The sequence below is a fragment of the Mobula hypostoma genome, chromosome 9 (assembly GCF_963921235.1).
Source record: "Mobula hypostoma chromosome 9, sMobHyp1.1, whole genome shotgun sequence".
In the NCBI taxonomy this organism is placed as follows: Eukaryota; Metazoa; Chordata; class Chondrichthyes; order Myliobatiformes; family Myliobatidae; genus Mobula; species Mobula hypostoma.
The window spans coordinates 143,792,463-144,033,917 of record NC_086105.1 but is presented as its reverse complement, the minus strand read 5'-3'; the positions used below and the strand labels follow the sequence as shown (position 1 = coordinate 144,033,917).

Genomic DNA, 241,455 nt, shown 5'->3' with positions numbered 1-241,455 from the left:
ACCTTTGATGCCCTGACTAATCAAGAACCTATCAACCTCCAATTTAAATATACACAATGACTTGGCCTCCACGGCTGTCTGTGGCAATGAATTCACTTTCTGAGGAAACTGAAGAAATTTGGTCTGTCCCCTAAAACTCTCACTAAGTTTTATAGATGCACCGTAGAAAGCATTCTTCTAGGGTGCATCACAACCTGGTATGGAAGTTGTCCTGTCCAAGACCGGAAGAAGCTGAACACGGCGCAGCACATCACACAAACCAATCTTCCATCCTTGGACTCACTTTACACCACACGCTGTCAGAGCAGTGCTGCCAGGATAATCAAGGACACGACCCACTCAGCCAACACACCTTTCATCCCTCTTCCCTCCGGGAGAAGGCTCAGGAGCTTGAAGACTCATACAGCCAGATTTGGGAACAGCTTCTTTCCAACTGTGATAAGACTGATAAACGGATCCTGACCTGGATCTGGGCCGTACCCTCCAAATATCCGGACCTGCCTCTCGGTTTTTTTGCACTACCTTACTTTCCATTTTTCTATTTTCTATTTATGATTTAAAATTTAAATTTTTAATATTTACTAGTTTTTACTATTTTTAATATTTAATATTTGTAATCCAGGGAGTGAGAAGCGCAGAATCAAATATCGCTGTGATGATTGTACATTCTAGTATCAATTGTTTGGCAACAATAAAGTATAAAGTATAATTCCACAGATTCAGGCTGAAGAAATTCCTCCTCATCTATTCTGAGTGTGCTCCCCCCCCCACCCCCGGTCCGAGGCTCCCCCACTATAGGAAACATCTTCTCCATGTCCACTCTATCTGGGGCTTTTAATAATCAATAGGTCTCAATGCTCCTACAAAATCCTACCTTGGCGCCTCACCTGGCTGAACGTCAGCGAAGTATGGCAGAGATTCGTTCTCTGGCAGGTCTAACCTAGCCGTGAACGTGATGTTCCATCGGTACACTACTAGACTAAATCTAGTAGTAGGATCATGGCTAGCTAAGTCAAGGAGGTAAGCATGCCTTTGCTACTTTGTAGGTTATGCCTCTTCAGGCAAAGGCTGCACCCAACGAGGACGCCGGCAGCAGGGCGTCTGATGGTGTCTGTGGCAGATGAATCCAAAAGGGTTAATGGTACAGCCACCCTGGTGGCATGCGGAGGAACCAGGGTGCTGGTCAACAGATGGCATCACAAGACTAGTTAGTTGTCACCATGGGGCAGGCTTCCTTTTTCGCTAAGTCTGTTACACTCCTGACAAGGATCAGATTTGGAAGTCCAGAGAGACTGTATGGTGGGGGCACGACACCGTCTGTCTTATTACTGTGCAAGGCCTCCGTCAACATCGAAATCGATGAACAGCCGAAGAAGAAGAGGTCTCAACGAGAACCCCCTTCACTATTCAAAACTCCAACAAATATGGGCCCAGAACCATCAAACGTCCTCACATGTTAACTCTTTCATTCCTGGGATAATTCTCACGAACCTCCTCCAGACCCTCTCGACAGGAGGTTCAAGCAGCATCTGATGGCAAAAAGAAATCGCAGGTGTTTCAGTTCAGAACACTGCGTCAGACATCAGACTCAGATTTGTTTATTTATCACAAGTACATCGAAGCATACAATGAAATGTCTTGTTTGCTTCACTTGCCTCAGCACTGAACTGGCTGCTTGTTTTGTGGACTCACACTCTCAGACTCAGCAGTTCATTTACTGTGTATTATTTGTTTACTTTTTTATTGTTTACGTGATTTGTTCTTTTTTTGGATTTTGTCATTTTTGGCCATGTGTGTGTTTTTTGTGGGTTCTATTATATTTCTTCATTTTGTGGCTGCCTGTAAGAAGATGAAGCTCAAGGTATATATAGTTTGGTAATACATTTACTTTGACTTTGAACTTCGAACCTATGGATGTGCTGGGGGGCAGTCCTCTAGTGTCGCCACACATTTTGGCGACAACATAGCATGCCCACAATTCTCGGCAGAACAACACAGAACACAAGAAGCAACAAAACAACAACAGCAAAATGATCCACCTTCTCCCACCTACACACCCACTCACACACACAGTCAGTACTCCAACCACAGGACAGGCTGCCTCCTGGCCTTCAGCCTCCAGCAGACTCGCGGACTCTCCGATAATGGGCCTCCTTCTTCCCGAAGTGTAACCAGATTGATTCCGATATAAACGCTGGAATAAAGTAAGTTCTACATTTCTTAAATAACAGTAGGATCATGCAGGCAGATTTTCCTCCCAAACAAGAGAAAATCTGCAGATGCTGGAAATCCAAGCAACACACGCAACATGCTGGAGGAACTCAGCAGGCCAGGTGGCATCTATAAATTTGCTGATGACACAACTATTGTTGGTAGGATCTCAGGTGGCATACAGGAGCAAGGTAGATCAGCTGGTTGAGTGGTGTCACATCAACAACCTTGCACTCAATGTCAGTAAGACCAGGGAATTGATTGTGGACTTCAGGAAGGAGAAGTTCGGGAAACACACACCAGTCCTCATCAAGGGATCAGCAGTGGAAAGGGTGAGCATTTTCAAGTTTCTGGGTGTCAGCATCTCTGAAGATCTATCCAAGGCCCACCCAGGTGTAATTACAAATAAGGCATGACAGGGCTAAATTTCATTAGGGGTTGAGGAGATTTGGTATGCCATCAAAGACACTAGCAAATTTCTACACACTTATTGCGGAGAACATTCCAACGAGTTGCACCACCATCCGATACGGAGAGGTTACTGCGCAGGACCAATAAAAGCTGCAGAAGGTTACAAACTCAGCCAGTCTCCACATTGCCACTAGCCACCTCAGCATCGAAGACGTCTTAAAAAAGCACATGCTGTCTTCTCATTGCTACCATCAAGGAGGGGGTACAGGGGCCTAAAGACACACACTCACTGATTCAGAAACAGCTTCTTCCCCCTCCCCTCACTTCCATCATACATCTGCATGGACAATGATCTAATCCATGAACAGTACCCTCACTACTTTTTAATATTTATTTTTACATACATTTTTGTGATTTAACTTTTTATTATGTATTGCACTGTACTGCTTCCACATAACAACAAACTTTATGACATATGTTATAATTATGTGGTTTTTGTCTTTTTTTTTAGTCTTGCTTTGTCTTGTGTTTCTGTGATATCATTCTGGAGGAACAAATTGTATCATTTCTTAATGCATGCATTACTAAATGACAATAAAAGAGGACTGTGTGTCCTCATAATCTAATCTAATCTAAGCTAGTGATATTAATTCTGATTCTGATTCTGACTTTTGCAAATCTTTACAGCTGTACCATGAAGTGCATTCTGACTGGTTGCATCACCAACTAGTATAGACTCCAATGCACAGGATCAAAAGAGGCTGCAGATGGTTGAAGACTCAACCAGCTCCATCATGGGCATGACCCACCTTCAAAAAGCAGTGCCTCAAGAAGGCAGCATCCATCATTAAGGACTTGCCCTCTTCTCATCACTATCATCACAGAGGAGGTACAGGAGCCTGAAGATGCAGACTCATCATTTTAAGACCAGCTTCTTTTCCTGCACTAATATACTTCTGAACAGTCAGTGAACACTACCTCACTATTATGCACAACGTTTTATACTTCTGTTCAAGATGGCACCAGTGAACAGCGATTCCTCAGGTGACATCTTCCAAGTAGTCATTCCTTTAAGATTTTCTATGTCTTCTACTTATCCTTTTTAACTTGATTTTGATTTTGAAACTGTTTGGAGCCTGTGAGTTACAGCCTGTAGTTCAATCGAGTGGGCTAGCGCTCTGCTGTCCCCGAGAAAACTGCAGGAGAGAAATGCGAGCACGAGCTACCACGAGGAGAAGCTCAGAGATGCGATGAGGGGCCGTGATCAATTACGTTTCTCCCCGATTAAAGTGTCGAGGAAGATTGAAATATCAAGGCAAAAGTGGAGAAGAGCAAGCAGTTCTCAGAGGGGCCATCGGGTTCGAGTCACTGCCCCTGGAGGGTCAGCTGGATTTGACCAATAACTGTGTTTGCTGGTGACACCACAGTTGTGGGCCATACCAAAGGTTGTGATGAATCAGCATACAAGAGGGAGATTGAAAATTTAGCTGTGTGATCTAATAACAACAACCTCTCACTCAATGTGAATAAAACCAAGGAACTGATTGTAGACGTCAGGGGAGGGAAGCTAAAGATCCATGAGCCAGTACTCATCGGAGGATCAGAGGTGGAGAGGGTCAGTAACTTTAAATTCCTGGGTGTCACTATCTCAGAGGACCTGTCCTGGACCCATCATATAAATACAATTGCGAAGGAAGTACGACAGCATCTCTATTTCCCCAGGAGTCTCTGGAGATTTCGCATGTCATCAAAAACCTCGATAAACTTCAATAGATGTGTGGTGGAAAGCATGCTGACTGGCTGCATTTTGGCCTGGTATGGGAACACCAACGTCTTTGAGTGGAAAATCCGACAAAAGGTAGTGGATTCAGCTCAATACATCATGGGTAAAGCCCTCCTAACCATTGAACGTATCTACCTGAAACATTGCCATAGAAAAACAGCATCCATCATCAAAGATCCTCAACGCATTGGCCATGCTCTTTCTCGCTGCTGCCATCAGGTAGAAGGTACAGGTGCCTCAGGACTCATACCACCAGGTTCAAGAAGTTACTACCCCTCAACCATCAGGCTCTTGAACAAAAGGATCTCCCAGTGACCACACAGTTTAATTCCACATCCCATTCCCATTCTGACATGTCTATCCACGGCCTCCTCTACTGTAAAGACGAAGCCACACTCAGGTTGGAGGAACAACACCTTATATTCCGTCTGGGTAGCCTCCAACCTGATGGCATGAACACTGACTTCTCAAACTTCCGCTAACACCCCACCTCCCCCTCGTACCCCATCCGTTATTTATTTATATGCACACATTCTTTTTCTCTCTCTCCTTTTTCTCCCTCTGTCCCTCTCACTATATTCCTTGCCCATCCGCTGGGTTTCCCCCCTCCCCCTTTTACTTCTCCCTAGGCCTCCTGTCCCATGATCCTCTCATATCCCTTTTGGCAATCAACTGTCCAGCTCTCGGCTCCATCCCTCCCCCTCCTGTCTCTCCTATCATTTTGGATCTCCCCCTCCCCCTTCCACTTTCAAATCTCTTACTAGCTCTTCCTTCAGTTAGTCCTGACGAAGGGTCTCGGCTCGAAACGTCGACTGTACCTCTTCCTAGAGATACTGCCTGGCCTGCTGTGTTCACCAGCAACTTTTATGTGTGTTGCTGGATAACTACACACATTCTGTTTCTGGTGTTACCACAACCAACGGTCTCACTTTAAGGACTCTTAATCCTATTATAGTACTTCATGCTCTCATTATTTAATGCTGTTTATTTATATTTGCATTTGCACAGTTTTTTTGTTCATTGATCCTGTTTACAGTTACTGTTCTATAGATTTGCTAAGTATGCCCACAGGAAAAGGAATCTTAGGGTTGTATGTGGTGACATGTACGTACTCTGATAATAAATTTTACTTTGACTTAAACTCTGACTTTTAAGTTGCTGCCCTCAGAGGGGCCGCTGGGTCCCAATGCTCTCAGAGATGTTCTCGAAATTCTGAGATTTATAGATTGGACTGTAGTTTATATTGGCTTCTTTCAGTTCTGTGTTTTTGTTCTAGTTGCCAATTGGCAGGCTGGGGGTTTGGGTTTGATGCTGTTGTTTCTCCCTGTGGGTGATCTGTTAGCTTTTGTGCGAGGGAGGTGTTAGGGTGGGGGGGGTTGGGTTTGCGAGTTTTTGTTTCTTTTTCTTTTCATGTGGGGGGTGGGGTCAATGTCTTTTCTTTGGACTTATATGGTTTTCTATATTTTATGGCTATCCGGAGAAGGCAAATCTCAGAGTTGTATTCTGCATACATATTTCGATAATAAAATGATCTTTGAACCTTCGATATTTTTTATTGTAACTTATAGTAACTTTTTAAGTCTTTCACTGTACTGCTGCCACAAATAACATATGTCTGTGATAATAGACCAGATTCTGATTCCAATATTATATTCATGTCCCATCAGCTGATGAGACAATGTACAATATAAGTGGGTGTATTCCATGGGATGACTCAGGACAAGGGATTCAAACATCTGGATAATAGTCCACTCTCTCCCAATTGTACCCAAGAAATGCACTTATTAGTTTTCTGCCTGTGCATGCAAAGTCATGGCCAATGATCTGGTCACACCCAGAAATACATGAAGTCATTCACAGATTTGTGTGTGTGAACTGGCTGCTACCCAGGTGTAAAAAGTCAAGTTTCAACAGCAAGTTACATTAACAAAGTACATTTAAGTTTGGAAGTTCACAGGAATAGTTATCAGGCCAAATTTGACACCAACATGGAGAAGACAATATTTCAAAGTGCAAGGTAAATTTATTATCAAAGTACATACTGTGTATGTCACCATATACAACCCTGAGATTCATTTTCTTGTGGGCATACTCAATAAATCTGCAACAGAATAATAACCATAATAGAATCAATGACAGACCACATCAACTTGGGCGTACAACCAATGTGCAAAAGACAGCAAGCTGTGCAAATACAAAAAGATGGAAATAATAATGTTAAATAAATAAGCAATAAATATTGAGAACATGAGATGAAGGGTCCTTGAAACTGAGTCCATTGGTTGTGGGAACATTGCATACTGAGGCAAGTGAAGTTGAGTGAAGTTATCCCCTCTGGTCAAGAGCCAAACATTCGATGGCTGAGATACAGTCCTGTGGACTTGCACAGCATGTGGCCTTTCAGTCGTTTTATTTTATTTATTTAGTGATACAGCGTGGAGTGGGGCCTTCAGGCCCTTTTAGCCATGCTGTCCCTGCAAACCCCAGCGACACCGATTTAACTGTAACCTAAACACGGGACAGTTTAAAATGACCTATTAACCTACCCAGTACGTCTTTGGGTTGTGGGAGGAAACCAGAGCACCTGGGGAAAGCCCACTCATTCCATAGGGAGGGCACACAGAGACTTCTTACAGACAGCGCCAGAATTGAACTCTGAACTCTGACGCCCTGCGCTGTAATAGCGCCGCGCTAACTGCTACACTACTGTGGCGCTCACGGCTGTTGCTGCTGTAGTGCATGTGCCCGAGTACAACAAACAAGTTTCCATGAGTTCTTTACAGATTCCTGAAATGGATTTATAACAATGCAAGTGGACAACAAATATGGTAAAATTAATAGTATGTAGCGATGTGCTACACACAGCGCTAGAATAACCACACGGAGTCAGTGAGTTAGAGTTGCGATGAAAGAGATTTATTCAAACTTCGCGGCCCGCTTTAAAGCCTTCCTGTTCCCGCCCTCCCTGGGCGGGATTGCTGTGGGGAATGCATATTCCCAGACCCTTTCTGCGTGCGGGATTTTCCCCCTGCTGGTGAAGATGGCCTGGCGCCCTTTTTGGGGCCGGCCCTCTGCCTGCGCGCGCTGTTGTGAGCTGGTTCGTGTGTGCCAGAAAGTGGGTCGCCACATAACCCCGCCCCCCCAGAACCGGTGATACCTCCCCCAATGTCCACAGTCTGGATCGGCCTCTGTTTGGGAGGTCTGCCCCTGCGCCGCGGTGCCTGAGCCTGGACCGGCTGCGCCAAGTCCACATGGGCTGGTTTGAGTCGGTCCACCGTGAAAACCTCCTCTCTCCCCCCAATGTCCAGCACGAACATGGACCCGTTGTTCCTGATCACCATAAACGGTCCCTCGTAGTGCCGCTGTAGCGGTGCCCGGTGTCCACCCCATCGTACAAAAAGAAACTTACAGTTCTGCAGGTCTTTGGGTACGCAGGTCGGGCTCTGTCCGTGCTGTGAAGTGGAGATAGGGGCCAGGTTACCGAGCCTCTCCCGTAGTCTGTCCAGGACTGCTGTGGGTTCTTCCTCTTGCCCCCTTGGGGCTGGTATGAACTCTCCTGGGACGACCAGGGGCGCGCCGTACACCAACTCGGCCAACGAGGTGTGTAGATCCTCCTTGGGCGCCGTGCGGATTCCGAGCAGGACCCAGGGAAGTTCGTCCACCCAGTTAGGCCTCTCCAGGCGGGCCCTGAGAGCCGATTTCAGGTGACAGTGGAAGCGCTCCACTAGTCCGTTCGACTGTGGGTAGTAGGCAGTTGTGTGGTGTAGCTGTGTTCCTAAAAGGCTGGCCATAGCCGACCACAGGCTGGAGGTGAACTGGGCGCCCCTGTCGGAGGTAATGTGGGCCGGTACCCCGAAGCGTGCTACCCAGGTTGCGATCAGTGCTCGGGCACAGGATTCGGAAGTGGTGTCGGTGAGCGGGACTGCCTCTGGCCATCTGGTGAACCGGTCTATCGTAGTTAGGAGGTACCGCGCTCCTCGTGACACTGGCAGGGGCCCCACGATATCCACATGGATGTGGTCAAACCTCTGGCGGGTGGGTTCGAACCGCTGCGGTGGAGCCTTGGTGTGCCGCTGCACCTTGGCCGTTTGGCACTGCATGCACGTTTTGGCCCATTCACTGACCTGCTTACAAAGTCCATGCCACACGAACCTGTTGGAGACCAGCCGGACAGTTGTCCTGATGGAGGGGTGCGCTAAGTTGTGAATGGATTCGAACACCCGCCGGCGCCAGGCTGCTGGGACGACGGGGTGGGGTTGGCTGGTAGCTACGTCACATAGTAGGGTCCTCTCACCTGGGCCTACGGGGAGGTCTTGAAGCTGTAAACCGGAGACTGCAGTCCTGTAACTGGGGATCTCAGCGTCTGCCTGCTGTGCCTCTGCCAGCGCTGCATAGTCCACCCCCTGGGACAGGGCCTGTATGGTAGGTCTGGATAGTGCGTCCGCCACGACGTTGTCCTTTCCCGAGACATGCCGGATGTCCGTGTGTGTACTCGGAGATGTAGGACAGATGTCACTGCTGGCGGGACGACCAGGGGTCGGACACCTTTATGAACGCAAAGGTAAGCGGTTTGTGGTCTGTGAACGCGGTGAAGGGCCTACCTTCTAAGAAGTACCTGAAATGCCGGATTGCCAGGTATAGTGCCAATAGCTCCCGGTCGAAAGCACTGTATTTGAGTTCGGGTGGTCGTAGGTGTTTGCTGAAGAACGCCAGGGGTTGCCAGCGACCCTCGATGAGTTGTTCCAGCACTCCACCGACTGCTGTGTTGGATGCGTCCACCGTGAGGGCAGTAGGAACGTCCGTTCTGGGGTGCACTAGCATCGCGGCGTTTGCTAAGGCTTCTTTGGTTTTAACGAAAGCTGTTGCGGCCTCTTCGTCCCAGGTAATGTCCTTGCCCTTACCCGACATCAGGGTGAACAGGGGACACATAGTTTGGGCTGCTGAGAGGAGGAAACGGTGGTAGAAATTCACCATACCCACGAATTCCTGCAGGCCTTTGGTTGTGTTGGGTCGGGGGAAGTGGCGGACCGCGTCTACCTTGGCGGGCAGCGGGGTTGCCCCGTCTTTAGTAATCCTGTGGCCCAGGAAGTCGATGGTGTCGAGTCCAAACTGGCATTTGGCTGGGTCGATTGTAAGGCCGAATTCGCTCAGGCGGGAGTAGAGCTGGCGGAGGTGGGACAGATGCTCCTGCCGACTACTGCTGGCTATGAGGATGTCGTCCAAATAGATGAATGCAAAGTCCAGGTCGCGTCCCACCGCGTCCATTAGCCGCTGGAAAGTCTGTGCGGCATTCTTTAGACCAAATGGCATTCGGAGGAATTCGAAAAGTCCGAACGGGGTGATAAGTGCTGTTTTGGGGATGTCGTCTGGATGTACAGGGATTTGATGGTATCCCTGGATGAGGTCTACCTTGGAAAAGATCCTTGCGCCGTGTAGGTTTGCTGCGAAGTCTTGAATGTGCGGCACAGGGTCGCGGTCTGGCGTTGTAGCCTCGTTCAGTCTGCGGTAGTCACTGCATGGTCTCCAGCCCCCCCGTTGCCTTGGGCACCATGTGAAGGGGGGAGGCCCATGGGCTGTCGGACCGTCGTATGATCCCTAATTCCTCCATCTTCTTGAACTCCTCCTTTGCCAGTCGGAGCTTGTCCAGGGGAAGCCTTCGAGCACGGGCATGGAGGGGTGGTCCCTGGGTCGGGATGTGGTGCTGTACTCCGTGTCTGGGCACAGCTGCTGTGAACTGCGGTGTCAGTGCTGATGGGAAATCCGCCAGGACCCTGGTGAATTCATCGTCGGACAGCGTGATGGAGTCCAGGTGTGGGGCTGGCAACTGTGCTTCACCCAGGGAGAACGTTTAAAAAGTCTTGGCGTGGACTAGTCGCTTCCCTTGCAGGTCGACCAGCAGGCTGTGGGCTCGTAGAAAATCTGCCCCCAGCAGTGGATGGGCCACAGCGGCCAGTGTGAAGTCCCACGTGAACCGGCTGGAGCTGAACTGTAGCCGCACCGTGCGGGTGCCATAGGTTTGTATTGTGTTGCCATTAGCGGCCCTCAGGGTGGGTCCCAGTTCTCTGTTGCGGGTGTTGTAACTCGTTGGAGGTAAGACACTGATCTCCGCTCCGGTGTCGACCAAAAAGCGGCGTCCCGACTGCTTGTCCCAGAAGTACAGGAGGCTGTCCTGATGGCCAGCCGCCGTAGCCATCAGCAGCGGCTGGCCCTGGCGTTTCCTGGGAATTTGCAGGGCGGTCTGCAGCGGCGGGCCTCTGTGCCCCACCGCTGGTGGTAGAAACACCATTGTTCGTTGGGCTCCTCACTCCCATCGCCGGGTTTTGTAGGCTCTGCTGCCGGGCCTGGTCTGGTCTGCCGTTGGGCACGCGGCTTGGTGATCTGTGCGACGGATGCCCCTCTCTCCACAGCACATCTACCCGGGCCGCCACCTCCCGGGGGTTGCTGAAATCTGCGTCGGACAGCAGCAGGCGTATGTCCTCGGGCAGTTGCTCTAGGAACGCCTGCTCAAACATGAGGCAGGGTTTGTGTCCTTCAGCCAGGGACAGCATGTCGTTCATTAATGCTGACGGCAGCCTGTCTCCCAAACCATCCAGGTGCATTAAGCGGCGTGCTCGTGCGCGCCGTGAGAGTCCGAAAGTCCTTATGAGCAGGGCTTTGAATGCTGTGTATTTGCCGTTCTCCGGGGGGCGACAATATAAACTCCTCAACTTGTGCAGCAGTCTCCTGGTCGAGGGAGCTCAGCACGTAGTAGCAGCGAGTGGACTCCGAGGTTATCTGCCGAATGTGGAATTGAGCTTCTGCTTGTTCGAACCATAATTGGAGTCGCAGTGTCCAGAAGCTTGGCAGTTTTAACGAAACTGCGTGAACAGATGCAGCGTCGGTCATCTCTGGTCCAAATATCATTTGGGCCGTCGGGGTCACCAACTGTAGCGGTGTGCTACACACAGCGTTAAAATAACCACACGTAGTCGGTGCGTTAGAGTTGCGATGAAAGAGATTTATTCAAACTTCGCGGCCCGCTTTAAAGCCTTCCCGTTCCCGCCCTCCCTGGGCGGGATTGCTGTGGGGAATGCATATTCCCAGACCCTTTCTGCATGCGGGATTTCCCCCTGCTGGTGAAGATGGCCTGGCGCCCTTTTCGGGGCCGGCTCTCTGCCTGCGCGCGCTGTTGTGAGCCGGTTCGTGTGTGCTAGAAAGTGGGTCGCCACAAATACACACAATTTCCCACAAACTGCCATTGCAATCTTTTTTCTACCAAAACGTTTCCATTACTTGCTAGAACAAGTTGCACAGTATGGTAAATTAAAACAAATTTTGCTGACAAATTTATGGAACATAAGCTATGGTATCATAAAATCTATACCACCAGATTGATTTCAATATCCAGATGGCCCTATCCTTACCAAGCTATGAGAAGAATGTGACACTGGTTAGCTTTGGAATCAAGTTTCCCAGACACTATTTTGACCGTTTTGCTCATAGAAGCAATACTGAACACTGAGTAACACTTCTTAAATAAAAACAAACATCCATTTTCTTTCATGCATGACTTTAGTGTCATTGAGAACAATGAACTTACATTTTGTTCGTCAACAGTCACCTGATAAGTTTGGAAAAAGACATCATATAATCAGGGAATTTCATGAAGATTGTCTTTTACCTTGATATCACAGATCAAATGAAGCCACAGGAACGTTGCATTAAATAATTTGCACTTTGTATCTGTTGAAATGATGTGGCACAACTTAATCTATTCATTATACGCTCAGTGTCTACTTTATTAGGTGTCTCCTGTACCTAATAAAGTGGCTACTGCATGCATGATTGTGGAGTTATATTCCTATCGCACATATGAACAAAATCAGAAACATTTTTAGAAGTATCATTGGATTGTATTCCTGCTCCAATACCTTGAAAGCACTTTTAATATTCACACAGAACATGTCAGAGTTGGTTGTGGGATTTAGAATTAAGGGATGGGGAAGAATATGAATGGTTAGTCATGACTTTCAAAGCAAAAACATAATCAAGTCGCAATACAGTGGATTCTGGTTAATTGGATCATTAGTTAATCATGCCAGCTGCTTGCTTGAGGTAACTCTTAAAGAGCAAAAACTAATCGGGAAAATAGGCAGAATTCCATTTGTTTATTTGGGACACTGTACCATTTAATTGGGACAGGAGACTGTTGCCAAACAGTTTTTAACTAGCATCTTTCATGCACTTGTATGGCTGTTAGACACCACACCGTGCTTAGAACAAACAGTTTTTAAATAGCGTCAGTTACATGTGTCTGTGTTCAAAAAGCAGTGATTTTTGTCAATGATTTTGTCACTTTGTTTGTGAGAAATATGCAGTAAGACAATTCGGAACTGTTTTGCTGACCACAGTTTCAAGCATTCAGGCTTGGAGATGCCAGAAACGAACGGGAGTGCAAATGAAACAATTTCACTACTTCAGCAAGTTGGGAACTAAAAAGAATTAGGAGGTATCGGCAATCCTGTACCTAATATAATGGCCAGTGAGTGTAGGTTCGATGTCTTTTGTTGCTGTAGCCCATCCACATCAAAGTTCCATGTGTGCGCATTCAGAGATGCTCTCCTGTACCCTACTGTTGTAAAGCGTGGTTATTTGAGTTACTGACCCCTACCTGTCAGCTGGAACCATTTTGGCCATTCTCCTCCGACCTCTCTCATTAACAAGGCATTTTCACCCAGAAAACTACTGCTCACTGGATTTTTTTGTTTGTTTGTTTTTGCACCATTCTCTGTAAATTCTAGAGACTGTTGTGCATAAAAATCCCAGGAGATCAGCTTTTCCTGAGAAACTCAAACCATCCCATCTGGCACCAACAATCATTCCACAGTCAGAGTCACTTAGCTCACATTTAGATTAGATTAGATTATGAGAACACGCAGTCCTCTTTTATTGTCATTTAGTAATGCATGCATTAAGAAATGATACAATTTGTTCCTCCAGAATGATATCACAACAAGACAAACCAAGACTAAAAAACAACTGACAAAAACCACATAATTATAACATATAGTTACAACAGTGCAAAGCAATACTGTAATTTGATGAAGAACAGACCATGGGCAGGTAAAAGAAAAAGTCTCAAAGTCTCTCGAAAGTCCTATCATCTCACGCAGACGATTGAAGGGAGAAACTCTCCCTGCCATGAGCTACCAGCACCACAAACTTGCCAATGCAGCATCCTGGAAGCACCCAACCACAGTCCGAACCTGAGTCCGTCCGAAATATTAGAGCCTCCGACCAGCTCTCCGACACCGAGCACTGAGCACCATCTCTGCCGAACGCTTTGACCCCGGCAACAGACAATAGGCAAAGCCGAGGATTTGGGGCCTTCCCCTCCGGAGATTCTCAATCGCACAGTAGCAGCGGCAGCGAAGCGGGTATTTCAGAAGTTTCTCCAGGTGTTCCTCCGTGCTTCTTCACATCTGTCTCCATGAAATCAGGATTGTGCACGGCCACTATTTAACAAATACGATATCAATTCGGAGCGGCTGCGCGCGCTGCGTCGCGTCGCCATCTTCTCCTCCCCTCCCTGACATCAAACAGTTTTGCCAGACTGTTTTCTTCCCCATTCTGATGTTTGGTCTGAACAATAACTGAACCTCTTGACCATGTCTGCATGCTTTCATGCATTGAGTTGCTGCCACATGATTGTCTGATTAGATATTTGCATTAACGAGCAGGTATACAGGAATATTAAATAAAGTAACTACTGATTGTATAATCAGAGATTTTGATGAATGATATCTCTTATCTTAATATCACAGATCAAATGAATGCACTGGAACGTTGCATTAAATGATTTGCACTTTGTATCTATTGAAAATAGTAAAAGAATGTGGCACTTCCTAAAACATAATTGAGGTTCATTCATAATGTGTGAAACAGTACCTGCAGGAGCTGCCTACACGCGGGCTGCCCATCCATTCAGAACAAGTCGAGCAGGGAAGCTAACAATGAATACGTTTTGGTCTGGTGATCAACAATACAAAAATGCACACAGCACACATCAGAATGCAGTTCCTCTTCCATTCATCTGACATCTTGATCACATGTCTGCTCAGTTTCGTTGGCAACACTAATCTACAAGAAATGGATTCTTGAACTCAGAACAGTACAAAACAACACTGAATGAAATACTGTTGTCTCCTACAGATTCAGATTCAGTATTGTTTATTTAGTGCGTGCACGTCAAAACATACAGTAAAGTGAATTGTTTGCACTAACAACCAACACTACATATTGAGCTGGGGGCAGCCCGCCAGTATCACCACACATTCTGGAACCAACGTAGTGCGCCCACCAAGAAACAGAACAACACAAACAACATTTCTTTACTTTTTTTTCCTTATTTTTAAGCATGATTTGTTCATTTTGTTTTGCACGTTGGGTGTTTGACAGTCTTTCTTGTGTGGGATTGTTTAATGGGTTCTGTTGTGTTTCTCTGTGGCTGCTCACAAGGGGATGAATCTCAAGGTTGTATACAGTACACATAAACTTGATATTGAATGTACTTTGGACTTGTCTGAGGTGGTGCCCTCTGGTCCCAAACTCTCCCACATTTCAGAACGCTGAAGCAGGGACCCGATTGCAGACCAAATACTGTGTGCACTGTGATATTTACTGAGTAGCAAATCCAGAGGGGTAACAAAGTCAGCATCAAAGTTCAGGCAGAGATTAAAGCATCCAAAGAAATCAAAAAACCAGAATCAGGAAACAGGCAGAGTCAATATTCAGACAGACAGAGTACAGATACAAATACTGGAAAGGCTCAGGAAAATTCACTGGCACAATCTGGCAACAAACAGGTGAAAACACAGGACTGAAATACACTGAGCCATAAACAGAGAGGCAGATGATAGGTGGAGCACAATGAGACACAGGTGGCAGCAATACAGGTAATAATGAGAAACTGATGAGAGACAGAGTACTCAGTAATACAGGGGCCGGAGTAGAGCAGGAGCAGGGACAGGAGCACATGGTAATACAAAACTACAGACTGATGGCCGGGGGAAAACACACAAAAAGACAGAGTTCAACTGGAGGTACTGACAGCTTCATATCTAAGGAAGGATGTGCTGGTGATGGAGAGGGTCTAGAGGAGATTCATGAGAATAATCCTGGAGATGAAAGGTTTAAAGTATGACAAACACATAGACGTTAAGATATAGGAGCAGGATGAGGCCATTTGGCCCATCAAGCCTGCTCCGCTTGATGGCTCTGGGCCTGTACTCACTGTAGTTTAGAAAGATGAGAGGGGCTATCACTGAAAGTTACCAAACATTGAATGGTCTAGATAGAGTGGACATGATGTTTCCTATAGTGGGAGCGTCTAGGATCAGAGAGCACAGCCTCAGAATACAAGGGTGTCCCTTTAGAATGGAGGTGAGGAGGAAATTCTTTAGCCAGAGGGTGGTGAATCTGGGGAATTCATTGCTTCTGTGGAGGACAAGTCATTGGGTATATTTAAAGTTGGGGTTGATAGGTTTTTGATTAGTACAGATGTCTAAAGTTACATGGAGACAGCAGCAGAATGGGGTTGCGGAGAAATAATAAATTAGCCATGATCAAATAGTGGAGTGGACTCGAAGGCTGAATGCTCTAATTCTGCTCCTGTGTCTTTTGATCCTTTTTTCAAAATCAATTCAGTATTCTTTCTCAGATTATAGCCAGACTTGACAGGTGGTGTTTTATTTTAAGTGTTGAGCAGTAGTTCAGAAGACCACATAAATAACTAGGATTTAATTAATGGTTGATTTGCTCTGATGATTTGCGTCAGAAAATTTGGACTGAAAGACCATTTGTCTCACTGCATGTATAAAGGACACTCCCTCTTTCCAGCACTAGGTCCAATACTCTGCGTACTCCATCTCTTAGAAACATAGAAGCATAGAAAACCTACAGCACAATACAGCCCCTTTGGTCCACAAAGCCATGCTGAACATGTCCATACCTTAGAACTACCTAGGCTTACCCATAGCCTACTATTTTTCTAAGCTCCGTGTGTCCATCCAGGAGTCTCTTAAAAGACCCTATTGTTTCCACCTCCACCAAAACTGCCAGCAGCCCAGTCCACACACTCACCATTCTCTGCATAAAAAACTTACCACTGACATCTCCTCTATACCTACTTCCAAGCACCTTAAAACTGTGCCCTCTCGTTCTAGCCATTTCAGCCCTGGGAAAAAGCCTCTGACTATCCACATAATCAATGCCTCTCACCATCTTGTACACCTCTCAGGTCACCTCTCATCCTCTGTCGCTCCAAGGAGAAAAGGCCGAGTTCACTCAACCTATTCTCATAAGGCATGCTCCCCAATCCAGGCAACATCCTTGTAAATCTCCTCTGCACCCTTTCTATGGTTTCCATATCCTTCCTGTAGTGAAGTGACCAGAATTGAGCACAGTACTCCAAGTGGGGTCTGACCAGGGTCCTATATAGCTGCAACATTACCTCTCAGCTCTTCAACTCAATCCCACGATAGATGAAGGCCAATGCACCGTATGCCTTCGTAACCACAGAGTCAACCTGCGTAGCAGCTTTGAGTGTCCTATGGACTCAGACCCCAAGATCCCTCTGAAGGCAGGAGGAGAAGATGGCGGCGCGACGCAGCTCGCAGCGGCCACTCCGGTGGTGATGTCTGTTATTTGTCAAGTAGGGTACCGTGCACAATCCTGATTTAATGGAGACGGACGTGAGAGTACAGAGTAACATCCGGTGAAACTTCTGAAATGCCTGCTTTCTGCTGCTGCTACTGTGTGGTCTAGAATCTCCGGAGGGGAAGGCCCCGAGTCCTCAGCTTTGCTTGTTGCTCGGCGGCCGAGGCGAGATCGAAGCGCTCGGCAGAGGATGGTGCTCAGAGAGGCTGTGTCGGAGGCTCGAAGTTTTCGGACGGACTCAGAGTCCGCTGCGGTCGGGTGCTTCCAATGGTGCTGCATCGGCAAGTTGGCGGCACTTAGAGGTTCATGGCAAGGAGAGTTTCTCCCTTCTGCCGCCCGCGTGGGATGATGAGTCTATCGGGACTTTGAGACTTTTTTTTACCGTGCCCATGGTCTGCTCTTTATCAAATTACGGTATTGCTTTGCACTGTTGTAACTATATGTTATAATTATATGGTTTTGTCAGTTTTAGTCTTGGTTTGTCCTGTGTTTTCTTGTGATATCATTCCGGAGTAACGTATCATTTTTTAATGCATGCATTTCTAAATGACAATAAATGAGGACTGAATGTCCTCATAATCTAATCCTCCACACTGACAAGAGTCTTGCCATTAATGCTATATTCTGCCATCATATTTGACCTACCAAAATGAACCACCTCACATTTATCTGGGTTGAACTCCATCTGCTACTTCTCAGCCCAGTTTTGCATCCTATCAATGTCCCGCTGTAACCTCTGACAGCCCTCCATGCTATCCACAACACCCCCAACCTTTGTGTCATCAGCAAATATACTAACCCATCCCTCCACTTCTTCATCCAGGTCATTTATAAAAATCACGAAGAGTAAGGGTCCCAGAACAGATCCCTGAGGCACACCACTGGTCACCGACCTCCATGCAAAATATGACCCATCTACAACCACTCTTTGCCTTCTGTGGGCAAGCCAGTTCTGGATCCACAAAGCAATGTCCCCTTGGGCCCCAGGCCTCCATACTTTCTCAATAAGCCTTCAAATACCTTGCTAAAATCAATGTACACTACATCTACAGCTCTACCTTCTTCAATGTGTTTAGTCACATCCTCAAAAAATTCAATCAGGCTCGTGAGGCACGACCTGCCCTTGACAAAGCTATGCTGACTATTCCTAATCATATTATACCTCTCCAAATGTTCATAAACCCTGCCTCTCAGGATCTTCTCCATCAACTTGCCAACAACTGAAGTAAGACTCACTGGTCTATAATTTCCTGGGCTATCTCTACTCCCTTTCTTGAATAAGGGAACAACATCCACAACCCTACAATCCTCCAGAACCTCTTCTGTCCTCATTGATGATGTAAAGATCATCGCCAGAGGCTCAGCAATCTCCTCCCTCGCTTCCCACAGTAGCCTGGGGTACATCCCGTCCCGCCCCAGTGACTTATCCAACGTTTCAAAAGCTCCAGCACATCCTCTTCCTTAATATCTGCATGCTCAAGCTTTTCAGTCTGCTGCAAGTCATCCCTACAATCGCCAAGATCCTTTTCCATAGTGAATACTGAAGCAAAGTATTCATTAAGTACCTCTGCTATCTCCTCCGGTTCCATACACACTTTTCCATTGACACACTTGATTGGTCCTATTCTCTCATGTCTTCCTCTTGCTCTTCACATACTTGCAGAAGGCCTTGGGGTTTTCCTTAATCCTGTCCACCAAGGCCTTCTCATGACCCCTTCTGGCTCTCCTAACTTCATTCTTAAGCTCCTTCCTGCTAGTCTTATAATCTTCTAGATCTCCATCATAACCTAGTTTTTGAATCTTTCATAAGCTCTTCTTTTCTTCTTGACTAGATTTACAACAGCCTTTGTACACCACTGTTCCTGTACCCTACCATCCTTTCCCTGTCTCATTGGAACATACCTATGCAGAACCCCACACAATTATCCTCTGAACATTTCCCACATTTCTTCTGTATGTTTCCCTGAGAACATCTGTTTCCAATTTATGCTTCCAAGTTCCTGCCTGATAGCCTCATATCTCCCCTTGCTACAATTAAATTTGTCTGTTCCTATCCCTCTCCAATGTTATGGTAAAGGAGATAGGATTGTGATCACTATCTCCAAAATGCTCTCCCACTGAGAGACCTGACACCTGACCAGCTTCATTTCCCAATATCAGATCAAGTACAGCCTCTCCTCTTGTAGGCTTGTCTACCTATTGTGTCAGGAAACCTTCCTGAACACACCTAACAAACTCCACCCCATCTAAACCCCTCAGTCTAGGGAGATGCCAAACAATATTTGGGAAATTAAAATCTCCCTCCACAACAACCCTGTCATTATTACTCCTTTCCAGAATCTGTCTCCCTATCTATTCCTCGATGTCCCTGTTACTATTGGGCAGTCTGTAAAAACACCAAGTAGAGTTATTGACCCGTTCCTATTCCTAACTTCCACCCAGAGAGACTCCGTCGACAACCCCTCCATGACTTCCTCCTTTTCTGCAGCCGTGACACTATCTCTGATCAACAGTGCCACGCCCCCACCTCTTTTGCCTCCTTCCCTATCCTTTCTGAAACATCTAAAGCCTGGCACTTGAAGTAACCATTCCTGCCCCTGCACCATCCAAGTCGTCTCTGTAGTGGCCACAACATCATAGCTCCAAGTGCTGATCTACGGTCTAAACTGGATATCACTGTAGTGTAAACCACAAAAGGAATTTCGGTCTCCATCACCCTTGCCAACAGTACATTCTAAACTTTTACATGAAAAATATTTAATCTTTCTTTTAATCTTTCCACTAATTACTTTAAATTTATGATCGTTTTTTGATCTCCCTCCTCAGGGAAATTCCTAATTGCTCTATCAAGACCTCTCATAAATTTTATACATCTCTAATAATTCACTTGTCGGTCTCCTTTGTTCCAAAGAAACAACCTTAGCTTATGGCACATAGATGAAAGAAAAACGGAGGGAAGGGTTAGTTTGATCATAGAATAGGTTAAAACAACATCCAAGCCATGGTCTCTTCTTGTTGCTCATATCAGGCAGGAGGTACAGAAGCCCCAAGTCCCACACCACCAGGTTCAGGAAGAGTTATTATCCTCCAACCATCAAGTTCCTGAACCATTATGGATAATTTCACTCACCTGAACACTGAACCTGTGGCCTCACTTTCAATGACTCTGCAACTTACATTCTCAATATTATTTATTTATTAATTATTACTTTGCTTGTCTCCATTCGCACATTGGTTGTTTATCAGTCTTTGTGTGCAGGTTTTCATTTTTTCTATTGTATTTCTTTGTTTTACTGTGAATGCCCACAAGAAAATAAATCTCAGGTACCTCCTGTCCAATATGGTGACATATAGCTACTTTAATAATAAATTTACTCTGAACTTTGAACTGTGCAAAGGTTGGCACAACATTGTGGGCCAAAGGGCTATACTGTTCTATGTTCTCCAATCTTTTCTCATAGCAAGTGTTTTCTAGTCTTTGCAACATCCTCCAATGTTGAAGGTTCCAGATGAGGGATCTTGGCCCTAAACGTTGATGGATTATTCCTCTCCATAGATACCACCTGACCTGCTGAGTTCCTCCCGCGTTTTGTGTGTTTCTGGCATCTGCAGAATCTCTTCTGTTTATCTTCAGATCTCTTTGACTTGTGTACTTTGGTAGAAAAAAGTAAAAGGGTTGACTATTTTCTAAATGGAGAGAAAATTCAAAAATCTGAGATGCAAAGAGAGCTGGGAGTCCATGAGCAGAATTCCCTGAGGGTTAACCGTCGGGTTGAATGTGAGGTGAGGTAGGCAAATGCAATGTTAGCATTCATTTCAAAAGGACTAGAATATAAAACCAAGATGTAATGTTGAGGCTTTATAAAGTACTGGTGAGGCCTTACTTGGGGTATTGTGAACAGTTTTGTGCCCATTATCTTAAAAAACATGTGCTGAAACCGGAGAGGGTTCAAAGGAGGTTCATGAAAATGATTCCAGGATTGTCATATGAAGAGCGTTTGATGGCTCTGGGTCTGTATTCACCATAATTCAGGGGAATGGGGGATGAGCTAACTGAAACCCATTGAATGGTGGAAGGCCATGTTAGACTGGCTGTGGAGAAGATGTTTCCTGTGGTGGAAGAGTTTAGGACCAGAGGACATGGCCTTAGAATAGAGACGAGGAGAAATTTCTTTAGCCAAAGAGTGGTTAATCTGTGGAATTTGTTGCATAGGCAGCTGTGGAAGCCAAGTCATTGGGTACATTTAAGGCAGAGATTGATAGATTCTTGATTGGTCAGGGCACGAAGGGATACAGGGAGAAGGCAGGAGATTGGGACTGAGAGGAAAAATGGATCAGTCATGATGAAATGGCGGAGCAGACTCAATAGGCCAAATGGCCTAATTCTGCCCCAATATCCTATGGTCTTATTACCAATACTGAAGTTTGGCTTAACTTAATTTTTCCTAAGGGCAGAAATAGTGGGAAGAATTTAGAGACTTCCTTGATGCACAAACGCCCGCATAGATCTGCTGACTTTGGTAATGTAAGTACCTTTTTAATAATATTTATTCTTAATACTCTTCTATGCCTCATATTTGCATCCAATATTCAGAAGCACAAAAGAGTTAACAGTGAACAGAAACTGTAGTTCCATAAATATTGCTATAAATAACCCACGGTCCTTTTCCATCACAGGATTACTCATCAGTAAGGAGATGGCACTTCCATTGGATCAGTAATAATAGTTTGCATTCATTTCGTACACTTCAACCTGCAGCATTTTAGTCTAGCATAATATCCAAGGCATCTTACCGAGCCTGCAGATAAAATGCAACATCAAGCCACAGTAGCATAGCTGTTCACGTAACGCTACGACAGCACCAGTGACCTAGGTTCAACTCCTGTCGCTGTCTGTAAGGAGTTTGTACTTTACATTCTCGCCATGACCATACGGATTTCCTCCGGGTACTCCGGTTTCCTCCAACTTTCCAAGAAAGTCCTGTACGAGTTAGAGTTAGTGAGATCCGGGTACGCGATGTTGGCACCAGAAACGTGGAGACGATTCCAAAACACAAACCTCACCGATCTGATTTGACGTAAACTATGCATTTCACTGCATGTTCCGATAGCAGCGTCAAGAAGTCAGCATGTTCTGGATGGTGAGGACAACACAATAGTGTAGCTTTATAGACAGCAGACAATAGACAATAGGTGCAGGGGTAGGCCATTCGGCCCTTCGAGCCAGCACCACATAATACTATCACAGCACCAGCGACCCAGGTTCAGTTCCCATTGCTGTCTGTAAGGAGTTTCTACGTTCTCCCCAGAACCACGTGCGTTATTTCCAGTTTCCTCCCAGATTCCAAGGACACATGGGTTAGTAGGTTATTTGGTCACATGGGTGTAATTGGGCTTGTTGGGCTGGAAGGACTTGTTACTGTGCTTTATCGCTAAGTAAAAGAAATAAAATGAAATAAAGTCTGTTGACTTACAACCCAACATCAATTAGCTGGAGGCAGCACCAGACCAATGACTAACAGCAAACAATTGACTGTACAATAAACAAAGTGAATTTACTCAGGAAGTTGAATTTGTTTTTATAAGCAAAGGAAGCAAAAACCACAACGTCTCCCAATTAAAACAGAGTAATTTCTCTCAAAAAATGCACTTACATATTTTACAAGCCGAAAATCAACAATGGTTCACTTACAAGCAAAGTAATTTTTATTTAGAAAATCTACAGTTGCCAGAAATCTGAAACCAAAACAGATCGGAAGTCCGGAAGTCGAGGCCTGATGCCCAAGTCTGTGAATCTCTGCGTGTCAGCTGGGGAAGTCGCAGGCCCAGTGTCCACTAGCCTGAGTCCGACAACACAGGGGGCTGAAGGTGGCCACTTCTGGGGTTGGAGCACTGTGTGCGGGAAGGAGGACTTACTTTATCGCTAATTATGTTCGGCTTTGTTGTGTTCTGTGAACACGGTGGGCGTGCTGTGTGGGTGCCAAAACGGCCGGTGACACTTGCGGGCTGACACCAGTACATCTTTCGATTCTGTTGGTTGTTAACGCAAATGATGCATTTCACACTATGCTTCGATGTACATGCGATAAATAATTGAATCTGAGTCTGAAGAAGACAATTGTATTGCATTCAGTGTTGTTTTTTTACTGTATTACTTTCTTCAGTTGTTGATGGAATTTATACACTGGAATTTAGAAGGATGAGAGGGGATCTGATTGAAACGTATAAGATTATTAAGGGATTGGACACGCTAGAGGCAGGACACATGTTCCTGATGTTGGGGGAGCCCAGAACCAGAGGCCACAGTTTAAGAATAAGGGGTAGGCCATTTAGAATTGAGTTGAGGAAAAACTTTTTCACACAGAGGGTTGTGGTTCTGTGGAATGCTGTGCCTCAGAAGGCAGTGGAGGCCAATTCTCTGGATTCTTTCAAGAAAGAGTTAGATAGAGCTCTTACAGATAGCAGAGTGAAGAGATATGGGGAGAAGGCAGGAAAAAGGTCCTGATTGTGGATGATCAGCCATGATCACAGTGAATGGTGGTGCTGGCTCGAAGGGCTGAATGGCCTACACCTGCACCTATTGTCTATTGTCTATTGATGCGATTGATGTACGGTTTGAGGGACATGTAATAAATAAATCTGAATCGAATCTTGAAAAGGGTGGAAATGTTCTTCACATCAGACAGTATCTTTGGGAAGAAAACAGAATTAATGTTTAAGGTTAGAAAGTCTTCTTCGGAAACAAAAAGGAGACGAGTTTGTAAAGCTACAGGGAGGATGGGGATGTCTTTCATCCTGCAAAGTGGATGAGATGCAGTTTAGAGCTTTGTTAACAGAGGGAAGCCGCATATCAGAAAGAACTTACTTACTGCCTGTTACGCCACTGGTGTTTAGGGCAGCAATGAAGTCTTCCGTTTCCAGCGGTGTTCAGGCCTTCCTTCATCGTGTCAGTAGCTTCCTCTCCGTTTTCACTACTGTCAGTCACGCAAGTCCCAGGTGGAGACTCTTGAATACTGTCGCACTCAGATGTAGAAGGATTCTTTATTGCTGTTTCAGTAATGGTTTTGTTTTACCGGTCAGGGTTGTTAGCCCTGAGCTGAACCCCTGAACCTGGTGGACTGATGAACCACAAGGTCTGGTCTCTACCCTTTGTCCTGTTTGTCATGGGTGACCCTACCAAGAGTCAAAGCAAAAAGCCCTGAATCCAGCCAACATAGCTCTCTGAGTCATTGAGGTATGTGCCTCCAAACCATGACAAGGTTGAGGTCCTCTTGGAGGATATCAGAAAGAAATTTACAGCTTATTCCCCATAGTTATCTCAGTTTTCCCCCATCAGAGACATCCTTCCACATCACAACCTCACTGCAACTTTGTCAAAGCCTGAAAAGTTGAGAACACTTGTGAAGGATCCCAAAGCTGAAACATTGACTCTTTCTCTTCCCAGGGATACAGACTGGCCTTCAGAGTATTCACACCATTCTCTGGTTGTGTGTAACAGTCCATTGCATCTGGCTCCAATGTCGCCACAAAATGAATAAACCTAAACCCAATTCCCCAACAATACCACCATCCCTGGTTAGGAGCATCTTTAAGAGAGAGGAATGGAGAGCGAGAGAAAGAGAGAGGAGGGAGGGAGGAGGAGGGAAATAGAGGGAGAGAGAGAGGGATAGAGGAGAGGGAGGAAGAGGGAAAGAGAGAGATGGAGAGAGAGGGAAAAGAGAGATGGAGAGAGAGACAAACCAACAGACAGACAAAGAGAGCGATGCAGAATTTAGTGCAGGAACTCCAGGGCTATTTGGTGTTTGAAGACAAGGCACCACTGGAGGAATAGACTAAATTGTGGACGTGTGAAGGTCCAGAATTGCAGGAATTCAGGGATGGAACGTGGGGAGCTGAAGGGGCAAGAACTCGACGTGAAAGTCAGGGCAACTCTTAGACTCAGGGAAAGGAAGTGTGTCAGTGAGCCAGAGTATTGAATTAAGGAATGTGATGTATCCTCCTTTGTTCAAAGCTGTGACGTGAGCTCATTTTTCAGTGACTTTAAGTGTATAACCAGGTTATGGATCATTTTGCACACCGGCAGGAACTAGCTTTACTTTGCAAGGACTTGGCTATGATGTTCCTCAGAGATGAATAGGCCATTTATAGTCATTATCTCGGCTCATGTATGAATATAGAGCACTTGGACATGACATTCAAGGGCATTAAGCCAAAACCCTGATATATCAGTGCCTCCATAAACAGTAGGAGGAAGGAAAATTTAATCTTTGATTCATTGTTCAGTGTGCAAGTGGAAGGCCAGCTGTTTCAAGCAGTCCTTGTTTTATTCAATTTACCGGCAATGCTTTTCATTAAATTGTGCAATTATTCACTAATATTGACAGCTGGGGTTTCCTCAATGCAGTGACATTTTTTTTCCTCTCTCGTGGCCCGTCTGTGAAAAAGGCTGAAAACTGGCTGGGGATGAATTATTTCCACTCGGTTCAAATAGAGCTCCAAATAGTCAATTCAGAAGCATAAGTGACGCTATTGGACCACGTTAGTGACTGAGAAACCCTAACCTTGAACGTGGGCCAGGAAGCTCCAGTGCAAAGAGCTCCAGACTGAGGAACAGTCACTGCGGGAAATCCAGAGCAACACACACTAAGTGCTGGAAGAACTCAGCAGGTCAGGCAGCATCTATGGAGAGGGGTAAGGGGTGTCATGGTAGCATAGTGGTTAACGCAACGTTATTACAGCTTGGGGCATCAGAGTTCAGAGTTCAATTCTGGCTCCTCCATAAGAAAGTTTGTGTGTGTGTGTGTGTGTGTGTGTGTGTGTGTGTGTGTGTGTGTGTTGTCATTTATAAGAACAAGGGTGACAAGGCCATCTGCGGCAATAGTAGGGGCATATCACTCCTTTCTGTTGCTGGAAAGGTCCTGGCTAAGGTGATGCTTCAGAGACTCATCAGCAACTTCACTGAGTTGATGCTGCCTGATTCTCAGTGTGGATTTAGGAAGAACAGGAGTGTGATCGACATGATCTTCACAGCCCGGCAGCTTCAGGAAAAGTGCCGGGAGCAACATCAGGACCTGTTTATGGCCTTTCTCGATCTCTCCAAAGCATTCAACACTGTGCAAAGAGAGCTCTTATGGGATGTCCTCCTCAGGTTTGGCTGTGCCAATAAATTTGTTAACATCCTCCGCCAGTTCCACGATGGGATGACTGCTCGGGTGACCATAAGAGGACAAGAGTCCGAGACCTTCCTTGTACACACAGGGGTGAGGCAGGGGTGTGTGCTAGCGTCAGTGCTCTTTAACATCTTCCTCTTGTGTGATACCAAGCTTCTCCACAATGAGATTGAAGACAGCAGCGGTGTGGCAGTGGATGTCAGATTAGATGGCAACCTCTTTGACATCAGGAGGCTCCGCGCAACCACCAAACTCCGTAGAGAGCAGGTCCTGGAGCTGCAATATGCAGACGACTGTGCTCTTGTGGCCCATACTCCAGAGGATCTTCAGACTGTCCTTGCTGTGGCGGTGAGAGCGTACAGCAGGATGGGGCTGATTATCAATACCACCAAGAGAGAAGTGGTTTGTCAATGGAGTACCAGTGTCCCACCCACTCTACCTGCCTTCACTGTTGGTGATGAAAAGCTGTCAGTAGTGCCATCTTTCAAATATCTGGGGAGCATTCTCTCTTGACGACATCCAGAGCCACATTAAACAGGCCTCAGCTGCCTTTGGGAGACCGGCGTAGAGTCTTTCAGAACAGGAGCCTTCGTCCCTCCACAAAGGTCGCCGTATACCAAGCGGTCTGTGTCACCACCCTCCTTTATAGCTGTGAAGTTTGGGTAACCTGCAGCCGTCACATCAAGTCCTTGGAGTGCTTCCACATAAGCTGCCTCCAGCACATCCTGGGAATTACCTGGCGTAAGCAGCTCAGACTGAAATACTTGTAAAGACCAACTGCAGAAGTATTGAGGCCAAGATCACCCAGCGTCAGCTGCAGTGGCTGGGGCACGTGATAAGGATGCCCCCATGTCGGCTACCCCGCAGAGTGTTATACGGCCAGCTACATCATGGTCGACGCTCAGCTGGAGGGCCAAAGAACTGCTATAAGGATCAGATGAAGGATGCTTTAAGCAAGTGCAAGATCAGACCCGAGGACCTGGAGGAGGTTGCTGCTGACCGTACCACTTGGCGACAGCTGTGTAGGGACGAGGTTCGTATTCTGGAGATGGAAAGAACAACCGGAAGACAGCAGAAGAGAGCCAGGAGAAATGCAGCCATGGCTGCCACCACTACCACATATACATGTCCCACCTGCCATAGAGCTTGTGGGTCCAGGATAGGACTGTAGAGTCATCAAAGATCTCACCGTTAAAGGAGTGGACGTCGTCATCGGATTTTGATGGACAACCGAAGAAGAGGAAGAAGTGTGTGTTTGTGTGTGTGTGTGTGTGTGTGTGTGTGTGTGTGTGTGTGTGCCTGTGTGTGCTCCAATTTCCTCTCACAGTTCAAAGACATACTGATTAGTAGGTTAAATGGGCATTGTAAATTGTCTTTTATTTTTATTTACTTATCGAGAAATATCACGGAATAGGCCCTTCCAGCCATTCGAGACACGCCACCCAGCAATCCCCTGATTTAATCCTAGCCTTATCACGGGACAATTTACAATGACCAATTAACCTACTAACCAGTACGTCTTTGGACTGTGGGAGGAAACCAGAGCACCGAGAGGAAACACACACAGTCACAGGGAGAATGTACAAACTCCTTACAGGCAGCGGCAGGAATTGTACCCAAGTCACCTGTACTGTAAAGTGTTGTGCTAACCACACTGTGATTAAGCTGGGGTGAAATCGGTGGGTTGCTGGTTAGCACGGCCCATTGGGCCAGAAAACCCTGTCCGCGCTGTATCTCTAAATAAAATAAATAAACAGCCGACGTTTCAGGCCGAGAGAAATGACAACTGTCTATTCCCCTCTATAGATGCTGCCTGACCTGCTGAGTTCCTCCAGCATTTTGTATGTATTACTCCTGACTGTGAAAGTTAGCTATGAAATCGGCAGCATGAACGTGTAGGTTACATTACCCTGCAAATGTAAAGAGGGGAGGAAAAACAAAGAAAAAAAGATAACGATTAGCTTTACTTGTCATACATACATCGAAACCTGCAGTGAAGTGCATCATTTGCTCCAGATCAAATCAGTAGGGATGTGCTGGGGGCAGCCCGCAAGCGTCACCACAGTTGTGCCACCTACGTAGCGCTTGCGTGACTCGTTAACTCTAACTCTACATCTTTGGAACATGGGAGGAAACTGGAGCACCCGGAGGAAACCCACATGGTCACAGGGAGAACATACAAGCTCCTCGCAGACAGCGGTGGAATTGGATCCTGATCGGCGATCGGCGGCGCTGAAGTAGCCTTACGCTAACTGCGACGCTACCCTGCCACCCCAAAGTAATAAAATAAAATAAATGATCACAGTTCAGGCCAGGTTAAACTTATTAGCACAGAACTAAAATATTACAAGTCAGGAGGTGGCAACAGGATAAGCATTTGTATTTATAAAGCTAATTAACCTAATAAAGCTTCCTATTCTATTTAAAGTAACATAGAGTAAAACTGAGCATTTAAATTGTCGTAAAGGCCACAGCAGTATAAGGCAAGCTTGTTTTTGAATTTTCCATTTGACAAACTCAGACATTAGTATTTTTAGAATCATAAATAAAAGTTTCAAACATTCACATAAGGTGGTGATGAAAGCGCCTAACTTCTTAACATTTTTAAAACTCAAATGAGGAAACACATTATCCCTTCAGCAAATAAATGCTAGTTCTATCCTGTGTCTGTTATATTCAATGTGTTCTTGCTAATTGGCTTCACAGCCTTCATATGCTTTTCATTCCCGGATTGTACAAGACCACATCACTCTTCATTCCCTCCAAGGGAGAGGAACATATTATGTTGATAATAGGCTTGGCAGCAGGAAGCAGAGGATAATTGTTAGTAGGTGTTTTTCTCTGACTGGAGGACAGTTACCAGGGGTTCCTCAATTCTCAGTACTCATTTCCTTGTCCCTGGTGTATAGTATTATTGGCTTAGACTTAAATGGGGGAGACATGATAAAAATTGGCAGATGATATAAAATTAAAAATTGGTTATATGGAGTTAATAAGAATGAGGGAGGATCTCTCTCATTGAGGCACATCAAACATTGAAAGGCCCAGATAGGGAGAATGTGGGCAGTATGTTTTCTATAGTGCAGGAGTCTAGGACCAGAGGTTACAGCCTCAGAATAGAGGGGCGTCTATTTAGAACAGTGATGAGGAGCAGTTTCTTTTACTGGATGGTGGTGAATCAATGGAGTTTGTTGCGACGGACCACTGTGGAAGCAGATGATTGTATATATTTAAAGAAAAGATTAGGAGGTTCTTAATTAGTAAGGGTGTCAAAGGTTATGGGGAGAAATGGCATAGAGAAGGATAATAAATCAGCCATGATGAAATGGCAGATCAGACTTGATGGGCCGAATGCCCTGATTCTGCTTCTATGTCTTATGGTCCTTATGGTACTTGACAGTGAAGAGGTAACTTTCATAATCGAAGGGAATATAGACATTCTGTTGGGCACATGTCAAATTTAGAATCGGGTTTATTATTATCACTGACGTGAAATTTGCTGTTTTATGGCAGCAGTACAAAGCAGTACATTAAAAATAAATAAATAGAGCAATATAAGTGAGGTAGTGTTCATGGCTCAAAGACCACTCAGAAATCTGACAGAGGGGAAGAAGTTGTTCCTAAAACATTGAGTGTGCGTCTTCAGGCTCCTGTACCTCCTCCTTGATAGTAATAATGAGAAGAGGGCACGTCCTGGAATGGTGAGGTTCCTTCATGATGGATGCCGCCTTCCTGAGGCATGGCCTTTTGAAGATGTCCTCAGTGGTGGGGAGGCTAGTGTCCATGATGGAGCTGGCTGAGTTTACAACTCTCTGCAGCTTTCTCCAAGCCTGTGAACTGGTGCCTCCATACAAGTCATAACGAAGGGCCTCGACCTGGTATATTGACTGTTTATAGATGCTGCCTGCCCTGCTGAGTTCCTCCAGCGTTTTGTGTGTGATACTTTGCTAGGAGTGTATTGCAGATCTCAAAGCAACCAGTGAGAGATAGAGGAGAACATACAGAGATAGAATAATGATTGGTCATAATTCCAAATTCCCCAACATTAACTGAGATGATGTTTTGTGTGTTATTTGCTCGCTTTTTGTTATTTGTATGATTTGTTCTTTTTATCGTGTGTTGAGTGTTTGATGGTCTTTGTTGATAGGGTTTTTCTTTTCAACAGGTTCTATGGTATTTCTTTGCTTCAGGAAGGTGAATCTCAGGGTTGTATACTGTATATATACCTTGATAATAAATGTACTTTGAACTTTGAGATCACCAATCCCAAAGATTGGTGAGTTTGAAAACTTTCAAACATGGAAGTTTGTGGAGTAGAATTTTTAAAGTGCATCCTTTTGATGTGATACCTGTACAGTCCTAATGGAGAAAAGGTGATATTATGCACTTAATCTTTGGGTAATTAACTGGACAAGTGATAGGAGACCATATTATATATAATTCTGTTATTTAAGAAAATGTCCCAAGGCATTTAATTGATGGGTTATCAAAGATCCACACATGAGTCAACACAGGCAGTATAGCAATGGTGTCATAGAGCTGGGTTAGAGATTTAGACAGCAATGAGAATCTTACACTTCTATAGATGCACAGTGGAGAGTATCCTAACTGGTTGCATCACAGCCGGTTGTGGAAAAAACCAAAGCCCAAGAACGGAAAGTATTACAGAAAGCAGTAGGCACAGCCCAGTCCATCACAGGCAAGTCCCTCTCCACCATTGAACACAGTTACGTGGAGCGCTGCCACATGAAGGCAGCATTTATCATCAAAGACCCCCACCATCCAGGCCATGAACCCTTCTCACTGTTATCATTGGGCAAGAGGTACAGAAGCCTTAGATGCCACGCCACCAGATTCAGGAACAATTATTGCCCTTCAACCATCAGGCTCCGGAACAGGCGTGGATATCTTCAATCCTATAATGGGGGAGTCTTGGGCCAGAGGGCATAGCCTCGGAACTGAGAGATGTCCATCTAGAACAGAGATAAAGAAGTATTTCTTTAGCTGGAGAGTGGTGAATCTGCGGAATTCATTGCCACAGATGACTGTGGAGGCTAAGTCATTGGGTATATTTAAGGCAGAGGTTTTTTGATTTGTAAGGGCTTCAAAGGTTATGGGGAGAAGGCAAGAGAATGGGTTTGGGATTGATGATGGAACAGCCATGAGGAAGTGGTGGAATAGACTCGATGGGCTGAATGACTTAGTTCTGCTCCTATGTCTTATGAACTTATGGTCTATTTCTATGTGACTAGCTATTTTCATTTTATCATATCCCTAAAGTGCACTAAAAGGGGGGAGGGTGGTCTTCAAAGGTTACTTACCATTTCCAACACACCTTTAGTCCAATCGCTTTGTCTTACCTCAGGTTTCCTGTCACCACCCTCCACAGAAAGTGGCCAAGCAAATTCTCTCAATAGAACAAGTGTGTCTGTACTTCCACTCAGAGGGCACATAAGAGTACTACTGCTAAGCTGTTTACATTATGACAATCAACATCAACAAAGATTTAACATTTCTCTCTCTCTCTCTACACTTATGACCGTGTGGCTAGGCACAGCTCAATAACTTCACAGCTCAACACGGAACGGATTCCACAACCTATAGACTCATTTTCAAGGACTCTACAACTCATGTTCTCAGTATTATTTATTTACTGTTGATTCATTATCATTATTTTGTTCTGTGCTTGCACAGCCTTGTCTTCTCTTGCTCGTTGATTGTTTCTCAGTCTCATTTGTGTGTAGCTTTTCATTGATTCTATTGTACAGTATTTATTTGTTGTACTGTGAATGCCCAAAGAAAATGAATCTCAGGGTAGTATACAGTAACATATACATACTTTGATAATAAATTTACTTTGCACTTTGAAACACCATCTATAAGTTTGCTGATAATACAACTGTTGTTGGCAGAATCTCAAATGGTGACTGGGAGGACTACAGGAGCGAGATCGATCAGCTGGTTGAGTGGTATTGCAACAACAGTGTCGGTAAGACCAGGAATTGATTGTGGGCTTCAGGAAGGGGAGGTCACATGAACACATACCCATCAGCAGTGGAAAGGATGATCAGCTTCAAGCTCCTGGGTGTCAACATCTCTGAGGATTTATCCTGCGTCCAACATGTTGAAGCAATTACGAAGAAGGCACACCACTGGCTATATTTCATTGGGCGTTTGCAGAGATTTGGTATGTCACCAAAGGATCTCGCAAGCTTCTACAGACATAGAGACATACATTTTAACAAGTTGCATCACCAACTGCTATGAAGGCACCAATGCGCAGGGTCAGCCAAAGCTGCAGAGGGTTGTAAACTCAGTCAGCTCCATCATGGGCACTAGTCTCCTCACTATCAAAGATATCTTCAAAAGGCAATGCCTCAAGAAGGCAACATCCATTATTAAAGGCGCCCACCAGCCAGGACATACCTTCTTCCTATTGCTCAGGGAGGAGATACAGGAGTCTGAAGAAAGATATTCAACTTTTCAGCAACAATTTCTTCCCTTCTGCCACCAGATTTCTGAACGATCCAAGAACCTGTGAACACCACCTCATTATTTTGTTCATCTTTTGTACTACTTATTTAATTTATATACATTTCTCACTGTAATACAGCAATTTCTTCAGTCTTGCACGGTATTACAGCCTGGTTTGGGAACACGAGTGCCTTTGAGCAGTAGTGAAAGGCAGGGGGTTCTGCCCCATACAATGTGGATAAAACCCACCAAACAATTGAGTACGTCTACATGAAATGTTGCTGTCAGAAAGCAGCATCCATTACCAAAGATCCTCACGACCCAGGCCATGCTCTTTTCTCGCTGCTGCCATCAGGAAGAATGCACTCACACCACCAGGTTCAAGAACAGTTACTACCCCTCAACCATCAGACTCTTGAGCAAAAGGAGATAACTACACTCTTCTAAGGACTCTTTACTCTTGTTATTTCATGCTCGTTATTTATCGCTATTTACTTATATCTGCATCTGCACAGCTTGCTGTCCATTGATCCTGTTTACAGTTACTGTTCTATAGATTTGCTAAGTGGGCCCGCAGGAAAAAGAATCTCAGAGATGTATGAGGCGACATGTGTGTACTCGGGTAATAAATTTTACTTTAACTTTTGACTTTGACTTTGCCCTGCTGCTGCAAAACAACAAATTTTACGACATATGTCAGTGATGTTAAATCTGATTCTGTTTCTGGCAGATTTTGTTAATTTAGTGAACCAATGTGTGTCCTGCACAAACAGTAATTTGCAGTAAGAGATCAGGTCACAGAAGCACGATCAAATATCAAGTTTACAAATCTTTCTTCACACAACCCCTCAGTAGCAGAGTGCAGTCAAATTCTAACTTCCAGAGCCCAGGATTAATATTCCAAGAAAACAAACGTTATCGGCTAGCGTAACACAATTATCGCATAACAGTGACCAGGTTTCTATTCTGGTGCAGTCTGTTAGGAGTTTGTTTAATCTCCCTGTGATTGTGTGGGTTTCCTCTGGGTGTGCTGGTTTCCTCCCACATTCCAAAGATGTACAGTGGGAAAATGATTTGTTGATCTCGTTACTGAAGATTCATTGTCACTGGACCTGCCACTCTGATCTGGCCGACTTCTTCATTAAACTGGTCCAACATTACTTGGGTTTACTGGGATCTTCTTTTATCTATTACTATCTTATGTGGAGCGAGAGGGGGTTACGTGGTATTATTGGATGTTTGTGTGAGCAAGGGCTGGGTTTGGGTTAGTAAGTTGTGGGCTTGCTATGTTGATGCCAGGAGTGTACTGACACTTGTGGGCTGCCCAGCACAACCCTCATTGATTTGATTTGATGCAAAAAACTCATTTCACTGTATGTGCACCTCAGGGGTGTGTGCTAAGCCCACTGCTGTACTTCAACTATCCCCATGTCTGTGTGGCTCAAGTACCATCTATTACTTTGCTGATGATACAAACATAGTTGGTGGAATGTCAGATGGAGATGAGAGGGCGTACAGGAGCGAGATATACCAGCTAGTGGAGTGTTGTCGCAGCAACAACCTTGCATTCAATGTCAGTAAGATGAAAGAGCTGATTGTGGACTTCAGGAAGGGTAAGATGAGGGAACACGAACTAATCCTCATTGAGGGATCGGAAGTGAAGAGAGTGAGCAGCTTCAAGTTCCTGGGTGTCAAGATCTCTGAGGATCTAACCTGGTCCCAACATATCAATACAGCTATAAAGAAGGCAAGACAGCGGCTATATTTCATTAGGAGTTTGAAGAGATTTGGTTTGTCAACTGAAACACTCGGAAACTTCTATAGATGTACTGTGGAGAGCATTCTGACAGGCTGCATCTCTGACTGGTACATGGGGGCTACTGCACAGGACCGAAAGTTGAAGAAAGTTGTAAAATTAGTCAGCTACAACTTGGGTACTAGCCTCCATTGTATCCAAGGTATCTTCAAGGAGTGGTGCCTCAGAAAGCCAATGTCCGTTATTCAGGATCTCCATCACCCAGGACATGCCCCCGTCTCATTATTACCATCAGCAAGCAAGTACAGAAGCCTAAAGACACACACTCAGTGATTCAGGAACAGCTTCATCCCCTCTACCATATGGTTCAATGGACATTGAACACATGAACACTACCTCACTTTTTAAAATATATATTAAAATATATATGTGGAGGGGAGGAGAAGATGGTGGCGTGACGCAGCGCACGCGGCCACTCTGAAATGATATCGGTATTTGTTAAGTAGGTACTGTGCACAATCCTGATATGATGGAGACAGACTTGAGAAGCACGGAGGAACATCTGGAGAAACTTCTGAAATACCCGCTTCACTGCCGCTGCTACTGTGCGATCGAGAATCTCCGGAGGGGAAGGCCCCAAATCCTCAGCTTTGCCTATTGCCTGTTGCCAGGGCTGGGGTCAAAGCACTCAGCACAGTTAGTGCTCGATGCTCGGTGTCGGAGGGCTGGTCAGAGGCTCGAAGTTTTCGTACGGACCCAAGAGTCGGCTGTGGTCGGGTGCTTCCAGGTTGCTGCATCGGCAAGTTTGCGGTGCTGGAGGTTCATGGCAGGAAGAGTTTTTGTTCCTTCTACCGTCTGTGTGAGATGATGGCACTTTTGAGAGACTTTAAGTCTTTTTTTTACCGTGCCCATGGTCTGTTCTTTATCAAATTACAGTATTGCTTTGCACTGTTGTAACTATATGTTATAATTATGTGGTTTTTGTCAGTTTTTTTGGTCTTGGTTTGTCTTGTGTTTCTGTAATATCATTCTGGAGGAACATTGTATCATTTCTTAATGCATGCATTACTAAATGACAATAAAAGAGGACTGCGTGTCCTCATAATCTAATCTAATCTAATTTAATTTCTGTTTTACACCATTTTAAATCTATTTAATATAGATACTTCCTGTAATCGAGTTACTTATTTATGTCTTTCCTATATTATTACACATTGCATTGAACTGCTGCTGCTAAGTTAACACATTTCACGACACATGCCGATGATAATAAACCTGATTCTGATTCTGTTTTGATACTTGGAGGTATGTTTAGCAAAATAAAACAAAAAAAAATCTTTATCTTTATGGATGATCGCCGTAGGTTGAATATTACATATCTGGGTTATAGCATAAAGATTATGGAGTCATAGGGTCATAGAAAACTACAGCACAGAAACTGGCCCTTCAGCCCATCTAGTCCATGCTGAACCATTTAAACAGCCTAGTCCCATCAACCTGCACTTAGACCATAGCCCTCCGTACCCTTACCATCCATGTACTTATCCAAACTCACCTTAAATGTTGAAATCAACCCTGCATCTATCACTTATGCTGGCAGCTTGTTCCACACTCTGAGTGAAGAAGTTTCTGTCTGTATCTTGTTTTACGGCGGTTGGCATCCAGCTTAATGGTGCATTACCGCCACGTGAAGAAGTTTCCCTTCATGTTTCCCTTAAACATTTCACCTTTCACACTTAACCCATGATCTCTAGTTGGAGTCCCACCCAACCTCAATGGAAAAAGCCTGTTTGCATTTGCCTTATCTATGCCCTTTATAATTTTGTATGGCATTCTCAAATCTTCTCTCAATTTTATAAAGTTTTAATCTATTCAATCTTTCCTTATAACTCAGTTTCTCCAATCCCAGCAATGTCCTTGTAAATTTCCTCTGTATTCTTTCAATCTTATTTACATCTTTCCTGTACGTAGGTGAACAAAACTGCACACGATACTCCAAATTAAGCCTCACCAATGCCTTAAACAATTTCAACATTAAATCCTGTACTCAGTACTCAGTACTTTGATCTATGAAGCCCATTGCGGCAAAACCTTTCTATACTATCCTTCTACCTGTGACACCACATTCAATACATTATGGACCTGTATACCCAGATACCTTTGTTCCTCTGCATTCCTCAGTACCCTACTGCTCACTGTGCAAGACCTAATCTGATCGGTCCTCCCAAAGTTCAACACCTCGCACTTTCTGCATTAAATTTCACCTGATATTTTTCAGCTCATTTTCCAGCTGGTCCAGACCCTGCTGCAAGCTCTAATAGTCTTCCTCGCTGTCCACTACATCCCCAACCTCGGTGTCATCCGCAAACTTGCCGTTTCAGTTAACCACATTATCATCCAGATCATTGGTATAGATGACAAAGAACAACAGAGCCAGCGCTAATCCTTGCAGCAGACCTCTAGTTAAAGCGGCAACCATCTACTACCACTCTCTGCCTTCACCCGCAAAGCCAATGTCTAATCCAATTTACTACCTCATCCTGAATGCCAAGCGACCGAACCTTCTTGACCAACCTCCCATGCGAGACCTTGTCAAATGCCTTGCCAAAGTCCATGTAGACAACATTCCACTGCCTTGCCTTCATCAACTTTCCTGGTAACTCCTCAAAGAAGATTGGTTAGACCCGACCAAACGTGCACAAAGCTCTGCTGACTATCACAAATCAATCCCTGTCTATCGAAATGGTCATAAATCTGGTCTCATTGAATACCCTCCAATAACTTTCCCATTACAAATGTCAGGCTCGCCAGCCTGTAACTTCCTGCTTTATTCTTAGGGCCTTTCTTAAATAGCGGAACATTAGCTGTCCTCCAGTCCTCTGGCACCTCACCTGTTGCTGAGGATGTTTTAAATATCTCTGCGGGGGCCCCGGCAATTTCTGCACTTGCCTCCCACAGGGTCCAAAGGAACAGCTTGTCAGTCCCTGGGGATCGTCCACTCTGATCTGCCTCTAGACAGCCAACACCTCCTCTGTAATCTGTAAAGGGTCCGTGATCTCGCTGCTGCTTTGCCTCACTTCTATGGACTCTATATCCATCTCCTAAGTAAATACAGAAAAATCAAGTAGGCTCTCCCCTATTTCATTTAGCTCCATGCGTAGATTACCATTCTGATCTTCCACTCAATCAATTTTATCCCTTGCAACCCTTTTGCTCTTAACATACCTGTAGAAACCCTTGGGATTCTCCTTCACCTTGTTTGCAAGAGCAACCCTGTGCCTTCTCTTAGCCCTCCTGATTTACCTTTTGTGTTAAAAACAAATTTAGTATCAACGTTTAACATGTCATTGTAAAAAAATGTTGGCACTGCACAACTGTTTAACCTTTTGCTCCTCCCTCCTAGTGGGCCCAGATCTCTCCACCTTATCAGCAGGATATTAATATCCCGCATGGTTATGACATTATTACTTCCCACAGTCTCCTTTGTCTGTGTAAACAAAACTCATTCTTGAACTGCCATCTAATAGCAGTTGTTGTTACTTTGATCTTTAGCGGTCAGCTTTTATCCAAATTACTTCAAGCAGCTCTTCCTCTGTTGTTTCGACCATTTTGATAGCTGTTATGCCATCTCTTAGTGTCACTCTTCTGCCAAGATTGCTATGTTTCTTTTGGAGAAAAATGCTCCAAGGTCAAGCTCTTGTCCATCTCCTGCACTCAAACATGTTTCTGTATTGACAGTAATGGCAGCTGTGCATACCCAGCATTCCTCCTGCTCAGGTCATCCTCTGACCCCCTTCCTATCTTTCTTACACTTGTCATTCTTTCTTTACCTAAAGAACTTTCTCTCCTCTTCCTGGACCAGCACTTACAAACAGCTCCGTTTCTTTCAGGTCCAGTCCAGGAGCAAAGTTTCCACAAAATGTTTTTTTTGTGCAAATTAAAGCATTGTAATTTTAATTTCACAGTAGCATAGTGGTTAGCACAATGCTTTACAGCCGCCAGTGACTAGGGTTCGATTTCCGCCGCTGTCTGTAAGGAGTTCATATGCTCCCCCCCCCCACCCCCCATGACCATATGGGTTTCCCCCAGGTGCTCGGGTTTCCTCTCACGTTCGAAAGGCATACAGATGAGGGTTAGAGGGTTGTAGACATGATACATTGGTGCAGAAAGCATGGTGGTACTTGTGGGCTGCCCCCAGCACCTCCGCAGGACGTGTTGGCCATCGACGCAAATGCGCATTTCACAGAACGCTTTGATGAAAATGTGCCAAATAAACCTCACACAGTCTAGTTCCATTGCGGTGCTGAGAGAGCACCAAGAAATAGTGCGGAAGGACTGCAACAGCGGTAACCATTTGTATGCTCAAAATGTACCTTATACTCTTCGGCAATCAAGAGTGATCAGTCGCCTGGGCTGATTTTAACTTTAATCAAAGTCAAAGTAAATTTATTATTGAAGTACGTATATGTTAACGTTTATGATCTTGAGGTTCATTTTCTTTCAGGCATTTGAAGTTCATGTTCAAGTTTACTGTTATCTGACTGTACATGTGAACGAAACAATGTTCCTCCAGACCACGGTGTAACCACAAAATGTATAACACACACACACAGCACATAAACCAAAATATTATGCTATAAATAAGTCAATAAAAATATAATTCAAAACGTATTTATTGAGATACAGCGCTGTTTGGTCAATCTAAATGACGGCCCAGATAGACAGAAAAGAGACGGTGTTAGGATTCGGGACGAGCGCCGATTTTGCTCGCTCTTTGCGATGGTCACTCCTCTCTCCATGGCGCTGAGGCTATGAAGACTGCCCCGGCTGCTGTGCTCAGTGCCCACTAAAATGATGGACAAGCAAAGCTTTGGGCCTGCTCCAGAGTTTGGATCTGAGGACTCAATTTTGGTTCGGAGTGTTGTTGTTTGCTTCAATTATTTGCATGATTTGTAGTTTTTTCTTCTGTTGTGCATTGGGTGTAGGTCTTTTAGTTTTTGTCTTTAATTGGGTTATTTCAGGTTTCTTGCTTTGTGGCTACCTGTGAGCAAGCAAATTTTAAGGTTGTTTATACATTCTTTGGTAATAAATGTACAAACGTTTGTACTTGAATCTTGGATAGGCTCTTCTGGCCCTTCGATCCGTGTCAACCAGCATTTCCCGATTTAATCCTAACCTGATCGTCGGACAATTTATAATGACCAATTAACCTACCAACTGTATGCCTTTGGACTGTGGGAGGAAACCATGCAGTCCCAGGGAGAACATACAGACAGTGGCGGGATTGAACCCAGGTTGTGCTAACTACTGCGCTAATGTATGTAGTAAAGTGCCGCACAGGTAAACAGCAAACAGTACAGTAAACAGCTCACTGTCCTGGTGATGAGACCTCGGTGCTGGCAAGGTATTCAGTAGGTCCACAGCCTGAAGGAAGAAGTTGCCACTCTGTCTGGCTGTCCTAGTCCTGATATTTCTGTACCTCCTTCCTGATGGTAGCAGATCAAAGAGATTGTGGGATGGGCGGTATGGATCCTCAACAACACTTTGGGCCCTTCAGAGGGAGGGATCCCCCAGTGATCCTCTCGGTGATTTTTACTGTCCTCTGTAGGGTCTTCCGGTCCAAAGTCTTGCAGATTTCTTGCAGCATTTATAGGAAAAAAAAGAAATACAATAGAGTTTGTAAAAAATTGTAAACAACCAATGTGCAAAAGAAGGCAAATTGTGCTAATAAAAAAATTAAATGATTCTGAGAACGCAAGTTGTTGAGTCCTTGAAAATGACTGTAGGTTGTGGAATCAGATCAGAGTTCAGTGGGTGAAGTTATTCTCGCTGGTAGGCAGGAGAATGGGGTTGAGAGCGATAACAAATCAGCCATGATGAAATGGCAAAGCAGAGTTGATGGGCTGAATGGCCAAATTCTGCTCCTATGTTTTATATCTTATGATTGTAGAGTAATAACTGCTTCTGAACCTTTATTCCTTTCTTGCCTAACGTAGGGCGTGGTATTTTAAAAAAGTCACACTGGGTTGACATTCCAGTCTAGTATTCCTTTGTGCTTAACCTGTGCCCTTTCACCTTCAAAGAATCTCAAATGCTCAGAGACCTCCTCAATACGACACCAAGGTTTCTGTGCTCAAGGCTCCATGTGCGGGACTTAAACCCACAACCTACCGATTTGGAGGCTAGTGTCAGACCTACTAATATCTACTAATAAAGTAAAGCGGAATTCCACATGCTTCAAAGGCCTGAACCAGGAGGCCAGAGATGCTGACCTTGTGGACACCTGTCAACAGTCACATGCTTTCTACATTACCAGCATTATTAACCAACTGGTTGTTCATGATTTCAGAAAAATGTACCACAAATGTATGGAATATTAGCCAGTGTCTGAAAAGATACAACAACAGGTTAATATTTCAGGTATGTAACATCTTTATTGGGGCACGTGTTTTTGAAGCTGTGAGTGAAACGCTGTCTTTGGATAGAACATAAAAATATGCTTCCATTGTAATTTAAGTTTTCTGTCAGCATAGGAGTGATGTTACCAAGTGCAGGAGGCTGCGCGATCAGAAACAGCTACTTTTGATCCAAAAGACTGTAACAGAGTTGTAAATTTATGGCAACTTATTCAAGGCTGCACGCTTAGTTGGCTGAGAGGTGCCACAGCAATAAACACTCACTCAATATCAGCAAGACCAAGGAGGCGATTATTGAAGAAGAAACTAGAGGTCTATGAGCCAGTTCTCATCAGAGGATTAGCGATGAAGAGGGTCAGCATCTTTAAATTTCTCAGTGTTATCATATTTGGGGACCTGTCCGAGGTTCAGTATGTAACTGCCATTATGACAAAAGCACAGCAGCGCCTCTACTTTCTTAGGTGTTTGCATAGATTTGGCAAACTTTGACAAACTTTTATAGCTGAGTGGCGGAGAGTATACTGACTAGCTGCATCACAGCCTGGTATGGTAACACCAATGCCCTTAAGTGGAAAATCCTACAAAAAGTAGTGGATCACAGGTAAAGTCCTCCCCACCTTTGAGCACACCTAAATGAAGCACTGTCACAGGAAAGCAGCATCCATCATCAGAGCACCCTTCACCTGAGTCATGCTCTCTTCTCACTGCTGCCATCAGGAAGCAGGTACAGGAGCCCGAGGATTCACACCACCAGGTTCAGGAACAGTTATTACCCCTCATCTACCAGGCTTTTCAACTAAAGAGGATAACATCATTGACGTGGTCCCTGAACCTGTGGACTCACCTTCAAGGACTCTTCATCTCATGTTCTCAACATTTATTTATTAATTATTATTATTATTCCTTTAGTTTTGTATTTGCACAGTTTATTGTATTTTGCAAACTGGTTGAATACCCAAGTTGGTGTGGTCTTTCATTGATTCTATTATGGATTTATTGAGAAATTTATCAGAAAATGAATCTCAGGGTCGTATGTGGTGACATACATGAACTTCGATAATAAATTTACTTTGAACTTTGAAGATTGTTTTTTTGTCATTCTTCAGTACACAAGTGTAAAGGAGAAGAGGCAGTTGTTACTCTGAATCCGATGCAGCATAAAAACACAATAAGCGTAGAGAACAGAATTTTTTTTAAAAAGCACTATAAGTATAAGTAAATAAGATTAGTTTATGTGGAGAATTTTTTTCATTCATGAATGAGCTCAGAATGAGAGGAGTGGTAGAGCAGTAGAGCTACTAGGACTTGAGGTTTCAATCCCTATGGTAAGTTGGTACTCTCGATGTTGGCAGTGGGCTTGGAGTGGTGATTAGGATCCAACGATTTAGTGAATTTTGATAGGTTGATTTTTTCTAAAATAGAACCAATATTACAAAAGAGATACCGAAGGAAAAGGCTCCTTGAACCTATCCTGCTGCTCAGTGCCTGATTCAACTTTCGTTAACAGTTCCACTTTCCCGCCCCTTCGCCAACAACCCTCAACCCGCTAATGGGTCAAGAATCGACATAAACCAGTGTTGTATGTATTCAGTGATACAATTCATGTAACTCTTTACAACTCCATTTTTTGGTAGATCCTTTGTATTTCTATATTTTTCCCATTAATGCCTGCAAGAAAATGGACTTCAGGGTAGTATATGGTGACATATATGTATTTTGATAATAAATGAGCTTTGATCCAATCTGCAGATCTGGAACATAGAATTTAGAACACGACAGGCTTTCTTTCTGCTAATTTGTGTGATTTTGATCGGGGCAGACTGACTTGCGACCTGCAGTCAACAAACGACGCAGCGCTAAATTGAACTGAATTGAACTAAACTGAACATTCCTCGACTGTTTCAAGGACTCTGTGGTTTAGTGCCTTATTCTGTGTGTTTCTTGCTCATTTTTTGCCGTTTGCAAGATTTATGCTTTTTTTGTGTGTTGTGTGTTTGATGTTTTCTTTGAATGGGTGGGTTCCATGGTGTTTCTTTGTTTCATGGCTGTCTGTGGGAAGACAAATCTCAGAGTTGTATACTGCATACTGTGACGATATCCTGAGTTATTCATTATGGACTGTGCTTTTAAAAAGAAAGAGAGAGCGTGCAGCTGCACAGCCCAAACAACTTGTTACTGAGAGAGAGTGGGGCGAAGACTGCTCACAGTTGTTTGGGATTTCTGCAAGGACACTGCCAGCTTCTGAGTTCCTACAGAGAGAGAAGGGAGGAGCTACTTGATGGACAGCTGGTGTTCAGCACAACAGTATTTAAACCAGCGTAATTGTTTGTTTCACAGGACACGCAGACACACTAAGGTGTGGTGAAGTTACCACTATCCTGTTCAGGTGCCCATGACTGTGGGACTGAGGATCGATTGTGAGGGATCGATCTGTGATTATTAGTGTGTGAAAGAGTGACCCTGTGGAGTCTACCAGTGTGTCTAACCTTTGCCTGGGTTGGTAGACTATCTCTTGAAGACGGTGCTCTTAAGTTGGTCAAGTTTGGCTAACTTGGAAGTTTCGGAGGACAACGGAAAGAATCAACAGTATCGGCTTACTCGGACAACCACAACACCTCTCTCTCTCCCCATCACTACTCAACTCAATAACCACGAACTGAACTGATTTCATTTACCCATCATCGTAAGACTGTATCTTCACACAGAGAGTGGTGAATCTGTGGAATTCTCTGCCACAGGAAACAGTTGAGGCCAGTTCATTGGCTATATTTAAGAGGGAGTTAGATATGGCCCTTGTGGCTAAAGGGATCAGGGGGTATGGAGGGAAGGCTGGTACAGCGTTCTGAGTTGGATGATCAGCCATGATCATACTGAATGGCGGTGCAGGCTCGAAGGGCCGAATAGCCTACTCCTGCACCTATTGTCTACGTTCCTATGTTTCTATGTATCCATTTACCCCTAGGCTTGAAGAAGCTTGGTTTTTATTTTTCCACACTTATATATATAGTCATTGCTAACCTGTTTGATATATCTGAATTTACATGACTGTATTGCGTAGTTACTAATAAACAAGCGTTAGTTAACAGCAATACCAGACGCCAAGGTGCTTTCCATTTCTGCTGGTTCTTTAACCTGTTACGGGGTACGTAACAATACATACATGGTTAATAAATGTATTTGAACCTTTGACCTTTCAGGCCTCAATACACAGACATTTTAACTGACTCCAAGATTAGTCTGACCCTTCCCTCCCACAGAGCGCTTTGTCTTTCTTTCATCCATGTGCCTAACTGAATCTCTTAAATGTCCCTAACGCATCTGCCTCTACTACCACTTCTGGCAGGGTGTTCCATGCAGCTACCACCACCTCTGGCATTTCACCCCCATACTTTCCTTCAATCACCTTAAAATTACACCCCCTCGTATTAGCCATTTCCACCCTGGGAAAAAGTCATTGGTTGTCCACTCTATCTCTGCCTCTTATCATCTTGTACACCTCTTTATCAAGTCACCTTTCATCCTCCTTCAATCCAAAGAGAAAACTCCTGGCTCGCTCAACCTATCCTCATTGGACATGTTCTCTAATCCAAGCAGCATGCTGATAGATCTCCTCTGCACCTTCTCTAAAGCACATGCTTCCTCCACAGCGAGGCAACCAGAACTGAACACAATGCTCCAAGTATGGTCTAACACAAGTTTTATAGGGCTCCAAACTAATCTCGTGGCTCTTGAACTCAGTCCCCCAACGAACGAGGACCAACCCAGCAAATGCCATCTTCCCCACCCTATCAACTTGTGCTGCGACTCTGATTGACAATACTTCTCAACAGCACCTCCCAAGTGCTCGGTGAAACCATAAGTATAGATGCTTTCCAAATCCAAGTTGTCCCACTGCATCTCAATACATGCAAAATAATGAATGAGTGAGGCCCTTCGTTGGTCAGGGTCGATATGGATGCTTCATCCCTGTTGCAGAAACATAGAAAACCTACAGCACAATACAGGCCCTTCAGCCCACAATACTGCAACGAACATATACTTAATTTAGAAATTATCTAGGGTTACCCATGGCCCTCTATTTTTCTAAGGTCCATGTACCTACCTAAGAGTCTCTTAAAAGACAAACCAATCTTCCGTCCTTGGATTCACTTTACACCGCACGCTGTCGGAGCAATCAAAGACACGACCCACCCAGCCAACACACGTTTCGTCCCTCTTTCCTCCGGGAGAAGGCTCAGGAGCTTGAAGACTCATACGGCCAGATTTGGGAACAGCTTTTTTTAGATTATGAGGACACCCAGTCCTCGTTTATTGTCATTTAGAAATACATGCATTAAGAAATGATACAATGTTCCTCCAGAGTGATATCACAAAAAAAAGGACAAACCAAAGACTAACACTGACAAGACCACATAATTATAACATATAGTTACGGCAATACAAAGCAATACCGTAATTTGGTAAAGAGCAGACCATTGGCACAGTAAAAAAACAGTCTCAAAGTTCCGATCGACTCCCGATAGTCCCGATAGCAGGCGGCAAAAGGGAGAAGCTCTCCCTGCCATAAACCTCCAGGCGCCAACAACTGCTGATGCATTGGAAGCACCCGACCACAGCCGACTCTGAGTCCATCCGAAAACTTCAAGCCTCCGACCAGCCCCTCCTGAGCACCGAGCACCGAGCACCATCTCTGCTGAGCGCTTCAACCCCGCCCCGGCTGCCAAGCAACAAGCAAAGCCGAGGACTTGGGGCCTTCCCCTCCGGAGATTCTGAATCACACAGTAACAGCAGCAGCAAAGAAGGCATTTCAGAAGTTTCTCCAAATGTTCCTCTGTGCTCTCACGTCTGACTCCATCAAATCAGGATTGTGCAGGGCACCCTACCTGACAGGTAACAGACATCATTCACCAGAGTGGCCGCTGCGCGCTGCGTCACGCCGCCATCTTCTCCTCCTCCTATAAAGCTTCTTTCCAAATGTGATAAGACTGCTGAACGGATCCTGACCCGGATCTGAATTGTACCCTCCAAATGTCCGGACTTGCCTCTCGGTTTCTTTGCATTACCTTACTTTCCCTTTTCTATTTTCTATTTATGATTTATAATTTAATCTTTTAATATTTACTATCGATTTGTACTCAAGGGAGCGGGAAGCGTAGAATCAAATATTGCTGTGATGATTGTACGCCCTAGTATCAATTGTTTGGTGACAATAAAGTAGAGTAAAGTAAAGCAAAGTAAAGACCCTAACGTATCCGCCTCCACCACCATCACCGGCAGCCCATTCCATGCACTCACCAAGACTCTGCGTAAAAAAATTACCCCGACATCTCCTCTGTACCTACTTCCAAGCATCTTAAAACTGTGCCCTCTTGTGTTAGCCATTTCAGCCCTGGGAAAAAGCCTCTGACTATCCACAAGATCAATGACTCACATCATCTCATACACCTCTATAAGGTCACCCCTCATCCTCCGCTGCTCCAAGGAGAAAAGGCCGAGTTCACTCAACCTATTCTCATAAGGCATGCCTCCCCAATCCAGGCAACATCCCTGTAAATCTCCTCTGCATCCTTTCTGTAGTATCCACGTCCTTCCTCTAGTGAGGCGACCAGAACTGAGTATTCCAAGCGGGGTCTGATCAGGGTCCTATATAGCTGTAACATTATGTCTCGGCTCTTAAACTCAATCCCACGGTTGTTGAAGGCCAATGCACCGTATGCCTTCTTAACCACAGAGTCAACCTGTGCAGTAGCTTTCAGTGTCCTATGGACTCGGACCCCAAGATCTCTCTGATCCTCCACACTGCCAAGAGTCTTACCATTATAGTATGGGTACCAGAACAGATCCCTGAGGTACACCACTGGTCACCGACCTCCTTGCAGAATACGACCTGTCTACAACCTCTCTTTGCCATCTGTGAGCAAGCCAATTCTGGATCCACAATGCAAGATCTCCTTAGATCCCATGCCTCCTTACTTTCTCAATAAGCCTGGCACGGAGTACCTTATCAAATGCCTTGCTGAAATCCATATATACTACATCTACTGCTCTACTGTCATCAATGAGTTTAGCCAAATCCTCAAAAATTCAATCAGGCTCGTAAGGCACGACCTGCCTTTGACAAAGCCAGGCTGACTATTTCTAATTATATTATGCCCCTCCAAATGTTCATCAATCCTGCCTCTCAGGATCTTTTCTATCAACTTACCAACCACTGAAGTAAGATTCACTGGTCTATAATTTCCTGGACTATCTCTACTCTTTTTCTTGAATAAGGGAACAACATCTGCAACCCTCCAATCCTCTGGAACCTCTCCCGTCCCCATTGGTGACGCAAAGATCATCACCAGAGGCTCAGCAATCTCCTCCCTCGCCTCCACTTGTAGCCTGGGGTACAAGATGGAGACTTATCCAACTTGATGCTTTCTAAAAGCTCCAGCATATCCTCTTTCTTAATATCTATATGCTCAAGCTTTTCAGTCCGCTGTAAATCATTCCCTACAATCACTAAGATCCTTTTCCATTGTGCATACTGGAGCAAAGTGTTCGTTACGTACCTCTGATATCTCCTCCGGTTCCATACACACTTATCCACTGTAACACTTGATTTGTCCTATTCTCTCATGTCTCATCCTCTTGCTCTTCACATACTTGTAGATTGCCTTGGGGTTTTCTTTAATCCTGCTCGCCAAGGTCTTCTCATGGCCCCTTCTGGCTCTGTTAATTTCACTCTTAAGCTCCCTCCTGCTAGCCTTATAATTTTCTAGATCGCTATCATTACCTAGTTTTTTGAACCTTTTGTAAGCTTTTCTTTTCTCCTTCACTAGATTTTCAACAGCCTTTGTACAGCACAGTTCCTGTACCCTACCATCCTTTCCCTGTCTCATTGGAATGTACCTATGCAGAATGCCACGCAAATATCCCCTGTACATTTGCCACATTTCTGCCGTACATTTCCCTGAGAACATCTGTTCCCAACTTATGCTTCCAGGTTCCTGCCTAATAGCCTCATATTTCCCCTGACTCCAATTAAACGCTTTCCTAACTCGTCTATTCCTATCTCTCTCCAATGCTATGGTAAAAGAGATAGAGTTGTGATCACTATCTCCAAAATGCTCTTCCACTGAGAGACCTGACACCTGACCAGGTTCATTTCCCAATACCAGCCTCTCTTCTTGTAGGCTTATCTACATATTGTGCCAGGAAACCTTCCTGAACCCCCCTACAAACTCCACCCCATCTAAACCCCTTGCTCCAGGGAGATGCCGGTCAATATTTGGGAAATTAAAATCTCTCAGCATGACAAGCCTGCTATTATTACACCTTTCTGGAATCTGTCTCCCTATCTGCTCCTTGATGTCCCTGTTACTATTGGATGGTCTATAAAAAACACCCAGTAGAGCTATTGACCCTTTCCTGTTTCTAACTTCCACCCACAGAGACTCTGTAGACAATCCCTCGATGACTTCCTCCTTTTCTGCAGCCGTGACACTATCTCTGATCAGCAGTGCCACACCCCCACCTCTTTTGCCTCCCTCCCTGTCCTTTCTGAAATATCTATAGCCTGGCACTCTAAGTAACCATTCCTGCCCCTGATATATCCAAGTCTCTGTATTGGCCACAACATCATAGCTCCAAGTACTGATCGGTGCTTTAAGCTCATCTGCTTTGTTCATGATGCTTCTTGCATTAAAATAGACACATCTCAAACCATCAGTCTGAGCATATCCCTTCTCTATCACCTGCCTATCCTCCCTCTTTCACTGTCTCCAAGCTTTCTCTATTTGTGAGCCAACCACCCCTTCTTCCATCTCTTCAATTCTGTTCCCAACCCCCAGCAATTCTAGTTTAAACTCTCCCCAATAGCCTTAGCAAACCTCTCTTCCAGGATATTTGTCCCCCTCGGATTGAAGTGCAACTCGTCCTTTTCGTACAGGTCACACCTGCCCCAGAGGAGGTCCCAATGATCCAGAAATCTGAATCCCTGACCCCTGTTCCAATTCCTCAGCCACACATTTATCCTCCACCTCACTCTATTCCTATACTCACTGTCACATGGCATAGGCAGTAATCCCGAGATTACTACCTTTGAGGCCCTGCTTCTCAACTTCCTTCCTAACTCCCTGTAGTCTGTTTTCAGGATCTCGTCCCTTTTTTCTACCTATATCGTTGGTACCAATATGTACCACAACCTCTGGCTGTTCACCTTCCCACTTCAGGATATCGTGGACGCGATCAGAAACATCCTGGACCCTGGCACCTGGGAGGCAAAGTACCATCCATGTTTCTTTCCTGCATCCACAGAATCGCCTGTCTGACCCCCTAACTATAAGAGTCCCCTACTACTGCTGCCATCCTCTTCCTTTCCCTACCCTTCTGAGCCTCAGGGCCAGACTCTGTGCCAGAGGCACGGTCACTATTGCTTCCTCCAGGTAAGCCGTCCCTCCCAACAATACTCAAACAGGCGTACTTATTGTTAAGGGGGACAGCCACAGGAGTACTCTCTAGTATCTGACTCTTTCCCTTCCTTGTCATGATTGTTACCCACTCTTCTCTCTCCCGAGGACCCGGTGTGACTACTTGCCTATAGCTTCTCTCTATCACCTCCTCACTTTCCCTGACCAGATGAAGGTCATCGAGCTGTGTCTCCGTGATATGCAAGCCGGGGCAGTACGATATGGAGAGCAAGCCATTGCTCAAAGTAGCGGGCTCCCACTCTCCACGCAGTTGAAAAATCCAAAGGAATGGTAGAGACCTACTACAGGTTGGCACCAGCAGCATCGCAGGAGTAGGCAGTCGGCATTGAATTCAACACAGGAGTGCCTTAGGGACTCCATCTCCATAGTGGGTATAGCCAAAGGCAGCAGAGGTTTGAGATCAGAGTTTTCTTTCTCCTATATGAGCTGCACACCACAACTGACAAGCCCCATCTGCCCAATATAACTGGTTTTAAGGTACCAGTAACCCACCTTTGTCCCTTCTCCTGTCTGTAGAAAAGTCTCAACTGAACTGAGTAGCTAAATCACACATGAATGTCAGGAGCTTGAGTTGGTTGTCAGAGGCTATTTGAGACACACGCCATTGGGAGCATTTAATAGGTAGTGGGAGCTTATCCCCACTACCACCCCTGCCAGCTATATCAAAATTAAGAAACCAGCTACAATAATAAACCAACAGCAGTTTAGATAGACAAAGATGGCAGCTGCCATGCCCTTCAAGTTGTCCAAGTCAAAGTCAAGTTTACTGTCATATGGACAAGTAAGTGTATCCACAGGTGTAATGAAAAACTTACTTGTAGCAGTATTACAGGCATACAAATAGAATTTACAAGGGCCGAGGGAGAACGTCGACTCAGACCATGAGAGGCCTGTGTCGGGCATTTTCATGCCTTACAAGGCGCAGATTGGAAGTCTATGTGGGGTGCCACTCCTCGCACAGACTAGGGCAATGTGTGATTAAGTGCCTTGCTCAAGGGCACAAACACACTGCCACAGCTGAGGCTCGAACTAGCGACCTTGAGATCACTAGACGCACGCCTTAACCACTTGGCCACGTGTACAAGGAAAATATGAATTAAACATAGATTACACACATTTTTCAAGAAAATAAAACAACTGGAACAAAAATGTCCATTTTATTGCAAAGTACTTGGAGTGCCGCTGAACTGTAGTTCAAAGTTCAAAATAAATTTATTGTCAAAGCCCACCAGATTCATTTTCTCGTAGTCATTCAGAGTAAATACAAAGAAACACAATAAAATCAATGAAAAACTGTACAAAAAGATAAACAAACAATGTCTAAAAGAACAAAAAATAAGAAAAAGTAATGGGTATGGTGCCGGATGGTTCAAGAACTGAATGGTTGAAGGGAAGTACTGGTGTGGCTTTTGTACCTCCTGCCTGATGTGTTAGCCTAGATAATGATGGATGGTGCCTTCTTGAAGCAGTGCCATTGCCTGACTTAGGAATGTTCCTTTACTTACACTGGTCAAAAATCCTGTAAGTTCTCAGCCAACAAGGAACACTTTACTCCAGGGGTTCAAGGAGGCATGTCAACACCCTCTCAAGTGCACTTCGGGATGGGCAATTAAATGGGCGCTTTGCAGCCTTGCTATAATGAATAAAGTAGATAAGATTCAGTTAGAAATTCCAAGTTCACAATGTAGGAACCAGGCTTGAGTTTCAAGAATTCTGTACAATCCACTGGAGACTGGAGGACGGTGTCAATAAAGTTGATTTGCTGAAGAGCCGTCAAACGTGTCCTTGGTAACGGTCGCAAAGAAGCGGCGTGGTTGCTACTGGCGACGGCGAGCATGGCGGAATCCCCGGTGGATGCGGAGGCTGACCAGGCGGCCGAGGTGTGCCAGGCACTTGGCCGCCATCTGAACTGCCTGAGCAGCGAGAGCAAGAGCTCAAGGCGCCGGGCGCTCGAGTGCATCCGAGCCGAGGCGGCGGAGCGGCAGCTGCCGAGCGGAGTGCGGCAGCGGGTGCTGGCCACCCTGCTGCGGCCTTTGCTCAGCGCCCTAAGCGACCCGGCCGAGCGCTGCCGGGAGCTCAGCATCTGCACCCTGGCCGAGCTGCTGCGCGCCGTGCCGCGGCCCCACGAAGTGCTGCCCTACCTGCTGCCGGCCATCGTGCAGCGCCTGGGCCTGCCCGAGTTGGCCGAGCCGGCTGAGGAGCTGCGCTTGGCCCTGGTCGAGCTGCTGGTGTTCGTGGTCGAGCTCTGCGGCGCTCGGCTGGCTTCCTACCTGGACGACATGGTCAGGATCTTGCAGAGGACCATCGTCGACCCCTTCCCCGAGGTCAAGAAGAAGAGCTGCGAATGTGCAGCCAAGTATGCGAAATGGACCCCTGGTAAGTGTGGGCTTTGGCCCTTTCCCATGAGAGGCTCATCTAAAAAGTCAGGAGACATGGGATCCTTGGAAACTTGACTACGTGGATTCGGAATTGACTTGTCCGCATAAGGCAGAGGGTGGAAGTAGATGGAGATTGGTGGCTGATAGTTTTCCACAGGGGTGTGTTCTAGGAACCCCGTTCTAGATTGCTTAATGTCATTCCAGCACACAAATGTAAAGGAGAACAAAGTAATTGTTAATCCGAATCTACTATAGGAAAAAAAGATAAAGAGCATGATAATAAACACAATAAGTGTAAATTAGTATGACACATGTCTGTAAAGTGATGCTAGGGACAGGAGTGTCTGCATATGGTGACTGATGAGAAATGATAAAGTAGTGGTGGCTGTGGGTGTGGAGGAACAATAATGGATGGAGGTGTTATCAGCCTTACTGCTTGGATTTGCCTTTTGAGTCTGGTGATCCTGGTGTTGATGCTACAGAGCCTCCCCCTAATGGGAGTGGGACAAACAGTCCATGAGCAAGATTGGTGGGGTCCTTCATGATATTACTGGCCCTCTTCTGGCATCTTTTTGCATATTATGTCCTTAATTCAAATTTTAATGCATTGGGCAGTTTTGACTACCCGTTAGAGAACCTTCCTGTCTGTTGCAATGCAGTTATCATACCATGCACTGTTGCAGCTTGTTAGGATGCACATCTGTAGAATGAGGCGACTGTAGATGCGCATAATCCAGCTCTCTTCAACTTCCTCTGAAAGTAGAGGTGTTAGTGAGCTTTCCTAATTGCGTATGATGTGTTCTGGGACCATGAGAGGTTGTATGAGATGTGCACTCCCAGTAGTTTGAAACTGCTTGCTCCATTGTAAGGAGGGAGTAAGCGGTGTGAGTACTCCTAAGTTGATAACCATCTCCTTTGTCTTAATGCCGTTGAGGAAGAGGTTACAGGCCTGACATCAGGCCTTGAGGTCTTCCATCTCTTCTCTGTAGGCAGTCTCTTGATTGTTGGTGATGAGCCCCACCCCTGTCATGTTATTAGCAAACTTGATGTCATTGCTTGGGTGTTTGCCTGTAGTCATGTGTGAGCAGTGTATGCATCAATGGGTTCAGCACTGAGTCCCGTTGGGTATACGCGTTGAGGATGATGGTTGTGCATTTTGTAATTTTTATAAGTGACGGCTGAGGAAGTGGGAGGGTGGGTTAGTAAGTTTGTCAATGGCACAAGGTTTGATAGAGTTGCAGATGGTGCGGCAGGCTGCTGTAGGTTACAAAGGGATATTGACAGGATGCAGAGCTGGGTGGAGAAATGGCAGATGGAATCGAATCTGGAAAAGTATGAAGTGATATACTTTGGAAGATCAAGCTTGAGGTAGAGTAAAAGGTTCTAAGCAGACTTCTTGTCAGTGTGGGATCCAAGTCCGTAGATTCCTCAAAGTTGATAGGGTGGTTTTGGGGGGGGGGGGGGCGTGGTCAGCCTTCATTAGTCCGGGAATTGAATTCAAGAGGGTTGAGGTAATGTTGCAGCTCTGTAAAACCACAAACAAGAGAAAATCTGCAGATGCTGGAAATCCGGCAACACACACAAAATGCTGGAAGAACTCAGCAGGCCAGGCAGCATTTTGTGTATGCAGCTCTGTAAAACTCTGGTCAAACCACACAGAGTATTGTGTTCAGTTCTCGTCCCTCATAGAAAGGATGTGGAAGCTTTAGAGACGGGGCAGGGGAGATTTATCAGGATGCTGCCTGGATTGGCGAGTATGACATATGAAGAAAGGTTGAGGAGCTGGGCTTTTTTCTTTGGAGTGAAGGACGATGAGAGGTGTATAAAATTGAGTGACATGGATAAAGTGGACATTCAGCACATTTTTCCTGGTAAGAAAAGTGGAGGGTGTATAGGAGGGAAAGGTTAGATTGATTGTGAACTAGGTTTGTATCGGTCAGCACAATATCATGGGCCAAAGGGCCTGTATCGTTCTATGTTCTATCTCCGCTAAAGGACTGAAGAAGCACCAGATTGCCTTAAGTGTTGTTAAAACATCAAACAAAAACTCCTCCAGTTTTCTCAGAACTATCTCAATGCACTATAAGACCATGAGACAGAGGAGCAGAATTAGGCCATTTGGCCCATTGAGTGCTCCACCATTCCATCATGGCTGATTTATTTTCGTCTCTCAACCACATTCTCACGCCTTTTCTCGATAACTTTTCATGAACTGACTAATCAGGAACCTATCAATCGCCATTTTAAATGTACCCCATGACTTGGCCTTCACAGCTGCCTGTGGTAATGAATTCCACAGATTCAACACCCACTGGCTGAAGAAATTCCTCTTCACCTCTGTTCTAAAGGGACTGTCTTCTATTCTGAAAGTGTGCCCTCTGGTTTTAGGCTCTCTCAATACTGGAAACATCCTCTTTATGTTCACTCTATCTGGGCCTTTCAATATTCTGTAGGTATCAATGAGATCCGCCCTCATTCTTTTGAATTCCAGTGAGGCCCAGAGTCATCAAATGCTTTTCACACATTAACCCGTTCATTCTTAGGATCATTCTCATAGACATCCTCTGGTTCCTCTCCAATGCCCGCACATACTTTCTTTAATATGTGGTCCAATACTCCAAATGTGGTCTGACCAATGGCTTATAAAGTCTCACTAATTTAAAAGGAATCTCATGAAAGTACTCCTCAATCTCTTGAATAATAATGATAGTTTGCCGAAATCAAATTATCTGCTCGTTATCACATGGGATCTTGTTTTGCATCCAAATTAGGCATCTGGAGCAGCAACTGGATGATCTTCAGCTTGTACAGGAGAACGAGGATATAATTGATCAAAGTACAGGGAGGTAGTCACCCTGAAGTCGCAGGAGGCGAGTAGCTGGGTGACCATCAGGAGAAATGGAAATAGGCAGTTAGAGCAGAGCACCCCTGTGGCCATTTCCCTCAAAAACAAGTATACCGCTTAGGATACTTTTGTGGAGGATTACCTCCCGGGAGAATGCCGTGGCCACCGGGTTACAGGCATGGGTCCATGGTGCAGAAGGGAAAGAGAAGAAGGGAGTGGTAATGATGGGGCACTCAATAGTGGGGGGAACAGACAGGAGATTCTGTGGATGTGAATGGGACACCTGGATGGTTTGTTGCCTCCCAGGTGCTAGGGTCAGGGAGGTCTTAGATCACGTCCACAACATTTTGGAGAGGGAGGGGGAGCAGCCAGATGTCTTGGTACATATTGATACCAATGACATAGGAAGGAAAAGAAATGAGGTCCTGAAAAGAGAATTTAGAGAGCTAGTTCGGAAGCTGAGAAGCAGGACCTCCTGGGTAGCAATTTCTGGATTGCTGCCTGTGCCACGCGCCAGTGAGGGTAGAAGCAGGATGATTTGGCAGATAAATACGTGTCTGAGAAGCTGGTGCAGGGGGCAGGGCTTCAGGTTCTTGGATAACTGGGATCTCTTCTGGGGGAGGTATGACCTGTTCAAAAGTGACGGGTTACACCTGAACCGAAAGGGGACTAATATTCTCGCGGACAAGTTTGTTAGAGCTGTTGGGGAGGGTTTAAACTAACTTGGCGGCGGTGGGGGGTGGGAACCAGAGTGAAGGGACTCAGGATAGGACAGATGGTAAAACGTAAAGATAACGTGCAGTCAGATTGTCAGGAAGGGCAGGCAGGTGATGGGACTTAGTTGCAGCCAACAGTTTGAGTATCAAGTCATTATGGATGAGAGTCAGAAAGGACAGCAAATACAGTACTCAAGGTGTTGTATCTAAATGCATGTAGTATAAGAAATAAGGTGGATGATCTTGTTGCAATATTACAGATTGCCAGGTATGATATTGTGGCCATCACTGAATTGCGGCTGAAGGATGGTTGAGCTGAATGTCCAAGGTTACAGCTTGCATGAAAGGTAGGCAGAGGGGGTGGTGTGGCTCTACTGGTAAAGAATGGCATCAGATCAGTAGAATGATGTGACACAGGATCGGATGATGTTGAATGCTTGTGGGTTGAGTTAAGAAACTGCAAGGGTAAAAGGATGTTTATGGCAGTTATATACAGGCCTCCCAACAGTGGCTGGGAGGTGGACCACAAGTTACAATAGGAAATAGAAAAGGTGAGTCAAAAGGGCAGTGTTATGGTAGTTATGGGAGATTTTAACACACTGTTCGATTGGGAAAATCAGGTTGGTAATGGATCTCAAGAGAGTGTGTTGAATGCCTAATAGATAGCTTTGGAGAGCAGTTTGTCACTGAGCCTACTTGGGGATCAGTTATACTGGATTGGGTGTTATGTAATGAACCAGAGGCGATTAGGGAGCTTAAGGTAAAAGAACCCTCAGGAACCAGTGATCACAAGAGTTCAACATGAAATTTGATACGGAGAAAGTAAAGTCTGATGTAGCAGTATTTCAGTGGAGTAAGGAAAATTGCAGTTGTATGAGAGAGGAGTTGGCCAAAGTAAATTGGAAGGAGCTGCTGGCAGGGATGTCAGCAGAGCAGCAATGGTTGCGTTTCCGGGAAAAATGAGGAAGGTGCTGGACATGTGTATTTCAGAAATGAAGAAATACTCAAATAGTACCACTGTGGCTGACAAGAGAAGTCAAAGCTAATGTAAAAGCAAAAGAAAGTGCATACAACAAAGTAAAAATTAGTGGGAAGATAGAGGATTGGGAAATTTTTAAAAACCTACAGTGAGCAACTAAAAAAATCATTAGAAGGGAAAAGATGAAATGTGAAAGCAAGCTCGCAAATAATATCACAGTGGATAGTAAAAGTTTTTTCGTCGGCCGATCTTTTCCACGGATGCTGCCCGACCTGCTAAGTTCCTCCAGCGTGTTGTGAGTAAAGTTTTTTCAAGTATGTTAAAAGTAAAAGAGTGGATATAGGACCACTAGAAAATGAGGCAGGAGAAATAATAACGGGACAAGGTGATGGCTGCTGAAATAAACATCAGTCTTTGCTGTCCAAGACACCAGCAGTATGCCTGATGTTGTAGTGTGTAAAGGAGAAGAAGTGAGTCCGTTATTGTTACAAGAGAGAAGGTACTCAAAAAGTTGAAAGACCTAAAGGTACATAAGTCACCTGGACCAGATGAACTGCACCCTAGGGTTCTGAAAGAGGTAGCGTTAGAGATTGTGGTGGTATTAGAAATGATCTTTCAAAAATCATTGGACTCTGGCATGGTGCCAGAGGACTGGAAAATTGCAAATGTTACTCCACTCTTTAAGAAAGGAGGAAGGTAGAAGAAAGGAAATTATAGACCACTCAGCCTGACCTCAGCGGTTGGGAAGATGTTAGAGTCAATTGTTAAGGAAGAGGTGATGGAGTAATTGGTGTCACAGGACAAGATAGTACAAAGTCAGCATGGCTTCCTTCAGGGGAAATTTCTGCCTGACAAACCTTTTGGAATTCTTTGAAGAGATTAAAAGTAGGATAGATAAAGAGGATGCAGTGGATGTTGTGTATTTGGACTTTCAGAAGGCCTTTGACAAGGTGCCACACATGAGGCTGCTTACCAATTTAAGAGCCCATGGTATTACAGGAAAGTTACTAACATGGATAGAGCAGTGGCTGATTGGTAGGAGGCAGCGAGTGGGAATAAAAGGATCCTCTTCTGGTTGGCTACCAGTGACTAGTGGTGTTCTGCAGGGGTTGGTGTTGGGACCGCTTCTTTTTATGCTGTATATAAGTGAGTTAGATGATGGAATAGATGGCTTTGTTGCCAAGTTTGCAGATGATACGAAGATTGGTGGAGGGGCAGGTAGTGTTGAAGAAACAGGTAGGATGCAGAAGGACAGAATGGGCAAGAAAGTGGCAAATTAAATACAATGTTGGAAAATGCATGGTCATGCACTTTGGCGGTAGAAATAAATATGTGGACTATTTTCTAAACGGAGAAAATCCAGGAATCTGAGATGCAGAGGGACTTGGGGGGCCTTGTGCAGAACACTCTGAAGGTTAACTTGCAGGATGAGTCGGTGGTGAGGAAGGCAATTGCCATGTTAGCATTCATTTCAAGAGGTCTAGAATACAAGAGCAAGGATGTAATGCTGAGGCTTTATAAGGAACTGGTGAGGCTTCACCTTGAGTATTGTGAACAGTTTTGGGCCCCTCATTTGAGAAAAGATGTGCTTGTGTTGGAGAGGGTCCAGAGGAGTTTCACAAGGATGATTCCAGGAATGAAAGGGTTATCACATGAGGAATGTTTGATGGCTCTGGGTCTGCACTTGCTGGAATTCAGAAGGATGAGGGGGGATCTCATTGAAACCTTTTGAATGTTGAAAGGCCTAGACAGAATAGATGTGGAAAGGATGTTTCCCACGGTGGGAAAGTCTAGGACAAGAGGGCAGAGTCTCAGGATAGAGGGGCGCCCTTTCAAAACAGAGATGTGGAGAAATTTTTTTAGCCAAAGGATGGTGAATTTGTGGAATTTGTTGCCACATGCAGCTGTGGAGGCCAGGTTGTTAGGTGTATTTAAGGCAGAGATTGATAGGTTTTTGATTGAACATGGCATCAAAAGTTACGGGGAGAAGGCCGGGAACTGGGGTTGAGGAGGAAGTAGGAAAAATGATCAGCCATGATTGAATGGCAGAGCAGACTCGATGGGCCAGATGGCCTAATTCTGGTCCCATGTCTTTTAGTCTAAATTGCGTACTGTATTTTCACAATATGCCTGGGACCCTGATTCAAAAGTGTTTCATTAGTGGTGAAACTATTTGGGATGTTTTCATGAGAAAAGGGACAGTGGTTCCCTTTGGAAGGATTTTCTTCCAAAATTACAATTTTGTAAGTGAATCCTCATTCCAGCATATTGTGTACAAATAAATATTTTTAGCAAATTTCCATGGATGTACCATGGAGAGCATTCTGACTGGTTGCCTCGCTGTCTGGATGGAGGTGCTAATGAACAGGGAAGTTGCAGAGTCAGCGCCATTATGGGCAGTAGCCTCCCCAGCAATATGGGCATCTTCAATAGGCATTGCCTTAATAAAGCAACATCTGTCACTAAGGACCCCTTCACCCAGAACAAGCCCTCTTCTTAATGCTGCCATCGCGGGGAGGTACAGGAGCCTGAAGAGGGGCACTCAGTATTTCAGGAACAGCATTTCCCTTCCACCGTCAAATTTCTGAACAGATCAGAGTTCAAAGTAAATTTAGTATCAAAGAATATATATGTCATCATATAGATTCCTGAGATTAATTTTCTTGTGGGCATACTCAATAAATCGACTGAATAATAGTCCTAATAGAATCAGTGAACACTACCTCACTTTTGCTCTTTTTAACTATATAACCATATAACAATTACAGCACAGAAACAGACCATCTCGGCCCTTCTAGTCTGTGCCGAACTCTTACTCTCACCTAGTCCCACCGACCTGCACTCAGCCCATAACCCTCCATTCCTTTCCTGTCCATGTAGCTATCCAGTTTAACTTTAAATGACAACATTGAACCTGCCTCAACCACTTCTGCTGGAAGCTCATTCCACACAGCCACCACTCTCTGAGTAGAGAAGTTTCTCCTCATGTTACCCCTAAACTTTTACCCTTTAACTCTCAACTCATGTCCTCTTGTTTGAATCTCCCCCACTCTCAATGGAAAAAGCCTATCCACGTCAACTCTATCAATCCCCCTCATAATTTTAAATACCTCAATTAAGTCCCCCCTCAACCTTCTATGCTCCAAAGAATAAAGACCCAGCTTGTTCAACCTATCTCTGTAATTTAGGAGATGAAACCCAGGTAACATTCTAGTAAATCTTCTCTGTACTCTCTCAATTTTGTTGACATCTTTCCTATAATTCGGTGACCAGAACTGTACACAAATCTTACAACTTGTAACTTATAATTATTTTTTATATGTTGCACTATTCTGCTACTGCAAAACAACAAATTTCACGTGTCTCTGATAATAATCCTAATTCTGATTATTTTTTAGCATAATAGCTATTTAATAATTGGAGGCTACAATTTATGGACCTGTACCAATAATTATCAGAATATACTTCAAATGAACCTGCTGCTTCTTGAAGCTTGAAATGGCACAGTAATTGCAAAACATTCTATCACGAGAATATTATGTTTCTGATAGCAAATATTGAAACTGTTACATTATTTGCATTTGGACATGCAACAGTTTTGCACAGTACCCAAGGTTGAGAAGGTACTCATCAAAGTGCATAAGTGTTGTGAGAACCTTTTGTGGGATAAAAGATTCTCTGAGGTGATGTGCAAGAGAGCCAAGATGTTTGTGATGTGTATTGCCTAATGGTGATCTTAATGAATGTCATTTGATAATTCTCATTCTGGTTCAGTTACGCCAACTGGGATGCCCATCCAAGCGAAATCCTATTTGCCTCCGTTAAGTCCGTATCCCTCTAAACCTTTCTGTAGCATGAACCTGTCTGAAGGTCTTTTGAATATTGTAATTGTATCTGTCTCTATCACTTTGTGTAAGGTAAAACTAAAAAACTTGAGTTGCAAATTGATCCTTCTGGTCCAAGTGTTTTGAAAAGGTTTCAATGCTACATTTAGAAGTATTATTAGGAGCTTATGACAATCTGGCATGGCATGAGGTGGCATGGTAGCACAGTGGTTAGCTCAACGATTTAGCGTACAGGTGACCAGGGTTCTATTCCCGCTGGTGCCTGTAAGGAGTTTGTACGTTCTCTACGTGACCGCGTGGGTTTCCTCTGGATGCTCAATTTCCCTCCCACAGTCCAAGGACCTACAGGTTGGTAGGTTAATTGGTCATTGTCAATTGTCCCGTGATTAGGCTTGGATTAAATTGGGGGATTGCTAGGTTCCACACTATCTCAATTTTAAAAAATATATCTAAATCATTGACAAACAACCTTAGAGTTGCAGTGGAGAGTATCTCGACTGTTTGCATCACAGCCCGGTTTGGAAACACCAAGGCCCTTGAATGGAAAATCCAACAAAAAGTAGAGGTTATCACAGGTAAAGCCCTCCCCAGCATTAAGCACATCTACATGAAGCATTGTCACAGGAAAGCAGCATCCATCATCAGGGACCCCCATCACCCAGGACATGCTGTCTTCTCACTGTTGCCATCTGGGAGAAGGTACAGAAGCCTCAGGACTCACACCACCAGGTTCATAGACAGTTGTAACTCTTCAACCATCAGGCTCCTGAAGCAAAGGGGATAACTTCACTCAACTTCACTCGCCCCATCACTGAAATATTCCCACAACCTATGAACTCACTATTAAGGATTATCTCATGTTCTCGATATTATTTATTTATTTATTATTGTTCCTTGCTTGTCGTATTTGCACAATTTGTTGCCTTTTGCACTCTGGTTAAATGCCTATGTTGATGCAGTTTTTCATTGATTCTATTATGGTTATTTTATTTTGGATTTATTGAGTATGCCCACAAGAAAATAAATCTTAGCGTTGTATATAGTTAATTCCGCTTGTGGAATTAAAATCCTTGTTCACTTCAAAAATATTTCCATGATCAGCCTTTTATTTCATTTCACTGCAAACACCAAGAGATGCCGCATTGCAACAAACCCCATTACAAAGGACTTGCAACAGTTTCTCTGTGATAATGACGTCTACGTCATGAAAAGTTTTCATCTTGACTCTGAGTGTGTGTGTTTCTGGATGAATGAGATAGTTTAATGTCACATACTGCTGTTGAGATTTGAAAGCTGCTGCTACTGAGGTCATGGGACAGTGCCTTCAAAACTGCTGCATGCAAAGCTCAGCAAATCTTTCAAGAAAAATGAGCCCATTTGTTATGGAAGATGTTTACTTTGCACATTCAATTGCCAAAAAGGAGCAGTAGTGTTTTTAAGAGATCTATTGTAAGTCACTGTAGAACTGAGTAAAAAAAAATAAACGTATGAATGCAAAACTAAAACGCATTTCTCCTCTGGTGGAAATCTGCCCAACAGTCATCATTGTTCATTGTTACTTCATATTTTCTTTTTCAGAAACTTTTCACATGCAGTCTGAATCTCTAATAAAGCCGTTGATGCAGACCATCTCCCATCAGCATTCAAAGGTCCGCGTGTCCGTCATTCGGACAACAGGAGCAGTCATTCAGTACGGCAATGGAAAGTCTGTCGATGATGTTCTCTCTCATTTGGCACAGCGTCTCTTTGATGATGCACCACTGGTGAGGGGAAAACTCTCTGTTACTATTCATTTTACGTAATGAGAGGATGCAGACATTTTGTTTCTTGCTTTTATTTGACACCAGTAGGCCTCTGTGCTTAGGGATTGCAGTTTTCTGTTTTCAGCCCCAATAAACAGAACAAGTGAGTTTCTAGCAGTGAAGCTTCAAATTTATCATGGAATTTATCCTTGAATTTCTTCCTTCATTTAATAGAGCAATAAAAAATACCTTTATTCATAAATGGGTGGTAGAGATTTTGTTAAACTATAGCTGATTTGATTGTTTATTTAAAATAGATTATTCAATTACAGGTTTCCCCCACCATCCGAATGTAGAGCGTTCCTATGAAACGGTTTGTAAGCCAGAATGTCGTAAAGCGAAGAAGCAATTACCATTTATTTATATGGGAAAAATTTGTGAGCGTTCGCAGACCCAGAAAATAACATACCAAGTCATGTCAAATAACACATAAAACCTAAAATAACAGTAACATATAGTAAAAGCAGGAATGATATGATAAATACACAGCCCATATAAAGTAGAAATACTTTTCCACAATCATTGCTGCACTGTTCTCCGTAGCGAAAATCTCACGCACGCGCTCTTGGCAGAAAATCTCACGCAAGCGCTCTCGGCAGAAACAATCTCCAGTAACCTTTAAGCTATGAAGCTGCCAAATCATACCAAATAACACATAAAAATACACAGCCTATATAAGGTAGAAATAATGTATGTACAGTGTAGTATCACTTACCAGAATTGGGAAGACAGCGCCGAGCACACTGATGATGGTGTATTAGGCTGAGTCGTAGGAGGTTGGGGTGGTGCAGTGGTCCCCACCCTCCCAGCCGCCGACTGATACATTGCTGCAAAGCATGCAGCGGTACAGCGGTAGCCAGGACGCACCCAACACATCTTTAATAAAAAAGCTGAAATAAACAAGCTAATTAATTAGGTGCCACCCGGCACGTAAATGTCAGCCCAGATTAAAGGCGATGTAATTAATTAGCTTGTTTATTTCAGCTTTTTTCTTAAAGATGCACTGGGTGCATCCCGGCTACTGCTGCATTCTTTGCGGATCGGTATCGGTCCACGGCCTGGATGTTGGGGTGGTGGGACACTGGGGTGTCATCTCATCATCGTCTGTTTCCATCAGGGCAGGCAGATCATCTTCTTCACGTTCAGTTCCTGGACGACTTCGCTTTCGGTCCGTTCGCTACTGCATTCGGTTTCGATTGTTATCCTTTCCTCTTCCAATTGCATCAGCTCTTCATCTATCAGTTCTTGGTCATGGAATGGCAAAACCTCTTCAACATCATCTTCGTCAGCTTCCACAAGCCAAGCTCACTTTGTCCTTACTTCGTTCACCACAATTGAAGCGCTTAATTATGTCTAGTTTTATGCTAAGTGTGACACCCTTATGAGCTCTTTTAGGCTTTTCCGATACCGTAGAACTCATCTTGCAAACGGCTGCTCACAGGCACATGCTTAAGCAATGCCGGCTGGAATGCAGTTCCGAATCTGGGGAAGGAGTTTGGCTGCTTGGGGTGCGCGCTTCCTTTTTTTTGTAACAGTGAAAACACCTTCTGTTAGCGAACACAGGGAACTAATGTAGGTCTTTTGTAACAGCGAGGTTTCGTAAAGTGAACGTTTGAAAAGCGGGGGACACCTGTATCATTATCTGATGAGTTATGAGGCTAATAAAACAGAAAGATATTATACCTGAAATTACTTTGTTGGAAAAGGATGCTCCTCCTCCACCATTGATGCTGCCCTTGCCTGTATCTTCTCCATTTCCCAGACATCTGCGCTCACCCCATCTTCCTGCCACCTTAACAGGGATAAAGTTCCTCTTGTCCTCACTTACAATCCCATGAGCCAACCTTGGCCTGGTGGGTGACACTCTTGCCATGGAGTAAGAATGTTTAAACCATGTTTAAATGTTTTCTATTGCTTTTTTCAGAGGACACTAACTCATTCTGGACAATCATTCAGTAGGAACCTAGGAGCCCCTTAACTGCTCAAACTCCCAAAATAATCTTCTTTCTAGCATGAGCTTTGAAGTTGACTCATGCACAGGCTCATGGTGGAGGGACATTATAGCTTCAATGCCCACATTACCTGCTCTTAGAGCATTTGTTTAATAGTAACCAGCAACTGCTTGTTTCCTTTGAAATGGCACCAGAGCCTATCGCAACCAATGGCGATGTCCTGCTGACAACTTTCAAAACTACTACTTTTAAATATGCTTCTACTACTAAACTGCATGCAGTTGGAGTCTATAATTTGCATTTTGATTATGTGTTTTGGGCTGTCTGAGCAATCTGGCGCTTTTGCCTTCTCTGGGGGAATTTGGCGAGGTTGAAAGCAGAGTGTGCAGCCTAAAAGCGGAGCATGAAACCACGATTAGCTCTATCACTTCTTGCTGATTAAATCATCAAGCAAGATTAAAATCGACGAAGACAAGAGCAGAGGGCGAGCGGGTGCCCAGCACTGTCTGCCTGTGTTTGACTATCTCTCTCTCTCTCTCTCTCTCTCCCTCCTGCTTGCTGCTGTTGGAGAAAGGTGCAGGGATCTTGGGTCCCATCCTGTGAGGTTTGATCACCATGAATCATGGCTGTTGACTCATTTTTGGCTGTATGGTTCATGTTGCATATGTTTCTGGATTCTGGTTACTCTTTTTTTTAATGCTGTTTTGCACGATTTGATCGGGATGCTTTGGCGTGGACCAGAGCGCTTTGGTACAGACTTGCTGTGCAGAGTACAGTCAGTGAACGACTTTGTAACTGCCTGCAGGCGCCTAAGGTTGAACAACCTGCTGTCAGTCCTGTACCTGACGTGGATTCCTTCTTCGTAGTTACAGAAGGCATCTGTCAGCATGGCAGAGAATACCATACTGAACAGAGTCGGGGCAAGAACGCAGCCTTGTTTGACGCCATTTGTCACTGGGAAGGCCTCTGACTCGTCGCCGGCATCCAGAACTTTCACCATCATACCGTCATGGAACTGCCGGACGATTGTGATGAACTTGCTGGGGCAGCCAAACTTCTCCATGATCTTCCACAAGCTTTTCTGCTGACCGTATCGAAAGCCTTGGTTAGATCGACAAAGGTCACGAAGAGGTCGCTGTGTTGCTCCTGGCATTTTTCCTGGAGTTGGTGCGCAGCAAAAATCATGTCCGCGGTCCCACGTTCAGCACGGAAGCCGCACTGGCTTTCTGGGAGCAGACCTTGCTCAAGATGTTGAAGAAGGCGGTTGAGCAGGACACGGGCCAGAATCTTCCCCGCAATGGACAAGAGGGAGATGCCTCGGTGGTTGTCGCAAGACTGGCAGTTGCTTTTCCTCTTGTAGATGTGGACTATGCTGGCATCTTTCAGCTGTTGCAGGACCTGTCCCTTTTTCCACATGGACTGGAAGAGAACAGTCAGCTTTTGCATCATGACAGGGCCTCCTGCTTTGTATACCTCAGCAGGGATTGCATCGGGTCCTGGTGCTTTGCCACAGGAGAGTTGCTTCACTGCCTTCCTGACTTCATCTACTGTGGGGAGGGTGTCGAGGTTCTTGTTGATCTCTACCTGGGGCAGGCGGGCAATGGCCTCGTCGTTGATGTCGGCAGGGCGGTTAAGGACGTTGTTAAGGTGCTCAGCCCACCGATCCAGAATCTGCTTCTTCTCTGTCAGCAGCTGCGTCTCATCTGCGTTGAGGAGGGGTGAGGAGCCGGAGGACTGGGGTCCGTATACAGCCTTAAGCGCATCGTAGAAGCGCTTTATGTCGTGGCTGTCTGCATAGCCCTGGATTTCATCGGCCTTCTTGCTGAACCAGCTGTCCTGCATCTCGCAAAGTTTTTTCCGCAACTTTCTTCTTGCGTTGGTAAAGGCATCTTTCTTGGCTAGTGACATGGGGTCATTCTGATGCGCTCTGTAATGTTGATGTTCCTCCGTTAGTAGTGCCTGTATTTCTTCATCATTCTCATCGAACCAGTCTTGGTTTCTTTGTTCTGACGAAGGGTCTCGGCCTGAAACGTCGACTGCACCTCTTCCTAGAGATGCTGCCTGGCCTGCTGCGTTCACCAGCAACTTTTATGTGTGTTGCTTGAATTTCCAGCATCTGCAGAATTCCTGTTGTTTGGTTTCTTCGGGTTGCTGGTCTGAGATGTTCGAGGGCGGTAGTGTAGACAGCCCTCGAACTTCATATACTTCATATGTGGTCTAACTAGAGTTTTATAAAGCTGCGATATAACTTCCTGACTATTGAACTCAGTGCCTTAACTAATAAACGCAGGCATGCTATTTGCCTTCATAACCACCTTATCAACCTGTGTAGCCATTTTCAGAGAGCTATGAATTTGGACCCTAAGATCCCTCTGCTTATGAACATTGTTAGGGATCTTGCCCTTAACAGTGTAATATCTCTTTACATTTGACAAATCAAGGTGCAACACTTCGCATTTGGCCAGGTTAAGCTCCATCTGTAATTTCTCCACCCATACCTGATCTATATCACACTGTATTTTTTTTTTACTGGTCTTCAACACTATCTTTGTATGATCTGCAAACTTGCCCACCCATCCACCTACATTTTCATCCAGGTCACTTATATACAATCACAAACAGCAGAGATCCCAGTACAGTTCCCTGTGGAACACCACTCATCACAGACCTCCAGCTAGAATAAGGCCTTTTGACCACTACCCTGTGTCTTCTATGGATAAGCCAGTTCTGAATCCAAACAGTCAATTCACCATGAATCCCTTGCATCTTAATCTTCTGAATGTGCCTCCCATAAGGGACCTTGTCAAACACCTTACTAAAATCCATATAGATAACATCTTCAGCTCCACCTTCATCAATCACCCATGCCACCTCGTCAAAAAACTGAATCGAGTTAGATGTGGAAAAGCAGTTAAGCCAGAAGAATGACTGTGAGAGATCACATTGTACTATTCAATGCAGAGCAGGTGATTTCTTTTGGTATCCTGGACCATACAGTGTATAACCCTTGACTGACATCGGTGTAAGAGGTTTTCAAAGAGACTGCTGCATCATTGATTCATCGATCAACACTCAAGTTTATTTTTTCCAAGGATCTTTTCTTTCTATTCTATTTTGGATCATTATCTTGAATTATAGAGAAGGAAGCAAGATAAGAAAATGTTTTTATCCAAAAGAGGTTATATATTTTCCTCCGTGGATCAAAGGGAAAATTGATTTTTTTTGCTCTTTCTATAATAGGCAAGAGTCAAATTACATTGTGTTCTTATCAATTTCCCATGCTACTGTATGCAGGAGTCAAACGCACTCAGTGGCCACTTCTGTATCTTCTGTACCTAACAAAGTGGCCGCTGAGTGTATGTTCATGATCTTCCGCTGCAGTAGCCCTTTCACTTCAAAGTTGAACGTGTTGTGCATTCAGAGATGTTCTTCTGCACACCAAAGTTATAATGCATGGTTAGTTGAGTGAGTGTTGCTGCCTTGTCTGCTTGAGCCAGTCTGGCCATTCTCCTCTGACCTCTCCCATTAATAAGGCATTTTCACTCAGAACTGCCATTCACTGGATGTTGTTTATTTGTTTTTCACACCATTCTCTATGAACTCTAGAGACTTGTGTGTGAAAATCATAGGAGCTTAACAGTTTCTGAGGTACACAAACCACCCCATCTGGCACCAACAATTATTCCACGGTCAAAGTCACTTAGATCACATTTCTTCCCTGTTTTGATATTTCTCTGAGCAACATCTGAACCTCTTGACCATGTCTGCATGCTTTTGTGCATTGAGTTGCTGCCACATGATTGGCTGATTAGATATTTGCATTAAGGAGCAGGTGTACCTAATAAAGTGGCCACTGAGTGTGTGCACGTTTAACATGAAGTACAACTTGGAGGAGGTAGATAATTGGATTAGGGGATGTAAATCCAATTCCCTTCCATTTTAAAACATTTGCTTTAATACTGTATATTTCATTTAAAAATCTGCATGCACTTTTGGATCCAACATACCTTTGTAAACTATTCTTAATTAATTGACAGTGTCCTACCCATGTAAGTTTCTTTTCAGAAATATTCTGATTGCAAAAATTTGAAACTTCCTTACCTTGTGCTTAACTCCTGGCCCATGGTATAACCTGTGAAGTACAGTGCTGTGCCAAAGTCTTAGGCATATGTTAGTAAAAAATCAGTAAAGTGAAGATGCTTTCGAAAATAATGAAATGGAACATTTCTAAATATCAAAAATATTATTATAAAGAGCAGTAAACAGATCAAATCAAATCTAATTTGGTGTGACCATCCTTTGCCTTTAAAACTGAATCAATTCTCTTAGGTACATTGTTATGCAGTTTTATAAGAAAATTGGCTGGTAGGTTATTCTAAGCATTATGGAAAATTTGCCGCATTCTTCTGCCGACATTGGCTGTCTCACTTGCTTCCACCTCTCCAGGTAATCCCAGACATCCTTGATGATATTGAAATCAGGACTCTGTGGAGGCCATGTCATCTGAAACCATAGGAAAAAATCTGGGGTGCTTAAGACTTTTGCATTGTACTGTATATGAACTTTCATGTGAGGAGTAAATTATCTCCTTTCCTTGGTTAGTAATTGTGATAAAACGATGCTGCACGCCGCTGACAGTGTTATTTCATCATAATAACCACTCCAGGCCAAAAGTAATCCTTCTCCGTTCAAGAGCATAAGGAACAATTGTTGACTCTCAGTCCTAACAGCTTCAAGCTCAAGGCTCATGGCCAAATTTCACAAGACTGATGAGATTTGTAATCAATACAGAAACATCAGAGACACTGTGTAAATGACTAATGGTAGGGAGTGATTTCTAACTTTGTAATGTATTACTGGTATTTTGATCTTGGGGTTTGACCTGAGTCCTATTGTTTTCTATTGTCGTGCACTTTGAATTAAACCATTTAAAAAAATAAGTTGGGGAGAAAAATTCTCAGAATGTGCTTGATGCAGATAGCTGTGGACAATTCGAAGTGAAACAACATTTGGTAGTGTAATATTTGATTTTTGTTGATGGAGACAGCTAATAAATTTTCAATCATGGTTGTTTCTTTTGGGTTATGAAAAAAAGAAATAATAGTTGGCTGTTCAACCCTGTTAATCTCTGCCTCCATTCATTTCAAACATGGCTGATCTAATATTAACTCCATCAATCTTCTCTACCAGAATAGAAATCAGATGCCCTCTAGCTGTCATACTTATGGGAAGCGTAGTAGTAGTAGTACTCCTCATCCTCATTCCCCCCCCCCACCCCAGGCGCAAGCCATTTTGAAGAATCGTCTGTTGTCCATGCAGCAGGTTCCCTTCTCCACGTCCAAGGGAAGGGCAAGCTCCAATACAGCTTGGCACCAGTGACGGCACAGAGGTTGCCAGAGTGAAGTTGTAAACAACATCAAACTACCTTAGGGACCCCAGCACCAGACTTCTTCATTGGGGTTTACTTCCCAAGCCTTTCCCATGGGTGGGTATGGCTCCAAGGCAGTGGAGGTTTAAAATTAGAGTTTTCCTTCTCCCATGTGGATAGCTGACGAGCCCCATCTGCCAAAGCAACTGGTTTTGAGGCGCCAGTGGTCCGCCTTTGCCCCTTCTCTTGTCAGTAGAAACAGTTCTGCCGGGCCTAGTAGCTAAGCCACATGTGAAGGCCGAGAGTTGGACTTGGTTATCAGAGGCTGTTAGGGATGCACGCCATTTGGAGTGCTTTATAGGTAGTGGGAGCTTACCCCCACTACCCCCCTGGCTATGACAACCTTAGGAACCTGGGAAGTGTATAAGGCTTTAATTTGTTACAAGACCAAAGGTTACAGGCAATTAGGATTATATAAAGATCATTAGACATAGGCAATTTGACCTATTGATTATGCTCCACCATTCCAATATGGCTGATTTATAATCCCTCTCTTTGATCTCATAATCTTTGATGCCTTTACTAATTAAGAACCTGTCAACCTCTGCTTTAAATATACCCAATGACTTGGCCTCCACAGCCATCCATGGCAATGAATTCCATTGATTCACCACACTCTGGCAAAAGAAATTCCTCTTAATCTCTGTTCTAAGGGGACTTCCTTGTATTCTGAGGCTGTGCCATCTGGTCCTAGAATCTCCCACTATAGGAAACATCCTCTCCATATCCACTCTATCTAGATCTTTCAATATTCAATAACTTTCAATGAGATCCAACAGCATTTCCCCCCACCCCATTCTCTAATGTCCAATGAGTACAGGCCTAGAGGCATCAAATGCTCCTCATATGTTAACCCTTTCATTCCTGGGTTCATTACTCTGGACCCTGTCCAACGCCAGTGCATCCCTTCTTAGACAAGGGGCCCCAAAACAATTGGTCCTTGAACCCATGAACAATATCTTGTGATTCTTTTTACTTTGCATTATTTATTTATTTATTTTTGTAATTTATGGAGTTTTTATGTATTGCACTGTACTGCTATCACAAAACAAATTTTATGTCAATGTTCTGAAATTTGATTCTAAATTACAACTTAATTTTGTGTTTTCAAACTGAGTCAGGTACGCCAAGCGGTGACAGAAGTGGTGGGAAGCTGGCTTTTGGACCTCCGGGATCGCTACTCCTTCTTCCACAAGCTTATCCCTCTTCTGCTAAGCAGCTGCAGTGATGAGGTACCTCAAATCAGGTAAACAAAAATACTAAAATTCTCTTGCAAGGTAGCATTTCTGTACAGACAAATATTCAGACAGTATACACTCATTGGTCACTTTATTTGGTACACCTGTACTCTGGCTCATTGATGTAAATATTTAACTAGCCAATCGTATGGCAGCAACTCAGTGCATAAAAACATGTAGACATGGTCAAGAGGTTCAGTTGTTGTTCAGACCGAATATCAGAATGGGGAAGAAATGTGGGCTAAGTAACTTTGACCGTGGAATGATTGTTGGTGTCAGATGGGATGATTTAAGCATCTCAGAAATTGCTGATCTCATGGGATTTTCACACACAATAGTCTCTAGAATTCACAGAGAAATGGTGCGAAAAACAAAAGAAAAAATCCAGTGAGCAGCGGTTCTGTGGACAAAATGCCTTGTTAGTGAAGGAGGTCAGAGGAGAATGGTCAGACTGGTTCAAGCTGACAGGAAGATGACAGTAACTCAAATAACCACATGCATTACAACAGTGGTGTGCAGAAGAGCATCTCTGAATGCACAATATGTCAAACTGTGAAGTGGATGAGCTGCAGCAGCAGAAGTCGTCTACGAGCACACACACTTTATTATGTACAGGAGGTACTGAATAAAGTGGCCACTGAGTGTAAGTTGCTGAGAAAACACCATTTTTATATGATTACATAAGCACCTTTGAAGATAATAGAGGGGAACCCCCAGATATTAAACACCCTAATTCTGGTCCACCTATTACCAAGGAAGAAATAAATAAAACAATAAAAATCATGAAACATGGTAAAGCCACTGGACCTGATGAAATTTCAGTGGAAATGATACAAGCCCTAGAAGATCTGGGCATAGATATTCTTTTTGAACGTTTAATGGCATATATGAGTCTGGTGTATTGCCTGACGATTTCTTGAAATTAGTATTTATAACTCTGCCAAAGATTCCTGGAACTATTGACTGCGAAAATTATAGAACTATCAGTCCTATGAGTCACATAGTAAAGATTTTGTTGAGAGTTGTTCTGAGTCGAATTAAAAATAAGTTGAGGCCAGAAACTTCTAAACTGCAATATGGGTTTATTGAGGATAGAGGAACTAGGTATGCAATTTTCATACTACAAATGCTTTCAGAAAGGGCAATTGAATATCAAAATGATTTCTTTTTATGTTTTATTGATTTCACTAAAGCATTTGACAAAGTGCAGCATGAAAAATTATTTCAAATTCTCGCTAAACTAAACATTGATGGAAAGGACCCAACTGCTTCAAAATTTATATTGGAATCAAATGGCGGTGGTAAAAATTGATGATAATATAAGCATTTGGACTAAAATTCAAAGAGGAGACAAGGATGCGTTGCCTCACCGGAATTGTTTAATATCTATAGTGAAATTATTCTCAGAGAAGTAGAAAACCTAGATGGGATAAAAATTGGAGGTGTGAATATCAACAATATAAGATATGTAGACGGTACCACCCTAATAGCAAGTGCTGCAGAAGACCTACAAATCCTCCTAGACAAAGTAGTACAAACAAGTGCAGATTTTGGTCTAACCATCAACTGTAAAAAAAACACCAAATGTATGGTAATATCAAAACAATAGGATACATCGGTAACCAAGAGATTGAACAAAAGACCAGCTTTAATTACCTTGGTAGCTTTATATCAGAAGATGCTAGAATTAAAGTAGAAATAAAAAGAAGAATTGCCATTGCTAAAACCAACTTCCAAAAAATGAAACCCATTTTTACCAACAGACACACTTCTATGACAGCAAGGCTTAGGCTACTAAAATGTTACATCTGGTCAATCTTGCTGTATGCTTCCAAAACATGGACTATAACAACAGAACTCCAAAGAAACTTAGAAGTAACTGAAATGTGGTTTCCTAGAAGAATGTTGAAAATATCATATAGAGATAGGGTAACTAAGACAGTACTCCAACGTGCCCATACAAAAAGATCTTTAATGAGAAGAAACTTAAATTCCTGGACCATGTTATCAGAAAGGGAGAAATAGAATGCCTTATATTACAAGGCCGTATGCCTGGGAAACGCGGAAGAGGAAGGCAAAGGAGAAAATATGTGGACACCGTGAAAGAACTAACAGATCTAAGTGTGCGAGATATCATGGACGCTGCGAGGGATCGTGCGATGTGGAGAGCCATGATTGCCCAAGCGTGTGACGCGCAAGGCACATGAAGAAGAAGACATAAGCACCTGTTGACAGTAAGGTTTTACTGTGAATGTAATTTCCCAACTTTATAGAAAATTGTAAGTAAATATAGTGACTTAATTATATTTTTACTTTGCAACCTGTGACTGACAGTCTCATTCCTCCCCTCCTCCCTCCCCAGCATTTGCATCTCCAGTTCACTGCACATAACACTAATGTGTTCTGTGGGAGTATTAAAAAATATTTCAAGATATTGGGGGATAATTGCAATCCAATGATATTTGTAAAATGTTTCCGATATTTTTATGTGTAAGCTTTCAAAGAAGTTTGGATGTGTAGTTTGACCTTTATGGAAAATTGTTTTTCCACCTCATCCAAGAATATATATATTGCTTAAGGGAGCCAACTTCTGAATCTAAAAACGAGCCATAATCACTTTGTTGTGCGTTATATGTACTAATTTAGTTTAACTTCAGTTCATTATTGAAGAAGCAATGTTTTTAATTTGTGGTCAAAATTTTGTCTTGAGATTTTGTGTGCATCTTGTTTTAATTAGAATAATTGTTACATTACATTGTACATGATTACTACCCTACATAAAAATTCTGGGAAAAGTTGCTCCTGCGGAAATATGGAAGTTCTCAGCAGGTCAACAGCAACACACGCAATATGCTGGAGGAACTCAACAGGTCAGTCAGCATCTACAGAAGTGAATAAACAGTTGACATTTTGGGCCGAGACCCCTCATCAGTACTGGAAAGGATGGGGAAAGAAGCCAGAATAAGAAGTGGGGTGGGCAGTAGGAGGAGGAGTACAAGCTGGAAGTGATACATGACGCCAGGTGAGTGGGGGAGGGAAGGGTTGAAATGAAAAGCTGTGAGGTGGAAAAGTAAAGGGCTGGAAGAGAAGCGATCTGATAGGAGAGGAGGGTGGACCATGAGAGAAAGGGAAGGAAGAGGGACACTTGGCGAAGATAAGCAGGTGAAGAGAAGAGAAGAAGTGAGAGGGGAGCCAAAGTGGAGAATGGAAGGGGAGAAAATTACCGCTTTAGAGAAATCAATGATTATGCTACCGGGTTGGAGGCTACCCAGATGGATTATGAGGTGTTGCTCGTCCAGCCTGAGACTGGGCTCATTGTTGCAGTGAAGGAGGCCATGGACCGACAGGTCGGAATGGGAATTAGAATTAAAATGGTTGACCCATGTCAGTTGCTGTTCATTGATTAAGGCTTAGCATTCAACACCATTGTCCTTTCAATACTGTTCAATAAACTTCAAAACCCTGTCCTCTAAATCTCCCTTTGCAACTGGATCCTTGACTTTCTCATCTGGATACCACAGTCAGTATGGATGAGAAATAACATCACCCTCTTCCTGACAATCAACACTGGTGCACCTCAAGAATGTGTACTTAGCCCACTGCGCTGCTCCTTGACTCACTGTGTGGCCAGGCACAGTGAAACAATTCCCAATGAAGTTAGAGGCAGAATCGGGTGCTCGTCAGCTCTGGCAGAGTTTGCAGGCTATTTCTGCTTACAAGGCAAAGCTTAACATCATGACTGGCTGTGGTGCTTCACTCCCAAATGAGCTCAACATCTTTTATGCACATTTTGAGGGGGGAGAAAAATTTTACCCCTGTGCGAATCCCTGTGGCATCTGGTGACCCTTTGATCTCTGTCTCGGAGGCTGATGTCAAAACATCTTTCAAGTGGGTGAACCCTCACGAGGTGTGAGACCCTGATGGTGTACCTGATCGGGCACTGAAAACCTGTGCCAATCAACTGGCGAGAGTCTTGAAGGACATCTTCAATCTCTCACAGCCGTAGTCGGTGGTTCTCATCTGGTTCAAAAAGGCAACAATCATACCAGTGCCCTTGAAGAGCAGGGTGAGCTACCTCAAAGTGACACATCTACTGTAATGAAGTCCTTCGAGAGGTTGGTCTTGAGAAGAATCAACTCCTGCCTAAGCAAGGACCTGGACCTGCAATTTGCCTATCACCACAATAGGTCTACAGCAGATGCAATCTCACTGGCTCTTCACTCAGCCTTGGAGCAGCTGGATATCAACAATAGCTACTGTATGTCAGGCTGCTGTTTACTGATTATAGCTCAGTGTTCAACATAATCATACCCTCAGTAGTAATCACCAAGCTTCAAAACCTGGGCTTCTGCACTTCCCTCTGCAACTGAATCCTTGACTTCCTCATCCAGGGACCACAGTCAGTGCGGATTGGAAATAACGTCCCCTTTGTTGTCAGTCACTGCTGGCGCACCTCAAGGATGCATGCTTAGCCTGCTGCTCTCCTCTCTCTACACCCATGACTGTGTGGCTGGGCACAGCTCAAATGCCATCTATCAGTTTGCCAATGACAACTTTTATTGGCAGATGGTGATGAAGCGCCGTATAACAGTGAGATAGATCAGCTGGTTGAGTGGTGCTTCAAGCAACCTTGCACTCAACATCAGTAAGACCAAGGAGTTGATTGTGGACTTCACGGCAAAGTCAAGGGAACACAGACCAGTTCTCATCGAGGGATCAGGAGTGGAAAGGGTGAGCAGTTTCAAGTTCCTGGGTGTCAACATCTCTGACAATCAATCCTGGGCCCAATGTATTGATGCAGTTACAATAAAGACACAACAGAGGAGTTTGGGGAGATTTGTTATGTCACCAAAGACACTTGCAAATTTCTTCAGATGTTCCGTGCAGAGCATTGTAGCTGATTGCATCACCATCTGGTATGGAGGGGGTCGGAAAAAACTGCAGAAAGTTGTAAACTCCAGCCAGCTCCATCCTGGGCACTAGCCTCCCCAGCATCAATGACATCTTCAAAAGGCAATGCCTAAGAAAAGTAGGCATTTATTATTCCCCATCACCCAGGACATGCCCTCTTCTCATTGCTACCATCAAAGAGGAGGAACAGGAGTCTGAAGATACCCACTCAATTTGTCAGGAACAGCTTCTTACCCTCCGCCAACAGATTTCCGAACAGACAATGAATCCATATAAACTACCTCATTTTTTTTGGTCTCTCTTTACATTACTTACTTAAATTAAAGTAAGAAATATATATATAAATTATGTATTATTTATTATTGTATGGCATGGTACTGCTGCCACAAAACAGATTTCATGACGTATACCAGTGATATTAGACCAAATTCTGATTTGGTATGCTAAATTTGCCATGGATACAGCTGTTGTTGGCAGAATTGCAGATGGTGATGAGGAGGCCTACAGGAGTGAGATAGATCAGCTGGTTGGGTACTGTCACAACAACATCTTTGCAGTCAAAGCCAGTCAGACCAAGGAATTGATTGTGGACTTCAGGAAGGAGAAGTCGGGAGAATACATACCAGTCCTCTTATGATAAGTCAGACCTTAAGCTGATTAAGAAATGAAAATGTTGACTTAAGCTTTTAATTTTTGTGTTCCAAAATGTGCTATAATGTTATTTTGCAAAACAGTTGAGGGAAAAGTGAATGAGTGCTGGTAACATTTGAACCACATAAATACTAGGCAATGACGCTATCCAAGAAGAGAAAATAGCCCTCTGACATTCAGTCACCAAATATTCCCCATGGCAATATCCTGTCAGTCACCACTGATAAAAAAAATAAGAAATGGAGTGCTACAACAGCAGGTCAGAGTCCATGAATATTATGGTGACTAACTTGCCCCCCAACTCCCCAAAACCTGTCTGCCATTTTCAGAGCTCTTCAGGTGTATGATGGAATACTCTCCATTTGCCTGGATTTGTGCAACTTCATGAACATCTAGGACATAGCAGCTCATCAGAAAGGCACCGCATCCACAGCCATCTCACTCTACCACCGATGCACAGTAGTAGTAATTTATACCATTTACAGGAAGTAATCTAATAATTCAGCAAGCCACCTTAGAGAGCACTTTTCAAACTCATGACTTTCATCAGCTACAAGGGCTGCAAAAGCAAGGGAATACCGCCACCAAGCACCACACAATCCTGACTTCGATCTGGATTCATTTATTTATCACGTGTGCATCGAAACATATGTGAAATGCATCATTTGTGTTAACAGCCAACACAACATGAGGGTGTGCAGGGGACCACAAATTCCAGCATGCGTGCTCACGTTGCTCAATAGAACAACACCAGCAACAACAACCAGACAATACAAAATAAGACAACAACAGCATAACAGACCTCTTTCCCACCATCTCACCCACTCACTCATTCACACACAGACAAGCCTTCAATTCCAGGACGGGACATCTCTGGACTTATGGTCCTTGGCCTTGGGGCACCGAGACCCACTGATATAGGGAAATACACTCAGTGGCCACTTTGTTAGGTACAGGAGTGGAACCTGGTGTGGATCTAATCTTCTGCTGCTGTAGCCCATCCACATTGAAGTTCAACATGTTGTGCATTCAGAGAGGCTTTTCTGAACACCACTGAACCTCACTTTCAAGGTCTCTTTTTCTCATGTTCTCCATATTTATTGCTTATTTATTTATTTATTATTTCTTTCTTTTTGTATTTGCAGTTTGTTGTCTTTTGCACACTGGTTGAACGTCCAAGTTGGGCAGTCTTTCGTTGATTCTATTATGGTTATTATTCTATAGGTTTATTGAGTATGCCCACAAGAAAATGAGTCTGAGGATTGTATATGGTGACATATATGTAAAAACGTAGAAACATAGAAAACCTACAGCACAATACAGGCCCTTCAGCCCATAAAGCCGTGCCGAACATGTCCTTACCTTAGAAATTACCTAGGGTTACCCGTAGCCCTGTATTTTTCTAAGGTCCATGTACCTATCCATGAGTCTGTTAAGAGACCCTGTCGTATCCGCCTCCACCACCGTTGCTGGCAACCCATTCCACGCACTTGCCACTCTGCGTTTTAAAAAAAAACTTACCCCTGACATCTCCTCTGTACCTACTTTCAAGCACCTTAAAACTGTGCCCCCTCGTGCTAGCCATTTTAGCCCTGGGAAAAAGCCTCTGATCAATGTACTTTGATAATAAATTTACTTTGAGCATTGCATACAGTACTCGTCGCCCCATTACAGGAAGGAGGGTCTGGAGATGGTGCAGAGAAGTTTACAGAATGCTGCCTGGATTAGAGGGCATATGCTATAATGAGAGTTTGGATAAACATGGGTTGTTTTCTCTGGAGCGAAAGAGCCTGAAGAGAGATCTGATAGAGTAGCAACATTTTTTCCCCCAAGGTTAAAATGTCTAATACTAGAGGGCATATATTTAAGGTGAGAGGGGGTAATTTCAAAGGAAATGTAAGGACAAATTTTTTTTTTACACAGAGAATGGTGGGTGCCTGGAATGTGCTGCCTGAGGTGGTATGAGTGGCAGATATATAAGGGACTTTTAAGAGACATTTAGGCAGATGAATGTCAGGAAAATGGAAAGATAGGGTAGTGTAGGGAGAAGAGATTAGTTTGCCATATGATTACTAATTTAGTGAGTTTGTCATGGCATTGTGGGCTGAAGAGTCTGTTCCTGCACTGTAAAGTTCAATGTTCTATGAAGTGGCTGATAGTTAGCATTTTGTGCTATGACCCACTGAAGAAATGACATCCACTGCTTATTGCAGAGCAACACTCACAAATTGCTGGAGGAACTCATCAGGCCAGGCAGCATCTATGGAAAAGAGTAAACAGTCAGCATTTTAGGCTGAGACCCTTCATCAGGACTGGAAAGAAAGATGAGAAATCAGTGAGAAAGTGGGGGGAGGGGAGTATGAAATACGCGTATAACCTATCACCTTGTCCTTCTTCCTCCCTTCCCCCCCAATTTTCGTATCCTGACTTCTCATCTTTCTTTCCAGTCCTGAAGAAGGGTCTCAGCTCGAAACGTCGACTGTTTACTCTTTTCCATAGATGCTGTCTGACCTGCTGAGTTCCGATAGCATTTTGTGTGTGTTGCTTTGGATTTCCAGCATTTGCAGGTTTTCTTGTGTCAGTGATTCCGCTGTTTATTGATTTTTTGTTTTAATCACAAATCAAAAAACTGCAGATGTATCTGACCTGCTGGGGATTTCAGAAATTTTCTGTTTCGATTCATTGCATTCAGTTCGGCTCTCTGGGGAACAACTGCACTCAAAAGAAGGATATTTTCTCAATGTCTGGGAAGGAAAAGATGATGAGGAAAAATCATGCATGCAAAAATCGTCCGTCTTGTTCAAGTCTTGCTTAATAGTTTTATTTAGAGACACAGTGCGGAACAGGCCCTTCCAGCCTCATGAGCGACACTGCCCAGCAACCCACCTCATTAACCCTAACCTAATTCCAGGGCAATTTATAATGACCAATTTACCTACTAACCAGTATGTCTTTCGACTGAAGGAGGAAACTGCAGCACGAAAAGAAACCCATGTGCAGACGGGAAGAACGTACAAACTTTCTTACAGAGGATGCCATAACTGAACTCTGAACTCCGGCGCTCTGAGCTGTCATTGCCTTGCGCTGACCACCATGCTACTGTGGCATTTTAGACCCTATTCTGTGGAATACTTGTGTCTGAAGCAGCTGAGAACTGAGGGAATGAGATGACTAAAGGAAGAAAAACAAATTAACTCATTTTTTTAAAATAGGTATTCAGCCTTGTTGGGGGTGGGGGTGGTGGGGGGGAAGAAGTAATAAGGAATCAGCAAAATTATAGATGAACACTAGCGGCTTCTAGTGGTAGCAATAAGTAATACACTGTACAGGTATCACACAGTATTTCCATTCATTAGTGAAGTTTTATTTTGGTGTTTTTATATTGGCTTAGAGCCAAGGCATACTGGTCTCCAGACCTTGGTTGAGTGGAATTTTCAACCCTAGTTGACCTGTGAAAGTTAAATTGTACTTCATGTTCTGCCACCTTGTTGAAAACAAACTTAAAATTGTAGATAAAGCGACTAACACATTAATAAATAAAATGGTTGTGTTTTTGATCTTAGTTTATTTGACTCTCTTTTGTTTGCAATGCAGGGAGTTGGCCTCTGATTACTGGAGGAAAGTTGGACTCCAGTGGCAACAGGAGAATGAGGAGGACCTTAAGGACAAGCTTGACTGGTCAGCTGAACTCTCTGTTAACTACCCTGTTGGCGGTAAGCAGATAATGTAATGTTTTTAAATCACTAGTTCTTGGTTATAAAAGATCAGCGTCTTGCGTATTTGGCATACAATAAAGCAGAGCAGTTTTACAAGACTATAAGATGTAGGAGCAGAACTAGGCCATTCCTCCCATTGAATCTGCTGCATCATTTAATCGTGGCTGATTGCTTAACATAGAACATTGCCCACAATTATAAACAAGAGAAAATCTGCAGATGCTGACTCCTCATCTTTTTTTTTTCCCTCTAGTCCCGATGAAGGGCCTCAGCCCGAAACGTCGACTGTACTCTTTTCTGTAGATGCTGCCTGGCATGCTGAGTTCCTCCAACCATTTTGTGTGCATTGTCCATAATGTTGTGCTGACCTTTTAACCTACTCTGAAGAACAATCTAAGCCTTCCCTTCCACATAGACCTCCAATTTTCCCTCATCCACGTGCCTATCTGAGAGTTTCTTACATGTTCCTAATGTATCTGCCTCTGTCACCACCCTTGGCAGCACATTCCACATACTCACCACTCTCTGTAATTTAAAAAAAAACTACCTTTTCATTTTGCACCCTTGTACTCCTCTCCAATCGCCTTAAAATTATGCCCCCTCATATTAGCCATAAACTATAAGCTTTTTTAACCCTATTCTCCCACCTTTTTCTGTAGCTCATTTCCCTCATACCAATCAAGAACTCAGCATTCTGTGCTTTAAATACTTAGCCTCCACAGCCCTCTGTGGCAATGCTTTCCACAGATTCACCACCTTTTGGCTGAAGAAATTACTCCTGATCTCTGTGTTAAGGTGGTGTCATTTTGTTTTGAGGCTGTAGTTTTGGATCCTGGACACTCCTATTGATGGGAACATTCTCCCTTTGTCCATTCTATTCAGGCCTTCGGCATCCTGTAGGTTTCAATAAAATAATTCCCCTTCCCCAATATTTAATTTGGGGCTTATAGAACGTTCCAGCACAGTACAGGCCTCATAAGGAGGGAAAAATAGAAGTCATTCTTTTTAGTCAAAGGTAATAGAAAAGCAGTCTTCTTTGAAGTGGTCAGAGAATGAAAAGTACTACAACTGGATTCAGAGCATGACAGCATGGAAACAGATCCTATGGAACAATTCGTCCATGCTGACCAGAGTGTCTTCCTTAATTAGTCCAATTTGCCTGGGTTTGACACTTTTCCTAAGAATGTATCTGTTCAAATGCCATTTAGGCTTATTCAGAAAGTTAGAAGGCATGGGATCCAGGGAAGTTTGGCCAGGTGGATTCAGAATTGGCTTGCCTGCAGAAGGCAGAGGGTGGTGGTGGAGGGAGTACATTTGGATTGGAGGATTGTGACAAGTGGTGTCCCACAAGGATCTGTTCTGGGACCTCTACTTTTCGTGATTTTTATTAACGACCTGGATGTGGGGGTAGAAGGGTGGGTTGGCAAGTTTGCAGACGACACAAAGGTTGGTGGTGTTGTAGGTAGTGTTGAGGATTGTCAAAGATTGCAGAGAGACATTGATAGGATGCAGGAGTGGGCTGAGAAGTGGCACATGGAGTTCAACCCGGAGAAGTGTGAGGTGGTACACTTTGGAAGGACAAACTCCAAGGCAGAGTACAAAGTAAATGGCAGGATACTTGGTAGTGTGGAGGAACAGAGGGATCTGGGGGTACATGTCCACAGATCCCTGAAAGTTGCCTCATAGGTGGATAGGGTAGTTAAGTAAGCTTATGGGGTGTTAGCTTTCATAAGTCAAGGGATAGAGTTTAAGAGTCACGATGTAATGATGCAGCTCTATAAAACTCTGGTTAGGCCACACTTGGAGTACTGTGTCCAGTTCTGGTCACCTCACTGTAGGAAGGATGTGGAAGCATTGGAAAGGGTACAGAGGAGATTTACCAGGATTTGCCTGGTTTAAAAAGTATGCATTATGATCAGAGATTAAGGGAGCTAGGGCTTTACTCTTTGGAGAGAAGGAGGATGAGAGGAGTCATGATAGAGTTGTACAAGATAATAAGAGGAATAGATAGAGTGGATAGCCAACGCCTCTTCCCCAGGGCACCACTGCTCAATACAAGAGGACATGGTAAGGGGTGGGAAGTTCAAGGGGGATATTAGAGGAAGGTTTTTTACTCGGAGAGTGGTTGGTGCGTGGAATGCACTGCCTGAGTCAGTGGTGGAGGCAGATACACTAGTGAAGTTTAAGAGACTACTAGACAGGTATATGGAGGAATTTAAGGTGGGGGTTTATATGGGAGGCAGGTTGGCACAACATTGTGGGCCGAAGGGCCTGTACTGTACTGTACTATTCTATGTTCTATGTAGATGTTGCTACTGTATCTAGTACCACCTGCTCTGGTAGCTCATTCCACAAGCCCTCCACACTGTGTGTGGAAAAGCTCGCCTCTCAGGTCCCTCTGAATCGCAGCTTAAATCCAGGTCCTCTAGTTTAGACTCCACTACCCTGAAAAAAGGACTGACCATCCACCTTATCTAAAGTTAACGTTGGCCCCCTTTGCTGCTGGATAAGGTTAAAAGGTTAATTTATTATCAAAGTATACAACTTGAAATTCTTCTCCAGGTAGCCATTAAACCAAGAAAAGAAAGGCAGCATGATTATCAACCCCCAAATTCCTCCTTCCCGCACATAAAAATGAACAAAACGGAACAAGCACGTACCCCCCCATCCCTCCTCCCACACAAAAAAAAACAAATAAAGGTGTATAATTGGGAAAAGTGGTTGTATAGTGGTTAACACAATGCTTTACAGTACCAGCGACTGGAGTTCAATTCTTGCTGCTGTCTGTAAGGGGTTTGTATGTTCTCGTGATTGCTTGGGTTTCCTTTGGGTGCTCTAATTTACTTCCATAGTTTAGAGAAATAGAAGACCTAGACAGAATAAAAATTGGAGGTGTTAACATCAACAATATAAGATATGCAGATGATACCACCCTGGTAGCAAGTGCTCCAGAAGACCTATAAATCCTCCTAGACAAAGTAGTACAAACAAGTGCGGATTTTGGTCTAATCATCAACTGGAAAAAAAAACCCAAATGTATGGTAATATCAAAACAACAGGATACTCCCAACTGCCAATTGTACATCAGTAGCCAAGAGATTGAACAAAAGACCAGCTTTAATTACCTTGGTAGCTTTATATCACAAGATGCTAGAATTAAAGTAGGAATATAAAGAAGAGTTGCCATTGCTAAAACCAACTTCCGAAAAATGAAACCCATTTTTACCAACAGACACATTTCTATGACAACAAGGCTTAGGCTACTAAAATGTTACATCTGGTCAATCTTGCTGTATGCTTCCGAAACAGGGACTATAACACCAGAACTCCAAAGAAGCTTAGAAGCAACAGGAGTGTGGTTTCCTAGAAGAATGTTGAAAATATCATATAGAGATAGGGTAACTAATGAGACAGTACTCCAACGTGCCCATACAAAAAGATCTTTAATGAGAGGAAATTTAAATTCCTGGGCCATGTCATCAGAAAGGGAGAAATAGAATGCCTTACATTACAAGGCCATATGCCTGGGAAACGCAGAAGAGGAAGGCAAAGAAGAAAATATATGGACACTGTGAAAGAACTAACAGATCTAAGTGTGCGAGGTATCTTTGACGCTGCATGGGATCGTTCGATGTGGAAAGCCATGATTGCCCAAGCATGTAAAGCACAAGGCACGCGAAGAAGTCTAAAGGTGTACCATTTGGTAGGTTAATAGGTCATTGTAAATTGTCTCGTGATTAGGTTGTTGCTGGGCAGCATGGCTCGAAGGGCCTATTCCATGCTATAACTCGCTAAATAAATAAAGAGACACAGCCAACTGCATCAAAATAAAAAAATCAAATAAATGCAAGCCCTACTCATTGTATATGCAATGTACATATGTTTTCAAAACAAAATTAGTAACTAACCTAAGTGAACTGTTTTTCTTTGTCTCAACTGCAACAAGTAAGTTGCGAATTCTATATGACATTTATTCATGATTGGAACATACTAGTTAATGTTGGCAAAACAATGCGAAAGCTATTTGTTTAAGCACTATTAATATTTAATAATCTGACATAAAAATTCACCATTTCTCATGTAAACATTATTTTATCTATATTGCTGGCGATGATCATAGTCCGTTAATTATAATATAGAGTGTTATTCATTCTGAAGTTTGTCTCTTTAATCTTTTAATAGATTGTTTAAATAGACAAGTCTTGCACAATACTTGTAAATGTTCAACCAATGTAGACTTCTCTACACAAAAATGTTCTATAGTGATCAAAGGTGTTTGATATACGTTTTACACTAGATGATATAACTGAGTGTGAGTTCCTTGTGTCCACATCCATATTACTTCAGTCAACATTCTAAGTTACTTTACTGATAATGAAACTTTTAAATACTTAAGCAGAAACAGTTTATCAATTCAACACGATTTCTGGTATTTTTTTTTCTTTTTCTGCCTTGTTATTCATGCCTGCCAAAGTGCTCTGGCAGGTATTTTGTTGTAAGTTTTGAAATAATTTTCTGTGGCTTCAGTGAGACATCACTTTGCCTCCAATGTTGTTATCAAATGACAGACAATAGACAAGATCTTACAAGTCAATAGACAAGCTGGGTTCTAGATTATTTTCTACTGCATCTGAGTAATTAGTAGATATACAGTAGAAGTCTTCTAAATTGTCATTTTTTTCCTGTCTGAAATGATGTTCTGGAAAGAACTCTGGTCCAGTGCTGCTGGGCTTCCACATTAAGAGTGAAATATTAAATAGTGGAATCCTCCTCTTCAGACTGCATGATAGCATTTAATATTGCCACAGTGTGATCATCTTGTGTATTCATCTTCTTGCCCACAACACTTATTCAATTGCTATCAAATATTAAGTGAAATTTGGACATTTTGAAAGTTTTAAAAGTTGGATTATGGTGAAGTCTACAAGGTGCATAGGGTTATACATAGGACAGCTAATTTCTTAGGAAAAGGCCCATTAAGAATTTCATGTTGAGACTTGCTGATGATGTTCAATTTGAGGGAAAAATGTCTTCTTTTTAATTTTGACTCCAGCTTGAATTTCCTTTTTTTTTGGTTGTTTTGGGTGTCCCCTTATTCGCCCCCACTCCCTTCTGCTTGACCTTCTCTTTCTCAATAAGTAATTGTGGCACAGTAACAAATTCACATTTATGGGTTAGTAGAGTAAATTATTGAAGTTTTGGGCAGATCTGTGATGGCTGATGGAATTATATGAAGGAGACTGAGAATGGCTTACTTCTGTATTGTATATCCTAATTATTGCTCTCTTTGCTAAAGTACACATTTATCTTGGTTAATGTAATTATTGTTCCACTTGTTTTGAAGAATAGAAAAGGTATAAGTAGCTTGAAGGAAAGTTAGCATTGTAGAGCTTTTGGAAATCCACTTTTAGGTCACATAATCTATTTGCAACTTTTTCTTTTTTGGAATTCAAAATGAAAACACTCAAAGCCACCCATGTAAAAAAGAAAATGCTTGGACCTCATGGTCATTGAGACTGAACAGGTGTAAGCTCATTACTCTCAGACCAGAAACTAGGATTTATGCTGTTCTGGGTCAAACCTGTGTAATTTGAATTGGAAGATGAGCTGGGCAGACTTCTCATACATCAAGAGTAACAAATGGAAGTGAGTATCCTGGGTATTAATTTTCCTTCCCAGACAATTTATAGGCTATTGCCAGATATGGTAGGCTTTTTTACAGACAGCTAAAGCATTAACAAATTGCAGCGTTTTGTAGCGTAAGGTTGCTATTTCAATGTTTGTTTTCTTTTCAACTCATTCACTTCATCTTCAGTTACTTGCCTGGAAATGTTTTGTAATTGTTTGTTAAACCTGAGGTGAAGAAGGAAGCAGACTGATTCATTGTTATCCTATGGAGCTCTGGGAATTGTGTGGCATTATACCTGACCAGGAGCAAGGACAGGTGACCTGGTGTCATCCTAAAGTTGTATAATGTTTTATGGTCTTCATAAATCTTTCCTGTGCACTCAGCTGCTGTGACCATCATTGGGCCTGCATCTAGTTCTTCATTAAAATCAACTCCAACAATTTCAAATAAAACAGCACTATCTGTGGGTACTGCATCTACTTAACCTCTAGAATATGGCAAGTTATTGAGGAGATGTGATAACTTGTTCCGTAGAAGCTTAAGACTGCAAAATTTTCAACTTGGCTGATCTGGTTTATAACATTTGGTGTGGAAGGTTAAAGTGCAGTTCTTCATGTTTGTTAAAACATGTCAATGATGTCTCCAAAAGGGGATTTGTATGATTTAAGATGACAATGGGGTGATTGACTGTAGAATAATACTTAGCAAAATGAAAGCATTATTGTATATAATGTGTCCCCTTGTGGGAAAGCCATAGGACATTAATTTAAGATGATTGGCAAAATTTGCAGAGGTGATCAGATAGTTCATTGTCATCTGGAATTCTCAATAGATATAGCAGTAATTTTCTAAAGGTAATTGGATTAAAATTGTGAATGGGAAATGTTTTAAGGAAAGGTAGGAATTCAAAAACTCTTTCAAAAGAAACTGGTACAGGCATAATGGGCCAAATGGCCTTTCAGACACGCAGATTAAGAGTGTGAGTAGGCTACATGGTATTTCAAGCCTGCTTCTTCACTTTATAAGTTCATGGTTAACCTGCTTATAAATTCAGCTTCACATTAGCAGTTTATCCATTGTAACTTTTCACCTGCTTATCAGGAGTCTGTCTTTGCCTTAAAACTATTCAAAGACTCTATGTTCATTGCTCCTCGAGGAAGATGGTGCCAAAGTCTCTGAATCCCCAGAAAAAAAATTAACTTATGAATCTTAATTGGATGGCTCCAATTAAATAGTGACCTTTAGAATCTTTCACAAGAGGGAATCTTCTCTCAATGCCCATACTCTTAGTACTCCACAAGATCTTTTATGTTTCAATCGAGTCGCTGTTGTTTTCACTCTAAGTTCCAGATAAAAGCTTCGCCTGTCCAATCTTACCTGACAAGGCAACCTAGCCATTCCAGGTATTAGTCTCATAAACATTGTCTGAACTGAGAAAGTTCATTCTTTGAACTAAGAAACATTAATATCCTTAAGTAAGTGAAAACATTCTATGAGCTCTTCTAAGCAGCTCAGAGTCCATAAGATATAGGTGCAGAATTAGGACATTCGGCCTATCGAGTGTGTTCAATCATGGATATTTTTTTCATTTCCATACTGCTGCCTTCTCCCCTTTAACCCATAACCCTTATCAATCTCTGCCTTAAACGGACTCAGCGGTTGGCCTCCATAGCTCACTGTAGCAGCGAATTCCACAGCTTCGCTAACAAGGGAAAATCTGCAGATGCTGGAAATCCAAGCGACACGCACACGATGCAGAGACCAGGCAACCTCTATGGAAAAGAGTACAGTCAACACTCCAGGCCAAGACACTTCATCAGGATGCTACAGTCAATGTTTCGTGCCGGGACCCTTCATTGGGACTTATAGTTGATGTTTTGGGCCAAGACATCAACTGTATTCTTTTCTATAGATGCTGCCTAGCCTGCTGAATTTCTCCAGCACTTTGTGTGCGTTCCACAGTTTCACTGCCCTGTAGCTGAAGAAATTCAGACTCGGGTTTATTATCGCTGATGTGTTGTGAAATTTATTGTTTTGAAGCAGCTTTATAGTGCAAGACATAAAAATCTACAATCAGTCACAATTTATAAATAAATAAATGAGCTTCAGTATGGCCACAGTAAAATTAATCTCAGGGTTGTATATGGTGACATATATGTACTTTGATATTAAAATTTACTTTGTACTTTGAACTTTGAAATAAATAGTACAAAAGACAAATAACAAAGTAGGGTTCGTGGACTGTTCAGAAATTGACTGCAGAGGAGAAAAAGCTGTTCCTAAGATATTGAGGGTGGATTTTCAAGTTCCTGTACCTCCTCCCTAGTGATGGTGATGAGAAGAGGTGAGGATTCTTAATGATGGATGCTGCCTTCTTGAAGCATCACCTTTTGTCCTCAGTGGTGGGGAGGGTTATACCTGTGATGGAGGTGACTGAATCTGCAAACCTCTGCAGCCTTTTTCAATCCTGTGCATTGGAGTTCTCTTACTAGGCAGTCAGAATGCCCTCTACCTTACAACTGTAGAAATTTGCTAGAGTCTTTGGTGACATACCACATCTCCTGAAACTCATAATGAAATTGAGTCACTGATGTGCCTTCACAAATGCATCAATGTGTTGAGCCTAGGATAGATCTTCTGAGATGTTGACACTTAGGAACTTGAAGCTGCTCACTCTTTCCACTACTGACCCCTCAATGAGGATTCATCATTCAAATGTCTTCTCATTTTGGCTTAAAATATGCAATAAAGCATTTCATAAACTTGAGACTATCAGTTGCATCTGGGCCCAACAATTGTGGAAGCAGAATGGTGCATGCTAGGTCAGGCCATTCACGTATTCCATGAGGAAGCACAAAAGGCTGGAGGAACTCAGCAGATCAGGCAGCATCTTAAAAAAAAATGTATAAACAGTCGATGTTTCGGGCCGAGACCCTTCTTCGGGACTGAACAGAAAAAATGAAGATGTCAGCATAAAAAGGTGGGGGGAGGGGAAAGAGGCTAGCTAGAAGGTGAGCAAGTCTGGGTGAGTACATGGTTGAAGAGTTGGAGGGCAGTAGAGATCACGGGGGGAGCAGTCAGACAGTGTTTCACTGAACTCCCATCGAAGAGAAGGTGTAAGCTTTTTCAGGATAGGCATCATTCAAAGAGACTTAGTAGAGCAGCAAATCATAACACGAGAAAGTCTGCAGATGCTCGCTCAGACTGGCGCACCTTCCAGCTAGTTCTTCTTCCCCTCCCTCAACCCTTTTATTCTGGCGTCTTCCCTCTTCCTTTTCAGTCCTGGAAATGAATCTTGGCCCGAAATGTCAACTGTTTCATTTCCAGACATGCTGCCTGACCTCCTGAGTTCCTCCAAAATTTTGTGTGTGTTGCTTTGGATTTCCAGCACCTGCAGAATTTCTCATGTTCAATGAGTTTAAATAGACCAGAAACAAGTACTTGGAAACAATGCTTTACATACATTGTAAAAAGGATGGGTTGCTCTTGAATCCCAGGGGGACCAATATACCGGCGGGGAGATTTGCTCAGGCTACTGGGGAGAGTTTAAACTAGAATTGTTGGGGGTGGGAACCGAACTGAAGAGACTAGGGAAGAGGAGGTCGGCTCTCAAATAGAGAAAGCTTGTAGACAGTGCGACAGAGAGGATAGGCAGGTGATAGAGAAGGGATGTGCTCAGACTGAAGGTTTGAGATGTGTCTATTTTAATGCAAGGAGTATTGTGAACAAAGTGGATGAGCTTAGAGTGTGGATTAGTACTTGGAGATATAATGTGGTGGCCATTACAGAGACTTGGATGGCTCAGGGACAGGAATGGTTACTTCAAGTGCCGGGTTTTAGATGTTTCAGAAAGGACAGGGAGGGAGGCAAAAGAGGTGGGGGCGTGGCACTGTTGATCAGAGATAGTGTCACGGCTGCAGAAAAGGTGGACGCCGTGGAGGGATTGTCTACGGAGTTTCTGTGGGTGGAGGTTAGGAACAGGAAAGGATCAATAGCTTTACTGGGTGTTTTTATAGGCCGCCCAATAGTAACAGGGATATTGAGGAGCAGATAAGGAAACAGATCCCGGAAAGGTGTAATAATAACAGAATTGTCGTGATGGGAGATTTGAATTTCACAGAAGGCAAAGGGTGGTTGTAGATGGGTCATATTCTGCATGGAGGTTGGTGGCCAGTGGTGTGCCTCAGGGATCTGTTCTGGGACCCTTACTCTTCATGATTTTTATAAATGACCTGGATGAGGAAGTGGAGGGATGGGTTAGTAAGTTTGCTGATGACAAAGGTTGGAGCTGTTGTGGATAGTGTGGAGGGCTATCAGAGGTTACAGTGGGTCATTGATAGGATGCAAAACTGGGCTGAGAAGTGGCAGGTGGAGCTCAACCCAGATAATCGTGAGGTGGTTCATTTTGGTAGTCAAATATGATGGCAGAATATAGTATTAATGGTAAGACTCTTGGCAGTGTGGAGGATCGGAGGGATCTTGGGGCCCGAGTCCATAGGACACTTAAAGTAGCTGCACAGGTTGACTCTGTGGTTAAGAGGCCATACGGTGTATTGGCCTTCATCAGTCGTGGAATTGAATTTAGGAGCCGAGAGGTAACGTTGCAGCTATATAGGACCCTGGTCAGACCCCACTTGGAGTACTGTGCTCAATTCTGGTCACCGCACTACAGGAAGGATGTGGAAGCCATGGAAAGGGTGCAGAGGAGATTTACAAGGATGTTGCCTGGATTGAGGAACATGCTTTATGAGAATAGGTTGAGTGAACTCGGCCTTTTCTCCTTGGAGCGACAGAGGATCAGAGGTGACCTGATAGAGGTGTATAAGATGATGAGAGGCATTGATTGTGTGGATAGTCAGAGGCTTTTTCCCAGGGCTGAAATGGTTGCCACAAGAGGACACAAGATTATGATGCTGGGGAGTAGGTACAGAGGTGATGTCGAGGTAAGTTTTTTACTCAGAGAGTGGTGAGTGTGTGGAATGGGCTGCCAGCAACGTTGGTAGAGGTGGATACGATAGGGTCTTTTAAGAGACTTTTGGATAGTTACATGGAGCTTAGAAAAATAGAGGGCTATAGGTAACCCTAGTAATTTCTAAGGTAGGAACATGTTCGGCACAACTTTGTGGGCCGAAGGGCCTGTACTGTGCTGTAGGTTTTCTATGTTTCTATACAAGACTGAAAAACCTGTTTTTTTTTTCCCTATCTGGTGCATCATTTTAATATTGGACATCCAGGACATCATTACATCTCAAATTGATTTAATAGAATGTAAATCATTGGCAACTTTAATTCTTGTAATATAGATAATTCTCGATAAGCCATATTTTTATTACATAGCAAGTTGACGGTTCCAGATACTCTTGAAAGCACAGTATTGAAGATTTATTAATTGCAGTGATGAGTGTTTTTTGCTTCATTGTTAGCTTAACATTGTTTACATGGCATTTTCACTCAAAACTTTCAACTAATTGCTTAATACTGAGAATAGATTACACTTTCAAAGGTGGTTTTCATAGTGGACTACACGGATTTAATGAAATAATCTATTTTATTTCAGATTTTGCACATTGAGTTGGGTAGTAGGGTGCTTCCTTAGTCCATTAGCAGGGAATAAATTGTCACTTCTGTATTTTAAGCAACTAGTTGTTTAATGCCTTAATTTAATTTGAGGAAATTTGCCAAGCTAACACAAAAGAAATAACTCTCTTTAGCAATGTTCTGCAGTTCAAGCAATTAAATAAAATTCATATCAGGTGCTAGACAGGAAATTTTATCTTTATCTTTCTGTTCTAGTCAGCAGCAGTCAAAGGTTAAGTTCAAGAGAGCTGATGTTTTTAATTGGCAGTAAATTGCAATTTGTGGGAGTCCAATGAAATGGCACAGATCTGTGACACCCACAACCTGTGAAGCCTCCAAGACTTGGGAAGGACATGACTGCCCTGGATATGGGACAGAGAATAACCACCAAAATTCCATGAGTATGCTTACAATTTTGTGTCCTGACTTTGATATTACATGGATGCATCATCAATTAATTGATTATGGAAAAATAACATTCAATTTGGGAGATCTCAGGAGGACATGATTGGTAAATTTTATATAGTGATGCCATTTAAATGGATGCCATGCCGCATAGCAGTGCGATGCTATTACAGCTGAGGGCGTTCTGGAGTTTAGAGTTCAATCCTGATGTCCTTTGTAAGGAGTCTCTGTACATCCTCCCTGTGGAATGCGAGGGTTTCCTCTGGGTCCTCCCGTTTCCTCCCACAGTCCAAAGACATACCGGGTAGGTTAACTGGTCATTGTAAATTGTCCTATGATTAGGTTAGGGCTAACCAGGTTTGTCAGATGTTGCTGCGGCGGTGTGACTTGAAGAGCTGGAATCACTGTATCACTAAACAAATAAATAAATCAGGAAACTTCATCGCTGCAGATCTTAAAGCTTCCATATCTTTTATTATCCATGGACAGATTCCAGTTTTTTTATATCTAATATAGCCTTACCAATTTTTGATACCTCGGTAAGACTATTATACAGAGGAATAAAAGCTCACTTATTGTTAGCTACAATAGATACACCTGATGGAAATCTATTCAACAGTTGTGCTCCATGAGAACAACTTCTGCTGTATTGCAGAGAATGAGCGGCAGCTGTGAAAGGACGAAAGACCCAGCCTCTAACCACAGCCACTGTTCTCTCCTGCCCACACTGTACCAGAATATGTGGATCCTAGATCTGCCACTGAAGACCCACCAATAGACAGCCCCTTAGGAGAACATCGTACTCGACTTGAGTGACTGCACTACTACTACTGCAAGAGAAGTTCTCTATTTTCACAGATGTCTTCTCTTTTTAATGAATGAAAAACTATTGAAACACCTGGTGTCATTTTTCAGTATACACTATCGTGAACTTGTTCAATGAAAAATGAATCAATCATTATGATAGAGTGTAACTTAAAACAGAATTTAAATTTATTTCTTCATTGGAAATAGCATAAATTCATGTCGCAATACCTGTCTTTGGAGCCACACTTCATAAACTTGTGACGATTTCTTTATATTTTTCATCATCATGGAAATTACTATATCCTACTTTAAATCTTGCAAATTACTTTTTATCTCAAGTAGAATAAGATTAATGGCTTTGAACTTAAATAGCTAACTTTAAAAAATGCCATTCATTTTATAGAGCAATTTGCCCCTGAGGCTTGTAATTTGATCCACTTGCACAAGTGCCTTGGGAATATGTGATGGGAGATAGTAAGATCGGAAGAAAGAAAGGGGTGGCTTTAGGTGTGGGAGGTTTACTTGAATGTGTTTACTTGAATGAAATTGTGCAGGAATTTTCTCATGGCAATGCAGGTGGCCTCTAATAACCCTGTGACCACCCCATAGGATTTGTGGCAGGCTCAACTTGCAAGCCATGACATTGGGGTCACCATGGACATTTGGATGACTGAGCAGCTTAACACAGGAGCAGGGAAGAAATTGAACTCGTGGAATGCCCTAAACTATCTCTGTATCTCAGCCGGTCAACAAGCAATATCATGAAATTGGGTTGTGCATTAGTATTTGAGAGCTTTGATAGATCATGAACACCATTTGGTGAGTACAGCCTCTTGCTGAAGCCATCTTGAGCTTTTGTATCATGTCAACAATAGGAAGATACTTGGTTGATGCAAGAAGTTGCATTTAGTGGGTGAATACACTCGACAGGCTGATTGACCTAATTCTGCTTCCATGTCTCATGGAAAAGAAGAAACCAGGCAAGACAAGATTAAAGCAGCAAGAAGCAGAGGGTGGGTGCTTGGGGCAGGAGGCAGTAGATGATGTGATTTTTCATCAGAAGGAGGAGATGATGTGTTTCGCCTCAGCCCCTAAACCCTAAGAACTCTCTACAGGGGCACAATTGAGAGCATCCTGTCTGGCTACATCACTGCCTGGTTTGGGAACTGTACCTCCCTTAATCACAGGATTCTGCAGAGAATGGTGTGAACAGCCCAGCGCATCTGTAGTTGTGAACTTCCCATGATTCAGGACATTTACAAAGGCAGGTGTGAAAAAAGGGCCCATAGAACCATTGGTGACTCGAGTCACCCCAACCACAATCTATTCCAGCTGCTACCATCTGGGAAACAGTACCTCAGCATAAAAGCCAGGACCAACAGGCTCTGGGACAGCTTCTTCCACCAGGCCAACAGACTGATTAACTCATGCTGATTTGAGTGTATTTCTATGTTACATTAACTGTTCTATTTATTATAAATTACTATGATTGCACATTTACTCGGAGACGTAACATAAAGATTTTTACTCCTCATGTATATGAAGGATGTAAGAAATAAAGCCATTTCAGTGGTGTCAGGGTATGATAAGGAAATGAACACCAGTCTGTTCTTCCAGTAATACAAATGAAGGAGACATGTGGTTCTGACATTTTTTGAGTTTCACTTACTGCTTTCTGAAAAATTCCTGCTTCTAGTTTAAAAAATAACAACTTAAACAGGAGCAGGCCTGTGAACTAAATGCATTAAATAGCAGATGATTGTAGCCACTTGAGTTGATGTCTTTGAAGCAACAGGTCTGGAGGCTACTCTAGTAGAGGCCACCAAAGAATAGCAACTATGACTGACTGGTGGTATTTAAAGATAAAGATCTTATCTTAAAGATTAGCTTTACATCGAAACATGCAGTGAAATGCATTGTTTGTGTCTAAACATAAGATCATAAGATATAGAACCAGAATTAGTCCATTCATCCCAACAAGTCTGCTCCGCCATTTCATCTTGCTGATTTATTATCCTGTCTTCTCCCCATGATCTTTGACACCCTTACTGATCAATAACCTATCAACCTTTGCTTTAAATGTACCCAGTGATTTAGCCTCCTCAGCCATCTGTGGCAATGAATTCCAGATTCACCATCCCCTGGCTGAAGGAATTCTTCATTATCTCTGTCCTAAATGGACACCCTTGTTGTCTGAGGCTGTACCTTCTGATCCTAGGCTTCCTCACGATAGTAAAGATCCTCTTCACACCTACTCGATCTAATTCTTTCCATATTCGATACAGTCCAAGGATGTGCTGGGGATCAACATTGCATGTCTGCAACTTACTAATCCTGGCCCATAATTCTTTGGAATGTGGGAGAGAACTTATAAACTCTTTTAGACAGCTGCGGGAACTGAACCCCAGTCTTCCGATTTCTGGCGCGGTAAAGTGTGACGCTAACTGCTACACTGCTATGATGTCCTTTAATGTCGCTATTTCAGATGTAAGTGAATTGGCTGTTGTCTAGCTTATAGGTGTTTCCTGGAAAATTTTTTTAAAATTACTTCAGCTCTTTGATCTTTGGAGTGGCCAGATATTCAGGAAAATACTGCAGAACTGAGTTTTGCCTACTCTCTCAATAGTTTTCCTGAAACAAAAATAAAATTAAATATTTTTGACCACACATGTTGAATGACCTTCAGTCATAGCATTCTGGTGACGTCACAAAATTTCTAAGATTAAAAGCTACAAGGAATATTGTGAGCACTGTAGTTCCTTAAACTTTGTTGCTGTCTCAGTTCCCTTTATTCCCAATTTTTTTCTGCCTTTGATCTTGACCATCATTATTCCATTTTATGATTGGTTAATGATAAGATGCTTTATGGCTGGCATTTTCCTCTTGAGATTTAGAATTGGAGTTTTGTTTTTAGAAAACTGGATCATTTAAAGAGATTGATTGGTTTGATTTGTGGTGTCATTAGGAATGTCTTGCAGAAAATGTTTGCTTTTTGTCTGTATCAGATATCTTCACAGCTGCAAATCTCAAACTCTATTTTTCCCCGCTACCCCAATTTGACTTGCTGCAGTTTCTTTCTCGAGGGCATTCACGCCTTGTTAAATGAAGGTATTGAGCAGGATGATCAGTTTGCAAGCCCCTGCCAGCAGCTAATTGAATGACTTCTCGCAGGAGTCCACAGTCATCCTCCAAAGAGCACTTACAGCTTTGAAAACTTTCCAGAAAAGTCTCTTAATATCACTTTAAGAATGAGGGTGAGGTTTACTCTTGTTCTTAAATTTATGATAAAGCTCTGTTGGAGTCGAACTGTATCACTTTGTCAAAGCCATTTTTTTTAAGAAACGAGAAAATTTCGAAGGGATCTATGAAACGGACAATTATAATGAAAGAACCTTTAGGTTTTTCATAGTGGTGCATACTATTTTTATAATCTCGAACTGTTGATTTATCTTTACAATGTTTTTCTTTTCTCATTCCGCGCTCCATTTACCAACATATTATGTCTGAAAGAGGAGCTAGGACATAATAAAAAAAGAGTTCTGAAGCAGGAGGAAGCCACGTGCCCTTCTAAGTCTACTGATTCATCAAGATAACCACTAATTTTCTACCTCAGCACTAATTTCCTGCACCATCCCCATATTTCTTGATTCTTTTCATATCCAAGAATTTGATGATTTTTGAATGAACCTAGTGACTGAGCCTACTTAGCCTTCCAGGGTAAGGAATTCCAGAGGTTTATAACACAGCTCGAAGAGATGTTTCCACATCTCAAAGTTAAGTATCTTTATCTTTATTTTTGACTCCTCATCTGGAGGAAACAATTCAGCTGCCACAAGCCTGTAGAGCTCTCTATGTCTGTGGCACAGTAGTGTAGCAGTTTATAGCACCATCTGTAAGATCGGGATTCAATTCCCACTACTGTAAAGAATTTGTACGTTCTCCGTGTGACTGCTTGGGTTTCCTGCCACAGTCCAAGGATGTACCAGTTGATAGGTTAATTGGCCATTGTGAATTGTTGCAAGATTAAGCTAAACTAGGGCTAAATCATGGGTTGCTGGGTGGCATGGCTCAAAGGGCCTATTCCACACTGTATCTAAGTAAATAAAACTTTTATAAAGAACTCTCTTAATAAAAACTCCATGAGAAAGCAGACAAGTCAACTCAATTTGTTGTGTTACGGTTGTACGAGGTGTTGGTAAGGCCACGTCTGAAGCACAGTGCAGTTTGGTTAACCTGATAGAGGAAAGATGTCTGGAAAGGGTGCAAAGATTTACAAGAATGTTGCCAGTGCTTGAGGGCCTGAGTTATAGAGTGTGGTTGGGCAGTATTAAGACTTCATTCATTAGAGCGTAGGAGACTAAAGGGGGATATTTTGAAGGTGTCTGAATTCGAGGGGCACAGACAAGGTGAATGCATACAATCGTCTTTTTTCCTCAGGGAAATGGATTCACAAATTAGAGGGCATAGGTTTATGGTGAAAGAGGAAGAATTCAAAAGGAATCTGAGGGGCAACATCACACAGAGGAAGATATGTACTTGGAACGAGCTGCCAGTGGGAGAGGTTGAGGCAGGTGCAATAACAACATTTAAAAGATCTTTGGACAGGTACATGGATAGGAAAGGTCCGGAGGGTTACAAGCAAAGCAGACGAACGTAGATTGTCATCTTGGTTGGAAAAGATGAGTTAGACTGAAGGACCTGTTTCCATGCTGTATCACTCTATTACTCTATCTCTCCTCTGATAGCAAACCCACTATTTCAGGAACAAGTCTCTTTCCGCTTCCTCTATGGCATGAGTTTCCTTTTGTAGATAAGCATATCAAAGTATATTTTCGTAGCTGGTCCTGTAATATCCTTCTTCATTGTTGATGCTCAAATCTTAGTGGTGATAATGCTGTGTTCGACCTTCTTTTAAGCTTACATCAGCACAACAATGATTCTAGATTTGTGGAATTTCTTTCACTATCGTTTCTGGTTAGAGCAAAAGCTTGCAATGTTGGGACATGCAGGAATCTGGCCGTGTTCCAAACCCAAGCTTAAGGAGGGTGGGAAGCATGGATGCAGCCAAATAAGCAAGAGTCAATGATAAGGTGACAGAGATTCATTGTTAATTGCAAAGGATAATGGAGAAAATGTGAGGAAAATACCTTTTTTATGCAGAGTGGTGAATATGTTGGCGTGGTAGTATTGCGACTAGCACAATCACTTTACAGCACCAGCAGGGTTCGATTCCCGCTGCTGTCTGTAAAGAGATTGTACGTTTTCCCGTTGACTGTGTGGGTTTTCCTCCCACATTCCAAAGATGTATGGTCAGGGTTTATGAGTTGTGGGCATGCTGTGTTGTTGCTGGAATCGTGGCAACACTTGCAGGCTGTCTTCAGCACAGTCCTCTGACAGTGTCAGTTGTTGATGCAAAATGACGCATTTCACTGTATATTTCAATGTACTTGTGACAAATAAAGCTAATGTTTATCTTTGAACGGCATCTGGTTTAATATCACTGGCATATTTTGTGAAATTTGTCGTTCTGCAGCCGCAGTACATTGCAATAAAGGAAAGGTACGTCGCATCCGGAGTTTCTCCGGTTAGTGGACGATTTCCCTCCACGCCTCTCTGACATAGTGGGGAACCGCGTACGAGGCAAGTTACAGCAGTGGTTTGCTATTGCCTTCTGCCAGGTGAGTTTCCAAAGAGATCACCAGCTCGTAACCCAGCACAGATGGAAAGCGTGCAGGGAAGTCGGCTGGCTGGATTCAAACTTGGGACCTTTCGTCCCAAAGTCCGGCGCTGATGTCACTATGCCACCATTGCAATACATAGTAATAAAAACTATAAGTTACAATAAGTATATGTAAAAAATAAATTAAATAAGCTGTCCAAAAAGAAACAGGAAAAATTACTGAGCAATTGTTTGAATTCAATGTCCATTCAGAAATCTGATGGAGGTCAAGAAGCTGTTCCTGTAACACTGAGTGTGTCTTCAGTCTCTTTGCTACTATCAAGGAGGAGGTACGATGAGAAGAGGGTATGTCCCGGAACTCGCTGGATTTACGGGTGGGAGAAGCTGTCAATCATTTGGGCTTTCAAAAAGATGACCTTTTGGAGCAGGGGTTCCCAACCCTTTTTATGCGTGGACGAATACATTAAGCAAGAGGTCCGTGGACCCCAGGTTAGGTTTCAATAGGTACATTTAATGTCAGAGAAATGTATACAATATGCATCCTGAAATTCTTTTTCTTTGCAAACATTATGAAAACAGAGGAGTGCCTCAAAGAATGAATGACAGTTAAAATGTTAAAACCCTAAAGCATCACTCAGCTCCCCCCCACCCACACACAAGCAGCAGCAAGGCAACGCCCCCCGCCCCCACCAGCAAAAAAAGCATCAGCACCCTCCACCGAGCACTCAAACGTGCAGCAAGCATCAATAAAGACACGTTCTTGCAGTAACCCAAAAACTACTTATTCACCCGGTAATATGACATACCTCAGGCTCTCTCCCTTCCTAATAAGGGATAAATAGGTGTCCCCATTTCACAGCGAGAGGGGAGACATAACAAACAACTCACTGATTTACGATGTTAAAAGTCTGTTGCATCACTTTTTCCGAGCTCTGCGCTTAGAGAGTTGGCACCAAAAAGACGCAGCTCTCTGGACACACAACCCCTGATGGCTAACCCGCTGCTCCTGATGTTCCGTGTTCCCCCGTGGCGCTTCAGTCAGGGGCACTGGGCTAGAATCAGCCCGTCTCCAGAGCCACGAGAATCTGGAATGCTGAAGACGAGCTCACTTTCCAGGCCGTGTCCTTGGGATATCATAAGGCCCTGAGAACAGGTCCCATTCCCACAAAGAACCGAAATCAGAGTGTAGCTCCAGTCAGGGTCTTCAGAAGAACCATGAAAGGGGGAGAAAGAGATATCGACTTTGCTCTGCCTCTTCACCCTGCGTTAGGGGTAAATAATTAGAGAGGTTCAGGGAGAGGGGAGAATGGGACTGAATGTTTTGCTCAGCAATAGGCTATCCTGGATTTAGTAGATTGCTGAGCCTCGTGTGCTATAACAATTCTGTGATTCTTTGTGGGCAGTGCTTGATGGGTAGAACAAATAATTCTTAATGTGGTCCCTGCACAGCTTAAAACAATTTCCTCTATTTCTTTTGTGTTTCTGCATCACTTCCCAATACACAGATAAACTGAATTTTCTTATTCAAAATAGTGTGTTAAGACTTCGTCATAATTAGTTTCTTTGTCCTCAATCTTCTCCTCCCCCCTCCCCCCCAAAAGAAAAGTGATCCAGAATATGTAAGTAGACTGCTATTTGAAATGAGTTGTTAATGTACATAGAGTTTGAGAATTCCTCTTCAAAAAGGTACTGTTTGAACTTTTATATGTTAGGTTATTCCTGTGTAGGAAAAAGGTTAGTGTGAGTGCAAAAATCCCTCAGGTTTGCAGTCACTAATACACATCCACAGTGTTTAAATTAACAAGTTTATTCATGACTTCTGTACCTGTAATTGTTCAAACCAGAAACTATAGGAGCAAGATAATCATAGTTTTTCAGTGAAAGAATTCTGCTTTGAGAATTCTTTGATATGAAAGCTGTTTATATTTTTCAGTGTTTAAATTTAAGCAATCTACTTGGTAGTTAAAATTGTTTCCCAGGCCATACTTTTGTGTTCAGTGGTTTGAGAGAAACCTCCAAGAAGTTTCCTAAATTCCACTGGATGTTCTGTGTGAAATTAAACGTAAACAACAGGAATTCTGCAGATGCTGGAAATTCAAGCAACATACATCAAAGTTGCTGGTGAACGCAGCAGGCCAAGCAGCATCTATAGGAAGAGGCGCAGTCGACGTTTCAGGCCGAGACCCTTCGTCAGGACTAACTGAAAGAAGAGTGAGTAAGGGATTTGAAAGCTGGAGGGGGAGGGGGAGATGCAAAATGATAGGAGAAGACAGGAGGGGGAGGGATAGAGCCGAGAGCTGGACAGGTGATAGGCAAAAGGGGATACGAGAGGATCATGGGACAGGAGGCCTAGGGAGAAAGACGGGGGGGGGGTGACCCAGAGGATGGGCAAGAGGTATATTCAGAGGGACAGAGGGAGAAAAAGGAGAGTGAGAGAAAGAATGTGTGCATAAAAAGGAGTAACAGCTGGGGTACGAGGGGGAGGTGGGGCCTAGCGGAAGTTAGAGAAGTCAATGTTCATGCCATCAGGTTGGAGGCTACCCAGACGGAATATAAGGTGTTGTTCCTCCAACCTGAGTGTGGCTTCATCTCTACAGTAGAGGAGGCCGTGGATAGACATGTCAGAATGGGAATGGGATGTGGAATTAAAATGTGTGGCCACTGGGAGATCCTGCTTTCTCTGGCGGACAGAGCGTAGATGTTCAGCAAAGCGGTCTCCCAGTCTGCGTCGGGTCTCACCAATATATAAAAGGCCACATCGGGAGCACCGGACGCAGTATATCACCCCAGTCGACTCACAGGTGAAGTGATGCCTCACCTGGAAGGACTGTTTGGGGCCCTGAATGGTGGTAAGGGAGGAAGTGTAAGGGCATGTGTAGCACTTGTTCCGCTTACACGGATAAGTGCCAGGAGGGAGATCAGTGGGGAGGGATGGGGGGGACGAATGGACAAGGGAGTTGTGTAGGGAGCGATCCCTGCGGAATGCAGAGAGAGGGGGGGAGGGAAAGATGTGCTTAGTGGTGGGATCCCGTTGGAGGTGGCGGAAGTTACGGAGAATAATATGTTGGACCCGGAGGCTGGTGGGGTGGTAGGTGAGGACCAGGGGAACCCTATTCCTAGTGGGGTGGTGGGAGGATGGAGTGAGAGCAGATGTACGTGAAATGGAGGAGATGCGTTTAAGAGCAGAGTTGATAGTGGAGGAAGGGAAGCCCCTTTCTTTAGAAAATGAAGACATCTCCCTCGTCCTAGAATGAAAAGCCTCATCCTGAGAGCAGATGCGGCGGAGACGGAGGAATTGCGAGAAGGGGATGGCGTTTTTGCAAGAGACAGGGTGAGAAGAGGAATAGTCCAGATAGCTGTGAGAGTCAGTAGGCTTATAGTAGATATCAGTGGATAAACTGTCTCCAGAGACAGAGACAGAAAGATCTAGAAAGGGGAGGGAGGTGTCGGAAATAGACCAGGTAAACTTGAGGGCAGGGTGAAAGTTGGAGGCAAAGTTAATAAAGTCAACGAGTTCTGCATGCGTGCAGGAAGCAGCGCCAATGCAGTCGTCGATATAGCGAAGGAAAAGTGGGGGACAGATACCAGAACAGGCACGGAACATAGATTGTTCGACAAACCCAACAAAAAGGCAGGCATAGCTAGGACCCATACGGGTGCCCATAGCTACACCTTTAGTTTGGAGGAAATGGGAGGAGCAAAAGGAGAAATTATTAAGAGTAAGGACTAATTCCGCTAGACGGAGCAGAGTGGTGGTAGAGGGGAACTGATTAGGTCTGGAATCCAAAAAGAAGCGTAGAGCTTTGAGACCTTCCTGATGGGGGATGGAAGTATATAAGGACTGGACATCCATGGTGAAAATAAAGCGGTGGGGGCCAGGGAACCTAAAATCATCGAAAAGTTTAAGAGCGTGAGAAGTGTCACGAACATAGGTCGGAAGGGATTGAACAAGGGGTGATAAAACAGTGTCGAGGTATGCAGAAACGAGTTCGGTGGGGCAGGAGCAAGCTGAGACAATAGGTCGGCCAGGACAGGCAGGTTTGTGGATCTTGGGTAGGAGGTAGAAACGGGAAGTGCGGGGTGTGGGAACTATAAGGTTGGTAGCAGTGGATGGGAGATCCCCTGAGCGGATAAAGTCGTTGATAGTGTGGGAGACAATGGCCTGGTGCTCCTTAGTGGGGTCACGATCGAGGGGTAAATAAGAGGAGGTATCCGCGAGTTGTCGCTGTGCCTCGGCAAGGTAGAGGTCAGTACGCCAGACTACAACAGCACCCCCTTTATCAGCGGGTTTAATAATGTTAGGATTAGTGCGGAGGGAGTGGAGAGCAGAGCGTTCCGAAGGAGTGAGGTTGGAATGGGGACAAGGTGCGGTGAAGTCGAGACGGTTGATGTCCCGTCGGCAGTTGGCAATAAAGAGATCCAGAGCAGGCAGAAGACCAGAGCGGGGTGTCCATGAAGAAGAGGAGGGTTGAAGACGGGAGAAGGGGTCATCGGTGGGGGTGGAAGAGTCCATTTTCATTCTAGGACGAGGGAGATGTCTTCATTTTTTAAAGAAAGGGGCTTCCCTTCCTCCACTATCAACTCTGCTCTTAAACGCATCTCCTCCATTTCACGTACATCTGCTCTCACTCCATCCTCCCACCACCCCACTAGGAATAGGGTTCCCCTGGTCCTCACCTACCACCCCACCAGCCTCCGGGTCCAACATATTATTCTCCGTAACTTCCGCCACCTCCAACGGGATCCCACCACTAAGCACATCTTTCCCTCCCCCCCTCTCTCTGCATTCCGCAGGGATCGCTCCCTACACAACTCCCTTGTCCATTCGTCCCCCCCATCCCTCCCCACTGATCTCCCTCCTGGCACTTATCCGTGTAAGCGGAACAAGTGCTACACATGCCCTTACACTTCCTCCCTTACCACCATTCAGGGCCCCAAACAGTCCTTCCAGGTGAGGCATCACTTCACCTGTGAGTCGACTGGGGTGATATACTGCGTCCGGTGCTCCCGATGTGGCCTTTTATATATTGGTGAGACCCGACGCAGACTGGGAGACCGCTTTGCTGAACATCTACGCTCTGTCCGCCAGAGAAAGCAGGATCTCCCAGTGGCCACACATTTTAATTCCACATCCCATTCCCATTCTGACATGTCTATCCACGGCCTCCTCTACTGTAGAGATGAAGCCACACTCAGGTTGGAGGAACAACACCTTATATTCCGTCTGGGTAGCCTCCAACCTGATGGCATGAACATTGACTTCTCTAACTTCCGCTAGGCCCCACCTCCCCCTCGTACCCCAGCTGTTACTCCTTTTTATGCACACATTCTTTCTCTCACTCTCCTTTTTCTCCCTCTGTCCCTCTGAATATACCTCTTGCCCATCCTCTGGGTCCCCCCCCCCCCGTCTTTCTCCCTAGGCCTCCTGTCCCATGATCCTCTCGTATCCCCTTTTGCCTATCACCTGTCCAGCTCTCGGCTCTATCCCTCCCCCTCCTGTCTTCTCCTATCATTTTGCATCTCCCCCTCCCCCTCCAGCTTTCAAATCCCTTACTCACTCTTCCTTCAGTTAGTCCTGACGAAGGGTCTCGGCCTGAAACGTCGACTGCGCCTCTTCCTATAGATGCTGCTTGGCCTGCTGCGTTCACCAGCAACTTTGATGTATGTTGGTTCTGTGTGAAATGATGGGTTTGTTCTCCTGAGGGATGATGTGGCTTCTGGTGAGCAGGAACCATTAAGGACCATGTTGTCAAGTTGTGGGCCAGACTTGGTGCATCCTTTGTCCATGATGATAATTAAGAATTGCACATCTGGATATCTTGACCATGTATTTAATAGAATTGCATCAGCTTCAACTAATTGAGGTTTTGAGGGAAATGAAAAGTTAATTTGTCATAGTTGTACAGCCTGGAAACAGGGTCTTCAGCCCAACAGGTCTATGCCGACCATGATGTCCCTCCAAGATGGTCCTATTTGCTAGTGTTTGGTCCATAACGTTCTGAACCTTTCCAATCTATGTACCTGTCCAATTGTCTTTTAAATTTTATTTTAGTTGCATCAACCACTTCCTCCAGCAACTAATTTCACGTTGATACCACCCTTTGTGTTTAAAAAAAAAAAATTACCCCTCAAGTTCCTTTCAAATTGTTTCCCTCTCACCTTAAACCTATGTCCTTTAGAATGTTACTCACCAACTTTGGAATAATACTGAATGCATTCACCCTCTGTAGCATCAGATCATTTATTCGTTCACTGCTGCAGGTGGTTTAGGACCCATTTTATTTTTGTTTCAGATTCAGATTCATTTTATTTATTACATGTATATTGAAACATACAGTGAAATGTGTTATTTGCATTAACAACAAACCCAACTTAAGGATATGCTGGGGGCAGCCAGCAAGTGCCACACATTCCATCACCAAAATAGCATACAAGAGAAAATCTGCAGATGATGGAAATCAAAGTAATACACGTTCCTGAAGAAAGATCTCAGCCCAAAACTTCAACTGTATACTCCTTTCCATAGATGCTGCCTGGCCTGCTGAGTTCCTCCAGCAATTTGAGTGTATTACCAAAATAACATGCTCACAATGTTCAGCAAAACAACACAGAACATAACAAGCAACAAAACACAACAGCAAAACAAGCCCCATTTCTCCCTCCATCCCACCTACACACCTACAAAACCAAGACAGGCCATTTCCAGCTTCCACTGGATTTGCGGATTTACAGACTTTGGGCTTCTCTCATTATTCCCATTCAGTTTACAGCATCCATCTTTTTATCATTGAATTTCCCATCTTCCATACCATCTTAGTCCTGCAGATCTTTTGTTCTTGCCTCTTTCTCAGCAGGTGTACTTTCTGAAAACCCTATATTGCAACATGATCGTCAAACTGAAGGCATGGCCAGAATACTTCATACAGAAAAATGTCCCATTTTTTCAATGGTTCAATATCATGACTAATAACATTTTTTAAATAGCATCATTAGTTCAAATCTATACAGTATGGGTGCATAGTAAGGCTATAGTTGTTGTCGGTACAAAGGCGTGGTATTATTTTAACTTCTTGACCAAATGTGGTAATACTATTGCAATATTGTGAATTGGTAGCATAGCACAGTGAGAAGTATGGGTTTTAGTGCAACTTCATGCTGTTGACCATGAAACGGCCAAGTGCCTTTCTGTGCTAATTCAATGGATTCTCACTGGAAGTATTATTGATTCTGCTGGCAGCTGTACCAATGAAAGCATAATCACCTTTTAATTTGGATTTAACATCCCAAGTGCAGACTAGATTGGTGGACAAAAACATCTGGTGTAAACATTTAATTTCAATACATGTGTTTCTTTAATCCATGGCCAGCAGTTCTCCACTAACATATTTGTTTGCAAACCAAAGTTTTAGTGGGTTGCCTGCATTTTTGGTGATCAGCCATTACAGCCGAACCATATCTTTTGGTGGGCAGCAATGAAATACAAAATAATTATTTTGGACCCCACATTAATGACGATGCCCTCGCTTTCCTTTGATGCTTATTTATTTTGTATTGGCCCTCAAAGTTAATTTGGCTTCAGAAGGCCTAGATGTAACAAATATGTAATTTTACAAGGAAGAAAACATTGCTGCCAAGCCTTTTCCTCATTGAACATTGCAGGTTGCTGTGAATTAACAAGCGGGTAGCAGCTGGATGAGAAATTTTAGGCATCAAGTCAAAAATGTAGACTCATTGGCAATGAAAACTTCTGGCTAGCTTGAGACCCAAGTGAACTTCAGAACCAGTTTGTTTCACGGGAATCTGCTTTTCCCTCAGTTGTGTTAGGTCTACTACCTGGATCTTGGAAGTGAAGGATTTGCAGTAATTTTAGCTGGAACTGTTTATTTAGTGATTCTGCGCATTCTAGGCCCTTCCAGCCCTTCGAGCCTCACTGCCCCAGCAAACCCGATTAACCCTAACCTAATCATGGGACAATTTGCAATGACCAATTAACCTACCCTGGTTTAGATTTATTCTGGTTCTGATCCAGATTTATTTATCAGATAGGGCGGCATGGTAGCATGGTTTGAAAGGTATATTTAATGTCAGAGAAATGTATACAATATACATCCTGAAATGCCTTTTCTTTGCAACCATCCACAAAAACAGAGGAGTGCCCCAAAGAATGAATGACAGTTAAATGTTAGAACCCCAAAGTACCCCCCCAGCTCCCCCCCCATGCGTAAGCGATAGCGAGCAACAATCGCCCCTCCCCCCACCAGCAAAAAAAGAGCATTGGCACCCGCCACTAAGCACTCAAGCGTGAGCAAAGCAACAGTAAGGACACAGACTTGCAGTACTCCAAAGACTACATTGTTCACCCAGCATTTGACGTACCACAGGTTCTCTCTCCCTAATAAGGGAGAATGAAGTGTCTCTGTTGATAGCACTATGCTTTACAGTACTAGCTACCTGGGTTTAATTCCCACCACTGTCCGTTCTCCACATGACTGTGTGGGTTTCCTTCCGGTGCTCCACTTTCTTCGCACAATCCAAAAACATACTGGTTGGTAGGTTAATTGGTCATTGTAAATAGTCCTGTGATTAGGCCAAGGGTTGCTGATTGTGTGGCTCAATGTGCCAGAAGGGCCTGTTCCGTGCTGTATCTCAATAAATAAATTTACATTGAAACATACAGTTAAATGCATTGTTTGCGTTTACAACCACACAACCTATGGATGTGCTGGGGTCAGCCCACAAGTGTCGCCACACATTCTGTACTCCAATCTTCAGTATTAATCCCCATGCTAGCTGATGACAGGAATCCGAACACCAGGCTCGAATTCCAGGCAATGCCAACTTGACCAGCCGTCATGCCTCCTGCTTTCATGGCCTTCTCATGGCACAGCGCAGAGGCCTGGACTGCAGAAGTCCTTCGTCACCTGTTCACATTGCTGGCCTTCAAGCACCCAGCAGAGGTCTGGACTGTGGATGTTCTTATTAAACAGATGAGAGGCCAGGTTGTTCAGAAGTTTGCACCTATAATTATTCTTTCATATTTTGCTGCTGGTTTGAATTCAGTAATGAAAACCAACTCCACATTCATTATTGTCTCTTGGATAATTACCTTATACTGCAATCCCTTAATATTTCACTGCTAAGATTCAGCACTATTGTGGGAAAAGTATTGAACCATAACTACACATGAATCATTTTTCTCTCAAATGTTGCAGTTTTCCCTCTCTGATTACGCAGCTTCAACTTTCACACCTTTCTGTCACCATTACTTCAACCACAGACTACGAGCTGTGGGTAAATTTAGCAATAAGCTGGCCAAACCAGCTTCTAATTACTTTTATTTAACACTGACGGTTCAAATAAGCAGTGGGTTAATATTGAGATCTGCCAAGGATTCCAACTGACAGGGAGACAGTTTAATTACTCCAAGCTCTGTCATGGTAAGAAATTTCCAGAACAAAGAAAATGCTTGAGTATGTTCTGAAGGTTTCTTTGATTTAAAAAAAAAGGAACGTCTTTACCCCTGGTCTTTGCTGTTAAGAATGGGGAAGGCACTAAACATCCCATTTCTGTTGGTTCCGGTAATTTCTGCCCTCCTCCTGTTTTTCCATTCCTCATTCTGGCTGCCATCTTACTCATCTCTTCTCCTCACCTGTCCGGTCACCTTCCTCTGTTCCTCCTCCTTCCTCTTCTCCTGTGATCCTATCAGATTCCTTCTTCTTTAGCCCTTTATCTTTTCCACCTATCAACTCCCAGTTTCTCACTTCACCCTGTTCTTCTTGACCCACCCACCTTCCTTCTCATTTGGTCTCACCTATAATCTGCCTATTTGTACTCCTTCCCCTCCCCTACCTCCTTATTCTTCCCCCTTCCTTCCCAGACCTGATGGAAGGTCTCGGCCCATAACATGAACTGTTTATTCCTCTCTATAGATGCTGCCTGACCTGCAGAGTTCCTCCAGCATCTTGAGAGCGTTACTCTGATTTCCAGCATCTGGAGAAGCTCCTTCCTTACTGAAAACCTCAAGACTCTTTGTCAAGGGCACATCGAAATCCAAGCAAAATTAATAGAAAGAGTGCTCACCTGTTATACTACCCACCTACCAGTTGCAGAGTCTGAGGAACCCATGTTGGCTTCATCAACCACCCCAGATCTCTCAGTTCTGGAGATGAGTCATCTTTAACCCTATGGCAGAGGTTCCCAACCTTTTATGTGCCATGATGCCTTACCATTAACCAAGGGATCTGTGGACTGTAGATTGGGAACCCCTGCCTAAGGGGATGGTGAGGAAGAAAATAACTAAACATGCTGTTAGAAAATGTAAGGCAATTTTCAAAGTTGATTCCTGTTCTGATCCAATGGAGCTCTGGAATCTGCCCTACACGCGTCTTCTGAATAATGCATGAAAAATAATTACACAAGTTCAGTTTTATATTAGCTTGTTGTAACATACAAGTTGCATTTTGTCTGTTATAGAACAGTGAAGAATGTAAGGATATGTGAAATTGTTGGTGTAGCTTCAATATTTCGAATAATTTTGTGGACTTTAGCTTCTATGAATCTCAAGATACTATATGGTGACATATGAATATTTTCATAATAAATTTACTTTGACTCTTGATAATTTTTTTCTATGGATAGACTTAAGTCTCAGTGTCTTCAGACTCAATGTCAAGTGTTCCATGACAGGAAAAACACAGCCAGACAGATGTAAACTAAGCAAAACACCTTTGCCCCTGACAGCAGCAGTTCCCATTTCACCCTTTCTGACAATATTCATTGTGTGGCCCCTGGCCTGATAGCAACACAGTCCCCGTTTCACCCTTTTTTGTCAATGGCCTAACGGCAGCATGGTCCCCATTTCACCCTTTTCTGCCAACATTCATCATGTGGCCCCTAGCCTGATAGCAACACAGTTCCCTCTTCACCCTTTTCTGTCAAAGTTCCATCATGTGGCCCCTGGACTGACAACAGCACGGTCCCCACTTCACCCTTTTCTGTCAGCGTTCATTATGTGGCTCCTGGACTGATAGCAGCAGAAGAGACCCATTGCACCCAATAGTATCAAAAAAAAATATTCTTGCACCTTTGAGTACAATTACTAAATCAAGAATAGAATAGAATCAGGTTTATTTTCGCTGACATGTCATGACATTATTATTGAGATTAAGTGCGTAATAGGCCCTTCCGCCCCTTCAAGCCACACTGCCCAGAAATCCCCAATTTAATCCTAGCCTAATTGCAGGACAGTTTACCTATCAACCGGTATGTCTTGGGACAGCTGGAGGAAACCGGATCACCCGGATGAAACCCACACAGTCATGGGGAGGGCACATGAACTCCTTACAGGCAGTGGCAGCAATTGAACCCAGGTCGTCTGTGCTGCAAACCACTATACTACTGTGCAATCCCTCCATCGATTCCACTGCAGCAGTACAGTCCAGGCATAACAAATTACTATAAGCGACAATAAATTATAAATAAATAGTGCGAAAGAGTGAGGTAGTGTTCATGGGTTCATACATTTAACATTAGAGGGGAAGAAGCTGTTGCTAGCAGATTGATTGTGGATGTTCAGGCTCTTGCACCTCCTCCCTGATGGCTGTAATGAGAAGAGGGTATGTCCCAGATGGTGACAATGGATGCCGCCACCTTAAGGCATCACCTTTTGAAGATGTCTTTGGTGGCGGGGCTCATGCCCATGATGGAGCTGGCTGAATCTCCTACCCTCTGCAGCCTCTCACAATTCTGTGTACATTATATGTTTCTGGGAGTGAAAGGTTTAGCATATGAGGAATGTTTGATGGCTGTGGTCTTGTACTTGACCTAGTTTAGAAGAATGGTGGTGGGGGGGGAGGAAATGTCATTGAAACCTATCAAATATTGAAAGGCCTAGATAGAGTGGATGTGCAGAGGATGCTTCCTATAGTGAGGGAGTCTAGGACCAGAGGGCACAGACTCAGAATAGAGCAACATCTCTTTAGAATAGAAATTGAGTAAGGGTGTCAAAGGTTATGGGGGGGAAGGCAGGAGAATGGGGTTGAGGGGGATAATAAATCATCCATGAATGAATGGTGGAGCAGACTCGATGGGCTGAATGGCCTAATTCTGCTTCTATGTCTTATGGCATTCACAAGAAACTGCATATGCTGGAACCTGGAGTGAAAAGCAAACTGCTGGAGGAACTCAGTGGGTTGACGGCATCTACAGAGGGAAATGGATAGTTGAAGTTTCAACTGAAACGTTGAGGATTTATTTCCCTCTATAGCTGTTGTCTGATTCACCAAGAGCCACCAGCAGATTGGTCTTCTACTGAATTAGAGGTGGTTTTGTGCTGTAGGCCTGTGCTCAGTAACAAATTTCCCAAACTCATCATACATGAGGCACTTGCTCTCAAAGGATATTGGAGTTTTTCACACTGTAATCCTGGCCCTAATGGTACTCATGTCCTTGTATCCAATTTATTGCAGTGCCAAATTTTGTGCCTTCACTAACGTGTTGATGTTACCATAAGCTAAAAATAATCTTTAACTAATAATTGTGGATATTTAAAATTTGGGAGTAAAGTGTCTAAAGCCCAATCACCCCTGCTGGGGCATAGGCCACTGACAGCAGTTCACCGCAGTCCTCTATCCTGAGCCTGTCTGTCAGATTATCCCCAGGAGTAGCCCCATCTTCTTGGTGTTTTCAAGATGAAGATCCTTCCTCTCCCAGGACTTTAGAGCTTCTGCTGGTGTTTCTGTAGCTCTAGGTTTTAATGGGATGGGGTTGTTAGTCCCATGCCGAACCCTCCTCCTTTCACAGCTGGACTTGGACAGTCCATGGTGGAGTTAAAAGATAAAGTGGGTGATTTTTGAGTGTGATATTTTCGGGGCTAATAGCTTTAATCATGTCGCCTTAACTCTTTGGAACCATTCACGCCCGCTGAGTCATTTGGCTGTGTGTTCAAGTCCTACACAGGAGATCTCTTAAGATAACTGAGGCTGACATCTCTCTGCAGTACAGGTTTCATCTTTCACATCCATTCCGGTCCTTTTTGTTGAATAGCTAATAGGTCCCAAGGCACAATTCAGAAAGTTGGGATCCTGGTCAACAATCATGTGTCATTGCGTATCCTGCACTTTTTCTTTGAAACACAGGCAAAGTAACACAGTAGGCCCACTATTAGATTCAACACTAACAGACGGTAACAAGGGATAACACTGAACATGATCACAATTTGTATCTGTTTCTTTTGAAATTCCTATATGTTAATTTTCTCACTCACCTCCCGTCAACAGAGGTCAATAAGAATGTAATTGTTGCATCATTTTCTTAAGATGAAATAACATTCTATAATTAAAGCAAGGTGGCACCGCCAAGCTTTGTGTAAAGTAGTTCATGCTATCAATATTTTGTGATTTAAAAGCCTTCAATGTGTTTGGTCACTTGACCTGAGGACTTAAATGCATGTCTCTAGGGTTACTGCATCAAAATGCTCCTTTACACTATTCCCCAAAACCGTGACCTTCTGCAGGCGCAGAAATTGAATGTTTCCACATCCCTTCCTTTTCTAAGCTAACACCGGTGTTGTATTGCTACAGAATGTGCATAGAGCAGCTTCTCATGTTCATGAAGTTCTCTTGAATAAGTATTCATATCAGGAAGTGGGATTTGTGTTGTTAATGTTTGTGAGTTTGGTTAAGCAAACACAAATCATCAGTTATTCTCTGCTCAAACTAGAATTACTATTATCTAAGTGCTCACGTGGTAATTCCATTGAACAAGAATTTGGCACTTCCTGATATTTAGCAGTTTACTTAAACACGTCCCTGAGTGCCACAAAACAAATTTTACCATGCTGCTTCTCTCCCTGGCTCTTGGTAGTCACACTCAGTGACCACTTTATTATGTACCCTTCCTACCTAATAAAGTGACCACTGAGTGTGTATGTTCATGCTTGCTTGCTGTAGCCTGCCCAATTCAAGGTTCGGCGTGTTGTGCATTCAGAGATGCTCTTCTGCATACCTCTGCTGTAATGCATGATTATTTGAGTTTACTGTTGCCTTCCTGTCAGGCTGAACCAGTCTGGCCATTCTCCATTAGACCATTAAGAATTAGGAACAGAATTAGGCCATTAAGCCCATTGATTCTGATTTATGGCTGATTTATTATCCCTCTCAACCCCATTCTCCTCCCTTCTCCCCATAACCTTTGACGCACTTACTAATTAGAAGTTATCAGCTCTGCTTTAAATACACCCAATAATTTGGCCTCCACAGTTGTCTGTGGCAATGATTTCCACAGATTCACCATCCGCTGGCGAAAGAAATTCCTCTTCCTCCTCTCTGTATCAAAGGGATGTCCCTCTATTCTGAGGCTGTGCCCTTTGATCCTGGACTAACCCACTATAGGAAAAATCCTCTCTACATCCACTTAATATATGCCTTTCAATATTCAAAAAGTTTCAATAAGATTCCCCTTCATTCTTTTAAACTCCAGCAAGTACAGGCCCAGACCCATCAAATGCTTCTCGTACATTAAACCTTTAATCTGGGAATCATTCTCAACGTCATCTTCTGGTCCCTCTCCAATGCCAGCACATCTTTTTTGAGAGAAGGGACTCAAAACTGCTCACAGTACTCCAAATATGGTCTGACCAATGTCTTGTAAAATCTCAGCATTACACCTTTGCTTTTATATTCTGGTCTTTGCAAAATGAATGCTGACATTGCATATGGCTTCCTTACCAATGACTCAACCTTCAAGTTAACCTTTATCCTCTGACCTCTCTCATTAATAGGGCACTTTCTCCCACAGAACTACAGCTCGTTAGATTGTTTTTTCACACGATTTTCTGTAAACTCTAGAAATTGTTGTGCACGAAAATCCCAAAAGATCAGCAGTTTCTGAGAAATTCAGATTACCCCGTGTCGCACCAGCAATCATTCCATGGTCAAAGTCACTGAGATCACATTTTTCCTGCATTCGGCTGAACCTCTTAACCATGTCTACATGCTTTTATGCATTGAGTTGCTGCCACATGATTGTCTGATTAGATATATGCAATAATGAACAGGTGTTTAGATGGACCTAAAAAAGTGGCCACGAGTGTTATTCTTCGTGTGGGAAATACAAAATGTAAATGAACAACAGATATACAAGGAAATTTATTGTGGAGGATCGATATGACGAAATATCGGGAGAATCAAATACAGTGCAGACTTTTCAGTTGCTACAGAAATGAGTTCTAAAATAGTGACCATACATTACTGGCTCAGATGGTGTATATGTGGTTCACAGATTTGACAGAATTGCTATGATCCGCCCTTGTTTCCAGGGCAAGTATTTATCCCAACACCGGTTCCAATAGGTTAGATAGTGCAATTACTTGAGTTGAGTATGATGTTCTCCAAAGGGGTTGCCTATTGATGGGTCCTTAGGTGGCTGTAGAGACTGATCCAGTATCCAGATAACTGGGATGTAATGGTGGATTCCCTTAATAGAGAACGCTTGTGCATGACTTTGTTTAATGTAGCAAGCCCGATGCACAGTCCTTGACAGATCTTGGTCAAGCTCCAGTGCTATGGAGTGTAAGGGGCTGGGGACCCTGCACTGTTGCAGCCTTCCTCTGCACCTGTTAGGTCTTGAAGTCTGATCAATGCAGTCCCATTCACCAGTTCACAGACAGGAAAATGGTTACTAGTAATGCCCTCCTCGCAATTGTTGCAGTGTCTTTCTATTGCCTGTAAACACTCATTGCAGGGAGGTTTACACATAAACCTCCTGTACCTAATAAAGTTAGCCTCTGAATGTATGTTCATAGTCTTCTGCAGCTCTAGGCCATCCACTTCAAGGTCAGTGTGTTCAGAGATGCTCTTCTGCCCACCACTGTTGAAATGCGTGAGTATTTGAGTTACTGTCACTTTCCTGTTAGCTGGAACCAGTTTGGCTATTCTCTGACCTCAGAATCAGAATCGGGTTTATTATCACTGGCATGTGACGTGAAATTTATTAACTTAGCAGCAGCAGTTCAATGCAATGCATAATCTAGCAGAGAGAAAAAAAATAAAGTAAATAATACATAAAATAATAACAAATAAACAAGTATATTACTGATATAATTACATATATTGAATAGATTTTAGAAAGTGCAAAAACAGAAATACTGTATATTTTAAAAAGTGAGGTAGTGTTCATGGGTTCAATGTCCATTTAGGAATCGGATGGCAGAGGGGAAGAAGCTGTTCCTGAATCATTGAGTGTGTGCCTTCCGGCTTCTGTACCTCCTACCTGATGGTAACAGTGAGAAAAGGGCATGCCCTAGGTGCTGGAGGTCCTTAACAATGGATGCTGCCTTCCTGAGACACCAATCTCTGAAGATGTTCTGGGTTCTTTGTAGACTAGTACCCAAGATGGAGCTGACTAGATTTACAATCTTCTGCAGCTTCTTTCGGTCCTGTGCAGTAACCCCTCCATACCAGACAGTGATGCAGCCTGTCAGAATGCTCTCCACAGTACAACTATAGAAGTTTTTGAGTGTATTTGTTGACATGCCAAATCTCTTCAAATTCCTAATAAAGTATAGGTGCTGTCTTGCCTTCTTTATAACTACATAGATATGTTGGGACCAGGTGAGATCCTCAGAGATCTTGACACCCAGGAACCTGAAGCTGCTCACTCTCTCCAATTCTGATCCCTCTATGTGTTCCTTTGTCTTACCCTTCCTGAAGTCCACAATCAGCTCTTTTGTCTTACTGACTTTGAGTGTCCGGTTGTTGCTGTGGCACCATTCCACTAGTTGGCATATCTCACTCCTGTACCTCCCTCATTAACAAGGCATTTTTGCCCACAGAACTGCCATTCACTGGATGTTTTTAGCTTTTCACATCATTCTCTGTAAACTCTAGAGATTGTTTTGTGTGAAAATCCCAGCACATCAGCAGTTTCTGAGATACTCAAATTACCCCATCCAACATTAACAATGGAATCATTGTCAAAGTACTTACATCACATTTCTTCCCCATTCTGGTGTTTGGTCTGCACAACAACTGAACCCCTTGACCATGTCTCCATGCTTTTATGCATTGAGTTATGATTGTCATTAATGAGGAGGTGTACCTAATAAAGTGGCCACTGAGTGACACGTGTTGAATATAATATGGTTCTCTGCCGTATAATTGCTGAAAGCTATTTTAGGAAGAAGGTAAAAGAGCCTCAGGCCACACGCTACCAGGTTCATGAACAATTATTACCCCTCAACCATGAGGCTCTTGAACCAGAGGGATAACTTCAGTCGCCCCATCATTGAACTGTTCCCACAACCTATGGATATACTTTCAAAGACTCTTCATCTCTTTATTTTTGTATTTGCACAGTTTGTTGTCTTTTGCACATTGGTTGTCTGCCCTGTTGGTGCAGTCTTTCATTGATTCTACTATGGTTTTATTGAGTACGTTTGCAAGAAAATGAATCTCAGGGTTGTATATTGTGACAGATGTGTATCTTGATAATAAATTTACCTTGCACTTTGAATTTCAGTCCTTTGCAGATTTCATTATTAACCTTAAATTATTATATATCCAAACATACTTTCTGCAGAGTAAGTGATATAGTGATTGGTGGCTGGTACAGAAATTATGATAAAAGTTGCATTAATTTCACAGTTCATTTAGGAAATTATTCTTCAAGTGATGCAAAGTTTCCATTTCTAGTCATTTGTGAGGGTGTCAACTTTCGCAAGGATATCAGAGCTTATAAACACTGCAAACAGTAGCTAGCAGCTTTAGTGTGTTGTTTTTAAATGTTGATCAAAGATATATGAGAACATTTAGTGTTTTCATTTCAAGGGTCAGTCGATTATTGTTTTTTTCCGATCTAATCAATTATCCAATCTAACCAAGCATCAGGTGGGTACAGATTAATATGCTGTATGTGTATAATGTATCAAACATCAACAGAAAACATTGCTTGCCACACCATGTGTGAAGTGTCAATGGTGTGACATTGCTTATGGCTTTACTATTAATTAACTGAGCAGATGTGGCTAACCACTCAGTAGCTGATAGCTCTCGCTTATAAGGTGGCCACTGTTCCCACACACATGAATAACCAATTAAAAGTCTGAGGAGTGTGGACCATAAAATGTTGCATGTCATGGCTTCGTTGAGAACCATTCCACCTGTTTCACTTTTAAGATCTACCCGTTTCTCTCTCCATTAGTCTTTAAAACAATGACAATATTTCTGTTTTAAGTATTAACCTTCCTTCCATCTGTTGGAGTTTGCAAACAGTTTGCCTGTATTGTATAAAACCATATCAGTTTTGGCCATTGGTTATATTATTATAGGTAATGTGTTTCATGAGAATATATTTACAGAGTTGATTTCATGTTGGAGTTAAAATATTCCCACTTTATATAAACTGTATGGTGATGATGCAAACCCAGGGGTCAAATAAAAATGGAAAGCTCTGGAAACTTTTATTTCAGTTTTTAAACATTTAAAAAATGAATTCCACCATGAAGTATTAATTCTTCGCTATATTCATCATCATCATCATTATTTGCCGTGTTGTAAGACGTGTGGGATCTTGGTTTTAGCAATTTTTTTCCAACAGAAGTGGTTTGCAATTGCTTTCTTCTGAGCAGTGTCTTTACAAGACGGGTGATCCCAGCCATTTTTTAACAGCCTTCAAAGGCGTCAATGATCTCATAACCAGGACTTAGGATATGCACCAGTTGCTCCCGTGGCTTCACGTGACCCTGATCGGGGGCTAAGCAGGTGCTACACCTTGCCCAAGGGTGACCTGCAGGCTAGTGGAGAGAAGGAGCGCCTTATACCTCGTTTTGTAGAGACGTATCTCCACCCCACCACCCTCTTTGCTATATTACCCACTTGATTTTCATGGCTGAGTTGAATACAGATAGTTTAAAATCTATTTAATCACAATTTACATATTTAGAAAGCAGAGATTTTCATTTATCACTCCTCATCCTTGCTCTAAGTAGGTTAATGGCTTATCTGTATGCATGTGTCCAGAATGGGTAGAGTTGTCTCTTAAAACAAACAAGCTGATCTACCCAATAAAATGCAAAGCATCATAAATGGGATTCTGCCCAGATGGAATATGTCAAAGTCAAGTTTATTGTCACATGCACAAGTGCAATGGAAAATTTAGTTGTTGCAGCATCACAGATGCACAACATCATACAAGCGGAATTCACAAGAAACAAGATAAACTGCAGACAAGAACCTGGCAATTCAGTTCTTTGTGTTCTGTGAGTTCCCAAGTGCAGCATCATAAATGTAATCTTCAGTGTTCATTCTCGGTTCCAGAGGGACAATTTTTTCATGTTTAGTCAAATAAATTTACCGGTTTAAAGGAAACACACCCATTAGTTTAAAAAATGCTTTTTTTCCATATTGCAAGATTATATCTGTCGATTCATTGAGAAATAAAACAAGCAGTGGCAAACAGGTTCTTCATACAAAGAGGAACGTGTAGAAGTTGGCACATTTACAGTAGGTTTTTATTCATAAACTTGATTTACATCAAACTCCCACAGATTAATTCAGACACCAGATGTCTGAAGAAGCTAATCTCTTGTATCCAAAGGAAAAGTTGAGCAATATGTAAACTCTGTGTGAGTGTGTGAATTGTTCATGCCACTGATATTATCTAAATTTCATTGCAATTATCCCAAAATATTGTAATGCTTCAGAACCATTTGAACTGCTTTTTCAACTTGGAAGTGGTGACAAGGTCTACTCAAATTCTGAACAGATTTTCTTAATCAGTTTGGAGGGAGCATGGTAGCGTAGCAGTTAGCTTGATGCTATTAAAGAGATAGCAACCCACATTCAGTTCCATAAGGAGCTTGTACTCTTTCCCTGTGACCACTTGGGTTTCCTCCAGTTGTTCCAATTTCCTCCCACGTTCTAAAAGCATACAGACATAACTGAGTATAACTCAGTGGTGCGGACTCGTTGGGCTGGAAGGGCCTGTTATTGTGCTGTATCTCTAAATAAAATAACTAATATTTCCAACGCAAACACGAGGAAATCTGCAGATGCTGGAATTTCAAGCAACACACATAAAAAATGCTGGTGAACGCAGCAGGCCAGGCAGCATCTATGATGCTGCCACCAGCATTTTTTATGTGTGTTACTGATATTTTCAAGATGTGTTATAGTTAGAACATGTTGAAACATAGAAACATAGAAAATAGGTGCGGGAGTAGGCCATTCGGCCCTTCGAGCCTTCGAGCCTGCACCGCCATTCAGTATGATCATGGCTGATCATCCAACTCAGAACCCTGTACCAGCCTTCCCTCCATACCCCCTGATCCCTTTAGCCACAAGGGCCATATCTAACTCCCTCTTAAACATAGCCAATGAACTGGCCTCAACTGTTTCCTGTGGCAGAGAATTCCACAGATTCACCACTCTCTGTGTGAAGAAGTTTTTCCTCATCTCGGTCCTAAAAGGCTTCCCCTTTATCCTCAAACTGTGACCCCTCGTTCTGGACTTCCCCAACATCGGGAACAATCTTCCTGCATCTAGCCTGTCCAATCCCTTTAGGATTTTATACGTTTCAATCAGATCCCCCCTCAATCTTCTAAATTCCAACGAGTATAAGCCTAGTTCATCCAGTCTTTCATCATATGAAAGTCCTGCCATCCCAGGAATATGTTAAGGAAATATGTTAAGAATATTGGAGTAGGAGAGCATCAAAATTTGTCTTGTTTAAGAGAGAGCATGGGATTGCTGTTCATTAAACGATTAACAAGTGAGGCAGCCATGCAGAAAAAATGCCTGATGGGAAGTGACAACGTAGATCATCCATATTCGAAGCTTTGGGATCATTTGAGATGCATGGTAAACTGAGAATTAGTTTCACAGCTGTGTGTGTGGTAACTTAAGCTCTTGTTTACATGGGCAAATTTGAAGATTAATTAACTCTTGAGTGTTTAAAGACTTTACCAACTTTCAAGACGTGCAAGTAATCTGTGCAAAGAAGATTTTCTAGAAATTAGTGAAGATGCATGTTGTTAAGTGCAATTAAATGCAATTATAGAATAAAAGAACATGTCTTCAAAGATCTTCAGAACATTATTGTTGAAAAGTTGACGTCCCGAAATAACGCTGCTGCTCTTGGTGGGTGAACTTTATTTCTTTGGGTTTTTGTCTTGGGGGATGGGAGGGAGGGGAGAGAAACTTCTCCCAACACAAAAGCAGCAAATGAAGACAGATCTGTACTTAGTGTCAGTTTAGGTTCTGCCTGCTTCATTTCCATCTGAATTCCTGTGAAAGAAGGACTTTGCACCAACATACTTGTACTCATTGCCTCAGGATTTTCTAAGTACTTCCCTGCCAGTGAAGTACTTTTGAAATGTATTCACTCTTGTTTTGTAAATAAACATCAGCAGCCAATTTGTACCAGGCAGGCCCCACACACATCAGTGAGATAATAACTAGATCATGCATTTTTAATCATGTTGGAGATTAAATGTTCATCAGATCTTGAGGAGAGTTCTTTTATTTTTAGTTAGAGATACAGCTTGGTAACAGGCCCAATGAGTCCAATGCTGCCCAATTACACCCATATGACCAGTTAGTCTGCTAACCTGAATGTCGTGTTTTTAATGTTAGTCCTCTGGTGTTTCTGCAATAATATCTTATGAAATGAATTTGCATTCTTTTACTTTCTAAGCAGGAGGATAAATTTATTCAGTAGCAGGTGTGAAAGTTTCTATTGGTAATATCATCATTAAATAGCCTGGATAGGAATAAATGGATCACTCTCAGGTTGGCAGGAAGTCGCTTGTTACCATTGAGATCAGTGGTTGGGTCAAAGGAACCAAGTGTACATTTACAAGTTTCCTGTATGCAAAGCTAGCTGGAAATGTGAGGAGTGATGAGGACACTGGAGGGTGGGGAAAATATGAACAAGAGAAGTGGTGGTTGCAGTTGTAGTGTAAGCATAACACTTTACAGCATTCAGTGATCCAGGTTCAATTCTCACCACTGTCTATAAGGAGTTTGTACATTCTCCCCATGAACATATAAACTACTGATAAAATAAATTTATGCTGCAGAAATACTTCACCATGAAAAATTAATCTATCTTTCCTAATGTATAACCATTAAATAGAAATTATATAAAATGTGTTCATCATAAATTCACGGAGGTTGAAACTTACATATTTGTTTCAAGCATTTACTCAATCTGTTCTTGTGTTACAAACCCACCATCCCAGAATCTAATGATGAGTTTTCATTACACTTCTATTATAGCATGCTTATTCTTGCTTATGGAGGAAGACTAAATCTGTGAATAATTCTCTGGGTGTGTTCTTAGCAAGACATAATTATTCTTATATTGAATCCTTTTGCGATACAGTCATCACACAGTTGTAATCCTAAATGTCTGCTCTATCAACCAATATATGAAGACACACACGTCCTATGAAGCATTAACATTACTTCATCATTCACCGTTTAAAAATACTCAGCCTTTTGTTCTACTTAAATGGAAAAATCTTGCCTATTACCATTTAGAAGAAGATGACAATAAACTGTATTTGTCACACGTTCATCAAAATATTGAAGCACATTTTGAATGTGTAGCTTTGCATCAACAATCAGCACAGTCTGAAGATGTGCTGGAGCAGCCCACAAGTGTTGCCACAATGCCAGCAACACTGATTGTACATCTTTGGAATGTGGGAGGAAACCCACACAATCATGGAGAGAACATGCGAGCTCCTTACAGATAGTGGAGGGAATTGAACTCAGTCAGTGATCTTAGGCACTGTAAAGTGTTACGCTGAACCCCTATGCTGCTGTACACCCCTAAAACTGAATAAAACTTAATTACGCAGAAGTTGTTTAAATCTTCTAAATTAGATCTGAACTGACTTCCTGATAGTTGTTTTCCTTTGAGATACAGTTAGATTGAAAGGTTTTCTGTAGAGAAACAACATTGAAGATGTTTGCAATTGAATATAGTGTTATAATGCAGCATGCAAGTTTACTGCAATTTGTTTGTGTTTAAGATCAATAATAAGGACCATAGATGTATGTTTGATAAATGATGAGGAATATAGGTTTGCCATCTAGTAGTTTTAAATGATAGCTTAAAGTAAAAGACTATGTTGAACTTAGGGGCAACTCAGGGCTTTTAATAATTCTTCATTGACCACCATGGCCTGCTTTCAAGTTAATGAACCTGGCATTCTGACCTTTCCATTCTTTGATCATGGTGACAGCTATGGAAGGTTAGAGGAAAAGTGAAGTCAGCCCTGGTCCTTAGTTCCAGCCAGGTGATAGAGCAATTTTTCATCCAGATCAGCACTTCTTGACTTGAGATACAGGTGCAGACACTTAATGGCCATAATCTTTGACAACAGGTAGCTGGGAGGCAAATGGCTGAACTAGTGGACTGAAGTGAAAGAATGGTCAGAATCTGAAAATGCTGCCTTGGGACAAAAAGGGAGTGCCTCTCCATATTTTTCTTTTAAGCACTGATTATTACCTAACCTTTTGCCATCAATTGATCTGTAATTATACAGTACAATTGTTTTTGTAAAGATTTTTTTCCCCCTTTACCTCACATTTTCATTTTCTCTCTCCGGAACAAACACCTGTTGTCAGTCTCCTTTGCTCTGCCCATTCAACGTGAGGCATCGCTCCAGAAATGTGACCATTTTCCACCCAGAAGGTCAACCTGATCTATTGTATTTCAGTAAACCTTCGCCAGGAGGTCTACAATATTAGCTTTCCCCCAGTTTCCCTCTAGATTATTCTACCTCCTTGCTTCCTCATGACAATTATCAGATTAATACACAATATCTGACCTTCCGAGGAAGCCTGACAAATTTAAAGTGCAGTTCAAAATATTACAATTGTAAAAACACTTCAAGATCTTTTCAGGCTTAAAACACTGCAAATCACTGAATCAAAATGACTGAGTGATTGTGATTGTAACTTGTAAATCTTGGAGAGGGGGCAAACTGTTGAAATGAGAACAAACTATTTAGGAGGGAGATGGGGGGGTCACTTCATGTAGTAGTGGAAATATAGTGCTACACTTGTACGAGAAAATTAGTAGATGGCAAGCTGAATTAGTAATTGTAAAACTGATTATTTATCATGCACTACAATATAAATGGATATGGGTCTAAATTAGGCTGATGAACTCAAGGCACAGAGCTCTAATGATCTCATTAACAGGTGGAATAGTATTCAGTGATCAAATATTCTGCAGTGGCCAAATATTTTAATCCCTATTCCCATTGCAGTTCGGACAAGTTGGTCCATGGCCTCCTGTTGTGCCAAGATGAGCCCGCCCTCAGGGTGGAGGAGCCACTTGTCTTAGTAGCCCCTAACCTGATGATGTGAATATTGATTTCTCCTTCCAGGTTAAAAAAAAATTCCCTCACTCTCCCCTGTTCTACCCCCAACTCTGGCCTCTGCTTACCTGCCTATTACCTACCCCTGGGTCCCCCCTCCCTCCCTTTCTCCTATGGTCCACTCACCTCTCCTGTCAGATTCCTTCTTCTCCAGACCTTTACCTTTCTAACCCACCTGGCTTCACCTATCACCTTCTAGCTATCCTCCTTTCCCTTCCCCCATCTTTTTATTCTGGCATCCTACCACTTCTTATTCAGTCCTGAAGAAGAGTCTCAGTCTGATACATCGACTGTTTATTAATTTCCATAGATGCTGTCTGACCTGCTGGATCTCCAGCATCTACAGGCTTCCTCATGCTTATGATCAAATACTACCTCCTTTTAAGTGCTTATGGAAGATCCATGGACTCATTTTCAAGGACTCTTCATCTCTTGTTCTCGAATGTATTGCTTATTTATTTATTTATTATTTCTTTCTTTTTGTATTTGCAAAGCTGGATAGTTGATAGTCTTTTGCACTTTGGTTGAACACTCAAGTTTGTGCGATCTTTTCATTGATTCCATCATGGTTATTATTTTATATTTATGGTTCTATAAATTTATTGGATATGCAAGAAAACAAATTTTAGGGTTGTATATGGTGACATATATGTACTTTGATAATACATTTACTTTGAACTTGAAGACAAAGTCATGAATTTTGCAAACATTTACATATAAACTATTTTAAATGGTCTTGGTTTCTAATTTTGAAGTAGCTTTTTTTTCCCCTTTACTGAATTTACAGAAGGAGTTGCTGCCTCCTGGTGTTTAAAAATCTGGTAAATTCATTTAAAACTTTACTTAATTCTCTTTATTGGTAACTGCACCACATTGAGGCATAGTGATAGGGTTTGAAAGCTCAGTCCGGTTTTGTGTGGATAACTCATCCATTTCTTTCTTTTTTTATTATATGCATTAAATAATTAATGTATTAGTTCATACGTTGATAATAAATGTACTTTGAACTTTGAAAATACAGGTAATGTTAAATTCAGACGTCCTGTTTCATGGTACTCCATCACTGTTTGATGCACAGTAATGTTATGGCTGGTAGAAAGTGAATTTGGTTCAACCATGAACATGTCTGTGCACTGAACTTGTGAGCAGTCCTGGGAAAAGCATTCATTGTGTTAGTTAAACTTATAATTATAAAGCCGCAAAACACTGAGTATGCAGCAATCCCGTAGTTCTGAGGCCTGTTATTTATAGTGGAAGGAGGAGATGTTAAAACCTCTTGTCAGTTTCTTGGGCACATGCGCCCTGCAATTTCTGGACCCCCAAAAAAATTGCATGGTTGATGTGGACCTGAAATAAATCCAGGTGTCTGCTTTGAAGATTTTTATGGCAGATCCATCTTTAGAAATAAAAGAGCCTGCATTACTAGATGAACCCCATAAAGCTTTCAGCAATAATTAAGATACTTTTGATGTGCAATCAAAATGTACCAGCTGGTTTAGCCACAGTAGAATCAAGTGAACACCAATGAAATAAATGCCCAGATCCTGTGCTTTCTTGTAACACGAGATTCTGCAGATGCTGGAAATGCAGAGTAAACACATACAAAATATCAAAGGAATTCAGCCGGTCAGGCAGCATCTATGGAGGGCAATAAAGGTGTTTTGGGCTGAGACTGTGGCCTGAAAATGGCCGAGTCCATATCCTGATGAAGGGTCTTAGCCGGAAACATCAACTGTTTATTCTTCTTCATAGATGCTGCCCGACCTGCTGAGTTTCAGCAGCATTTTGTATATGTTACTGTGCTTTTCTCATTGTTACCATCAGGAAGGAGGTACAGAACCCTGAAGGCACACACTGAGCCATTCAGGAACAGCTTCTTCCCCTCTGCCATCCAATTTCTGAATGGACATTGAACCCATGAACACTACCTCACTACTCTTAAACGCATCTCCCCCATTTCACGTACATCTGCTCTCACTCCATCCTCCCACCACCCCACTAGGAATAGGGTTCCCCTGGTCCTCACCTACCACCCCACCAGCCTCCGGGTCCAACATATTATTCTCCGTAACTTCCGCCACCTCCAACGGGATCCCACCACTAAGCACATCTTTCCCTCCCCCCCTCTGCATTCCGCAGGGATTGCTCCCTACACAACTCCCTTGTCCGTTCGTCCCCCCCATCCCTCCCCACTGATCTCCCTCCTGGCACTTATCCGTGTAAGCGGAACAAGTGCTACACATGCCCTTACACTTCCTCCCTTACCACCATTCAGGGCCCCAAACAGTCCTTCCAGGTGAGGCATCACTTCACCTGTGAGTCGACTGGGGTGATATACTGCGTCCGGTGCTCCCGATGTGGCCTTTTATATATTGGCGAGACCCGACGCAGACTGGGAGACCGCTTTGCTGAACATCTACGCTCTGTCCGCCAGAGAAAGCAGGATCTCCCAGTGGCCACACATTTTAATTCCACATCCCATTCCCATTCTGACATGTCTATCCACGGCCTCCTCTACTGTAAAGATGAAGCCACACTCAGGTTGGAGGAACAACACCTTATATTCCGTCTGGGTAGCCTCCAACCTGATGGCATGAACATTGACTTCTCTAACTTCTGCCAAGGCCCCACCTCCCCCTCGTACCCCACCTGTTACTCATTTTTATGCACACATTCTTTCTCTCACTCTCCTTTTTCTCCCTCTGTCCCTCTGAATATACCTCTTGCCCATCCTCTGGGTCACCCCCCCCCTTGTCTTTCTTCCCGGACCTCCTGTCCCATGATCCTCTCGTATCCCCTTTTGCCTATCACCTGTCCAGCTCTTGGCTCCATCCCTCCCCCTCCTGTCTTCTCCTATCATTTTGGATCACCCCCTCCCCCTCCAACTTTCAAATCTCTTACTCACTTTTCCTTCAGTTAGTCCTGACGAAGGGTCTCGGCCTGAAACGTCGACTGCACCTCTTCCTACAGATGCTGCTTGGCCTGCTGCGTTCACCAGCAACTTTGATGTATGTTGCTTGAATTTCCAGCATCTGCAGAATTCCTGTTGTTTGCTTTTTTTATTTATTTCTGTTTTTGCACTGCCTATTTTAACTTAACTATTAACTATACATATACTGAATGTAATTCAATGTTCAAAATATATGTATCATGTACAGTATTGCATTGTACTACTGCTGCAAAGTTAACAAATTTTGGGACATATGCCGGTGATTCTGATTCTGATTTTTCTGATGTTGGTTGAGCAATGATTGATGATGGAAATTATCCTCCACTTATTCCATAGGTTTTCTGCCTGGCCCTGTTGCCTTGTTGCTGTCTGACCTGATTTTCTCCAACCTGTTCTGTTCTCTACATCCATCTGACCACTGCAGGTGCTAACCCTGATATTTTGTATGATAGACTTCCTTGAAGCTGCACTGTAATGTCGAACAGGAATTCAGTGACACAGAGTAGCTCCTTCTCACTGCTATGTATATGAATATAAATTGAATATTTAATTTTATTATATTTATTGGTTATATCAAATTTGCATTTCTGACTTTCATGGAACATAGAGAGCAGTGCAGGTCCGATGGCCGTTATGTTGTGCCGGCCCTTTAACCTACTCCAAGATGAATCTAACGCTTCCCTCCCACACAGCCCTCCATTTTTCTTAGCCTATCTAAGAGTCTCTTAAATGTACCTAAGGTATCTGCCTCTACAACAACCCCTGGCAGGGTGTTCTCTGTGTAAATAAAAACCCTATACTTTCCTCCCAACACTTTAGAGTTATGTCCCCTTGTATTAGGTATGTGGTTGCTTCAGGTTGTTATAACCAAGGGGAGTAGTGGGGATAAGCTCCCACTACCAATTAAGTGCTTCCAATTGAGTGCATTTCAAATAGTCTCTGACAGAGAAGTTCACGGCTTCCTGGCCTTCATGTGTGGCTTAACTACTGACCCCAGTGGAACCATTTCTACTGATAGCAGAAGGGGCAAAGACAGGTTCCTGGCACCTTAAAACCAGTCACTTCAGGCAGATGGGGCTCATCAGCCGTAGTTGTCAGCTCATCTAGGAGAAGGAAAACTCTGATTTCAGAACTCTGCTGCCTTGAGGCTGTACCTACTTAAGGGGAAGACCTTGGGGGTATACCCTGAGGAAAAATCTGAAGCTGGAGTCCCTGAAACTGTCCTACATTGAGCTCAAAGCTGACTGGCAGCTCCTTCAACTCAGTTGATACCAAACTGTATCAGTCTCGTTGTTCCTTTGGATTTATCAGCTAGGTGGAGAGGGAGAACTTGCTACTTGGGCAACAACTTGCTCTCCATATTGTACTGCCCTAGCGTGCATAGGCAGCTAGGAATCAATATCCATGGTTGACCCTAATCGACGGAGGGCCTACTACTACTATTAGATACTTCCACCCCAGGAAAAAGTCTCTGGCAGTCCACTCGATCAATGCCTTTCATCATCTTATACACCTCTGTCAAGTGACCTCTCATCCTCCTCCGTTCCAAAGAGTAGAGCTCTAACTCACTCAACCTTTTCTCATAAGACATGTTCCCTAATCCTAATAGCAACTTGGTAACTCTCCTCTGCATCCTCTCTAAAGCCTCTGTATCCATCCTATAATGAGGTGACCAGAACGGAACAGAATTTATTTGCAAAGTTTAATACTTTTGGTTTGAGTAAATTTGTTTCACTAAATTGCGACAGCTGTTGAATATAACCATTGCTTTGTATGAAGATGGTGAACTTGAATTTGACATAATTATTTCATATATTAACACTTGCAGCATAAGTTATTTTTACCCATAGAATTTTCGATCTACTTGGCCAAAATTTTTTTTTCTTTTACTTTCAGCGGAACGCCCTGGACTTGGGTGCCGGGAGTTGGTGTTCCGGAACTTGTTCAAGATTCTGCCAGCCGTCAGTCGAGACATTACTGACTGGGTCCCTGCAACCCGAATTAAAGCATCCCAGCTCCTGATAGTGCTGCTGTTCCATGCCGAGGATCACATCACGCAGCACATGGAGCTGCTGCTTAGTACCCTGTATCGATCATGTTCAGATGAGGAGAAACCTGTGGTTCAAAACGTGCGTATCTGTCACCCATTGAACAATTCGTATAAATGGTTCTTTACCTTTTTGGTAATATATTTTATTAATTGTGCACCCACAGCTGAAGTTTATTAGCTGAAGGTGGACAAGCTGTTGAAGTATGGAGTTAGTACTGGGCAGATTGGTGTTTAATCAATTAAAATGGAGGCTGAGAGGTAGCTGATAAACCAGAAAGTGGGTACCCAAAGAATGTTTGGGAATCTCAGCCTGAAACTAGGTTGATTTTGAGTGTAATTAACCTCCTAGATCATGCAAGTAAATTAGGAAATCCTACAATTCAAAAAGTACATTGATATCTATGTGCATATATGCTGGCATAGTTAGAGAAGAATTAATTATAACACTCAGGGGCTACTTTATTAGGTACAGAATCAGAATCAGGTTTATTATCACTGGCACGTGACTGAAATTTGTTAACTTAGCAGCAGCAGTTCAATGCAATACATTATCTAGCAGAGAGAGAGAATAACAATAAATAAAACATAATAAACAAGTAAATCAATTACATATATTGAATAGATCTTTTAAAAATGTGCAAAAATAGAAATACTGTATATTAAAAAAGTGAGGTAGTGTCCAAAGTTTCAATGTCCATTTAGGAATTCGATGGCAGAGGGGAAGAAGCTGTTCCTGAATCACTGAGTGTGTGCCTTCAGGCTTCTGTATCTCCTACATGCTGGTAACAGTGAGAAAAGGGCATGCCATGGGTGCAGGAGGACCAGATAGTGATATAACCTGTCAGAATGCTCTCCACAGTACAACTACAGATGTTTTTGACTGTATTTGTTGACATACCAAATCTCTTCAAACTCCTAATAAAGTATAGCCACTGTCTTGCCTTCTTTTTAACTCGTATGTTGGGACCAGGTTAGATCCTCAGAGATCTTGACACCCAGGAACTTGAAGCTGCTCACTCTCTCCACTTCTGATCCCTCTATGTGTTCCTTCGTCTTACCCTTCCTGAAGTCCACAATCAGCTCTTTCGTCTTACTGACGTTGAGTGCCAGATTGTTGCTACGGCACCACTCCACTAGTTGGCATATCTCACACCTGTACACCCTCTCACCACCTGAGATTCTACCAACAATGGTTGTATCGTCAGTAAATTTGTAGATGGTATTTGAGCTTTGCCTTGCCACACAGACGTGTATACTTTATACTTACACTTTATACTTTATTGTCGTCAAACATTTGATACTAGAACATACAATCATCACAGCAATATTTGATTCTGCGCTTCCCACTCCCTGGATTACAAATCAATAGTAAATATTAAAAATTTAAATTATAAATCATAAATGAAAAATGGAAAGTAAGGTAGTGCAAAAAAAAACCGAAATGCAGGTCCGGATATTTGGAGGGTACGGCCCAGATCCGGGTCAAGATCCGTTCAGCAGTCTTATCACAGTTGGAAAGAAGCTGTTCCCAAATCTGGTCGTACGAGTCTTCAAGCTCCTGAGCCTTCTCCCGGAGGGAAGAGGGATGAAAAGTGTGTTGGCTGGGTGGGTCCTGTCCTTGTTTATCCTGGCAGCACCGCTCCGACAGCGTGCGGTGTAAAGTGAGTCCACGGACGGAAGATTGGTTTGTGTGATGTGCTGCGCCATGTTCACGATCTTCTGCAACTTCTTCCGGTCTTGGACAGGACAACTTCCATACCAGATTGTGATACACCCTAGAAGAATGCTTTCTACGGAGCATCTATAAAAATTAGTGAGGGTTTTAGGGGACAGGCCAAATTTCTTTAGTTTTCTCAGGAAGTAAAGGTGCTGGTGGGCCTTCTTGGCAGTGGACTCTGCTTGGTTGGACCAAATCAGGTCATTTGTGATATTGACCCCGAGGAACTTAAAGCTTTTGACCTGTTCCCCTTGCGCATCACAGATGTAAATTGGGTCGTGTGGTCCGCTACTCCTTCAGAAGAAGTCAACAACCAATTCGTTCGTCTTGCTAACGTTGAGGGATAGGTTATTGTCTTCACACCATGCCACCAGGTTTTTAATTTCCTCTCTGTACTCAAACTCATCATTACCCGAGATACAGCCTACTATTGTTGTGTCATCAGCAAACTTATATATTGAGTTTGATGGAAACTTGGCTACACAATCATGGGTGTACAGTGAGTACAGCAGGGGGCTGAGTACACAGCCTTGTGGGGCAGCGGTGCTCAGAGTGATTGTAGAGGAAAGCTTGTCCCCTATTTTTACAGCCTTGGGTCCTGTCTGTGAGGAAGTTGAAGATCCAGCTGTAGATCTGAGTGCTAAGGCCCAGGTTCCGGAACTTAGGAATCAGTTTATTTGGAATGATGGTATTAAAGGCAGAGCTGTAGTCAATGAAAAGGAGCCTTATGTATGCGTCTTTATTCTCCAGGTGTTCTAAGGAGGAATATAGGGCCAGAGAGATGGCATCTGCTGTTGACCTGTTGCTCCGGTAGGCGAATTGCAAAGCATTGAGGTTGACCGGTAACCAATCGCTCGAAGCACTTCATAGCAATTGATGTCAGAGCCACAGGTTGATAGTCATTCAGGCATGCCACCTTGCTCTTCTTCAGCACCGGGATTATTGTTGCTTTCTTAAAACACGAGGGGATCTTAGACTGAAGCAAGGAGCAGTTGAAGATGTCAGCAAACACTCCAGCTAGCTCGCTTGCACAGGCCCGGAGAACCCGTCCTGGGACGCCATCTGGGCCCGTCGCCTTCCTTGGATTTATCTTCAGGAAGGCCCTTCTAACATCCTCCTTGGTGACGATGAATCTCGATGCCACCAGGTCCAGTTCATCCGGAGGGAGCAGGACACTCCTCTTCTGTTCGAATCTCACGTAGAATACGTTAAGTTCGTCAGGAAGAGAAGTGCCACAGTTATTGATATTCCCAGCCTTTTCTTTGCGCCCAGTGATCTCATTTAGACCCTGCCATAGTCTACTGGCATCCCTTTGCTTAGCCTGGGCTTCCAACTTGGCTTGATATTGCCTCTTGGCACCCTTAATGGCTTTCCGGAGTTCACGCCTGGATTCCGTGTAGCGACTGGCATCCCTGGACCTAAAAGCCGCAGCTCTAACCTTCAAAAGGGACTTGACCTCATAATTCATCCAAGGTTTCCTGTTAGGGAATACCCAGATCATCTTGCGAGACACACAGTCCTCCGTGCATTTCCAAATAAAGAGTGTATACGGAGAGTAGAGCAGTCTGGTGAGCAGAATTGGGACAGCACTGATAGATTTGTGCACCAAGAAGAGCTGATCATGTGGTGTACTCCTCCACCTCCACCATTTGAGAGACTGTATAGATCTATCCTGACGGCGTATAGTAAACCCATCGATCTGAATCGCTGCATCCGGTAGGGAAGGGGTTAACCAGGATTCTGTGAAACAATGGACAGATGCAGTCCTAATGTCCCTCTGATTCAGCACCCTGGCTCTGAGATCATCGATTTTATTCACCAGAGACTGCATGTTTGCCAGCAAGACAGTCGGTATAGGGAGTTTAAAACTCCGTTTCCTTAAATGCACTTGTAATCCTGAACTACGCCTGTGCTTCCTCCGAGGTGTTCTCCGTGGTCACTTCCAACCACAGTCTGTGTTGTTTCCATCGGTTTTAAGCAGCGATAGTTCGTTTAAACATATTAAGACATCTTTGTTGACTGTACTAACCTTGGAAGCAGCTGTGCTTTTTAGCTGTAACAGGCTGAAACGGGAATATTTAATTGTATCCATTGAGAGTACTGCTGTTACTCGAGTCGCGCCTAGGTGCTCCGGAAGTAGAACCCAGTATTGTCTTCTGCTGCTGTACCTCATTCACTCAAGGTTCAATGTGTTATGCATTCAGACATGATCTTTTGCACACCACTGTTGTAACGCATGGTTATTTGAGTTACTATTGCCTTCTTGTCAGCTTGAAGCATTCTGGCCATTCTCCTCTGACCCTTCTCATTAACAAGGCGTTTTCGCTCTCAGAGCTGCCGCTCACTGAATTTTTTTTTGTTTTTCGCACCATTCTCTGTAAAATCTTGAGAGTGTTGTGTATAAAAAGCCCAGGACATCAGCGGGGGGGGGGGGGCGTTTGAGATAACTCAAACCACCCTGTCTGGCACCAACAATCAGTCCATGATCAAAGTCACTGCATCACATTTCTTCCCCATTCTGCTGTTTGGTCTGAACAACTGAACCTCTTGACCATGTCTGCATGCTTTTTTGCAATGAGTTGCTGCCACATGATTGGCTGATTAGATATTTGCATTAACAAGCAGGTGTGCAGGTGTAATGCATTCAGACTTATTTCAATTGAAGATTTTTTTTCAATCCCATTTGGTAGGAACAGTAGCAGTAAGATCATGTTAAAAAGAATGACAGCCAGAGGTTAGTTGATAGGTTTCTTTTATTGGGACTACAGGAGGAATGGAGACAGGCTAACCCCTATTGACATCAATGGATCTAGAGTTGAGAGGGTAAACAGCTTTAGGTTCCTCAGCATATACATCACCGAGGATCTCACGTGGTCTCTACATACGGGCTGTGTGGTGAAAAAAGCATAACAGTGCCTCTTTCACCTCAGACGGTTGAAGTTTGGTATGAGTCCCCAAATCCTAAGGTCTTCCTACAGGGGCACAATTGAGAGCATCCTGACTGGCTGCATCACTGCCTGGTATGAGAAATGTACCTCCCTCAATCGCAGGACTCTGCAGAGAGTGGTCCGGACAGCCCAGTGCATCTGTAAATGTGAACTTCCTCACAATCCAGGACATTTACAGAGGCAGGTGTGTAAAAAGGGCCCGAAGGATCATTGGGGACCTGAGTCACCCCAACCACAAACTGTTCCAGCTACTACCATCTGGGTAACAGTACCACAGCATAAAAGCCAGGACCAACAGTCTCCAGGACAGCTTGTTTCACCAGGCCATCAGACTGATTAATTCACGCTGATACAATTTTATTTCTATGCTATATTGACTATCCTGTTGTACATACTATTTATTACAAATTACTATAAATTGCACATCGCACATTTAGACGGAGATGTAACCTAAAGATTTTTACTTATTATGAAGGATGTAAGAAATAAAGTCATTTCAATTCAATTCTATTTATTGTTTTAAAATGTATAAATGGCTATAACTTTAATCTTAAAGGTTATTTTTGCATATTTTGGGAATTTCTTAACATACCTAAATACACTTTAAAAAAATATATTTTTTGATCAGATTGCAGTTTTTTTCCACATGCAAGTCATAACAGTATAAATTCAACACTAGTAATACTGGCTTTGATCAACAGAGTAATTGATTAGCAGTCAACTTCCCAGCTGTTGGCTTCATCCCTCCCCCTCCTGTCTTCTCCTATCATTTCGGGTCTCCCCCTCCCCCTCCCACCTTCAAATCTCTTACTATCTCTTTTTTTCTGTTAGTCCTGATGAAGGGTCTCGACCCGAAACGTCGACTGTACTTCTTCCTATAGATGCTGCCTGGCCTGCTGTGTTTCACCAGCATTTTGTGTGTGTTAATTGATTAGCAATGCAGTTTGAAGGCAGTATGTTTAGACTGTGGGATCATTGCCACCCTAATATCTTTCCTCTATCCAATGTCATATTATAAAGATTTAATTTTAGCCAAAGCTTGATGATTATTTGTGTTTAATAATGATTTTGTAATATATGCAATAAATGTGCATTTATTGCAGATCGGAATAAGTTTAAGGTATTCCAGCTTTAAAAATTCATTTCTTAACATCTTGTTACCTTTCTAATTTTTAGTCGTTGAAAGCAGCAGAGCTGATTGGAACCTTTGTGGAACCTGAGGTCTCCTTGAAGTTGATTTTGACAGCTCTTGAGAAATCTGCTTGTACTGCTCATCTGATGGTCTTGGGTGCAGTGATAAGGGGCAGCTCGGCACAAGCACTACATCCACATCTGATCAACATTGGAGAATCTCTGGCACTTCCTGATACGTGTCAAGTTTCTGCAAAGGTAAATATGAACAAAAGAAAGATATCCTTCTCCAAACATTGTATTCCTAATGAAAAAATGGAAAAACACAGAAGCTTAAAACCTGAAGTAGCAGAAAGTGGTACAAATGCTCAGCAGGTCAGGCAGTAGCTGCGGGGAAAGAAGTCATGTTTAAGGTTCAAAGTTCAAAGTAAATTTATTATCTAGATACCTATATGTCACCATATACTTTTCTGAGATTCATTTTCTTGCGGGCATTCACAGTAGAACAAAAAAATGCAATTGAATCAATGAAAAACTACACACAAAGAATGACAAACAACCAGTGTGCAAACAAAGACAAACTGCAAATACAACAAAAAGTATGTAAATAATGCTGAGAACATGAGTTCTAGAGTCCTTGAAAGTTGGTCCAAGGTCAATGATCCTCCATCAAAATTGGATGGATTAACTGATTTATTGGCAGGAAAAAGTGTGGAGGGAAAAAGAAATGAACAAAATCACCCTTGACTGATTCTATTGTTTTCAATTACAGTGCATACTTTTGATTCAGCTTTTCTCTTATCATACATTGCATTAATGTCCCATTTTACTTTCTACCATCATCTATCTCTCCACCACATCATTCCTGGCCTCCACGGACCATAAATTTTGTTCTCTACTTCCTTCCGTTGCCTGCTCTGAACTGTGTTTTATCTCTCAACTTTTCCCATTTCTGATGAAACCTCATTCACCTGAAGCATTACATATGTAAGGCTGCTCACGACTCAAGAGATGAGTTGGAAGTGGCAAATATTCCAGTTTTGACATCAGCAGCAGCTTCTCACCTGATGCCAAAGCACTAGAAAGAAGCCAGAGGTTCCCACAAGAGAAGCAGCATAATGAAAAGCCAAGAATATGCAAGGAAAGCCAGTTCAGTGGATTTTGACTCTTTGAAGTCAAGAACACCAAAGTCTTCTCTGAATCTTGGCTCTGAGAATCCCGGCACAGCATAGCATCCAACATATTTAATCAGTAGGAAATGGAACGAACAGCATTGAAGACAAGTCAGAAGGAGGAGATAAGTGAGGTCAAAAGGCCAAGCATGTCCTTCCTTCATCACGATGGAACTTGGCCAGAGGGCAACTACAGCATTTTTATGTACTTTATGAGAAACTGTTATAATGATAATCTAGAACTGATGTCTGCATTAAAGATTGTACCTATTAATGGAATCTACAGGTATATGATCTACTTTAAGGTCAAGACTGACATGCTGTTTCTTCAGGGGCGTGACTCGCTACACAACAACAATTGTCAGTGTGGTGGTCCCATGGGCAGCTGATTGTTTCAGGAGTTTTCTAGCAACCACTTGTTCTGGATAGTGACTTAAGTGATGATTCACCAGAACAATCTGCAAGTTAGACACCTCAATTCCATGGTGAAAGTGGTAAAAGATGCCAGACTATGCATGGCGCCTTCAGCTTTTCTGCAAATCGAGCACCAGGACAGCGCATCTGACGAGTCTGGTTCCAAATAGACTTCTGTTTGTATCCCATATGTTGACAGTCAAATCTAAAGTTCAAAGTATATCTATTATCAAACTATGTATATGTCACCATATACAAGCTTGAGATTCATTTGTTTGCAGGCATTTACAGAAAAAAATAAAGAGATACAATAGAATCTATGGAAAACCATACATAAGCAAAGAGTGACAAACAACCAATGTGCAAATGAAGACAAACTGTTCAAATGAAAAAAATAATCCAGAGAACATGAGTTGTGGAGTCCTTGAAAGTGAGTCTAGGTCATAGAATCAGTTCAGAGTTGAGGTCAGTGAAGTTATTCACACCAGTTCAGGAGCCTGATGGTTGTAGGGTAATAGTTGTTCCTGAATCTGGTGGTATGGGATCTAAGAGTCCTGTATCTCCTGCCCAGTGATAGTAGTGAGAAGACCGAATGGTCTGGATGGTGGGGGTCTTTGATGATAGATGCTGCTTTCTTGTGGCAGCATTCCATGTAAATGTACTCACTGGTGGAGAACATTTTGTCTGTAATGGACTGGGCTGTATCCATCACTTTTCGTAGTCTTTTCCATTCCTGGGTATTGCTGTTTCCATTATCAGGCTGTGATGCAACTGGTGAGGATACTCTCCAGCTTGTATCTATAGAAGTTTGTAAAAGTTTTTGTTAACATCCCAAATCTACACAAATCTCGAAGAAAGTAGAGGCACTGTCATGTCTTCTTTGTAATGGCATATTCATGCTGATCCCAGGACTGACCTACTGATCAGGACAGAAGCCACAAGTGTTTTGCAGGCAAAGGTCATGGTTTAAGACTAGATAGCACTGATGTACTGGAATGTGTAATCCAACTCCTTGGATTTATTTCTCATTGAATGATAAGTTTTTCCCTGTGGTGGCATCTATTCTATGATTGATTTGCAAGGTTTATCAACAGAATATTTTTTAAATAATCCATATCTTTTACCTTAGAATTTACTTGACCTGCTGAGTACTTTCTGATATTTTCTGTGTTCACTTTTTTACATTTTCATCTATTTTAAAGCCGTGGATAAACACGTCCGTACAAGTGTGGAGTAATTTACACAAAATACAAGAGAAACTGAGCAAGTCAGGCAGCATGTATGGAGGGGGATGAACAGGCAGTGTTTTGAGCCAAGGATTGATCACCCATTCTCTGTTATACATGTACTACTGCACAGAAACAGGACCTTCGGCCCATCTAGTCTGTGCTGAACTGTTCTGCTTAGTCCCAGCGACTTGCACCTAGACCACAGCCCTCCCTACTCCTCCCATCCAGGTACTTATCCAAACTTCTCCAAAATATTGAAGTCAAATCTGCATCCATCACTTCCACTGGCAGCCCGTTCCACACTCTTACCCCTCTGAGTGAAGAAGCTTCCCCTCATGTTCCCATTAAACATTTCATCTTTCATCCTTCACCCATGGCCTTTCGTTCTAGTCTCACCCATCCTCAGTGGAAAAAGCCTGCTTGCACTTATCCTGTCCATATGTAGCTCTGGTGTCTAAGACTTTTGCACAGTACTGTAGTAATTTTATGCATTTCACTGTACTTCTGCTGCAAAAAAAGACAACTTTCATGACATACGTGAGTGATGATAAACCTGATTTTGATATGGGTCTCTCTTGTAGATTGAGAGTCCGAAGGGGGCAGGGAGAGAGGATTCATAGTTGGGAAAAGGGGAAGGGAGAGGGGAGGGAGTGTGAAACACCAGAGACACCCTCTGTAATGATCAGTAAACCAATTGTTTGGAATCCAATGAGCTTGTCTGATGTCTCAGGGCTGAGTGTGTCTGTACCTGCACCACCCTCCCACCTCTAGCACTTTTTCTCTGCTACCTGCTCCACACCCCTCCCATGGTGCTCCACCCTCGACGTTCCCAGCATCCTTTACTGCCGCCAGATTTACAAACTCACTCTTCATCCCATGTTGACAAGTACAGTACTATGCAAAAGTCTTTGGCACCGTAGCTAATATGTGCATAGGACTTTTACACAGGACTGTAATGTGGTGCTGTCAATCTTCATAGAGCATAGTGCTGGAATTGATTAATTATTTGTATGTTCAAAGTGTGAGAAACTGTTTCTTCACAAGTAGGATGTCTTAAGCACTAGCATTGATCTGAGTACAGGTTTCAAATCTCCTTTGGCATTAATCAGAACAAAAGCCTAACATGTTGCTCCTCTCGGTATCCCCAAACTGATCAGGCCATCAGAATGACATTTTGTATTTGCTTCCCAGTCATCTGCATAGGCACTAACTGAACGTTGAAAGCATCCTAAATCTATATTGCAATCTGCCTGCCTACCTAGGTGTTCTTGAACTTCAGCATCTTCTTGTGATCTGGCATTCTCTTGATTGGGCCAATTGATCTGAGTCTGTTCTCAAAAATCAGTGTTGCAACCAGTGACTTGCCAACATTATTGGCCACTTAAATATTCATTGCCATTTAATTTGATAAAAAAAACAATAGACTTTTGCCTTTTAGATGATAAGAATATAAGATATAGGAGCAGAATTAGGACATTTGGCCTGTCAAGTTAACTATAAAACAAATCACAAAGAGAGGGTATATTTCCTGATAAAGTGAACTTTTCTATATAATGAGATTTTTGAAAACCAAATAATATAATACACATCCTAGTGAGACATCAGGTTTTGTGTTGACAATATGATAATGAGTGTCAGGTGAGGACATTCCTGTTACATTTCATAGCTGGCAATTAATAACGGATTTATTTGTGTTTTACCATTAAAGGAAGTACTTCTCATAGTTATTGTCCCTGAACTTTCGGGGTATTGAACCAGTGGGGATAACTTCACTCGCCCCATCACTGAACTGTTCCCGCAACCTATGGACTTACCTGCAAGGACTCTTCATCTCATGTTCTTGATATTTATTGCTTATTTATTTAGTTAGTTAGCTTTGTATTTGCACAGATTGCTACCTTTTGCACATTGGTTGTTTGTCCGCCCTGTTGCGTGCAGTCTTTCATTGATACTATTATGGTTTTTAGATTTACTGATTATGCCCCCAAGAAAATGAATCTCAGGGTTATGTATGGCGTTATACATGTAGTTTAATAATAAATTTACTTGGAACTTTGAAACTTTGAAATACCTTTTTACCACAAATGTACAGACAAAAAATACAGATAGCCTGAAAGGAGGAATTAAAGTGTAATCATTGCTATCTGTTTGTTATTAGTCATTTCCAAATAGCCTTGTTTGTGCAGTCCAGTGACATTTGAACCTTCAGATATTGAGGAATTTGTCTTGTATATACTGGAGAGAAAAGTATACTTGCATTTGAAATTTTAGAGTGGACAGTTGTTCATGTTAAGCTTTGAATCGCTTAAGTTCAAAGTACATTTATTATCAAAATATGATACTATATACAACATTGAGATTCATCTCTTTACAGGCAGCCACAAAACAAAGAAACCCAATAGAAACCCATTAAAAAAAAGACCGTCAAATACCCAAAATGCAAGGGAAAAAATTGTGCATACAATAAAAGTAAGCAAGTGACATTCCAAAATTAAAGTCTGCAAAATAACATTTTGACACACTTTGGGGTTGAATCATGGCAGCTTGTTGAAATAAATAAGCTTGGTTTCCGATACACAAGAGATTCTGCAGATGCCGTAAGTCCAGAGTAACACACACAAAATGCTTTCTTTCTTTTTTAATCCTTTTATTAATTTTCAAGTTCGTAAACATAATAACAATAGTGATACAAAGAAATTGGAATTACCTTATTGTTAATAAACATATACAAAAAACACTACAAATAGTACAAGTGTAATAGACTTCCAAACTCTTGATATAGTTAATCATGAAGAAAAAGCAAATAAAAAGAAAAGGATGTTGCAAAGAAAAAACCCAAAAAAACTTAAAAAAAATAGAACTAATGGCTAAACTCAGAAAAAGCAAACAAAACAAAACAAGGCTGAACCAATATATGAGATCGAATACATTAATTAATGCCATCAACTCCGCTCCTCTATTCATATAATCTAAGTTAATAAAAAGGATTTGGAAAAGGTCAAACTACATCATATGAAAAATATTGAATAAATGGCTTCCATGTTTCTTCAAATTTAACCAAAGGATCAAAAATGACACTTCTGATTTTTTCTAAATTTAAACATGATATAGTTTGGAAAAACCATTGAAATGCAGTGGGGGGGGGTGGGGTTGGTCTCTTTCCAATTCAATAAACTAGATCTCCTGGCCATTAATGTAACAAATGCGATCATCTGACGAGCTGAAGAGGATAAAGAGCTATGTTCCGTCATTGGCAAACCAAAAATTGCCGTAATAGGATGGGGTTGTAAATCAAAACGCAAAACTGTTGAAATAATATCAGAAATATCTTTCCGAAATTTTTCCAAGAGCGGGCAGGACCAGAACATATGAGTCAAAGAAGCCACCTCAGAGTGACATCTGTCACAAATAGGATTTATATGGGAGTAAAAAGCTAGTTTATCTTTAGACATGTGGGCCCTATGCACTACCTTAAATTTTATCAGCATATGTTTAGCACATATAGAGGAAGAACTAACTAATTGAAAATTTTTTTCCCATTTCTCTATAGGTAGGCGAAGTTGAAGTTCCCTTTCCCATTCATTTTTAATTTTATCAGATATACCTGGCTGTATTTTCATAATTATATCATAAATAGTTGCTACTAATCCTTTCTGATAGGGATTTAAACCAAAAATTTTGTCCATGATATCAGTAGTGTGTGAAATCGGAAAGGTAGACAGTGAGGTATATAATAGGTTTCTTATTTGTAAATATCTAAAAAAAATGGGATCTGGGCAAGTTGTATTTATTAGATAACTGTTCAAAAGACATGAAACAGTTATTCAGAAATAAATCACGGAAACATGTTATACCCTTCATTTTCCATATCAAAAAGGCTTGATCCATAACCGAGGGTTTGGAAAAATAAATTAGATATAATAGGGCTTGATAATATAAATTAGTTCAGACCAAAAAATTTACGAAATTGGAACCATTTTCGTAATGTATGTTTAATTATTGGATTAACCAATTGTTTATTCAATTTAGAAAATACAAAGGGAAATGAAGTTCCTAAAATAGAAACCAATGAAAACCCTTGTATAGAGTAACGTTCAAGGTTTACCTATTGTGGACTTGGAATTATATCCCAATCTTGTGTCCAAAATATTAAATATCAAATATTAATTGCCCAGTAATAGAATCTTAAATTTGGCAATGCTAAACCACCATCTTTCTTGGACTTCTGTAAATATTTTTTACTTAACCTGGGATTTTTATTCTGCCATATATAAGAGGAAATTTTAGAATCAATAGTATCAAAAAAAGATTTAGGAATAAAAATTGGTACTGCTTGAAATAGATATAAAAATTTAGGTAGAGTAATCATTTTAATAGCATTGATTCGGCCAATCAGTGATAGAGAATGGGGACCATTTAGTAAGCAATTGTTTAACCTGACTAATTAACGGTAAAAAATTGAGCTTGAATAAGTCCTTAACCCCCGAATAAGTAAAATAGTTGGTAATCAATCTGAATGGTGAACATCTATAAATGGGAATCTGCATATTTAATGGAAAAAGTTCACTCCTACCAAGATTCAATTTGTAACTAGAAAAACTACTAAACTAAGCAAGCAGAGATAATACTTCCAGAATGGATTTCTCCGGGTTAGATATATATAATAGTAAATCATCTGTATATAGTGGCAATTTATGTATCTCACTCCCACGAGTAATACCAAATATATTAGGAGAGTCACGAATAGCAATAACTAACAGTTCCAGAGCAATATCGAATAATAATGGACTAAGAGGGCAACCCTGCCTAGTATCACGGAATAACTGAAAAAAGGGAGATCTTTGATTATTGGTAAATACCGAAGCCAAAGGAGTAAGGTATATCAATTTAATCCAAGATATAAATATTGGACTAAAATTAAATTTCTCAAATGTATTAAACAAATATGTCCATTCGACTCTTATCAAAAGCTTTCTAAGTGTCCAATGAGATGACGCATTCTGGAGTTCTAAGTGAAGAAGTATAAACAATATTCATTAATCTCCTAATATTAACGAAGGAGTAACGATTTTTAATAAATCCAGTCTGATGGACGGAAATAATTTGAGGCAATACATTCTCCAGTCTCGTTGCCAATATTTTAGAAAAAAATCTTAGAATCCACATTCAGCAAATATATAGGCCTATAAGATGCACATTCAGTAGGATCCTTATCTTTTTTAAGAATTAGGGAAATAAGAAGCTCGATAAAAAGATTGTGGTAACTTACCTACAAATACTGCATCCCTAAAGGTTCTACCTAACCAAGGAGAAAGTATAGTAGAGAAGGATTTTAAAAATTCTACTGTATAACCGTCTGGACCAGGTGCTTTACCTGAATTCATTGAGGAAATAGCATTTTTTATTTCTTCTACCGTAATAGGTACATCTAGTTTTAAACGTTCATTGGGTGGTAATTTTGGAATATTCAATTTGTTTAAAAAATCGTGCATAATAGTGGAGTCATCAGGAAATTCTGATTGGTATAGGGAGGTATAAAATTCTTAAGAGGATTTGTTTATCTCATCATGATCAACCGTCAGAGTACCATCTTTTTTACAAATCTTAACAATCTGGCGTTTAACCGAAGCCGATTTCAGTTGATTAGCCAGTAGTTTCCCAGTCTTATCACCATGTATATAGAATTGACTCCTAGTTTTAATTAATTGATTTTCAATCAAAGATGATAGTAATAGACTACATTCCATTTGAAGTTTGACTCTCTCTTTATAAAGCTCCCGATTAGGAGCAATAGAATATTTCTTGTCAATTTCTTTGATCTTGTCAACCAGCTTAAGTATTTCATTATTAGTTCGCTTTTTCAGTTCAGCAGAATATGAAATAATTTATCCACAAATATATGCTTTAAAAGTATCCCATAGTACCCCGCTGGAAATTCCTCCGTAAAATTCGTTGTGAAGAAAAAATTAATCTGTTCCTCAATAAAATTAACAAAGTCCAAATTCTGAAGCAAAGTGGTATTAAATCGCCGGATGTATTCATGTATGAAGATGTATTCATTGAATTAATAGATAGTTTCAACGGCGCATGATTGGAGACAGCAATGGAGTCATATTTGCAGTCAATAACAGATGGAATTAATCGAGAGTCAATAAGAAAGTAATCAATTCTAGAATAATGATGATATACATGTGAAAAGAATGAAAACTCTTTATTGTTGGGGTGTAAGAATCTCCAAATTTCTGAAATTACAGAGTCAAGCATAAAAGAGTTAATAAGAGTAGCTGATTTGTTCGGGAGTGCCTGATTAGACATAGGTCTACCCATCAAAGGATTTAAACAACCGTTGAAATCCCCACCCATAATCAACATATAATCGTTTAAGTTAGGAAGGGATGTAAAGAGATGTTTAAAAAATTCAGGACAATCAACATTTGGAGCGTAAACATTAACCATAACAACCTTTTTGTTAAATAATAAACCAGTAGTTAACAAAAATTTACCATTCAGATCTGAAATAGTCTCATAATACACAAACGAAACTGAAGGATCTATAAAAATAGAAACGCCTTACACTTTGGCCTGTGAATTCGAATGGTACTGTGATCCTTCCAAAACCTAAAAAAACGCTGATTATCCTCTTTCCGCATGTTTCTTGTACGAAAATAAATATGAGCATTCATTCTATGAAATACTTAAAAAACTTTCTTCTGTTTAATCGGGTGGTTTAAACCATTTGTATTCCAAGAAACCAAATTAGTAGTCTTATCCATAGTACCGAAATCGAACATAAGGTATGTAAAGGGTTAACCAGAATACAAACTCATGACCCTGGAAGAGGAAAAAAGGTTCAAAGAGGAATCGGAAGTCACGACATTTCGGACATTTGGTAGTTTCAAGTCAGCTGGTTTAAAGAAAAAATCTAAATTAAAAATAAGAACAAAAATACCCCGCCCCTGCCACAAAAACCCGGAAAAAAGCCAGAAAGTGCCCAATGCTAAATCTAACCCCATCTCTCCAGAAGGTAACCCAAAAGAAATACGTTTTTCTTAAAAAACACCACCTGTGGTCAAAAAAGTAAAAAAGCGATTACTATAAATGTAAAGAAAAGATTACAACAATTACAAACATAAAATAGTTTCTTCTTGCTCATATTTCAAAAAAAAAGACCAAGCACCAATTCATATTATTAATTTTTTCATATATAAATGATCGGAAATGACGCAGCAAGAGAAAATAAATTCTGAGAAGAAGGATAGAGCAATCCACCATCTTAAGATGTAATACTCCTCCAATAAAGTTTCAAAGAAAAGGAAAATCAAACACTGAATCTATTACTTAATGACTCTCAAAAGCAAAAAGATTAAAAGTAAAAAATACAAAATCACTAACGAAAAAAGAAAAAAAAGAATACTTTTATTCAAAAATACGAGAAATACCTACACTACAAAACCAAGGCAAGAACCCTTAAAATATAAAAATCTAAATCTGTAGGCTAGATGTTAGCTTTTTAAAAAAAAACAAAAAGCAGGTTAGAAAAAAGAAAAAAAATGCGTTAATTAGTCCTTAGCAGCGGAAGACAGATTGTTGAGAAAACTTTGAGTTTCGTCCAGAGTCTTAAACAAATGACGAGAGTTATCCGCCAGAACAATTCTTAGACACGCTGGGAACAGCAGCGCTAATTTGAAGCCCTTACGATAAAGTTCTGACATCTGTGGTTTAAAAGTCATCCGTTCCCTCAATACTTCCGGGCTGAAATCCTCAATGATGCAAAATCTGAAACTTTGAAATTCGATCATACTTTTCCGCCGAGCAGCTCGTATTACTTGATCCTTAATATGAACATAATGAAACCGAGCAATAATAGGTCTCAGTTTAAATTTTTTGGAAGGTTTGGGGCGTAAAGTACGATGTGCACGATCTAGCAATGGCGGGGGGGGGGGGGGCCTCCAAAACTTTTGGACCAAACACATCCATTAACAATTTAGAAAAGTATTTACTAGGATCGCCCATCTCAACATCTTTGGAAAGCCTGACTATTCGCAGGTTCTGTCGCCAAGATCAATAATCTTTGATTTATAACATTCCAACTGCTGAGATGTCAAAGCTAGATTTTTTTCCAGGGAATCAATTTTTCGGTCTCTCTTCCGACTGGCTTCAGCCAGCTCTGAAATTCGAATCTGTTGTTGATCGACTTCACACCTAAATGATTTAACTTCATCTTGAATCATTTTCAAAGCTTCTTCAAACACAGCATATCTTTGGTTAAGTGTATCCTCTAGAAGTTTCGATATTGTTTCAAAAGTTAATGGAATTTGCTTAGGTGCTTTGGGATCACCATCTTTTTTCCCCTTCCCGCCAGAGTCTCTTCCACTTTTAACTTCTCGTCCTGTGGTCAGCATTTTCAGTAAGTTAAAATTGAAGTTCAAAGATATATTTGTGGTATAAACCCTTTAGTGTAGGTATAGATAAAATAAATAAGGGTGGTTACAGGTAAAAGAAGTAAAGGGAATGGAGCGAAGCCAAAGTGTACCTCTGGCATGAGCCCTCCTGGAGAGTCCCACAAAATGCTGGAGGAACCTCAAAAGTCAAGCAGCATCTTCCCCCTTCCTTTCAAGGCCTGATGAAGGATCTCAGTCCGTAACGTCAACTGTTTATTAATTTCCATAGATGCTGCCTGAGCTGAGTTTCTCCAGCATTTTGTGTGTGTTGCTGATAACTTATTCTTTCAGATGTAAAAATGACTTGAAAATGTTTGTTTGGTTTCTACAAGCAAAGCAAAGGAAAATCAGGGACACCATTAGTCGTTGCTGGAAGCCCTGTTTGGAACAAATTGTCACCACTTTACTAACCAGGAATGGACTGTCAGTGAGAAGGTTGGAACACTCTGAAAGTATAATTCTAATACAAATAATGCCTTGGTGAAGTAAGAAAAATATTATCCAGATATATCTCCTGAAAGATCGTAAAATTCTTGCTTATTTGCATTTCTAGTTTGTATTGTACCTTTTGGACTTGGACAATTCTGAGAACTGCAGAAATTCAGCTCTGTACTGCAGATTTGTTTTATTATAATGTTGCCATTCCAATGCTAAATGCACTTATATTAACTTTACAGCGTTGCTGTTTCCTTTGGACTTGTCATTCCATCATAGCTTTCACAGTAATTTCTCACTCCTTCCCTCTTCTCTCTCTTTCCATTACTCATTCTGACTCCCCTCTCCCCACTTCTCTTCTTCTCACCTGCCCATTACCTCCCCCTGGTTCCCATCCTCCTTCCCTTTCTTCCATGGTCCACTCTCATCTCCTATCAGATTCCTCCTCCTTCAGCCCATTTCCTTTCACACCCATCACCTCCCAGCTTCCTATTTAATTCCCGCCTAAATCAATTATTTAATTAAATAAATAATTATATTATTATTTTGTGTTTTTATCTTTCTGTATTTGCACTATTTGTTTTTTGTATTTACTGTGAAGGTTCACAATAGAATGAATCTCAGGGTAGTATATGCAGACATATGTGTACTTTGTAATAAATTTACTTTGAACTTTTTAATCTTTCTAGGGCTGCTGTTCACCCTAATCCTGATTTATACTTCTGCGTTAACTCGACGCCGTAACCTACGCAAGTGGCCTACGCGCATTGTGAGCATTTATACTTGTGCGTTGGTGTGTCTGCGTCGCTCTGCAATTCGCGCACGTCGTGCATGCGCGCACACCTGCCCATACAAGGCTTCGTGGTCATGGTAGTCTTTCGTATGGTAAACAAGACACGAGCGTCTTTTTTCGTAAAAGCAAAATATGTCCTCCATAATTTTGGAGGTCTGTGAAGCTTTATGGAAAGCATTGCAGCCAGAGTTCCTTCCCTGCCCTTCAGTCGCCCAATGGGAAGCTATTGCAGCGTAGGAGGAAATGCGATGCTACCAAGCGGACCAATCACAGCTGTTGTGTTCTGCCTTGCCGCAACGTGCGGTTACATTTTGGGAGAGGTGCGCGTCGCAGCAACGCAGGCTCTCGCGTAGGGTTCCGCGAAGGCTTTGCGTAGGGTTTGCGGCGACGCAGTACTTACAGCGACGTGTTGACACAGAAGTATAAATCAGGCTTAACGCACAACCCACCCCCACCTTCCAAATCCTGCTTCTCTGCTTTTATGCCAGTTAAGAATCATTCACAATGCTGTTGTGAGTTTTTCATTGTACCTGTACGTGACCATGTCATGCACGTGATTCGATTTTATCTATTGCACCCTTAGGAAAAACTAGCGGTGTCACATTACAAAATGGTGCCTATTAGATGTTCTAATATACTAAACCCTCCCCTTTCCGTTCTTTCCTTCGGATTGGCTGCTGGAACAAGTTTAAAGTGCTTCAGATAATAAACAATACATTTATGAACACAAAGATTTTAATCATTAATGTGAGATAATTACCCAATAACATTTGTTCAGCCCTACGAGGTGCAAAGGCAAAACCTCCTCTCTATTGACAATGTGTATAAATTTAACCTAGATACATGTTCCTTCCACAGGTCACAAACAGGTGTTCATGATGGTAGCTGAAAGGAAAAAAAATGATAATCGGTAAAATGGCCAATTGAGGGCTTTGTTATAGGAGGAAATTTACTCCTTTCAAAAAGTATTCAGCTCGTTGTATGGAGGCTTTTACCCATGTTCTTAGCCAAATTTTGCACCTGGTAACCCAGCTGAATGAAATTGGATCCACGTCTTTGAAATCTGTTGCATTAATGACAACCTACAAGAAAATAGTATGAGAAAATAGATTTGAGGCTTTTGTCAAAACAAGATGAGGGAGAAAAAATATTCTCTTTATAAAAAAAGTAATACTTTAGGACATACTGAGGTCAGACACAGTAAATCTCTCAGTTTAGCCATAATCTTTTAGCAGTTTCATAACCTAGGAATCAAATAAATGGAAATAAAAGGTTCCAAATACATGGTATAATGTGGGTTAAAAGTTAGTAGTATAGAAAACCTGTATCAGTCGATGTAAGCTATTGCTAAAATCATTTACCAGCTAACAATACTTGTACTTAGAAACTGGTTTGAAATGTTTTCTTCTGTCTGCTGCTTTTTTAGCAGGTGGTTGATGTGTGTGAAGCGGCTGACAACTTTTGGGTGTGTGGTTTCCAGTATTATCTTTGACGTACACTTTTTTTGCTTCGGTTTCTACCGGAACAATCTTAGCAGTTTTAATCCATTGAGAACACATGTAGATTCAGAATGATGTAAAAGGTTTTAATATAGCTATGAGTTCAAATTTGGAACAAATTTGTAATTTCCATTATAGCCTTGTTAATTCCCACAGGTCTCTGTTTATACAGGTAAAATAAAAATCAAAAGTGAACGTTTGGAATGGGAAGGGCTTTTTCAGAGCAAGACGTTGATTGATTCTTTTATTTTCTTTCTGATACCTATAGGTGGAATATTTGGAACAACTGCTTCTGTGTGCACAGATCCTGATTACAGTATGTGGGAAACAATGCGGTGAAATCAATCTGCCACTTCTGAAAGTGCTGGTGACAGTCGTGTCTATGACTTCTGATGAAGAGCTGAAAAACAAGGTATTACAGAGTGCAAGCCACATCAGTTAGTTAAATAAAGTTCATCTGTAATTTGGCGATTGATTTTTTTTTTCCCCTTCTCTTCTGAAAGCCAAACATTTCAAAGCCTAAATGAATGGGTTCACTGTCTTTCAGCTTTAATTTTGGGTACGTGCTAATTTATAGCTAAAAGTTCCATCTTGCAGTGAGTTTGGCTTTTTTGAGAGTTGAAGTGGTTTTGAGTGGAAGAAATGTTGAATAGGTTGAACTGATCCCAAGTCTTTAAATGTAATTCAAGGTACAATGAAGAAATATAATCCTTGTAAATGGGTTGCATCAGAAATAATTTGGTCACTGGTCCATAGTAAAGTGTGTTTCTGTGTACCTTTTTTCTTGGTTTATTTTCTCTTTCCCTCAATATTTCAGCTCTGCATTTGTCCTTGCTATCTCTAATCCATCCTGGTCCTGACCCCATAATTGGCCTTGTTAGCAAGGGTGCACTGAAGTTGCTGTAGGTACTGTGATGTCTAAGCAGTAATTATTTCTGTCCTTGAGCACTGTGATATAGTTCTGCTGAGAATTTGAACTTGATGATACTTAGTGTAATTAGCTAAAGGATAATCACCTGGATTTGCTAATGAGGGATTATGTTTGAACCAAATTTTGCAAATTTCTGGTATGGTGGACGGGCAAAATCCATTTTGAATGTATTTGAATTTTCAAAAAAGTTTTTTGTCAAAGCTATGGTTTGCCAAGAAATTGCTCTAGTTAGTAGTATTTAAACTTTCAACTTGGCATCTTAGTAACTGGTTTATTATTGTCACATGTACAGAAATAGTGCAAAATCTTCTGTTTGCATTCCTCACAGACAGATCATTCCATACTAGGTAGTACAAAGGATAAAATAAAAAAATATGGTATATGGTGTTATAGTTACAAGGGATGTGCGGTGTAGGTAGACAAAAAAAAGTGCAAGGGACATGATTTGGTAGATTGAGAGATCAAGCGTTCATTTTTATCACAGAGGATGTCCATTCAAGAGTCTTAAAGCAATGGAATAGAAGCTGTCCAGGAGCCTGATGGTAGATGTTCTCAAGCTTTTATATCTTCTGCCCAATAGGGAGGGGAAGAAGCAAGAATGACTGGGGTGGGGAGGGGGTTGGTCCTTGATTATGTTGACTGCTTTCCCAAGGGAACAGAAAGCATAGACAAGCGGTCAACACCAATTCATGTTGCTGGATCACCACTATCCTCTCGGGATGTTGGAGATAAGACCTTATGACCAAAAGAGATAGGAGCAAAATTAGGCCTTTCAGCACATCGAGGCTGTTCCACCATTCCATCGTGGCTGATCCCAGATTCTACTCAACCTCATACACTTACAAACAAGAGAACATCTGCAGATGCTGGAAATCTGAGTAACACACACAAAATGCTGGAAGAACTCAGCAGGCCAGGGATCATCTGTGGAAAAGTACGCAGTCGACGTTTCGGGCGGAAACCCTGTGGTAGTGCAGAAGAAAAAAGGCTGAGCACCAAACACTAGTGGAAAGCAGAAAGTGGGGGGAAGGGAAAGATATGCTTGGTGTTGGTATCCTGTTGGAGATGTCCGGTGCTCCCAGTGTGGCCTCCTGTATATTGCTGAGACCCGACATAGATTGGGAGACTGCTTCACCGAGCACCTACCAGGAAAAGCAGGATCTCCCAGTGGCTGCCCATTTTAAATCCCATTCTGATATGTCCATCCATGGCCTCCTCCACTGTCATGAGGAGGCCACTCTTAGGTTGGAGGAACAACACCTTATGTTCCGTTTGGGTAGCCTCCAACCTGATGGTATGAACATCGACTTCTCAAACCTCCGGTATTACCCCCCACCCCCTCCTTCATCATTTTCCATCCCCTTTTCCCTCTCTCACTTTATCTCCTTACTCGCCCATTGCATCCCTCTGGTGCTCCCTCCCCCTTTTCTTTCTTCCATGGTCTTCTGTCTGTTTCACCAGTCAACTTCCCAGCTCTTTGCTTCATCCCTCCCCCTCCAGGTTTCACCTATCACTTGGTGTTTCTTTCCCCTCCCCCCCCCACCTTTTAAATTAACACCTCAGCTTTTTTTCTCCAGTCCTGCTGAAGGGTTTCGGCCTGAAACATCGACTGTACTCTTTTCCATAGACGCTGCCTGACCTGCTGAGTTCCTCCAGCATTTTGTGTGTGTTAACCCCATACACCCGCCTTCTCGCCATGTCATTTGATGCCCTGACCAAATTTTGCCCTGGGGGAAAAATAATATCAATACATAAGCTGGGAAGTGAAAACATAATGAAATGGATGAAAGGCACCGTTAGGTAGAAGATTTGTATAAAATGGAGATCAAAGACCAGCATTTGGACCATTTTCAGAATGAAGAGTAGTTAAGAACAGACTACTTTGCAAGTTGCTGTCAGGGCCTCCTACCATGGGCCTTGGATAAGGTTACAAGAAGGACAGCTGTCAATTTGGCAAAAGTCAGAACATGAGGCAAATGATAAATCAGAACTGGGGAGAATACTTTCAAGCTGTGCTAGAGAAATAACATAGCTATTTAACAATAAGTGTAAAATTATTTGTGTGAAAATTTGTTAAATGGAGCAATGTTACATATTAAGATTTTTCATTTCTGCTTGGTAGCCCAATAAGAGAGTTAAGGTGCAATACAAAAGGCAGACAAAATGGTGGATTGCATTAACAAGGGATAGAATGCATATTTAGAGATCATGAGATTTCTGTCTTGAAGTATTTAACCCAACTCCATCAAGAGTTTACTCATATTTACTAATTTTTACTATTTTTAATATTTAATATTTGTAATCCAGGGAGTGGGAAGTGCAGAATCAAATATCGCTGTGATGATTGTACGTTCTAGTATCAATTGTTTGACGACGATGAAGTATAAAGTATAAGAGCAGTAAGGATCTTGGGTGTTGTTATTGGTTTATTATTTTATCAAGATACCATGAAAAGTTTATCTTGCATTCTGTTCATACACATCAGCTCATTATGCAGTGCATGGAAAGTAAAACAGTGTGCAGAATAAAGTGCAGTGCAGGTCAACAATAGATGCAAGATCACAACAAGATAGAGCGTGGATTCAAGAGCCTATCACCCAGGTCATGCTTTCTTCTGGCTTCTACCATCAGGAAAAAAGTACAGTAGCCTCAGGACTCATACCACCAGGTTCAGGAACAATTTCTCCAGCTCAACATCAGGCTCTTGTACCAGAGGGGATAACTTCACTCAACTTCTCTGTCCTATTACTGAACTGATCCTACAAACTATAGACTCACTTTCGAGGACTCTTCATCCCATATTCTCAATATTTATTGCTTACTTATTATTATTTCTTTTCTATTTGCACAATTGGTTGTATTTAGCATGTTGATTGTTTGTCCACTGTGTTGGGTGTGACCTTTCATTGATTCTGTTATGGTTCTTGGATTTACTGAGTATGCGTGCAAGAAAACAAATCTCAGGGTTGTATATAGTGACATATGGAAGAGTGGATTGGGATAAGTTGGTTTCTGGCAAGGATGTGTTCAGTATGTGGAAGGCATTCAAAGGCGAAATTTTGAGAGTGCAGAGTTTGCATGTTCCTGCCAGGATTAAAGGCAAAGTTAACAGGCATAGGGAACCTTGGTTTTCAAGGGATATTGGCGATCTGGTTAAGAAAAAGAGAGAGGTGTATAGCAGGTATAGGCAACAAGGAACAAATGAGGTACTTGAAGAGTATAGAAAATGTAAGAAAATACTAAAGAAGGAAATCAGGAAGGCAAAAAGAAGACATGAGGTTGCTTTGGCAGATAATGTGAAGGTAAACCCGAAGGGTTTCTACAAGTATATTAAGAGTAAAAGGATAGTAAGGGACAAAATTGGTCCCCTAGAAGATCAAAGTGGTCGTCTATGTGTGGAGTCTCACAAGGTGGGGAGATCTTAAACAATTTTTTTTGCATCAGTATTTACTCAGGAAACTGGCATAGCGTATATGGAAGGAAGGGAAACAAGCAGCAGTGTCATGGAACATACAGAGATTAAAGAGGAGGAGGTGCTTGCTGCCTTACAGTGAATAAAGGTAGATAAATCCCCCGGGCCTGACATGATATTTCCTCAGACCTTGAGAGAGACTAGTGTAGAAATTGCAGGGGCCCTGGCAGAAATATTTAAAGTGTCCTTAGCCACGGGTATGGTGCCGGAGGATTGGAGGGTAGCTCATATTGTTCTGTTGTTTAAAAAAGGCTCCAAAAGTAAACCAGGTAATTACAGGCCAGTGAGCCCAACATCAGCAGTAGGTAAATTATTGGAAGGTGTTCTGAGAGATCGGATGTACAAGTATTTGGACAGCCAAGGGCTGATTAAGGATAGTCAGCATGGCTTTGTGCGTGGTAGATCGTGTTTAACGAATCTTGTAGAGTTTTTCGAAGAAGTTACCAAGAAAGTAGACGAGGGAAAGGCTGTGGATGTTGTCTACATGGACTTTAGTAAGGCCTTTGACTAGGTCCCACATTGGAGGTTAGCTCAGAAGGTTCAGCCACTAGGTATCCATGGAGGGGTTGTAAACTGGATTCAAAATTGGCTGTGTGGGAGAAGACAGAGGGTGGTAGTGGATGATTGCTTATCAGACTGGAGGCCTGTGACAAGTGGTGTGCCTCAAGGATCTGTGCTGAGACCATTGTTGTTTGTTGTCTATATCAATGATCTAGATAATAATGTGGTAAATTGGATCAGCAAGTTTGCTGATGACACTAAGATTGGAGGCCTTGTGGACAGTGAGGAAGGCTTTCAAAGCTTGCAGAGGATCTGGACCAACTGGAAAAATGGGCCAGAAAATGGTAGATGGAATTTAATGCAGACAAGTGTGAGCTGTTGCATTTTGGAAGGACAAATCAAGGTAGGACATACACAGTAAATGGTAGGGCACTGAGGAGGGTGGAGGAACAAAGAGATCTGGGAGTTCAGATACATAATTCCCTGAAAGTGGCGTCACAGGTAGACAGGGTTGTAAAGAAGGCTTTTGGCATCCTGGCATTCATAAATCAAAGTATTGAGTATAGAAGTTAGGATGTTATGGGGAGGTTGTGTAAGACATTGGTGAGGCCAAATTTGGAATATTGTGTACAGTTCTGGTCGCCTAACTATAGGAAGGATATCAGTAAGATTGAAAGAGTACAGAGAAGATTTACTAGGATGTTGCCGGGTTTTCAGGAGTTGAGTTACAGGGAGAGATTGAACAGGTTAGGACTTTATTCCTTGAAGCGTAGAAGAATGAGAGGAGATTTGATAGAGGTTTACAAAATTATGAGGAGTATAGACAGAGTAAATGTGAATAGGCTCTTTCCACTTAGATTAGGAGTGAGAAATACGAGAGGACATGACTTTAGGGTGAAAGGGGAAAGGTTTAGTGGGAACATAAGGAGGAACTTCTTCACTCAGAGAGTGGTGGGAGTGTGGAACGAGCTGCCATCTGACGTGGTAAATGTGGGCTCACTCTTAAGTTTTAAGAATAACTTGGATAGGTACATGGATGGGAGAGGTCTGGAGGGTTATGGACTGGATGCAGGTCAATGGGACGGGCGGAATAATATTTCGGCACAGACTAGAAGGGCCAAATAGCCTGTTTTCTGTGCTGTAGTGTTCTATGGTTCTATATATGTACTTTGATAATAAATTTACTTTGAACTTTGAATTTGATCTTTGAACTGATAATAGCAGGCTAGGATCTGTCCTTAAGCCTGGTGGTACGTGCTTTCAGGCTTTTGTATCTTCTGCCTGATGTGAGAGGGAAGAAAAGAGAATGTCCAAGGAGTAATGCCTTTGATTATGTTGGCTGCTTTATGGAGGCAGTGGATAGTATAGACAGAATCCATGGAGGGGAGGCTGATTGCCATGATGTGCTGAGCTGTGTCCGCAATTCTCTCCGTTTCTTGTGGTCTCGGGCAGAGCAACTGCTCTTAACTCATTGCTGGAAATAAATGAGTGATTTTGAAAGGCAAGCGGCGAATTTTGCCTTGGCAGCTTAAGTTACAAGGACAGTCTAAACAATTTACTTTGGTCTCATTGAATTCATAATGTAGGAAACTTCCAGGTGATCTAATAATTTTCAAGTTTATGAAAGGAATTGACAAAACTGACTCAGACCGTTTGTTCCCACTCACAATTATTTCGGCCTAAAGAAGGAAATCAGCTGGAATATGATACCCAAAGGAGGATCAGGCTATTAAATAATAAACAAAGGGGGAACTTGTTTTTATGTCACGCCTTTGACAGGCTCCGGATGTCTCAAAGTGCTGTGCAGCTTAATGAAGTACTTTTAATGTGTAGTCACTGTTGTAAGTATAAATTAATAAGGGGATGGCCATTGGAATAGTGTTCAATTGAAAGTTTTGAGAGGGAGAAGGTGTTGATGAATATAATGAGAAGGATGTTCGGTAGGGCTTGCCTGTACAATTGGATCAACTTGGTTGACCAAGTTGGCATTTCTTGTTAATTCAAGTAACTAAAGATTGTTTAATGTCATTTCCAGTACACAAATGTAAAGGAGAACAAATTGTTACTCCAGATCCAATGCAGCACAAAAAAAAACACAATAAGATAAAGGATGTAAAAATAATAAAAAAAAACAATAAATATAAATACATAAGATAGCTTGTATAAATAGATTGATTGTATGCCCATAAAGTGATGCTAGTTGCAGGCATGTCTGTACTTAAGATGACTAACAGGAAATGATAAACATCTTTACCTCCCCCCTTCCTCTCTCTGCTTTCCGTAGGAATCGCCCTCTCCGTGATTCACATATCCATTCATCCTTCTCCACAAATCTTCCTCCTGGCACTTATCCCTGCAAGTGGCCTAAGTGCTGCACCTACTCCCTCACCCCCATTCAGGTCCCCAAACAGTCCTTCCGGGTGAGGCAGCAGTTAACCTGTGAATCTGTTGGGGTCATCTATTGTGTCCAGTGCCCCCAGTGCAGCCTCCCCTGCATTGGTGAGACCTGTTGTCATTTGAGGGACCGCTTCCTTGAGTGTATCCGCTCCATCCGCCAAAAGCGGAACTTCCCAGTGGCCAAACATTTTAATTCCCATTCCCATTCCCGTTCTGGGTCCATGGTCTCTTCTAGTACCAAACTGAGGCCACCATCAGGGTGGAGGAGCAACACCTTATATTCCCTCAGGGTGGCCTACAACCTGATGGCATGAATACTGATTTCTTCTTCCAGTAAAAAAAAGTTCCCTCACCCCTCCGCCCTTCAATTCCCCACTCTGGCCCCTTATCTCTTCTTACCTGCCAATCACCTCTCCTCCACCTTCTCTTTCTCCTGGAGTCCGCTCTCCTTTCTTATCAGATTCCTTCCTCTCCAGACCTTTATGTTTTCTACCCACCTGGCTTCACTTATCACCTTCTACATATTATCCTTCCCTCCTTTATTCTGGCATCTTCCCCCTTCTTTTCCAGTCCTGAGGAGGGGTCTCAACTCGAAATGTTGACTGTCTATCTCAGTAGCTATAAGTAGATGGCATGGCCCAGATAGTGGGGGTTTTCAATCTTTGAGAAAGATGTTTTGTTAGGATATTAATCTCTGTGGGATCTTACTGTGAACAAATAGCTTGTCATATTTCTTGCTTTCAGCATTTACTTCACTCTGAAACTAATTTGTTGGCTGCATAATGCTTTCGGATGGACTGAAATCAATGCAAGAAACATCATCATCGTCATTATATGTCGTGGGCAGTCACAGTCTTCCATCTGTCTTTAATCTGAGAAGCTCTAATAAGTTCTTCAAAACTTTTGCCTGACCATCCCTTGATATAACTCATAAATGTCATGCGCTATCGAGCATGACTTTTTCTTCCATCAATTTTTCACATCAGTGCAAGATGTTCGAGCTTCTCTTTCCTCGGTACATGTTCCAGAAATTCCAGCTGCTGTTTCCTGATTAATGATATCAGCTCTCCTCTTATTCCAGATATTCACAACACTTCTTCGTTTGTTACTCTGTCCTTCCACAATATTTTCATTGTTCTTCTTAAAGAAAAACACATTTCTTCATCTTCGAGTCTTCCCTCACTCTACTTTGATGTTGTCCAACATTTGCTTTCATATGTTAGTGTGGAATGAATGTAGTACCGCAACACTGAGTTTCATATCCATAGAAATTGTTATTTTTTAATATCTTGCTCAAGCACTCAAACGTGCATTTAGCAATCCAGATCCTCCTAATTTTAATAACAGACCTACCGTCAGATGTTACCATGCTCCCTAAGTAACTGAATTTCCATGTTTGTTGAATTGCTTTGTTGCCCACTTCCAGTTCGCGTTTCTGTATCTCTTTCTTCTTTGTGACAACCGTACATTCAGGCGTCTTGCAGTTAATAGTCAATCCACTCCTTTGCACTATCTTTGACAACTTTATCTAGTATTTCTTGGAGCTTCTGTTTAGAAGTAGCTCTCAGCACTGTCTACATATTGTTGATTGTTCAAATTGTAGTCACCAATTATCATGCCTGGGATACTGCTAATTTCCCTTGTAATCTTCTTGCTGTAAAGATTGAATAGGTCAGGTGAGAGAACCTGTCTGATTCCCCTCTTAATCTGGACATAATCACTTGTCAACTCTCATTTCTGCTCTTTGTTCCCAGTATAAATTTCTGATGATTCTGATATCTTTCCCATCAACGTGTAAGTGCTGAAGGATTTTTATAAGCCCTTCATGTCTCACCTTATCAAAAGCTTTGGTATAATCAATGAAACATAGGTACAGGTCTTTCTGGACCTCTATGGCTGCTCACAGATCATTCTAAAGATGAAGATTGCATTTCATGTTTTACTACCTTCAATGCTCGATCTCTGGTTTCAAGCTCTTTCTTGCTCTCATCTTGATGATTTGTAGCAGGACTTTCACAACATGACTCTTCAAACTAATTGAGTGATGCAACTTGCATTCAATTGCTCTTGGGTTTTTTTTGGCAGTGCAATAAAGACTGACTTGCTTATTTCCTCAGGTATTTCCCCGCATTCATATATTTCATTCAACAAATCTGTCAAATATTCAATCCCGAAATCTTCCAGCACTTGAATCATTGCTATAGCAATGCCATCCGGTCCTAATGCCTGATTCTTTTTTGTTTTCCCCACTGCTGCTTTAAATTCTGATTTCATAATCAGTAGGCCATCCATGTTATTAGTAATTATTGCCTTCTCCTCTCATATCTTCAGACAACTTAGCTGGTATATCTGCTTTTTCCATGAGTATTGATTAACCTTTTGCCTTGAAACACACACTGGATGTACAATTAGCACCCATGGGTGTTCTCACCTTCTTGTGCATATCGCTAGTACTTTTCAGTTTCTCTGTCCCTTCACATTCACCATTTATCCATTGTTCTTTCACTTTCCTACATGTTCACTTGATTTGTTTGTTCAAAATTTTATTCTTGACACTGTCTTTCGGTGTGTTTTTCTGTCCTTCTTTCATTAGATCCAGAATTTTATCTGTCATCCATTTTTTCCTTCTTCTCTGCCCCTACCATTCACAAATAAACCAATGAATTGGACTTGCAGTGTTCCACACCACACAGTGTCCAAAAAGACAATAGTACCTTTGGTTGACCCCATAGAAGCTGCTGTGTCTTGAGTGCACCGCCATCTTACCAGAAGATTATATGAATGCAACACACACAGGATAGCCGAAAGGTCTCGGCCAGAAACGTCGACTGTACTCTTTTCCATAGATGTTGCCTAGCCTGCTGAGTTCCTCCAGCATTTGTGTGTGTTGCTTGGATTCCCAGCATCTGCAGATTTTCTCTTGTTTGTCATTATATGAATGCATGTCTCTTTTACTTTGCAATAAAAATGCATAAAGATTGATTACCATTCATCCAAAATTGTCTAAAATATTTTCAGTGATATAAAGCAATATTACTTCTATATATTACATTGGAACTCCTTCACTTAATTGGGATGGTGCTTTTTCTGTATATGATTTATGTTAAAATTTGAGAATTAGGAAATTACAACTTAAGTTCAAGTTCTGTTTGTTGTCATTCAGCCACACACATATATACCACCAGATGAAACAACTCACACACACAATACAGAAAGTAATATTACCACAAATAAATTAACAAATAGTAAGATGCATTTACAACACAACTTAGAAAGTAAGCAGTATAGTGGTACTGGCACTTTATACGTTGATGAGACCTGGGTGGTGGCAGGGAGTTCATTAGCCTTATGGCTTGGTAGAAGAAGCTGTTTTCCATCCTAACAGTTCTGATGGTAGGCGTCAAAAACATTGTTGGATCGTTGAGAGGCATTGTTGACAATTCTAAAGGCCCTGTGCAAGAAACAGTCCTTATAAGTATCTCAGATGGGTGAAAGAGAGACCCCAGTGATCCTCTCGGCAGTCCTTGCAATCCTTTGTAGGGGATTGTGGTCAGAAGCCTTACAATTCCTGTACCAGACAGTGATGCAGCTCGCTTCATGAAGTGAGAACACTCATGTGCTCTCTGGACCAAAGATGTGTTGAAGGACCAGATAAGATCGTCCATTGTGTGCACTCCCAGAAACTTGGTGCTCCTAACTCTCCATGCAGGAGCCATTTATGTGCAGTGAGGAGCAGTTAGCCTGCACCTTCCTAAAGTCCACAATCATCTCTTTGGTCTTGTCCACATTGAGACTCAAGTTGGAAAAACTCAGCAGGCCAAGCAGCATCTATGGAAAAGAATAAACAATTGACGTTTTGGGCTGAGACCCTTTATCAGGACTGGAAAGAAAGAGGAGAAGTCAGTGAAAGAAGGTGGGGGAGGAGAAGTAGTAGTACTAGGAGGCAGGTGAAGGTGAAACTGGGAGGTGGGGGAGGGGGAGTTTGATAGAAGAGGACAGAAGACCATGGAAGAAAGGGAAGGAGGAGGAACACCAGAAGGAAGCGATGGGCAGGTAAGGACAAAAGGTGAGAGGGGGAAACAGGAATGGGGAATGGCGAAGGAGGTGGGGGTTGGGGGGGGACAATTACCGGAAGTTAGAGAAATTGATATTCATGCCTTCAGGTTGGAGGCTACCCAGACAGAATATAAGGTGTTCCTCCTGCAACTGAGCGTGGTCTCATTGTGGCATTAGAGGAGGCCATGGACTAACATGTTGGAATCGAAATGAGTGGCCACCAGGAGAGCCCGCTTTTGTGGCGGATGGCGCAAAGGTGCTCAACAAAGCAGTTTCCCAGTCTATGTTGGGTCTCACTGAGATACAGGAGGCCACACCTGGAGCACCAGGTACAGTAGATGACCCCAGCAGACTCGCAGGTGAAGTGTCGCCTCACCTGGAAGGACCGTTTGGGGCTCTGAACAGTCTTTTACTCTTTTCCACAGATGCTGCCTTTACTTGCTAAGTTCCTCCAGCATTTTGTGTGTGTTGCTTTGGACTTCCAGCATCTGCTGATTTTCTTGTGTTTGCGACTCAAGGTGTGATACTGGCATCATTCTATCAGCTGCTGTACCACCTCTCTGTACTCCGTCTTGTCGTAGTTGTTGATGAAGTCGGCCACTGTCGTGTCATCTGCAAACTTAATGATTCAGTTTGAATTGGATCTAGCAGTGCAGTCATGCGCCATCAGCGTGGACAGCAGTGAGCTGATCATGCAGACCCGAGGGCACCAGTGTTCAGTGTGATGGAGCTAGAGATATTTCTGGCAACACAGACTAGCTATGGCCTTTGTTAAGAAGTACAAGATCCACAAACTGGAGGAGAGGCTGTACTCGGTGCTGTCGCAAGATCGAAGAAGATGGAGGTGCATAGCCGCCAACCCTGGATTCGGGACAACACCCACTGACTGACTGACAAGATCCAGTTACAGAGAGAGGTGTTGAGACCCAACAAGGACAGATTACCCATCAGCTTTTGAGGGATGATCATATTAAACTCCGAGCTGAAGTCGAGAAGGCCATAAGATATAGGAGCAGAATTAGGCTATTTGGCCCATCAAGTCGGCTCCACTATTTCATCATGGGGGATCCAATTTTCCTCTCATCCCCAATCTCCTCCGTTCTGCCCATATCCCTTCATGCCTTAACCAATCAAGAATCTATCAACCTCTGCCTTAAATATATATAAAGACTTGGCCTCCACAGCTGCCTATATGGCAAAGAATTCCACACGTTCATCACTCATGGCTAAAGAAATTCCTCCTCTTCCCCATTCTAAAATGGCACCCCTCTTTCCTCAGGCTGTGTCCTCTGGTCTTAGACTCTCCCTCAGTATTCTGCCACATGAGGCACCATTTTCCAGGTAGGACTGGATGAAGTGGAGTGCAGAGTTATGGAATCATCACCAGACCAATTTGAGGCGGTTTAAATCTTTGAGAGTTTGAGACTGAATTTATTGGACAACAAAGGAAGTTAACCGTACAGATACAATTAATTAGGGGGACAACTGCAACATTGGCCTTCATTATAAGAAGAATAGAGTACTAAAGTAGGGAAGACTTAAGAGAATAACACAAGCATTGGTGAGACCAAACCTGGAGAACTGGATAACAGTTTGCATCTCCTTGTATTGGGCACTTTAGTTCAGGACTTAAAGACAGTGCAGGGAAGGTTTACTAGACTTATTTGCAATTTAGAGGAAAGAGAAGAGATCTTATTGAAACATGTAAGGTTGTAAGAGGCTTTGACAAAGTAGATGCTATGAGAACTTATTCCTCTTGTGAAGAGATCTAAAGCTTGGTGTCGGAATAAGGAGATACCGGTGTAGAACTAGGATGCAGAGGGGATTTCTTCTGAGAAGTAAATCATTGTAATTGTCTACCCCCCAGAGAACTGATGATGGCAGGCCATTGTGTAGTCAATGCTACAAAGAATTTTAGATTACAGAGGAATCGAAGATGATGGGTATCAGGCAGGAAAATGAAGTTGAAACCCACAGTAAGATGAGCTATGACCTTATTTAATGGTGGAGCAGCCTCAGAAGGGCTGAATGGCTGACCTGCATTTTGAAAAATTCTTTTATGCAATAGAGAAGTGACCTCTGATTTGACAGCTGTTAGCTATTTTGCTGATTTTCTTCTGACAGTGTGCGTGAACTACTGCAATAGGTAATATTTGGGCGTCTTAAGTGGTTGCAAATGTTTTTCTGAGCGTCGTTGTCTAAGAATGCTATGTGCTCTAATGAATGCATTCATGTGAAGTCATTGGAAATATTTCAGCAAACAAACCCTGTTCTCTGATTCTGAGCAGTAACTGTCACTGCTAACTCCAAAGGCTAATTTAAAAAGCATAACGGAGCAAAAGATACGTCCAGTTTCCACTTACTTACTTTGGGGAGAGTGGGGGGTTTTGGGAGTGGAGAAAGACTGCAGCTATTTTCAACTTGTTCCATTTCCTGATCTGATTAGTGGACGGACAGAATGAATCAGAATTTTCCAATGTGAGGTGAAACATTCAGTGTGTGAGATGGAGTCAGACTATTTCTGTGATCAAATTGCTTCTTATAGATACTCTTAAGCAAAGTCAAAACTTCTATTCTGTTCTTTGTCGAGGCAGCATGATAGTGTAGCAGTGATTGCATCAGTTTACGGTGTCAGCGACCGGGGTTCAATTCCCCCTGTTGTCTGTAAGGTGTTTCTGCTTTCCCCCCATGACCACATGGGTTTCCTTCAGGTGCTGCTGTTTCCTCCCACAGTCCAAAGACATAGTGTGTTTTGGTCACATGGGCGTAATTGGTCAGCAAGGGTTCGTTGGGCTGGAAGGAGCTGTTGCTGTGCTATATTTCTAAATTTTTTAAAAAATCTTCTTACGCAGTGTATGTTGCCTACACGTAGGAGAAATACCCTGAAGGCCTTGATCCTCTGAAAGTATAGCTCACCCTTGAGCAGTTGAAGAGTTTGCAAGAGTGACAGAGGCATCAGTTTGATGTCCTTTGCCACCTTGTGGTAAAGGTAGTAGATTCCACTTTTACCAGTTTTCCATTTATTGATCTGTGTAGTCTTATTCAAAGTTCAAAGTAAATTTACTATCAAAGTATTCAACCCTGAGATTCATTTTCTTGCTGGTATACTCAATAAATTCATAACAGAATAATAACCCATGATAGAATCAATGAAAAACGGCGCCAACTTGGGCGTTCAACCAAAGTGCAAAAGTCGCAAACTGTGCAAATACAAAAAGAAAGATGTAATAATAATAATTAAGCAATAAATATCAAGAACATGACGTGAAGAGTCTTTGAAAGTGAGTCCATCTCAATGGGAACATGAGAGTGGGAGCATTTCAATGGTAAAAGTTATACCCCTTGGTTCAAGAACCTGATGGTTGGGGAGTAATAACTATTCCTGAACCTGGTAGTGCTTGAAACTGCACTGTGACAGACAGGAGGGCTCCACAATGGCTAGTTAAAACTGTTCCAACGCATCACCAGCATCATCCTACCTGTACCAAAGGCATACAGTATATACAGAAAGGTGCCAGATATAGGCCAGAAATATCATGAAGGATCCTTCCCACCCTGCCTAGAGACTGTTTGTCCCACTCACATCAGGGAAAAGACGACACAGCACTCACCTCAGGACCACCAGTCTCAAAAACAGTTACTTCCCCAAGCCTCCTCTACGTTGGTGGGACTGCTTCATCGAGCATCTGCACTCCATCCACAAAAAGCAGAACTTACCAGTGGCCAAACATTTTAATTCTAAATCCCATTCCCGTTCTGACATGTTGGTCCATGGCCGCCTCTCGTGCCAAGATGAGGCCACCCTCATTGTGAACGAGCAACACCATATATGCTGTCTGGGTAGCCTCCAACCTAATAGCATGAATATTGATTTCTCATTTCATTTTTTTCCTACACCTCCCCTTCTCTTCTATTCCCTACTCTGGCCTTTTATCTCTTCTCACCTGGCTATCACTTCCCCTGGGTCCCCTCCTCCTTCCTTTACCCCTATGATCCGCTCTCCTTTCCTATCAGATTCTTTCTTCTCTTGCTCTTTATATTTTTCACACACTGAGTTTTACATATTACCTTTCCGTTTCCTTCCATTTTCCCTACCTTTTTTATTCTGGCGTCTTTCTCCTTCCCTTTCACTCCAAAGAAGGGTCTCAGCTTGAAATGTCAACAGTTTACTCTTTTCCATAAATGCTGCCTGACCTGCTGAGTTTTTCCAGCATTTTGCGTATGTTACTTCCCCTAGCCATCAGGCAGATCAACACCTCCACTCACCGCCATATAGGCATCACCTAACATCACTTTATATACATACAATCAGATTATGTATTTAATGGTTGCTTGTACTGTGGTGACTCACTTTCTACACAGGCGAACCGGCTCACAAAATGGCGCGCGCGTTGGCAGAGAGGCCAGCCCCAAAATGGCGCTGAGCCGCCTTCTTCACCAGCAAGGAGAGAAAGCCTGCGCGCGGGAAGAGACTTTTGTAATGCACCTCTGACGTCATTTCCGCCCGGAAAGAGCAAGAATGGAACTGCGTAAAAGCCAGTGCCGCGAAGTTTGAATAAACTAGTCTTGAGTGCAACTTACAGACTGCATGTCGTTCTTTCTAGCTCTGTGTGTAGCACATCACTACATTGGTGACCCCAACGGTCCGAATGGGATTTGGACCAAAGATGATCGACTCTTCATCTGTTCACGCAGTTTCTCTAAAACTGCCAACTTTCTGGATGCTGCGATCACGCGTGTGGTTTGACCAAGCAGAAGCCCAGTTCTAGATTCGGCAGATATCTTCTGATTCTACGCGTTACTATTATATGGTGAGCTCCCTTGACCAGGAGACAGCTGCCCAGGTTGAGGATTTCATACAGTCACCCCCGGAAGAAGGCAAATAGGTAGCATTCGAAGCGCTGCTCATAGGGACCTTTGGCCTCTCATTGTGTGAGCGAGGTGCCCACTTGCTGCAACTGGACGGTTTGGGAGACAGGCCGCTGTCAGCATTAATGAACGAGATGCTGGCCCTGGCTGAAGGACACAAGCCCTGCCTCATGTTTGAGCAGGCGTTCCTAGAACAACTGCCCAAGGACATACATCTGCTGCTGGCCGACGCAGATTTCAGTGACCCCCGGAAGGTGGTGGCCCGGGCAGACGTGCTGTGGAAAGCCGAGAGGGAGAGCGGGGCGTCTGTTGGACAGATTACCAAGCTAGGCGCCCAACAGCAGGCCAGACCAGGCCTGGCAACGGAGCTCACACAACCCAGAGGCAGGAGTGAGGAGGCCAATGAACAGTGGTGTTTCTACCACCAGCGCTGGGGCACAGAAGCCCGCCGTTGTCGCCCGCCCTGCAAGTTCCCGGAAAACACCAGGGCCAGCCGCCGCTAATGGCTACGGCGGCTGGCCACCAGGACAGCCTCTTATACGTCTGGGACAAACAGTCGGGATGTCGCTTCTTGGTCGACACCGGAGCGGAAATCAGCGTCTTATCTCCGACGGGGTACGACACCCGCAACAGGGAGCTGGGACCCACCCTGAGGGCCGCAAACGGCAGCACGATACAGACCTACGGCACCCGCACAGTGCGGCTACAGTTCGGCGCCAGTCGGTTCACGTGGGACTTCACACTGGCTGCCGTGGCCCAACCACTCTTAGGGACGGACTTCTTGCGAGCCCACAGCCTGCTGGTCAATTTGCAAGGGAAATGACTGGTCCATGCCAAGACTTTCCAGACGTTCTCCCTGGGTGAAGTCAAGTTGCTGGCCCCACACCTGGACTCCATCACGCTGTCTGACAATGAATTCACCAGTATCCTGGCAAACTTCCATCAGTTCTGGCACTGCAGTTCACGGCAGCTATGCCCAGACACGGAGTACAGCACCACATTCCGACCCAGGGGCCACCCCTCCACGCCCGCGCACAAAGGCTCCCCCCGGACAAGCTCCGCCTGGCAATGGAGGAGTTCAAGAGTATGGAGGAATTGGGGATCGTATGGCAGTCCGATAGCCCATCGGCCTCCCCCCCTGCACATGGTGCCCAAAGCAGCCGGGGGCTGGAGACCATGCAGCGACTACTGCAGACTGAACGAGGCTACAACTCCAGACTGCTACCCTGTGCCGCACATACAAGACTTGGCAGCAAACCTACACGGGGCAAGCCTCTTTTCCAAAGTAGACCTCGTCCGGGGATACCATCAAATCCCGGTACACCCTGAAGACATCTCCAAAGCAGCACTTATCACCCCGTTTGGCCTGTTCGAATTCCTCTGAATGCCGTTGGGCCTGAAGAATGCCGCACAGACGTTCCAGCGGCTAATGGACACGGTGGGACGTGACCTGGACTTTGCGTTCATCTATTTGGACGACATCCTCATAGCCAGCAGTAGTTGTCAGGAACATCTGTCCCACCTCCGCCAGCTCTACTCCTGCCTGAGTGATTTCGGCCTCACGATCAACCCGGCCAAGTGCCAGTTCTGACTCGATACCATCGACTTCCTGGGCCACAGGATTACTAAAGACAGGGCAACACCTCTGCCCGCCAAGGTAGACGCGATCCGCCACTTCGCCCAGCCCAACACAGTCAAAGGCCTGCAGGAGTTCGTTGGTATGGTGAACTTCTACCACCGCTTCCTCCCCTCAGCAGCCCGTATCATGCGCCCTTTGTTCACCCTGATGTTGGGTAAAGGCAAGGACATTACTTGGGATGAAGAGGCTGCGGCTGCTTTCGTTAAAGCCAAGGAAGCCTCGGCAGACGCCGCGATGCTGGTGCACCCCGGAACGGACATTCCAACCGCCCTCACAGTGGACGCATCCAACACCGCAGTCGGTGGGGTGCTGGAGCAACTCATCGAGGGGCGCTGGCAACCCCTGGCATTCTTCAGCAGGCACCTACGGCCACCTGAACTCAAGTACAGTGCCTTCGACCGGGAGCTGTTGGCACTATATCTGGCAATCCGGCATTTCAGGTACTTCTTAGAAGGCAGGCCATTCACCGCGCTCATGGACCACAAACCGTTGACCTTCGCATTCACGAAGGTGTCTGATCCCTGGTCGGCCCGTCAGCAGCGACATCTGTCCTACATCTCCGAGTACATGATGGACATCCAGCATGTCTCGGGCAAGGACAACGTCGTGGCGGACGCACTCTCCAGACCAGCTATCCAGGCCCTGTCCCAGGGGGTGGACTACGCAGCACTGGCAGAGGCGCAGCAGGCAGACGACGAGATGCCCAGCTACAGGACCGCAGTCTCGGGTTTGCAGCTGCAAAACTTCCTCGTAGGCCCAGGTGAGAGGACCTCCTGTGTGACGTGGCTACCGGCCAACCTCACCTCATTGTCCCGGCAGCCTGGCGGCGGTGAGTTTTCAGCTCCATACACGGCTTGGCGCACCCATCTATCAGGACAACCGTCTGGTTGATCTCCAGCGAGTTCGTGTGGCACGGACTTCGCAAACAGGTCAGCGAATGGGTCAAAACGTGCATGCAGTGCCAAACAGCCAAGGTGCAGCGGCACACCAAAGCCCCGCCGCAGCGGTTCGAACCCACCCGCCGGAGGTTCGACCACATTCACGTGGATATCGTGGGGCCCCTGCCAGTGTCGCGAGAAGCGCGGTACCTCCTAACTACGGTAGACCGGTTCACCAGATGGCCAGAGGCAGTCCCGCTCACCGACACCACCTCCAAATCCTGCGCCCGAGCACTGATCACAACCTGGGTAGCACGCTTCGGGGTACCGGCCCACATTACCTCCGACAGAGGCGCCCAGTTCACCTCCAGTCTGTGGTCAGCTGTGGCCAGCCTGTTGGGAACACAGCTACACCACACAACTGCCTACCACCCACAGTCGAATGGACTAGTGGAGCGCTTCCACCGTCACTTGAAGTCGGCTCTCATGGCCCGCCTGAAAGGGCCTAACTGAGTGGACGAGCTTCCTTGGGTCCTGCTTGGAATCCGCACAGCGCCCAAAGAGGATCTTCACACCTTGTCGGCCGAGCTGGTGTACGGCGCACCCATGGTTGTCCCAGGAGAGTTCATACCACCCCAAGGGGGCAAGAGGAAGAACCCGCAACAGTCCTGGACAGACTACGCGAAAGGCTCGGCAACCTGGCGCCCATACCCACTTCACAGCACGGACAGATCACGACCTGCGTACCCAAAGACTTGCAGAACTGTAAGTTTGTATTTGTACAAAGGGGCAGACACCGGGCACCGCTCCAGCGGCCCTACGAGGGGCCGTTTAAGGTGATCTGGAACAACGGGTCCACGTTCGTGCTGGACATTGGGGGGAGAGAGGAGGTTTTCACGGTGGACCGACTCAAACCGGCCCATGTGGACTTGGTGCAGCCGGTCCAGGTTCAGGCACCGCGGCGCAGGGGCAGACCCCCCAAACAGAGGCCGATCCAGACTGTGGACATTGGGGGAGGTATCGCCGGTTCTGGGGGGTGGGGGGGTGTTATGTGGTGACCCACGTTCTACGCAGGCGAACCGGCTCACAAAATGGCGCGCGCGTTGGCAGAGAGGCCAGCCCCGGAATGGCACTGGGCCGCCTTCTTCACCAGCAAGGGGAGAAAGCCCGCGCGCGGGAAGAGACTTTTGTAATGCACCTCTGATGTCATTTCCGCCCAGAGAGGGCGGGAATGGAACTGCGTAAAAGCCAGTGCCGCGAAGTTTGAATAAACTAGTCTCGAGTGCAACTTACAGACTGCGTGTCGTTATTTGTAGCTCTGTACATTGTATTTTATAGGATTGCTCTTATATTTATTTAGGTTTTTTTGTTTTTTTTGTTGTGTTCTTTATGCCTATGGCATTTTTTTATATGTATCGGATCTGGAGTATCAACCATGAATCTTCAACCCTTATCCTGCTGCAGCAACATGCAACTCACTTGTGTGACTGTCACCCAAGTACTAATAGACTTGTTTTAAGTTGAAGTTCAGGTTTATTTTCATTTCATCTGTGTACATGTAAACTGCCAAATAAAACAACATTCCTCCAGACGAAGATTCACAACCCAGTATGCATAATTCACACACAGTGCATAAAGTAATATTACCACAAATAAATTAACAAATAATAAGATGCACTTATGTCACAAGTTTAAAAAGTAAACAGTATAATGCTATTGGCTCTTTCTACCTGGTGAGACCTGGGTGGTGGCTGGGAGTTCAGTGGTCATACAGCCTGGGGGAAGAATCTGTTTCCCATCCTAACAGTTCTTATCCTATTGCCAGAGTATCTCTCGCCTGATGGTGGTGGGGGACAGGGTCAAAGAGATTATTGGATGGATGGGATCATTTAGAATGCTAAGGTTCTCAGGTGAGAACTTTGGAACTCATACTGGGAATAATTTTCACTTCCTGCATCATGAACAGGGTAGATTGTCCCATGGTTGAACAAAGCTTTAATGTTTCTGAAACCTGAAGAGATTTATGTCGTTTTTGAAGAGTTAAACCAAAGTGTCTATTCATGCAGGACCCTTGGATTGACCGTTATTCAACCGAAGGGAACGACTCCTTTACCTTAATTGTTCGGATGATGAATTGCCTTTGTAGCCCTCTAAATGTGCCAATATTCACTTGATAGCATTCTCAGATGTGAAATACTTTGTGTTATGCCAAAAGTAATTTGTTTGAAATCCAGAACCAGCGTTGAATTCAATCGGTAAAATATAATGAAAAGCCACTGGTGTTCCATGTGAACTAGGTTTGAAATACTCTTCTTTATATTACAGAAATCTAAGAATCCGCATCCCAACCCATTCTCATTATTTTCTCCAACCACACAAGGTTGTAATTGATTGTGCACTTAACGACTTTCTCCATTTTAAAAGAAAAATTTGAACTCATCTGGCACACAGTAATGTCCCACAAGTAGCAGTTTAATACTGACCTGATGACCAGTATACATGATGGTTCAGCTGTTTGCATTGACTGGGATAATATCCCTGTTCTTCAAAATACTGCTGTGGGATCTGCGATAATAGATCAAGTTCAGGTTTGAGTTTATTGCCATCTGATTGTACATGTATACAACCGAATGAAACACTGTTCCTCTGGACCACAGTGCACCCACAAAACATATATCGCACAAAGCACATAAAACAAAATATTGCCACAAGTAAGTTAATAAAATATAATTCAAAATGCATGTAGTGCACAGCACAAGTAAACAGTAAACAGCTTGCTATCCTAGTGATGAGAACTTTGTGGTAGCAGAGTATTCATTAGTCTCACAGTGTGAGGGAAGAGGCCGTTAACCAGCCAGGCAGTTGATAGCTCACTTTAAGCTTTTCTTCAAAAACATTTAATGGTGGTTTAGCACTCCCTTAGTTCTGTTTTGGAAATATCATATTGGTTTTAAGACCATGAGACATAGGATCTAAATTAGGCCAATCAGCCCATTGAGTCTGCTCAGCCATTCTATCATTGCTGATGTATTATTGCTCTCAACCTCCATTCTCCTGTCTTCTTCCTGTAACCTTGCATGCCCTGACTAATTAAAAACCTATCAACCTCTGCTTTAAGTGTATACTGTGCCTAATTACAGGAAGTTACGAGCTGTTGCCCAAGTCTCATCGGGGGAAGGGTGGAGACTGCCCAAGATTATTTCATCTCTGGCTCTTTATAATAGGTTTGTTTATGTTGGGCCTCTGGTTTTGGAGAATGTGCAACTTTCTAATTCGGAAAGATAGATCTGCAGAGGTTGGTATCTAGAGTAAATGTGAAGTGAGATGATGGATCTGGAATTGAAGCCTGAACTGTAATTTCCCTGCTCAGATGCTGGCTGTCTCATTGATTTTCTCCACCACTTTGTTCTTTTTCTAACTCAGGGCAGTGTTATCCAGTGAGTCTCAGTTGAAAGGATAGTTTATGTAGGAGCATTTTGGAGAACTGGTTTATGATCTCATGTTAAGTAGGAATAAAGAAATGTGCGCAAATCACTGAATGTTTTAATCCATTGCAGAGCTGAATTAAATAAAGGGTTGACTATCTGAAGACTTTGGAAACACAAATGGCGCTCTCTTTGCAACAGTTTGAATTTGGCCTACAATGATGAGATGGGACTCTGTTCTCCAAATCCATTATAAAGAGTCAGAGGTGAAATAATCTTGGGCAGTCTCCATCCTTCTCCCAATGGGATTCGGGCAACAGCATGAAACTTCCCGTAATTAGGCATAAATTGCTAATCTGTCTCTAAAAAGCTGCAAGGATGGATGGCCTGGGAAATGGAACCATTACGTTGGTGGAATAGTGGGTGATCATTACGAGACTTGCAGTTAAAACACATTACTGAAAGAACTAAGGGAGTTTTATAATTTGTGTAGCAATGTGGCATCTGTCATTTCTGTGTTGCACACTGTGGAAAGTTACATGAAGTTTATTTTAAAAAATGTTTTGAATGGCTGCCATACATTAATGAATACAGAATTTCTCTAGATTAAAGTAATGTTAAAAGCTTACACTCTGTACCACTTTATTAGGTGGACCTTTACACCTGCTTGTTAATGTAAATATCTAATCAGCCAATCATGTGGAGGCAATTCAATGAATACAAGCATACAGACATGGTCAAGACATCCGGCTGTTGTTCAGACCAAACATCAAAATGGGGAACAAATGTAATCAAAGTGATTCTGACTGTGAAATGATTGTTGGTGCCAGACAGGGTAGTTTGAGTATCTCAGAACTGCAGATCTTCTGGGATTTTCATACACAGCAGTCTCTAGAGTAGGGGTTCCCAGTCTGGGGTCCGCAGATCCGTTGGTTAATGATTAGGGGTCCATGCGTAAAAAAGGTTGGAAACCTCTGCTCTAGAATTTACAGAAACTAGTGTGAGAAACAAAGAGCATCCAGTGAGTGGCAGTTCTGTGGGCGAAAACATCTTGTTGATGACAGAAGTCAGAGGAGAATGGCTAGACTGGTTCAAGCTGACAAGGCAGCGACAGTAACTCAAACAATGACATGTTGCTACAGTGGTGTGCAGAAGAGCACCTCTGAATGCACAACACATTGAACCTTGAAATGGATGGACTACAGCAGCAGAAGATCACAAACATACCCTCAGCGGCCACTTTATTAGGTACCACCCATACTTAATAATGTAGCCATTGAGTGTACTACCAACAGGGATATCCATTTATAATGGGCATGATCATTTCAGCCAATTGCTTAATATTAAATCATGCAAAGATGCCATTTGACCTATCATCACCAAATCAGGTCTTTGAAAAATCCAACAATTAATACCACCTTCTGCTCCTTCTCTGAAGTCCCTGTAAAATTTTCCTTTCCATGTAAAGATATCCAGTTCCCCTTTTGAAGAGCTGAATGGATCTATCTGCATTTCTCTGAGGTAGGGCGTATCATTTGCAAATAAAATATTTATACTTGCTGAATGCATTGCCTCAACTACATTGGCAGCTTTTCTGGGAAAACTATTTCAAGGAGTTTCTGGTTTGTCTTCATGTTTGCTTTCTGCACTTTCTGTTGCTTTCCAATTAGCATTTGGTATGATTCAGTGCTAGATGGCAAACTCTTATGATGTTAACTGTGAGACAGAAAGCTAAGGAACTCATCAGGTGCAGTTTACTTTGACCTCACCTGAAATAACTGCACCAATATGCCTTCAATTCAAGATTGTTTAATGTCATTCCCTGTACACAAGTGTAAAGGAGAATGAAATAATTCTTACTTCAGCTCCAGTGCAGCACAAAAAACACAATAAGATAAAGAACACAATAATAATTTTAAGAAGCGCAATAAGCATAAATACGTAAGATATCTTATGTACATAGATTGATTGTATGCCCATAAAGTGACACTTGTACCTACTAAAGTAGCCACTGAGAGCATGTTCATGGTCTTCTGCTGCTGTAGCCTACCAATTTCAAGGTTCAACATGTTGTGCATTCAGAGATGCTCTTCTGCATACCACAGTTGTAATACGTAGCAGTTGTAATAAATTCCAGAGACTGTTGTACATGAAAATCCCAGAAGATCAACAGTTTCTGAGATACTCAAACCACCCTGTCTGGCACTAACAATCATTCCACGGTCAAAGTCACCTTGATAACATTTCTTCCCCATTCTGATGTTCATTCCGAACAACAACTGAACCTCTTGACCATGCCTGCATGCTTTTATGCACTGATTTGCTGCCACATGATTGGCAGATTAGATATTTGTATTAACGAGCAGGTGTACCTCATAAAATGGTCACTGAGTGTATATCTAACTGTCCGTGCCATTATAGTGAGCGGCGTATCTTTAACATGTTCCACAATGAATTGTTTGCAGGCAAAGAAGACCATAGCTTCACTTGCTGCAGCAGAGGGCTTGGATAGCTGTTTGGGCCTTTATAGACTACATATAAGACAGCTGATTGAGTGGGTGGCTAGCGCACAGCATGAGTGGACTAAATACTCCGTGCAGCACCTGCAATTTGAAACAATTATCACTCAGTCAGGTAAGAAAGTCAAGTTCTATCTCACACTCATATTTTAAATATCTGATATCCTGCTCATGTATTTTCCTGAACATCATGCACAAAATGCTGGAGGAACTCAGCAGATTAGGCGGCATCTATGGAAATAAATTAGAATTTTATTTCGTGCATCCACCTCACAACATGAGGGAGTAAAGATTTGTATGTTGCGTCTCCGTCACTATAATAATAACAAGTAATAAGGAAGGGAAATGTAGGAGGATATTGCCCAAACACTAAAATTGTATACATTAATTGTTTTGTATATACGTTGTACGGTCAGAAATGCAATCAAATCAGTGTGTATTGATAAATTTAATGGCCAGAAGTTGTCCCAGAGCCTGTTGGTCCTGGCCTTAATACTGTGGTACCATTTGCCAGACAGAAGCAGCTGAAACAGTTTGTGGTTGGGGTGGCAGGAGTCCATGATGATCCTCCAGGCCCTTTTTATGCGTCTGCTGCTCTAAATGTCCTGAATAGAGGAAAGTTCAGATCCACAGATGTGCTGAATAAACAGCTGACATTTTGGGCTGAGGCCTTTCATCAGCACTGGAAAGGAAAGGGGAAAGCTGCCAGAATAAGAAAGTGGGTAGAAGGGAAATAGTACAAGCTGGAAGGTGAAAATTGTGAAGATTTGGCATGACATCTAAAACGTCGACAAACTTCTATAGATGTGTGGTGCAGAGTATATTGACTGGTTGCGTCACAGTCTGGTATGGAAACACCAGTGCCTTTGTATGGAAAATCCTACAGAAAGTAATGGATACAGCCTAGTCCATCATGGAAAAAGGCCCCTACACTATTGAGCACATCTACACAGAATGTTGTTACAGGAAAGCAGCATCCATCTTCAAGGACCCCCAGACCCAGGTCATGCTCTCTTCTCACTCCTGCCATCAGGAAGAAGATACAGGAGCCTGAAATCTCACACCACCAGGTTCAGAAACAGTTATTACCTCTCAACCATCAGGCTCTTGTACCAGTGGGGATAACTTCACTCAATTTCACTTGCCCATCACTGAACTGTTCCCACAACCTATGGACTCTGTTTCGAGGACTCTTCATCTCATTCTCAATATTTGTTACTTATCTATTTATTATTATTATTATTATTTCATTTTTTTTGTATTTGCACAGTTTGTTGTCTTTTGCACAGTGGTTATGTTGGTGAGGTCTTTCAATTATTCTGTTATGGTTATTGGATTTATTGAGGTGCCCGCAGGAAAACAAATCTCAGGGTTACACAGTACTGTGCAAAAGTCTTAGGCACCCTAGATTTTTTATATGGTTTCAGATGGTGTGGCCTCCACAGAGCCCTGATCTCAACATCATCAAGGCTGTCTGGGATTACCTGGAGAGGCAGAAGCAAGTGAGACAACCAAAGTCTGCTGAAGAACTGTGGCAAATTCTCCAAGATCTTGGAACAATCTACCAGCAGATTTTCTGACAGAACTTCATGACAGTGTACCTAAGAGAATTTGTGCAGTTTCAAAGGCAAAAGGTGGTCACACCAAATTTTGTTTTGATTTAGTTGTTTTACTGTTTACTACTCTTTATAGTAATTTTCTTTGATATTTAGAAACTTTTTGTTTCATTATTTTTGAAAGCATCTTTGCTTTACAGATTTTTTTTTACATATGTCCAAGACTTTGGCACAGTACTGTATATGGTGACATGTAAGTTCTTTGATGATACATTTACTTTGAAATTCGAATTTTGGTAGGTGAAACCAGGTGGGTGGGGGATGAAGTAAGAAGCTGCGAGGTGATAGGTGGAAGAGGTAAAGGAATGAAGAAAAAGGAATCTGATAAGAAAGGAAAGCGGACCAGTATTTTCCTCTTGCTTTTTCACTTTCATTATTTTGAACATTAAATTTTGTGAGTACTTGAACCAGTATAATTTTTAAACTATAAATCCTTTTTGATATTTAAATCACTCAGAATCAGGTTTTTTTATCATTGGCATATGTTGTGAAAATTGTTGTTTTATGGCAGCAGTACAGTGTAATACATAATATATACTATAAGAAATATATATAAAAAATTTTAATAAATAGTGCAAAAAGAGAGCAAAAGTGAGGTAGTATTTATGGGTTCATTGTCCATTCTGGTGTTGGAGGGGAAGAAGCTATCCCTAAAACAAAGAATGTGTGTCTTCAGGCTCCTGTACCTCTTCTCTGATAGTAGTAGCGAGAGGAGCTCATGTCCTGGGTGGTGGAGGTGAATGATGGATGTCACTTCTTTTGTGGTATCGTCGCCTTTTGAAAATTTCCTCAATGGTGGGAATTATACTTTCTATTGTGGGCATGTGGCCAAGTAGTTAAGGCATTGGACTGGCGACCTGAAGGTCGTGAGTTCGCACCCCAGCCGAGGCAACGTGTTGTGTCCTTGAGCAAGGCACTTAATCACACATTGCTCTGCGACGACACCAGTGATAAGCTGTATGGGTCCTAATGCCCTTCCCTTGGACAACATCAGTGTCGTGGAGAGGTGAGACTTGCAGCATGGGCAACTGCTGGTCTTCCATACAACCTTGCCCAGGCCTGCACCCTGGAGAGTGAAGACTTTCCAGGTGCAGATCCATGGTCTCACAAGACTAACGGATGCCTTTAATAATTTCTGTTGTATGCCTTTCATCCTTCTGGCATAAATTGCCATCATTAGCAAGAAATATCCCCTTTGGTTTGCCAGTTCCTTTTGATAATCAGTTTACTAATGAACACATTCAGGTTAAAGACAAATATTAGCTTTATTTGTCACATATGCATGGAAACATAGAGTAAAATGCATCGTTTCTGTCTGAGGATTGCACTTACAGTCCGCATGTGTCACCACGCTTCTGCCACCACTCTAGCATGTCCACAACTCATTAACCCCAACCCTAACTGTAGGTCTTCAGAATGTGGGAGGAAACTGGAAAACCCAGAGGAAACCCACGCGGTCACGGGGAGAACGTACAACCTCCTTACAGGCAGTGGCAGGAATTCAACCCTGATCAGTGATCGCTAGTACTGTAAAGCATTGCACTAACGGCTTTGTTACCGTGCTGTCCACTACAAAACTATGCTCACAAGACCTGGTGTTTGATCATAAAAATGCCCTGGATTTTCCATTACCTTCTCCTTTCATTCTATTCCATTTTCTTCCCAGAATAATAAACTTTTTTTCTCAAAAAGATCTAAAGAGTTGTATTAAGCTTTATTTTTCAGCACTTTCAATGGAACAATTCCTGCCGTACATATTTAGTTTGATCGTAATGCAACAGAACGGTTTGTGTTTTTCCAGTTGAATAAATCTGTTCAAATGTGATCAACGAGTGTGATTGTACTGTTGAAATAAAGGCATTTAAAATGAGTGCTAGCTCTGCTTACAGATTTTTCTTTCTTGTAATTTCTTTTAATCTCCCTGCATTATTTTATGTTGCTAACAAGTGTGAGATTACAATAGCTATGCTTCGAAATGCATATTTTAAAATCTAGTATTGTTCAGGAGAGTTGGCAGGGACTTGTACTTAGAGTCCAAGACTGAATGAAATTCACATATTTTTCTGTGATCTGCTACTCAGTAGAAAAGGTTATTGCTATCACTCGTATGTGTCCAGGACAAAGAAGCAGGCAGGAAAAATCATTGCAGATACTATATATCCTGCAAACTGCCTTTTCCAAAAGCTCCTTTCTGAGAAGCCTATAGGGTATTAAAACAAAAACTTCACAGCATCTTAAAAGTTTCTTCCCACAGGCAGTTAATCTGATTAACCTTTCTAGTTGCCCCCCCCACCTCCTATCCATTACCGCCCCCCCTTTACTGTACTGCACTCTGAACACTTTAAACCACTTTTGATAATGCTAGTTATATTTTAAATACATGTTGGTATATATATTTATTCATATTTTATTCCTTATCTGTACTTCAATGTCACTTTACTTTTTATATAATTCTTTTAAATTGTTGAAAGTAGTAGTTTTTTTTATGCGTGTCACTTCCTGACCACCACACCACAGCAAGTTTCTAACGCATGTAAGTGTACACGGTGAATAAAGTTGATCCTTGGTCCTTGATACTCTGCACATTAGATATCCAAATTATCCATAATGAGTCAGATAGGGAAATGGGAAAATCTTTCATATAAGTAAGACACAATGTTTATGACAGCTCAAGCAGTGAGTTTTCCAATGAGCATGTGTGCAGGTTAAGAGGAAGAATTATTAAAGTAAAGTAACCATATACACAATACATTTTTATTTTAATTATCATCCAATATCGATATTTTATTGTTCTTACAATGTTCAAATTAACTGATCTTGAAATTTATTTTCCTCATTAAGTTGAGAGATAGCAGTGCTGCAAGTATGGGTTTTTCCAAGTCTTCGGATTTGCTATCCACATTACAATCCCAGATCAAGTAGAGCTTGAAACTATGATGCAGTACAGAAATCTTAAACACAAGAAATTCTGCAGATTCTGGAAATCTAGAGCAACACACAAAATGCTAGAGGAGCTCAGCAGGTCAGGCAGCATCTATATGGAGAGGGTGCTGATGAGGGGGTCTCAGCCCCAAACAGCGACTGTTTATTCCTCTCCATAGATGCTTGCTGACCTGCTGAGTTCCTCCAGCATTTTGTGTCTGTGAATCTCGATAGATGCTTCCTGACCTGCTGAGTTCCTCCAGCATTTTGTGTCTGTGAATCTCGATAGATGCTTGCTGACCTGCTGAATTCCTCCAGCATTTTGTGCGTGTTGCTATGCAATAAAAGAAGCTTTATTACATTGGTTCCTGCCAACAAATCTTATTCCCTGCAGTCTGGAAGCTCTATATAATTTGTGAACTGCCTTTACATTCAAAGTTACTATTATTCCAATTGAAATCGTCTGGTGGTTGGATTTGGTATTGTCTTGGACCATGGCCCCAATCTCTCTCAGAATGATCAGTATGAATGCCTTAATTGCTAGTCAGTCTTTCTTAGCTTCAAGGATTATTTGCTATACACATTTATATGGATTAGGAATTTGCTGTGGTATGTCAGTCAGGGTGCAACATGCAACAAAAAAAACAACAAAATTCCTCAATTATAAAGAATTGTATAAAAAATAAAGTTAGAGGTTCAAGTATGGATATGGAATAAAATGTACATAAATACATCAATACCAACATGTACATGTAATTTATTTACTTTAATGATACTATGTGGAGTAGACCCTTTCGGCCCTTCGAGCCACACCACCCAGCAACACCACAAAGCAATTAACCCTAACCTAAACCTGTGACAATTTACAATGACTAATTAACCTACCCGGTACGTCTTTGGACTGTGGGAGGAGACTGGAGCAGCTGAGAGGAACTCGTGCATTCCACAGAGAGGGCATACAGACAGCGCTGGAATTGATCTCCGAACTCTGGAGTGCCCCGAGCTGTAATAGTGTGGCACTAACTGCTACTCTACCGTGGCATCCAATGTAAACAGCGTTATGAGAAGTGGTTTAAGGTCTTTACAATTTATTGCACTGACTGGAGTAATAGATGGAGGGGGATAACTAGAATGATTAATCAGATTAACTGCCTGGGAGAAGAAACTTTTAAGATGGCTTGAAGTTTTTCTTTTCATAGCCCTATAGTAGTTTCAAGAAGGGAGCTTTTGGAAAAGGCACTTTGTAGGGTGTGCACAATGATTTTTCCTGTCTGCTTCTTTGTCCTGGACACATCCAAGTCATGCAGTGATGGTTAACTGCCAATGACTTTTTCTGCTGACTTGACAGTTTACTGTAGTGTTTGTACATTGTGAGAGGATGCTGCAACAAACCAGACAGTAATGGCTGATGAGAAGATGCTCCCTACGATGCCAGTGTGGAACTGCACCCAATATGTTCCGAGGAAAATAGTGTTTTAGGAATTTTACCAACTGCCACAAGAAGTACATCCTCTGCCGAGCCTTTTTTTAAAATGAGACATATAATAAAACATACAAGGGAAAAAGCAAATCGTAAGCATGAGGAAGTCTGCAGATGCTGGAAGCCCAGAGCAACACACACAAAATGCCAGAGGAACTCGGCAGGCCAGGCAGCATTTCCTGCCAAGACCCTTCTTCGGTTTTGGAAAGGAAGGGGGAAGGTGACAAAATAAAAAAGGTGAGGGGACAGGAAAGGAGGATAGCTAGAAGATGATAGGTGAAGTCTAGTGGTTAAGAAAGGTAAAGGGCTGGAGAGAAAGGAATCTGATAGGAGATGAGAGTGGACCATAAGAGAAAGGAAAGGAGCAGGGGACCTGGGTAGGGTTGATAGACAGGTGAGAAGAGGTAAGAAGCCAGAGTGCAGAACAAAAGGAAAGGAGTGGGGGGTGGATTTTATTTACCAGAAGCAGAAATCTATATTCATGCCGTCAGGTTGGATACTACCCGGGTGGAATATAATGTGTTGCTCCTCCACCCTGAGGGTGTCCTCTTCCTGGCACAAGAGAAGGCTACGGACCAAAATGTTTTTCAGTGGTAAAATACTTTTTGCCAAATATTTATTTCTGGCCAGTGAATGTAACCTTTTCTCTTGCTTGCTAGAACTTTTGTTGTCCTTCAGACACGGTTTGCTTATAGATCCTTTTAGCACTGTTTGGGAATCACTGTTTGTGGACCTTAGCCCTATTTCTTTGCTAGCTGAGCAAAGAGACTTTCATGTAGTCCCAAGGCATTGGATTTAAATCAGCAAGTCAGTCATTGCCTTTGCTTACTTCTCAAATAGAGCATTAAGAACTGCTCCCAATTACCTTTAACATCCCGGATATTGCAATCACTAGTTAAGGAATGCTATTCATCGTTCACCTTTCTGACAGCTTTCCACCAACTTCTTTAAATGGCTTAATCTGTTGTCAGATTCAGCTAAACGCTCTCCGCAGGGGATCTGTGGTGTCTCTGAGGAGGATGAAAAATAACAAGGCTCTTAAACCAATTTGATTGATTTTCTTGCTGAGAAATGCAGATGCAATATAAATTAGATTTAACTAAAGTACAAAGAGCAGTGTTACTGAAGACAAAGATTAAAGACTAAGTTTATTTGTTACATATACATTGAAACAGTGAAATGCATCACTTGCATCAAATCTGCAGTGATTACGCTGGGCTTCCACGCATCCAGCAACAACATAGCCTGCCCACAACCCACTAACCCTAACCATACGTCTTTGGAATGTGAGAGGAAGCTGAAGCACACAATGAAAACCCATGCAGTCACAGGGAGAACGTATAAACTCCTTACAGGCAGGATCGAACCCCGATCAGTGCCCCATTGTTGGGAAAGATCTGATAGTGACCCAGACAGACAGAAGGGGCAAACAGAAAAAGACATTTTATATAAAGATCTCCTCTGTTTGATTAACTTCTGAAGGAGAAAAAAATCAAATCTTGTCAAAATCAAATTTTCAGCATTAGATACGTTGTTTGGCAAACATCTACTTTTTCTGTGCTCAGTAGTCCTCTATAACTTATCCTGACACATTTAGTTCGTAACCAATAATACATGACCTCATGGAGATGGAAAGTAACTCCTGTGTAGATTCAAGCATTGAATCACTTGGAGGGTGTTACACTTGTGCAGCCTGTAGTTCTGAATGCATCCTCGGGGTTATGGTAAAAGGCATCTGTTAGTCTTGCGAGACCATGGATCTGCGCCTGGAAAGTCTTCACTCTCCAGGGCGCAGGCCTGGGCAAGGTTGTATGGAAGACAGGCAGTTGCCCATGCTGCAAGACTCCCCTCTCCACGACACCAATGTTGTCCAAGAGAAGGGCATTAGGACCTATACAGCTTGGCACCAGTGTCGTCGCAGAGCAATGTGTGATTAAGTGTCTTGCTCAAGGACACAACACATTCCCTTGGCTGGGGCTCGAACTCACAACCTTCAGGTCGCTAGTCCAATGCCTTAACCGCTTGGCCACATGCCCACACCAGGGTTATGGTAATAGTATGATCATCTGAGTTGAGTATGATGTTCTCCTCATGAGTTGTCTATTGGTGGGTCTTCAGGTGGCGATAAAGGCCAGTCTGGGATCCACATATTCTGTCCTAAGTGGTGAATGCCTGCACATGACTTTGCTTAACATGGGGAGGCTGATGCATGGGCAGCCACCACACAGTCCTTGACAGATCATGGTCAGTTTCCAGTGGCATAGAATGCAAGGTGACTGGGGACCCTTCACTGCTGCAGCCTTCCTCCTCCTTCGCTGCTGTTGTGATGTGTCATCGTCTTCCGCCAGCTTCACCGTTGAGGTCTTGGTTGGTTCACTCTTTGTCTGGAATCTTCTCCTTGCATCATGGTTGATCCTACCAGGAGTTAAACCCCAGGTGGCATCGCTCTCTGGATCTCAGGAACCCACAGGTTTCTCCACCACGACAAAGTGATGATCCTCAGAGAAGGATTTATAACACACCAGTACTTCAGAAGTCTGTCTCTCTTTTGTCAATGATGACTGCATTGCCCTTTTATTATTGTGGAAAATCCTAGCTATGATATGAACCTTAATTAAATGGTCAGACTTTTCTTGTAGCCCCAAATGTAGAACTGCAGTCAAAGTACATAACAGTTTGCTTGAAGTGTTTGGTCTATGCAAAAAAAAACTTTGTTATTTTTCCCTTTGTACAAAATATTACCTGAAAAGCTATAAAATACAAACAGAAAATCCTGGAAGCTACATTTATCTGAAAAGTAAAAGAAAGGATCAACTAACAATATGAGTTTCCTGGAGGTTATCAGTGAACTATTGTAAGGCTCTTAGTTTAACAATCATTTTAGTTGAGTTGCCCCTGTTCTTACCTTAACCCTCACTCTTAGTACTGCCACCTGTATCCAAGAAAGGGTATTTCTGGTAGCTTGAATTGTGTTGAAGGAGAATATGTGATAGACAGTCCCTGTGACAAGATAGTAAGATCTGTTGCTTAGTGTGACAGATTTTTGTATGAGGATAAAGCTTAGCTTTATTTGTCAATTGTACATCAAAACATACAGTGAAATGTGTCGTTTGTTTCAAATCAAATCAGCGAGAATTGTGCTGGGCCCATTCTCAGCACATTGAGAACTGAAGTGTTGCCACGCTTCCAGTGCCAATGTCATATGCCCACAACTCACTTAACACAAATGTACATCTTTGGAGTGTGGGAGGATGCTGAAGCACCTGGAGGAAACGCACACAGTCACAGGGAGAATGTACAAACTTCTTATAGACAGTGATGGGAATCAAACCCCAATCTTACAGCCAGTGCTTTAAAGCATTGGAGAGGCTGATGGCACGCTACCGTGCTGTCCTCTACGCTACCAATCAAAAGCAAGCTCAGTAAATCAAGCAGCATCCGTGGAGGTAGAGGAATGGTTGATGTTTTGGTCAAGAGCCAGGGTTGATGTGCTGTGCTACTGTACTTGTGCCTTTGCAGCCTCTCATTGGGCAGAAAATGCCACGCAATTATGGAGGTGCAAAAAATGCTTATTACAATTGAAAACAGTAACAGATTTACAGCCAGTAAAGCTCTATTATTAAAATACATTGAAATGTCTTTCATCATTTGAGATCCACCTATAATATTCCTGTTGTCAAGAAGTCAGACCGTGCCTAATGCTGCCCTTGCTCCATTTACAGATTCCAATCTGATACTTTTCATAACTTTACATCGTGTGTTATTACAAATCTAGGGCACATTCCAGACAAGTTTGGTGCATGAGTTATTCATTGCTGTGAGGCAGGAGGTGAATAGGTGTTTAAATGCATTGTCTTAGCTCCAGCTGAATTCATATTCATTTCTTTTGTAGACAATTTTTGAACTGCTGGTTCTAGGTGAAGGTTTTTAGTTTAAAACTACCACATTGCCACTGTTACCTTTACACTTTGAATCTACAGCAACCGTGTATGTTGGGCAAATGACAGATCTGACATAGAATTTACTTTTGAGTTTAACAGTGTTTCAAATAGAACTGGATAGCTCTGAAATCTGTGGTCATGTCTTAAAAATAGCTTCTGTAAACTGTTCTTAATTAGCTGTATGTTACATATAAAATCTATCTAAAATTGATTTTCCAATGTAAAAATTGATCTCGATGCAATCATTTTGAACATGCTGTTAAGTATTCATTAAACATAACTACTTTATAAGCACTATTCCAGCAGAATTGGTTGCTAAGGTTATCTGTACTGTATTTGTAGGTCCCGTGCTTGGAGAATCGCTTGATATAGTTTTTCCAGTTTTGAAAAGCTGCCTTCAACCCAGCAAAGATCCTGAAGTGCGCCTCAAACTCTTCTCTGTTTTATCAAAATTGCTACTGAAAGCTAATGAAACTCTAAATTCTCAAGGGTAGGTACTCTGTAAATATAGATGTAAGTTTAATGATACAAATTTATACAAATAAGAATTAGTCATTATAATCCTTCTTATTTTACACTGAAAAAACACTAAAAAAAATCATTGCATCTTTACACATTTCCCTGATAGCTGCATGGTTTGTGGAGTTACCACTAAGTACCGCAGGTATGTATGTTTACTTCGCAGTAGTGATGTTGATGACTAAGTGGAACCATGAATCAGTGAGGCTTGAATGCAAATAACATATTTGTGTCTCACGTAATCCCAGTACAGAAAAGGATCATGTGGTGATTCCAGAACACTTGAGGCTTTCACAGTCAGTGGTGGTCACCATAGGAATAAAAGACTAGCTTTATTTGTCAGTTGTACATCAAAACAATGGAATGAATCGTGAAAGGGAAAATAAAATGCGTTGTTTTGTGTCAACAACCAACACAGTCTTGCTTGGGGGCAGCCTGCAAGTGTCGCCTCATTTCCAGCAGCAGTATAGTATGCCCACAACTCGGCAACCCTAACGGTACATCTTTGGAATGTGGGAGGAAACTAGAGTACCTGAAGGAAACCTACACAATCATGGGGAGAATATATACTGTTACGTACCCCATAACTGGGTTGCCAAACCAGCAGAAATGGATCACTCAGTTGGAGTCTGGATTACTAGAACTAAGAAAGTTTTATTTAAGAAACAAGCAACACAGTACTCTAATCAAAAGGATAATAAATGCAACAGTTCAGCAATGATAAACACACATGTGCACAGAATTAGGATAACAGGATCAATCAAGCTCTATCGTCGTCTAGGGGTAAATAACCAGTTTCAAAGTGACGCAAAGTTCAGTTCAATTTAGTTCAGTTCATTTCGCAGTAATCACTGCCGTGGGAGATGGACAGTGGGGGGAAGGAGAGAGAGAGCAAAACGAATGAATATTCAAACGGCTTCCACACAGACCTTCGATATTCTTCTCAGTCAGCTTTCGGGCGAGCCCTTTGTGATGTCTTCTGAGGTCACCGACCGTGACCCCTGCGTTTCCAGATACGATCGTTTCTCTGCAGTGAACCTGGCACCCAGGCAAGGGCGGACACACACCAGGTTCCCGCTGATCGTGCTTTTCCACCCTGTGCGTCTATGGCTTGGACCCGCGACCAGCCTTCCAAAACTTCCCACCGACTTGTGGGAGACGCGCCGCTTCCAGGGTCTCGTTACCTCGGGGTGTCGTGTGTGTTTTGCCTTAGCGAACCTGTCCCTTTTTATCCCCCTGCTGGGGTATCGCCTGTCCATCACTTCAAACAGTTCAGGGTTCAAAGGGGGAGCCGATCTTGACAGCTCTCCTTCCGTTAAACTCTCCCGTCCCTTCATTAACATCTCCAAATGCTGCTCCATTGTTTTCCTTCTCTCTCTTTCTCCTGAGGACAGGTGGCAGACCAACTGCTGATCCCACTGGTGCCAGCACAGGACAGCGAACATCTTAATCTATGTGTATTCTCGTCACACCTCCCACCTTTAAGGATTTTTACCGGGGTAGAAATTACAAACATGAATACATTATTTGATACACACAAATATACATCTTTATCAGCTATTTGGCTAATACAGCGAATTTTAAGTTGCCAACACCTTGACAGACATCACATTTTCTGTTCCCTTTATATGTGTTATTAATAATCCCTTAGACCAGGCTCCAACTTAGCAAACTTCATAGTGGCCAAAAACACTGATGAATTGCGATCAATATAACCTCTCATTGGGTTTCGTCCCAGACCACAATAACAAGGGTCGTCCCATTCCGACTTAGTTTTCTCTCGCAAGGGCTTAGGAGGAGGGGGAGGGGTGGTAACCGCAGAGTTATTGCAAAACTTCCTACAGTACCCCACCATCTCCAAGAGCCTTCTGAGGGTCCTCTTATCTGTCGGGGTTGGGATGTCAGAGATAGCCCGCACCTTAGCTTGCATCGCTGCCAGCTGCCCTTGTGTCACCACAATTCCCAGATAAGTGACCTTCGTGTGGCCGAACTCATTTTTTTCAAGGTTCACTATCAAGCTGGCTTCAGACAGCCGTATTACATCGCCAATACACACCTCTGTGTTCGTCAGCCCTTTCGTCACTGAATTACTCATTCTATAGGGATGTTGCTCACTAGGCTGACCTAGCGTAACAAACACCACCCAGCGTCCCAGTTCTTTGCATCGCCTCGGGACAATCAAACCCACGTGTGCGAGTCATTTAATTACTTCTCCTAAAGAGTCGCTTTGTTCGGGGATTAAGGGAGAGACCTTATCAGCAGAGCTGGCCAAAACAATAGCCTTCTCCCATCTGGTCGGTACCATACTCATCTTTTCAAAATGGTTTTTTTCTCTTATCAGGGGGACCCTAGCTTCATTGATTTCCGCGCTAACACCGACTAGGTTTGTTAGCATATCAAAAGCCTGTGACCATCTCAGTTCGCGTCAGTCATGATCAATAACATCCTTCCCCCTGGGCAGCCGGTAAACCTCTTTCATGATTCCACCAACGGTTTCCTCCAGCACCGCAAAATGTCCACCGAGGGGTACCTTGTGGGCCAGGTTAAAAATCTCATCCCCATAACTCTTTTGCACCACCCCCCATTCCTCATCTGCGGGTACGGTACTTGGTCTCCCTTTCTTCCTTAGCACTTCCTCCTCCACACAATAGCCTACTGGTTCCCTTTTTAATTCTGCGTCAGAGAGAGCTGTCTCCGCCAAAACCATCAGCCCCTCGTCTCGCTCCTGCATCTGCACAAATTCTTTCCTGGCTAATGCTACATCTGTCTCAGCTCCCTCACTACCTCTTGTTTCACTACACTCCTTCTTTTCACTTTCTACCCTCTTCTCGTACAAGGCTGGCAGAAACGTCTCAGCTAAATTTACTTCGGCAGTCCCGTGATGTACCTGTGAGTCCATGGGCGGGGCCTCAATGCTGGCAGGCTGACCTGTCAATCTCACGGCTGGGAACACGATTCCCCCGGCGAGGTCATTACCGAGCAAGACTTCCACGCCTTTCATCGGTAATTCGGGCCTCACCCCGATCGTGACTAGTCCAGAGACCAGGTTGCTTTGTAGGTGTATCTGGTGCAAAGGGACTGCCTCTGTCCCTTCCCCAATACCTTTGACCTTGACCTCCCCAGTCTGGGTCTCTGAGCTAAACTCTAATACACTCTTCAATATCAATGACTGACACGCTTCCGTGTCTCTCCAGATCCGCACTGGAACTGGTTTTAACCCCTCCTTCACTGACACCAATCCAGCCGAGGTAAACTTCTCGCGCCCTTCCTGAACTTTGGCAGACCTTTCCTCTCCTAGCGGTTCGTTTACCAGCTCGAAACAGCCGGTCAAAATCGCCGTTTTTCCTTTTCCTGCCTCTTTCTTTGGGGCAAAGCACCTGGACGCAAAGTGTCCGACTTTCCCACAATTATAGCAGACGACCCCAGGAGACTTCCTACCAGACTGCTCCCGGTCTACCTTATCCTTCTCACTAGTCCCCAGCTTACTTTCTGACTTTTCTGGCGGACTCTCCCCACCGTCCTGACTACCCTTCTGGTAGCCTTTACTCGGGGCAAACTTCATTTTATGCGTCAACGCATACTCATCCGCTAACTTAGCAGGTGCGGCTAACGTGGCTGCCTCTTTCTCATCTAGGTAGGGTCTCATACCCTCAGGGACACATAATCCCCCTCTACCCCCTTCGAGGCGCACCAACGCTCACAATATGTCTGCATCTCACAGGCAAACTCTAAATATGTGCGGTCCCACTGCTTCCTCGCATTCCGGAACCTCTGCCGGTATGCCTCCGGGACCAACTCATAAATCCTGAGGATGGCCTCTTTCACCACCTCATACCTCTGGGCATCTTCCGCGGACAAAGCTGAGTAAGCTTGTTGGGCTTTCCCTTTCAGTACACTCTGAAGCAAAACAGCCCACTTATCCCTCGGCCAGTCCTGACTTGTAGCAACTTTTTCGAAATGGAGAAAGTACCGATCCACATCGGTATCGTCAAATGGGGGAACCAGCCTAACCTCCTGGGTCGCCCGGAACCTTCCACCTTGGTTCGGCACGGGCCCCTGCTCTGCCCTTATCTTTAACTTCTCCAGCTCAAATTCCCTTTCCCTCTGTTTCTCCTCTCGCTCCAACTGTCTCTCTCTCTCTCTGTCTCCTGCCTTTCTAACTCTTTCTCTTCGTGTTCTAACTGCCGTACCCGGAACTCGTGCTCGAGTCTCAGTTTTTCAAGCTGCACCTGTACCGCGTCTCCAGCAGGTTTTTCAATAGACACCACCTCCAGCTCCCCTTGGGAAAACACACCCTTAGATACATAGTGCTCTATGATAGCTCTGTGTATCTCCTCTCTCCTCATTGTCGACTTCCCCTTAGCAAGATTCAACCGTTTGGCCACAGCTGCCAATTCCGCTTTCCTGGCATCCTCTAATGCCTCCAAGATCGGTGCCTTTATAAATTTCTCAACCTCCATTTCTGCTGTTTGTCTTTCTTTCGGGAATTTTAACCCAATCAATTTACTCCGTCCCAAATTTAGCATTCAAAATCCCGAACGAGAACCCCACTTATGTTACGTACCCCGTAACTGGGTTGCCAAACCAGCAGAAATGGATCACTCAGTTGGAGTCTGGATTACTAGAACTAAGAAAGTTTTATTAAAGAAACAAGCAACACAGTACTCTAATCAAAAGGATAATAAATGCAACAGTTCAGCAATGATAAACACACATGTACACAGAATTAGGATAACAGGATCAATCAAACTCTATCGTCGTCTAGGGGTAAATAACCAGTTTCAAAGTGACGCAAAGTTCAGTTCAATTGAATTCAGTTCAGTTCGCAGTAATCACTGCCGTGGGAGATGGACAGTGGGGGAAAGAAGAAAGAGAGCAAAATGAATGAATATTCAAACGGCTTCCACACAGACCTTCGATATTCTTCTCAGTCAGCTTTCGGGCGAGCCCTTTGTGATGTCTTCTGAGATCACCGACCGTGACCCCTCCGTTTCCAGATACGATCGTTTCTCTGTGGTGAACCTGGCGCCCAGGCAAGGGTGGACTCACACCAGGTTCCCGCTGATCGTGCCTTTCCATCCTGTGCGTCTATGGCTTGGACCCGCGATCAGCCTTCCAAAACTTCCCACCGACTTGTGGGAGACGCACTGCTTCCAGGGTCTCGTTACCTCGGGGTGTCGTGTGTGTTTTGCCTTAGCGAACCTGTCCCTTTTTATCCCCCTGCTGGGGTATCGCCTGTCCATCACTTCGAACAGTTCAGGGTTCAAAGGGGGAGCCGATCTTGACAGCTCTCCTTCCATTAAACTCTCCCGTCCCTTCATTAACATCTCCAAATGCTGCTCCATTGTTTTCCTTATCTCTCTTTCTCCTGAGGACAGGTGGCAGACCAACTGCTGATCCCACTGGTGCCAGCACAGGACAGCTAACATCTTAATCTATGTGTATTCTCATCACAATACAAACTCCTTACAGGTAGTGGTGGGAATCGCACCTTGATCACTAGGGCTGTAAAGCAATTGTACTAACCTCTGTGCTACCGTGCTGCTGTGTGTGTGTATGAGGCCCTTGTTCCTCCCCAGCCAGACATCTTAATCATAAGCACAAGAGATTCTGCAGTTGCCAAATGTCTTGAGCCCCACACAAAAGGTGCTGGAAGAACTCAGCAGGTCAGGCAGCATCCATGGAGGGAAATAACTCAGGCTGATACTGTTCAACAGGACTGGAAAGGAAGGGGGCAGAAGCCAGAATAAGAAGGTGGGGAAGGGGAAGGTGTACAAGCAGGTAGGTGATAGGTGAAGCCAGGTGAGGGGGAAGCTGGGTAGGTAGAGGGGGGATGAAGTAAGAATCTGGGAGGGGATAGGTGGAAAAAGTAAAGGGCTAAAGAAGGAATGTGACAGGAGAGAACAGTGGACCATGGAAGAAAGTGATGGGTGAGGGGCACCAGAGGGAGGTGATGGGCATGTGAGGAAAAGTGGTGAAAGGGTAATCAGAATGGGGAATGAAAAACTAAGTAAGGGGAGGGGATAGAAATGACCAGAAGTCCGAGAAATCAATATTCGTGCCATCAGGTTGGAGGCTATGAGGTTTGCACCTACAGAGATGTTAATCTCTTGGTCATATCACCATGCAGCATTCTTTAATTCAGCAGTATGCAACTGAGAAAATGATTTTGTTACCTTAAATCAAAAACAATTTTTTAAACTTGAAAAGGTAGCCTCAAAAGTGTAACTCTAATAATCCTCAATTAATGGATGAATCATGATAGGAACGTAATTAATGAAATGCAATTTAAAAATATTTGGAGTTATCAGCCACCATTTCACTTCCAAGTACTTCATTGCCTGCAATAAACTTGTTCGTTTGGTTCATTGTTCCTGCCAGCTGTGACTACAGAGACGGCAGGGTTTCCTTTAGTTCATTTGAAATGACTGTAAAAGAGTCATTATCAGAAGGCTGACCTTCTCTGGGAACTAATTACTCTTCATCATTGTAGGATGTTTTCAGCTTATTTCTGGAATTTTACAAGCCCATGATTCAGATGACAGGTGCATAATTTCTCTGTCATGGCTGAGGGCCACATATTCAAATCCTTTGTCTTCAACGGAATCTAATGGTCTCGTGCGGGAAATTATTGTGGTCGTGCAGACTGGCAGACTCCAAATGTTGATCATACAGTTTCTGAGTGGCCCACCCACTTGTTCAATTTTCACTGGTATTTTCCTTTCCTTTCCTTCCTGTGATTGGTCTTTGGGGGGAAAAACACTATTCACTTTCTTTCCTTGTGCAAATCCTATTGGAAAAGCAGTACAAACTCAAACCAGAATTCATGCTTTAATGTGGGCAGTTTGCCTATCAACAGTGACTATTAACAATGCCAACAGACTGATAATACTGGAAAGGGGTCACTGTACTGTGAATGCAGCCCACCCTACTGATTTGCATTCACTTTGGACTGAATTATTACGAGGTTAAAATCACTGTTTTCTCTTGTGGTAACCCAACATCAATCACATGAGGTTCATTTAATTATATATAAGAAATTACTTTTAATTATGTAACACACATCAAAGTTGCTGGTGGCATCTCTAGGAAGCGGTACAGTCGACGTTTCAGGCCGAGACCCTTCGTCAGGACTTTCTGCGTTCACCAGCAACTTTGATGTGTGTTGCTTGAATTCCAGCATCTGCAGAATTCCTGTTGTTTGACTTTTAATTATGTGATATTTTAGATGCAACTTGAATTGACTGTTTGTTCAGCAGGAGCTGGGGGAGTTTTAACAATTCTAATAAGGGAGCGCCATCTCCTGGACTGTTGAAGTTCAAGATTCAGGATTGGTTATCATCATTCTTCAATACAGACGTGTAAAGGAGAACAAAATGCTTGTTACTCCAGATCTGATGCAACATAAAAAAACCACAATGAAGATAAAATAATAAATATAATGATAAAAGCAGTCCTACAAAACACAGTGTACCATAGCAGTTAACACGACACTATGCAACAAATACAAATTTTGGAGGAACTCAACAGGCCGCACAGCATGTATGGAAACGAGTAAACAGGTGATGTTTTGGGCCGAGACCCTTCATCATGACTGGAAAAAAACCAACTTTTTACATTTTCTTTCCAGTCCCAATAAAGAGTCTCGGCCCAAAACATCAACTATTTACTCTTTTCCATAGATGCTGCTTGCCCTGCTGAGTTCCTCCAGTATTTTGTGCATGTGTGTTGCTTGGATTTCCAGGATCTGTAGGTTTACCTGTGTTTGAAACACGACACTGTTACAGCTTGGGGCTTACGGAGTTCGGAGCTTAGTTCCAGTGTCCTCTGTTGGTTATCCTCCCCATCAATGTGGGTTTATGGGTGCTCCAGTTTCCTCCCTCAGTCCAAAGACACACTGATTGTAGGTTGATTGGTCATTGCAAATTTTCCTGCGATTAGGATTGGGTTAAATAGGTGGGTTGATGAGCGGTGTAGCTTGTTGGGCCGGAAGGGCCTGTACCACACTGCATCTCTAAATATAAATAAATAAATAAATTGTGTGTGATCATATGTACATAAGATTAGCTTATATACTGTATGTACATTAATGATGCCAGATGCAGGAAGGTGACTCTTGACAGGAAATGATAAAGTGACAGTAAGGCACATGAAAACACAGTGACTGTGTCGGTGTAGTATGAGGTGTGGAATGTAAGCATAAAGGGGCAATCATGGGGGATGAAAGGGTCTGTGGAGAAGAGGGACGAAAATATAACAAGTGGAAGTGCCCTTTGTCCAAGACATCTGTTTTGTGGTCACCCCACTCAGCATGTCAAACTTTATTTGATTTCATAAGAATTTAGATTTTCTAAGATGGATTTTTTTTTTGCATCTGGGCTTTGCTGGCAAGTCCAGTGTTAGTTGTATATTCCTAATTGGTCTTGAGAAGTTGGCGCTAGCCGCTTCCATGAGCTGCTCCAGTACTTCTGGTGGGAGTTTGTGGATTTAGACCCAAACTGAATCTGCAGGAAACTGGCTTCTGTGAAAGTGTGGACTTTAGAAGACCATTCCAAGATCATCTACTCAGCACTTCTAGTGTGAATGAAGTTGCAAATGTTCCAAAGTTCAAAGTAAATTTATTATCAAAATACATATGTGTCACCCTATACAACACTAAGATTTATTTTCTTGCGGGCATACTCAATAAATCCATTGTAGAATAATAACTACCATAGAATCAATGAAAGACTGCACAAACTGCACATTCAACCAGTGTGCAAAATACAGCAAACTGTGCAGGTAGAGAAAGAAAAAAAAATAATAATAATAATAAATAAATCAGCAATAATAATTGGGAGCATGAGGTGAAAAATCAGTGAAAGTGGGTCCATAGGTTGTGGGAACATTTCAATGATGGGAATTGAAGTGAATTTATATCCTTTTGTTCAAGAGTCTGATGGTTGAGGGGTAGAAACTGTTATTGAACCTGGTGTTCATTACTTTTGTATATCACTCATACACTTGCTGGGTTTGGCCACTGTTGAAGATGGATATTATTGGAATCTCCTCCCAATAGCTGTTGAAATGTCCAGTACCATTCTTGACTAGGAGTGGCACAAAAGTGTAGTACTTTACAGCAATAGTGGTTCGATTGAGGTTCAATTCTGCCTCTGTATATAAGGAGTGTGTGCATTCTCCCCGTGAATGCGTGGGTTTCCTCCGGGTGCTTCAGTTTACTCCCACAGTCCCAAGGCATACAAATTGGGGTTAGTAAGCTGTGTTGTTCGTTGATGCAAACAACACATTTCACTGTATATTTCAATGATTTGATGTGCATGTGACAAATAAAGCTAATCCTTTTTTAAATCATTTTAGATGTAGTAGGACAGGATATCTTTGATCTGTTGATTTTACTTTATACTTTATTGTCACCAAACAATTGATACTAGAACGTACAGTCATCACAGCGATATTTGATTCTGCGCTTCCCACTCCCTGGATTACAAATATTAAATATTAAAAATAGTAAAAATTAGTAAATATTAAAAATTTAAATTATAAACCATAAATAGAAAATAGAAAAATGGAAAGGAAGGTAATGCAAAAAAACCGAGAGGCAGGTCCGGATATTTGGAGGGTATGGCCCAGATCCAGGTCAGGATTCATAAAGCAGTCTTATCACAGTTGGAAAGAAGCTGTTCCCAAATCTGGCCATACGAGTCCTTTAGTTGATTTGATGACGTATTTTGTGCTGTTTGGCAAGTATGCTGTTCTATACCAAAACCATGGCGAAAGCTGTATCACCAGACGGAGAAACAGCAGTGTTCGAGCTCCTAGCTGGTGTGCTGCAAGGAGACACTCTGGCACTCTACATCTTTATAATCGTCCTTGATTATGTTCTACATCAAGCTACCAAAGATCATGACAAGCTTGGTTTTACCATAAAACCAGGACAAACCAAAAGGGTCAGACCAGTTACGCTCACAGATCTCGATTTTGCAGATGACATAGTTCTGCTCTGTAACCAGATGGAAGAAGCACAGCAGCTACTGACAAAAGTGGAAATTGAGTGCAGTAAAGTTGGACTTCATCTAAACGCTAAAAAGTCAGAGTACATGGTGTTTAACTGCAACGAAGGTACTTTCAAGACCGTAAAGAATGATACCATTAAGAAAGTCTTTGACTACAAGTACCTCAGGTCAAGAATGATGAGTTCGGAGAAGGACTTAAAGATACGGAAGGCGCTGGCGTGGAGGACTATGTACGACATGAAGGAAATCTGGAAGTCGAACCTGACCAGAGGGCTTAAGAAGAGGATTTTCATAGCAGTCATAGAGTCCATTCTCAACGTACGGATGCGAGACGTGGATACTCACCAAGACTATGCGAAAGTCTCTAGATGGTTGCTATACACGAATGCTCTGGATGGCTCTTGACGTGAGTTGGCAACGGCACATAAAGAACGTTGAACTCTATAACGACCTACCGATGCTCACCACTAAAATCGAGATGAGAAGATTGCAATTAGTGGAGAACTGTCCATGCCACCCCAAGCTACCTGCCAGCCTAGTCATCATATGGGAGCCCAAGCATTGGAGGATGAACCCTGGGCGCCCTTCCAAGGCTATGGTCAACATGCTCCTAGAAGACAGCGGCGCGGCTAATGTAGATGAACTGAACACACTGATGAGGGAGAGGGAGAAGTGGAGAGTCGGTCATCGTGCCCGACACCGACCCCCTAGGCCTGAGTCGACGTAGTAGTAGTAGTAGCTGTTCTATATTACAGCATTATTGGGTATGACTCTAGAAGCAGGCGTAGGACATTCAGTCCCTGTGCCTTCCTAATCATTGAATAACTCAATGTTTGAACATACATTGAGAGTTAATGTTGCAGATATATAGAGCCCTGGTCAGACCCCACTTGGAGTACTGTGCTCAATTCTGGTCGCCTCACTACAGGAAGGACGTGGAAACCATAGAAAGGGTGCAGAGGAGATTTACAAGAATGTTGCCTGGATTGGGAAGCATGCTTTATGAGAATAGGTTGAGTGAACTTGGCCTTTTCTCCTTGGAGCGACAGAGGATGAGAGGTGATCTGATAGAGGTGTATAAGATAATGAGAGGCATTGATCGTGTGAATAGTCAAAGGCTTTTTCCCAGGGCTGAAATGACTAGCACGAGAAGGCATAGTTTTAAGGTGCTTGGAAGAAGGTACAGGGGAGATGTCAGGGGTAAGTTTTTTACGCAGAGAGTGGTGAGTGCGTTGGAATGGGCTGCCGGCAATGGTGGTGGGGCCAGAAACAATAGGGTCTTTTAAGGGGCTTCTGGATAGATACATGGAGCTTAGAAAAATAGAGGGCTATGGGTAACCCTAGGTAGTTCTAAGGTAAGGACATGTTCGACACAGCTTTGTGAGCCGAAGGGCCTGTATTGTGCTGAAGGTTTTCTATATCCTATACCTGACTCAGTCATAGAACACTAGAGCACAGAAACAGGCCCTTCGGCCCATTTAGTCTGTGCTGAACCATTAATCTATTAGTCCCCATCGACATGCACCCTGACCATAGCTGTCCGTTCCACTCTCATTCATGTACCAATCCATATTTCTCTTAAGTGTTGAAATCGGCCCCACATCCACAACTTGCACTGGTAGTTTGCCCTCTGAGTAAAGAAGCTGTCCCTCATGTTCCCCTTAAACATTTTGCCTTTCATCCTTAACCTATGACCTCTAGTTCTAATCTCACCCAACCTCAGTGGAAAAAGGCTGCTTGCATTTACACTATCTGTACCCTCCTAATTTTGTATACCTCTATCAAATCTCCCCACTATCTTCTATGTTCTAGGAAATAAAGTCCTAACCTATTCATCCTTTCCCTATAACTCAGGTCCTCAAGTCCCAGCAACATCCTTGTAAATTTTCTTTGCATTCTTTCTATCTTATTTACATCTTTGCTGTAGGTGACCAAAACTGCACACAGTACTCCAAATTAGGCCTCAGCAGCATCTTACCAATATCAAAATAACATCCCAACTCTTGTCTTCAATACATTGATTTTTGAAGGCCATTGTGCCAAACACTTTCTTTATGACCATGTCTACCTGTGTTGCCACTGTCTACATCGATGTTCCCAGACCCTTCCGTTTTACCACACTCCTCAGTGCCCTACTGATCACAGTGTAAGACCTACCCTGGTTGGTCCTCCCAAACACCTCACACTTGTCTGCATTAAGTTTCATCTGCCATTTCTCAGCCCATTTTCCCAGCTGATCCAGATCCTGCAGCATGCTTTGATAGTCTTCCTTGCTGCCGCTACACCCCCAATCTCGGTGGCATCCACAAATTTGGTGATCCAGTTTACCGCATTATCATCCATATCATTGATACAGATGACAAACAACAACAGACCCATTTTGAATGCTAGGGACTGAACCTTCTTGACCATCCTTTCATGACCTTGTCAAAGGTCATGTAGACAACATCCACTGCCTTGCCTTCATCCACTTTCCTGGTAACTTCCTTGAAAAAATTCTTAAGATTGATTAAACACAATTTACCACACACAAAGCCATGTTGACTATCCCTAATCAGTCCTTGTTTCCAAATACTTATATATCCAGTCCCTTAGAATACCTAGTAAAAACTTTCCCACCACTGATGTCAGACTCACTGGTCTACAATTTCCTGGCTTATTCTTAGAGCCTTTCTTAAACAATGGAACAATATTATCTATCCTCCGGCACCTCACTATGGCTAAAGATATTTTAAATATGTCTGCAAGGGCCCCTGCAATTTCTGCACTGGCCTCTCACAGGGTCCAAGGTCCTGGGGATTCATGCACTGTAATTTGCCTCGACAGCAAACACCTCCTCATAATCTGTATAGGGTCCATGACCTCCTGCTGCATTTCCTTGCATCTATAGACCTCTGTGCCCATCTCCCAAGTTAATACAGATGCAAAAAAAACCATTTAAGATCAGCTCCCCTCTCTTTCGGCACCACACATGGATTATTATTTCGATCTTCCAGAGGACAGGTTTTGTCTCTTGCTATCCCTTAGCTCTTAATATTGCTGCAGAAACCCTTCACCGTGTCTACTAGAGCAACCTCATATCTTCTTTTAGCCCTCCTGATTTCCTTCTTAAGTGTTCTCTTACATTTCGTATACTCAAGTGCTGTACCTTATTTGTTCCTGTCTGCCTATACCTGCTATGCAGCTCCTTTTTCTTAACCAGCTCCTCAATCTCTTGGAAATCAAGGTTCCCCAAACCTGTTATCCTTGCCTTTTATTCTGACAGGAATATACAAACTCTGTACTCAAATTTTCACTTTTGAATGTCTCCCATTTACCAAGTACATATTTGTCAGAAAACAACTTATCCCAGTCCATACTTGCCAGATCCTTTCTGATCCCATCAACATTTGCCTTCCTCTAATTTAGAATCTCAACCCAAGGGACGGGCCTATCCCTTAGATGCAAAACATTCACCTACACAAATTTTTGTCACCTGCCCTATCTCGTTCCCTAATAGGGGATCTTGTATCACACTTTCTTAATTTGGGACTTCTATGTACTGATTATGGAAACTTTCCTGAACACATTTGACAAGTTCTTTCCCATCCAGTCCTTGCACAGTCTGGGAGTCCCAGTCAATATGTGGAAAGTTAAAATCACCTACCATCACAACCTTGTATTCCTTGCAACAGTCCACCATCTCTCTATAAATTTGTTCCTCTAAATCCTGCGGGCTGTTGGGTGGTCTTTAGTATAATCCTGTTAATGTGATCATACCTTCCTTACTGCTCAGTTCTACCATAAAGCCTCACAAGACAAGTTCTCCAGTCTGTCCTGACTGAGCACTGCCGTGACATTTTCCTTGACTAGTAGTGCCACCTCTCTCCCTTTAATCCCTTCTGCTCTACCGTGTTTAAAACAATGGAGTCCCCAGAACACTGAGCTGCCTGTCCTGCCCCTCCTGCGACCAAGTCTCACCGAAGGTTCAATGTCATAATTCCGCTTGCTGATCTATACCCTAAGCACATCTGCCTTTCCTACATTGCTCCTTGCATTGAAATATATGCAGCTTAGAACATTAGTCCCCCCACGCTCAACCTCTTGATTCCTGACTTTGTAGTAGGTTTAACATCTTTCTCCACAACTACTCCACTATCTGTTCTGGCGCCCTGGTTCCCATCCTCCTGCAACTCTAGGTTAAACCCCCTGTATAACACTAGCAAACCTTCCTAAGTGGACACTCCCTTGAATTTAAATAGTCATAGTCATAGTCATACTTTATTGATCCTGGGAGAAATTGGTTTTCATTATAGTTGCACCATAAATAATAAATAGTAATAGAACCATAAATAGTTAAATAGTAATAAGTAAATTACGCCAGTAAATTATGAAATAAGTCCAGGACCAGCCTATTGACTCAGGGTGTCTGACCCTCCAAGGGAGGAGTTGTAAAGTTTGATGGCCACTGGCAGGAATGACTTCCTATGACGCTCTGTGTTGCATCTCTGTGGAATGAGTCTCTGGCTGAATGTACTCCTGTGCCCAACCAGTACATTATGTAGTGGATGGGAGACATTGACCAAGATGCAATGCAACTTAGACAGCGTCCTCTTTTCACACACCACCGTGAGAGAGTCAATGATAATGATAAAGATAATGATCCTGCAATACCTTAGTCAAGGGAAATGATAGCTCCACATCTATCCATCAAACCCCACAAAGAATATTATACATTTCAATGGAATCACCTCCTATTTCTTTAAATTCAAGAATGCAAGTCTTGTCTGGACTGCCTCTATCACAATTTTGCCCTTCCTAAGTAGAAAAGCAAAACTGAAACACATATTCCAGAAACTGTCTCACTGGGACACAATGTCTTTGGAGCAAGACTCAATTTATTTTATTTATTTAAAGATACAGTGTGGAACAGGGCCTTTCTGCCCATCGAGCTGCGCCATCCAGCAACCCACTGATTTAACCTTAGACTAATCACAGAACAATTTACAATGACAATTAACCTACTAACCTGTGCGTCTTTGGAAACCAGAGCACCCAGAGGAAATCCACGCAGTTCACGCGCAGAAAATACAAACTCCTTTCAGACGCCGCTGGAATTGAACTCTGAACTCCAATGCTCTGAGCTGTAACAGCGTAGTACTGTCCACTACATTTCTCCTGCTGTAAATTCCAATTTATCTTCCTGATTGTTTGCTGTATCCGCATATTACTTCCTGCTTCTGAATGTACTTTGAGGATCTGTGGCTATGTTGAAAGCTGTTGCCTCATCACAAGTCGTTCTTGTTACTCACAAAGTGAGTAGGCATATTCTATCAAAGTGACTTCAAATTTTTTTACATGACTATTTTCTTAAAACGAGTCGTAGGTAGGGTCATAAAGTGAGCTCTTGGCACATTGGTCTTCATAAATTCGTGTATTGAATACGGGAGTTGTGATTTTGTCTTAAAGTTGTATAAGACATCGGTGAGGCCAAATTTGGAGTATTGTTTGCAGTTTGGGTCACCTACCTACGGGAAAGATATCAATAAGATTACAAGAGTACAGAGAAATTTTGTAAAGATGTTGTCAGGATTTGAGGACCTGAGCTAGAGAGAAAGGATGAATAGATTTCGACTTTTTTCCCCAAGAGCATAGGAGAATGAGGCAAGATTTGATAGAGATATGCAAAATTATGAAGGGTATAGATAGGGTAGATGTATGCAGTTGTTTCCACTGAGGTTAAGTAAGATTATAGGTTATGGGTGAAATGTGAAATATTTAAGGGAAACTTCTTCACTCAGAGGGTGGCACAAGTGTAGAACAAGTTTCAACATTTAAGAAGTTTGGATAAATACATTGCTGGGTCGGGTATGGAGGATTATAATCCAGATGTGGGTCGATGGGACATGGACTAGATGGGCCAATGGGCCTGTTTCTGTGCTGCAGCACTCTCTAAAGTGGAAGTAGCAGTATAAGCAAAGCTAACACAAGAAGCTAGTTCCAAATGTTTTTGCACACCATAGGAACTGAATTAAAATTGTTTGTCAAGTATTCTAATCTTTCCCCTCACTGAAAGGCAAACTCTTCAGTCAATTTAGAACATAGATCATAAAACAGTACAGCACTAAAACAGACCCCACAGCTCAGTGTCTGTGCCAAGCACGATGCCAAGTAAAACAATTTCTGCCTGTGCATGATTCATATCCCTCCATTCTCTGAACTTTCATGTGTCCGTCTAAAGACTTCTTAAATACCACTATCTTATCTGCTTGTACCACTGCCCATCTTTATGTAAAAAAAACTTACTCTGCACATCTCCCTTAAAGGCATGTACCCTACTATTTGACATTTCTGCCCTAGGAAAACAGTTCAGTCTGTTTAGCCATTCTACATCTCTCAAAATTAAATGAACATCTATCAAATCTCTCTCCTCAGCCTCTGATGTTTCAGAGGAAAAAAAACACAAGTTTGTCCAGCCTCTCCATAGCTCATACACTCTCTCTCGGTCTTTATTTATTTGTCTTATTTTAACTTTTAGATGACTTGGCTTTTATGTGTTGGAGTAAGCCTCTGTTTTAGATGCTTAAACAGTACTTATGGTTGTACCTCTTGTACAGACCATTAATTATAGTAATGCCTTTACTTAGAACAAATGAATGGATATTTGTGTGTCAGCAGTATTTAAATACCAAAGGGTCTCGTCCCGAAACGTCGACTACTTTCTTCCATAGATGCTGCCTGGCCTGCTAAGTTCCTCCAGCATTTTGGGTGTGTTGCTTGGATTTCCAGCATTTGCAGATTTTGTGTTTGTGATTTAAATATATTAGTACATTTACACATGCTCTGCGTACAGAATTTCTTAGTATCACTAGATGAATTATGATTGAACATAGAACATTGAACAATACAGTTCAGGGACAGGCTATTCAGCCCATGGTTTTGTGCTGAACCAGCTAAAAAGCAAATCAAATTGATTTGAAATAATGAGCTAGATTTATTTGAGGAGTCACTTGTATGCCTACTTTAGTTTCCATTTGGAAAGGAAAAACAGAATTTCATTGCATCAACTTCGGCTGTATGTTCAAGTGTTCGTGGTTAGAATTGTTAGTGTGGGGTGTGTGGCTTAATGGATAAGGTGCCTGACACAATGTTTGATGCAGTGCTAATTGCAGCTTCAATTCCTATAACTGTCATTTCTGTAGGGCACCATGGTGGTGTAGTGGTTAGAACACCACAAATACAAATCGGGGTGTTAGAGTTCAAAGTTCAATTCCAGCATCCTCTGTAACACCACACAGGAGCAGAATTAGGCCATTTGCTCATCGAGTCTACTCCACCAATTCATTTCCTTCTCAGCCCTAATCTCCTGCCATCTCCCCATATCCCTTCATGCCCTGACTAATCAAGAGTCTAGCAACCTCTACCTTAAATACACCCAATGACTTGGCCTCTACGGCTGCCCATGGCAATGAATTCCACAGATTCAACCACTCTGTGGCTGAAATATATTCCTCCTCATCTCCATTCTAAAGAGGGTTTGTAAGAAATTTGTATTTCCTTCCTATGTATACGAGGGTTTCCTCTGAATGCATCAGTTTTCTCCCAAAGACATACCGGTTGGTAGGTTAATTGGCCTCATTGAAAATTGTCCTGGATTAGGCTAGGGTTAAATAGGTGGATTGCTGGACAGTGTGGCTCGTTGGGCCGGAAAGCCCTGTTCTGTTCTGCACTGTATCTCTAAATTTTAAAAAATCAATAAATTATGCCTCCCTCTTTATTTGGAGCATGCCAAGTGCAAAATATTCACACCTTTCCAGCTGTTATCAGCTATCCAGGCAGAGTTGGGAAATACCCAAACAAAGAAATCATTCAGGGCAGCCAACACATTTGAACCACACTATTCCAAATGCACATCAAAGAGTCAGCTTTAAATATCACATTGAAATATATTTAAAAAAGGGAAAAATTAGTATTAAGGTAAAACAAATTTAGTCAACAACCAAGTTTTGAGCCACCCAGTCACTGCTCCCTGTATCGCACCTGTTGTGTACTTGCCTCTGATGCATTCAGCAACTGCCAGCTCCTTTCTGTTAACTATAACCCAGCTTGCTTAGAAAATATCCTGTAAGTTGGCGGTTTTCGAATTTTATTTCATTTCTGTGTGTGTGTGTGTGTGTGTGTGTGTGTGTGTGTGTGTGTGTGTGTGTGTGTGGAAAACCCCTTTTCAAAAATATTGAAACATACTGAAGATGGTCCAGATTATTTTCTCGAGAAAAGTGCTTGCTACTGGAAGAAAACCAATCCTACCACTGCTGATAATACTGGTTATAATTATACAGCAACAAAGTAGTCCTTCAGCAGGTTGGCTAATGCAGAAATATAATGCTGGATGTTCAGGCAGGCAGAAATCACCTTGGTTGCAATTTGAAACCTTTTGGATGACCTAGAAACCAGGACTAGCCTCCACGTTTGTGCTCTTCAGTTCTTTTTCTTGCCTCAGTCATTTTCCAGATCCAAGCTTTGCTAGCGTGATCAGCATTTATTGACTGATAGCCTTTGAGAAAGTGGTTGGGACCCCTGACGTGAACAACAGTAGTCTCTCTGGTGCCAGAAAAAGGCCAGTCAGATCATGAAGGATCCCACCCTCCCTGCTCATGGACTCTTTGTCCCACTCCATTCAGGAAGGAGGCTACATAGCATCCATGCCAGGACCACTAGACTCAAAAACAGTTAACCCAAGTACTGAGGCTGATCAACCCCTCCACACCCCCAACAACCAACCACCAACCACCACTAGTTTATCATTTCATGTCAGAGTCACCTTATGTACCTAGTGTCACTTTATAGACATACAATCAGTCGATGCAAATAAACTCTGAATTTATATTTATCTTTTTTCATTATTCTGTTCTTTAACTGCTGCATCAGATCCGGAGTAACAATTATTTAGTTCTCCTTTACACTTGTGTGCTGAAAATGACATTAAACAATCTTGAATCTTGAAGGTAATCATAGAACACTGCAGCACAGTACACATCCTGCGGCCCACCATGTTGTGCCGACTTCATAACCTGCTTTAAGATCGAGTTAACCCTTCCCACCAACATAGTCCTCCATTTTTCTATCATCCACATGCCTATCGAAGAGTCTCTTAAATGTCCCTAACGTATCTGTCTCTACCAACACCTCTGGCAGTGCATTCCACATACCTACCACTCTCTGTGTTTAAAAAAAAAACAGAACAACCGTACTTCTGACATCACCCACCCCCCCATCTCCAGTTACATTAAAATTATACCCCCTGATATTAACTATATCCACATGTGGGAAAAAAATCTCTGGCTGTCCACTTGATCTATTACTCTAATCATGTACCACTCTATCAAGTCACCTCTCATCATCCTTCACTCCAAAGAGAAAAGCTGTTCTTCACTCGACCTATCCTCATAAGACATGCACTCTAATCCAGGCAACATCCTGGTAAATCTCTGTGCTCTCTCGAAAGCTTCCACATGCTTCCTGTAATAAGGTGTTCAGAACTGAACACCTTGCAGCTCTGGAACTCAATCCTCCGTGAAGCCCAGGATCAATCTTTTACTCTGCAATGTTAAAGAATCCTGCTATTGAACCTGTACTCTGCCTTCAAGTTTGACGTTCCAAAGTGAATCATTTCACACTTTACTCCATCTGCCAATTTCTCAGCCAAGCTCTACATCCTGTCAATATTCCATTGTACCTACGAAAATCTTCTACACTTTCCTCAACTCCGACAAACTTTGTCTCATCTGCAAACTTACTAAACCACCCTTCCATTTCCTCATCCACGTCATTTATAAAAATCACAAAGAACAAGGGTCCCACATGTTCTTTTTCCATCTGTTTGGCCTGCTGAGTTCCTCCAGCATTTGGTGTCAAGGGTCCCACTGGTGTTTATAGACAGGGAATTCTGGTATTAAAGATTACAAACAAGGGTCCCACCAGTGGTTTTGAACTGGGATTTCCAGTATTAAGACCCGATGGCAATGAAGATGTAGTGGTGTAAATCCAGTGACCTGGGGGGAAGTCTGCAGCCAGCAGTGTTTCAGTGAACTTGCAGTCTGCTGTCATTCTAGGTTGGTATAGTGCGGTTTTGGAGTAGCCTGGGTGATTAATTACAATGCATTGTATAGATGACACACTGCTTCTGTTGACTGTTTGAGCTGGTGGCTAGAATTTCAGTCAAATGTAACTGTTCCTGAACCTGGTGGTGTGGACTTAATGTTCCTGTACCTCCTTCCTGATGGCAGCAGCGAGAAGAGAGCTTGGCCTGGATGGTGGGGTCCTTGATGATAGATGTTGCTTTCATATGGCAGCACTCCTGGTAAATGTGCTCCAAGTACCTATCCAAATAGCGTTTAAACATTGTAATTGTATCTAATTCCACCAGCTTGTCTGGCAGCTCATTCCAGATATTCACCACCCTCTGTGTGGAAAAACTTTCCCCTCTGTTCATCATTAAATGTCTCCAGTTACCCTAAACCTGTCCTTTCTAGCTCTAGACTCCCCTGCCCAAGGAAAAAGATCCTATTGATTCTATCTACACCGCTTAAATTTAATAAAAGATGAAGGATTCAAGGATCAACTTTATTCACCATATACATTTACATGTATTAGGAATTTGCTGTGGTGTGTTGGTGTGCCATGCAACAAGAAACAACATTCAACAATTATAAAGAATAAGGAATGATATAAAAGTTAGGGGTTGAAGTATAGATATGGAATAAAATGTGCCTGTCTACTTGTGTCATCACTTTTGGGGAGTTACAAACACCCAAAATTCTCTGTACACTGGTGATTGCTGCTGCTGAATTCATTCACACAGATGGTAAGTATTCCATCACACTCCTGACTTGTAGCCGCTTCTACCATAACCTGGGTGTTGATTGAGAGCGAACTGATTGTGCAGTAATTAGCCAGATTGGATTTGTCCTGCCTTTTGTGAATGGGTCATGCTTTGGCAGTTTGTCACACTGGTAGGTAGCTGCCAGTGTTGTAGCCGTTCGTTATGCTTTTCTCCAGAAGCAAAGTGCCTTTTCTCAAAGTTTTAAGATAAAGAAAAGACAAGAAATGGCATCACACAAGGGCTGGTCACAGCGATGATGTTTCAGATTAACGATCCTTCATTAACTTCCTGGTAATCGGTCACTTAGGGGAACCACCTCTGCATATGCTGAGTCATTTTCTGTTTGCAACTTATTTAACGTAAACAAACAACTCAATACTCTCACAAAATGGATCATTTCCAGCAAGCTGGCATCTTGCTGGAGGAGGGAGGAGAAGATGGCGCGATGCAGCGCGCGCGGCTGTTCCGAATGATATCGTATGTGTTAACTAGGGGCCGTGAATAATCCTGATTTGATGGAGACAGCGTGAGAAGCACGGAGGAACACCTGGAGAAACTTCTGAAATGCCCTCGCCACTGCCGCTGCTACTATGCAATCGAGAATCTCCAGAGGGGAAGGCCCCAAATCCTCGGCTTTGCCTATTGCCTGTTGCCGGGGCTGGGGTCAAAGCGTTCGGCAGAGATGGTGCTTGGTGCTCGGTGTTGGAGGGCTGGTCGGAGGCTCGGAGTTTTCGGACGGGCTCAAGAGTCGGCTGTGGTCGGGTGCTTCCAGGGTGCTGCATCGGCAAGTTTGCGGCACTGGAAGCTCATGGCAGGGAGAGTTTTTTTCTTCCTTCTACCATCTGCGTGAGATGATGGGACTTTCAAGAGACTTTGAGACTTTTTACCGTGCCCATGGTGTGTTCTTCATCAAATTACGCTATTGCTTTGCACTGTTGTAACTATATGTTATAATTATGTGTTTTTTGTCAGTTTTTCAGTTGGTTTGTCTTGTGTTTCTATGATATTCTGGAGAAACATTGTATCATTTCTTAATGCATGCATTACTAAATAAAAATAAAAGAGGACTGCGTGTCCTCATAATCTACTCTAATCTAATTAGATCTACAGCTAATTGGAGTCATAGAGCAATACAGTACAGACAAGACTAGGGCAGCACGGTGGCATAGCGGTTAGCATAATGCTATTATAGTACCATCAGCCAGGGTTCAGCTCCACTGCTGTCTGTAAGAAGGTTGTGCATTCTCCCCATGACCATGTGGGTTTCCTCCAGGTCCTCTGGTTTCTTCCCCTCGTTCCCAGGACATACAGGATTCGTAGGTTAATTGGTCTCACAGGTGTAATTGGGTGGTGCAGGCTCATTGGGCCATAAAGGCCTGTTACCATGTTGCATCTCTAAATAGATACATGTAACATTCCATTATATTGGCTCATGTATGTCTAGGGGAAATCCCACCCAGCACCCGCCTCAACACTCCCCACAGGGTTGGTCGCCGCCCGAATCAATCCCAAGCATCAATCATCAGCCAGCACACCCAGTAAATTTTAACAAGTACACTTTATAGATATTACTAATTCTGTGACATTAATATAAATTCGATACAGAAAAGGAAGTAATGAAAAAAGGCACCAACACTTATCAAAGTCCAAGTTCTTCATGCGCTACCGTTGGAGCTCAGTCGATTCCTGACGACCACCCGGACCCTGTCGACTCACGGCTCGCGACCACCCGGAGTGATCAACCGGAGCCTCTCCGCACGTCCGCTGTCCTCCCCGTCTCTCCTCCGACTCCCCGCCAAAAACCCCGTCCACCGTCCTCCCCGGCTCTCCTCCGTCCTCCCCATCTCTCCTCCGACTCCTCGTCTCTCCTCCGACTCCCCGTCAAAAACCCCGTCTCTCCTCCGACTCCCCGTCTCCCCTCCGTCTCCCCGTCTCTCCTCCAACTCCCCGTCTCTCCCCCGACTCCCCCTCTCTCCACCGTCCTCCCCGTCTCTCCTCCATCTCCCCGTCTCTCCTCCGACTCCCCGCCAAAACCCCCACACGTCCGCTGTCCTCCCCATCTCTCCTCTGACTCCCCGCCAAATCCCCCGCACGTCCGCCATCCTCCCCGTCTCTCCTCCGACTCCCCGCCAAAAACCCCCGCACGTCCGCCATCCTCTCCGTCTCTCCTCCGACTCCCCGCCAAAACCCCCGCACGTCCGCCGTCCTCCCCATCTCTCCTCCGACTCCCCCCCAAAACCCCCGCATGTCCGCTGTCCTCCCTGTCTCTCCACCGTCCTCCTCGTCTCTCCTCCGACTCCCCCCAAAAAACCCCGTCCACAATCATATGATACAGCATTGTATCCGAAAACAAAACGATACATGACCACCCAATGGTTAATAGCACCCTGCTATCTATAATAGCCCAAGCAACTGTCTAGTTAGAGACTGTCTCAGCATTCCCCAGTATAACATAACAAAAGAAGCCCTTTTAAATTTAACAAAAAGAAAGACCCCGTACATACATAAATAAATACATAAGGCTCTATGGCCCAACAAATCCATGCTGATGACATTGATCACCCAGCAACACCCAATTTCCTGGGTTCAGTCCATATCTCTCCACGTACCAAGTGCCTCTTAAATGAAGCTGTTGTATCTGCCTCAACCAAATCCTCTGGCAGCTCATTCCATACCTCTGTGTGGAAAAATTGCCAATCAGGTCCCTTTTAAAGCTTTGCCCTCTCCTCATAAAACTATGCAACCCCCCTCCCAGTTTTGAACTCCCCTCCCATGCAGAAAAGATTCTACCATCCACCTAATCTACTGTTCTCATCCATCAAATTGTGAAGCATGTAGAACAGCTGCTGGCTGTATAGAAGTGCACAATCAGGGATTTGATCTTTTAAATCAAAACCTAAAAAAAAAGTTGTGCTCTGTGCCAACCCTCAAAAGATAAGCTCCACCTCACATATCTTTCAGCCATGATTATATGTTTTTCTTGGCCTAGTGATTATGTGTTCCGTGCAGCAGAGGAACCACCATTTCATGGTTTCTGCCTCCCTGTACCCATAAAACCAATCAAGTTTTCATCCAGATGTTCTCTTCACCCATTCTTTAAAGGAATATGAGGAATGGGAGCAGGAGTCGGCCACCTAGCCAAATGAACCTCCTCCAACATTCAATAAGTTTTTGGCTGATCTGACCCTGTACTCAGTTTCACCTACCTGCCTTTTCCCCATGACCCTCAATTCCCCTACTATGCAAAAATCTATCTAACTGTGCCTTAAATGTATTTAATGAGGTTCCCTCTACTGCTTCCTGGGCAGAGACTTCCATGGTCACGTATAGTGATTAATCGACACAAGGTTTGTTAAACAGCAAGCATTAAAGTGCACTTCAACCATAAGGAAAGCAAACCAGCATTTTTGCTTTCTTAAGAGGTTAAGGCTTGTCATCAAATAACTCTAACAAACTTCTAAGGATGTTCTGTTGAAAGCATACTGACTGCTTCATTGTTTGGTATGGCAATTCGAATGCAAAGGAACATAAGAAGCTGCAGAGAGTAGTGGACACTGTCATTAGCACATCCCTCCCCATCAGTGATCGTACCTTCAGGAGGTGTTGCCTCAAGAAGGCAACATCTTATCAAAGATCCCATTAAGCAGGGCCAAGTCATCTACTCACAGCCACCTTTGGGCAGGAGGTACAGAAGCCTGAAGTTCCTTGCCACCAGGCTGAGGAACAGCTACTTCTCTACAACTATTCTGTTCTTGAACCAAACGACCAAACCCTGATCACTATGGTATAAAAGTTTTTCTTCTGAGCCCTTCTTATCTGACGCTGTTACTAGTAAGTTGTTCATTACACCTGTGCATATGTATACTTGTACAGATATACAGTACTGTGCAAAAAAGACACATATATTTATCACTAGGATGCCTAAGACCTTTGCACAGTACTGTAGTAATTTTATGTATTGCACTGTAATGCGACCACAAAAAAATTCATCACATGTGAGCGAAAATAAACCTGATTTTGATATGTGTCTCTATTGTGGACTAAGAGTAGGAAGGGAGCAGGGGGACAGGCATCATGGTTGGAAAAGGGGAGGGGAGCGGAGAAGGAGCAGGAAACACCAGAGAGACATTCTGTAATGATCAATAAACCAATTGTTTGGAATCAATTGACCTTGTGTCACAAGGCTGGGTGTGTCTGCCCCTGGTCCTCCTCCTCTGCCACCTGTCCCACACACCCCTTGCCATTCCCTACTTCTGTTATCCCGCCAGATTTACAAACTCACTCTCCGCTTCACATTGACAAATATAGTACTGTACAAAAGTCTTGGGTACCCTGAACACCCTAAACCTGACTTCAATTTATTTGGAACACAATTATAAAAAGTGAACCCTTCAACCTCATAGGGCACCATTAACTAGGGGTTGTAAAGTTACCTTGTTGAGAGCCACACTCACAAAATACTGGAGGAACTCAGCAGGCCAGGCAGCATCTATGGAAACTAATAAACAGTTGACATTTCAGGCCAAGATTGGGGAAGATGCTAGAATAAAAAGGTGAGGTAAGGGGAAGAGGGCAAGCTAGAAGGTGATGGGGGAAGCAAGGTTGGTGGGGGAGGGGGATGAAGTAAGATGCTGGGAGTTGATAGGTGGAAAATGCAAAGGGTTGGAGAAGAAGAAATCTGATAGGGGAAAAGAGTGGACCATGGGGGAGAGGAAAGGAAGAGAGGCACCAGGGGGAGGTGATAGACAGGTGAGGAGAAGAAGTAAAAAGCCAGAGTGGAGAATAGAAGAGCTTTTCTTGTTTACTTTTTAGGTTTTTTTACATGAACTGTTCATCTTAATGGTTGTAATTAAAAGTATGGGACACCACAAGTCGAGTAAAATCTTCATGCTTTGCAATGGAGTCTTTAGTTATATCCATCACCCAGATATTGTGAAGTATCCAAATGGGGAAGGTCTTTCACCTTGTCTAGTTTCAAGTGGCTACTTGAGAGGACATTTTAAGATAACTGGTGCCAGATCGGGTGAACGGGAATACATTGGAGGTTTCAAGATTCAAATTTATTTATTGGGTGTACATTGAAACACAGTAAAATGCATTGTTTGTGTTCATAACCAACAGACCTGAGGGTGTGCTGGGGGCAGCCCATAAACAATTCTGAATTCTGAATGTGAAATGTTCCTAAAGTAATTATGGAATATATCGCTCATGTTGGATCGTGGTAAAGGGTTGCAAAAAATGATAAACTTCCATCCAAGTTGCATGATGCTTGTTGATCTGTAGAAGAATTGATAAATACCAGAAATAGTCTTTGTGAGCCTACGTGTCAGTTCATTTTACTGAACTGCTAGTTTGCTGGACTCTTGGTGAACCTGAAATATCTTCTTAGCGCCAAAATTTAGAACAGTGGATGACTCCCTTGCTGACCTTCTGTTTCCATATAAGCTTTTCACAGCCTGCGGAGTAACTTAGAAAAAAAATAAACTAAATTATCTAAGAAGAGCTGCATGCTCAAAATTGGAAGACGATATTTAATAACTTTTATATCCCTGCAAAATATAACTGTTTGGCAAGATTAATTTCTCTCTTAATGAGAAAAGCCACTCAGCTGTACAAATAAAATCAGACAAATTTCTCCCTAACCCACTGAACCTCACCTTGTCATGTTATTTTGGAGGAAATGCAGTGCCTTCCCACCCACATCTCTTTAAAATTAAAAAATTCCACATTCACAAGTTATTACTCCTGCCTCAGTTTCTCATTGCTCACCACAGTGTCTTCTGTTTTGCTTCAGGCATTTCAGTAGCTACCTGGAGACGCTTGTAAGAGATATTTTGGTGCCTAATCTGCTGTGGCACGCTGGGAGGACAGCAGCTGCGGTCCGCACAACTGCTGTATCCTGTCTGTGGGCTCTGCTGCATAGCAAGATGATTACACTGGAACAGGTAAATCTCAAGAGGGTCAAAGATTCTAAAACAAGCCAGCTCAAAATCAGAAAAATATTAAATTCTCAAACAAAGCTCTTGTCGATCTCCCTATTAATTTCACAAAGTTAGCATGGTAATAATTTCAAATATGCGGGCATTTGTGTGGATTTTTGTGTCATAAGTCGAAGTAGGAAGCAGCAGGTAATGACTCTAATGAGGCTACACATAAAAACGATGGAGGAACTCAACAGGCCAGGCAGCCTGTATGGGGGCTGAGACCCTTCATCAGGACTGACTTGCGAAGTTCCTCCAGCATTTTGTATGTGTTGCTCCAGATTTCCAGCATCTGCAGAATCTCTTGTGTCAGTGATTCTAATGGGACCTTTTTATTTCATCTTGCTCTAATTTTTAATGATTGCTACATTCCTGGTCAGCTAGGTATGCTTCTTGCATGTTTCCTCTCCCTGTCTCCCCTCCCTTCCTTTCTGCTGCCCTGCCTTATGTATTTTTGCTGTCTTAAGTTCCTGTAATTTTCCACCACCGCCACCTTCTACCTCCCTTTCTTATTACTGTAAGATTCAAAATTTGAAAAAAAAGCTTCTCTAAACCTCTGATGCTTGTGTAAAATAGTATGTAAATAATATCTATTCCTATATGGTTGTCAGTTTTGTGTTATCGTTCACATCTTAGTTACAAAAAACAGTGAATGAATTACATATTTTTTTAGAAAGTGCTCTCCTGCACACACCTGTAATTCTACTAATGGAAGAAGATTGCAGAAGTCCTTTTTAGTGGATTTTTTTTTTTAGTTGTCTTAAAATAAGTTGTTCTGTTGCATTAAGTTTATGAGAAAGGTCTTGTGTAATTGTTCTGTGGCCAGGTTTATTTTCTGCAATTCTTGTGCACTGAACACAATCTCTTTCAGTTTAATTCTCACATTAAGCCATGTCCTACACTAAACATTAAAATATTAAAACTTACCTCCACATATAATCTAACCAGGAGATCCAGAAGCTTATGAACTAATATCGGATCTGGAGATATTGATTCTGAAGTTCTTAGAGAAGTGGAGCTTAGAAAAATAGAGGGCTATGGGTAACCCTAGGTAATTTCTAAGGTAAAGACATGCTTGGCACAGCTTTGTAGGCCAAAGGACCTGTATTGTGCTGTAGGTTTTCTATGTTTTTTCAGAACTCAGGAATGAGACATAAAATTAGCAGTTACATTATATTAACTTTAAAGGCATCCGTTAGTCTTGCGAGACCGTGGATCTGCGCCTGGAAAGTCTTCACTCTCCAGGGCGCAGGCCTGGGCAAGGTTGTATGGAAGACCAGCAGTTGCCCATGCTGCAAGTCTCTCCTCTCCACAACACCAATGTTGTCCAAGGGAAGGGCATTAGGACCCATACAACTTGGCACCAGTGTCGTCGCAGAGCAATGTGTGATTAAGTGCCTTGCTCAATGACACAACACGTTGCCTCGGCTGGGGTTCGAACTCCCGACCGTTAGGTCGCTAGTCCAATGCCTTAACCACTTGGCCACGTGCCCACTTTATATTAACTATTACAAGAACAAACTAACAGCTGGTGGTGTCGTGGCATCCACACCAGACTTTGAGGTGAATGGTCCCCAGCTGAAGTCCAACCAGCTCCTTGCACACTTTCTATCCATGCTGGGTTGAGCATCAAGCTACAACTCGGCCTCATAAAAAAACACTAAAATCCTGTTGAAATGGCAAAAATACTACTGAATACACCACAAGGAATGAACAAGGAAAAGAAAAAAAGAAAATAACTTGATTTTCTCATTGTCAAAATAGAAATAAACACCATTCCAGTAATAACAATTAATGTATGGAATAACCAGATTCAAGTGGTGTGACACCTGCTGCAAAAAAACGGAGAAGGTTGTAGAAATGCACAGAATCATCTACATTTTTATCACTGGAAATTTAACTGAACAATTACATGTATGTAGGTGATTATATACAAATTATATGCAAACATAGGAAAGATAAACTACAAGGAAAATACTAGAAAAATAACCCTTCTGCACTCTAATCCAACATCATCAATGCAAAGCTCCAGAATGCCTCAAAGAAAAAGAAATGGCCATGTAGGCACCTGAAGGCTGAGTCTAGCAGAAAGCCTGTGACCTACAGAGCAGGTGATAGACGGAAAGAGTGCAGGAAATCCAATGGCATGGCGGCAGCCTTAACATGAGTGGATCCTTCCATGTTGCTAGGACCATCTAAGGTGCAAATTTCAAAGGCACCATTGCATGGAGAGGCAAAGCTGAGATGAGCTTATCAGGAGCACAGGTAGTTAGCATCTGCTGGAGGAATTTGGCATGACTCTGTTCTTGATGTGACTCCATTCTTTAGGTATCCAGTGAGCTGGAGCTCACTGACAAATAATTGAAAAACCTATTGATAAGACAATTAAAAATCAACAAGGCCTTAGGAACAGATAGTGTGCCTGTTGAGGTCCTCAAACGTAGTGGGAGGAAATTTCAGTCATGAATTGATAACCTTATTGCTGATCTCAAAGAAAATGAAAGCATTCCAGGGGATTTTAGATTTGCTGTCATCATGAATATCTTCAAGAAAGGAGATAGGTCCGATTGATGTAATTACAGAAAGACCCCACTTCAACTTGCCACAGGGAATGTCTTAGCAGGGGTCATCCTCACCTGCTTCCGCCCTTTTGTGAAAGAGCTACTGCCCAAAATGTAGTGTGGATTCTGTCCGACTATGTGTAGCGTGGGTGTGATCTGCCAGTGAAATGTTTGAGGACAAACAGCAACTACATCCCTCTTCAACCTTGCTGAAATGAACTATGGAGCAACCCCTCAGATTTGGCTGTTTGCAAAAATGTTTCCACGATCTAGATCCAGTCTCAGTGCAGAACTACGTAGACAAAGACCATGTCACTGCTCCTGCACGTCCTTTGGTCATTCTTGTCACACTGCCGCACCTCGCCTCCAGCTTTCTTTACGCTGGAGTACATCTACACAACTATTGGTAAAATTCAACTTAAGGAGCATCCAATCAGGAACCAAGGCCACTCCAACCACAGTGGTCAAGATGCAGCATGCAGGAGAAGTTTGCCGATATTTGAGATCGATTGCTGATCTTATATACTTGCACTTAAAACAACACAAAAGGATGGTATTCTGCCCATTGGATGCATGCTAGATCACCACCTTAGGAACAATTTCATCGGTCCCATTCCCCTATTTCCCTTCTAATTTTCTTCTTCCTTTGCAACTTGTTTCTCCTCCCAAATGCCCATCGACCTCCTTGGATTTTATTTGCCATTTCACTGACACCACGAGGTCATTTACAGTGATCAATAAACCTAATGGTATATTTTTGGGATGTGAGTGGAAACCAAGCAAGGCCTAGATAGAGTGGACGTGAAGAGGATGTTTCCTGTAGTGGGGAAGTCTAGGACCAGAGGCCACAGCCTCCCAATAAAAGGAAATCCCTTTAGAACAGAGTTGAGGATTTTCTTTAGCCAAAGAGGAGCGAATCTCTGGAATTCATTGTCACAGATGGTTGTGGAGGTCAAGTCATTGGGTATATTTAAAAGGGAGGTTGATAGATTCCTGATTAGTATGGATGTCAAAGTTTACATGGAGAAGGCAGTAGAATGGGGTTGAGAGGGTTAATAGATCATCCATGATGGAATGGTGGAGCAGACTTCATGGGCTAAATGGCCTGATTCTGCTCATATGTCTGATGGTCTTATTATCAAAGTATGTGTATGTTACCATACACTACCTCGAGATGATGATACAGGTTCTCATCCATACTGCTCTCTGACCATAAAATATGGAATGTTTCCCACTTCTTCAGAGCTGCCTCTCAGTGAAGACAGGCATCGCTAATGAATTAGCACCTCAGGCAGCCTTGGCCCGTCTGCGAGAAATTGTCTTTGAAGATCAAGACTTCAAACCTCGCATGAAACTCACAGTCTACCAGGCACTAAACCATGCTCTCTGCTCCATCCCCTGAAAATTCCAGAATAACATTACTATGGTACACTCCCAAAAACATCTCGCCTCAATGCTGAGCTGACTCCACAACCTATAGGCTCACTTTCAAGATGCATGTTCTCAATATGATTTATTTACTTCTTTTATTATTATTGGCACAATTTGCCTTCTTTTGCACATTGGATGTTTGTCAGTCTTTGTTTATGTACAGTTTTTCATAAATTTTATTGTATTTCTTTATTTTCCTGTGAAAGCCTGCAAGAAAATGAATCGCAGGGTGGTAGATGGTAACATATGCATACTTTGATAATAAATTTACTTTCTCTTTGAACCAACTGTCAGAGCAGGAGTTTGGAAATATGTATTTTATGATAGCAACGAAGCATTTTGAATCGAAATACCAGTCCAAAATGATCATCATCACTTGATATTAGTCTTCCTTGTTTGAACATTTCTATTACACTGTGGTGTAGATAATGATCTATTGAATGTGAAGCAAACCATAAGGCATTTAAAGTAAAGCCTGAGTGTAGAAAACATTTTAAGTAGGGTTACATTCAGATACCTAAACCACATTGCAATTTAATTAAATTCTTGGCATAGATTAAGCAATAAACACAGCTTTACGAGCATGAAGCATTAGGCAGTTCAAATCTGCTTCTGTTAATTAAGATCATGCCTGACCTTTAACCACAAGGCCACTTTTCTACATATCTCTTGATTCAAAGGATTCAAAGTACATTTATTATCAAAGTATGTATGCAGTGTACAACTCTGAGATTCGTCTTCCCACAGACAGCCACAAGACAAAGAACTATGGAACTATAGGCAACTATGGAAATATATCTAACAATATATTGATTTCTTTCTTAGTATATTCAGTAACTGAGTAGGCATGGGCCTCATACATACTGAATCAAAAGACTCATTATGGTCTGGGTGAAAGCAATCTTTTCTCATCTCCTTTCTTATTTTGAGACACTCCAGCCAGGGAAAACATCAACTCTACATGAACCCCTTTGAGAAAGACCGGAATTGGGGAAACACTATTACAAGAAAACCATCTGAGGGAAGTCTAGATTGGGTGCAGAGTTTAGTAATCAGTGACCATTCTTTTAAACATTTCTTCCTCATATCTCATAATCATGGAATGAATACAGCACAGTAGGAGGCCATGCAGTGCAGTGTGTGAAAGTTGTCAATTAATTCAACACCATATTCTTCCTTCAATGGCTTGCCTTTCTTTTTACCCAATTCCCTCAATATATCTGATTTTGCAACCTACCAGGCAACACATTCCAGACAGCTCTGAATTTTCTCCTTTGCTTCTTCTCTTGGTCACCTGATATCTGTGTACTTAACCCTCCTATTACTGAAGGTTAACACCATCAGCTCACACCTCTATCAGCCCAACCTTCAGTGATGTAATTTTATTAATTTTTGTTTTATTAACATTCTAATATTTATGTAGCACCATAATTTCATTTTTGTATTAAAATAGTTGCATCATAGATTATTTAATTAATTCATAACCATAAGTTGATATCGAACCGTTTTGATAATTATCTGTGATGATCTATGTGAAAGATTTTAGGTCCACATAAAAGATATTCTGCAAATGCTGGAAATCCAGAGTAGCGAACACAAAATGGCTGGCAACCCTCAGCAGTATCTATGGAGAAGAATAAAGTCTTTCAGGCAAAAATAAAGGATTTCGGCTGAAGCACCAACTCTTAATTCCTCTCCATAGCTGCTGTCTGACTTGTTGAATTCCTCCAGCATTAATTATGATGTGAACTGTATTACTTTATGAATGTCACATATACAGTGAAAAACAGTTCTTGCATATTGTTCATACAGGTCAGATCATTACACAGTACATAGAGATAGAACATGGTGAAACAATAATAATGCAAAATGAAGTACAACAGCTACAGAGAAAGGGCAGTGCAGGTAAAGAGTAAGGTGCAAGATCATAACAAGGTAGATTGTGAATTCAAGAATCCAACTAGGGGATTATTTAAAAGTCTTATAACAGTGGGATAGAAGCTATCCCTGAGCCTGGTGGTACATGCTTTCAGGCTTTTGTATCTTCTGCCCGACGGAAGAGGGAAGAGAGAGACAATGTCCAGGATTTAATGCTGGCTGCTTTAATGAGGCAATGAGAAGTTAATGCAGTTTTTACTGTTTTATTTTGCTAACTACAACAGATCGGCTCTGTGTAATCAATCACTGTCTCAAGTCTAATTTTTCTTTGTGCCCTTCCAAAGTCTTTTTGAAAATTATTTCTTCTTCTTCTTAAGCCCATCACCCCTAAAGGGGCAAAGGCCTCTGACAGCAGCTCACTGGAGTCCTCTGCCCTGGGCCATTCCTTCAGTCTTTCAAGGTGTAGCCCATCGAAGACCCTTCCTCTCCCAAGGATGAGGTCTTTGCAGTTTCTTTTGGCATTCCAGTAGTGCTAGGTTTTTATGGGATAGGATTGTCAGCCCCATGCCAAAACCACCTCCTTTCACAGCCCAGCTTGCAATCATCCATGGTAGAGTTGCAAATTATATACTTAATGCTTTTCTGTATAAAATTGCCCCTTTTATTTTGCTAACCAAGCTTTATCTTCACTGTGAGTACAATTGCAATCCTGTAGGACCAAACCTGTGAACAGAAAACAATAAAAGAAACCTTCATATTGTTACGTACCCCGTAACTGGGTTGCCAAACCAGCAGAAATGGATCACTCAGTTGGAGTCTGGAGTACTAGAACTAAGAAAGTTTTATTAAAGAAACAAGCAACACAGTAATCGAAAGGATAATAAATGCAACAGTTCAGTGATGATAAACACACATGTGCACAGAATTAAGATAACAGCATCAATCAAGCTCTATCGTTGTCTAGGGGTAAATGACCAATTTCAAAATGACTCCAAGTTCAGTCCAGTTTAGTAGTTCAGTTCGCAGTAATCGTTGTCATGGCGATGGACAAGGTGGGGAAGAGAGACATAGAATAGGAACAACTCATCATTCAGCACAGCTTCACTCACAGACCAGCGAGATGGCTCACAAACAGCATTTGGGCGGGTCCTTGGTGATGTCACCTGAGGTCACCGACTGTGACCCCTCCTCCAGATGCGGTCGATCCTCTGCAGTGAACCCGGCACCCAGGCAAGGGCGGACACACACCGGGTTCCCGCTGATCGTACCTTTCCACCCTGTGCGTTGTCCGGTTCTTCTCACCACTCGTGAGAGGCGCACCGCTTCCAGGGTCTCGTTACCTCGGGTGGCGTGTGTGTCTGTCTTAGCGAACCTGTCCCTTTTTATCCCCCTGCTGGGGTATCGCCTGTCCATCACTTCAAACAGTTCAGGGTTCAAAGGGGGGGAGCCGCTCCAGACAGCTCTTCCTCCCACATCCCTTCATTACACATCTCCAGACGCTGCTCCATTGTTCCTTATCTCTCCTTCCCCTGAGGGCAGGTGGCAGACCAACTGCTGATGCCACTGATGCTAGCCCAGGCCAGCAAACATCTTAATTTTATGTGTATTCTCGTAACAATATATACAAGAATATTAACATAGCTTTCAGTATATTTTTTAAATAGTAAGCATTTTGGAAAGTGAAGGTAAGTATGGTTGAGAAAGGGGTGTATCAGGCAAGGTGTTTTACAATTGTAAGGGGCTATAATGATCCATTCTGACTGGCCAGGTCTAGCCAGTAATACCACAAGGAGCCTCATCTTATCGATATGTTTCTTTCACATGGTTTCACAATGTTTGTGACATTATTGCAACTTAAGTCTACCCTCTCCTATCAGATTCCCCCTTCTCCAGCCCTTTATCTCTTACACCAATCAACTTCCCAACTCTTTACTTCATCCGTGGCCCTCTCCCAGTTTCACCTATCACCTACCACGTTGTCCTTCTTCCTCCCCTGCCTCCACCTTCTTACTCTGAACTCACCTTTTTTTTTCCAGTCCTGATGAAGGGTCTCAGCCTGAAAAATTCACTTTTGCATAGATGCTGCCTGGCCTGCTGAGTTCCTCCAGTGTTTTGTGTGTGTAACTTTCATTTGTAGTTAGCAGGATTGTGTGAGAAATCAGGTTGACTGCAATTTTCCTTTGCTTGCAATTATTCAATAGGCCCTTGGATTATATGAAGACTTGATGCCAAAAGTGATTGCGGCCCTGGATGAAGATTCCAGAATGAGTCGGCTGCTGGCTTGTCGTGCCATAAGTGCCATTTTAAAAGTTTGTGGGAATCAGGTGGATCCTGAGGAGCTAAATAAGTTGTATCCAGGTGGTGTATTTATCAGAATCAGAATCTTGCTCTCTTTTTCCACTGCTTATTTTGATATATATGTCTTATTGTGGAATACGTGGGTTTTCTCCGGGTACTCTGGTTTCCTCCCACCTACCAATTGCTAAGTTAATTGGTCATTGAAAATTGTTCTGTGATTAGGCTCGGTTAAAATTGGGGGTTGTTAGACAGTGTGGTCTGAAGGGCCAGAGGTACTATACTGTGCAGTATCGCGAGAGAATAAATAAATAAGAAAAATTCATTGGGGGAGAAAAAGACTTTATTTACTTAAGTTTTTTCAATATAAATTCAGTGAGACTGAATCTTATTCTGTATCTCAAATTTTTGGGTAGTGATTTGTGACTTCTGTCAGACCAAAGACCTGTTACCCAAATGGCCATAAATGGGGATCTCCTGTATTCCTGAAAATAGACATTTTTAAAAATATTTCAGATTAGTTAAATCCTGGCTTTTTAAAATGAAGGAAACTATAATGGCTTGTGTAGGTTGCCCTATAAGTCATATCTTTGAATATTGTCACAAAAATCTACACACAGTGACCAGTTTATTTGCTATCTCCTCTACCAGATAAAGTGGCCATTGAGTGTATGTTCATGTCCTCTGCTGCTGTAACCCATCCATTTCAGTGTTCAATATGTTGTGCATTCAGAGATGTTATACTGCACACCACTGTTGTAATGCGTGGTCATTTGAGTTACTGTCTCCTTCCCGACGGTTTGAACCAGTCTGGTCATTCTCCTCTGATATCTCATTAACAAAGCATTTTTGCCCACAGAACTGCTGCTCACTGGATGACTTGTTTTGTTTTTCATACCATTCCCTATAAACTCTAGAGACTAGTATGTTGTATGAAAATCCCAGGAGATCAACAGTTTTTGAGATACTCAAATCACCCTGTCAAGCACCAACAATCATTCCACAGTCAAAGTCACTTGGATCACATATCTTCCCTATTCTGATGTTTGGTCTGGATATCAACTGAACCTCTTGACTATGTCTGCATACTTTTATGTATGAGTTGCTGCCACATGATTTACTGATTAGTTATTCGCAGATATAGATTAGATTCAACTTTATTGTCATTGTGCCGTGTACAGATACAAAGCCAATGAAATGCAGTTAGCCTCTGACCATAAATGCAAAGAATAATGTCATTTACAAAATAACTGCGAATAAAAAGCAAGTGCTACAGCACACAAATATAAAAGTACTGAGACAGTACAATATGGGTGCAATACTGCTTAGCACTGTGATGTGAGGTTCAGCAGGGTCACAGCCTCAGGGAAGAAGCTCTTCCTGAGCCTGCTGGTGCGGGAATGGAAACTCCTGTAGCACCTACCGGATGAGTGGAGAGCAAAAAGTCCATGGTTAGGATGAGATGCATCCTTGATAGTGCTTTTCGCCCTGCCCAGGCAGCAATTATGGTAGATGTTCTCAATGGTCGGCAATTGGATGCCGATAATCCACTGGGCAGTTTTCACCACACACTGGAGTGCTTTACGGTCCGATACGGGACAATTGCCATACCACACTGAGATGCAGTTGGTGAGTATGCTCTCAATGGTACAGTGGTAAAAGTCCGTCAGTATCCTGGGAAAGAGGCGAGCTTTCTTGATGCTCCACAGGAACTAAAGGCGCTGTTGTGCCTTTTTGATCAGGATGGAGGAGTTCAGGGACCAGGTGAGATCCTCGGAAATGTGGACACCGAGGAATTTGAAGCTTGATACACGCTGCACTACAGCTCCATTGATGTAGATCTAATAAACTTATATAATATACCTAATATATTTATAGTAGGTATATAATAATATACCTAATAAAGTGGCCGCTGAATATATAAGGAAATCCTGGATTAGTTCCTTTTATTAAAATTGCTGAAGATTGTGGCATCATAACATCACTAGTAATGATTAATTTTCTTTTTTTTTTAACTAGAGCTGCTGAAACGGTTGGATGATTGTTTGGATGAAGTACGTATCGCAGCTGCCAAAGCTTTGAGTGTTTGGTTCCAATGTTGTGGGAATGATTACGACAGATCACTTTTCAAGAGTCACATTGAGTTCTTGTACCATGCACTATTGGTTCATCTGGATGATCCAGAGAGTGAGATCCAAAAAGTACTTCTCGGTAAGAACTTATAATACAGTTCTTTAATTTTTTTTTCCATTCAGTCTTTACCAAGATATTTATAACATTTTAAGTTGGATAGACAGTAGATTATGCTGTGTGCTTATCAACCTGCTGTACATGCGTTATTCTTATGACTGTGAGGTTAAGCACAGCTCCAGTGCCATACTTAAGTTTGCTAGCAACACCACTGTCATTGGCCAAATCAAGGTTAGTGATGAATCAGAAGATAGGAGGGAGACTGAAAATGTGGTTGAGTGATACCACAGCCACAACCCCTCACTCAATGTCAGCAAGACCAAGGAGATGATTATTGACTTCGGGAGGAGGAAACCGGTGGTCCATGAGCCAGTCCTCATCGGGACATCAGAGGTTGAGAGGGTCAGTCAGCAACTTTAAATTCCTCGCTGTATAATTTCAGAGGATCTACTCTGGGCCGAGCACATAAGTGCCATTATGAAGAAAGCACGGCAGTGCCTCTACTTTCCTAAAAGTTTGCAAAGATCCAACATGTTATCTAAAATTTGTCAAACTTCTATGGATGTTGGTGGAAAGAATATAGACCAGTTGCATCAATGCCTGGTATGGAAACATCAATGCTCTTGAATGGAAAAGCCTACCAAAAGTAGCGGATTAAGCCCAGTCCGTCAAGGGTAAAGCCATCCCCACCATTGAGCGCATCTACATGGTGCACTGTTGCAGGAAAGCAGCATCCATCATCAAGGACCCCACCATCCAGGCCATGCTCTCTTCTTGCTGCTGCCATCAGGAAAGAGGTACAGGAGCCTCAGGACCCACACCACCAGGTTCAGAAACAGTTATTCCTCTTCAACCATCAGGCTGTTGAACAGAGGATAACTTCACTCAAGTTCACTCACCCCATCACTGAACTGTTCCCACAATTTATGGCTCACTTTCAAGGACTCTTCATCTCATGTTCTCAATATTTATTTATTTATTATTTTTGTCTCTTTCTGTTTGTATTTGCACAGTTTGTTGTCTTGTGCAGTTTTTTCTTGTCCGTCCTGTTGTCCTTCATTGATGCTATTGTGTTTCTTGTATGTACTGTGAATGACTGCAAGAAGATGAACATCAGGTTGTATATGGTGACTTGTACTTTGATAATAAATTTACTCAGAACGCTTGAACATTGAGGATGATATGATTCGTACTCAGTTCTATTGTGGTATGCTTGCATTATTTTGCATTGATGAATATTTTAACACGTGCTCAGGACTTCCAGGTTGCCTGTTGTTGCTCACCATGGTTTCCAAAGACAGCCAGTACGAGATATCTGAAATATGTGAGTAATAGGACACTACTGTTGCAATGCAAGTTTCAATATAAAATAAAACATCCAAAGGAAAGATAAAGGAGGCTGATAAACAAAAGGGAAGCTTCTGGAGGATAAAGCTCCTGGAAGCTTTAGAGAGGGTGCAGAGAAGATTTACCTTGATCTACCTGGATTAGAGAACATGTCTTTTGAGGACAGGTTGAAGAGCTAGGACTTTGCACTTTGGAGCGAAGTAGGATGAGAGGTGGCTTATTAGAGGTGTACTAGATGATGAAAAGCATAAATCAATTAGATAGATGTTTTTCCCAGGGTAGAAATGGCAATACCAGGGGCATGCTGTTGTGTGCTGGGGCAGCAGGCTGAGGGTAGCAGACACCAACAGAATCAACAAACTCATTCGTAAGGCCAGTGATGTTGTGAGGATGGAACTGGACTCTCTCACGGTGGGGTCTGAAAAGAGGATGCTGTCTAAGTTGCATGCCATCTTGGACAATGTCTCCCATCCACTACATAATGTACTGGTTGGGCACAGGAGTACATTCAGCCAGAGACTCATTCCACTGAGATGCAACACAGAGCGTCATAGGAAGTCATTCCTGCCTGTGGCTATCAAACTTTACAACTCCTCCCTTGGAGGGTCAGACACCCTGAGCCAATAGGCTGGTCCTGGACTTATTTCCTGGCATAATTTACCTATTACTATTTAATTATTTATAGTTTTATTACTATTTAATTATTTATGGTGCAACTGTAACGAAAACCAATTTCCCTTGGGATCAATAAAGTATGACTATGACTATGACTATAATTTTAAGGTGTTTGGGGAAAGTACAAGGGAAATGTCAGAGGTAAGTTTTTACCCAGAGAGTGGTGGATGTGCCGAACTGTCTGCCAGGGGCAGTGGTAAAAGCAGATACATCAGGGATGTTTAAGAGACTCGTAGACAGGAACATGGATGATAGAAAAATGGAGAGCCAAGGAGCAGGGAAGGGCTAAATTGATCTTAGAGTAAGTTAAATGGTTGGCACAACAATGTGGGCCAAACAGCCTTTAATGTTCTGTGTTCTATTATTAAGTCAAATTATTTTAAAATAAAAGCTAATTGAAGAAAGAATCAAGGAAATTCTAATGGTCTAGAGCAGGGTTTCCCAACCTGGGGTCTACAAATCCCTTGGTTAAAGGTCGGAGTCCGTGGCATAAAAAAGGTTAAGAACCTCTGGTCCAGAGAGAGACATTCTCTTACTGCAATTAACTAGAACAATCTTTCTGGTGGACTCAAAGAAATAATTTTATTTGGATGTTCATCCCTGCACCTTAAAGTATCATGTTTCTTATCTATCTCCATGTGTCGCCAAACTTTAGCAAAGCCTTGTGAGACAGACAAATGTATGTGTGTTATGTTAAACTGGGAGAGAAGGTGGTATTGAGCTGCCAATCTGAACCCTTGCAGCTGTGCTGATGAAAGTACTGCCACAATGTTAGAGATCTAAAATGTTTTTCTCATATCTACTACTTCTTTTACGTTAGTAATTGGGAATACTGATGTACTGTGAGAAGCAATGAATTATTATTGAGATCTTTATTCATTTATTTATTTTATTTATTGAGATACAGTGTGAAACAGGCCCTTCCAGCCCTCTGAGCTCCGCCACCCAGAAATCCCACGATTTAATACTAGACTAATCATAGGACAATTTAGCCTACCAACCGGAATGTCTTTGGACCGTGGGAGGAAACCGGAGCACCCTGAAGAAACCACAGGGTCATGTACAGGCAATGGTGGGAATTGAACCCTGGTCACTGGTACTGTTAAGCATTGTGCTAACCACTACGCGACCGTATATCTTCTGAGTATTTTGCGCCAGCTTCATTGGGGGGTGAAAAGTAATAATTCTTGAGGCTATGTAAATACAGGGCTATATAAATCTGAAGTCAGGTTGGTGAAAAGCATTATTCCTTGTTTAGTGAAGTTACAAGGATTAAAGATTTACAAAGATGTTGCCTGGATTGGGGAGCATTCCTTAAGAGAATAGGTTGAGTGAACTTGGTCTTTTCTCCTTGGAGCAACGGAGGATGAGAGGTTACCTGATAGAGGTGTATAAGATGATGAGAGGCATTGATCGTGTGGATGGTCAGAGGCTTTTTCCCAGGGCTGAAATGGCTAGCACGAGAGGGCACAATTTTAAGGTGTTTGGAAGTAGGTACGGAGGAAATGTCAGGGTAGGTTATTTACACAGAGAGTGGTGAGTGCATGGATGGGCTACAGGCGACGGTGGTGGAGGTGGATACGATAGGGTCTTTTAAGGGACTCCTGGATAGGTACATGGAGCTCAGAAAAATAGAGGGCTATGGGTAATCCTAGGTCATTTCTAAGGTAAGGACATGTTTGGCACAGCTTTGTGGACCTGTACTGTGCTGTAGGTTTTCTATATTTCTATGTTTTAATTTATTGAGATAATATTTTCAATGTCAGTTTCATGCAATTGCATGCAATGTTTTTAAAGTACATCAACAATGTAATCAAAATCAAGTTTTGGAGAACAAGCTTTATTGCTAAAATATGAATGAAGATATAGGTTGAAGTTTTAACTTTTTGTTCTCAGGATCTTCTGTTACAGAGATGATCAGCCTTTGTTTACATGCCCGAATACCCCTTTAACAGCATGGCTAGGCTACTTAAGTGGGAAATTAATCATGTTAGCCAGACGGGATGAAGATTTTGTTTCTTGAAAAGGGATGTCATTGAATTGTATCTAATTTCTTAAGCCCAACTTTCATAATCAATCATAAACTTCTGTTAATGAATAGTTAACTATACCCAGCCTGTTAAAACATCCTGATTTATACAAGTCTGCTGAATCTGAAACAAAGTCAAAGTCAAATTTACTGTACAGGTGCAAGGAATAAATGATTTACAGCTGCATCACAGGCACATAGCATCATATAAGTAGCATTCACAAGAAAAACATAGATTAAATTATACACAATTTTTACAAGAAAGAGCACAATTAGAACAAAGACAAAATCAAATTTAGTGCAAGTGATCAAATAGTTTATAGTGTTACTAAGCCATAGTCATTAGGGTTTTGCTGGTTGGCTCAAGAACCAAGTTATTTAAGAAAAGTCACTGTTGTTGAACCTGGTGGTGTGGGACTTCAGGCTTCTGCATTTCCGGCCCAATGGTAACATCAGGAAGTTGGCATGATCTGAATGGTGGGGCAGCACAGTAGCACAGCAGTTAGTGTAAAGCTATTACAGTGCCAGCAACCTAGATTAAAATCCGCCACTGACTGTAAGGAGTTTGTACGCTCTTCAGTGTGGGTTTCTTCCAGTTGCCCTCCCACATTCCAGGGACATGCAGGTTAGTAGACCTGGTCACGTGAGTGTAATTGGATGGTGCAAACTCGTTGGGCCAGAAAGGCCTGCTACTGTTCTCTAAATAAAAAGAAATAAAATATAAATCTGTGACGATAGATATTGCCTTCTTGAGGTAGCACTTCCTTTAGATACCACTGATGATTGGGAGTGTTGTGCCTGTGATATATCAGGCTGGTCCACTACTCTCTTCAGCTTCTTGCATTCCTGCACATTTAAACTGCCATACCAGACAATAAAGCAGACATTTAACACACTTCACATTTTAAATGCTGAATTAGACTTCCACAGTGGAAACATTTATATATTGTGAAAGAAATAACTGTTCATGGGTACACAAGTCAGATTTGGGTCAGACTGCTGAGATTTCTTTTCTTTATCTCCCTGTGGAGGATGAACATGTTAAGAGCTGTTGCATCTGTTATCTTTGTCATTTCATACCTACTTTAACCCATTCTTATAAACCCCGTGAGTGACTTCCTGCCCCTAGGATGTATATGGGTTTAGCTCCCTCTGCAGTGCTTTAATCCCTTGTCAATCTGCAACAGTTCAGGAGGTATTTGGTAACAAGAGTTCCTTTTCACAGGTATGGTTTCAAATTAGTTGTGTTGAAACCCTAAAGGGGAGTTTACTTCATGGCATTTTGTGTTGGTTTAGTTGGCTCTTGTTTTAGCTTTCAAAATTCCACAATGTGAGGCATGAACAAATCTCAAAATGCAAAAGAGCCACAAAAAAAAGGCAGTGAGTCCAAGGCTTTAAGACTATGAGACATAGGAGCAGAATTAGGCCATTCGTCTTATTGAGTTTATTCCACCAATCAATAATAGCTAATTTATTATCCCTTTCAACCCGCTCCTCCTGCCTTCTCCCCATAACGTTTGATGCCCTTACTAATCAAGAACCCATCAAGGTCAAGTTCAAGTTTATTGTCATTCGGCCATATGCATATATACAGCCAAATGAAGCAATGTTCCTCCGGACCAAGGTGCGCAACACAACACATGTAACTCACACACAACTCAAGGGTAATATTACCACAAATAAATAAGATGCATTTACAAAGCAAGTCTAAACAGTATATGCTATTGGCGCTTCATAAGTGATGACACCTGAGTGGTGGAAGTGAGTTCAGTAGTCTCACAGCCTGGGGAAGGAAGTTGTTTCACAGTTTCTCTGTTTTAAATATGCCCAATGACTTGGCCTCCACAGCTGTCTGTGGCAATGAATTCCACAGATTCACCACCCTAAAGAAATTCCTCCTCATCTCTGTTCTAAAGCGACATCCTACTATTCTGAGGTTGTGCCCTCTAGCTCAGACTCACCCACTATCGGAAACATCCTCTCCACTATCTCTATCACCCTCTGCTAAGACCTTTCAGTATTCAATAGGTTTCAATGAGGATTCCCCCCATATTCATCAAAACTCAAGCAAACACAGGCCCAGAGCCATCAAATGCTCCTCGTACATTAACCATTTCATACCCAGGGTCATTCTCATGACTCTCCTCTGGACGTGTGGAAAGGATCCACACATCCTTTCTTAGAGACGGTGGACAGTGACTACTCCCTTGGAGGTCCTGTTCTTCAGCATCTTCCCTTACTCCCTATACGCACTGCGCAGAACCTCTTCCCCCTTTCTACCTATGTCATTGCTGCCAATGCTCACTCTCCGTCTTGAGAATCTTTTGCAGTTCCTCTGAGACATCCTGAACCCTAGCACCTGGGAGGCAACACACTTTCCTGGCTTTTATTCATGGCCACAGAATCTCATATCCGCCCCCTTAACTCTTGAGTCTCCTATCACAGTTTCTCTGCTGAGCCTCAGAGCCAGCCGCAGTACCACGGCCTGGCTGCTGCTGCCGTGCACTCGTACGTCATCCTCCTCTCAGTTGTATCCAAAGGGGTATACTTAATGCTGAGTGGAATGGCTCCAGGGAAACCCTACGCTGATTGCTTCCTCCCTTTATGAATCCTCATGGTCACTCATCTACTATCTGAAGCCTGCACTCTGGATGTGACCACCTCAGTAAAAGCCTCATCTCTGAAATTTTCAGCCTTCCGGATGGTCCTGAAGACATCCAGCTCCAGCTTCAGTTCCTTGATCTTGACAGTCAGGAGCTGAAGTTGGGTGCTTCTCCTGCAGATGTAGTCATCAGAGAGAATGCTGGGTATGCCAAAATCTCATCTCACGTGAGATCACATTGCCCAAAGAACCATCCTGCCTCCATTTGTTATGCCTCTTACTTCTCAAACTTAAGTTCTAGCCTGCGCCTGTTCCCACCTAAGCCTGTTAAGCCAAAGACAGACCACTCTAGCACTCACACAGTGATCACTCCACTCAAACACTGCTTCTTTTATTGGCTCATGCTAATTAACTGTAGTTGCTATTAACCCAAGCATCCTCCTGCTCCGCAGACAAGTCCCACAGGCCTCGCATGTATAGTCCACGAGGAACTGTCTCCAACTCACTCAGGGATCTCCCACAACGCAAATTAATCCACAGGATCAATCTAACCTTTCCCTCCTGCATAGCATTCCATTTTTCAATCATTTAAGAGTTTCTTAAATGCCCCTAATGTATCTCTCTTTACCAGCACCTCTGACTGGGCATTCCAAGCACTCACCACTCTGTGTAAAAAAACACTTACCTCTGACACCCCTTGCCCCACCCCATACTTTCTTTCAGTCACCTGAAAATCATGCTGCTTTCCATTAATTTTTTCTGCCCTGGGAAAAAGTCTCTGGCTATCTGCTCAATCTATTATCTTGTACACAAGTGTTTCAGATCTGGCTGTGAATCTCGTGTCCAGACTAACTATTACTGCAACACAGCTAGATAGAACATCTCTGGGTTGAAACCGCCACGGAATTCAATATATGACAAAGGTGTTAAATGTGGACATGGAGTTCACCAATGTAAATTTACTACATGAATTGCTGTATTATCCGTGGTAGTATCCAGTACACTTTATTTTGTATATGACTACTCCTGAGTCTTGGAATTTTAAATAAAAGCTGATGCTTTGGAAAAGCATTTGATAAAACTCACATTGATAATTGCACTTTGTTGAAATGTCTACATATAACTTCTTGTTCCAATAAAAATATTAAAGATATGAATGAAGGTTTTTAGTATTTTTAATGCAGGATGGTTGCTGTTACTCGCCTTTGCCAGGTTTCACTTAAGCAAACTGTGAAACATTGCCTTAGCCAAAGTGGCAGCAAGCGAACAACAGCAGAGCATTGACTGTGGTCTCTGTGACTCACTTGGGCTTCTCTCTCTTATTCCAATTTACCATCTTCATAGCTCCAAACTGTATGCACTCCAGGGGCTTTGTTAAATGCCCCTCGTATTCTTCTTCTCTCCCATCATCTTTCACCTTTTCTTCTCTCTCGTTCTCCACATCTCACTCTTTCTCCATGTTCCTCTGAACCTAATCTTTGTTCCTCTGTATGTAGAGTTGGGTATAGAGTCATAGAACACTACAGCACAGAAACAGGCCCTTCAGCCCATCTAGTACATGTCAAACTATTAATCTGCCCAGTCTCATGGACCCGCACCCAGACCATAACCCTCCATTCTCCTCCCACCCATGTACCTATCCAAATTTCTCTTAAGTGTTGACATCCTGCATCCAACACATCTGCTGACAGCTTGTTCCACACTCTCACCACCCTGAGTAAAGAAGCTCTCCTCATGTTTACTTTAAACATCTGACCTTTCACCCTTAACTCATGATCTAGTTCTAGTCTGAAAGTGTCGGAAGTGGCGTTCAAACCCACGCCTCCATTTGGAGAGCAGAACACCAACTGTACAAAGTAAAGAGTTTATTCCTCGAGTCTGGCACCTTGGAACAGAATCAGGTTAAATAAATCGTGAAATTTGGTGCTTTGCGGCAGCAGTACATAAAACTGGATTACAGTAAGGAGAGTACAGTAAGGTGTGTATGTATGTATATATTCATATACACACACACACGACCCAGGATGCAGACTATGCAGGAATCCCCTGAAACCATCCAGCACGTGGTAGCAAGGTGCAAGATGCAGGCAGGAACATCATACACTGAATGGCCCAGCTAAATTTTAGGAATTGTTTACAGAAACACCTGTACTGAGTGTGGATTGGACACTCCCAAGTCCAACTAGGAAACACCTGAGAAGATAGTGGAGAATCACAGAACTAAGATCCTGCGGGACTTCCAAATATAGACTGAGAAGCAGGTACTGTCCAACCCACCAGACGTAGTAATACTGGACAAGGAACAAAGAATATGAGAAGCTGAAGAAATACCAGGGCTTGAAAGAGCAGATGGAAAGGATGTGGAAGGTTAAAGCCAGAGTAATCCCAGTGGTTATAGGAGCACTTAAAGCTGCGACACCTGGACTGGGAGAGTGGCTCCAACAAATCAACAGCATCTGAGATCTTGGTCCAGAAGAGTGCACTACTAGGAACAAGGATACTGCGCCGAACCATCAAGCTCCCAGGTCTCTGAAAGATGTCCCGAGACTGAAGGTAAAATACATATACACACCACCCATAAAGGGTGAGAAAAAATACATATAGAGAGAATTTTTAAGAAGTTAAATAAGTAGTTCAAAAAGCAGGGAAAAAAGGTAGTGAGGCAGTGTTCATGAGTTTAATGTCCATTAAGAAATCAAATGGCAGAGGGGAGGAAGTTTCTGAATCCTTGTGTGTGTATCTTCTGGCTCTTGTGCCTCCTTCCTGATGGTAGCAATGAGAAGAGGGCATGTCTTGGGTGATGGGGGTCCTTAATGATAGCCGCTACCCTCCTGAGGCACTGCTCCTTGAAGATGTCCTGGATGCCCTTGAAGATGACCACTTGGCCATCCTGACATCTGATATGTATTCAAGGACATGATGTGTGTTGTGCAACCTGTAGAAAGCACAATAAGAAGGCTCTATCTGTCAGATAAATATATATTTTATAATTTTGCCTGAAATGTTCTATTTTCTTCCATTATATGCCTGGCATTTAATACTTAAGTGTTTTACGTAATGCTTTTCTTGTGGAATTATTTTTGGTTTACTTCTCCCCAACATTGTCAAGTAAGGTTCGAAAAATTCTGAGTAGCAAGTTCTACTTTAATTTGATTTAAAACCACAGAAGACATTGATTTATTTTTTCCTTCCGTCCTCTGAATGTTCGCCAACTGCTCAGCTCTGGTGTTTTGACTTCTTGCCAGCAGCAAGTCATGGTAATGTCAAGGAAATGGATAGTTTCTTTCTTCTGGGCTGTCGGCTGTTGACAACTCTGGGCATGTTCGAGCAAGGTTTCCATTGCTCTGAGCACCACTAGGTCAGTGTTTCATGAGCTCTGTAGTCAAAGTGTTATCCTATATACTTGTGAAAGTAGATACATGCTAACACCAGTCTTTATTATGTTTAGCTGCTAGGAACGATTCAAAACTTCTGTAGCACTGCCAAATGACCCAGCATGAAAAGAACCTAACATAGGAAGATTTATGGAATTTTGGATCTATTTTCAAGGGACTCTGCAAGCTGAAGAAAACATGCTTTTAGAGCATAAACTTCAAACTGATGCACTTTCCATAAGAATGATGAACTGCAATATAAATGGTTCAGTAATAGTCACAGTTTTTCCCCCTTGTCTTTCCAGTCTCAACATCCCCCTTCACACTAGAGGTGGTAGTTACTGAATATCAGAATTGGTTTGACCGCTCACCACATTCGTGCATTGGGACAGGAGGCGATAGTTTGCAATTGAGGAAAAGGATTCATTGCATTTACTCATTGATTGGTCTGCTGGCTAAACATTGTCCTTTCACAATTTATTAAATTGCTAGAATTCTAACTTTCACTTGGGAGAAAAACTTCATTGTACACATTCATTTTGTTAGTTGTAATGTCATTGAGACAAGTAGTCAGTGTTGAGGTAAGAAAGTGTTTTGAGGAAGAGGGTTAAGAAAGGACCGTGTTTTAAAAGGGATGTTGATAATCTTTGAATCAATGTTAAGTGGTAATAGATTATTATTAGATTAGATTATTATCAGAATCAGGTTTAATATCATGAAATTTGTTAACTTTGCAGCAACAGTACAATGCAATACATGATAAAGGAAAGGAAAGGTACGTCGCATCCGGAGTTTCTCCGGTTCGCAGGCAATTTCCCTCCACACCTCTGACGTAGTGGGGAACTGCATACGAGGCAAGTTACAGCAGTGGTTTGCCATTGCCTTCTGCCGGGTGAGTTTCCAAAGAGATCACCAGCTCGTAACCCAGCACGGATGGAAAGCGTGCAGGGGAGCCGGCTGGATTTGAACTCGGGACCCTTTCGTCCCGAAGTCCGGTGCTGATGCCACTGCACCACCAGCTGGGTCGCAATACATGATAATAGAGAAAAAAAGTGTGAATTACAGTAAATATAAATATATAGCCTTGGAATCACAAGTAGCTAGCCACCTGGACACAAGCTGGGGTCTGATCAGCCCCGGTGGGTCACCTGGAGGAGGGTGTATGATGTTGAAAGACCCGAAACACCCGATGATTCCAGGAACATCACTGAAGATGTGTCCAGAAGCATCAGTAGATGCATGTACACAGCATATATATGTGTGTGTGTGTATGTGTGTGTGTATATATATATACAAGTTAAATTAAAGAAGTAGTGAAAAAAGTGAGACTGTTTATGATCCATTGAGACATCTGATGGAAATGGTGGGTGGTGGGGGAGCTGTTCCTGAAACATTGGGCTTCTGTCTTCAGGCTTCTGTACCTCTGACAATAGCAATGAAAAGAGGGCATGTACTTTATGGCCAATACTGTCAGATCTCTGACAGTATGCTGAGAAGCGAGATGATTTATCCCAAATCATGGTTAAACACTTTGTAAGGCCATAAGATGAGCATACCTACAACCTCAGCATCTCCTTTCTACCTGTTGTTTAGTTTGCAGAAAGGACAGGGAGAACAGGCTGTACTTTGAGAGTTTAAACCAGATTTACAAGATCATGGAAAGGCCTTCAGCGCCACCTGGTGCAATACCTTGTCACAACCAAGCCTCAGAATTGCAGCAGCCACGAAATGTTGGAGGAGCTCAGCAGGCCAGGCAGTGTCTATGGAAAAGAGTCCAGTCGGTGTTTCAGGCTGAGACCCTTCAGCGGGAGGTTTTCTCTTGTTTGTGAAACCTCAGAATTGGCTGTTCACAAACGGTGCTGAGTTATTTTAAGAAAGATTAGGTTTATTTGTCACATGTGGGTGTGCTTGGGTAGCCCATAAGTGTTGCCATGCTTCCAGTGTCAACACAGTGTGCCCACAACTTATTAACCCTAACCTGTACTAATTTGGACATTTACGTATTTTAGTTTTTGTTTTACCTCGGGAATTTCCAATAAATTATTGTGCAAGGCCTTCATTGTAGAAATACAGTTGTTAGTTGACCACATTACTGACCTTCACTCAAATACTAATTCAGCACAATGCCATTGCAGAACTTCACAATACTATAAATTAAAATTGCTTGGCTAAGGTTGCCTAAATGACTTTGCTGAATCACAAGGGACCACAGATGCTGGAATTTGGGGTTGCTGGAGGAAGTCACCATAAGCAGCATCTATTGAGGGAAATGGACTGTCAATGCTTTGGTCAAAAACCCTAACCCAATAAGTTTGTGTTACTTGCTTTTTGTATATTTTCTCTGGAAGTAAGCATTAACAGCTAAAAAAGAATTGTTTTCATAGTAATCATTAGTGGCGTTCCAGTGTTTGGTTCTGGATTGAGTTGTTTAAAAGATGTACTAATTTCAAGATAAATTTATTATTGAAGTACATTATAGGTTGCCATATACAACCCTGAGATTTGTCTTATTACAGGTGAAACGTTCTGGTTCCGTCGGCTGCATAAGTCTAAGGAAGACAATCTCTGGCCCCACCAAACGTGTGAAATTAAGGTGTAAGCCCACCCGTAGATGCTGCGTGACTCGTTACCCTGTTACAAATCAGTACCATGAAATAACAGACAGAACACCACATACAATTAAACGATTTAGCTTTATAATTCTTAATTTGACTAAAGGGGTAGTAAAGAAAAAACAAAAAAAAAGAAAAGGCCCCATTCTAATGAAACAGTCTGATATGCAGAAGTTGGAGCTCACAGTTTCCCCTTCGCCGGGCTTCGTCGAATCATGACCCCGCTCCAGGTTGAGTCCTACGACCTCTTCTCTCTGGCGTCTTCTCCCTTCATCTCCCGCCGAACAAAAGACCCAGCTCACCCCAGTGTCAGACACACAACACAAAAACACACTCCCTTCATTGGATGGCTCCCATTCCAAGGCACCCGTTATCTCTGACCATAACCCAAACGCAGCCTCTGCAGAATGACCTTTACGTTAGCAGTGAAACCTTTCCCAGGGTGTTACACAGGCATTCTCAATAAATCCATAATGGAATAATAACCATAACAGAATCAGTGAAAGACCACACCCAACAGGACAGACAAACAACCAATGTAGAAAGACAATAAACTGTGCAAATAGAAACAGAGAAACCTAGAGACACAGCACATTACAGGCCCTTCAGCCCATAATACTGTGCTATGTAACCTACCCTCGAAACTGCCTTTAATTATCCTACCACATAGACCTATTTTTCTAAGCTCCATGTACCTATCTAAGAGTCTCTTAAAAGACCCTATTGTATCCGCCTCCACCACTGTCGCCGGCAGCCCATTCCACACACCTACCATTCTTTGTGAAAAACTTACCTCTGACATCCCCCTTGTATCTATTTCCAAGCACCTTAAGACTATCCCCCCTCGTGTTAGCCATTTCGGCCCTGGGGAAAAGCCTCTGGCTATCCACACGATCAATGCCTCTCATCATCTTATACATTTCTATCAGGTCACCTCTCATCCTTCGTCACTCCAAGGAGAAAAGGCCAAATTCACTCAACCTATTCTCATAAGGCATGCTCTCCTATCCAGGCAACATTGCACTCTTTCTACAGTATCCACATCCTTCTGGTAGTGAGGTGAACAGAACTGAACACAGTACTCCAAGTGGGGTCTAACTAAGGTCTTATATAGCTGTAACTTTACCTTACGGCTCATGAACTCAGTCCCACAGTTGATGAAGGCCAACACACCATACTCCTTCTTAATACCATTGTCAACTTGCACAGCAGCTTTGAGTGTCCTATGGACACAGACCCCAAAATCTCGTTGATCCTCCACACTGCCAAGAGTCTTACCATTATTATTATATTCTGTCTTCAAATATGACCGACCGAACCAAATCTGGGTTGAACTCCATCTGCCGCTTCTCAGCCCAGTTTTACATCCTGTCGATGTCGCGCTGAAACTTCTGACAACCATCCAGACTATCTACAACACCCCTAACTTTTGTGTCATCAGCAAACTTACTAACCTACCCTTCTATTTCTTCATCCAGATCATTTATAAAAATCACAGAACAGATCGCGGCTGAACACCAGTGTCCTCCATGCAGAATACGAACCATCTACAGCCACCCTTTGCCTTCTGTGGGCAAGCCAGTTCTGGATCCACAAAGCAAGGTCTCCTTGGATCCCATGCCTCATTACTTTCTGAATGAGCTTCAGTTGGGGAACCTTATCAAATGCTTTACTGAAATCCATATAGACTACATCCACTGCTCTACCTTTATCAATGTGTTTTGTTACATCCTCAAAGAATTCAATCAGTTTTGTAAGGTATGACCTGCCCTTGACAAAGCCATGCTGACTATCCCTGGTCAGATTATGTCACTCCAAATGCTCATAAATCCTGCCTCTCAGGATCTTCTCCAACAACTTGCCCACCACTGAAGTCAGACTTACTAGTCTAAAATTTCCTCGGTTATCTCTACTCTTTCTTGAATAAGGGAACAACATTTGCAACCTTCCAATCCTCTGGTATTTCTCCCATCCCTATTGATGATGCAAAATCATTGCCAGAGGCTCAGCAATCTCATCCCTCGCTTCCCATAGTAGCCTGGGGTATATCTCATCCGATCCCGGCAACTTATCTAACTTAATAGTTTTCAAAAGCTCCAGCACATCCTCTTTCTTAATGTCTTTAATTCAAGCGTTTCAGTCATCCCCACAATTGCCAACAAAGTGCTCATTAAGTACCTCTGCTACCTCCTCCATCTCCATGCACGTTCCCACCCTCGCTCCTGATGGTCCTATTCCCACGCGGCTCATCCTCTTGCTCTTCACATACTTGTAGAATGCCTTAGGGTTTTCCTTAATCCGTCTCCTGGCCCCCTCTACTCTCCTAATTTCTTTCTTGAGCTCCTTCCTGGCACGCTTGTAATTTTCCAGAACTCTAGCAGTACCTAGTTTCTTGAACCTTTCATAAGCTTTTCTTTTCTCCTTAACTAGATCCTTTGTACACCATGATTCTTCTACCCTACCATCCTTTCCGTGCCTCAATGGAACATACCTATGCAGAACGCCATGCAAATATTCCTTGAACATTTGCCACATTTCTGCTGTGCATTTCCCTGAGAACATCTGCTCCCAGTTTACATTCCCAAGTTCCTGCCTAATGGCATCATATTTCCCCCTACCCCAATTAAATGTTTTCCCAAGTTGTCTGCTCCTATCCCTCTCCAGTGCCATGGTAGAGAAGATAGAGTTGTGATCACTACCTCCAAAATGCTCTTCCACTGAGAGATCTAACAGCTGACGAGGTTCATTTCTCAATACCAGATCAAGCACAGCCTCTCCTCTAGTTGGCGTGTCTACATATTGCATCAGGAAACTTTCCTGAACACACCTAACAAACTCCACCCCATCGAAACCCCTTGCTCTAAGGAGATGCCAGTCAATATCAGGAAAGTTACAATCACCCATCACAACAACTCTATTATTATTGTACCATTCCAGAATCTGCCTCCCTATCTGCTCCTAGCTGTCTCTGTTACTAATGGGGAGTCTGTAAAAAACACCCATTAGAGTTATTGCCCCCTTCCTGTTTCTGACTTCCACCCACAGTGACTCGGTAGACAATCCCTCCATGACCTCCTCCTTTTCTGCAGCCGTGACACTATTCCTGATTACCAGTGTCACTCCCCATCTCTCCTGCCTCCCTCCCTGTCCTTTTTGAAGTATCTAAAGCCCAGCACACTCAGCAGCCATTCCTGCCATATACAAAAGGTAGGTAGTTAGATAGATAGATAAATAAGCAAGCAAGCAAGTGATAAATATTAAACATGAAATGAAGTGTCCTTGAGAGTGAGTCTGTGGGTTATGGGAACAGTTTAGTGTTAAGGTGAGAGAAGTTATACCCTCTGGGTAACTTCCTGAACCTGATGGCGCAGGTCATGAGGCTCCTGTACCTTTATTCTGACGGTAGCAGCGAGAAAAGAACATGGCCTGGATTGTGGCAGTCCTTGAGGATGGGTGTTACTTTCATGCGATAGTGCTCAGTAATGGGGAGGCTTTGCCTGTGAGGGTCTGGGCTGTATCCACTACTTTTTATAAGCTTTACTGTACAAGTGCATTGGTGTTTCTACACAAGTTTGTGATGCAACCAGATACCCTCCACCACACATCTATAGAATTTTGTCACTGTTTTAGATGTCATGCCGAATCTTCACAAACTTCTACGAAACTAGAAGCAATGCTGTGCTTTCTTCGTGCTGGACCCAGGACAGGTCCTCTGAAATAATAACACCGAGGAATTTGAAGTTGTTGACCCTCTCCACCTCTGATTCCTCAATGATGACTGGCTAATGGATCTCTGGTTTCCTCCTTGTGAAGTTAATAATCATCTCCTTGGTCCTGCTGACACTGAGTGCCAGGTTATTGTTGTGGTGCCACTCAGCCAGATTTTCAGTCTCTCTCCTATATGTTGATTTGTCACCACTTTTGATTTGGCCAGAGACAGTGGTCTCATCAGCAAACTTAAATATGGCATTGGAGCCTTGCTTAGCCTCACAGTCCTAAGTATAAAGCGAGCAGAATAGAGGTGTAAGCTCACAGCCTTATGGCGCACCCATGCTGAGAGATTGTGCAGGAGATGTTGCTGCCAATCTGAACTGACTGGGGTCTGCAAGTGAGGAAATCAAGGGTCAACTTTGTACATTTTGTCCTGTGGTCTTTGCTGACGAATAGTTGCTATGTATTCTCCAAAGGTTTCTTTTGTTACCTATGGCACAGAATTGATGGCAATAGTGCTTGAAACAGCCCACTAAGCTGTCACCAATGGATAGAAAGAAGGTTCTGTAGCACTTGGGCGCCAAGGTAGCATAGTGGTTAACACAATATTACAGCTCAGGGCGTTCGGAGTTGAGAGTACAATTCCAGGGCCATCTGCAAGGAGTTTGTATGTTCTCCCCTTGACCATTTAGATTTCCTCTGGGTGCTCCTGTTTCCTCCCACAATCCAAAGATGTAACAGTTAGTAGGTTAATCGGTCATTATAAGGTGTTCTGTGATTGGGCTAGGGTTGAATTGGTGGATTGCTGGGGTCCAGTTCGTTAGGCCAGAGGGGTCAGTTCAACACTGTATCTCTTAATAAAAATAAAATCTGGAAGAGGGGTTCTTCCCGGTATCGTGTATTAGGAGTATCAGTGAGCATAGCAGTTAGAGCAATTGCTCTACAGCGCCATCGATCACTGATCAGGCTTTGATTCCCCTTCTGTCATTAAGCAGCTTTTATGTTCTCCCATGACTGCATGGGTTTTTCCGGATGCTCCGGTTTCCTCCCACATTCCAAAGATGTAGAGGTTAGGGTTAGTTAGTTGTGGGCTGTAGTGATGCTGCCAGAAGCGTGGCAACTCCTGTGGGCTGCTCCCAGTATAAGCCTTGGACTGTGTTGGTTGTTGATGCAGAATGCTGTATTTAACTGAATTTTTTCATATTTTGATGCATGTGTGACAAATCAGACTAATATTTCTTTATCCATTAACCAATATTACTGAAATAGATTAATTGGTCATTGTCACACTGCAAGTTGCCGAAAGCTTGCTGTGAATAAGTGGGCTGCAATTCCCATATCAGCACATTGGCAACACTTGAACATTGCTTTATGGACTGCAAAGCCCTTCGGGGTCATAAAAAGGTCTTCCTCCAAGCCTGATTTTATTACAGAAACTATTTGGATTGCTTTTGACACAGGATGCAGCTATATAAATACATGTCATTGAATAAGGTGCATAGATTCAGTTTTTCTCAGCTGAGGCTTTCTTTATAAGGCATTGGTCAAACTGCACCTGGAGTATTGTGAGCAGTTTTGGGCCCCTTATCTGAGAAAGGATGTGCCACTGGAGTGGGTCCAGAGGAGATTCATGACAATGATCCCAGAAATGAAAGGGTTAAAATATAAGGAGGGTTTGATAGCTCTGGGACTGTACTTGCTGAGTTTCGAAGAATGAGAAAGGATCTCATTAAACCCTATCAAATATTGAAAGGCTTAGATAGAGTCGATATGGAGAGGATAGCGGGGGTGTCTGGGAGTACAGGACACAGCCTCAGGATAGAAGAATGTCCATTTAGAACAGAGATGCGGAGGAATTTCTTCAGTCAGAGGGTAGTGTATCGTAAATCTGTGCAAGCCAAGTCATTGCAGAGGTTGATAGGTTCTTGATTAGTAAGGGTGTCAAAGGTTATGGAAAGAAGGTAGAAGAATGGAGTTAAGAGGCCCAATTCTGCTCCTAAGTCTTCTGGTCTAATGTTCTTCCGCCACCTCCAACGGGATCCCACCACTAAGCATATCTTTCCCTCCCCGCCTCTCTCTGCATTCCGCAGGGATCGCTCCCTACACAACTCCCTTGTCCATTCGTCCCCCCCATCCCTCCCCACTGATCTCCCTGCTGGCACTTATCCGTGTAAGCGGAACAAGTGCTACACATGCCCTTACACTTCCTCCCTTACCACCATTCAGGGCCCCAAACAGTCCTTCCAGGTGAGGCATCACTTCACCTGTGAGTCGACTGGGGTGATATACTGCGTCCGGTGCTCCCGATGTGGCCTTTTATATATTGGTGAGACCCGACGCAGACTGGGAGACCGCTTTGCTGAACATCTACGCTCTGTCCGCCAGAGAAAGCAGGATCTCCCAGTGGCCACACATTTTAATTCCACATTCCATTCCCATTCTGGCATGTCTATCCACGGCCTCCTCTACTGTAAAGATGAAGCCACACTCAGGTTGGAGGAACAACACCTTATATTCTGTCTGGGTAGCCTCCAACCTGATGGCATGAACATTGACTTCTCTAACTTCCGCTAGGCCCCACCTCCCCCTCGTACCCCATCTGTTACTTATTTTTATGCACACATTCTTTCTCTCACTCTCCTTTTTCTCCCTCTGTCCCTCTGAATATACCTCTTGCCCATCCTCTGGGTCACCCCCCCCCCCCGTCTTTCTTCCCGGACCTCCTGTCCCATGATCCTCTCATATCCCCTTCTGCCTATCACCTGTCCAGCTCTCGGCTCTATCCCTCCCCCTCCTGTCTTCTCCTATCATTTTGCATCTCCCCCTCCCCCTCCAGCTTTCAAATCCCTTACTCACTCTTCCTTCAGTTAGTCCTGACGAAGGGTCTCGGCCTGAAACGTCGACTGCGCCTCTTCCTATAGATGCTGCCTGGCCTGCTGCGTTCACCAGTAACTTTGATGTATGTTGCTTGAATTTCCAGCATCTGCAGAATTCCTGTTGTTTGGGTCTAATGTTCTTGTTTTTTTTCTCTCCTGGCAGATGTTCTAAAAGTGGGGAGTTTTCTTTCTCCTGCATTGCTGAAACAAGAGATTGAGGTAGTAAAGCATAAACACCGCAGCTCTTATTACTGTGAGCAGCTACTACAACATCTTCAGGAGGCCAGAGGGGATGCCAGCTAAGTGTGGAGGCCAGTAGTTCAGTAGAAGATGCAACACAGATACCACAAGCAGAATCACCGTGGAAAACATGCACGGGGTATTTATAGAAGACGGATGAAAGGGACAAAATGTGGACATAAAATTTAATGGTAGATAGTTTTATACCAGAGTACCCATGATAGGATTGTGTCGATGGGCACCTGAAGTTACCTGCCTAAAGTTGGCATTGGGTTCTAATCCTTCAAGGAACACAGTCATGACATGGGACATTGTGACATTAAGTCAGCAGTGACCTCCTAAACCTCAAACGATTTGAAACTTGTTTGAGCTTCTGTGATTTGAAAGCATTTGAGAGGATACTTGTAGAAGAGGAATGTGCTGTTGGCATCAGTTCTGAATTGGCAGTGGGGCCCTGGGCATTGAAGTGCTGGAAAATAATGTTCTGTAAAGAGCACAGAAGGGTTTTGATCTTGTTCTCTTGTGCACTCTGAAGGTGTCAAGCGTTTCCAACACTTGCAGAGTTTTTTACCGATGCCTTTTAATTTGGACAATGTTTTCACAAATTCTAAATCAAATGCCTTTTTTTCATTTGTGCTGCTTTGACTCAGGAAGGAGAAAAGAAATGTTAATATATTCTCTTGCCTTTTTGGTTTGAAGTAACTATTATTCCTCTGGAAGTTGTTAAGTCCTTTGATTTTTGTATCTGGTGAGAATGTTATTTTCTTTTACTTTTCCTTAATTGTATTTCTACTCTTTGGTTATAAATTTACTGTCAGATTTATTCCTGCACCCTGTCTATCAGTCCCTAAATTATAGAATTCATGAATGGATTTATTTACTTTTATTGTGAATTTTGCTACAATATTGTTACCAATTTGATAATTTAATACTTTTGCATTTGAGCAATGCGTTATAGTGCCCAATGTTTATTTTTGCACAGACTTTTATAAGTTTTAATTACATTACCAACTCCTCCTATATTTTTGGAGAACACAAAAAGTCTTCATTGAAGATTACTCTGGTGTTTTAACTGTACACTTGACAATTAAAAATAAAATTACATTTGCTGTAACTATTCAGTCTAATACTGTGGACCCGTTAATTGCTAAGAGAAATGCTATTGTAAAATGAGAGTATGAAGTCAGGTAACATAAATGTTAGCTTGAGAATGAGAATGTGACCTGAGGATGACGTGAACGTGTCCTGGGGACGAGGAGAACATGTCCTAGGGACGGGGAGAACGTGTCCTGGGGATGATGTGAACGTGTCCTGGGATGAGAACGTGTCCTGGGGACAGGGAGAATGTGTCCTGGGGATGATGTGAACGTGTCCTGGGGACGAGGAGAAGGTGTCCGGGGATGAGGAGAACGTGTCCTGGGGACGGGGAGATGTGTCCTGGGGACGGAGAGAACGTGTCCTGGGGACAGGGAGAACGTGTCCTGGGGACGGGGAGAATTTGTCCTGGGGACGAGGAGAACGTGTCCTGGGATGAGGAGAACGTGTCCTGGGGACGGGGAGAATGTGTCCTGGGGATGATGTGAACGTGTCCTGGGGACGGGGAGAAGGTGTCCGGGGACGAGGAGAATGTGTCCTGGGGACGGGAAGATGTGTCCTGGGGACGGGGAGAACGTGTCCTGGGGATGGGGAGAATGTGTCCTGGGGACAGGGAGAACTTGTCTTGGGGATGGGGAGAATTTGTCCTGGGGACGGGGAGAACATGTCCTGGGGATGGGGAGAACGTGTCCTGGGGATGGGGAGAATGTGTCCTGGGGACGGGGAGAACTTGTCCTGGGGATGGGGAGAACGTGCCCTGGGGAGGAGGTGAACATATCCTGGGGATGAGGTGACCATGATCTGAGGATGAGGTGAACATGTCCTGTGGATCAGGAGAATGAGTCCTGGGGATGGGGAGAACATGTATTGGAGATGAGGTGAAAGTGTCCTGGAGATGAGGGGAATGTTTCCAGGGGATGATCTTGCATGTTACCCCTTTGCACGCTCTTGACGTTAGCCCACCATCCCTAGACTAGTCACATTTACATCCTCTGTATTTTATAAATAAGACTGGGGAATATGGAAAATGCAGTGCTTCATTTACCCTTCAGGCCTGTAAATGAACCAATGGCAATGATTCATCAGAAGGTATGTCCTTATCTTTTCCTCAGCCACTCTTACCAGACAATGGTTGATTGGTATGTAGTGGCCCATCTGTAAACAAAGGTTCTGAATTGTGAACCTTTACAGCATTAAGAGCTGGATGCCATTGGTTAAACTGTTTCTATCAGTCCAGGTGGTATGAGCTGAACGTTTGTTAACTTATAATGTTAACGGGATGGCAATTAAGCCTGTTAAGTGACTTAGCTGACGCCTTGCACATACTGCTGAGGATGATCCCAATCTCAGCACAGGCGTTGTATTATGTGTGGGCTGTCACCCAAGTCGGAATCTCCAA

The 241,455-nt window shown here is 42.8% G+C and overlaps 1 protein-coding gene across 3 annotated transcripts; it reads left to right on the top strand.

The window, feature by feature from the left end:
• The first annotated feature begins 51,219 nt into the window (after positions 1–51,219).
• LOC134351410 (dynein axonemal assembly factor 5-like) lies at positions 51,220–240,075 on the top strand. Of its 3 annotated transcripts, XM_063057510.1 has the most exons (15): positions 51,220–51,767; positions 61,733–61,917; positions 70,458–70,582; positions 79,731–79,849; positions 127,188–127,420; positions 133,183–133,395; positions 147,389–147,532; positions 171,754–171,922; positions 182,109–182,256; positions 208,954–209,104; positions 217,212–217,368; positions 219,325–219,516; positions 232,039–232,117; positions 233,613–233,736; positions 238,885–239,003. In XM_063057510.1, the coding sequence occupies exons 1-15, from the start codon at positions 51,227–51,229 to the stop codon at positions 238,891–238,893; spliced, it is 2,589 nt and encodes an 862-aa protein (XP_062913580.1). In that variant the 5' UTR covers positions 51,220–51,226; the 3' UTR covers positions 238,894–239,003. The 3 variants fall into 3 exon arrangements, with proteins under 3 accessions (XP_062913580.1, XP_062913581.1, XP_062913582.1); XM_063057511.1 differs by lacking the exons at positions 232,039–232,117; positions 233,613–233,736 and having other exon boundaries at positions 238,885–240,075; XM_063057512.1 differs by lacking the exons at positions 232,039–232,117; positions 233,613–233,736; positions 238,885–239,003 and adding an exon at positions 230,260–230,862.
• Positions 240,076–241,455: the final 1,380 nt, after the last annotated feature.

Coding starts and splice junctions, on each gene's coding strand:
- LOC134351410 (XM_063057510.1), top strand. CDS start 51,227: ATGGCGGAATCCCCGGTGGATGCGGAGGCTGACCAGGCGGCCGAGGTG. Junction 209,105..217,211: donor AGATGATTACACTGGAACAG/GTAAATCTCAAG, acceptor ATTATTCAATAG/GCCCTTGGATTATATGAAGA. Junction 232,118..233,612: donor CAAACGTGTGAAATTAAGGT/GTAAGCCCACCC, acceptor TTCTTCATCCAG/ATCATTTATAAAAATCACAG.